This window comes from Schistocerca cancellata, chromosome 10 (genome assembly GCF_023864275.1).
Source record: "Schistocerca cancellata isolate TAMUIC-IGC-003103 chromosome 10, iqSchCanc2.1, whole genome shotgun sequence".
In the NCBI taxonomy this organism is placed as follows: domain Eukaryota; kingdom Metazoa; phylum Arthropoda; class Insecta; order Orthoptera; family Acrididae; genus Schistocerca; species Schistocerca cancellata.
In genome coordinates, this window is record NC_064635.1 from 85,300,895 (window position 1) to 85,589,252 (window position 288,358).

At 43.8% G+C, this 288,358-nt stretch overlaps 1 protein-coding gene and 2 pseudogenes across 1 annotated transcript; 2 read left to right on the plus strand and 1 right to left on the minus strand.

Moving 5' to 3' along the window:
• Positions 1-53,788: 53,788 nt before the first annotated feature.
• On the minus strand, positions 53,789-209,656 carry LOC126106148 (uncharacterized). Its single transcript, XM_049912390.1, has 7 exons — positions 209,080-209,656; positions 164,322-164,682; positions 139,179-139,509; positions 129,097-129,765; positions 111,185-111,699; positions 100,211-100,486; positions 53,789-55,305 (listed from the first exon to the last, which is right to left on the minus strand). Exons 1-7 carry the CDS (start codon positions 209,654-209,656, stop codon positions 55,197-55,199), a joined length of 2,838 nt encoding a protein of 945 aa, XP_049768347.1. The 3' UTR covers positions 53,789-55,196.
• LOC126107180 (5S ribosomal RNA) lies at positions 74,822-74,938 on the plus strand (annotated as a pseudogene).
• A 43,389-nt stretch (positions 209,657-253,045) lies between the features above and the next one.
• Positions 253,046-253,163, plus strand: LOC126107202 (5S ribosomal RNA; annotated as a pseudogene).
• Positions 253,164-288,358: the final 35,195 nt, after the last annotated feature.

The window sequence follows — 288,358 nt, forward strand, 5'->3', positions numbered from 1 at the left end:
GCCAAAGAAACTGATATAGGCATGTGTATTCAAATGCAGAGATGTGTAAACAGACAGAATACCATGGAGGTACCTCCATGCAGAATACGGCACTGCGGTCGGCAACGTCTACATAATAAGACAAGTGCCTGGCATAGTTGTTACATCAGTTACTGCTGCTACAATCGCTTGGTTATGAGGATTTAAATGAGTTAGAACGTGGTGTTATAGTCGACAAACGAGCGACAGGACACAGCATCTCTAAGGTAATGATGAAGTGGGGATTTTCCCGTACGCCCATTTCACGAGTGTACCGTAAATATCACGAATCTGGTAAAACATCAAATCTCCAATATTGCTGCGGCTGGAAAAATATCCTGCAAGAATGGAACAACGGCAATTGAAGAGAATCATTCAACGTGGCAGAAATGCAAGTCTTCCGCAAACTGATGCAGATTTCAACGCAGGGCCATCAACAAGTGTTGGTGTGTGAACGATTCAACAAAACATCATTCTGAGCTGAAGACCCACACGTATACCCTTAATGAAGGCACAAAACAAAGCTTTATACCTCACCTGGGCCCATCAAAACCAGCACTGCACTGGAAACATGTTGCCTAGTCTGGCGAGTGTTGTTTCAAATTGTATCAATGGATGTGCAGGGGTATAGAGGCAACCTCATGAATCCATGGACCCTGCATGTTAGCAGGGGGCTGTTCACGCTGGCGTAGTCTCTGTAATGGTGTGGGGCGTGTGCAGTTGGAGTGATATGGTACTCCTGATATGTCTAGATACGACCCTCATAGGTGTCACGTAGCCTACGTAAGCATTTTGTCTGATCATCTGCATCCATTCATGTCCATTGTGCATTTCGACGGACTTGGGGAATTCCAGCAGGACAATGTGACACGCCACACACCCAGAATTGCTACAGAGTGGCTACAGGAACACTCTTCAGAGATTAAATAGTTCCGCTGGTCACCAAACTACCCAGACATTAACATTATTGAGCATATCTGAGATGCCTTGTGATGTGCTATTCGGAAGAGATCTCTATCCCTTCGTTCTCTTACGGATTTATGGACAGCCCAGCAGGATTTATGGTGTCAGTTCCCTCCAGCACTACTTCAGACATTAGTCCAGTCCATGCTACATCGTGTTGCGGCACTTCTGCGTACTCGCGGAGACCCACACAATATTAGGTAGGTGTACCAGTTTCTTTGGCTCTTCAGTGTATAATCAGATGATTGGGATTGTATGAATTTAATATAATGTATTTTGACCTGTGGACGTCACCTTCAACAATCCAGCTGTTCATTAATGAGGTTTTGTTTGGACTGGATTTTGTATTTCCTTACTACAATGACATTTTCATTACCTCATCCCGTATTGAAGAAGACCAAGGGCACATCAAACTAGTCTTAAAGTGATTGTCTAATTATAGACTTCAAATCAACATCTCAAAATCAACCTTGGGAGTAAATGAAATAGAATTCATAGGCGGCTTTTACTAACTCTGAGTTGCCTCTAGCACTATGCACAGATGCTTAAAGTTTTGCTGTTGGTTCTGTACTCCAGCAACAGGAAAAACGAAACTAAAAACCGATTGCATGATTTTCACAGAAACTGAGTCAACAGCAAAAGGTTTACAGTACCTATGGTCAATAATTGTTGGGAATTTACCTCTCTATAAAAAAAAGTTTAAGCATTTGCCAGAACAAGGAGACTTCATAATCTTTGTTGACCATAAGCCACTCACATTTGCTTTCAGACAAAGGTATGAAATGGAATCTCCTCAACAGATTAGGCAGCTGCAATACATTTCACAATTACTGACTGACATTCATCATGTCAGTGGCCATGGAAGTATTGTTACAGATGCCCTATCAAGGACTGATGAAGTAATAATAATGGACTATGACGAAATCAGCGAGCTCCAGCTGCAGGATCAAGAATAGCAGCAACTCCAAACAGGAAATAATTTCTTAAACTTCAAGTCATATCATCTTCCACCATACATTCCTCAAGCCTTACAATATCTAATATTTCTCTATTTTTGTGGTTTAGCTCATACTGAGAAGAAAACTACAGTGAAACTTCTAACTAATGGAGTTATTCGGTTAAACATAGAAAAACAATGTTTGACAAAGGATTATATCCTGTGTTGTCTGCCAGAAGAACAAGATCACTGACCACACAAGATCACAATTTAAAAAAATTTGTAGAACTTTATGAATGTTTCAGTTTGGTACACATTGACCTCATCGGACCTTTGCCTCCTTCTAATGGCATGACTTACTGCTTGACTTGTATTGATCCTTGCACATAGTGGATGGAAGTCATACCACTCAAAGATATCAAAGTAGCAAAACCCCTATACCAGCACTGGACTGTGAGATTCAGTGTTCCATTACAGGTGATTAACAACCAAGGTACACATTTTAGATTGTTTAATAATATGGGCACAGTATGTGGAATGAAAATTGTACACACAACATTGCACCATCCTTAGTGCAATGGCAAGGTTGAGCTACTACACAGAACTCTAGAACTCTGAAGTCTGCAATCAAGACCCATAACATTTATAAATGTACAGAAACTCTGTCTACTGTTCTAGTGAGGTTTGGTGCTGTAGCACAAGAGGTAGCACTGTAGCATAGATGGTATATAGAAAGACTGTAACACTTCCTGGTGAATTTTGTGAAGGGCCAACTATGAAGACTTACCTTGATTTGTCTGTATCTGATTTGCAAAAGCAAATGTTACATCTGAAACATAGAAGACCTACATGTAGCACATCAATATCGGTATTTGTCCCACGGGACCTGCGGGCATGTTCCTATGTCTTTCTGAGAAGTGATAGGAATAGAAAACCATTAGAATCTACATATGATTGTCCTTCCCTGTCATAGTAAGTCTTGAAAAATATTTCACCATAAAGAGGAAATGCAAACACATAAACATGTCAGTGGACAGACTTAAACCAGCCTCTCTCTTGCAAGAAAAAAGAGAATCAGAAAAATATCTTCCAAACTGTTCCAAGGACATTCAACCACAACATTCTCCAGAAGAAACCACCTCCAAATACCACAGGAAGGACTACAAGGTTTCCACCTTGATTCTTGCAGCAAGTTATCTCTATAGAGAATTAATGAACTATCACATCACATACTATAAACAGTTTCTTGTAATTATATTATATATGTTTTTTGTCATTTTAATATGCTGTATATTTGTTTTGTTTTAATGCTGTGTTGCTCTTTTGTAGGAAATCATCTTCACCGCCATGTATTAATTCATAACTTAATTACTGGTGTCGGAGTAGTGTAGGGATCACAGTGATTCTGGGAGAAATTTTGAAAAAGCTATTGATTGTAATAACAGGAAAAATAGTTGAGAGTTCACTGCTTTTCATTATAATCTGAAATATCTTTGATTTTTATAAAAGCTCTGTGTGATCTGTTTTGGGAAAAGAGTAAGTGACATTATGTAATTAGCTTCGTATGTTGGAAACTATTAAATAAATATTGTTAAGCAACACTTTTTATCTCCAGTAAATGTATCATGCTACAACAGATAGAAATTCCTTCAAAACAGATTCAATGTTAAAACTCACAAAATTATTTTATTTTCTGTACAGGGCTATTACAAATGATTGAAGCGATTTCATAAATTCACTGTAGCCCCATTCATTGACATACGGTCACGACACACTACAGATACGTAGAAAAACTCATAAAGTTTTGTTCGGCTGAAGCCGCACTTCAGGTTTCTGCCGCCAGAGCACTCGAGAGCGCAGTGAGACAAAATGGCGACAGGAACCGAGAAAGCGTATGTCGTGCTTGAAATGCACTCACATCAGTCAGTCATAACAGTGCAACGACACTTCAGGACGAAGTTCAACAAAGATCCACCAACAGCTAACTCCATTCAGCGATGGTATGCACAGTTTAAAGCTTCTGGATGCCTCTGTAAGGGGAAATCAACGGGTTGGCCTGCAGTGAGCGAAGAAACGGTTGAACGCGTGCGGGCAAGTTTCACGTGTAGCCCGCGGAAGTCGACGAATAAAGCAAGCAGGGAGCTAAACGTACCACAGCCGACGGTTTGGAAAATCTTACGGAAAAGGCTAAAGCATAATGCCAGTTCTTAAACAGGAGATTGGAAAACCGATGGATCGGTCGTGGTGGAGATCATGATCAGCAATTCATGACATGGCCTCCACGCTCTCCCGACTTAACCCCGTGCGATTTCTTTCTGTGGGGTTATGTGAAAGATTCAGTGTTTAAACCTCCTTTACCAAGAAACGTGCCAGAACTGCGAGCTCGCATCAACGATGCTTTCGAACTCATTGATGGGGACATGCTGCGCCAAGTGTGGGAGGAACTTGATTATCAGCTTGGTGTCTGCCAAATCACTAAAGGGGCACATTTCGGACATTTGTGAATGCCTAAAAAAACTTCTTGAGTTTTTGTACGTGTGTGCAAAGCATTGTGAAAATATCTCAAATAATAAAGTTATTGTAGAGCTGTGAAATCGGTTCAATCATTTGTAATAACCCTGTATTTTTATAGTGTACTTTAAGAACTGAGTTATGACTACAGCAGACCACAAAGCATGGTTTCAATACCATAACCATTGAACAGAACAAATTTTCTGATGGCAGATAGCATTATGGGAATTTCATGACAAGATATAGTCTCTGCAAGTCAGGCATTCTGCTTTCTGTGTCTTGAATGTGTTGTTTCAAAGAGATTGATCTGACAATGAGCAAACCACAACCATAATTCAGAGTCCTTATTGTTGAAAATTGGTTGCAGCAATCATGGACAACCTGATTCAGATAGGAAAAGGGCAGGATATAATTCCAAAATTCTTTTGAGAGCAGGAAACAAGCTAAAGGATGCTATTTGTGGTTTTCATTCCATGAAAGACAGCTTAGCTACAAAATCTTGAATATGTGTGTTACATTTTAAATCAGATTGGATGTATATTGCCAAGAATTTCACATCATTCACCAATTCTTAAACCTGTGTTATTTATTTTAAATTTGTGTTCATTTGGATTGGAGGGGATATAAGAAAGTTAATGGCTACAGTTTTTTTCTAGTATTTCTTATACATTAACTTTTGAGTGTATCTAAGTTGTTTCAGCATCAACTCTGAAGTCGGTCTGTGGCAATTATCCACCCCTGTCATATACTTGCCACCCTCTTCATTACACCTCACATCATCAACAATTTGCCTTGCATTTCATACCAAGTCCAAGTCTTTCTTCAACCATCCCTTCAGCTACGATTTTCAGCTGTGTGTATCATAATATGTTGATCAGCATGCGACATGGAAAGAGAATATAAATACAACCTGCTTAAAAATAAATACTAATATAAACCTACAGAAGAAAATGTCAAAAGTTGTCAATGCAGTTACACTGCATACAGTGTACTATGACCTCATTTACACACACCTATAATATTCTATTCCATTATAGGGATACACTACAAATACACATATTCAAAGATTGTTGGAACAAACCTAATCATATCAAATCCTTCTTATCACATAATATGCTTTATACAATTGTGGGGTTTCAGTTGGGTTGTAGCCCAAGGGAACACACTCATTTCTGTAAGACTCGGTATACTTCATTCAGATGTCCACACTACAAGTCATACAGCGAACTCAGCAAGCAAGATGGTGTGAGCCATTAGGTGAACAGAGTCAAAGAACTTGTGATGGCAGAGATATGTCATTCGTACTTGTTGATGCCACACAGTCCCCCCCCCCCCCCTCCCCCCAGAGCATGGTTTGAGCGGAAGGGGCATGTCCGGCGATGAGGGAGACGGCGTGATCATCTGGCAGCATTCGAACGGGGGACACAGTCCGTCCCCACACCACTCCATCTTCACGTGCAGGCTGATGCCACATCCTCCCACACCACCCACTGGAGTTCCACGTCCACCTCCCAGTGTGGCCCCTGCCGCAGTAACCTCTGGAGATGGATATCCGCATCACATCACTATCGTCTCCCTCACCACCTTCACTGCTGGACACGCCCCCCTTCCACAATGCTCAAGCTGTGCCCCACACTGCAGGGGGAGTGGGGGGGGGGGGGTGTTACTGTGTGGTGTCGACAAGTACGAACGATATATCTCCACCATCGCAAGCTCTTGGATTCTACACCTAATGGCCCATACCATCTTGCTTGTACATAAGGAAAAGCCCCAACAAGCTACAACAAAAATTTAAAACCAATTGGAATAATCATTAGCGTGGCCACTGTAAGCACCAGAAAAGATGTAATTTTCTACACTAAAAGGTGAATGACAAATGATAAAAACTCCATTCAATTTTTTTGTCCATTATTACACGGACTTTGTTATTAGTTCTCATGGCAGGAAGACATATTTCTTGTGGTACAATGTGTTGTCTGAATAATAATCCTATGAATGAAGTCCGAGAGTTCATTTTTGTGCAAAACCACGAAAGTTTTCTTTTCTTCCACACATTATCCCAATGTCATGTCAACATAGCCGCCTGCATCAGAAGAGGAAGTGTGATTAAGAATTAATATTGTACACATGGTGAAGAAAGAGAAAAACTTATGGCAGAAGAAGACGAATATAACCAAGGATACCAGATTTGATGTAAGTTCATGACACTACTGGCTCACAATTTACAAGATTTGTGAATTAAAAAGGAAAGACAATTTATTTGCTGCAAAATTCATAAAAATCAAATATGTCAATAGTATAATTAATTTGTTTGATTATATATTTTCATATATATAAATTTGCACACTGTACAACTTGTTGTAATGTGGACATCTGTAATGAAATGTACCAAGTCTTACAGAAATGTGTGTGTTTCCTTGTTCTACAACCCAACCGAAATCCCACACAATCACAGATAGTGACATAGGTGACTTGACAATTCTAACGCTATATACAAACTAATAAGATTAATCTAATGTCATGATACTATGGTGTTACTTCTTCAGACAGGCACTGTTGCACTTGGTTATCTTTAAAAAAAAAAAAAAAAAAAAAAAAAAAAAAAGCTATGGTTATGAGACCTATAGTATTACTTATTTACAATGTAGGTAAAGATAGATTGCCACTTACCAGCTCAGAGAAGTATCTCTTTCTCTGCATAAAACCCAGTCCCACATCCTATTTCTTAAATGATACCTAAACCATGGAATCCTCCCCCTCCCCCTTTCCCACCCCAATCGTCTGCAGCTTAACATGTCACCTTTATGGTAAGTAGCAATCTATCTTTTCCTACATTGTTGATCTTCCAACCTGGAGTGTCCATTGTAATACTTATTTAGACAGATTAAGTGTTTATCATTCAAGAAATCTTATACACTGCAGCAATATTTACTTTCAGGTATTTCTCAAAGTCTCCTTCAATGTTTTTTTGACCTTGGTTCACATTTCCCCTTCCACATTTAATTTATAAATTGCATGCCTTTAGAATGTGGAGTTTTGTCTCATAGTTTTAGTAGTGGCTTGATGACCCATAACTTGATCTATATCTAGTCTCATAACTACTGCAAGAAGCAGTTGCTCTCAAGAAGTTGTGGGTTTGTCTTTGTGAAAATGAGTGTCTTATATATATATATACATGTTTGGAATGGTCATTAGATTTAGCTTTTCACAAAAAGATCTGCAGCAGTATTGTCTCCTGTTAATCCCCACCATGGCTCAGATGGTGGTTTTTGTAGTTTTAAAGCTTTCAGCAGATTAGTTTTCTCAGAAGATTGTACTATACCTTATGACTGAAACAAAATCTACAGCTACATCTACATGACTACTCTGCAATTCACAATTAAGTGCCTGGCAAATGATTCATTGAAACACCTTCAAGCCATTTCTCTGCTGTTCCACTCTTTAACAGTGTGTTGGAAAAAGAAACTCTTAAATCTTTCTATGTGAGCTCTAATTTCTCTTATTTCATTACATCTACATCTATCTCTGCAAACCACAGTGAGATGCTGAGTGTCTGTCCCATTGTAACAGTTTTTCGGGTACCTTCCGCTCCATTTGCATATGGAGTGCAGGAAGAATGATTATTTGAACACCTCTGGTTGTGCAGTAATTATTCTAATCATATCCTCATGATCTCTATGTGACTGATACATAGGGAAATGTAAAATCCTAGAGTCATCATTTAAAGCTGTTTATTGAACTTTTATTGACAGACTTTCTTGGGATAGTTTACGTCTATCTTAAAGAGTCTTCCAGTTCAGTTCCTTCAGTATCTCTATGACACTTTCCCACAGATTAAACAAACCTGTGACCGTTTGTGCTGCTCTTCTCTGTATACTTTCAGTATCCCCTGTTAGCCCTACTTTGTACAAGTCCCACGCACTTGAACAATATTCTACAACAGGTCACATGAATGATTTGTAAGCAATCTCCTATGTAGACTGATTGCACTTCTCCAGTATTCTACCAATAAACTGAAGTCTACAACCTGCTTTACCTATGACTGGACCTATGTGAACATTCCATTTCATTCCCTACTGAGTGTTACACCCATGTATTTGTACATGCTGGCCGATTCCAACAGTTCCTCATTGATATTATAGTCACAGGATACTACATTTTGTTTTGTTTTGTCAAGTGTACAAATTTATATTTATGAACATTTAAAACATGTTGCTGTTTTGAAATCTTATCAAGGTGTGACTGAATATTTATGGAGCTTCTTTCAGATGGTACTTCATTAGAGATATCTGCATCATCTGCAAAAAGCCTGTTGATACTATTAATACTGTCTGCAAAGTCATTAATATACAACATGAGAAGCAGGATCCCACACACTTCCCTTGGGAACACCTGAAGTTACTTCTACACCTGACAATGACTCTCCATCCAAGATAACACACTGGTCCTCCCTTTGAAAAAGTCCTCTATCCAGTTACAAATTTCGCTAGATACCCCACATTATTGTACTTTTGACAACAGGTGTAGGTGTGGTACTGAGTCAAATGCTTTTAAGATATCAAGAAATACTACATCTACCTGGTTGCCTTCATTCAAAGCTTTCATTATGTCATGTGAGAAAAGTGTGAGTTGGGTTCCACATGATCAATTTTTTTCAAAATCCATGCTGGTTGGCATTGAGGAGATCATTCTGTTTGAAGATACCCCATTATGTTTGAGATGAGAACATGTTCTAAGATTCTACAACAAATCAGTGTCAAGGATATTGAATGGTAGTTTTGTGAGTCAGTTCTACTACCCTTCTTGTAGAAGGGATTTCAATGATAATTTCTCCTAACAAAATATTTTCGCATTTGAAGGAGAAAGTTGGTGACTAAAATTTCATGAGAAAATCCTGCTATAACTCACACAGGGAGATGCTTAACAAGCAATAATAAGACACAGGTAAACAAGAACAATGGTTTATACTGGCCACAGTAGAGATATATAATAACAGAGGAAAAACTTTTCTCTATAAAAAATAATACAACTTCTCAGACACTAACAGTCACACACCTGGAAAACATAGTGAATAAATGCAGTGAGACGTGAAGTCTACATCACTGATAATCCCTAATGACAGAGGTTGAGCATTCAGCGTAGTTAACCAACAGGTACGTCTTGGGATATCTCTGGAAAGTCATAAGTCCCACTGCAGTGGCTTCTGACTGGGCTCTGACTGACGGGATGCAAAGAGCTGGGACACAAGCTGGCCCAGAGTTCCAGTTGAATGAACTGCTGATGTGTTGGCTTGTGCCATCCCATACAGTCGGTGTGGAGGTATTCGTGCTGATCCAGTTCTACACACATGACATGGCAGAGGAAATAGGTCCCTGGCATGAAGGACCTCTGGTGGTGCTTGTCCTGCCATTTGTCATCTTTGTTGTGATTCATTCAGTCTGGGGAGGCATCACCTCATACATAAGCAACCCAGTAGTGCTTCAGTGTCTGAGAGGTTGCTAATCCCTTTAAGCAAACGTTGGGTACATGGCAGATCCTGTTACAGTGAAAAATGTTGTGTCGGCTACTGTGGAAGTCAGCACTGACAAAAGGAAGGAAGAAAAGAATAGTTGTGATCTCACAGAATGCAGACTTAGTAACGTCTTCTCAATACTTAGCACTGATTCTCTCAAAGTCTGCAACCAAACTGGGGCAACAAGTGATGGGCGGCTGGTTAAATTAGCATTGACAGGGAGTGCTGAACTCTGTCTTCCTGGAGGTGTGGCACTGCCTGCTCTTTCCATTGGCACATGGGTCAGCACCTTCTTGAGTCTATTCCACAGTGCCATGTTGCTTGGTGTGCAGTTGATGCCTTAGGACTGCACGTTCTTCCCCCCACCCCCACAAAATGCCATACCATTGTCATGTAGGGAGCCATCCTATGACAACTGGGGGGGGGGGGGGGGGGAGGGAGAAAGCAGGAAGCTGGGTGGTATGAGGAGCTGGGATTCGCAACTGGGAGTGACACCAAGACCCTGGCTGCACCTGACGTCCTTCCTGTGCTGCAAGGGGAATGTCAGATGGAAAACAGCAGAAAAGTGCCCACCCTCTTCCTGAGTTTGGCTGATGAAAAGCAGAAATGGCAGCATTGACAACAGCAGTGGAAATGACGATGACGACAACGATGGTGCCTGGTCCATGGTGGGCACCAGGATGAGGGCTGGGAAGTTGAGCTGCTGTCGCAATGAAAGTGATGGGTCCAGCTCCATTAGTTCTGCAGGTGGTGCCAAAGAGGCATCCAGGGGTGGCTGTGCTGGCTGCATGTTTCTGGTAGGATGTGAACCTGGAGACAGAAAGTATGCAGAAGAATCTCACAAGCAACAAGCACAAATCTGGTTCTGATGGCAGCACAGCAACCCGTACAAGCGCCCAAATTTTGAGGAATTGTTCCTCTCTCCCAGTGTCTTGTGTGACCAAAAACTCTGAAAAGAACAAAATCATTATGCGCAATGTGATACTTGCAGAATATGGAAGGCGCTGTGTGCTGTGATGGGTGCACCAACTGGAGCAGTGCGCAGTGGCGCTGGCCATGTAGAAGCTCAACCAGTGACGGACTGTTGTGGGGCTGGGAGCAGTACATTGTGAGAAAGAGCAGCAGCACTTGATCCCATGTGTGGGTGGCACATAGTTTGTTCATCTGTTGCTTGAATGTACACAAAAATCGTTCAGCTTCTCTGTTCGACTGAGGATGAAATACAGTACAGCACTGATAAAGTGACTCACTCAACAAAGCATTTTTAAGTTTCTGGAATGCATCGTGACACTCTTTGGTCCAAACAAAAGGCACATTCTTCTGGCACAACTGATACAATGGTGCTACGATCTGGACTGCATTGGGTATAAACTGGATATAATATGTCATCTTCCTGAGAACTGACTGCAATTCTGCCACATTCTGCATGGCTGGAAGGTCCTGGATGGCCAGCAAATGTGATTGAAGGGAATAAACACCCTGGCTATAAGAATGTGGCCTAAGTACTGAATTTCAGTCTGTGAAAAAGCGCATTTGTCCATGTAACACTTCAAACCTGCAGCTGAAAGTACTTGAAAAAGTGTACGGAGGTTGCTGATATGTTCCCATGGTGTGCATTCTGACACTATAATATCATCCAAGTAGTTTGAACAGAATGGAACTTTTGCAGTAAGCTGTTCAAGTAGCAGTGGGATATGGCAGCTGGAGAAATGCTGCCAAAGGGTAAGCACAAAAATTTGAACAACCCTAAATGTGTGTTGATCACAAACACTTTCTGAGACTCCTCATCTAGTGGAATTTGCAAATACGCATTGTGAAAGTCAGTTTTTGGAAAATAGCAGCCTGCACCAAGCCTGTCCCTTAATTACTCAGGGTGAGAAAATGGATAAGTATCAATTATTGTTTGTGGATTCACAGTTGATTTAAAGTCAATGCAAAGTCTTCCAGAAAGCTTTGATAAGATTACCAAGAGAGAAGCTCATTGACTAGCCTGGATAGGAGCAATAACACCACTGGCTTGCCCTTTGCAACTTTGTCTCTACGAGCATGAGGGATGGGACATGCCTGAAAAAACTGAGGTTGCGCATTGTCCTTGATTGTAAAACGCACCACAAAATTATTTGCTCTGCTAAGTCCTTCAGAAAGTAAATAAGGAACTTCCACAATCAACTGAGTCACACTGTCTTTTGGGTTGAAAGCAGAAATAGAAAGTACACTGAATATGAACACCAAATAAATGAAATGAATCTAACCCAAAAAAAATTTCAGTCTTGCGAACACAAGATTGTAAATGTCACTGTTTTGGTGAGAGACGAGAATCTGACAGGAAAACTACATATACCAAGCACAGGAATGTCCTGTAAATTGCATGCAAGATTTTGTCAACTGTGGTGAGCCCAACTGTTCACAAGTGGCACAATTAAGCAACGTAATAGAATTGCCAGAGTCTAACTGAATTTCACGCAGCATCCAGCAGTGTTAAGTTCACATACAGTTTGTTTGACTGTTGTTGCACAGCCCTTGAGTGGATGAGAACACATCCTGAATTTGGTCATTACTAGAACCGGAAGCTGGTTTAGAAAAAAACTACATGCACTGCTCCATGCTTACAAGAGCAAGCATGGGTGGAGTTCTTTTTCTGTTGCAAGCACACAGACTGTACATGACCTGGCTTTTCTCAAGCAAAGCAAGTCACATTCTGTGTAGGGCAATGTTGTTTGTCATGCATGGAAGAGCAGCAGGGCCATCTTTTCAAGGCAGTTTTCAAGGCACAGACACTAAATCTTCAAAAACTAGCAACTGCAGCCTACTAATCAAGAATAACTTCTGAGTGAGGCAGTAAGCTTCTGTGCTGGTGTTGACAAGAAATACAAAAGTTTCACATTACCTTCACGCTTAGCACAGGGAGCATTGAACCACTCCTCTTGCTGTTCACTGAAAGCTTGGAACAGTGGAATGCATGGAGGCAGTGCCATGGATGTGGCAGAGTTGATACAGCAGTGGCCTGTGCATTAATGAGCTACTGGATGACCATCATCAACTGCGACATTTGTTCATTCTGAAACTGAATAAACTGCATTAGATCAAAGCCAGGAGCAGCCAGAGGCATAGGCACAAGTGGTGTAGGAGGTGGGCTAGAGGCAATTTTAATGAGAGGAGTGCTGCAAAAAAGTTATATAAACAATTATACACAACTGGTGGAAATGTGCCTCTGAAAGAAAAGAAAGAAATATTAGTGACACACTGTGATGGAGTGGCAAAGAGCGAAGACAGTATTGGTTCTGTACTCTATGGCACCAGATGTTGTGTTGGTTACTGTGGGAGTCAGAACTGACACAATCAAGGGAGGAGAGAATAGTTGTGATAGTTGTGATGGGCAGCAGCGGAATCCGAAGTCATCTGTACAAATCGCTTGAAGATTTACTGAACTCTTTATTTCTAAAAAGAAAATAAAGTTAACTGAACTTCATTCCTGTGCTTCCTACATACAAATACTTTGACAATCTGGTACTATTCACAGAATGCAGGCTAAGTTATGTCTTCCTTCAAAGTCTGCAACTGAACTGTGGCAACCAGTGATGGGTGGATGCTTAAATTAGCACTGACAGGGATCACTGAACCCTGTCTCACTTCGTTAGTTGGTTGCGTGTTCCATTGATCACTCGCACGGGATGGTAGCCATTATGGTGTGGAATGTGTCAAGTGCACAAGAAATCCACATACGAAACAAGAGTTTTTAATATATTACAATACAGAGTTTAAGATTAATATTTCTATTGTTTACCCCATTCCCTTAAATGGCACAAAAAATGCATATACTATATTTATAGATTTATTTATTCCTATTTAAGACTAGTCAAGAATTTATCTATGGTATAGAAAGAGTTGTCAAGGAAAGGAGATATGATTACAATTTATTTTTGAAGCTATTACTGCTGTCTGTCAGACATTGTATTTCTTCTAGTAATTCGCCAAAAATTTTTATAGCAGCATATTTTACCCCTCTCTGTGCCAAAGATAGGTTGAGTAAAGGATAGTGTAAGTCTTTCTTTTTTCTGGTATTATAATCATGAATGTCACTGTTGTTTTTAAACTGGTCCATGTTGTTGAGAACGAATTTCATTAGTGAGCAAATGTACTGTGAGGTTGTTGTAAGAACTCCCAATGTTTTAAAAAGATGTCTACAAGATGTGCGACTATGAACCCCACACATTATTCTAACCACTTTCTTTTGAGCAGTGAATACTTTTTGTCTAAATGTTGAGTTACCCCAAAATATTATCCCGTATGACATCAGAGAGTGAAAGTATGCAAAGTATGTTAGCTTACTAATTTCTATATCCTCAAAATTGGCAATTATTCTGATTGCAAAAGTTGCTGAACCTAGTCGCTTTTGAAGATCCAAAATATGAATTTTACAATTAAGATTCTCATCTATATGTACACTCAAAAACTTAGTATGCTCTACCCTGTCTACTGACTTCTGTTGATGTGTTATATATTTATTGAGGAACTGTACTTTTTGCAGCGGAAAATTGGATGTACTGTGTTTTTTTTCAAAGTTTAGAGCAAGCCCATTTGCAGAAAACCAATTAATGACTTTTCCAAAGACCTTATTTACATCATTTTCAATTGGAATTTCTTTTACTGGATTAATAATGATGCTTGTATTATCAGCAAACAGTGTCAGTTCAGCTTCCTGTTTCAGATAGGAAGAGAGGTCATTCATATATATCAAGAACAGAAGGGGACCCATGATTGAACCCTATAGAACACCTAGTGTAATTTTACCCCAGTTAGATGAAGTGGCAAACTTGTTTAAATCACTTGACCAATATAAGGAAACTTTTTGATTCCTGTTCTGTAGGTATACTTAAACCACTCATACACTATTCCATTTATGCCATAGAATTGTAATTTCTGTAACATAATGTCATGGTTCACATTACTTTCTCAAAGATTTTTGAAAATGCTGTAAGCAAGGATCCTGGCTGAAAGTTATGGACATCTGTGGTGTCCCTCTTCTTGTAGAGAGGCCTGACAATGGCATATTTTAACCTGTCTGGGTGAGTTAGTGATGCATTACATATATGACTTAGAAAATCAGCTGTAATTTCTCCACATTGTTTTAATAGTTCATTATGGATGTCATCTACTCCAACAGAACATTTATTTTTCAAAGATTTAATAATTTTACTTATTTCACAAGAAGTTGTTAGGTGAAACTTAATTTGACTAATTTTTTTCAAAACAGACTCTTCCACGTACTGCCTGGCTTTTTGTTTTGAATTGTTCTCATCAATTTTTTCTCCTACACTTAAGAAACGGTTGTTAAATACATTAGCTACTTGTGTACTGTTGGTTAGGATGGTCTCATTCTCTTTAATAGTAGTACTACCTACCCCAGTGGTTACTTTTCCTGTCTCCAATATTGATTTTATTTTATTGCTGGAGTTGTTAATTTCTTCTCTAACATACATATTTCCTGATTTCCTTACAACTTTTCTCAGTATGTTACAATGATTTTTGTAGTGAAAAACTACTTCTGGATCTTTACTAGCTCTTGCTGTCTCATACAGTTTTCTTTTTCTTTCTGAAGACACTTTAATACCTGTAGTAATCCAAGGTTTCTTTGAAAAGTGTGTGGTGTTACATTTAGTAATTTTCTTTGGGAAACAATGTTCAAAAAGGGATATAAATTTATCAAGAAATATGTTGCATTTATCACTAGCATTTGGCTCATTATATACATCTCCACAATTAACATTTCCTAAGCTTTCTCTGAAGTGCTCTTATAGATACTGGGTTGAGTGACCTCACACTTTTACTTAATGGTTTCCGAACTGTTCACCCTGTTAGAGTTTGTAAGTTAATCAGTTGTGCATCATGGTCTGACAATCCATTTACCACAGGGAAAGCATGTGTTTGTTTTACATCCTCTTTCTGTACAAATACATTAACTATTATCGTGCTACTGTTTTGAGCTATACATGTGGGGAAATTGATCACTGATTCTAAGTTATATGTTGTTAATAACACTACTAGTTCATTTTTCCTATCAGAATTACTTAGAAAGTTTACATTGAAATCACCACAGATTAATAACTTCTTCTTTTTGTCTGACAGACAGCACAATAGGGAGTCAAACTTTTTTATGACGAGCTCCCAGTCTCCTAATGGCGACCTGTACACTGTTGTTAATATCAATACTACATTACCTAGCTGAAGTTCACATGCACAAATCTCAAAGTGCTGATCAACACAAAATTTTCTTACTTCTACAGTTTTGCATTTATACCCTTTTTTTTTTATGAAAATTGCAACTCCTTTATCCATCATAGATCTACAAGTGTAAGATGCTAAATTATACCCACTTATACTGACACTATCCATGCCCACAGTTACATGGTATTCAGACAGAGTATATTAATCTCATTCTTATTTTTGAGATCATCTAAACACGCTAATAGCCCATCCTCTTTATTTTTTATTCCCCTGATATTTTGATGAAGTAAGTTGATACTGCCCTTAGCTTTACTCTTATTTACTGTACATGAAGTTTCTTTTATTCTATTTATCTCGATTGTCATCTGTCTGAACTTTGGTTTTAACCTAAGAAACCTGTCTGCCTGGACTCATTAACCACAGAGATCACCCCTTGTGTGACTGTGGACCCTCTTACAGTTTCTGCTAATAGAGAAGCTAACTTATTTTTCCCCGTCCTATTCAGGTGTAGGCCACGTGTAGTGTATCCCTGCCTACCAACAGCATTTACTGGAACAACACTTATATGGGATTTTGCCAGTGTCTGGAGCATCCTGTTTAGCTCAGTGTTAACATGCCTTACAGCAGTATTTAGCCAGGGCTAATCATGGCACTGGAAGACCTCCACAAACCCCACAGTTGTGTGCTCCATTTCTGCTCCTATTTTATCCAGGTCAACTCCTAATACTATATATCAGATTCATAGCCAGGCTGTTTCCTGCTCCCCCAAATTTAATTACCTGATCTTCCTTCTCAAAGTCCCTGCCTAGCTGACCTAAGTTTTCTGTCACCTGGCTAAGGCTAACACTTAGTTTCACAAAACTTGTGACCTGGTACCCTGCAACTAATTTCACCTGAAGCTGTTGGCCTACACCCCTCCCATGACTGCTGCCTATAAGCAGAATTCTTCTTTTCCTATTCTGGTTTGATCCTGACCTGTCTTTTTTCTTTAAGCTAATATTCTGCTTCAACCTACTTTCAACTACATCTGGATGAGGCCCTTCCTCCACTTCAGATAGCAAGCCAAACTGATTTACTAATTGGATTTCTGGAGTTTTTCAAGTGTTTCCCTTTTTTGCCCTTTGCTTGCTACCTTTTCCAAGCTTCCAGTCTCTTTTTCCTCCCTTAACCTACATAATTCCAAGTTTGTGTTTTCTTATTTTTGCCTCCTGTTCAGCAATTTTTCTGTCCTTTCTGCATAACCAACACTGCCATTGAAGAACCTCCCTGGAGGTATGGCGCTGCCAGCTCTCTCCATTGGCATGCAGCCCAGAGCCTTCTGGTTGCCATTTTATGGGACTGCACTGGTCATTGTCCAGTTAATGCTTTATAACCGCACAAAAACGCCTTTGTTTTAATTATTGCCAGACCAACTTGCATATCGTATTTGTGACACTCTCTCCTTTGCAATAATACAAATTGAACTGCCCTTTGAACTTTTTCGGTGTCCTCTGTCAGTCCTACACAACACAGATCCTGCAACGTGCAGCAGTAATCTAGAAGATCATAGTGTAGGCAGTCTCTCTAATAGACCTGCTCCATCTTCTAAGTATTCTGCCAATAAATCACAGTCTTTGGTTAGTTTTCCCCATGACATTACCTGTGTCATCATTCCAGTTTAAATTATTCCTCATTGTAATCCCTGAATATATTGTTGAATTCACAGCCTGTAGATCTGTGTGGTGTACTGTGCAACCTTTTAGTATTGATTTGGATGACTTCACACTTTTCATTACATAGAATCAATTGCCACTTTTTGTGCCATATATCTTGTCTAAATCATTTTGCAGTTGGTTCAAATCATCTGATGACCTTATTAGATGGTAAATGACAGCAGCATCTGCAAACAGTCTAAGAGGGCTGCACAGTCTGCCTCCTAAATTGTTTATATAGATTAGAAACAGCAGAGGTGCTATAACATCTCCTTAGGAAACATCAGATATCACATCTGTTTTACTCTACGGTTTTCCATCAGTTACTACGAACTGTGACCTTCTCACAGGAAATCATGAATACAGTTGCACAACTGAGTCAATACTCCAGAGCCACACAATTTGATTAGAAGTCACTTTTGAGGAACAGTGTCAAAAGCCTTCTGAAAATCTAGAGGTGAGGAATCAATTTGAGATTCTCTGCCAACAGCACTCATTACTTTGTGTGAGTAAAGATATTTTCCAAATCCATGTTGACTATTTGCCAATAAATCATTTTTCCCAAGATAATTCATAATTGTGAAGTTCCAGTATTATGTAGGAGTGAAGACCAGCAAGTTGGGTTATTAAATTTTCCTTTTTGACTTTCTGTCCCAGTTGTGTTCAAAACATTTTATTTGTCATGACTAATTTCAGACTACATTCTCCATTCTCAAACAGCAGCCATCATTGGAATAGTAACATACATTTCCACCAGTGCACACATATACAACAGCCACAACTAGTGTTTTTACATGTGCAGCATAGTGATGCTTACCCAGGACCCAGAAACTTCACAAAGCCAAGTAGTGGAAGCTCCCTCCACATACTTTGGAGGGAGAGTTCACAAGTCATCATTGTGAAGAGATTTTTGTGCCACATCTCAAGATGTGAATGAGGTTGCTGCATTGCAGCTCCCCATGGTTCCCAGACCCCTCACTTGACCTAGAGGAGCTGCACTGTTTTCACTCGGATACAGAGGTGAGGCACATGCTGGAAAGTTTTCGCGTCACCACTTCCCATTGTGCCTCTGGTGTGGCAGCTGATGTGGTGCTCAGGCAGGGTGTGAACATGATACAACAGGGGTGACCTGAGCAACAGCCAGGCTGGGCATCAGACCTGCTTCGGAACTATTATGTCTCTGGCTGGCTTCTCCCATCACGAACAGTTGCAGTCTACAGTCCGGCCTCAGAGGCCAAAGACAGTGGTTGAGTGTGTGAGTTGTACTTATGTTAACGTTTGTGTGTTTTCCACTTTAGAAGAAGGCCTTTTGGCCAAAAGCTTAAATGAATAGCAGTCTTCTTTTGTGCCTGCCTGTGAATTCATCTCCTCTATATGATGAGTAGAAATCTATCCTTTTCATAATATTGCCATGATTCTATTCTGAACTTCCAGCTGAGAATGCCAGTTACACATTGACAAACCAAATTTTAAAAGTATTAAATAACAAACTGGTTCAGTTTGTATTTTCTATAAGCTATCTGAGGCATTTGACTGTGTGGCTCATAAATTTATCTTAGATCACTGAAGGTTTTATGAAATTGATGTTAATAGCCAATCAAAAAACAGTGTCACATCTACACAAAAGAATGCAGAAAGTTGCATATAATATGCATCCATTGTAAGTATGGGAGATTATTCTGACTGGAGAGAAATTGATTAATGGATTTTGCAAAGGGGTTTCACAAAGCTCCTTTATGTAGATGACACTAGTATTGTAATCAATCCAAAAATCCTTAAAGCAGCAGAACAAATGGTAAACGGCATTCTCAAAAGCATTTGTGAGTGATTTACTGTGAATGGTCTAACTCTTAATTTCAAAAAGACAAAACATATTTTGCTCCACACATCTAGAGGTATTATACCAATGACAACTGTAACACACAATGAGGAACCATGTCTAGGATGGAAACTTCAAAAACATTTAGGTTTCCATATTGATGAGAATTTAAACTGAAAAAAAACCTTTTGCAAGATATGTTCAGCCACGTTTGCACTTCAGATTATTACAAATCTTAGGGATAGACAGATCAGTAAATTGACATATTTTGTGTATTTTCATTCAATAAAGTCAGATAAAATAATGTTCTTTAAGAAACATGGTCTTCATTGAGCAAAAACATGCTGTCAGAATAATATGTGGTGCCCAGCTATGGTCATCTTCTAGACATCTGTTTAAGGAGATAGTCAAAATGCCTAATGCCTCTCAGTATATTTACTTCATCATGAAATTTGTTGTAAATAATGTCTTGCAGCTCAAAAGGAACAATGATGTTCATAATGATAATACTAGAGGAAAAATGTACATTCATTACTCCACATTAAAGTTGTCTTAAGAACAAAGAGAGGTGTACAATGCTCTCACCAAAATTTTTGCTCATTTAGCAAATGATATAAAATGTCTGAGAGCCAAAAAAAAGTAAAATTTGAAAACAAACTGAAAAAGCTTCTCCTGTCTACTCCTTCTGTTCCATAGAAGAATTTCTATTTTAGTGATGTAAAAAAGGTGATGGATAGGAACTACTAACTCATATTTGAATTAAAAAATAAAAATGATCAGATTGTAGCCATATTTACATTAGAATGTGTAATGTAGGTAAAACAAATCCTTCTACATCACTATCATTATTCACACAAATGATCCAAGGAACATGAAGTTAAGTAAGTAACTAAATACATCTGCCCTCATATTTCTTATCCACTGTCAGATATTATAAACTGCTCCTTGCTGTCGGTCCAATTCTCTAAAATTTTCAAGACAGCAAAAGTGAAATTTGGTTTTTGAAAAAGGGATATCAATAAACAGGGTCCTATATTCATTTCTAAATGAAGTTTATAGTGCACTCAATGACAAAAAGCATAAAACAGGAGTATATTTTGATCTCACATAGTCCATTGATTTTGTCAAGTGAGAATTACTTTTGGCACAACTTCCACAGTCTGGAATTAGGGTAAATGCAACAGTCTGGAATTAGGGTAAACGCAATAGTCTGGAATTAGGGTAAATGCAACAGTTGGCTTGGATCACACCACACAGAGCACAAAGCAAAGCAAAAATTATTGGAAGCATACATTCAAAATAACATTTGTAAGTCAAGGCATTTGTAGATCCACAGGTTATAGCAGATGATTACAGTGAATAATCATTTGGTCAGCGCTCAGTAGAACAATATTTATCACTGATAAGAGAACACATACATAAGTATCTGGATGCATCTGAGTCACTAGACTTACTACTGGTTAAAGAGTATTGCACTAGAGCTGTGTTGACCACCAGTGATAATACCGTGCAGGGTAGTGTTCCCACGGAGCTCCCCCTCCCCCCCCCCCCCTCCCCACCCCAGTGTAGAGCATTGCAAGGGAACACAAGCATGGGGTCAACAACCACTGAAGTGGTGGGCAATGACGTGTATGACCTGTCGTGCCATGCCTTGGAACTTTTGTGAGACACGACTGGACTGTTTCTTGACATCACGGTGGGAATAGTATAAACACTGAGCAGATTGTATGGCTGTGGCTGACAAGGGAAGCATCGGCTGTGTCCACACAGGACCCCGGTGGTATGATCAAAGGGATGGGGGGTGGGCTGTCTGTAGCAAGGATGTCATGCTGTGGAGGCCATACGTGGCAGAGAGAATTTGGTGTGATCAACCCTCCAATAGGCATGTTGGAAAAGTTATATGACTTGGAGCACTTGGGGTCTTTCAAGAACCCAGTTCATTTTATTGGAGCACTCTGTTTATTGCTGGGTTTTGTCATCATTTCTTTGTTGTAACATCAAATTGTTATATCCCACACTGTTTTTATTATTAGTGGATTGCATACATCAAATGAAAATTTGTTTTTTTTTTGTTCTTTGAGAGAAAATACAACATTACATATTTTGCAACATTTTGTTTTACATTGCTTTTGTTACAAAAAACTTTGTTTATTTTTTACAATTTGCATGCTATTGTTGTCTTACATCTTAAGCATTTTTCGGACATATTATTTTATTTTATGTTTTTGAAGACAACTGAAGTATTTTTATATTTCTCAGTTTTTGTTATATCTCTGGTGATCATAACAAAAATGAAAACTTCAGTACACTAAAATACCTGCTGCAGTTTTATTGTGCTTAGAAATGGTCATGTCAACACAACACACTTACTCATTTTTATTACATTGTAAGTACATCACAGTCTGGCTTGAATGGGAGCTGCATATAAGTTTTCCACTGTTCTTACATATTTGTCTAGGTTTCTTGGATGCAAGGAACACCTTTGTCTTTTGTTGGTGTGTTGGTGTTTACAAGTGTACTGTGTCTTTTAGGCTCATATTCATATCCAAGAGCAAGAAGACCACTGTGTGCTCCCTTTTGAAGGAACCTCCTATCAAATAGTATTCTGTTGAAGTAAGGATGCACAAGCTATCATCCTAACTGCAACAGAAACTGCCACCTCTTCTGCTTTGAAGAGGGGCTTTGTGGGTGATGATACAACCATACCAAGTATCGTAGAACAATACAACAGATCAATGTTTGGTGTTGTGTTTCATGCTACAGGTGCCCACAAGTTGATCACTGGTATCAACACACCCCTTGTGTTTGTTGTAATGCTCTGTTACTTCTGGTTTCTTTTCATCATCAACTACAATTCTTGATAAGTGAAGGGGGGAGATATGTATAACTGCTGTTAACTTCTTTGGTACATGTGATGCTAGTGATATGGAATCAGAAAAACCAAAAACAGATGAATTTACTTCTCTTGAACATTGTGGTTTCATCTCCTTACAAATATCAATCTTGTTTTTCCTTAGAGTTCCAGCATAACTGGTCTTCACTGACAGCAATTCTCTTACTAAAAGTCTTCTACTGAAACAATTGTCAGCTGCAATATTGTGGCCTTCATTGAACCACTTTTTGGTTAGATCTTCTATGACTCAGGAAACCTGATTTACTTCTCTCTGTTGGCTGGGTTGTTTTCTAAATCTGTCCATTCAGTGGAGATGTATTTCTGGAATGCTGAGGCAACCATATTTTTATACCCTCTTTAGCAGACTGGCTTTTCATATGTTGTTGAAATGGACATTTCTTACTAAATAGTACAGGCTGTTTATCAACAGTTATTTCAAAGTCTAGACTGTGTATGGAAGAAAGCTGTGAACTGAACTTTTCCAAAATGTCTCTAAATACATCTAATTTATCATGAATCATACAATCTTCCCTTGTTTCCTTATTCTCAAACTGTGAAAATGTGTGATATCTGGAAACCTTTTTAGGTGCATTATTGCCCTGAAAATAGGCCTACTATGTTCCTCACTCCAGAATTCACTCATGTGCTCCCTCCCTAATCTGTAGGTTCCAGAAGATGTAAGCAAACCAATATATGACTCTAATTCATCCCTATCTAGTTTCTCCCACACCTTAGGTGTACTATCAGGCTCTGAGCACTATGGGACTCAACATCTGTGGTCATCAGTCCCCTAGAACTTAGAACTAATTAAACCTAACTAACCTAAGGACATCACATACACCCATGCCCGAGGCAGGATTCGAACCTGCGACCGTACTAGTCGCGCGGTTCCGGACTGAGCGCCTAGAACCACTTGGCCACTGCAGCCAGCTGTACTATCAGGATAATCTTCATTCCACTTGTTATACACTCACCTACCCTCTTCGTTAGTTTTCCTTACATGACTGATATTATTTTGGGGTAATTAGGAACTTTATGACTTCTTTTATTGAATTAGGGGTGTCACTTTAGGACCAGGTTTATCCCAAATTATTTGATGAGATGGAGTTTGGCACTCGGTGGGAGGTTCTTTAAAGCAAATCATTCCATCTTTGCCAGTGAAATAATCTTTCATAGTGTTGTCATTACTTACTATTACATCATCATCACTATGAATGATATCATCTTCATTATCTTCCTCTTCCTATTCCATTACGTCACTGCCTTCACCTCTTCACTATCTGAGGGCAAGCATTCATCACTGTTCAGGTCAGAAATACTTTCATTATCAACATCAGCATCATCCCACATCTGAAGAAGAGTCTTATCAGCCTCTTTGGCACAAACAAGTTATCCTTCAAACCTAAACAAAAAATTAATTCTATGTTTACATTCTAACCTAACTTATGAGACAATAGTTTTGCCTCCCTACAATCCCCACACATTTCATAATTTATGACTTACTTACATCATAGAGAACAAATATTCCTTTCTTTTTTTTAATAGTATCATACATATGTGAAAAAGTGTAAGATTTGAAAGCAAGTGTTGAGCTTGTGTAGTTGTGTGGTAGCTAGGTGCTGAGGTGGGGCACAATGCACTGACGTGTGTGCTTCGCTGTGTGCCTGGGGTCAGTGCCAGTATGGGTGCTCGATAGGGTAAGGGAGGGGTGAGGCATGGATGCTTGGGCAGACATCAGGTAGGTGTGACTAGTCAGTGGGATCAGGGTCATGTGTGTGCTTGCACATTCTTTGTCTTGACGGTTGTGTGTCAAGGCTGTGGGCTGCTCACACACCAGGATGCAGGCTGTGGATATCCATTTTATATTGTGGTACCAATGTGTTTCTCATGGATGCATTTGATGACTCATAGCAATCGACATAGCATTGGTGAATCACCAACAGCTTATCAGGTAAGGAGACACACCTCTTGAGTGTGTCGATGGATGCACGATTGTCTTCCTGTTGTTTGTCTTAAATGGGCATTGTACCAGGTTTGGATGGAGGTGCCAGGGCAAAAGATCCTGGAATGCAGCAGCCCATGTCAATGTGCAAGAGCATGGGATGTTGAACGACTGAGGAGAGATCAAAGCAATGTAAAACATTCAACCCCAGGTCTGGTTTTATGATGCCTTTAACAGAGTGTGTCCATGTGAGGCAGCAAGATGGTGACAGTTGCAGAGTCTGTGTACTGTGATCCAGGAGCTGGCAGCAGTGCTGCAGGTTCATCCTTTGTCAATGAGATGTGAAGTGGTGAAGGGATAGGGATGGTGGTAATTGCTGAAACAACTGGTTTTAAGTTACAACGTTATTTTTTTGACACCAGTTAACCTGAGTGTTAAAACTGATCAAAATAACTGGTTTCTGAAATGACCGATTTTCAATTTTTTTGTTCCTATTATTTCCTGTAATAAACATAGAAATCAAACAAAGACTGAAAATTTTGACTCAGTTTGAAGACACATAGAATCAAAATATTAGGTTAAGTAGAAGAAAATTTTATCCATCCACCATTTGTTACTAGTCTTGAAAAGTGATACAGCTACTTTCTATTTTATTGTGCTTTATGAATAAATAGTTGTTAAGTTTTTAATTTATTACTGTTACCATAATCTCTTTCCTGCTTTATTATTTCATAGAAATGGCAGACAAAACTTTAATCTTTCAAAGTAATTTAAGCGTCATACTTCATTGTTATGCCATTTCACAAGAACGTTTCCAGAATAGAGTTGATGCAGTTCTGCACTACAACATATGTCTGGCAATGACAGCGAAATACTACACTCACTTTGGTACAGAAAGGGGTGAATTATGCTGCCACACAAATCTTTGGTCATTTGCCAAATAATATTAAAAGTCTGACAAATAGTCAACCAACATTTAAAAGCAAATTAAAAAAGTTTCTGAATGACAGCTCCTTCTGCTCAATAGATGAAATCTTAGATATGAATTAGTAACTACAAAAAATTAATTAATTAATTAATTATTTTGTGCAAAGTAAACTTATGTTAAAGTCACACATTCCACATCATTATGAACTGTCGTATTCATGATCTATGGAACAAGGATTAATGTATGTATGTATAGACCAGATGGGGGCAAATCTTGCACACTGCTTGTACAAACTTATCTTAAGCTACGAAACACAGTAACAGGGACATTATTGTCTGTGTAGTGGACTGACAAGACAGCCAGTCCACAGTGACGGGTAACCGAAAGGCACACGTTTACACACGCGTGCTGGCGTTAGGTCTGAAACAGGATACGTAATGAATGCTATAAGAAAAGTACATAGCTGCTGGAATACTTAACTTTAATCCATCATTTGTATACAGCATTCTTGATGATACAAGTGAGACTCTCTCTAGAAATGGTTAATGGCGCCTTGCTAGGTTGTAGCCATGGACTTAGCTGAAGGCTATTCTAACTATCTCTCGGCAAATGAGAGAAAGGCTTCGTCAGTGTAGTCACTAGCAAAGTCATCGTACAACTGGGGCGAGTGTTAGTCAGTCTCTCTTGACCTGCCGTGTGGTGGCGCTCGGTCTGCGATCACTGACAGTGGCGACACACGGGTCCGACATGTACTAATGGACCGCGGCCGATTTAAAGCTACCACCTAGCAAGTGTGGTGTCTGGCAGTGACACCACAGTCTGAGTAATGCTGTACCAACTCTTTTGCCATCTGTTTGTTGCACATTTCTGTCAGCATCATTATTAAAATAGCCCTGATCACATTTCCTATTTTCTGTAATGACACAATATTTCAAAATAATGCAAATTCTACATATAAAAATTGCTTCTTATTAAGAAAGGTTTTTTAAAAAATGTAAACTACGGCTGATTGATATTTCAGTTTTTTTACTCAGTTATTAGTAAAAAAATAAGAAACATGCTATAACTGAGACCAAACAAATACCAAAAAATACCAGTTATTTGGAACTAAAATACTGGTATTAGTTTTAACCAGACAATTTTCCTATCCCTAGTAGAGGATTGATGTCAGAACTTACGTCCGACATTAGGTGGTTTGTCAGAGGGGACGAGGCAGGTGGCGCAGTTGAAAATGAGATTCTCGGAAGCTCACATGACATGACCAGCAGTGGTGAGAGCACATCTGGAGCAGGCAAAGTCCAGTCACCATACACAGTGTAGAATACACAGATGTCCTGTCCATTGCATTGCAGTGCTGGAAAAGTTCCATTTGATTGGCATCTGGGCACTGTTGTGAAACTGTAGGAAAACCCTGTTGGAAGTTCAGTCTTGTCAAATTGGTGAGCCAGTTGTGGGCACCATCGAGTAGTCACAAAACATGTGACAGTCACATGCAGTGTCATCAAATTGCTTCCATGCAGATACAGTTGCATGTGGGGCATGGTTAGTAGGCGCACAGTTGTTTGTTTTGACTGGATGGAGGTCACTGTGCTACATGTATGTTCCAAGACAACGGAAGAAGAGGTTTTGCTCAGGTGTGGTGTGGTCAGCCACATCATGTGGCTGCGTGGGTGTGACCCAGTTGGTGGTGTTCTGCAAAGGCATGGGCATGGCTAGGTCAGTAGCATATTATGGCTGCATGGGCGTTACGCAGTTGACAGTGTTCTGAGCAGGTGTGATTGCAGTGAGTCAGCGACATATAGCGGCCGTGCAGGCAAGACACGGCTGGGAAGGTTCTGTGCAGAGTCAGGTGTGCTGCAGTTGGTGATATTCCACACAGGGATGGGCATGACATGGGGCAGTTAGTGGTATTCCGTATCAGCGCAGCACATGCAGCTGGGAAGTGGGGATGTTGGCGTCGCACAAAGGACATTGCTCCAGCCAGGTACAGTGACGTCCAAGTTGGAAGCAGTCAGGTGAAACTGGTTGGGTTAGTCCCACCACATGGAAGTAAGCATGCCTAAGCTGATACTGTGGTGCATAGCCTGCAGCATTGTTGCCGACAGCATGAGTGCATTGTCGGTGTTCGGTGAAATGTCCTCGATATACTTGATTGTCCATTGTCCATGAAGGGCATTCAGCTGTGCCAAACGAGCATGAATCTGAGCAGATAAAATGTTGCAGCTTAGCAGGTGCATGGTATGGGAATGACAATGAGGTCCCCACAGTAAATTGTTTATTGCTTTCAATTGTTCGGGACTAGTTTTATATGTCGAACTACTGTATTGAAGCATGTCACTTACACTACTGAAGACTGTAGGTGGTCAGAAAGTCAGTTAAGAAGCTCTGCACTGTCCAGGTTGAAAACCATTGGCATTGTGTGCAAATTTCAGCATGCGACTGTTACAAAAGAGCCATTGTCCTAATGTAGTAAATGTACCGGTGAGAAAATTACCTCTTATGCTGTTGTCACAAATGTCATGGATGAAGAGACACTGTCCATCATGATGTGAGCTCTTCAGTAGTATTGTGAATGTGTAATTGTTAGAAATGATGAATATCTGTGCTCTCACAAACATTGGGAGTCATCAGTGTAGTTCCACAGGGTATAAGAGATGATTAAGATGAAGATATACTCAGTCCTAATGCACTGTTCAACAATATTTATTACCAATAAGGGAATACATACATAAGATGCTGAAGGAGTTATCACAGTGCGTGCATACACTGCATCAGTTACTGGTTTATGCAGACTGTCTGTAACTGTGGTGTCAGCACTTCAACCATCAACTGCCTGAAGTTGGACACTGAAGTGCCGAAACCGGTAGCTACACAATAAATAATATCATAAGGACTGCTGTGGGTGTTTCATTTTCTTACAATAGTGAACGGCTGTGGCCCCCAAGACCTCCAGTCAAAAGGATGGACATACAAAACATACAAAAGCATCTAAACACATCTGATTCACTAGACTGACTACCGTTCAGAGAGTCTGTTGCACCGGAGCTGCATCGACCACCAACGATGATACCTTGTGGAGCAGTGCTCCTACACATTCTTCAAAGTTTCACACTTGGTCAACTTCTGTTTACTATATTTATCAATGATCTGCCCTGAAGCAATCAACAAGGTCTACCAGTAATGTCTGCTGATGACTCCAGTATACTGTATTGAAATCACTGTGCTAATGAACATGTAACACAAGTTTTGATACATGCTTGAAGCTAGTACACTGGTTAAACACAAAGTGTTACTGAATAAAGGCAGAATTCTGTATATCAGTTTTCATCTGTCACATATAGTTTCATTGAGGACACGTTATGCCAGATTTTAAAATGTGCCTATAAACCAAGAGGTAACAAATAAATTCCTTGTAGTGTGTATAGCTGACACTCTGCAGTAGGGTATGCATTAAAAAAGTTAATAAACAGACCGACCAGTCAGCGCAATGCTTTTAATATCTTGAATAAAGTCTATAGCATTGAAACACTAAATGGGCATACTTTGCACTTGTACACTCAGTACTCACATATTGCAGTCTATGTTGTGGAATCTCACACAGAGAGATAGTTATGATGCAGAAGAGAATAATTAAGATAATGAAACAAGTGCCTCTCTCTTTCATCACTAAACATCTTTATTCTGGAGTGCAATATCCTGCCAGATCTTATATTTATCTTCACAACACAGTATATTTTATTCATGAAAATTTACATATTTTTACAAAAATAAAAGATCATCAGACCCATCATTCCAACAAGGTATCTATTATTAGTCAACAACTATGTAAAGGCCACAGCAGTGTTAGGCACAATAGGCTACCCAAAATCTTACAGCTGAATAGAGAAGGAATCAAAACAAAAGTAAATGTGATGCTTCAGAAGAACTGCTTCTAAACAGTAGTAGAATTTATTGATGTCAGTCTAAAATAAGTGTATCTCTGAAGATAAGTGGTCAGTATGGTTCACTGCCATGCACAGGACCTGGGTTCGATTCCCTGTGTTGAAGAGGATTCTTCCCTGATAGGAGGACAGGAATGCACTCCATTCAGCCTCATGATGCCACTTGAGGAGCTACTTGAAAGAGAAGTAGCAGCTACAAGGGTTGCAAAACCAGCAACAGCTGGCAGAGCGCCGCGCAGGATTAGCCGAGCGGTCTAAGGCGCTGCAGTCGTGGACTGTGCGGCTGGTCCCGGCGGAGGTTCGAGTCCTCCCTCGGGCATGGCTGTGTGTGTTTGTCCTTAGGATAATTTAGGTTAAGTAGTGTGTAAGCTTAGGGACTGATGACCTTAGCAGTTAAGTCCCATAAGATTCCACACGCATTTGAACATTTTTGAGCTGGCAGAGCAGTGCGCTGGCCTCACGCCCCTCCATACTGCATCTGCAAGAGGCCATGTGGCAAAAAATTATAGCACGGGCAGTCAGTCTGAAGCCAGAATGGCAGTCTAAAATAACATGTTTATAGCTCATTTAGTTTATTCCACAGATGTAAATGTAATTTTTGACCCATTGAATTGCTGACAGGAACAACGGAGAAACTGTTACACATTATAGCTCTTGATCAAAGCCTAGTGCAGCAAAGAGAAACACCACATACGTACATGACTGTTACACCTGGACTGGAATGCGACTGTTGTGTGAATAGCAATGTGGAGTGGCAGGGAAAGGGGAGGGACAGCAAGGTATGGCTGGGAGTGGGGGAGAGAAGAGTGTTGTCTGGCTGGGCATCCAGGGACTAGATCACAGCCACTTCTGATCTCAACCCCTTGCTACAGGGATCATATTCCAGTGAAAAGTGCAAGTGCAAGACAGCCTAATCCACCCACCCAGCACTTCCTGTTCCACTCCTCTCATGGGCTTATCAAAGGCTGGACCACCCGTGAAAGCATCCATGTTGCATACAAGCTCTGCCACAATCACTGCACAGCTTTTTATATTGGTACGACTACCAACCAGCTGTCCACCAGGACTAACGGCCACTGCCAAGCAGTAGCTGAGAGCAGAGTAGAACATCCAGTGGCACAGCATGCAGCCGAACTTAACATGCTTGATTTCAGTGGCTGCTTCACAGCCCAGGCCATCTGGATCCTCCCCTTGTAATGGGACTCACTCCTCTAGCATTGCCTTTTTTTCTTTATAGAAATACGTGATACCAAAAAGTATTTTAAATTTTTATAGATAGGTTAAAATTATCTCAATTGCTTCACTAAAAGAATTTCATATGATTTTGAATGTGATGTATTATATTTAAGACTAAAATGTATAAAAATAAATTAATTTGTTACACTCTGTATCTATGGTTAAAATTATTCTTTTACAAATATTTGAAATTACAAACTTTCTGGCATACTTAAAATTCATATTATTAATTGCACAATCAATTGCAAATTATTAAATTTATTTCTGGACTCATTTATAAAATAATTATATAATTTGGTAAAATCCTTCTTTTGTCAAGAAAGCATGTAAAGTCTTTTGCTTTGTAAACTCTTTGGAATATTGTGAGTACCACAGAATGTAAGGAGTAGTGGGCATGCCTCAGATGGAAACTGATTTATAATTTTAACAATGTGCATTTGTGTTCTGAAGTGGAAATTGTAAAGTCAGTGTGATATTGAAAAATGTGACAAAAAATAAAATTCAAGAGTAAAACAGGCGAACCTTCAAACATTATTCAGATCAACAGGAACATGCAACATCAAAATTTCAGCCTCAAGAACTTTTACCACTAAACGCAAGAACTGCAGCCAACAACAAGAGAAAATGAAGATAAGTAAAAAGTCTTTCTTTTGTATATCTTACGCCTCTCAAAGCTTTTGAAACTTTTAGAGAAATTTAATGGTGATGTATGGGAAGGTATGATTACAACCTCCATCACCAGCTTTTCTGAACTGTGCAGATGGGAGCTATGCTTAAAACACATTCTCCACTCCCAAAATTATCCCAACTTCAACATACAGTAATCTAGTCCCATACCTTTCACCCAACATTTTCGGCCTGCTCTGCCCTGTCACCACCTCCTTTTTCGTGTCCCTCACCTGCACTGTGTGCTGCTGTCTAACAATGCACCCACTTGTCCTTTTCCCTTTTGTCTTCTGCACTTCTCTCTTTTTCCGCTACCCCCATTTCTTACTCCCCAACCCTCATCCCTTCTTCACTTCTGCACTTAGCAATCTCATCAGGCTGTGATCTAATCCCTTCATCGCCTGCCAGACAGTGCTCTTCTGTCCCTCCATCCATACCCTGTCATCCCTCCCCCTTCCCCACTCCATTCCAGATTGCTACTCACCTGATAGTCACATTCTGGTCAGAGCTGCCAGTGGTAGCACTTGTGGGTGTATGAGGTGTGCCTGCTTGTGTGCATGTGTGTTTTTTTTTTCTTTGCTGCAGAAGGTTTTGGCTGAAAGCTATAATGCATAACGGTCGTTAATTGTGCCTGTCTGCAACTCAACAGGTCATCTTTATGGTGAGTAGCAGTCTATCCTTTTCCTAAAACTGTTGTTATTCCAACCTGGAGTTTCCATTGTTTAAATGTTTTTTATTATTATACACCTTATATAACCAAGTTAAATGTTTTCCTAAATACCATAAGTTGTTTTGCTGATTGATTTCAGTGTACAGCTGTAAATGTTGTTATTCTTATCATAAGTTAATAACAATTTTTATACTAATTGTAACCATGACTTTTCCCATGCCCATGTATAACAACAGGTAACAGGATTTCTGGAATCAATAAAAATCAAATGAAATGCATAAATGTAATATAGCATTCAAATTTTTATTGTGTCTCTGTATATAGAGTTAATGTGTAAACAAATTGTACCTTTATTTAAAGCTGTATTAATTTGATGTGTCTAATATCATTGCAAAATATGATCCTTGGGCAAATAAACTACTCCATACCAGACACAGCCAGAGGAATAATGGAACAGACCTTAATCTTACTCTTAGAAAAACTTGCATTATGTTATTTGAAACAAATAAAAATGACTAATAGATACCAGAAATAGAGATCAATTGGCATACACTGGATGAGGCTCCACATGTAAAGCACATGGGCATCCACATGGATAATGATCTGAGATGACACAAGCATGGGGATAAGTTAACCAAAAATCTCAATTTGCCAATTTGCTATCGAAAAGATAGGCTTATGGGAAATCGAGGTGGTGATATGTCACAATACACATAAAACATTCTCTGAAAACTACCTAAAACTGATAGTTAGGAACCCCACTCATGATGGAAATATATTGGATCTAACAGCAACAAAAATACTAGATGTCTTTGGGGATGTCTATATCAAAATTTCTGTCAGAAACCATGATGCAATTGTTGCAACAATTACCAAAGTACAGAGGACAACTAAAACAAGCAGAAAGATACGTGTGTTCAGTAAACAAGACAAAAAATCAGTAGTGTCATTTCTCAATGAGGAACTTGGAACTTTCAGCACAGGGCAGGAGCATGTAGAGGAATTATGGCTCAGGTTTGAAAGAACAGTTAACCATGCACTGGACAGATATGTACCCAGTACATCAGCTCATGATGGGAAGGAAAATCCATGGTATACAGTCACCGTAAAAAAACTTATAAAGAAACGCAAATTACTGCATAATAGCTGTGAAACAAAGTATAGGGGTATAGATAGAGATAAGCTGAATGAAACCTTTTTGGCTGTCAAGAGAGCAGTGCGTGATACCTTCAGTGATTGCTGTAACAGAATATTGTCCACTGATATTTCACAAAACCCAAAGAAATTCTCATCGTATGTGAAGACTGTTAGTGACACCAAAGATAATGTCCAATACCTAGTGAATGAGGCGGAACTGAAATTGAGGGTAGCAAGGCCAAGACACCCATCTTCATTCCTTCACAGCCTCAACACTTTCTCTCCCATCCAATTCACGTAGTCCTCCTCAACCCAGTGTATCACCTTCCTAGATGTTGAGCTCCTCTTATCTGATGGCTCTATCTGCACCTCTGTCTACATTAAACCAACCAACCACCAACAGTAACTGCATTTTGACAGATGTCATCCATTTCACACCAAAAAAGTCCCTCTCATGTAGCCTGGCTACTCGAGGATGACATATCTGCAGTGACAAAAACTCCCTTGTTCAGTATGCTGAGGGTCTCACCAAGGCCTTCACAGAAAGGCACTATCCCCCAGACCTAGTCCGCAAACAGATCTCCCATGCCATTTCCCCTCACACTCCCAATCCTTCCACCACCCCTAAGAACAAGCCATAAAGGAGTGCTTACTTCATTACCCAGTACCACCCTGGACTGGAACAACTGAACCACATATTTCTGCAGGGCTTTGATTGCCTTTCATCGTGCCCTGAGATGAGGGCCATCCTATCCTACATACTTCCCACCCCTCCTACAGCAGTGTTCTGCTGCCTACCAAACCTCTACAACATCCCAGTCCATTTCTATGCCACTCCCAAACCCAACCCCATCATCAAGGATCATATCCCTGTGGAAGGCCCAGGTGCAAAACCTACCCAATCCATCCACCCAGTACTGCCTATTCCAGTCCTGTCACAGGTTTATCCTACACCATCAGGGGCAGGGCTACCTGTGAAAGCTGCCATGTCCTTTACCAGCTCTACTGCAATAATTGCATAGCTTTTTACATTTGTGTGACTACCAATCAGCTGTCCATGAGGATGAATGGCCACTGCCAATCTGTGGCCAAGAGAAAAGTAGACCACCCTGTGACACAACATGAAGCTGAACATAACACACTTGATTTGAATGGCTGCTTCACTACCTGAGCCACCTGGATCCTCCCCTTCACCATCACCTTTTCTGAACTGAACAGATGGGAGTTATCCTCACAACACATCCTATGCTCCCATAATTAACCCCACCTGAACTTGTGGTGACATACTGCCCCCACACCCTCCACCCAACAGTTTCCACCCCATTATTGTCTCCCACCCTGTTTATTTACAGCCCTCTGCCAATACATCTGCTCATCTTTTCCCGCTCCTCTCCTTTTTTTCCCACCTCCATGCCCTATAACCTTCTGGTGCTGTGCCTGTTGGCAATCTAGTCTCTGCACACTCCATCAGACAGTGTTCATCTCTCACCTCACCTGTACACTACTATCCCTTCCCCTTCCCCTTAACCACCCACTCCAGATTGCTGCTTGCATCCTGTGTGATGTTGCATTCCAGATGTAGTTGGCAGTCGTGCTTGTATGAGGTATGCTTGTTTGTGTGTGTGTGTGTGTGTGTGTGTGTGTGTGTGTGTGTGTGTGTGTGTGTGTGTGTGTGTCTTTACTGATGAAGGCTGTGGCTGAAAGCTATATGTCAGTGTCTTTTAATTGTGCCTACCTGCAACCTGACTTGTTTTGTTTACAGTAAGTAGCTATCAGTCTTTTCCTACATTGTTTAGTTTAGTTTTGATTGATGGACATTTTTATTGTATGTAGACAAATTTAATTTTTGAGCTTTTATCATTTTGTTAGTACTTACTTGCCATGCATGCTTCTTGTCCAAGTATTATGTCATAATTTCTCCTGGATAATTAAACTGTTTCAATATTTTTACTTTCCTATTAATTACTGTTATGTGGTTGATTACTAGTGGATCTTCTACCATTTTCTCAGTCTTTTCAAATGGAGTCCTAATTTTTGCACTAAATTTTATAGACTTGTTATTTGATTTCTGGTTTTTTGAATGTTATTAGCTAGTAATGCTAAGTCATCTGCTGATCCCAAGCAGTTTAAATTTATTTGATCTTTCTTGGTTCCAATTATTGAGTTTCTGTGATTTTCTTTGTAACATTCCCTCATCACATACTCCAGAGCACAGTTGAAAAGTAATGGCAATATGTCATTCCATGTCTTAACCCTGTTTTAATTGTAAATGGTTCAGATACTTCTCCTTTAATTTTACTTTAGATTTGGTGTTTGTTCAGTATAATTTATCTGTTTTTATTAATTTGAGATGGCGACTGAAATTTCTTAGCATCTTCATCATTGAAGTTCTTTGGATACAGTCATAAGCATATAACTTGTTTTTGTCTTGGGTCTAAATCCTTCTTGGTATTCTTCTAGATCTAGTTCAAGCTGATCTTCACAATGACTTATAGAATTAGCCACATGACTTTATACATGATATCCAAAGGGCAGTTCCTCTGTAGCTATCAGGATTTGATTTGTTTCCTTTTTTGTATAATGGATGTATTGTAGATGTAATATGATGTTCTGGTTGTTCTTTGTTCCAGATTTTCACTATGCACTGGTGTACTGATATCTTCACTGGTTCTGCTGCATATTGCCAAAGTTCCATAAATGTTTGATCTTCTACACTTGCATTGCAGTTTTTGAGCTCTTTCAAAGCTCTATAGATTTCAAAGATTTGGATTTTCTGCTGGTGCTCCAATACGGTATCTGTGTGTATTTTTTCTGTCGCTATGGGCCATCTTATTATTTTTATCCTTTAACATTGTTGGAGAGTCATTTCTTTGTAGATGTATCCTAACTATTTTATAATAATCCCTTGAGCTCGTTTTCTCACTATTCATTCCTGTCATTAGAAGTATATCTTTCTGATGTTGGCGTTCAACACTTATTAATGTCTTTGAGTTATCTTTCTTTGTTCTGTGAGTTCCAATTGTGATTTTTCAGTTTGATGACTCTGATACTTAACCAGGCTTGGTGTCTATCTACCTGTGTTTCATCACACTCACATTCCACCACTGGTGTTTTTCCTTGGATTCATTGGTGCTACCTGTTCAACAGTTTGTTTCAGCTAGGGAACTATTTCCTCTAGATCAGCTGTTGTTTTTATACTCCTTATTTGTTCTTCATATTTCTTGTTATATATCAGTTTATGAGGGTCATAGTTTCTCTTATTTTTGGGGTCCCTCTCAGAACTTTCACATGGTACACTACTGGCCATTAAAATTGCTACACCATGAAGATGATGTGCTACAGACGTGAAATTTAACCAACATGAAGAAGATACTGTGATATGCAAATGATTAGCTTTTCAGAGCATTCACACAAGGTTGGCGCCAGTGGTGACACCTACAACGTGCTGACATGAGGAAAGTTTCCAGCCGATTTCTCATAGACAAACAGCAGTTGACCGGCATTGCCTGGTGAAACATTGTTGTGATGCCTCGTGTTAAGGAGGAGAAATGTGTACCATCACGTTTCCGACTTTGATAAAGGTCGGATTGTAGCCTATCATGATTGCGGTTTATCGTATCGCGACATTGCTGCTCCAATGACTGTTAGCAGAATATGGAATCAGTGGGTTCAGGAGGCTAATACGGAATGCCGTGCTGGATCCCAATGGCGTCGTATCACTAGCAGTCGAGATGACAGGCATTTTATCTGCATGGCTGTAACGGACCTTGGAGCCACATCTCGGTCCCTGAGTCAACAGATGGGGACGTTTGCAAGGCAACAACCATCTGCACGAACAGTTTGACAACGCTTGCAGCAGCATGGACTATCAGCTCAGAGACTGTGGCTGCGGTTACCCTCAAAGCTGCATCAGCAGGAGCACCTGTGATGGTGTACTCAACGACGAACCTGGGTGCACGAATGGCAAAACGTCATTTTTTTGGATCAATCCAGGTTCTGTTTACAGCATCAAGATGGTCGCATCTGCGCTTGGTGACATCGCGGTGAACGCACATTGGAACCGTTTATTCATCATCGCCATACTGGCGTATCTACTGGGAGTGATGTTATGGGGTGCCACTGGTTACACGTCTCAGTCACCTCTTGTTCGCATTGATGGCACTTTGAACAGTGGATGTTACATTTCCGATGTGTTACAATCCATGGCTCTACCCTTCATTCAATCCCTGCGAAACCCTGCATTTCAGCAGGATAATGCACAAACGCATGTTGCAGGCCCTGTACGGGCCTTTCCGGATACAGAAAATGTTCGACTGCTGCCCTGGCCAGCACATTCTCTGGATCTCTCACCAATTGAAAACGTCTGGTCAATGGTGGCCAACCAACTGGCTCATCACAATACGTCAGTCACTACTCTTGATGAACTGTGGTATCGTGTTGAAGCTGCATGGGCATCTGTACCTGTACACGCCATCCAACCTCTGTATGACTCAATGCCCAGGCATATCAAGGCCGTTATTACAGCCATAGGTGTTTGTTCTGGGAACTGATTTCTCAGGATCTATGCACCAAAATTGTGTGAAAATGTAATCACATGTCAGTTCTAGTATAATATATTTGTCCAATGAATACCCATTTATCATCTGCATTTCTTCTTGGTGTAGCAATTTTAATGGCCAGTAGTGAAAGAAAGGAGTGCTAGTTCTGCAAGGTTCGCAGAAGAGCTTCTGTAAAGTTTGGAAGGTGAGAGATGAGGTAAAGCTGTGGGGATGTGGCATGAGTCGTGCTTGGGTAGCTCGGTTAGTAGAGCACTTGCCCGCAAAAGGCAAAGGTCCCGAGTTCAAGTCTCGGTCTGGCACACAGTTTTAATCTGCCAGGAAATTTCATATCAGTGCACACTCTGCTGCAGAGTGAAAATCTCATTCCAGAAACATCCCCCAGGCTGTGGCTAAGCCATGTCTCTGCAATATCCTTTCTTTCAGGAGTGCTATTTCTGCAAGGTTCCCAGAAGATCTTCTGTAAAGTTTGGAAGGTAGGAGATGAGGTACTGGCAGAAGTAAAGCTGTGGGGATGGGGCGTGAGTCATGCTTGGGTAGCTCAGTTGGTAGAGCACTTGCCCACGAAAGGCAAAGGTCCCGAGTTCGAGTCTCGGTTCGGCATACAGTTTTAATCTGCCAGGAAGTTTCATATCAGCACACAGTCCGCTGCAGAGTGAAAATCTCATTCTGGTATCATCCTGATTATCAAGTTAACAGGAGCAGATAGTTATATGGGAATAATGGCAACTGTTACTGGAATTTGCATAATGCGAATCAGAACCAAGGAAATGTGAATAATACCCACCTGCAAAAAAATCTCATGTACAATGGTCCATCTGATACTAGCTGGCAGAATGAGGGCCCTTCAGTAAATATCACTGAGGTGACCAATAAGCCACAATTGAAAACTATAATGTAATTAATTCATGAAACCCTGCAATGGTGATCATTTCATGGACTGGGGGCAATCAAGGCAATCACATTAACCTGTTAAGATATAATGAAGGTATCGATATAAGAGATGAACTGAGTATGGATTATCACACATGTTCTAATAACACACAAGTATTAGTTAAAACTTCAATTGATGCCATAGTTGGAAAAATTCCTACTTCATTTGTTTTAGAAACAGGTGCCTCTGTTAATGTTATGTCACAGCACTTATTCAATAAGATTAAAGAGATAAACAAAGTTGCAGCTTACTCATTACATAACTGCTGCATAACTGGAGCTTTAATTGTAAACTGTCAAGTAGCAGACACAAGTAGATGTCATAATAGGAAGTCAAGTAATGTTATGCCTGTTCTAAATTTTGGAGGTAATCGAATGTTTGCTTGTCATGAAGTTTTTTCTGAGAAAAGGGCACAAAGTTAGACTTCTCCTTGAGTAAATGCCATTTGTACACCAAAGGCTATGATATCGTAGTTGATTTAATGCAAACCCAAGTTGCACATGGCAAATATTAAGAGTATATTAAGGTAAAATTCCTGAAAACAAAGAGTACATTTGTAAATAATTCTTTGAGGCACTATAGTAAGAATGAGGACAACAAAGCTTACATCCATGACAAAGTAATAGAATCTATCTATCTCAGTTCTGAACAACAAAATTAAGGCGCATACTTATGAAGTATTTTCATGTATTTAATGAGAAATGATGTGTAATAAATATGTATGTTTACCACATGGATGAGATGGTACATGAGACATTTTGCTGAGAATCCTAATCTGTCCTGTGGGCAAAACAATAGGTTGTTGCCTGAGAAATAAAATGAATGTGTTGTTGTGTACTGCTAGATTCATTATTGACCATTTCATTGTCTGGCCTATAGATGTGTGAAAAGTCTGTCTCTTTATTGTGTTCCCCTAAGGAGTTGAATACTCTACAAAGAAATAGCAAACTTTTTTCTTCTTAACAACACACAATTTTTGTACAGATACAATGTTCTGAATTAAAAACTATTTCATGTCTCTAAGATGAGAATAACACAAGAACACATATAAAAATGATAAAACTCTCTGTTGGCTCAGAATAATTAACCATCGATATCAGTGCCCCTTGTGGCTGGCATGGAAAGCCAATTGTCAGCTGCACTGTAATGATACTTGTACATCTGCGCGCACATGACACAACTCTGCACTGCACTAGACTGCGAGAGAAACTGAAGTTCTGACATTACATCAGTGTAATGTGCACTGTAGTGGAGCACTGTACAGATAGTGCATCGGAAAGCATACTTGCCATACAGATCTCGTTGTGTATGCGAACGGATGTTCTGTGATGGGTGGTGATGCTGCTGCTGACAGGCGTGGTCGAGGGCTGTCAGGTAGTTAGTTGTCATGTGGAACATATGCTGGTTTTACCCAGTGTACGGAGACCCTATAGGCTTGCTGTTTACCAGTATCTCAAAGGTACATTTCCCTCACTGCAGCACCTGGTGGAGTCCAGTGTACAGTGGTTGCAGTGAAGATCTGGCACTACACACACACAGCATGATGTGGGTGCATGTTGATAGGTCCTGTTGCATGTAGACAGCAGTGGTGCCATGTGTTGAAATTTGATGTGGGCAAAATTGTGCGACATGTTCCCTCAGTTGAAGCAGAAAGTCACTATGATCGATACCAGGTAACTGTGATGGTTGTGCTTCTACAAACCCTCAAGGTAGGCACACAATTTCACCATAAACAAGTTATGCTGGTGATTCATCTAAATCGAGTTTATATGTCATCTGTAGGCCCAGTAATATAACTGGTAATGCTGTCATCCAATCCAAATCTTGGCTCACTATTTCAGCTTTGACCGCACGATGCCTGTGTTCTATCATACCGTTACTGGCCGGGTGGTAGGTGGTGGTCCTACGGTGCACTGTGCCACAGAACTTTGTTAGTTGGAAGAACAGAACAGCTATGACTTGAACTGGCACCAGTGATCAGTCCTTATGTGCAATGGCCAACCAAAGTAAGAAATCCAATTTGATGTGAAGTTGGATGCCAATGTTTCCGTAGATATGTTATTCACTGGTGTTGCTTCAGGCCAGCAAGTAAGATGACTGATCGTGGTAGGGATATATCGTTCTCTGCTGGAGGAAGGTAGTGGACTCACAAATCGATTTGGATGTGTGAAAATCACGCATTAATAATTGGAAAGTTCCCAACCGATGCATGTGTGTGATGGTTGATCTTGCTCCATTGGCATCTGACACACATGCCAGTCCATTCACCACAGTCTTTTTGTATTTCAGCCTCACAAAGTGGTGGAAGACTAGGTTAACTGTTGACCTGATGCCAGGATGACTTATTTGTGCAGGTCGTCAAAGGAAGGATTGCGAAATGCTACTGGTAAGAATGGCCTCAGTTTTCCAGATTTGGCATCAGCACCAAACACAGCGGCTAACCTCAATTCCAGCGCAGTTTATGGATTGTTGAGATAGTTTTGAAGCTCTTGATCAGATTTCTGTGCCTCAGCAAGTTGGCTCCAGTGCGTGAGCTGTTAGAAATACCATAGATGTAAGACAGGTAAATGGCCACCACGTTGTCAATACCCAATACATTGTACTGAATTGTGCTATGAAAATGAATTGGTTGTGCTGGTAAGGTGAGCAGTTGTTGTTTTTCTGCCAAAATACATACATCAATGACTTGACATCTGTAAGGATTATGAACTTCCTTGTTTCCATTTGTGGGCAGAAGTTTTTATTGCCTTATGTACGGTATTAAGAGGAATTCCAGTGGTGTAGCTCTGCTGAGATGATTACAGCTTATGGGACTGGAAGTTCAAAGGTTGCCACATGCCCTCATGTAGACTGTTGTAGTGCAGCCCCGTTTGCTATTTGACTGGCGTCAACTACCAGTACGAAGGGTGTGTCTAATTCTGGATGAGCGAGGAGCACTGCATCCGCTATATACACTTCGCTGCTTCAAAGGCCAAACTCATGGAGTCAGTTCACTGTGTTAGTGAAGTCCCCTTGATTTTCAGTCTGGGGAGTATGCATGCCTACTGCAATGGTTCCTGCCCTTGACACAGCCACGAGAAGTACTTGGTATGTCATGATACTGCACATCATATCAATACCACCACTTCATCGCTGTCTCGGAGATGCTGTGTCCCATCTCTCGTGCGTCGACTGCAACACAACGTTCAAACTCACTTGAATGTTGATAACCTGCCATTGTAGCAGCAGTAACCTATCTGACAACTGTGCCAGACACTTGTTGTCTTATATAGGCATTGCCGACTGCAGCGCCGTATTCTGCCTGTTTACATATCTCTGTATTTGAATACGCACACCTATACCAGTTTCTTTGGCGCTTCAGTGTAATTTGCAAATTCCATACAACAGAGTCAGTTCATGATGCACCACGAACTGATACAATTTTCACAGAGCTGAAGCTTGACGACATTTCGACATTATGTTGTGGTGCCCAACAAAGTTAGTGAGGGGATTATCCCAAGAGGCTAGAGTCTCTCATACGGCGGCACACAAAGATATTACCAAAGAACTGGGGATGTATCCGTATAAAACGACTGCTGTGCGACACTTACATTTTATGGACCATGCGAAACGAATAGCATATTGTGAATGATTTCAGCAATTTGTTACCAACGTGGAGTTGGTATTTTAGATCGAAACTTTTCCAGTGATGAGTCTTGGTTTCACCCATCTGGCTATACATTAATTCCGAAAATTCACGAATTTGGTCATCATGAAATCCACATGCCTTAAGAGAAACGTCGTCGCACGCAGCGAAAATCGGAATGTAAGTTGTCATATCGTGAGTTCAAATAATAGGGCCGATCTTTTTCGACACTATCGTCACCTTCGATGTGTGTTAATCGCAGATAATTTGTAAATTTATTGCCCTGTGAATGAAAACGAAATCAATCATTCATTTTCCCAACTAGACAACGCTATTAGTCATATGACATACAAATCCCTACGACTTTTAGATGAAATATTTGGAGCCTGAGTAATTACGAAAGGTCATTGGCCCCTGTGGCGTGCGATTGAAACATTTGGGTATCAAAATAACCCAAAGACAACAGACAAACGTAATACGACGGTAATTGACTACCTGCATTCGTTAAGGGGCTCCGGAACGCCCTATACTTGCAATGTTAAAATAACGCTTATAAATTACATCTTTCCTCACAAAGTATTTGAGGTAGGAAGTTGAACTTTTTACAGATTATTTATTGGAATATGGGCTACAACTTAACACAGGGATTTTACAAAATTTTAGTTCAGTTATTAAAGATGATTTTTTTCAATTGTAATGAAAATTCACAACATTTTTTTGCAATTTTTTATTTATATATTCAAAAATATAGTTTTTTGGGAAAAGGCTGTGTTAAATTATGCAGAAGGTACTGTGTAACATTTACTGAAAGTTTGAAACAAATATGTTTGGAAGATCCTTAGAAAACATGTTACTAGTATTAGAAAATAAAAGTTTTGGGAATCGAGTGACAAAGATTGGATTTACTTTTAAGTGCATTCCAGGTCCATAGGATGGATTATCTTCATCCTCTGCAAACTCCTCCTCCATCTTCCTCTTGTTCCTCCTCCTGTTTACTCTTGCTTGTATTTCTAGACTCTTTACAGCCCTGTCTGCAGCCCGAAGGCGTTCCTTGTCTAAAGCAAGCATTGCTCGTACCATGTTAGAACCTATCTTCATTCCCATATTTCTAAATACCTTGCACCTTACAATGTTGCCATCATTGAAAGTCGCAACAGCAACTTTTACTCATTATTATACTTCAACAAAACAGAGACTCAAGAAACAGAATTAATTACGAATATTTTCGAGATAACGACAGAGTAAATAAACATGAAACAATCGACAATCACACCAGCGATATATGTTGAACTATCACAGGTTAGCCACAACACATATTTTATCTCACATCACTAAAATGTACCTGATGAACACGGACGTTAATAATAACACCATTTGACAGCAGTTTAACAACGCCACAGTGGGTCACGCCCAAGTAGAACACATTTAAAAAAAAATTTAAAAATAGTTGTAGTCTTCGGAATTGAATAAATTATATATTTATTAAAAGGTAATAGTCTGCAGATTCAGAAAACGCAAAAAAGTAAAAATCGAACTTTTCATGATTTTGAGCCTTTCCGGAGCCGCTTAACACGAGAAACACTGGTAAAAGTGTTCACAAATAAATGTAAACATGTTGAGCTACACCTTCAAGAAAGAGGAAAACGTTTCCAGCATCTACTGGGATATTGAAGAGTACAGTGTATTTAATTGTAATTAATATAATTAATTAATTTCATTGTTCTAGTTGTAGAAATGTCGAATCCCATCTCCCAACAAAACTGCAGCCACTAGCAGTGAATCCTGGCACCTAGCTTATACAGTGACATGAATCTGCTGCCAACCTTACGCACTCCGCATGGCGAGACTCGCGGACAAACATTACGGACGGACTGTACCGTATTATTAACTTTATCACACAGTATGAATGCTGTATAATATAGTACTCTTAACACAATTGCACTGTATTCATGCACTCTATGTATGCAAGCTTTGAAACTGTCTTTTTTGACGATGCTTGGTTATAATAACGTAGGAATTATCTTGTTCATTTTGATATGTATGCATGTAAATGTTATGGTAAATTTTTTAATTAATGTACTAAAGAAAAATGTATAAAATCTTTGAGTTTTTCAGTATTCTTGAGAACAGACTCACTTAGGATCTTAGGAAGATTAGGATATCATACATTTCACAAATATATCTCAGATTAGATTAGATTAGATTTACTTTCATTCCAATTGATCTGTAGTGAGGAGGTCCTCCAGGATGTGGAACATGTCAGAAAAACAACAATACATGACAAATATTTACAACTAAAACAAGTAAGCTAATGTACCATTCCACAGGTCCCAAATGGAATGATCGTCATTTTTTCATGAACACTAAGAGTCATTTTACAGAAACTAACGCACTGAATTTAAAATAAAAAAGTTTTTTATTTATTTATAAGGTAATAAACATGTAATACAACTACTGTAATACTTATTTACAATGAACACATTACTGCACTGAAATGGTGCAGAAGTTAGATTATACTTACACACACACACACACACACACACACACACACACAAATTTTCAATGAACACATAACTGCACTGAAATTGTACTTATATACAAATCAGTTGGTTTTACTAAGAAATTCATCAATGGAGTAGAAGGAGTTGGCCACCAATAAATCCTTTAGGCTCGTCTTAAACTGAATTTCATTGGTTGTTAAGCTTTTTATGGCTGCTGGCAAGTTATTGAAAATGTGTGTTCCTGAATAATGCACACCTTTTTGTACAAGACTAAGTGACTTTAAATCCTTGTGAAGATTATTCTTATTTCTAGTATTGATTCCATGAATTGAGCTGTTGGTTTGAAAAAGTGATATATTTTTAATGACAAATTTCATTAAGGCATAAATATATTGGGAAGCAGTAGTTAGTATCCCTAGTTCCCTAAACAGGCTTCTGCAGGATGTTCTTGAGTTCACACCACATATAACTCTTACTGCACGTTTTTGTGCCCGGAAAACTTTAGCTTGGCTTGATGAATTACCCCAAAAAATAATCCCATATGACATTATGGAATGAAAGTAAGCATAGTACGCCAGCTTTTTCATTTTTATATCCCCTATGTCTGACAAAATTCGCATTGCAAACAGAGATTTGTTAAGACGCTTCAGCAGTTCTGCGGTGTGCTCCTCCCAGTTGAATTTATTATCAAGCTGTAATCCCAAGAATTTAACACTGTCCACTTCTTCTATCTTCTTGTCATCGTATGTTAGACATATACTCTTGGGACACCCCTTACAAGTTCTGAACTGCATGTAGTGTGTTTTTTCAAAGTTTAGTGACAAAGAATTGGCTAGGAACCAGTGATTAATGTCCACAAATATTACACTTGATTTGCTATTTATTGCTATGTTTGTATCATTGGCAAACAAAACAAACTTGGCATCTGGTAATGTTACTGATGAAAGGTCATTGATATACACAAGAAAAAGTAAGGGCCCCAAAATGGAACCTTGTGGGACCCCACATGTGATTAGTTCCCAGTTGGATGATGCCTGATAGCTTGACACATGTCTCTTTCCTAATAACACCCTTTGTTTCCTGCCAGAGATATAAGATTTGAACCATTTTGCAGCATTTCCCGTTACACTATAATATTCTAGTTTACTTAAAAGGATATTGTGATTTACACAGTCAAATGCTTTTGACAGATCACAAAATATACCAGTTGCCTGCAATTTTTTGTCTAATGAATTAAGCACATTTTCACTGTAAGTGTAGATAGCCTTCTCAATATCAGAACCTTTTAGAAATGCAAACTGTGACTTTGACAGTATGTTATTTGAGATAAGATGGTTATAAAGACGACTGTACATTACTTTTTCGAAAATTTTTGAGAATGCTGGCAACAGTGAAATTGGATGGAAATTTGATGCTATTTCTTTATCTCCCTTCTTAAACAGTGGCTTAACTTCAGCATATTTCAGCCACTCAGGAAATATTCCACTGATTAACGACTGGTAACACAGATAGCTTAATATGTTACTTAGCTCAGAATCACATTCTTTAATTAACTTTGTTGATATTTCATCATACCCACTAGATGTTTTTGATTTTAAAGATTTTATGGTGGACATAATTTCTGTTGGGGTAGTGAGGGTCAAATTCATATCATGGAAGTTACTTGATATGTCTGGTCTAAGGTAATCCATAGCAGCATCTACCGAACCTGACAACCCCATCTTTTCAGTAACAGTTATAAAATGTTTGTTAAAAAGTTCTGCAACACTATACACATCTGTCACCAATGTATCATTTACTCTTAATGCTATTTGTTCCTCTTCATGTCTGGTTCTACCGGTCTCCTCCTTCACTATATCCCATATTGTCTTTATTTTGTTATCTGATATGACTATCTTTTCCTTGTAATATATTTGCTTTGACATCCGTACTACAGTCTTTAATATTTTGCAGTATTTCTTATAATGTGCTATAGCATCAATTTGTTTAGACAAGAAGAGAATAGAAGCTTTCGAAATGTGGTGCTACAGAAGAATGTTGAAGATTAGATGGATAGATCATGTAACTAATGAGGAGGTACTGAATAGAATTGGGGAGAAGAGGAATTTGTGGCCCAACTTGTATAGAGGAAGGGATCGGTTGGTAGGACATGTTCTGAGGCATCAAGGTATCACCAATTTAGTATTGGAAGGCAGTGTGGAGGGTAAAAATCATACAGGGAGACCAAGAGATGAATACACCAAGCAGTTTCAGAAGGATGTAGGGCGCAGTAGTTACTTGAAAATGAAGAAGCTTGCACAGGATAGAGTAGCATGGTGAGCAGCATCAAACCAGTCTCTGGACTCAAGACCACAAGCACAACAACATCTCCATCTTTGAGGTTGCCTTTGATATGAGTCTATCAATTGAACAATGTATGTAATGTGATCATTAATACGCAAGAAATGGCCGTTTTGCTACATTTCAGGATAACATTTTTGTTGAGAAAGGAGTTCCATTTCAGAGGTTTTGATTTAAAACAATGATGTAGAGGCAGTTTTTATTGTTTAAATAGATATAAATTAATACACAATAAGCGAAATAAAGTTCCACATCATTGTACAATACATATGACATAATGTAAGATTAAAACACAGTAACAGATTATTATGTACACTTTAAAAGTACAATAAAATAATTATAAATATTGTTAAGCAGTAAACAACAACTTGTGATCACTATATACATATATGGAGTCAATCATCACATTCTTCACCGGTTCTGTAATTGTGCAGGTAGACAGCCCAACTAATGAGTCATGTAGTTTATTTTGATTTTTCCAAAAAAAACTAACAGAGTTCGAATTATTCACGCAGGCTGCTGAAGCACTTTTACTGTGAAAGCTTTTCGCAGAGTTAGTGGAATGTCGAATGTAACAATTGTAATAATTAACATTTTCATAAATTGAGAAATACTCTGAGGAATGTACTTTCAGTCTTTGTGTTTAACGCTCGTGTTTCTTACGGAAAATCAATGATAAAACGTACAGCAAGTAATAAACATGGAACGTGGGTGTAATCTAGCTTTCATTCTGCTGTCGTACGGAAAAAAGGGAGAAAAAGAAAGAAGGAGGGAAAGTAACGAACATGAAAGAGTGGTCAGCTGCTTCTCATTGTCTGTCGACTTTGTTCGCTGCTTAAAGCCATACATTAGGTGCTCACAATGTATTGTACATCACTGGTTTACTAGAAACCCTGAGCGGAGATTCGTACTGCAAGACAGTGATAATACTCCAAACGCTCTCATTGCATAAATAATGATCTGAGAGATAGAAGACAATTTTGAGCTGTAAAGATGATTAATAAGTTATTAGAGAGCCTGAAACACACAGAGGAATAATCAATGTGAATGAGTGAAATAACTGTGCCCAGAAGACGGTGCTGGACAATTATGAATGGATCAGCGTATCAGATTTATCCATGATCTAGAAAACGACACCAACAGACAGAAATGTTACAATAATTCACAGTGCATACAGGCCGGATTGGCAGGCATCTATTCCACAGGTATGAATGACATTCTCCGCATCATGTTGACTGGCAAATTGCGTTAGCAAGTAGGGCTTGGGATGAAGCCTTACTCCGTCAAATACGACAACTTACCTACCTCCATGTGGCTACATTAGAAAGTGTCTCAAAATAATTTAATATCTCTTCAATTAAAGCATACAGACATAAAATTTTTGTCTCAGAATAATGTACACAACCGGCAGAACAGAACAATGTAGAAACTGTTTGTTGTAAGATTGTTACCAAACGTGATGGAGGTGCAGTTGGACAAGCGCGCTTACTCTTAAAAATTCCTCCCCCATCTTCTTGAATCAAAGTTTAATATTCGCTTTCGAAATAACAGTAGTTTCCACAGTTACAGCGAGGTACCGCCTGCCAATGATTGTCGAACAATGTAGCCAGAATAGGAGCTAAAAGCCAGGAATCATTCCTAATGAAATGAATTATAATAAGGTCGTTGTCGATTATGCATTGTGGAGGAAGATAGCCATTTTGAATTTTAAAACTTCGAGATAGGCGACTCCTCGAAAACTGTACGTCTGTGTGCTTCAACTAGAGAAATATCCAGCAACAAGGTTGTGTACACTATTTTGGAAAGACGCTGTGTATGCCAACACATCATCAGTCAATGTGTGCACAGTGTTTAGAGTTGTGACCTCAACTGGAGAGTTTCGAAATATGGCCGTTGGGGCTCTACGGTCGCTGTACTGCAAATGCGCGCAGAGCACCTTCCACTGTTGGGTATACGCATACGCCATTACGGTTTCTTTCGCTGTCAAGAACGTTTATTTATACGCTTGTGAAATGGCTCACGCGTGGAATCTTTATATGGGAGAACTTTATCTTGACATGTAAAAGGACTTTTCGGAGTCTGTAACAATGTTTTTTCGGCAATCTGCTTTCGCTTCGTTAGTTTACAGCAGCGAACCTATAGAGTACATTTGAATAGATAGGTGCGGTGTTCTGTCGCATATGTCCGACAGAACGCCACACTAGCTATACAAATGTGCTCACACGTTTGCTACTGTCAACTAACGAAGCGAAAGCAGACTGCCGAAAGAACATTGCTACTAACTCCGAAAAGTCCTTTTACATGTCAGGAAAATGTTCTCCCAGAAATAGTTCCACGCATAAGCAGTTAGAAAAAATGTCGTCGGTGGGGTTTGAACGCGGAACCTTTAGAACAACGACATTACACTCTACCAACTGACATGCGCGAGATCTCTTAAACCATCCCTCATAGCTGTGCTTTTCCTGTGCTTCGTAGTTCTGGTATTACTTTTAACTACCGTTTACGCATGTTCTGTAAGACGACAGCATACAGCACGAACTAAATCTGCGTTTTTCTTGATACTCTATAGACGTACAACGTTTGGCACCGATCTCAGTGTTTAACAATTGGGGGTTTGGGTGCAAGAAAAGATAAAGAATATGATGACATAAATCATCTGATTCACGTCGATCTGAGTTTTATAAATTCGAATAATAATAATAAACAAGCATAAAACTTTTTGACCACGAAATATGTAAAAATAAAAACAATTTCTCAGTTTAAATACTTTGGGGAAATAATGCAAGAAGACTGTCTGGAAAAAGCTGAAAACGAAGTTCGCTATCAAAAAATGCCAACTGCATTCAGATTAGCACAAAATATTTATAATAAAAAATCACTTTCTAAATTCAGTAAATTTAGAGATTACAGAGCTGTAATCAAACCTCACTGTCTTTATAAGGCAGGAACTTTAATTTTAAATAGAAAGAGGAATATTGAAGAAATTCAAAAGAAAGAAAGAAAGAAAGATTGTTAGGGAAATATTAGGCCCCAAAATTGCTGACAGAGAAACTTATAGGCTGAGAAGTGATAAGGAAACAGAAGAATACAAAGACATGGTGTCATGGGAAAACGAAGACTTAAATGTTATGGCCACATTAACAGAATGACACCCACTATGTTGATAAAACGAATAGTAGAATTCTACGAAAACAGAAGCGAGGCCAAAACTGAGCCAGTTAAATGGAACGCTGGGATTAAGGAGGATCTTAAAGTAGCTCAGGCAGACGTTAGAGATAGAAAAATATTCAGGCAAAAGATATGTGACTGGAAATTGGTCAGAAGGAAATTAGAAAACGGACTGGAACACCGTGGTCTGGTGAAAGAAAGAGACTTCATTCTGAAAGGATGAAACAAATTTGGACAGGAAGGAAGGGCAACCAACAAAAGCGACACTGATTGGTTGCACCATGAGTGGTCCTATTGGGCCCATACGTGAATAATAATAACAATAATAATTGTTTTCATTTTATTTGAGAACGGCTCTTTCTTTAGAAAGGCGCCTCGTGGAATAGAGAGAGAGTCGTGCCGGAAGACATTGGCGGAAAGCGCCTGCAAGAAGTTCCCGCGAAAGCGGCATCGCATTAGCACATAAGGCGAACGCCTTTGTAATGGCCGCGGAAAGAGAGACGTCTAGAGAAGTCGTTACGGACACGGCGGTATTTAGCTGCCCGAGTGGCTGTCATAAGTTTGATGGACTGCCTCTAAGCCAGGAGGCAAGCGGCCGGAGGAAACTGAAAGTGAAACACATCGAGTTTCTTGGCTGCCTTCCGGTTTCGGAGAAAGCGCAGAGAGAAAGCAATGCGTTTTCCCAGCCTGCGTTATTCAGGAAGCGGGCCGTTTGCATATTTTACGGGATTGGTCCCTCGCTGGAGGCCATCTTCCAGCTTCCAGGCTTCCTTATTCACTCTCAGCTTTCTCTCGTTCTGAGGAATGGTTTTCGTAGCGACTACGTTAGTTAAATATCAAACTATGAGAACACTAAGATTTGTCTTAAAAAGTAATGGTTCTAAAAACAAATGAGATTTGTTCATATAAGGAGCACGTTTTAAAGCGTATTAAATGCAGCCGAGAGCAAAATAAAGTTTGACGCGTTTTCATTGCAATTGTGGTATGCACTTTAACGCCATTGACTCAGATCGGGTCAGTTCGCATTCTTTCCCACAGTAATTTAGTGCCGAAAAACATAAATCGGATCAAATCCTATTATGTACACCACAGCCGACGGCTCAAAAGGTTTTATGTTCAGGACATGTTTCCCAGCTTGCTGTTCCCACACATACTGGAATATACGGTAGGAGTACCATTGACATTCCAGCATACAACTCTGACTTAGCATCTTGTGATTACTTTTCGGTCCCACATAGTGAAGATAAAATGCGTGGAAGCAATTTTTCATCACCAAACGAAGCAGCGGAACATTATAAAAGCCTGTTTTCTGAAGCTGTCTAAGGAAGAGAGAGAGACATCAATGCTTTAAGGATGGTTTCATAGAATGCAGAAAAATGTATTTTTGGTAAAGGGGAATATTCCGAAAAACAATAAAATCATTTATTTAAAATAACTAATCCTTGATTGATTTTCTAAGAAAAATTTTAATGCCGCTCTAGTATTTTCGGGTTATCGACCAAAGCCTGAAGACCACACCGCTTCAGCCCACCGTGTTAATGTCGCCATCACGATATCAGTATAGGTAACGGTGAGTAAATCAGTGTAGTTTACAAGATTACTGGTGACCATACGCAGCACATGAAGTGGTTTAATATTTGGAGAAGCGATGCGAAATACGATGAATACGTGCATTCAATGCACCTGTACACGAAATCGCATACGAGACGCTAGCACGGCCAATTCTTGAGCATTACTCAACGATCGGAAAGTCATTTATGTATGAAGAAACAAAGAAAAAGAAATTAATGGAGACGAAACATGCCAAGATCAAACTAGCTCCACCGTTTAAATACCTCAGTGTAACCTTCACGAAAATGGAATCGAAACAAAAGCAAACGAGGTTAGATGCCAGAAGACGGAAACTGCATACAGACTTACCCAAAAAGTCTACAACAAGAAATGTATCTAAAACACACGAAATAAAGATATTATATAACAGTAATTAAACTAGAATGTCTCTATGGATCTATTTTGAAGAGTAAAACAGTAACTGAAAACACTGAGCCGAAGGTATGCATAATCGTAAGAACCTTACTCGTTCCAAAACTTGTAGACTAACAAAAGCGACTCGGAGGCAAACAGAAAATAGAAACAATACCGGTACACAAATGAATTTAGAAAACACAGGTTAAGATTCCATGGAGACATTAACACAGCAAGCCCAGACAGACTTGCAAAAGAAACAGTCGACTTCTTCGGCAACAGGAGTGAAGCCGAAACGGACAAGGCGAAATGGATTGGCGATATCATAACTGATCTTATATTGACAGGAACTGCACCAAAAGACGACCGAGATTGCTTTATCTTTCGGTCCAAAAGTCACAAACGGCACGTTGACCAACAGAAAAAACCAAAGAAGCAAACTGGAACAACACGCTCTGAAGTGAGAGAGCTAGTCCACAGGAAGAGAATGAAAGAAATACTGCCACAAGGGAAGGCGAATGTCCACTTCTAAGTGCTTCCTGTAGTCCTAGTAAGCTTATTCGCAAATAACACAACAGACATCGATCGTATTCAGAGACGCGAAGTTTGGGTCGTGGCTGATCTGTATGACCCGTACGAAGTGCAACGGAATGGCTGTCAGAAAAAGAACGGCGACGTTCTTGCCAGGCAGTCCTGCCCGATAGAGAATCATAGTAAAACTGGAGACTCATTATAGTAAGGTTACTTCTTTGTCTAGCGTGACAACACACTTACGATGACAGGTGGGGCAGACGAAAGCGTTACAACTTTCAGACAGTCAATGACATAGTCATCAAACTTTGCAAAAATTATTAACATATTAATAAGTCAAGAAAAAATTAGAAGATGCAGCAGTGACTATTAAGCGTGTCTTCTACAGATGTGAAAGGTGGTAGGTCACCCGACATATTCTGCAGATCCTATGGTTACATGAGATTTCTCATGAAAATGTGTGGAAAGCTACTGAGCGGAGACTAGTGACTTTAAAAATAAATAGGAGGAAATGGAGATAGTCAGGAAGCATGCTTAGGAAGCCAGTTGGTGCTGTTGAGGAGGGATTCCTAAACTGAGAGTGCAACAGATATCAGAAAGGGTGGAAACGTCTGGAAATGGGCTGTTGATGAGGAATGATTCCAGGAGGCGAAATAAATGGCAGGGATGAAAGTCATGGCCAAACACAGAGCCAATTGGAGATCTCTGTGAATGGCCTATGCTCCCCAAAAACTGCCAGGAAGTCATGATGATGTAATAATGATGATCTTTAGGAGAGGGGATATAATTTAAGAGGGTGTAATAGTAAGGATGGCGTTGATGATGTATTGATGATGATGATGATGATGGTAATGTAATGGTAATAGTAATGATGATGATGTAATTCTCATAATGATGACGTGATGATGATGTAATTCTCATAATGATGACGTGATGATGATGACGTGATGATGATGACGTGATGATGATGACGATGTAATAACGACAATAATAATGAAATTTTGATGATATGATGATGATGATGATGATGATGTAATTGAGGTGATGATGATGTAATTATGAGGATGATGATGATGTAATTGTGATGAAGATGATGTATTGATGGTGATATTTGCAGTCAGGTTGTTGCAAATGATGATGCATTGATAAAAGTAATGATGATGTATTGATGATGATGACGTAATGGTGATGATGATGATGTGTTGTTGATGACGATACTTGCGTTCAGCTGGTTCCAAATCCAGAGCCCAGTAACATTTCCCCATAATAGATGAAATGTACATACTTTGTACTATATTTTAAGTCAATTTTGTTTATGTGCATTTTATATCTGAGGTCATTTTTTACTGTGAAGTTTGCGACAGAAGGATCTTTAAGCAACTCAGTTATTGTGTCACCATCTCTCGCATTCTATCAATCAGCAGGGATGGAGTAAAAAGGGAGAAAAGGCAAAGAAGGAGAGAGAAAATAGTTTTAGATGCGAGAATACACTTTGTTCAACTAAAACAGTTCATACACCTTTTCTTGTTTCTCAGAACATCACAACCTATAGTTTTGAAATGGAGGGTCAGCTGGATGTTGTATACACTTGTCGCAACAGTGACTTTTGTTGTTTCTGAGATGATGTTGACGGCGAATGGCGAATCTGTCTGTGAACAAGAACTCTAACAATACATCTGAGATTGGCTTTCTCATGGGAAATTCCGTTAAGAAGCTAGTCGCGTTGAAGATTCATTACTGTACGTGCACTATCGGCGAGTGTCTGAAATGGTAGAAATCGAAATACATTGACAGGTGTAGAACGCTCTCCGGCTGCTACTATTGTAAGCTTGCAGCCAACACAATGTTAAATGCGACAAACATGCCAATAAATAAGATGTTGCAGAACTCTGTTGCATTTAACATTTTAATGCTTGTCATTTCTATTTGTACTGACGTAGGCACATGAAACATTGAGTTGTCTGCTAACTAACGTTGGCAGCGACCAGCGATAAATACCTGTCAATGCCATTCGATTTCTGTCGAGGCAGCCTCATCGTGGTAGACTCTTCTTATAGAAGAGTAAAAATATTTTAGTGCGTTTGCGTGTCTCCTGGTTCGTGTCGTACAATACGAGCTGCAAACAGCCTTATTTCTCCCAAGGAACAGTTCTGCTGAATGTGATGCAGTGGACGGACTTTCTTGCTTTGAGTAAGGACTGATGGACCTGCTCGGGCTTACTGTACGTGTCACAGTAAATTCTCCTCTTCCCTTGTGCAGGGCATTTCTCAGTTGCGAGCGTTAGAATCAACCGAACATCAGTCGCGGTAGAGAGGCTCCAGTTCGCTAGGTTATCAGAACACCACACAGTGTGCACCATTGGCCAGTCGCTGTTAGCGTCTCTGACACAGGCGGAGGAAGCACTCCGCCGCCTTCTCGATCGCCTCGCGTCACCGCCTTCTCGTGGCCACCTCGGTGCAGCCTCGACAAGTCGCTGGCTGGCGCCATCTACCGCGGTCCCGGCAGAGACGAGCAGGCGAATGCCGAGCAGTCCCCCCTCCTCACGGCCGACATCACGTCGTTCAGGTGGTGCGTCACGGATGCGTCGCCACGGACTCTGCGAACAAACAAAAGACGTTTTTAGAACGTTTTCTGCAAACAGCTCGGCACAGTTTCAATGTACACTAAATTGAATCGAATGAAATTTTATTGTCGTTTAGCTATTACAGCAATTGACAAAGTCAAGTTACATATACAGGGTGTTACAAAAGGTACGGCCAAACTTTCAAGAAACATTCCTCACACACAAATAAAGAAAATATGTTATGTGGGCATGTGTCCGGAAACGCTTAATTCCCATGTTAGAGCTCATTTTAGTTTCGTGAGTATGTACTGTACTTCCTCTATTCACCGCCAGTTGGCCCAATTGAAGGAAGGTAATGTTGACTTCGGTGCTTGTGTTGACATGCGACTCATTGCTCTACAGTACTAGCATCGAGCACATCAGTACGTACCATCAACAGGTTAGTGTTCATCACGAACGTGATTTTGTAGTCAGTGCAATGTTTACAAATGCGGAGTTGGCAGATGCCCATTTGATGTATGGATTAGCACGGGGCAATAGCCGTGGCGCTGTACGTTTGTATCGAGGCAGATTTCCAGAACGAAGGTGTCCCGACAGGAAGACGTTCGAAGCAATTGATCGGCGTCTTAGGGAGCACGGAACATTCCAGCCTATGACTCGCGACTGGGGAAGACCTAGAACGACGAGGACACCTGCAATGGACGAGGAAATTCTTCGTGCAGTTGACAATAACCCTCATGTCAGCGTCAGAGAAGTTCCTGCAGTACAAGGTAACGTTGACCACGTCACTGTATGGAGAGTGCTACGGGAGAACCAGTCCTTTCCGTACCATGTACAGCGTGTGCAGGCACTATCAGCAGCTGATTGGCCTCCACGGGTACACTTCTGCGAATGGTTCATCCAACAATGTGTCAATCCTCATTTCAGTGCAAATGTTCTCTTTACGGATGAGGCTTCATTCCAACGTGATCAAATTGTAAATTTTGACAATCAACATGTTGTGCAATCACGTCATCAACACAGATTCTCTGTGAACGTTTGGGCTGGCATTGTTGGTGATGTCTTGATTGGGCCCCGTGTTCTTCCACCTACGCTCAATGGAGCACGTTATCATGATTTCATACGGGATACTCTACCTGTGCTGCTAGAACTGTGCCTTTCAAGTACGACACAACATGTGGTTCATGCACGATGGAGCTCCTGCACATTTCAGTCGAAGTATTCGTACGCTTCTCAACATCAGATTTGGTGACCGATGGATTGGTAGAGGCGGACCAATTCCATGGCCTCCACGCTCTCCTGACCTCAACCCTCTTGAATTTCATTTATGGGGGCATTTGAAAGCCCTTGTCTACGCAACCGCGGTACCAAATGTAGAGACTCTTCGTGCTCGTATTGTGGACGGCTGTGATACAATACGCCATTCTCCAGGGCTGCATCAGCGCCTCAGGGATTCCATGCGACGGAGGGTGGATGCATGTATCCTCGCTAACGGAGGACATTTTGAACATTTCCTGTAACAAAGTGTTTGAAGTCACGCTGGTACGATCTGTTGCTGTGTGTTTCCATTCCATGATTAATGTTATTTGAAGAGAAGTAATAAAATGAGCTCTAACATGGAAAGTAAGCGTTTCCGGACACATGTCCACATAACATATTTTCTTTCTTCGTGTGTGAGGAAAGTTTCCTGAAAGTTTGGCCGTACCTTTTTGTAAATCCCTGTATACAAGTTATACAGCATATATACATGGTTGAAGATCAATATGTCACTACTGGTTTTCCATAAAATACAGTATGTAAAATCAAATAATATGAAAAACACTGCCGGCCGCGGTGGTCTAGCGGTTCTAGGCGCTCAGTCCGGAACCGCGCGACTGCTACGGTCGCAGGTTCGAATCCTGCCTCGGGCATGGATGTGTGTGATGTCCTTAGGTTAGTTAGGTTGAAGTAGTTCTAAGTTCTAGGGGACTGATGACCACAGATGTTAAGTCCCATAGTGCTCAGAGCCATTTGAACCATTTTTTTGAAAAACATTGGATCATAAATTACTCAGTTAAAGAAATTATGCTGTAGTCTCCAAACTGGTACCACTATGATATTTTACAGTCATAAAATTCCTGAAGTGAGTAGCAAGGATTTGCTGCTAACCAACTGAATAATTTTTCTTTAAATAAATCAAATGTAGCTTCTATTCATTCTAGTGGCAGTTTGTTAAACATCTTCATACCCACCACTTCGTAGCTGTTCAGTGACTTGGATAATCTGTAGTAAGGTATGTCAAGATGGCTACTCTTTCTGGTTCCATGAGAGTGTACATCTCTTCTACGCTGGTATTATGATAAGTTGCTCTTTATATGCAGTAGGGCAGTGTAAATATACATGTTTATAACAGTTAATATTTTTAAGTCGATAAAGAGTGGTTTGCAATTGGCCAGTTTATCACTGTTTGTGATAATACGAATTACTTTCTTCTGAGGTACCAAAATGTCCTGAAGGTGTGAGCTATTGCCCCATATTAAAAGCCCATAAGATATAATGCTTTGAAAAAAAGCAAAGTAGGCCAATCTTACATAGGCTGCAGGTACATGGTTTTTTAAATTCCTTAACAAATACACCACTCTAGACAGCCTTGCACTAATATACTTAATATGTGGTTCCCAAGTCAATTTACTATCTATAACAATACCTAAGAACTTAACACTATCCATGAAGTCTGCCACTGGCAGATCTCTTAAACTAAATACAATCTTTTGAGTTTTACTCTTACTAAGCAGGAACCCATTAGCTTGTGACATTGTGTCATTTGCTACAGTTTGGAGCATATCCATGTCTGAGCTGATATTGATAAAAGTGGTGTCATCTGCAAACAGCAGTTGACGCGGGATTCAACCGTCGTCCTCCCGAATGCGAGTTCAGTGTGCTAGCCACTGCGCCACCTCGCTCGCTGGGATCTTTTGGCGAGCGAGCGGTTGTATATGGTTGGTACGTATGGGCCGGTTGTACCACCATAAAGGAACCTGATTGGTATAGTATGTGGACAGGAAGACTTGCCTTTATTAAGTGATCTTAGTTACTTCTCTACACCGAGGCTATCTACGCCTAACTTATTCATGTTAGAAGCTATCTTTAGATGTGATAATTATGGACAGATAACTTGGCCATGATGTCGGGGAAGATGGGGGTAAAGTGGCCGTTCTAAGGGAAATTGAATTTACATCCAACTATGGTTATCCATAGAAGCTTACCGCCTGCATTTTTTGAATAGACATCTTACAAGGTGTCACACTAAATATTTGTAAGTGAAAACTAAAATAATATATATGAGCTATATGCATTTTTGAAGGTTTACGAAGTGGCTTCTTCTCCTACCCAGGGGGTTAATGCGGTCAGTTCCATCGCAATAGGACCCTATGTTTGTTGTTCTGATTGTCGAACATACTATCTAGGCATCTTGATATTCTTGTATCTGAAACAATATCAGGGGCATTGGTCAGATCGTTTTCAATCGGATTTTTGTATTAGGCCACAAATAATAGCACGGAGACAGTCTAAAATGATATAAATTAATTCAGGCGATAGCTTTTTATTGAAAAAGAGTTGGAACGAAATCTGACCTGAAGCGTTTCGCGTGATATATGGAAGTAACTAACCCTCACCAGGGTAAACAACTTGGCCACTTTTCTCAACGAGTAATGTGACTAATTTTCCCAATCGGACACGAAGCCGACATTAGTGGTTCACAGAGGAAACTATCAAACGAAAACAAACAACGGAGTGGCCGTGCGGTTCTAGGCGCTACAGTCTGGAGCCGAGCGACCGCTACAGTCGCAGGTTCGAATCCTGCCGCGGGCATGGATGGGTGTGATGTCCTTAGGTTAGTTAGGTTTAATTAGTTCTAAGTTCTAGGCGACTGATGACCTCAGAAGTTAAGTCCCATAGTGCTCAGAGCCATTTGAACCATTTTTAGCCAAACGAACAACAAGGAACGATATCTGCAGACCAAAAGACTTCGTTAAAACATTGATACGGTAAAAAAATATTACTCTACATGTAAGTGAGGTAATTAAACTAGTAGAACTTACTTACATTACATCAGATACTGAAAATCAGAAAAGATTATACTAAAATATAACGGAACAAACTTCCTATGTCAAACTCACTGAAAATAGTGATGGTGCATATTAGAGCTACACCGACGACTTCTCGGTAGCAGCAGCACAATTCAGGGCAAAAAATATGCAATGGCCACTTTTGCCGCCCTGGCCAGTTTACCCCGCATTCCTCTACAAATTCTAGTCATATGCACAGGGAACATCATGACAGTGGTACACAACATGTAAACGGATTAAACATCAAGCCATCACATGGTACAATTGTGTTGGACAGTGTAGTTACGGAAAGACATAATGGGTCTAGCGGAAGATGTTATCTACAGTATATTGCTAAACGGTTAACTCAGAACACAGTCAACCAGTGGCAGTTGCTGGTTGCCTGCCTAATGGCATCCAGGGACAACAAGAATTTGATTCTCAGTGTTTCATATATTTATTGATAGATATTTGAGAATTTAAAATGCTGTCGTAATCTACTCGTTAAGAGGCACGAGAAGTAAGTCAATTATTATCGGCAGTTTAGTTATAATTTTTTTTTTATTTTGATAATACTGTCTTTTACGATAATGACGCATCCTTTGTTTATTTGTTGTTATATCTCTGCAATTTTCAAGCTGCTAGGTTAGTTTCGTTATCGCTGCCGTGCTGTTAATCATGGCTGCTCCGCTGTCTATTCGCACCAAAGAAGAGCAACGTTCAGTGATCCGTTTTTTGTGGTCTAACGGCGTATCAGGGGCCGAAATTCATCGAAAACTTTCGGTACAGTACGGGAACAGCGTTTTGCCACAACGGAGTGTGTACGAATGGATTGAAAAATTCCGAAATGTTTGCACAAGTGTTACGCACGATGAAGGAGCTGGACGACCGTTAACCGCCACAACTGAAGAAACCATTGAGCGTTCACGTGAAATTATTCTCTTGGGCAGACGATTAGCTATTGACGAAGTGGCACACCGTCTGCAAATTAGTCACGGTTCTGCCTACGAAATCATCCACAACAGACTTGCGTACCCTAGGATCTGAACCTATTTTCTGGTACTGTACGCCAGTCGTACGGTGGCGCCTCGGAGCACGCCACTTCCTGTGTCCCGCTTCCCAGCGCCCTCTACCAACACCGACTAAAAGGAAGGCTTCGGCGCTTGTTCGTGACGTCACGTCAGCTAGGCACATAGACTTAGTAAATAAAAACTAGACCGCGCATTGGCGCTAGTGTCGCGTCCCCACATTGAACGTGATAGAAGCCGCTATTTGCAGGGAAACAGTGCGTAAACAGGGTTCGTTCGTGTGCTGCTTTTAACCGTAACAGTATAATGGAAGCAAAGACGAAGACGGAAACAATGTTACATTTCACAGGTCAGTCATTTCTGATTGTTTGTCACTTTCTGTTACTTGTATATAGTATTTTCATGGAGAAATAGTACATCATGAGCGTTTGTTTTTGTTTAGGTTTCCCCTTACAAATGATTTTCTAAATAAGGAATGGGTAGTTGCTACTCGGAGAGAGAACTTCCAACCGACAGCAAATCATTTGCTGTGCTCTCTTCATTTTGAAGACAATTTTTACATGGAAAATTATGTAAACAATAGACGTCAACTGAAGGACGATGCTATACCGACAGTATTTGTATTTCCAACTCATTTGAAAAAAGGTATAGTGTTCTGGAAATCGTGCAATATAGGCCTAGGTTAAATAGTGTGGAAATACTGTCAGTGTGTATAATTTTGAACGTTCCTTTTCCAGGTTACCAAGGCAATGAAATATATATTAAGTATGAATCAGAGGTAGGTCGAATAATTGCGTTTAGATACTTAACATGTGTTGTCAGGTGGTGATTATATTACGTAAATGGTCAAATATTTGATTAAATGTTGCAAACTCAACCACTTTCAGAGGTGCTATCACTGTTAAAAACTAATGTGCGAATGAAATTCCTACGGTATTTAAAGTGATATGGGTTATTACAATGAATCATACCAAAATTCGAGTGTAGACAATACTGTGCTAAACAAAAGTAAGCGTGCAAAATGTACACAGTAGTCGGCAAAAAGCAAACAGGACCTGACTGGAAAATTACGTGAGTTAAATAATAATCGTACTGAAACTTCCTGGCAGATTAAAACTGTGTGCCCGACCGAGACTCGAACTCGGGACCTTTGCCTTTCGCGGCCAAGTGCTCTACCATCTGAGCTACCGAAGGACGACTCACGCCCGGTACTCACAGCTTTACTTCTGCCAGTATCTCGTCTCCTACCTTCCAAACTTTACAGAAGCTCTCCTGCGAATCTTGCTGAAGTAGCACTCCTGAAAGAAAGGATACTGCGGAGACATGGCATAGCCACAGCCTGGGGGATGTTTCCAGAATGAGATTTTCACTCTGCAGTGGAGTGTGCGCTGATATGAAACTTCCTGGAAGATTAAAACTGTGTGCCCGACCGAGACTCGAACTCGGGACCTTTGCCTTTCGCGGGCAAGTACTGTCTGCTACTTTAAAAGTTTTATGTAATTATCTAATGCAAATAACTGGGTGTAAACTCGCTCCACCTTGTCAGGAAAGGGCCTTACATTCTTAAATTTCGCGTCTCTATGCAGACGTATTTCGGAAATTAGGAAACTTCATTCATTTAAGTATACTTTTAAGTAGACTCGAATACTCAGTACTTTTTTAAACAAACATGTGTTTAATTTGTGCTTCAATTTGCTCTAGTTGCGTCTCATGTACGTCAAATCACAACCCCAGTACTAGGATTCATCCCTGCAAATGGCGGCGATCAGCTGTTTCAATTGGGGGGCAGTTGCCTCGCTTCCCCGCTACGGCGTGGTAGGGGCTGGGCTAGGCACAGCGAACGTCAGGTCTGTTGCAGGCAGAAACGCCTGGGAGTGCTTATCACTATAAATCTCTTATTTTTGCACAAAATGTTTGGTATTGTTTTGGATTCTGCAGTTTTATTTAGATGAAAGAGTTTCTTACCATCGTAAAGCTACAAATGAAGATCACAGTTCTGTATTACTGAATCCTGTCGAAACAAACGTAGATCAATATGAGAAGATGCTTTGCCCCACTGCAAGCTTCGGAAATTTTACATTCAAGTAACTATATTTACTTGATCCATTTTGTTATCGAAACTTATCCCAACCCCCTTACAATGAACTCGTTTCTTTTATTTATTTATTTATTTATTTTCGTTTGACATCGTCACTGGAAATGTGAACTAATTTACATGTGTAAATGTCCAAGTGTTGCCAGTCATTAGATTACAGTCGTTTACAACTAAAGGAATTCTGAACAGGAAACAAAATAGCTTCATACATCGAAAATACTGCTGAGCTTAAACTTTTTTAAACGTGCACATTAGAAAAGATAAATATTCCCCTCTTGCTACTGAAAGGAGAAACTTTATAAGATAAAAAATTTTATTTGATGAAACAAGTATCTCTCTTTTTCCTCTTCGTCTGTCTGTCTGTCCCCCACCCCCTCTCCCAACGTGTACAATCGCAAGATATTTTATTAACATTCAGTGCTCCTCACCCCATAGTTAACCAAGATACCTAAAGAAGAGCACAAATATGCTCACAGTTTCTTGTAAAAGCAACCCAGTAGAAACGTAACTTCCTCAGATTTACAAATAAGGTAAAGAAGCACGAATTCTGTTGCTGCTGGACCATGAAGTTGTTTTTGTATGTCAATCCTTAAAACAGGTGGAAATTTAAGTTCAGGAGTACAGTATTTGTTAAGAAGTGTAGTGAATTGCACAATTAATTGAGTGCAGAAATCTCTCAGAACAATGTGTGTTGATCGACTACCGCCAATAGATTCAGATTTTCCAGTGTCACAGAGGGAGACACCACCATTATGAGTATGCCTGCAACAGACCTGGCGTTCGCCGTGCCTAGCTGACGTGACGTCACGAACAAGCGCCGAGGCCTTCCTTTCAGTCGGTGTTGCCTCTACGCACTAGCCAGACTCCTGCGGCGGTCAACACTTTCTCCTGCTGAACTTGAACGGTACGCGCTTTCTCCGCCGACACGCCTGTGGAATGTGGCGTCTTCGCGCGAAGCAGACCGTCTTTTTGTTTACGTCACTTTGTACCTCTCTGTCCGTCTCACGACCTGCAGGATCCTAGAGTGTACTCTACGCCCAGATACACAGGCATGCAAACCGTTAAGAACGAACGTAACTACCGCGTGGTGTGTCATTGTCAAGTAACAAGGCTCGGCCGGCAGGGGTGGCCGAGCGGTTCTAGGCGCTACAGTCTGGAACCGCGCGACCGATATGGTCGCAGGTTCGAATCCTGCCTCGGGCATGGATGTGTGTGATTTCCTTAGGTCAGTTAGGTTTAAGTAATTCTAAGTTCTAGGGGACTGATGGCCTCAGATGTTAAGTCCCATAGTGCTCAGAGCCATTTGAACCAACAAAGCTCGATGAAACTTGGACCATGCATAAGAAAAAGCTAGCTGGGAGAAATACGCAATGAGACGAACAGAAATGAGACTTTTATTTAGAAGGAGTAACTTTACTGAATTCACCGTGATTTGTGTGATTTGTGATGGGGTCGTTACAAAAGGCGGAACATGGTTCTTAATAGTATATATATATATATATATATATATATATATATATATATATATATATATATATATGTGTGTGTGTGTGTGTGTGTGTGTGTGTGTGTGTGTGTGTTGGAGGAACTGGCAAGCCAGGTTTTTTAGTAAACAATTTGAAAATATATAGCTTTCAAGAAATAATTCTTTTTTTTCACCCCTCGTACAGTATATGTTAGGGGTACAGGTACAAATATTGTGATAGCTGATACCTTAATATTTACCCACTTATGTTTATTAGTTGTTGTTTCTCTGTGTCTAACTGCCTTCCCACAGACATATCACATAATAGGCTATCTGACATATTCTGCACCGTCGTAACTGCGCCTTGAAGTAGACTACACCTACCAGTACTAACAACCCGTGTTGCATCCATGCATCCACACTTCAATCGACTGACCTGCTGCCCAGGGGAAAATGAACTGTAATGGCTTGCTAGTCCGCGGCTCATGCTCTTGCGGTAGCGTTCTCGCTTCCCGCGCACGGGGTGCCGGATTCGATTCCCGGCGGGGTCAGGGATTTTCTCTGCCTCGAGATGACTGGGTGTTGTGTGTTTTTCATCATCATTTCATCCTCATTCACTCGCAAGTCGCCGTAGTGGCGTTAAAGAACTTGTGGAGCGGCGGCCGAACCGCCCCGCGAGGGGTCTCCCGGCCACCAATGCCATACGCTCATTATTCATGGCTTGCTTGTGCCACAGGTACTTGGAGGTACTAGCCAATCTAAAAACATACTACTAATAATAGCTGTCATCGTTAGTCTGCATATGAACTAAATACTGATGCAACGTTATTAAGTGCACTGTCCTTAGACATGCATAGAAATATCTACACTTATGTCCCTAGCACACTGTGAAGTTCCCTGCTGCTTTGCAGTGGCATTATGTGCGGCCGACGTAAGCGGCTGGTGGTCATTGACGGAGCCGAAACGGCTGCGCGATACGTAAATCCCATCCTGCTTGATTGACAGCCTGATCTTCAGGCACCCAATCAATGTAGAAAATCCCTCGGATATCGAAGGAAACAATCATAATTCCTTTGACTTTTGATTTGCTCATGCGCGCTTTGTTCTTCGTATTATGTGACTGTTCTGAGGATCCTATGTGAACGTGTGCAAAGAAGGACACCAGGTCTGTGGAAGAATGGCTCATGGAATCTTCGTCAGGACAATGCGTCGGCCCATAATGTGATGTCTGTGAAGTGGTTTTTGGCGAAAACCAAAATTCCAGTGATGGAGCATCCACTGTATTCGCCTGACCTCGCTGACCTAGCACCATGCGACTTCTTTCTCTTCCCAAAACTGAATGCTGCGTTGAGAGGAACCAGGTTCGAGTCCGCGAAGGAAAAAGCGAACAGCGTAACAGAAAAAAGACTTGCAGCACTGCTTCCAACAGTGAAAAAATTGCGTGGAACGGTGCAGATGTCGGGGACGGGACTACATTGAAGAGGACAAAATTTCAATTGTGTAAGTTTTTTCAATAACGAGTCACAGCATGATTCCCCCCCCCCCCCCCCATCAAAACTCACCCTATTATATGAGTCAAGGGATGGGCAGTGAAGGAAAAAGCGAACAGCGTAACAGAAAAAGACTTGCAGCACTGCTTCCAACAGTGGAAAATTCGCATGGAATAATGCAGGTGTTGGGGATGGGACTATATTCAAGAGGACAACATTTCCATTGTGTTAGTTTTTTCAATAATGAGTCACAGCATGATTCCGGTTTCTTTATTGCCACACCTCCTATCCCCCTGTCCCCACCAAAAATCACGCTATTGTATCAGTCAAAAGATGGACAGTCACTTACCTGTCTACTGATGACGATAAACCAAACCTTGACATTACAGACCGCCCACAATGAAATAGAGCGCCGACCGCGCTAACCGTACTTTTTTCTCATTTACCTCCATGTGATCTCAGCTGGACTGTGCCACACGCGGTCGCTATTCCCGGATTCTCTGCGAAAGTTTGAGACTCCTTCCACTACATTTCTACACACACCAAAAAAAGTTTTGCATCACTTCGCTTCCGAGAGTTCCGGAACTTGTACAGAAAATTGGAATAGAAATCAACATAAACATCATTTCCGCCCTTTTTATTGCTTATGAAAACCACATATTGCATGTTGTACCACCATACAGCGAGACCTTCAGAGGTGGTGGTCCACATTGCTGTACGCACCGGTACCTCTAATACCCAGTAGCACGTCCTCTTGCATTGATACACGCCAGTATTAGTCGTGGCATAGTATCCACAAGTTCATCAAGGCACTGTTGGTCCAGATTGTCCCACTCCACAACGGCGATTCGGTGTAGATCCCTCAGAGTGGTTGATGGGTCACGTCGTCCATAAACAGCCCTTTTCAATCTATCCCATGCATGTTCGGTAGGGTTTATATCTGAAGAACGTGCTCGCCACTCTAGCGAGCGATGTCGTTATCCTGAAGGAAGTTATTCGCAAGATGTAAACGATGGGAGTGCGAATTTTCGTCCATGAAGACGAATGTCTCGGCAGTATGCTTTCGACATGGTTGTACTATCGGTCAGAGGATGGCATTCATGTATCGTACAGACGTTACGGCGCCTTCCATGACCACCAGGCCCAACATAGTGCCACCCCAAAACATTAGGGAACCTCCACCCTGCTGCGCTCGCTGGACAGTGTGTCTAAGGAATTGAGCCTGACCGGATTGCCTCCAAATACGTCTCGGACGATTGTCTGGTTGAAGACATATGCGACACCCATCGGTGAAGAGAACGCTATGCCAATCCTGAGCGGTCCATGCGGCATGTTGTTGGGCCCATCGGTACCGCGCTGCATGGTGTCGTTGTTGCAAAGATGGACCTCGCCATGGACGTCGGGAGTGAAGTTTCACATCGTGCAGCCTATTGTGCACAGTTTGAGTCGTAACACGACGTCCTGTGGCTGCACGAAAAACATTATTCAACATGGTGGCGTTGCTGTCAGGGTTCCTCCGAGCCATAATCCGTAGGTAGCGATCATCCACTGCAGTAGTAGCCCTTGCGCGGCCTGAGCGAGGCGTGTCATCGACAATTCCTGTCTCTCCGTATCTCCTCCATGTCCGAACAACATCGCTTTGGTTCACTTCAGGACGCCTGGCCACTTCCCTTGTTGAGAGCCCTTCCTGACACAACCGCGATATTGATATTCTAGGCATGGTTGAACTATAGACAACACAGTTCTGGTAGAATGACTGGAACTGATCGGCTGTCGGACCCCCTCCGTCTAATAGCCGCTGCGCATGAATGGTTGTTTACATCTTTGTGCGGGTTTACTGACATCTCTGAACATTCAAAGGGACTGTCTGTATGATGAAATATCCATAGTCAACGTCTATCTTTAGGAGTTCTGGGAACCGGAGTGACGCAAAACTTTTTGTTGATGTGTGTAATAAAACTCATTAATACGAGTTGTTTGATTCTTTATCTAGTTAACCGAGTATGTAGGCTTCCTAAACACAACAATTCCGACAGGAAGTTTGATATCAGCGCACACTGCGCTGCAGGGTGAAAATTTAATTCTGGAACGTCCCCCAGCCTGTGGCTAAGCCATGTCTCCGCAGTATCCTTTATTCCAGGAGTGCTAGTTCTGCAAGATACGCAGGAGAGCTTCAGCGAAGTTTGGAAGGTAGGAGACGAGGTACTGGCTATTCACAATATACATAAATGATCTTGCGAATAACATCGGAAGTTCACTGAGGCTTTTTGCGAATGATGCTGTGATATATCGAGAGGTTGTAACAATGGAAAATTGTACTGAAGTGCAGGAGGATCTGCAACGAATTGACGAATGGTGCAGGGAATGGCAGTTGAATCTCAATGTAGACAAGTGTAATGTGCTGCGAATACATAGAAAGAAAGATCCCTTATCATTTAGCTACAATATAGCAGGTCAGCGACTGGAAGCAGTTAATTCCATAAATTATCTGGGAGTAGGCATTAGGAGTGATTTAAAATGGAATGATCATATAAAGTTGATCGTCGGTAAAGCAGATGCCAGACTGAGTTTCATTGGAGGAATCCTAAGGAAATGCAATCCGAAAACAAAGGAAGTAGGTTGCAGTACACTTGTTCGCCCACTGCTTGAATATTGCTCAGCAGTGTGGGATCCGTACCAGACAGGCTTGATAGAAGAGATAGAGAAGATCCAACGGAGGTCAGCGCGCTTCGTTACAGAATCATTTAGTTCAAATGGTTCAAATGGCTCTGAGCGCTATGGGACTTAACATCTGTGGTCATCAGTCCCCTAGAACTTAGAACTAATTAAACCTAACTAACCTAAGGACATCACACACATCCATGCCCGAGGCAGGATTAGAACCTGCGACCGTAGCGGTCACGCGGTTCCAAACTGAAGCGCCTAGAACCGCACGGCCACACCGGCCGGCGATCATTTAGTAATCGCGAAAGCGTTACGGAGATGATAGATAAACTCCAGTGGAAGACTTTGCAGGAGAGACGCTCAGTAGCTCGGTACGGGGTTTTGTTGAAGTTTCGAGAACATACCTTCACCGAGGAGTCAAGCAGTAAATTGCTTCCTCCTACGTATATCTCGCGAAGAGGCCATGAGGATAAAATCAGAGAGATTAGAGCCCACACAGAGGCATACCGACAATCCTTCTTTCCACGAACAATACGAGACTGGAATAGAAGGGAGAACCGATAGAGGTACTCAAAATACCCTCCGCCACACACCGTCAGGTGGCTTGCGGAGTATGGACGTAGATGTAGCTGTGTCGACGAGTCGTGAGTCTTGCTTGGGTAGCTCGGTTGATAGAGTCCCGAGTTCGAGTCTCAATCCGGCACACAGTTTTAACCTGCCAGTAAGTTTCACCTCATTAAAAGTGTCGCTGGCACAGTGAAAGACGTCGTAAAGGCAAAGGGTTGACACGCTGATAGTTGATTTTGACCAGATAGCGTATTTATTCACTGCTAAGTATTTGTTGTCCATTATAATTATCCGGGCTGTTATGCCGTGGTCGGTTGATGAATTCTGTGTCAATTCCCAACGTTTCGTCTCCGACTGCGGGAGACATCTTCAAGGGGGTTCGTAGCTCGATGGAAGGTCCAACACACCCACTGGCTCGCTACTGACTGCCGCTAAATTTCGTGTCCGCGCGCTCCCGCGCCGCGGCGTGACGTCACGTGTTTTGAAAACGTCAGTGCAATTGGCCGCTGTCCGTCGCCGTCGATCGCCGTTGCCATCGCCCAGTAGTGGACGGGTGGTACACATATTCTTTAACACCGGCATCCATATACCGTTTAATTTCACGCCCTCCTCCTTTCTATTGAAATTATTATGGTGTTTAGCGATTCCGATTGCCTCCCTGTAGAGCCTTTCGTAATATCCGCTTGTGGCCGCTAGTACTTGCGTCTCCTCGAAACGAATTCCCTGGCTGGAAAGCACGACACAGAATTCATCAACCGACCACGGCATAAAAGCCCGGATAATTATAATGGACATGATATTTCCGGCCGTGAAAGTCTACATTTTAGTATAAGTATTTCTTGTTTTTTTTTTTTTTTTTTCTTTAAATGATATCAGTTGCCCGCGAAACGAGGTAACGTGTCTGAGTCCCGGTCCGTCAGACAATTTTAATCTGCCAGGATGTTTCAACGGAAGCGCGAAAAGCAACTCTAATTTGGGCGGCGAGTGTATCGGGGCCACATTACCAAATTCATGAGCAGAGCCGGACTGAACCTGGCGGGCCGCGATCGCACCCCGCTTCGACGCGGACACGGATGTGCTGCAGAACCTGCCGGCTCGGAATGCGGCGAGTCGACCGGCGGACCGGCTGAATGACGGCTGCTCAAGGCCGCGGTGAGCGCCAGCCTGTTGCGATATCTGGACTGCGCATGCGTGGAGCAGACCTGTTGCGATACCTGGAGAAACCGAGCGACCCACTTGGCAAGGCCGCTTCGCGTCGGTTCGATGCCCCCTCGCGGAGCTGCCTGCTCGCGGGAGTGGTCCTCTGTTGATAAACGGCGACAGGAGGTCCCGTTTCGCTATCGCCTGGCTCCATCTCCGCCTTTGAACGCCATCTCTCATTTCTTCTCGGTGCATGTACACGAATAGGATGCGAGTCACACTTTCACTACTGGCCATTAAAATTGCGACACCACGAAGATGACGTGCTACAGACGCGAAATTTAACCGACAGGAAGAAGATGCTGTGATATGCAAATGATTAGCTTTTCAGAGCATTCACACAAGGTTGGCGCCGGCGGCGACGCCTACAACTTGCTGACACGATGAAAGTTTCCAACCGATTTCTCATACACAAACAGCAGTTGACCGGCGTTGCCTGGTGAAACGTTGATGTGATGCCTCGTGTAAGGAGGAGAAATGCGTACCATCACGTTCCCGACTTTGATAAGGGTCGGATTGTAGGCTATCGCGATTGCGGTTTATCGTATCGCGACATAGTTGCTCGCGTTGGTCGAGATCCAATGACTGTTAGCAGAATATGCAGTCGGTGCGTTCAGGAGGGTAATACGGAACGCCGTGCTGGATCCCAACGGCCTCGTATCACTAGCAGTCGAGATGACAGGCATCTTATCCGCATGGCTGTAACGGATCGTGCAGCCACGTCTCGATCCCTGATTCAACAGATGGGATCGTTTGCAAGACAACAACCATCTGCACGAACAGTTCGACGACGTTTGCAGCAGCATGGACTATCGGCTCGGAGACCATGGCTGCGGTTACCCTTGACGCTGAATCACAGACAGGAGCGCCTGCGATGGTGTACTCAACGACGAACCTGGGTGCACGAATGGCAAAACGTCATTTTTTCGGATGAATCCCGGTTATGTTTACAGCATGATGATGGTCGCATCCGTGTTTGGCGACATCGCTGTGAATGCACATTGGAAGCGTGTATTCGTAACCGCCATACTGGCGTATCACCCGGCGTGATGGTATGGGGTGCCATTGGATACACGTCTCCGTCACCTCTTGTTCGCATTGACGGCAATTTGAACAGTGGACGTTAAATTTCAGATGTGTTACGACCCGTGGCTCTACCCTCCATTCGATCCCTGCGAAACCCTACATTTCAGCAGGTTAATGCACGACCGCATGTTGCAGGTCCTGTACGGGCCTTTCTGGATACAGAAAATGTTCGACTGCTGCCCTGGCCAGCACATTCTCCGGATCTCTCACCAATTGAAAACGTCTCGTCAAAGGTGACCAAGCAAGTGGCTCGTCACAAAAAGCCAGTCACTTCTCTTGATGAACTGTGGTATCGTGTTGAAGGTGCATGGGCAGCTGTACCTGTACACGCCATCCAAGCTCTGTTTGACTCAATGCCCAGGCTTATCAAGGCCGTTATTACGGCCAGAGGTGGTTGGCTCAAATGGCTCTGAGCACTATGGGACTTAACTTCTGAGGTCATCAGTCCCCTAGAACTTAGAACTACTTAAACCTAACTAACCTAAGGACATCACACACATCCATGCCCGAGGAAGGATTCGAACCTGCGACCGTAGCGGTCGCGCGGTTCCAGAGTGAAGCGCCTAGAACCGCTTGGCCACATTGGCCGGCCCAGAGGTGCTTGTTCTGGGTACTGATTTCTCATGATCTATGCACCCAAATTGCGTGAAAATGTAATCACATGTCAGTTCTAGTATAATATATTTGTCCAATGAATACCCGTTTATCACCTGCATTTCTTCTTGATGTAGCAATTTTAATGGCCAGTGGTGTATATCCGATATCTACACACCAGGCAATGGCAACCCGTCGGTCACCTCGGGCGTGCGTGTAGCCTACACGGCCCCTGCACGCCTCAGCATCGTGAGTCCCACATTTCGCAGTCACGGCCGGCCACCAGGCGGCGGTAGCTGAGTGGTCAGCGCGACGGAATGTCAGTCCTAAAGGTCCGGGTTCGATTCCCACCTGGCTCGGAGATTTCTTCGCTCCGGGTCTGGGTGTTGTGTTGTTCTGTTCATCATCATTGCATCCCCACCGACGCGCAAGTCGCCGAAGTGGCGTCAAATGGAAAGACTTGCACCCGGCGAACTGTCTACCCGACGGGAGGCCCTAGTCATACGACCAGGCGGTGGTAACTGCACCATTGGCAGAGGCCGCCACTTCAGAGGGACTTATTCGCGTCCGCACAACACGTGGCAAGGAAATAGTATAATGAGTGTTCCGCCGCCGGCAGCTGTATGTCGGCGCAAGGATTATACGAGCAACCCTAGTGGTACAATGCAGAGTATGACTACAGACCTGGAAAGTCAACACATGAACTTAAAACGAAATGTAATATACTGCATATGTTTACTCACCTTCACTGTGGGTGCTGAAAGTGTGTTCTGCCCACCTCAACACACATGTGAGCACACTTCAGGAGATTCATATATACTGAAAAGCTAAAGAAACTGGTACATCTGGCTAATATCAGTGTAAGGCTCCCGTGAGCACGCAGAAGTGTCGCAACGCGACGTGGCATGGTCTCGACCAATGTGTGAAGTAGTGCTGGAGGGAACTGACACCATAAATCCTGCAGCGCTGCCCATAAATCCGTAAGAGTAAGAGCGGGTGGAGATTTCTTCTGAACAGGACGTTGCAAGGCATCTCACATATCCTCAATAATTTTCATGTTTGGGGAGTTTGGTGGCCAGCGAAAGTGTTTAAACTAAGAGGAGTGTTTCTGGAGTCACCCTGTAGCTATTCTGAAAGTGTGGAGAGTCGCATTGTTCTGCTGGAATTGCCCAAGTACGTCGGAATGCGCAATGGACATGAATGGATGGAGGCAATCACACAGGATGCTCACCTGTCAGAGCCGTATCTAGACGTATCAGGGGTCCCATATCACTCCAACTGCACACGCCGCACGCCGTTACAGATCCTCCACCAGCTTCACAGTCCCCTGCTGGGCCCATGGATTCATGTCGTTGTCATTTTCTGTAATACAGGGAGGTTCATTGATCGTGACCGGGCCAAATATCTCACGAAATAAGCATCAAACGAAAAAACTACAAAGAACGAAAATCGTCTAGCTTGAAGGGGGAAACCAGATGGCGCTATGGTTGGCTCGCTACATAGCGCTGCCATAGGTCAAACGGATATCAACTGCGTTTTTTTAAAATAATAACCCCGTTTTTTATTACATATTCGTGTACTACGTAAAAAAATATGAATGTTTTAGTTGGACCACTTTTTTCGCTTTGTGATAGATGGCGCTGTAATAGTCGCAAACGTATAAGTACGTGGTATCACGTATCATTCCGCCAGTGCGGACGATATTTGCTTCGTGATACACTACCCGTGCTAAAATGGACCGTTTACCATAGGCGGAAAAGGTCGACATCGTGTTGATGTGTGGCTATTGCGATCAAAATGCCCAACGGGCGTGTGCTATGTATGCTGCTCGGTATCCTGGACGACATCATCCAAGTGTCTGGACCGTTCGCCGGATACTTACGTTATTTAAGGAAACAGGAAGTGTTCAGCCATATGTGAAACGTCAACCACGACCTGCAACAAATGATGATGCCCAAGTAGGTGTTTTAGCTGCTGTCGCGGCTAATCCGCACATCAGTTGCAGACGAATTGCGCGAGAATCGCAAAAACGTCGATGTTGAGAATGCTACATCAACATCGATTACACCGGTACCATATTTCTGTGCACCAGGAATTGCATGGCGACGACTTTGAACGTCGTGTGTACTTCTGCCCGTGGGCGCAAGAGAAATTACGGGACGGTGACAGATTTTCTGCACGCGTCGTATTTAGCGACGGAGCGTCATTCACCAACAGCGGTAACGTAAACCGGCATAATATGCACTATTGGGCAACGGAAAATCCACGATGGCTGCGACAAATGGAACATCAGCGACCTTGGCGGGTTAACGTACGGTGCGGCAACATCGGAGGAAGGATAATTGGCCCCCATTTTGTCGATGGCAATCTAAATGGTGCAATGCATGCTGATGTCCTACGTAATGTTTTACTGATGTTACTACAAGATGTTTCACTGCATGACAGAATGGCGATGTACTTCCAACATGATGGATGTCCGGCACTTAGCTAGCGTGCGGTTGAAGCGGTATTGAATAGCATATTTCGTGACAGGTGGATTGGTCGTCGAAGCACCATAGCATGGCCCACACGTTCACCGGATCTGACGTCCCCGGATTTCTTTCTGTGGGGAAGTTGAAGGATATTTGCTATCGTGATCCACCGGCAACGCCTGACAACATGCGTCAGCGCATTGTCAATGCTTGTGCGAACATTACAGAAGGTGAACTACTCGCTGTTGAGAGGAATGTCGTTACACGAATTGCCAAATGCGTTGAGGTTGACGGACATCATTTTGAGCATATATTGCATTAGTGTGGTATTTACAGGTAATCACGCTGTAACAGCATGCGTTCCCAGAAATGATAAGTTCACAAAGGTACATGTATCATATTGGAACGACCGAAATAAAATGTTCAAACGTAACTACGTTCTGTATTTTAATTTAAAAAACCTACCTGTTACCAACTGTTCGTCTAAAATTGTGAGCCATATGTTTGTGACTATTACAGCGCCATCTATCACAAAGCGAAAAAGTAGTCCAACTAAAACATTCATATTTCTTTATGTACTACACGAATATGTAATAAAAATGGGGTTTTCTATTAAAAAAAACACGGTTGATATCCGTTTGACCTATGGCAGCGCCATCTAGCGGGCCAACGATAGTGCCATCTGGTTTCCCCCTTCAAGCTAGACAAGTTTCGTTCTTTGTATTTTTTTCGTTTGACGCTTATTTCATGAGATATTTGGCCCGGTCACGATCAATGGACCACTCAGTAGAGGCAGTTTATGCCAACGGCCTTGCCGCAGTGAAACACCGGTTCGCGTCAGATCACCGAAGTTAAGCGCTGTCGGGCTGGGCTAACACTTTGATGGGTGACCATTGGGTCTGCCGAGCGCTGTTGGCAAGCGCGGTACACTCAGCCCTTGTGAGGCAAACTGAGGAGCTACTTGACTGAGAAGTAGCGGCTCCGGTCACGAAAACTGACGACGGTCGGCAGAGTGGTGTGCTGATAACGTGCTCATCCAGTGATGCCTGTAGTCTGCGGATGACACGGCGGTCGGTCGGTACTGTTAGGCCTTCATGGCATGTTCGGGCGAAGTTTGGTTGTTATAGACAGTTCATCCGATCCGGGAACCGAGAATCTCGATCATTTTTGGCCGTTATCGACTTCGATACCGGCAAGATATCGGTCCCAGCGATCCCAAGATTTTGGAGAATATCGTTAAGTCAATAATATGAACGTGACAAAGTAATGCAGGAGGCGGGCGACCATTATTGCATCATATATGGATATGGTGTCTGTTCTTTCGAACAAGTCCGAAAGAACAGACACCATTGATGACCTGCAGCCGTCTAGAACGAAATTAGAATTAAATTAATACCGTCAGCTGCGCACGGGCGTTCATATAGATCAACGGGGGACAGGTGAAAATGTGCGCCCCGACCGGGATTCGAACGCGGGATCTCCTGCTTACACGGCAGACGCTCTATCGAGCTGAGCCACCGAGGGCGCAGAGGATAGTGCGACTGCAGGGACTATCTCGCGCACGCCTCCCGCGAGACCCACATTCAATGTGCAGTGATCGAGTTAGTGTATTTGATGATGGATAAATTCCGAAACGCCTAGTGTGAGCAATACGGTCAATCCCTGCCTGATGTTTGGCTTTTACCTTGCAGCCCAGTCACTCTGAATGACGGACTACTGATGTTTTAATTTCAACTTCGATAACAAATGACAAAACAAATATTTCTTCGTGTGATATAATCATAAATTATCAATTTCCGTATCTTTCCCTTTACTTGTCAAATTTTATGATTCTAGGTCAGCGGGAAGTACCCAAGGTTTTGATGAGTGAGTCTACCAGTGTCAAAGTATAATCTTTTGACTGCATTAACTTACAAGCTTCCAACTATTACGATGCCAAAGGTCTATAGACATTAGAATGTGACATAAATTTCAACAGGATGTGCCGACCCGTTCCCGAGAAAAAGGGATTTTAACAATCGGGGAGAGAGAAAGACACACAAATGGTCAAGAACGCGATCCTATTTACCGACTGAGGTGTGGAAACCTAAAAAGAAAGAAACCGCCTTGAGCCACAAATCGGGATTTTTATTTCAATACACGATGCATTTAGAGCTCCGGGGGTTCATCCAGAAAGAATGTAACCACTGCTGGTAACTAATTTTTCGTTTCTGTCATACAAGAAGACCACAAAGCAACTCGTTTATCGTAATTTTAAATATTTATTAGGTCTACAACTTTGCTTCCGTCGTTTTTTCTCGAAGTTCGGGGCTTTATTGTGAAAAACTTACAAACAAATTATGATTCATACTACTGCCCATCGCTGGCCACTACATTCTCCCATCTTTCGGATAGCATACGAATCCCGTGATGGAAGAAATGGGAGTCGTTTGTGGGGATCCATGAATCGATTCAATTTTGCACTTGTTCATGTGATCGGAAGGTTCAAGTGGCTCTATGCGCTATGGGATTTAACATCTGAGGTCATCAGTCTCTTAGAACTACTTAAACCTAACTAACCTAAGGACATCACACACATCCATGCCTGAGACAGGATTAGAACCTGAGACCGTAGCAGCAGCGCGGTTCCGGACTGAAGCGCCTAGAATCGCTCGGCCACAGCGGCCGGCATGATCGGAAGTGCTGGTCAGCCATCCTGTGTGCCACTGATGGGAAAAGTTAGAGAGAGCAACGTATGGAGAATACGGCGGGAGGGATAGGACTTCTCATTTCAACGTTTCCATGTGTATTTTGGCGGGTTTTGCGACATGGGGTCGAGCACTGACCTGCTCCAAAATTACCTTTACCTCTCTGTCGCTGTATTGTGGCCGTTTGTATTTCAGTGCTGGGCTCGAATGCATCGATTGCTTTCGATAGTGATGTCCTGCAACTGTCTTCGTGTGTTTCAGTAGCTACGACAACGTTCTGTCTTCCACCGCCATGCCGGTCTTCGACATCAAAATCACCGTTCTTAAGGCGTTGAAAACGTTCTCTGCACGTTCTTCCACTAATAGTTCCCTCACCATTGGTCTTACCCAACATTTTAAGAACCACAGCCGCAAACTTCATGTTAAAGCAGAAAATTAAAACTTCCCGCAAATGGCGAGTAATGAATACGTAATTTGACGTACTTAATCGAGAATAGCCTTATGATGCAATCACAAATCGACTAATATTTTTATGGCATTATGTTTACAGATGCCTAAGCTTATTGTATTACACCTGTGACCAACCAACCCAAACCCACTTGCTGCTACTGCCGTCTATTGCAAAACGGCGGAAGCAAAGTTGCAGACCTAATAAGATAAGTGAAGTTCAGAGCTGAAATATCTATTTTCCAAATCAGTTCCATTCAGATTTCAAATATTGTCGAGAAAATTGTCTTTAATAGACTGAAGTGAGGTAAAAATTTCGACAAGCAGTATGACTTTGTGATGGAATATTTGCCTGTGAAGCAGGGAGTCTGCTTTCATTTCCAGGCTGGTGCAGATTTTTATATAAAGTTGATTGTTCCAGGAACTTTTACACGCTCCGTTAAACGCCTGAAGATGAAAATATTAACTTTTGATGCTTTTAAAAATTACTCTGTTTTAATACTTGTAAAGTGTCAAAATTAATCTTGAGCAGTTTCGTGTCGTTACATAAAGAATGTGGTCGTTTCAATGTACAGTGAGTCCCACTCAAACCTCCCTGATTTCAAGGACCCAGCAGAGAAAAACCACAGTAGATTAAACAATGAAAAATGCACCACATTGTAGAGAATCTCAAAGAATTTATATTCCCTTCGTCAGAAGTGCCAAGTATCGCCGCCAGAGTGCAGCACGGTCGCATGAAGTGTAAATGGTGACTGCACAGCAGTGCGTGCAAGCAGTAATGTGGTTATCAGAAACAAAATCGCCGATTACTGTGCAAAGAAATTATCGTCGTGTGTATGAATGTGATCCAGCTGATGTATAAACAATTAAAGAATGGTATAGGAAGTTTCTGGCAACAGGAAGTGCTCTGTAATATTTTGACAGTGCACTTTACAGAGTTTCAGAAGAGACAGTGGAGGACATAAGATAAATGTTTTTTAGAAGCCCACGTAAGTAAGTTCGTCAAGCATCTAGACAACTTGATGTACTTCGATCAACATTGCATCGTGTAGTTCACCAGCGTCTTTGTATGTGTGCTTACAAAATGCAAAATTCGGCAACATCTGGCCCCAAAAGACAAACCACGCCGACAAGAATTTGCTGTGGATATGCTACAGCATATTGTTATGGATGCCAGCTTCCTGGAAAGATGTTTATTCTCAGATGAGGCAACCTTTCATCTCTCAGGAAGGGTTAATAGGCATAATGTTCGGATTTGGGGTTCGCAAAATCCGCATGTTGTCACTAAACATGTTCGTGATAGCCCTAAACTAAACGTCTGATGCAGGCTAATGCATGATAGGATTGTTGGACCTCTTCTTTGCAGAACAAACAGTGAACAGATCAGTGCATCTGGACATCTTGGAGCAGTTTGTGTACCCTCAAATACAAGACTTGAAACCCTACATCATTTTTCAACAAGATGGAGCTCTAACGCATTGGTCAATTGCCATTCCCAACTTCCTGGATAGGAAATTTCCCAATCGTTGGATCGGACGCGGAGGACCCATTGCCTGGCCACCACATTCACCCAACATTACACCGCTTGATATCTTCATGTGGGGATTCGTGAAGGACTGCGTGTATGCGACCAAAGTGGGCGGTATTCCTACATTGCGACATCGTATCACTAATGCTATCACAACAATAACAGAAGAAATGTTACAAAGAAAATGGCAAGAAACTGAATATACAAGGTGTCCCAAAAAGAATGACCCAACTTTAACTTGTAATAATATTGAGATGAATGTCAGTAGCTAAGGCCGGTATTACTCTATCAAATTTCTTTGTCAAAGTTTTGATCAAAGATGTGATCAAATATTCCGTCAAATATATTTGACAAAGATCTTTGACGTAGCGCTAGAAGAGGTATTACACTGTCATCAAATATTTCGTCAAAGTTCAAGATGGCTGACAACAACTTGTTATTAACCGCAGCAGTTGCACGTACCGCAATTGCATTGTGTGCACATGTGGAAAAGAAGTGGAGGAAAAAAGGACTCATACATTCAAGGTTGACAGTCTTTTAAATTCCTGGGATTACAACTTGATAATAAATTCAGTTGGGAGGGGCACACCACAGAACTGCAGAAACGCCTTAACAAATCTGTATTTGCAATTACTGTGTTAGCAGACATAGGCAACATAAAAGTGAAAAAGCTTGCATACTTTGCCTACTTTCATTCCATAATCTCATATGGTATAATATTTTGGGGCAAATCTTAAAGTCAAACAAAAGTTTTCAGAGTCCAAAAGCGTGTAATACGTATTATTTGTGGAGTAAATTCACGGACGTCCTGCAGAAACCTCTTCAAAGAACTGGGTATACTAACTGCCTGTCAGTATATTTACTCCTTAATGAAATTTGTTCTAAATAATATATCTCTCTTTCCCCAGTTCATACATACAATACCAGGAACAAAAATGATCTGCACAAGGACTTAAAAGCACTTACTTTAGATCAAAAAGGGGTCCACTACTCAGGAACACTCATCTTCAATAATTTGCCAGTAAACATAAAAAAATTTAGTTACAAATAAAGATCAGTTTAAAAGAAGCCTGAAAGACTTACTAGTGGCCAACTCCTTCTACTCCATTGACGAAATTTTTAATAAGATCAAATGATGTATTTATTCATACTATTAGTATTGCTATTCAGCTTTAAAAAAATTGACATGTTCCACATCCACGAGGATCTCCTCAGCACGGATCTATGGAGCAAAAAACTAATCTAATCTGGGTGAAGCCGTGGGTTTTACGACGACACGATAAAAGCATTCAACAAAACTTGTAACGTGAGCTTACAGTGGAAGACGTCAAATCGTACATCAGTTACTTAAGAATGGATGAGCATACATTTCTGTATGTGCTCAGTGAAGTGTATCCTCATATCACAAAGCACAATATTCACTTAAGAACTGCTACATCTTCAGAAGACAGGCTCACTGTAACACTCCGATTCCTTGCTACAGGAGAGGGTTATGTTAGGTTAGGTCAAGTCAGGTCTCCAATCTTCTTACCGAGCGAGGTGGCGCAGTGGTTAGCACACTGGACTCGCATTCGGGAGGACGACGGTTCAATCCCGTCTCCGGCCATCCTGATTTAGGTTTTCCGTGATTTCCCTAAATCGCTTCAGGCAAATGCCGGGATGGTTCCTTTGAAAGGGCACGGCCGATTTCCTTCCCCGTCCTTCCCTCACCCGAGCTTGCCCTCCGTCTCTAATGACCTCGTTGTCGACGGGACGTTAAACACCAATATCCTCCTCCTCCAATCTTCTTAATCTATTTTTGTATTCAGGGTGCCTCACGTTGTAAAGCACCTCATCAGCTTCATACAACTCTATAAAAATTTTGTAGTTGTCGGCACACACTAATTGTATTTACCGGCAATGTTTATAAAAACACTACAGACGACAGAACGCTGAACGCTGCAGCGATGCTAGCGCTCCATGTGGTAACATGTCACATTGCAGTGAACAGAAGACAAGCGATTTCTTTGATCAAATCTACAGTGAGGCCCTAGATTTGATCAAATATTGGACGACATTTGACTAAGTCCCAATTACACCATCAAATATCTTTGACAAAGATATTGGACCAAGATATTGGACAAAGAAATTTGATAGTGTAATATCGACCTAACTGAAACACCGCTAGGTGTAATCGGGATGGTCTAGAGTTTCAGAAAAAATCCGCTAGGTGTCGCTATGAGCGCTGACCTGGAGCGTGCAGCCAGTCCCGCGCAATATGGCAACAGAAGGCGTATTGTGTTACTGAATTTAGTCGTACTCAGTGATCGCAGTTCAGCGGGCGTTTCATATTCGATTTCGTGCTAAACCACCATCACCAAAGAACATACGACGGTGGTATAAACTGTTTGAAGAAACAGGGTGCCTCTGTAAAGTCAAAAGTCCTGGTCGGCCACGCGTTCCTGAACAAACAGTGGAACAAATCCGACAAGCATTTGAGCGAAGCCCCCGCAAGTCTACGCGTCGTGGTAGCCGAGAACTTGCGTTACCGCGCATGACAGTGTGGCGTGTGTTACGGCGTCGTTTAGCCCTCAAACCATACCGATTACAACTGGTACAAGCTCTTCGAGATAGTGACAATGTGAAGCGAGTGGACTTTAGCAGTGCTGTTCTAGAGGACATGGGAGATGACACTTTTATGTCACGGTTGATATTCAGCGATGAGACAACTTTCTATATTAGCAGTAAGGTTCACCGTTATAATGTGCGTATATGGGAGCTCGAAAATCCTCATGAAAAAATTTAAACGAACGTGATTCACCAAAAGTGAACGTTTTTTGCGCTGTTTCTCAAAGCAAGGTTTATGGACCCTACTTTTTTGAGGAAGAAACCGTAACAGAATAATCATATGCTGCAATGCTATGGAACTGGTTATTCCCATAACTTGACTCTGACAATTTCATCTGTCAGCGAGATGGAGCACCACCGCACTAACAATGTGCACAGTTTCCTCAATGCTAACGTGCCTCAACGTTGGATAGGGCATACAGGACTGCGAGACCAGGCTTTACACTCTTGGCCTCCTAGGCCCCCGACTTAACACCATGCGATATCTTCCTGTGGGGGTATGTTAAACAATGTGTTTACGTTCCTCCCTTACCTCATGACATTGATGAACTAAAAACCAGAATATCAGCTGCTGTAGCTTCAGTGACAGAAGTTACCTTATGTTCAGTTTGGGATGAATTCGGCTATCAGCTAGATGTCGTCCGTGCAGCTAATCGAGGACATATTGAACATTTATGATGGATTTTTATAAATTCTGTCTTTTCTGAGTAATTTAGTACGCAATTTGTTGGTGTTAAGCCCTTCTTCCTAATAAATAATTCTATTTAAAATTTTGGGACACCCTGTAGACTCGATATTCTTTTTGCTACAAATGGTTCACATGTAGAGGTGCATTGATGATAAATAAATAAATTCATTGAGATGCTCTACAATGTGGTGCATTTTTCACTGTCGCATCTACTGTGGTTTTTCTTTTCCTGAGTCTTTGAAATCAGGGAGGACTGAGTGGGACACCCTGTATCATGACAGAAAAAAAACTTTGTTTCTTGTAACTAAAGTCAGTGTGTGTGTGTGTATGTGTTCTAGAAAAACCAGTATTGTAATCAGTCGTACAACTGTTCACACAGAAGCGGCGAAGACCATCTGTGCGGCGATGGCTGATAGCAACAACGCGCGCCAGAGATTATCATGGGCGAGCTGACCGCTATACAACGAAACGACAACCACAAGAAATTATATAGTGATTGTTAAAGGATAATGGTAGCACCCTACGTTTGTCTAGATTTACGGTTAAGCTATGGTTTTGCTGAAAGAAACAGTTAGTCACTATCGAGAAGCCGAGCAGTACGTGAACTTGTGTCGCTAAGACGACTGTTGTGTTGCTGCATGTGGGTCGAGACACGTTTACCTGTGCCGCTATCGATACTTTGCTAGGACAATTCCGTGTCGATTGTCAACACAGTTGGAAAAATTCCGTGAATTTCTTGGGAAAGGATTTGAAAGCTTGTAATCAGTGGATTTAGGTTTGAAATGCAAGATTAGATAATGCAGCAACGATACAAAGGCACAATCTGTGGAACTGTTTGATGAATTTTATTTGAAAATAGCTCCTCGTAATTTTGTTTTGTTCTTGACCTGTGGTCGAGCCATCTTCGATCGAATGACTTACTGTAGCGTTGCTGGTACCCTGTGTTAGTTTGAAGATTGGTAATTTCGTGTCGTAGGTGCGACCGGAAATGAAATTTATAATGTCCGCAATTGTGTCTGACGAGGTCCGGTTTTGTTGCCTGTGACAGTTTGCTGCACATGCCAAAGGATTTGTGTGTTGCGTATAGTTGGAGATTTTGGTTCAAATGGCTCTGAGCACTATGTGACTTAACTTGTGAGGTCATCAGTCGCCCAGAACTTAGAACTAATTAAACCTAACTAACCTAAGGACATCACACACGTCCATGCCCGAGGCAGGATTCGAACCTGCGACTGCAGCGGTCGCTCGGTTCCTAGAACCTCACGGCCACTCCGGCCGGCGGAGATTTTGGGATAAGCACACTCTAAGGTAGTTGAATGTTAGCTATTTGTGTAAACTTGTGGAGGACAGTGTTACTACGAGGTAGTAACTCGTATATTGTGGAGTATTTAATAATCGAGCGTCGTTCTCGGTGTTTGTTTGTCTCAGGAACGAATGGACCGAAAGTGAATTCTGATCACCAGCGTATTTAGCCCATACTCATTGTTAATGACGCGATAACAGAGATTCCCTTGCCCTAGCTGAGCCATTTGAAGATGGAAAAGCTAACTGCTACCATTATTCTAGCAGTATGCGACGCGTGACATTCAGTTACATTTGTAGTGGGCACGCGAGAAGCCAACATGCGAAGTGGTTGAGTTTATGAAAATCTAATTTTAAGTTGAACTTGAAAGTGGTGGTGGCGTATAGGTTTAGGTTTTACGTTGCGTTTTTCTTCTTTTTTTTAAAATTTCTGTCTCGTTCAGTGATGGGCTTAGATTTGTGGTCACTCGCTCACATAAGCGTTTGCCTGTGTAAAATACATCTGATTCATTTTAAATAAACTCTGATTCGTCAAAATTAAAACCAAGTCCCTGTGTTATCATTAATAAATCCAATTTTGAAGTTTGAAAAGGGACGTAAGAAAAAGAAAAAATAAACTACGAATGTTTAGTGATCTTACATAACAAGTAAAGCTCAAGTCAGCGATACAACTAAATGAATGACGAGTGTTACAAATTACACCAGAGAAAAATTTTATCAAAGTTTAACGACGCAGCGTTTACTATTTACGTAATTTCTTGAGACGTAACATTGGAATTACAGTTAAAAAATATTGAGAATTGTAAACCAATACCCAAAGATTTACTCACGAAAGAATTCTGATTTAGTACAAAAGACTAAAGCTTCATTGGCAAAGGTATCCTTGATCAGAAGATACAAATAACTGTTGTTCATTTTTGCAGTAAGAAATACATCTCTGGCCTGAGACGTCAACTGCTTTATAAAAATAATTAAATGCAGAATCTTTTTGTACATTTTGGAATGTGTAAATGCTATAATTAAGAATTAGGATTAATTAAGTAAAATAATTTAATGATAAGCGCAACGTTGTTATTATCGGAGTAACGATTTACGAGATGTCTATATTACGTGACAGAGTACGACTGTAAAGTATAATTTTCATTAATAGTACTTCGGGATAAATTCCAGTGTCAGATTCCACGCGTCAGCTTTGAGCAATGACGTCATACCTAAAGGAAAGGCGCTACGTATAGGCAACCACTACGAAAAACTATTAAATACTGTAGTTACAGCTTCCAAATTTTTCTCTTTTTCATAATAATGAAGATAGCAATACCATACGCAGAAATCCTGTGACACTTTAGCGCACACACTGTTATTAAAACAATCTAAATAACGAACCGTGGAATGGCTGGTATCGGTAACTAGAATAATCTACACTCCTGGAAATTGAAATAAGAACACCGTGAATTCATTGTCCCAGGAAGGGGAAACTTTATTGACACATTCCTGGGGTCAGATACATCACATGATCACACTGACAGAACCACAGGCACATAGACACAGGCAACAGAGCATGCACAATGTCGGCACTAGTACAGTGTATATCCACCTTTCGCAGCAATGCAGGCTGCTATTCTCCCATGGAGACGATCGTAGATATGCTGGATGTAGTCCTGTGGAACGGCTTGCCATGCCATTTCCACCTGGCGCCTCAGTTGGACCAGCGTTCGTGCTGGACGTGCAGACCGCGTGAGACGACGCTTCATCCAGTCCCAAACATGCTCAATGGGGGACAGATCCGGAGATCTTGCTGGCCAGGGTAGTTGACTTACACCTTCTAGAGCACGTTGGGTGGCACGGGATACATGCGGACGTGCATTGTCCTGTTGGAACAGCAAGTTCCCTTGCCGGTCTAGGAATGGTAGAACGATGGGTTCGATGATGGTTTGGATGTACCGTGCACTATTCAGTGTCCCCTCGACGATCACCAGTGGTGTACGGCCAGTGTAGGAGATCGGTCCCCACACCATGATGCCGGGTGTTGGCCCTGTGTGCCTCGGTCGTATGCAGTCCTGATTGTGGCGCTCACCTGCACGGCGCCAAACACGCATACGACCATCATTGGCACCAAGGCAGAAGCGACTCTCATCGCTGAAGACGACACGTCTCCATTCGTCCCTCCATTCACGCCTGTCGCGACACCACTGGAGGCGGGCTGCACGATGTTGGGGCGTGAGCGGAAGACGGCCTAACGGTGTGCGGGACCGTAGCCCAGCTTCATGGAGACGGTTGCGAATGGTCCTCGCCGATACCCCAGGAGCAACAGTGTCCCTAATTTGCTGGGAAGTGGCGGTGCGGTCCCCTACGGCACTGCGTACGATCATACGGTCTTGGCGTGCATCCGTGCGTCGCTGCGGTCCGGTCCCAGGTCGACGGGCACGTGCACCTTCCGCCGACCACTGGCGACAACATCGATGTACTGTGGAGACCTCACGCCCCACGTGTTGAGCAATTCGGCGGTACGTCCACCCGGCCTCCCGCATGCCCACTATACGCCCTCGCTCAAAGTCCGTCAACTGCACATACGGTTCACGTCCACGCTGTCGCGGCATGCTACCAGTGTTAAAGACTGCGATGGAGCTCCGTATGCCACGGCAAACTGGCTGACACTGACGGCGGCGATGCACAAATGCTGCGCAGCTAGCGCCATTCGACGGCCAACACCGCGGTTCCTGGTGTGTCCGCTGTGCCGTGCGTGTGATCATTGCTTGTACAGCCCTCTCGCAGTGTCCGGAGCAAGTATGGTGGGTCTGACACACCGGTGTCAATGTGTTCTTTTTTCCATTTCCAGGAGTGTATATAGGCCAGTTCCAGTTACAAATTCCACAATTTGTTGGACCCTACTTTTTGTCAATTTAAGTTACTTGTGTACTCGTCCCGCTAGATTTAACAATTAGTATTAAAAGTTAACGCCGATTCATAATATTATGACTACACCATGCGCTATGCTGTACTGGATTTAAAGGTTCTCTGTGCTCTTCTTACTCAAATAAATAACGACAATAATTTGAGTCATGGATACTTCTCTTTTTCTATCCTTATTTATTTTTGATGCCTTTAATTCTTGTCGGTATAATTTGTGGCCAAGTAATTAATCAAGTGAACTGTGTTTGTAATTTTATCGTAGGCTACAATCGTTTGTTTATGAATACGATCAGTTGCTTTCAAAGACTGCCTCTATGAAGCGTCTCTCCCTTTGGTATGAAAGCCGACGAGTGGAATCAGACACTAGAATTGACCAGTACTTTATTCGGCACACTCGTTTGCGGTGTGCTAATGATCTCTGTAATTATTTATGAGCTTAATTCAAAAAGGATCCATGAGATCGGTATAATATTATAGTGTTGGAAACATTATCTACCTATTCGATCAGTTGAACGAGTGCTGATTGTTTTCTGAACTGCTATTTCCAAGAACCTGTTATCTTATGAGAGATTACACTGACATTTGTTGCAATCCATAAATTATTAGCAGTTCGTTGTATTTATATTTTTTTCTCGATTTGCACTAGGTTGGGGCGACGCCTGAGCGTTTTATCAGGGCTAGATACTTGGACACTCATAGACGGCAATTCCAGGACAGTGCACAGTCTGTTATAAAAGAACAGTAATTAAGAGTTTATATCTGCGATGAAAACTGGATTTTTGTACGCGGTATGTAATTAGAAACAAGAATGAGTGCATTTTTCAGAAAAATGAGTTATTATTAATTAGCATATATTTAATAAATTTTATATTTATATAATGTAGGTATTCTAATTGAAGAGAAAAACACTGAAAAAATAATGACCCGAACGAGAGTCGAACCGCCCATCTGACGATTACCATTCTGCAGCGCTACTGATTTTTTCCCCCCTTTATGTTTTTCGCTTCACGGAAATCCTAGTAGAATATGAATGTTTGTTTAATAAACCTCCTACGAGGTAGACGAGCTTCCTACTGTAGATCCACGGTGCCCGTCGGAAAACTGAACTTACATCAGGCTACTGAAGACGCTCGGAAAACTTCAAAGTCGTTCTTCAACCAAATTTTTGAGTTGTGTCAACCGCTTCGCTTGATTGATACTTGAGTTCTGAACTTCAGTACCGTAAAAGAAAATTACAAAAAATCGATTGCATGTTGTCTGTTTCTTAGTTTTCAGTTTTAAACATGGCTTTCAGGCAGGTGTGCCAGTTCCTTTGGCTCTCCAGTGTATATGCTGACATAAGGTCAACCCTATGCTTGGCTGGACGCTTATCAACCATGTGAGGTACCAAAAGCAATGTTTTAACACGTATCTTAAAATTTTCTCCTTCTACCTAAAGAGTTGGGGGGATAAAGTCGATAGGATGTGGATGAAAAACTCAAGCCTGTTTTTCGCTTAAGTCGTCAGATATCCCTGTAAGTCAATAGTCAGCGTGACATAAATAACGCCTTTACAACCAATCGGAGCATTTAAATACAATAGAACGACATAGTTGTGTCGACATAGCGAGACTTCTTGAAGAATCTTCTCATGTCTGTTCCTGCGGTAAGTCGCAGCAATTTCGCCTGTGAGATCAGACATCACTCAAACCACAAGACGCGTGTTTTGAGTTGATAAGCATGCCGTTGAGCGCCCTAATATCAACATCATCACCGTGATCAACACAACAACAAATTGATTACGCCAGAAAATAGTGAGAACACATAAACTGCAGTGACACATATCGAAATACAGACATTAATTTTTGAATATCTATCGTCAACTGCAAATAAAAATTCAGTTTTTTAGAAACTCTTGGCAACCGTGTGTTCATTCAAAAACAGTCTTTCTCTACTTCCAATGTACTGTACAGTTACGCGGATAAAAAAAATGTTTTTCGAGATTTTTCGGAAGCTTGCAAACGTATATTTTTTAGAGATTTCGTAAGTTACGAGTGTTGTGCATAACTTATTTCGTAATTAATCGGCAGCCGGCCACTGTGGCCGAGTGGTTCTAGGCGCTTCAGTCCGGAACCACGCGGCTGCTACGGTCGCAGGCTCGAATCCTGCTTCGGCCATGGATGTGTGTGATGTCCTTACGTTAGTTAGGTTTACGTATTTCTAAGTCTAGGGGACTGATGACCTCAGATGTTATGTCCCATAGTGCTTAGAGCCATTTGAACCAATAAATCGGCGTTCCTGATTTACACTTACTGTTCAAAGAATCGTTCACCCCGGATTTCAGTGTGTATCAACGTGAACAAACGTACATTTTTGAGAATTTTCGCAACTCGCGTGTTTAGACCATATCCTATTTTCGTATTAAATCGGCGTTTGTGTTTGAGTTGCTGTAACACGCATCGGAACAGACGTTCCGTGTTACATTTACCTTTCCCTTTCAACAATAGTGTATATTATCTACTATTTTCGGGCCTATCGTCAATAGAATAACCTTCTCTATGCCAAGCAGCTTGGATTCCGGAAACGTAGATTATGTGAAATTCAACTCGTACTTTTCTCACGTGACTTTCTGAAAGCCACGAATCAAGGCAGGAAGGCAGAGTCAGTCTTTCTCGATTTTCAAAAAGCATTTGGCTCAGTGGCACATCTGGGCTTAATATCGTAACTACGATCATGCGGAGCATCAAGCGGTACTTGTGACTGCACAGAGGATATTTTGGTAGGGAGGACGCTGCATATTACTCGTATCTTGGATGCAGACAGCCATCGACAGATGTAGAAGTTACTTTAGGTAAGATCCAGAGAAGTGTGTTAGGACTCTTGCTGCTGGAAGCAAATTTGGCTATTTTTCGACTGTGACCGTCTCACGAAATACACTACTGGCCATTAAAATTGCCACACCACGAAGATGACGTGCTACAGACGCGAAATCTGACCGACAGGAAGAAGATGCTGTGATATGCAAATGATTAGCTTTTCAGAGCATTCACACAAGGCCGGCGCCGGTGGCGACACCTACAACGTGCTGACATGAGGAAAGTTTCCAACCGATTTCTCATACACAAACAGCAGTTGATCGGCGTTGCCTGGTGAAACGTTATTGTGATGCCTCGTGTAAGGAGGAAAAATGCGTACCATCACGTTCCCGACTTTGATAAAGGTCAGATTGTAGGCTATCGCATTTGCGGTTTATCGTATCGCGACATTGCTGCTCGCGTTGGTCGAGATCCAATGACTGTTAGCAGAATATGGAATCGGTGTGTTCAGGAGGGTAATACGGAACGCCGTACTGGATTCCAACGGCCTCGTATCACTAGCAGCCGAGATGACGGGCATCTTATCCGCATTGCTGTAACGGATCGTGCAGCCACGTCTCGATCCCTGATTCAACAGATGGGGACGTTTGCAAGCCAACAACCATCTGCACGAACAATTCGACGACGTTTGCAGCAGCGTGGACTATCAGCTCGGAGACCATGGCTGCGGTTACCCTTGACGCTGCATCACAGACAGGAGCGCCTGCGACGGTGTACTCAACGACGAATCTGGGTGCACGAATGGCAAAACGTCATTCTTGTGGATGGATCCATGTTCTGTTTACAGCATGATGATGGTCGCATCCGTGTTTGGCGACATCGCGGTGAACGCACATTGGAAGCGTGTATTCATCATCGCCGTACTGGCGCATCAGCAGGCGTGATGGTTTGGGGTGCCATTGGTTACACGTCTCGGCCAGATCTTGTTCGCATTGACGGCACTTTGAACAGTGGACGTTACATTTCAGATGTGTAACGACCCCTGGCTCTACCCTTCATTCGATCTCTGCAAAACACTACATTTCAGCAAGATAATGCACGACCGCATGTTGCAGGTCCTGTACGGGCCTTTCTGGATACAGAAAATGTTCGACTGCTGCCCTGGCCAGCACATTCTCCAGATCTCTCACCAACTGAAAACGTCTGGTCAATGGTGGCCGTGTAACTGTCACAATACGCCAGTCACTACTCTTGATGAACTGTGGTATCGTGTTGAAGCTGCACAGGCAGCTGTACCTGTACACGCCATCCAAGCTCTGTTTGACTCAATGCCCAGGCGTATCAAGGCCATTATTACGGCCAGAGGTGGTTGTTCTGGGTACAGATTTCTCAGGATCTATGCACCCAAATTGCGTGAAAATGTAATCACATGTCAGTTCTACTATAATATATTTGTCCAATGAATACCCATTTATCATCTGCATTTCTTCTTGGTGTAGCAATTTTAATGACCAATAGTGTATGTAAAGGCTTTTTAAATTACCGCTTCCAGTCGGAAACTATGTTAACTATTATATTATTTATTTATTTTGCGGCATGTTTCGACATCGCCTCTTACTAAGTTTTCTCTTCTTCCATAGGATATCTACAGTATTTCTGAAAAGACTATGTAACATCGGTACGATCATATTGTGAAACTGTTTTTGTAATGCCATTTAGCCTGAAGATGAGGTATTCCCTTGAAACATGTCGCAAAATAAATAAATAATACAATAGTTAAAGTTTGTGACTGGTAGCGGTAATTATAAACCCTTCACTTTTGCTGTTAACGTTGTATATTAATGAGTTTGCAGATAATAATAGTGACCTCAGAGTTTTCGCAGATGACGCAGTTGTCTGTAATGAAATAGCGTCTGAAAATGCTGCACAAATATTCAATCAGATCTTGATAAGATTTCAAAGTGGTGCAAAGACTGGCAGCTTGCTTTAAATATTCAGATATATAAGACTGAAATTAGAGCATGAATGTGTTGGAATGGACCAACTCATACAAAATACCTGGCTGTACCACTTTGTAGGGATATGAAATGGAAAGAAGATCACGTAGGATCAGTCGTGGGTAAAGCAGGTGGTAGACTTCAGTTTATCGGTAGGATACTGGGGAAGTCTACAAAGAAGATTGCTTACAAATCGCCCGTGCGACTGGTTCTACAATACTGCTCACGTGTGTGGGACGCATACCAAATAGGACTGACCGGGATACAGAGAAGGGAAGCACGAATGGTCACAGGTTTGATTAACCCATGGGAGAGTGTCACAGGGATACTGAAGGAACTGAACTGACAGGCTCTTGAAGATGGACGGTAACTATCCCGCAAAAGTCTACTAACAAAGTTGTGAGGGCTGGCTTTAAATGATGACTCTAGGAATATACTACAACCTCCTAGTTATCCCTCACATAGGGATCGTGAGGATAAGATTAGAGTAATTACAGCATACACAGAGGCATGTAAACAATCATTGTTCCCGAACTCCAGACGTGAATGGAACAGGAATTTGCCCCAGTAACCGGTACAGTGGAAAGTACCCTGTGCCATGCACTTCACAGTGGCTTGGAGACCAGAAAGCAGCGAACTGTCGCTGTCCGAACTCCAGTTATTTGAAGCGCAAAGTAATTGCTTGTGCAGTGAGGAGGAATGCACATGCATGCTTGTCAAGTTTGCCGCGGCGTGTGTGGTCTTATTTACTAATTTCCATACACTCTGGACACGTCACTCAAAAAAGTAATGGTTCTGAAACTATCCCCGTTTGGGTGAAAGGCTCCCAGCGGCGTCATTAGCGATTTTTGTTCGCGGTCACAGCACCGGCTGCGTCTGGGGTCTGCTCGTCTCAGACGTGTGCTGGCGAGAAACGAGGCGGCATTGTTCAGATAGGGCAGTGGATCGGCAATTAGATGTGCAAACAGGCGTGTGAAGCGGGGCGGGCACAAGGCGAGCGGAAGTGGAAGGAAAGCGCAGATGGCGGAGAAGCGAGGAAGACAGTTAAGGGAAGGGGAGAGAGTTCACCCACATTCCTCCAGGTTAGGTGGGGGGGGGGGGGGGGGCGCTATCCAGCCACGGGTGAAGACGACGCGATGATTGGGTTTCGAATTTTGGAAACGCCACTGGGCTGTGCCCATCTGACTCCATAGTACGCTTGGGGTTCATGAGAATGGGGGCTGCAAACGTGTGCGTGTGTGTCCCATGTAAATTTTTGTGTTTGGCGTTTGTGTGTGTTATTACTCCCTAAAGCCTCTTTCACACGATCGACTTTCTTGTCTCAGTTGGCTACTCGAGACAAGCGCATTACTGCAGCGCCTCTGGCGTCTTATTGCCATACTGAGTCTCGTCGGTTCTGAGTAATCATTTCGTTTGAAGTGAGCAGTAAACTGGTGGTGTTGCGAGAGCTGTCTGCTGTGCAGTATGGTAGCTGAATGGCGAAAGTGAGGTTACGAGAGACTATTCTATTTCCATAAATATAGAAGTAAGCAACAAACAATGACGATAGACTTTATTAATGACCAAAGCAGCATTCATAGTGGAAGGTCGTGTGGTAAATTCTCTACACCCCCTCAGAACTGAAACAATAGTAAGTCATCCAACATATCAGCACACATACACACATCAAAAAAAGTTTTGCATCACCTCGGTTCCGAGAGTTCCGGAACCTGAACAGAAAATTGGAATAGAGATCAACATAAACGTCATCCCCGCCCTTTTTTTTTTGCACCTCAAAACCACACATTGCATGTTGTACCATCATACAGCGCGACTTTCAGAGGTCCAGATTGCTGTACACGTCGGTACCTCTAATACCCAGTGGCACGTCCTCTTGCATTGATGCATGCCTGTATTCGTCGTGGTATACTATCGTCAAGTTCATCAAGGCACTGTAGGTCCAGTAGATCACTTGCCCACGAAAGGCAAATGACCCGAGTTCGAGTCTCTGTCTGGCACACAGTTTTAATCTGCCACAAAGGTCCATATTAGCGCACACACCGCTGTAGAGTGAAAATATCATTCTGGAGACTGTTGGTCCAGATTGTCCCACTACTCAACGGCGATTCGGAGTGGTTGGTCGGTCATGACGTCCATAAACAGCCCTTTTCAATCTATCCCAAGCATGTTCGACAGGGTTGATGTCTGGAGAACGTGCTGGCCACTCTAGTCAAGCGATTTCGTTATCCTGAAAGAAGTCATTCACAAGATGTGCACGATGGGGACGCGAATTTTCGTCCATGAAGACGAATGCCTCGCCAATATGCTTCTGACATGGTTGTACTATCGGTCAGAGGATGGCCGTTACGGCGCCTTCCATGACCACCAGCGGCGTACGTCGGCCCCACATAATGCCATCCCAAAACAGCAGGGAACCTCCACCTTGCTGCACCCACCGGACAGTGTGTCTAAGGCGTTCAGCCTGAACGGATTGCCTCCAAATACGTCTGAGATGATTGTCTGGTTGAAGGCATATGAGACGCTCATCGCTGAACGGAACATGATGCCAAACCTTGCAGTCGATTCGGCATGTTGTTGGGCCCATCTGTACGACGCTGCATGGTGTCATGACTGCAAAGAGGGACATCGCCATGGATGTCAGGAGTGAAATTGAGGACACTAGTATGTAGGAAAAAATACCAAGACCTTGTGTAACTGTCCAGCGCGCCATAAAATCAAAGCAGCCTACAAAGATTAAGAAGACGTGAAAACCCAAAATCCATTTCTATAATAATAGTGAGCTCGCCAGAACAGGTTATAACTTCCACTGTTAGCAGACGTTGCCACAGTCCCTTGTCTCTGTACATGCACAGCATACTCAGAAACTTAGAACTCTGCACTCGGCACAATCTATAGATCACCGACAACTACAGATACACACACATCATGGTTGGTTGCTGGCTTGCACCCAGACACGAAAGGCGCATGCACTTCGATTAGTCCCTTTTGACCAGAAAATCGATTGTGTAAAGTGGGCCTAATGTGGCGCATAAGTGTTAATTTTGGTCGTTTGTGGGAAGCTTCAGATGGTTTTTGGCCCAAATGTTGAATGACGAGGTAGTACGATGCTTGTGATTATTCAAAAAACTAATTGATTTATGCTTTATGAGTGAGTAAATGGTGGGCTGGTTCAATAAGTCTCATATGCGAGTGCGTTTTGGATGTACCTGTTAGCACCTGAAATGATCTGGAAAGCTTTGTCCTGGAGGCATTGTAGGTTTAGGAGGGTTGTGTCTAGCACCACAGACCAACTTCTGAGCCATACAAGATGACCAGAAGTATGAGCTGGTGCCAGAAGAGGAGTTCGCATTGCATGGTAAATCCTTCACCCTTCAAGAGAGTATACAGCCAGTACAAGAGAGTGCAACCTCTATTCGTTGTGTTATTTATGTGCTTGCACCATGTGACGTGCCTGTCAGTTTTGAGGCCCAGGTAGAATGCGCACAGAATAATGTGGCCGCTAGATGCACAGTCAGCAGGGCATGTAAGCTGAGAGTCATAGTGGTGGGGGTACAGGCACGTGGTGTAGGGGAAAGGCCAAGCTCTGGAGGGGAAGTGCCATTGTGAACTGAAGCCTAAACACAATTTTTTTAAAAATATTAAGTGGAGCTCTTCCACACTCACACTTGCATGGTGACCTTTCAAAAAGTTCTACTCTGCTTTGGTTACTAACTAAGAAGGTCTCTGTTGAAAATGTAACAAAACAGCGATTTACTTTTGCCTGGTTTCTTAACCATTTGTAACTTTCAGGGAAGCGTCCTGAGTGGAAAATTTTGAGTAAATCCCACACATTTCTCTCGTTGCCATGTAAAAATTTGCTTCGTTTGCCGAAGCACAATACCTTACTAACATATTGTGGAGGTGTAATTGCAAGAGAATTCTCAAACAGTGGTCTATTAAGTGAGGAACTGGGGAAAAATAAGGTCAATAGATTATGAAAAAGTACATCAAGTGGTTCAAGTGGCTCTGAGCACTATGGGACTTAACATCTATGGTCACCAGTCCCCTAGAACTTAGAACTACTTAAACCTAACTAACCTAAGGACATCACACAACACCCAGTCATCACGAGGCAGAGAAAATCCCTGACCCCGCCGGGAATCGAACCCGGGAACCCGGGCGTGGGAAGCGAGAACGCTACCGCACGACCACGAGCTGCGGACAAAAGTACATCCTTAATACAAAAATAAACGTATAATGTCTTCACTTACGGTGTTCCTAAAGCCATAATATTTCTTGTTTCCGGTTCTAGGCGCTACAGTCTGGAACCGAGCGACCGCTACGGTCGCAGGTTCGAATCCTGCCTCGGGCATGGATGTGTGTGATGTCCTTAGGTTAGTTAGGTTTAATTAGTTCTAAGTTCTAGGCGACTGATGACCTCAGGAGTTAAGTCGCATAGTGCTCAGAGCCATTTGAACCATTTTTCTTGTTTCACCAGCTATGGCTGGCCCTTGAAAATTACATTCTTTCATGAAAAAATTCTGTATTTTGTGGAATAACACAGTAGATAACGGAGTTTCGCACAATACCCATATGGCAAAATACCGTCTCTCGATTTTATAGAAACAGTTCAGTTTCTATTTAATATAATCCATTATGGAGTCGAGGTAGCAGTTGTCGTTATACTGGTTATCACTGATAGCATTCAACCGCGATGTTATACGTACATATATTTTAACAACACGTTTCAAGAGACAATGCTCTCATCATCAGGTGACGTCAGTCCACAACAGCTCCCGAGCCGGCACAGTGCGACAACATACTTGGTAGCTATGGGACGGCCATCGACTTGTGTCAACAACTTCAATGTAAGACGAGGACCCACAGTCCAATATATTTTTAATTCTGTTTTACTCTATGGACTTCCAACTATTTGTGATGGTATTTTGTCTTTTTAGTCCGTTCAATTTCATGACATAGACTTTACAACCTGATGATGAGAGCATTGTCTCTTGAAACGTGTTGCCCGCATTTCGTGGTCGTGCGGTAGCGTTCTCGCTTCCCACGCCCGGGTTCCCGGGTTCGATTCCCGGCGGGGTCAGGGATTTTCTCTGCCTCGTGATGGCTGGGTGTTGTGTGCTGTCCTTAGGTTAGTTAGGTTTAAGTAGTTCTAAGTTCTAGGGGACTGATGACCATAGATGTTAAGTCCCATAGTGCTCAGAGCCATTTGAACCATTTGAAACGTGTTGTTAAATTATGTGTATAAGAATCGCGGTTGAATGCTAACAGTGAAAACCAGTTCAGTTTCTGATGTGCTATCCAATGGGCCATCTTACCACTAAATCTGGGTGCAATGAGGAGTTTCCCTTGTGAGTGTATGCATTTGCAATACAATTTTTATCTGTTCTCTTAGGCTCCTGCCTAACGACACCCTCGTAAACTGCGACCTACTCGAATATAAAAAACCAAATATTTGTGGCAAGCAAGGAATATAAATGTCATTTCCGCTCGTTTCATTGGCAATAGTTCAGGCTGAACTGTTGGGTTCCTGCCTAACCATACGCTCGTAAATCGAGATATTTTAGGATAAAACGGCTAATTACACTCCTGGAAATTGAAATAAGAACACCGTGAATTCATTGTCCCAGGAAGGGGAAACTTTATTGACACATTCCTGGGGTCAGATACATCACATGATCACACTGACAGAACCACAGGCACATAGACACAGGCAACAGAGCATGCACAATGTCGGCACTAGTACAGTGTATATCCACCTTTCGCAGCAATGCAGGCTGCTATTCTCCCATGGAGACGATCGTAGAGATGCTGGATGTAGTCCTGTGGAACGGCTTGCCATGCCATTTCCACCTGGCGCCTCAGTTGGACCAGCGTTCGTGCTGGACGTGCAGACCGCGTGAGACGACGCTTCATCCAGTCCCAAACATGCTCAATGGGGGACAGATCCGGAGATCTTGCTGGCCAGGGTAGTTGACTTACACCTTCTAGAGCACGTTGGGTGGCACGGGATACATGCGGACGTGCATTGTCCTGTTGGAACAGCAAGTTCCCTTGCCGGTCTAGGAATGGTAGAACGATGGGTTCGATGACGGTTTGGATGTACCGTGCACTATTCAGTGTCCCCTCGACGATCACCAGTGGTGTACGGCCAGTGTAGGAGATCGCTCCCCACACCATGATGCCGGGTGTTGGCCCTGTGTGCCTCGGTCGTATGCAGTCCTGATTGTGGCGCTCACCTGCACGGCGCCAAACACGCATACGACCATCATTGGCACCAAGGCAGAAGCGACTCTCATCGCTGAAGACGACACGTCTCCATTCGTCCCTCCATTCACGCCTGTCGCGACACCACTGGAGGCGGGCTGCACGATGTTGGGGCGTGAGCGGAAGACGGCCTAACGGTGTGCGGGACCGTAGCCCAGCTTCATGGAGACGGTTGCGAATGGTCCTCGTCGATACCCCAGGAGCAACAGTGTCCCTAATTTGCTGGGAAGTGGCGGTGCGGTCCCCTACGGCACTGCGTAGGATCCTATGGTCTTGGCGTGCATCCGTGCGTCGCTGTGGTCTGGTCCCAGGTCGACGGGCACGTGCACCTTCCGCCAACCACTGGCGACAACATCGATGTACTGTGGAGACCTCACGCCCCACGTGTTGAGCAATTCGGCGGTACGTCCACCCGGCCTCCCGCATGCCCACTATACGCCCTCGCTCAAAGTCCGTCAACTGCACATACGGTTCACGTCCACGCTGTCGCGGCATGCTACCAGTGTTAAAGACTGCGATGGAGCTCCGTATGCCACGGCAAACTGGCTGACACTGACGGCGGCGGTGCACAAATGCTGCGCAGCTAGCGCCATTCGACGGCCAACACCGCGGTTCCTGGTGTGTCCGCTGTGCCGTGCGTGTGATCATTGCTTGTACAGCCCTCTCGCAGTGTCCGGAGCAAGTATGGTGGGTCTGACACACCGATGTCAATGTGTTCTTTTTTCCATTTCCAGGAGTGTATTTGTGATAACCAAGAATAGGAATGTCATTGCTTGTCGTTTCACTCCTAGCAATTTCACCCATTATTTTCTAGTCAGGTAGAAGTCACAAAATCTAAGAAATTCACTCATCAGGGAGCCTATTAATATATACAGGGTGTTACAAAAAGGTACGGTCAAACTTTCAAGAAACATTCCTCACACACAAAGAAAGAAAATATGTTATGTGGACATGTGTCCGGTAACGCTTACTTTCCATGTTAGAGCTCATTTTATTACTTGTCTTCAGTCTGGAACCGCGCGACCGCTACGGTCGCAGGTTAGAATCCTGCCTCGGGCATGGATGTGTGTAATGTCCTTAGGTTAGTTAGGTTTAAGTAGTTCTAAGTTCTAGGGGACTTATGACCGCTGATGCAGCCCTGGAGAGTGGCGTATTGTGTCACAGCCGTCCACAATACGAGCACGAAGAGTCTCTACATTTGGTACCAGGGTTGCGTAGACAAGAGCTTTCAAATGCCCCCATAAATAAAGTCAAGACGGTTGAGGTCAGGAGAGCGTGGTGGCCATGGAATTGATCCGCCACTACCAATCCATCGGTCACCGAATCTGTTGTTGAGAAGCGTACGAACACTTCGACTGAAATGTGCAGGAGCTCCATCGTGCATGAACCACATGTTGTGTCGTACTTGTAAAGGCACATGTTCTAGCGGCACAGGTAGAGTATCCCGTATGAAATCATGATAACGTGCTCCATTGAGCGTAGGTGGAAGAACATGGGACCCAATCAAGACATTACCAACAATGCCTGCCCAAACGTTCACAGAAAACCTGTGTTGAAACTTCCTGGCAGATTAAAACTGTGTGCCTGACCGAGACTCGAACTCGGGACCTTTGCCTTTCGCGGGCAAGTGCTCTACCAACTGAGCTACCGAAGCACGACTCACGCCCGGTACTCACAGCTTCACTTCTGCCAACACCTCGTCTCCTACCTTCCAAACTTTACAGAAGCTCTCCTGCGAACCTTGCAGAACTAGCACTCCTGAAAGAAAGGATATTGCGGAGACATGGCTTAGCCACAGCCTGGGGGATGTTTCCAGAATGAGAATCTAAAATCTGTGTTGATGACGTGATTGCGCATTGCGTGCGGATTCTCGTCAGCCCAATCATGTTGATTGTGAAAATTTACAATTTGATCACGTTGGAATGCAGCCTCATCCGTAAAGAGAACATTTGCACTGAAATGAGGATTGACACATTGTTGGATGAACCATTCGCAGAAGTGTACCCGTGGAGGCCAATCAGCTGCTGATAGTGCCTGCACACGCTGTACATGGTACGGAAACGACTGGTTCTCCCTATCACTCTCCATACAGTGACGTGGTCAACGTTACCTTGTACAGCAGCAACTTCTCTGACGCTGACATTAGGGTTATCGTCAACTGCACGAAGAATGGCCTCGTCCATTGCAGGTGTCCTCGTCGTTCTAGGTCTTCCCCAGTCGCGAGTCATAGGCTGGAATGTTGCGTGCTCCCTAAGACGCCGATCAATTGCTTCGAACGTCTTCCTGTCGGGACACCTTCGTTCTGGAAATCTGTCTCGATACAAACGTACCGCGCCACGGCTATTGCTGGCATAAGCTGTGCCAGCACACCGGTCAGCAAAGAAGTTGCAAGAAGATCGATAATTGGCGCTGAATCGAGCACACCTATCAGGAGAGAGGCCAAAGACAAACTCGCAAGCAACGCACCACCAACGCCCTCTGTACGGCAAGTATTTAGCTCGCCACCACGGACCGGAGGGCCCAGTCAGTCACAGGCAGTCAGTCCAGTCACAGTGAGAGACAGTCACAGCCGCAGTCAGCTCAGTTACTATTCTAGCTGCTCAATTGGCCTCACAAGAGCTGAGTGCAACTTGCTTGGGAACAGAGCTCGGCAGACAGAATGCGACGTTCTGTTGGGGGACCGCTGTTGAGAAAATTTTGAGATCCCGCATTTGAAGCTGCCTAGAACGATCCTACCGCCGGCAACGTACATTTGACGTAAGAACCCTGAAGATACGAGTAATGAGGGCTCATATGAAGGTTTGTAGATAGTCGTTTTTCCCTTTCTCTGTTTGTGAGTGGAATGGGAAAGTGGATGACGAGTAGTGGTACAGGGTACCTCCCAGCACGCACTGTACGGTGGCTTGCGGAATGTGTATACAGATGCAGAACTGTGCGCTCAGGACGTTAGGACTCGTGGTACTCACAGCGCGAGGAAGGCGGCCATCCTCTTCTCCATGAAGAGCGCGGCGTCGTGCGACTGCGACAGCAGCGCCTCGCAGAAGAGCCTCTTGGCGCAGGGCGTGTGCGCCCACGCCGCCGGTCCGCTGGCGCCAGCCACCCGCTGGGCAGCGCTGTGGTCGCGGCTGGCGCCACTCCACGCCTCCTCCAGGAACCTCTCCTGCGCGTCCTCGCCGCCCAACGCAGGAGCGCCACCAGCTGCCGCCGCACCCGTCCACAGCCCGTAGTCGAAGCTCGGGACGCTGGACCACAAATGAACAGAGCAGCCTCATTACCAACAAAGCTGGTCATTATAAGAAGTCTTTCAAGTCATTTATCTGTACGCGAGATGCCTGTTAGCTTTGTCGGTTCCTTTGGCGACGTTCGTTTGACACTTTTCCTGACTTTTCGCCCTTGGGACAGTGCAGTTGCCTCGACGCCAATGTTGAAATGGCTCTGGGCACTATGGGACTTAACAACTGAGGTCATGAGTCCAGAACTTAGAACTATTTAAACCTAACTAACCTAAGGACATCACACACATCCATGGCCGAGGCAGGATTCGAACCTGCGACCGTAGCTGTCGCGCGGTTCCAGACTGTAGCGCCTAGAACCGCTCGGCCACTCCGGCCGGCTGTTAGCAGAAGAGCCAACACCGTGTTACGAGTGGTGGCCGAAATGCACGCGTTTTAGCTCACGCAGGCTGGCGTGAGGATGGAAGAAGTATACTGATGTGAGGTCTGGAACATGACAAGGAATGAGAATTCGGAAAGCGGACGTAATTAGTTTGATACTTAACTTTAATCCATTAACGATGAACTTCGCTCTTGACGGTACATGATTCACAATATTATCTGTTCCTTGCTAGGTCGTAGCAAATGACGTAGCTGAAGGCTATGCTAAACTGTCGTCTCTGCAAATGAGAGCGTATGTAGACAGTGAACCATCGCTAGCAAAGTCGGCTGTACAACTGGGGCGAGTGCTAGGGAGTCTCTCTAGACTAGACCTGCCGTGTGGCGGCGCTCGGTCTGCAATCACTGATAGTGCCGACACGTGGGTCCGACGTATACTAACAGATCGCGGCCGATTTAAAGGCTACCACCAACCAAGTGTGGTGTCTGGCGGTGACACCACACATTGTCTTGTTGACGACTTGCGTGCATGGCTTCGTGGGGTGTGTGCCATACTCGAACCCTACTACCAGCTCTTACCAACTGAAATCGGGACTCATCTGACTGGGGCAAGGTTTTGAGTCGTCTAGGGTCCAACCAATATGTACACAACTGCACGACAGGCGTTGCAGGCGATGTACTGTTACGAGACACAATCGCGTCAGTCGTCTGCTGCTATATCTGATTAACGCTGCACTGTTGTAACGCATACGTTCGTTACATTTCACGCAGTGTTGCTTGTCTGTTAGCACTGACAACTCTACAGAATGCCGCTGCTGTCCGTCGTTAAGTGAAGGCCGTCGGCCACTGTGTTGTTCGTGGTGAGAGGAAACGCCTGAAATTTGATATTCTCGGCACGCTCTTGACACTGTGTGTCTTGCAATACTGAATTCCCTAACAGTTTCCGAAATGGTACGTCCCATGCCTCTAACATCAACTACCATTCTGCGTTCAAAATCTGTTAATTCCCGTTGCGCGGCCACAATCTCATCGGAAACATTTTAAAATGAATCATCTGAGTATAAATGACACCTCCGTAAATGCACTGCCCTTCTGTACCTTGTATATGCGATACTAGCGCCATATGTACGTGTGCATATCGCTACCCCCTGACTCAGTCTACGAGGTGCGACAATAAAATAATGAGGATGATTTTCTTTGCAAGAAGTGGCAATGCAGCAGGCTTGCATAGGCACAATATCTTTGACCTTGGTCTATAACCTGCTTCTAGTCCAAGCGGCACATCGATTTAACTGCTCAGTCGTGGGCCGTGCTGTAATTAGTTAACACGTGTTTGTGTCTCTCGTCATGGAAATGGAACCGCATAATATTGCGCAATGGTACGCCATTTATTTTTGCGTTAAATTGGGGGAAAACGCAACGACGACTTACGGTAAGCTTCAGAAGGCTTTTAGAGAGGAGGTTATGTCAAGAGCTCAAGTTTTTCGTTGGCATAAAATGTTTAGTGAAGGCAGAACGAATGTTGAAGATGCAAGACCGCAGTGGACGACCATCAACCTTGTGTGCTTCTTTGATTCCAAGGGAATTGTACATAAAGAGTGGGTGGCTCCTGGACAAACAGTTAACCAATATTACTGCAAAGAAATTTTAGAAAGACTTCGTAAAAGAGTTCTTCGTGTCCGTGCCAACATTGCTGATAATTGGATTCTGCATCACGATAATGCGCCACCCCATACTGCTCGGTCAGTACAGCAATTTTTAACCTCAAAACAAATTTCACTACTGCCACAGCCACCTTATTCACCAGATATCGCTCCGTGCGACTTTTTTTATATTTCCAAGGGTCAAAATGGCGGTCAAGGAACACCAAAAAAAATGGCTCTGAGCACTATGGGACTCAACTGCTGAGGTCATTAGTCCCCTAGAACTTAGAACTAGTTAAACCTAACTAACCTAAGGACATCACAAACATCCATGCCCGAGGCAGGATTCGAACCTGCGACCGTAGCGGTCTTGCGGTTCCAGACTGCAGCGCCTTTAACCGCACTGCCACTTCGGCCGGCCAAGGGACACCATTTTCAAACAACACAAGATGTCCAAAAAGCTGTGACGAGGGTCCTGGAGGATATTACAGCAGATGAATTCCAGAAATTTACCATCAATGGCAGAAGCGCTGGAAAAAGTGTGTGCAATCAGAAGGGAACTACTTTGAAGTAGACAACACTACACTTGACTAAAACGGTAAGCAACTTTTTTCACATCACACTCATTACTTAATTGTCACACCTCGTTTATCAAATATGCTTAAGTATATCATGAAAATGCCTCGTCTGAATTGTAGGTAGTTCCCGCAATAGATCAGAAATTGCTTCATTATTCGTTTCGCAACTATAATCGAATCGGCAGTGTGGTGGAGACTGAAGAGTCCTTGAAACCAAGTTGTCAACAAGGCACTGTGCAAACTGGTGATGGCTCGATAATGGTGTGGTCTGTGTTTACATAGAATGAACCGATCACTGACTGGAAATGTTTATGTTCTGCAACTTGGAGACCATTTGCAGGCATTTATGGACTTCATGTTCCCAAACAACGACGGAATCTTTTATGGATGACAACGCACCATGTCACCGGGCCACAATTGTTCGAGATTGTTTTGAAGAACATTCTGGCCAATTCGAGAGAATGATTTGGCCAGGCAGATCGCCCAACACGAATCGTCGAACATTTATGGAATATAATGGAGAGGTCAGTGCGTGCACAAAATCTTTCACCGGAAACACTTTCGCAGTTATGGACGGCTGTAGAGACAGCATGACTCAATATTTCTGCAGGGGACTTCCAACAAATTGTTGAGTCCATGTCACGTGGAGCTGCTGCACAACGCTCGGTAAAAGGAGGTCGGACACTGCATTAGCAGATATTTCATGACTTTTATCACCTAAAAGTATGTGTCTCAATTTTACTGCCATAGATAAACGGTAGAAAGTATATGTGTAGTGAGTGGGTTGTTGGACAAGGAAGATCTTCGTGCATTGGGTTCACCAGCTGGAACCTCCACAACACAATCATGCGCTAATGCTAGTTTAGAAACAAAAATGTTATTACTGGTAACTTATGTAATCAGAAAATCACAAATAACTTTTAAAAGTAATGTAATTTTGTAATCGAAACGCAACAGAACCCTTTTGTTTTTTACCACTCAGAAAATTTCATTACCCTCATTGGGTAACTACCTCGACGTTGTGAACCACTGATCTAAGCAGTTGGCCAACAAGACAATATCTTGTGCAATATATTGGACAACCTTCGATCTTGTGCACAGACGGTCAGTAATACTGCATAATATTATTGACAGTCTAGGGGCCGCTTTACACGATTTTGAGTCAGAACAATAGTGGTAACAGCCGGCCGGGGTGGCCGTGCGGTTATAGGCGCTACAGTCTGGAACCGCGTGACCGCTGTGGTCGCAGGTTCGAATCCTGCCTCGGGCATGGTTGTGTGTGATGTCCTTAGGTTGGTTAGGTTTTACTAGTTCTAAGTTCTAGGGGACTGATGACCTCAGAAGTTAAGTCCCATAGTGCTCAGAGCCACTTGAACCATTTTTTGAACAGTGGTAACAACTTCTTTGTTCTTCGTGATTTCTTCGGTGCCCTAACTTTAGAATGCTGAGTTTTGCATGTAAGTAAGAAGTATTATATTTTTATTTTATCTTTAGGAACAACTGATGATATTTTCTATATTGTAGGCTATTACAATGTCTAGCAGCAGTAACAACACTGTTGTTGTTGTTGTGGTCTTCAGTCCTGAGACTGGTTTGATGCAGCTCTCCATGCTACTCTATCCTGTGCAAGTTTCTTCATCTCCCAGTACCTACTGCAACCTACATCCTTCTGAATCTGCTTAGTGTATTCATCTCTTGGTCTCCCCCTACGATTTTTACCCTCCACGCTGCCCTCCAATACTAAATTGGTGATCCCTTGATGCCTCAGAACATGTCCTACCAACCGATCCCTTCTTCTGGTCAAGTTGTGCCACAAACTTCTCTTCTCCCCAATCCTGTTCAATACTTCCTCATTAGTTATATGATCTACCCATCTAATCTTCAACATTCTTCTGTAGCACCACATTTCGAAAGCTTCTATTCTCTTCTTGTCCAAACTATTTACCGTCCATGTTTCACTTCCATACATGGCTACACTCCATACAAATACTTTCAGAAATGACTTCCTGACACTTAAATCTATACTCGATGTTAACAAATTTCTCTTCTTCAGAAACGCTTTCCTTGCCATTGCCAGTCTACATTTTATATCCTCTCTACTTCGACCATCATCAGTTATTTTGCTCCCCAAATAGCAAAACTCCTTTACTACTTTAAGTGTCTCATTTCCTAATCTAATACCCTCAGCATCACCCGACTTAATTCGACTACATTCCATTATCCTCGTTTTACTTTTGTTGATGTTCATCTTATATCCTCCCTTCAAGACACCATCCATTCCGTTCAACTGCTCTTCCAAGTCCTTTGCTGTCTCTGACAGAATTACAATGTCATCGGCGAACCTCAAAGTTTTTATTTCTTCTCCATGGATTTTAATACCTACTCCAAATTTTTCTTTTGTTTCCTTTACTGCTTGCTCAATATACAGATTGAATAACATCGGGGAGAGGCTACAACCCTGTCTTACTCCCTTCCCAACCACTGCTTCCCCTTCATGTCCGTCGACTCTTATAACTGCCATCTGGTTTCTGTACAAATTGTAAATAGCCTTTCGCTCCCTGTATTTTAGCCCTGCTACCTTTAGAATTTGAAAGAGAGTATTCCAGTCAACATTGTCAAAAGCTTTCTCTAAGCCTACAAATGCTAGAAACGTAGGTTTGCCTTTCCTTAATCTTTCTTCTAAGATAAGTCGTAAGGTCTGTATTGCCTCACGTGTTCCACTATTTCTACGGAATCCAAACTGATCTTCCCCGAGGTCGGCTTCTACTAGTTTTTCCATTCGTCTGTAAAGAATTCGTGTTAGTATTTTGCAGCTGTGGCTTATTAAACTGATTGTTCGGTAATTTTCACATCTGTCAACACCTGCTTTCTTTGGGATTGGAATTATTATATTCTTCTTGAATCCTGAGGGTATTTCGCCTGTTTCATACATCTTGCTCACCAGATGGTAGAGTTTTGTCAGGACTGGCTCTCCCAAGGCCGTCAGTAGTTCTAATGGAATGTTGTCTACTCCGGGGGCCTTGTTTCGACTCAGGTCTTTCAGTGCTCTGTCAAACTCTTCACGCAGTATCGTATCTCCCATTTCATCTTCATCTACATCCTCTTTCATTTCCATAATATTGTCCTCAAGTACATCGCCCTTGTATAGACCTTCTATATACTCCTTCCACCTTTCTGCTTTCCCTTCTTTGCTTAGAACTGGGTTTCCGTCTGGGCTCTTGATGTTCATACAAGTGGTTCTCTTATCTCCAAAGGTCTCTTTAATTTTCCTGTAGGCAGTATCTATCTTACCCCTAGTGAGGTAAGCCTCTACATTCTTACATTTGTCCTCTAGCCATCCCTGCTTAGCCATTTTGCACTTCCTGTCGATCTCATTTTTGAGACGTTTGTATTCCTTTTTGCCTGCTTCATTTACTGCATTTTTATATTTTCTCCTTTCATCAATTAAATTCAATATTTCTTCTGTTACCCAAGGATTTCTACTAGCCCTCGTCTTTTTACCTACTTGATCCTCTGCTGCCTACACTACTTCATCCCTCAAAGCTACCCATTCTTCTTCTACTGTATTTCTTTCCCCCAGTGCTGTCAATTGTTCTCTTATGCTCTCCCTGAAACTCTGTACAACCTCTGGTTCTTTCAGTTTATCCAGGTCCCATCTCCTTAAATTCCCACCTTTTTGCAGTTTCTTCAGTTTTAATCTACAGGTCATAACCAATAGATTGTGGTCAGAGTCCACATCTGCCCCTGGAAATGTTTTACAATTTAAAACCTGGTTCCTAAATCTCTGTCTTACCATTATATAATCTATCTGATACCTTTTAGTATCTCCAGGGTTCTTCCATGTATACAACCTTCTATCATGATTCTTAAACCAAGTGTTAGCTATGATTAAATTGTGCTCTGTGCAAAATTCTACCAGGCGGCTTCCTCTTTCATTTCTTAGCCCCAAACCATATTCACCTACTACGTTTCCTTCTCTCCCTTTTCCTACACTCGAATTCCAGTCACCCATGACTATTAAATTTTCGTCACCCTTCACTATCTGAATAATTTCTTTTATTTCATCATACATTTCTTCAATTTCTTCGTCATCTGCAGAGCTAGTTGGCATATAAACTTGTACTACTGTAGTAGGTGTGGGCTTCGTATCTATCTTGGCCACAATAATGCGTTCACTATGCTGTTTGTAGTAGCTTACCCGCATTCCTATTTTCCTATTCATTATTAAACCTACTCCTGCATTACTCCTATTTGGCTTTGCGTTTATAACCCTGTAGTCACCTGACCAGAAGTCTTGTTCCTCCTGCCACCGGACTTCACTAATTCCCACTATATCTATCCATTTCCCTTTTTTTTTTCCTTGAGTAGTCCCCGCCCGGAGATCCGAATGGGGGACTATTTTACCTCCGGAATATTTTACCCAAGAGGATGACGCCATCATCTTTTAATCATACAGTAAAGCTGCATGCCCTCGGGAAAAATTACGGCCGTAGTTTCCCCTTGCTTTAAGTTAAAAATGTCATATCTGATGTTCAGGTTGTTCCAGACAAAACAGATATCATATAAACTTAAATTATTTTGATTTTTTTTCTTTAGCAGGCGAAGATGGATCAGTCAAGACATTAAATGGATAAAAATAACACGAGGGAAAGCGTAGAAACTCAGAGTAATATTTTTAGCATGTTGCAGCAGAGTCAGCAACTGAAAAATGTAATTATATTTAATTTCAGCCTCCAGCTGCACAAGCAAAGAAACTTTACCTAGGCTTCGGCTGTAATAATGTAGCCTTCTTCAGAAATGTCACAATATAAAATTAAAACATGCCAGCTGTTGGCCTTGTCATACTTAAAATATTAGTAGTACAGTACATAGTCATAAGACTGATGACCTCAGATGTTAAGTCCCATAGTGCTCAGAGCCAGCCAATGATGATTATTTTTGTTAATGTCAAGTAGGATTTTCTCAGTCTTGTGACTATTCTCTGTGGCGATTGTTTCGTATGGGGTTATAAATAAATTTTGTTGTAAACGTTTCGCAGATTTATTTCGTAACTCGCTGGGAACCCTGGTATTAACCATATGAGAACGAAATTTTAGATCGTTGAATCAAAGAATTCGAAGCGACTAGAAAAGATGTCCTCCTACTTTATAGTTTTTTATTCTGGCTAATTTGTGTACTGTTTGGATACGAAATTAATCTATCTGTTACTATTAACTGGATTACTATCAGTCGTTTGTACTACACTAAATTTTGTATACTTCTTGTCAAATTTACTTCCTCAGATGCGGCACATTTTCAAACTTACCTAATCAGACACTGTATATTAAAAATAGCCATTTAAGAATACTGCCCTCCGCCCGAACAGGCCTCGGAAGGCCCAGTGGTACCGACTGGCCGCCGTGTCATCCTCAGACAACAGGCGTCACTGGATGCGAATACGGAGGGGCGTGTGGTCAGCACACCGCTCTTTCGGCCGTTTGTCAGTTTACGAGACTAGAGCCGCTATTTCTCAATCAAGCGGCTCCTCAGGTTGCCTCGCAAGGGCTGATTGCATCCAGCTTGCCAACAGCGCTCGGCAGACCGGATGGTCACCCATCCAAGTGCTAGCCCAGCCCGACAGCGCTTAACGTCGGTGATCTCAAAAAAATGGTTTAAATGGCTCTGAGCACTATGGGACTAGACCTCTGTGGTCATCAGTCCCCTAGAACTTAGAACTACTTAAACCTAACTAACCTAAGGACATCATACACATCCACGCCTGAGGCAGGATTCGAACCTGCCACCGCAGCAGTCGCGCGGTTCCGGACTGAGCGCCTAGAACCGCTAGACCACCGCGGCCGGCTCGGTGATCTCATGGGAACCCATGTTACCACTGCGGCAAGGCCGTTGGTCGAATTTTGCCCCTCTTGGAAAATTTCTGTGGACACCCATGGTTGCAACAGAAGAGGACAAGCAGTGCTTCAGAGAAATGTTGTGCAGTTTAGACGATATATTCTAATTGAAGTTAAAATCTTCTGGGTTGTTGGGCAGCGTCATGTTTCTTCTAAAATGTTCGACGTTTCGACCCCTCTGCTGGGATCTTCCTCAGGATCTTTTGGTGTCCACTACTGCTAGAACACTGTCTGAGACGAGTGTCGCGTCCACTTATAAAGCGGGAGTTTTCTGGCGTTAGTTGCTAGAGAAGTGATAGTATTGGTTAAAATTCAAATGGCTACCATTGGCGGGCCATAGTCATAGGATAATACAGAAGAAGGGGCGTTTGTAGCTCATCTCCTGTGGATACCACTGGCGGTCAATCGTCATTGGATAGAAAGGCACTATTCCACACTTATGCTCGAGAAGAGTTATTGGTTGAAATGTCTTCTACCACTATTGGTTGGTCCTCATCAGTGGCTAGATTCGAAACGGACTGTGCAAGAGAGGGGCAATGTTTACCCAAAATATTATTGTCCGCCGAGGTGACTTGCAGCGCGTTGTTTATGCCGCTCACACACCGCGGCCGCGTATTTACTTCCTCGATGGCGGGGAGCCACGATGCCGGAAGCCTATAGCCGTCCTCTCTATTGAAAATAGATGCATTTATAGAAATTTCAACCGCTTCTCCGACCTTCCTTCTATAAATGTTTGTTTCTCTAGCCAGTACATGTACGTTATTAAAATCGATGTCAGAGCCATACAATTTGAATTTTAACCAATGCTATCACTTCTCCAGCACGAACGCCAGAAAACTCCCCGTTTGTAAGTGGACGTGACACTAGTCTACTCTCTGACAGTGTTCTAGCAGTAGTGGACACCAAAAGATCCTGAGGAAGATCCCAGCAGAGGGCTCGAAAAGTCGAACATTTTAGAAGAAACATGACGCGGCCTAATAACCCGGAAGATTTTCAGTGACAACGGCCACGAAAGCCTGCAGACTTAGATATTATATTCTGATGCTATACCCAAGAACCTTTCGAGCAAGAAGTGAAGTGAAACTTCCTGGCAGATTAAAACTGTGTGCTGGACCGAGACTCGAACTCGGGACCTTTGCCTTTCGCGGGCAAGTGCTCTACCAACTGAACTACCCAAGCACGACTCACGCCCCGTCCTCACAGCTTCACTTCTGCCAGTACCTCGTCTCCTACCTTTCAAACTTTACAGAAGCTCTCCTGCGAACCTTGCAGAACTAGCACTCCTGAAAGGAAGGATATTGCGGAGACATGGCTTAGCCACAGCCTGGGGGATGTTTCTAGAATGAAATTTTCGCTCTAGAGCGGAGTGCTAGTTCTTCAAGGTTCGCAGGAGAGCTTCTGTAAAGTTTGGAAGGTAGGAGAAGAAGTACTGGCGGAAGTAAACCTGTGAGGACGGGGTGTGAGTCGTGCTAGGGCAGCTCAGTCTCTAGAGCACTTGCCCGCGAAAGGCAAAGGTCCCGAGTTCGAGTCTCGGTCCGGCACACAGTTTTAATCTGCCAGGAAGTTTCATACCAGCGCACACTCCGCTGTAGAGTGAAAATTTCATACTAAGAAGTAAAGTGTTTAAGAGTGAGAATATCTGAGGGAAATGACAGTTACCTCTGTTGTGACTTGGCAAGACAGCCAAGCCACTATGATTTTTAGCCGAAAGGCACGCGTTAAGCTCACGCAGGCTGGCGTGAGGTCTGGAACAGGACAAGATAATTAATATAGCCAATAATGTACGTTGCTGCTGGAATAGTTAACTTTAATCCATAATTGGTGAACATCGCTCTTGACGGTACATGCATCACAAGATAAATAGCAAATGATAATGGCGCCTTGCTAGGTCGTAGCAAATGACGTAGCTGAAGGCTATGCTAAACTGTCGTCTCTGCAAATGAGAGCGTAATTTGTCAGTGAACCATCTCTAGCAAAGTCGGCTGTACAACTGGGGCGAGTGCTAGGAAGTGTCTCTAGACCTGCCGTGTGGCGGCGCTCGGTCTGCAATCACTGACAGTGGCGACACGCGGGTCCGTCGTATACTAACGGACCGCGGCCGATTTAAAGGCTGCCACCTAGCAAGTGCGGTGTCTGGCGGTGACACCACAACCTCGGTGCTAAAGTGAAGAGCCCTTCGAGCGAGAAGGGAAGTGTTGTGCGGAAAGTGAGAGTTACCTCAGTGCCGGTGTAGACCTCTTGGTCCTGACTGGTGTACCGGGTGCCTCCTCGAGCACCAGAATGACGCCGCGGTCGCCGGAGGCCCTCTTCTGGCGCGGGTCGGAGCCGTCGGAGCCCGGTCGGTAGACGACCAGCTGCTGGGGGTCCCCGAGCGACTCCGCGACGGCCTGCAGGGCGCGCTTGTGCTCGAGCGGCAGGTCGGCGCCGGCGTCGTCGCCGCTGCGGCGCAGGGGGTCGACGTCGAGGAAGCGGCCCACGGCGACCGCCCCCAGGCCGAGCGCCGCGCCGCCGGCCACCAGCCCCAGCGCGGGCAGCAGCGCCGGGTGCGCCGCCGCCACCGCCGCCACGCCTCCCATCTTGTCCTGGAAGCCCGAGCCCGGGGCCTGGGCGCCGAGCCCCAGGTTGTGCGAGATCTTGTGCGTCGCCTCCACCAGCGGCTCCATCACCGGCCGCGTCAGGTCGGACATCCTCTCCACCCCGATCTGCACCTTCTCCCGGATGGCCTCAGCTACCTGCAGTCAACAGCCACTTCTGTACTGTTTCGTCCTAGATGTCTCTAGGGTGCTTTTGCTGGGTATACGAGGGTGAGTCAAATGAAAACCTTAAATATTTTTTTAAATATTAAAGATTAGCATCTCCAAAACGAAAGTAATGTCAGTGGGAAAGAAATATAAACGGATTGGGTGCCAAATAGGAGGAACAAAGTTAGAACAGGTGGACGGTTTCAAGTACTTAGGATGCATATTCTCACAGGATGGCAACATAGTGAAAGAACTGGAAGCGAGGTGTAGCAAAGCTAATGCAGTGAGCGCTCAGCTGCGATCTACTCTCTTCTGCAAGAAGAAAGTCAGTACCAAGACTAAGTTAGCTGTGCACCGTTCAATCTTTCGACCAACTTTGTTGTATGGGAGCGAAAGATGGGTGGATTCAGGTTACCTTATCAACAAGGTTGAGGTTACGGATATGAAAGTAGCTAGGATGATTGCAGGTACTAGTAGATGGGAACAATGGCAGGAGGGTGTCCACAATGAGGAAATCAAAGAAAAACTGGGAATGAACTCTATAGATGTAGCAGTCAGGGCGAACAGGCTTAGATGGTGGGGTCATGTTACACGCATGGGAGAAGCAAGGTTACCCAAGAGACTCATGGATTCAGCAGTAGAGGGTAGGAGGAGTCGGGGCAGACCGAGGAGAAGGTACCTGGATTCGGTTAAGAATGATTTTGAAGTAATAGGTTTAACATCAGAAGAGGCACCAATGTTAGCACTGAATAGGGGATCATGGAGGAACTGTATAAGGGGGGCTATGCTCCAGACTGAACGCTGAAAGGCATAATCAGTCTTAAATGATGATGATGATGATATTTACTGTGCAGAAGTGGTACAAAGCTGTATCACTTTTCAACATAATGTCCCCCATGCTCAATGCAAGTCCTCCAGCGCTTACAAAGTGCATAAATTCCTTTAGAAAAAAATTCTTTTGGTAGTCCGCGCAACAACTCATGCACTGCGTGGCATACCTCTTCATCAGAACGGAACTTTCCTCCCATTACGTCTTTGAGTGGTCCAAACATATGGAAATCACTTGGGCCGAGGTCTGGTGAGTATGGTGCACAAGGAAGACACTCAAAATGCAGGCCTGTGATTGTTGCAACTGTTCTATGGGCAGTGTGGGACCTTGCTAAAGGACACCTGCTGACAGCAATCCACGTCTCTTTGATTTGATTGCAGGCCGCAGATGATCTTTTAGGAGATCTGTGTATGATGCACTGGTGCCAGTGGTCCCTCAAGGCATGTAATACTCCAAAATGACGCTTTTTTCGTCCCAGAAGAGTGTCAGCATAACCTTCACTGCTGATGGTTCTGTTCGAAACTTCTTTGGTTTTGGTGATGAGGAATGACGCCATTCCTCTCTCGCTCTCTTCGTTTCCGGTTGGTGGAATTGAATCCAGGTTTCGTACCCAGTAACGATTTTTGTAAGGAAGCCATCACCTTCTCGTTCAAAGCGCCGAAGAAGTTTTTCACAAGCATCAGCACGTCGTTCCCTCATTTCAGGAGTCAGCTGCCGTGGCACCCATCTTGCAGACACTTTGTGAAACTGGAGCACATCGTGCACAATGTGGTGAGCTGACTCATGACTAATCTGTAAACATGCTGCAATGTCATTCAGTGTCGCTGGGTGGTTTTCCTTCGCTACAGCTTCAACTGCTGCAATGTTCTGTGTAGTCACAACTCGTTGTGCCTGACTTGGACGAGAAGCATCTTCCACTGAAGTCACACCATTTGCGAAGTTCCTACTCCATTCGTAGACTTGCTGCTGTGACAAACATGGATCACCGTACTGAACCTTCATTCTTCGATGAATTTAAAAAGGTTTCACACCTTCACTACCGAAAAACCGAATAACAGAACGCTGTTCTTCCCTGGTACCATCTTTATACTGCTACTCCGACGGTATATGTGCATCTGCACTATGCTGCCACCTACAGGCCATTCTGCACGCTGTTTGTAGCATGCTTACCAACTTATAGGATAACGACGCGAAATTTCGATTTGTTATTACTAGTTTAAGGTTCTCATTTGACTCGCCCTCGTACTTATAGTGATGAAGGGTTCACCACTCTCATGACCATACAAAATTTTAATTACAAGTCAGATCAGAAAATACAGTAAAATAATTATAATTACATGTCAGATCGTAACGTAAGAACTGAGCCGGGTTCTCTATGCAAGATAGCCCGCGAGTGTGACACGGGAAGTTAAACAGGGTACTGGAGGCACCATCTTCAAGTGTGGGCAAGCGCACAAGCACACAAGCAGTATGCTTGAGACCTCGCCAGCAGCACCGAGGGTCGAGATCAACAGAATGGTAGGGAACTTTCCGAGACGCATAATGGAAGAATCCCGAGTACAATTTAGAATGATAGTCGACCATTAAGACGATCACATGTCGAGGAAAGCTTCCAAGAGAATATTCTCTACAGATACTGACGAAGACCGCGTGCAGCCAGAGTAGATATACAGTGAAGAGCCAAAGAAACTGGCCCCCGCGAGCAGAAGTGCCGCAACACGATGTGGGCGTGGGCTCGATTAATGTCTCGAGTAGTGCTGGAGGGAACTGACACCACGAATCCTGCAGGGCTGTCCATAAATCCATAAGAGTACGAGGGGGATGTACATCTCTTCTGAACAGCACTTTGCAAGGCATCCCAGATATGCTCAATAATGTTCGTGTCTGGGGAGTTTGGTGGCCAGCGGAAGTGTTTAAAAGTGTTTAAACTCAGAAGAATGTTCCTGGAGCCACTCTGTAGCAATTCCGGACTTGTGGGGTATTGCAGTGTCCTGCTGGAGTTGCCCAAGTCCATCGTAATGCACAATGGACATGAATGGATGCAGGTGATCAGCGAGCATGCTTACGTACGTGTCACCTGTCAGAGTGGTATCTAGACGTATCAGAGGTCCATATCACTCCAACTCCACACGCCTCACGCCATTACAGAGGCTCCACAAGCTTGAACAGTCCCCTGTTGACACGCTGGGTTCATGGTTTCATGAGCTTGTCTCCATACCCGTACACGTCCATCCGCTCGATACAAATTGAAACGAAACTCGTCCGAGCAGGCCCCATCGCACGTACCCCGACTATAACACAACGTTCAGACTCAGTTAAATCTTGATAATCTGCCGTTGTAGCAGCAGCAACCTATCGAACAGCTGTGCCACACACTTGTTGTCTTATGTAGGCGTGGCCGACGGCAACCCGTATTCTGTCTGTTTATACAGGGTGAGTCACCTAACGTTACCGCTGGATATATTTCGTAAACCACATCAAATACTGACGAATCGATTCCACAGACCGAATGTCAGGAGAGGGGCTAGTGTAATTGGTTAATACATTAAAAATGCACGGAAGTATGTTATTTAACAAAAACCTACGTTTTTTTAAATGGAACCTAAAGTTGACGCTTGAGTACCACTCCTCCGCTGTTCGATCGTGTGTATCGGAGAGCACCGAATTACGTAGGGATCCAAAGGGAACGGTGATGGACCTTAGGCACAGAAGAGACTGGAACAGCACATTACGTCCACATGCTAACACCTTTTTATTGGTCTTTTTCACTGACGCACATGTACATTACCATGAGGGGTGAGGTACACGTACACACGTGGTTTCCGTTTTCAATTACGGAGTGGAATAGAGTGTGTCCCGACATGTCAGGCCAATAGATGTCCAATGTGGTGGTCATCATTTGCTGCACACAATTGCAATCTCTGGCGTAATGAATGTCGTACACGCCGCAGTACATCTGGTGTAATGTCGCCGCAGGCTGCCACAATACGTTGTTTCATATCCTCTTGGGTTGTAGGCACATCACGGTACACATTCTCCTTTAACGTACCCCACAGAAAGAAGTCCAGAGGTGTAAGATCAGGAGGACGGGCTGGCCAATGAGGCTTGAGGTGGTGGTCCAGACTTCTGTACACACCAGAACCTCTAATACCGAGCAGCACGTCCTCTTGCATTGATGCATGCATGTATTCGTCGTGGCATACTATCCACAAGTTCATCAAGGCACTGTTGGTCCAGATTGTCCCACTCGTCAACGGCGATTCGGTGTATATCCCTCAGATTGGTTGGTGGGTCACGTGGTCCACACACAGCCCTTTTTCAGTCTATCCCAGGCATGTTTCGATAGGATTCATGTCTGGAGAACACGCTGGCCACTGTAGTCAAGCGATGTCATTATCCGTAGCCGTGGTCTGCGAGCTGATAGTCCATGCTGCTGCAAACGTCGTCTGTTCATGCAGATGGTTGTTGTCTTGCAAACGTCCCCATCCTCTGACTCAGGGATCGAGACGTGGCTGCACGATCCGATACAGCCATGCGGATAAGACGCCTGTCATCTCGACTGCTAGTGATACGAGGCTGTTGGGATCCAGCACGGCGTTCCGTATTACCCTCCTGAACCCACCGATTCCATATTCTGCTAACAGTCATTGGATCTCGACCAACGTGGGCAGCAATGTCGCGATACGATGAACCGCAATTGCGATAGGCTACAATCCGACCTTTATCAAAGTCGGAAACGTGATGGTACGTATTTCTCCTCCTTACACGAGGCATGACAACAACGTTTCACCAGGCAACGCCGGTCAACTGCTGTTTGTGTATGAGAAATCGGTTGGAAGTTTTCCTCATGTCAGCACGTTGTAGGTATCGCCACCGGCGCCAACCTTGTGTGAATGCTCTGAAAAGTTAATCATTTGGCTATCACAGCATCTTCTTCCTGTCGGTTAAATTTTGCGTCTGTAGCACGTCATCTTCGTGGTGTAGCAATTTTAATCGCCAGTAGTATAATTAATGGTGTAAACGCATACAGTTGACAGTACACGATACTAGAAGCCAAAACGTCTCAGTAAACATAGGGTCGAAAATGCATACCTCAAGAGCTACGAGCAATTTTTCATCTTTGATACTGGGAAACAAGTCTTCTCTACTGCAGGTTCTTTGCTTTCCATGTTTTGGGAAGTGGTAGTATGGACTAAAATAAGAAAAAAAATGTCCAGCAAACATGTGCTCTAAAACGCATACCTTGCAAGTTACGAGCACTTGATCAATAGAAGAGTTGTGTTTCAAAGTAGCAAAGATGAACAAGTGTTCATAGCTGTTAAGGAATGTATTTTAGAGCAGATGCTGTAAGCGTATTGTCATATCGCTGGCTTAATTGTGGAGTATCTTTGCAGGCGCGTCTGTAGATTCGAGCGCGGGACACGCCTCTGTTATGTTGAGTAGTGTGTAGCTCTGCATGTGAGAGGCATTGTTAGTGTGGAAGTTGAAGTCTTGCTACAAGTGCTATTAAAGTGATAAAATAAGAAAATGATTCAGAGTAATGTGCGTCAAGAATAATTGAAAATGAGCAGTGCCGTCAATAACGCATTTATGCATCCATTCGTTGTGTGTCGGACGGCATCGATCATCCGCACGGTGTTTGGTCTCCCAGAATCAACTGATGTGAATCAGTAAAAATTAGTTACCATAAAAGAGTGCAGTCAAGTGCCAGTGTCCTGTAGCGAGCGTGAGAACGTGCGTTCGATCATCGCGTTCCGCATTATCAACAATCAGCCGCGCCGCAACTGTTACGCGCACGCTCGTACAAGCAAGAACTGAGAACTGAAAAATTAACTTTACGAGCAGTGTTATATCATTACTGCAGCTCCCACAGGGGCATTTCTCTTCTCTCAGCAGCGGGAAAAGTCCTTGCCCACATAATTAACACCCGGTTAACACACTTTGCAGAAAAACTGCTACCAGAGACCCAGTGTGGCTTTCGCCCAAACAGAGGCACAGTGGATACCATATTTGTTGTCAAACAAATGCAAGAGAAAAGCTTAGAGCAACATTGGCCTTTGTTCATGTGCTTTGTAGACCTGGAAAAAGCTTTTGATCGTGTCCCACGGGAAGCTCTCTGGATCATACTAAAGAAAACTGGGTGCCCTGACAAAATTGTCAGTTTGATTCGGCAGTTTCATGAAAACATGATGGCAAAAATCCGCCATGAGGACAAGCTCTCAGAACAGTTTCCCGTGCCATGTGGTGTAAAACAAGGCTGTGTTCTGGCTCCCACACTCTTCTCGCTTTACTTCGCAGTTGTTATGAGAGACGCGACCAAAGCCTGTAGTAATCAAATTAGTCTCGACACAAGGACAGACAAAAGTGTCTTCAACATCTCTCGCCTCAGAACAAAAAGTCGCATAACCAGACTATCCATCTTAGAGATTCTCTACGCGGATGATGTATGCATGATGGCTAATTCTTGCAAAACTCTTCAGACTTACATAAATCTGCTAAATGCCTCCTGCAGAAGATTTGGCTTAGCCATTAGCATCACTAAGACGCAAGTTCTCAAACAGCCACTTAGAGGTCTTAATGCAGATGACTCCAGTAGTGAGATAAATAACAAACCGTTGCAAAATGTGTCAAAGTTCAAATACCTGGGAAGCCAAATTAGAAGTGACAACAGCCTGACAACGGAAATCGCAGCGCGTATAGCCAGCGCAGCCTCAGCCTTCGGTAAGCTTAATGACCGAGTATGGAAATCACATGATCTCAAACTACAAACAAAAATTGCAGTCTACAAAGCAGTAGTATTATCCACCTTACTCTATGCCTCGGAAACCTGGTGCTGTTACAAAGCTGACATTAAGAAGCTAGATAAATTTCATCTTCGATGTCTGAGATCAATTCTGCGCATCAAATGGGAAGACCGTGTCCCAAACACGGAGATTTTGCGCTGCGTGAAACTGGCTGGTATTGAAGCTTTAATAATGAAACATCAACTGAGATGGAGTGGTCACATAGTACGCATGGATGACAGTAGGCTACCTAAAGCGGTGTTCTACTCGCAGCTCTCGTGCGGGAAGAGGAAGAAAGGTGGTCAACACCTGCGATATAAAGATACCATTAAACGCCACCTTGCAGCCTGTGGCATCCCAAGCAACCGTTGGGAGGAGCTAGCATTGCGCCGATCGGAGTGGCGATCAACTGTACATAAGAGCATCGAACAATTCGAGCAAAAGCGTCTAATGAACCTGGATGCTAAAAGAGAGCTCCGAAAATCTCAGCTCAAGCCTGACTACACGTATACTTCCAACTCTGCTGGTCAACTTCACTGTGCTCCATGCAACAGGATATTCAAAGCGAAATTCGGATTCGCGAGCCACATCCGAGCCTACCACAACAAGGACAGAGAAGACTGACGGAGTCGCTGTCGCCGGACACGGCGAGGAGGACATCATCATACCATTACTAGTGTCAAGGAGGACAATTACCAGATATCTGTATGTGTGACGAGTGTAAGAACTTTCGTTCGATCATTCGGCTTCCGCATCATCAACAATCACCCGCGTCGTGCCGGTTACGGGTACGCTCGTCTGAGTGATATTGTGGATTGATAATCATCGAGATTGTTAATTGGGATAAACATTTACGACTTAGAGTGTTAACAGTGCAACCTGTGATTTCCTTATCGTCTCAGAATATAGACTTTCATACCAGATGTAGAACAGTGTTATGTTTTATCGTTGAGTGGCTCCCCTAAACCCGCTTGCATATCTCGATAGATAATTTCAGGCAAGCCGGCACCAGTGTGGAGCAGAACAATACGACCACCGCGGGATTACCAGGTACGTGGTGTGGACAGGGCGCACGGTCGAAACGACAACCAGTTTAAGTACCCCCACCCACTCCCGGGCGTGGTACAATGTGACTTCGCAGTAGAAGAGATGTGTTTCACAGTATGGAAGATGAAAAATTGCTCGTAGCTCGTAAGGTATGCATTTTCGACCCTATGTTTGTAAGTAAGCTGTTTATGTTTTCTTATTGGCAACGTTACGTAGCTCTCTGTATGAAAATCACTGGCTGTGCTGTGTGCAGTCTGTGGCTAGTTTGCATTGTTGTTTGCCATTGTAGTATTGGGCAGCTGGATGTGAACAGCACGTAGCGTTGCGCAGTAGAGTTGGGCAACACGATTCTTTTTCCCGATTCGATTCCCACGATTCAATCTCACATTGCGAATCGATTCCTATGATTCGTTCACGATTCTTTCACGATTCATTCTAGTCTGCGATGGCACGATTCTTACGGAATACAAAAAGTTCTACATCTTACTCACAGATGGCAGGACATGTCTGAAATTGACAATGCGGTTAGAATCGAACTGTGTCATGATAAGATACGGCAGAAATAGTTCATTTATGAGTAAACAAGCATATGACGTTACAAGTGTGATTCTCGATTTATATGTGTAATGCCTTAATTGATGAAAGGTCACGTTTGATTTGATTGCATCCATTGTTTTATTTCAGTATGCCAGGAAAGAGGAGTTGATTTGTGCGAAAGGTGGTGCAAAATTACGTGGTATGCCAGTTTGGTTCTGTGGCTTGAACGTATCTAACTACAGACGTCTGTTTTATAGTAACAAAATCTAACAGTGAGGCAGACGTGGTTTGGCTCATATCATCCTATGTTTTTCTGTGGTAAGATGTCTTTCCACATCACCCTTGTAATTCATAACGCAGCTTACAGCCCTCCCACAAGGCAAATTTAGCTTAACTTTCATTTCTTCCAAATACAAAGCTTAGGTATTTTGCTTTTAATTTGTTTGAGAACTTGCCGCTGTCACTACTATTTACATGAGAAGACGACACCGCCAAGTGTCAGCTTGGTTTTCACGAGTAATATTTCGGCCCACGAACTTCGTTTGCTCGTTCCGAGCTTCCTTTGTTCACATGCGTCCTCCACTTCACTGCCATCTGGCGGTCGTAATCATTCGGCACGACTCGGCATGATTCGGAAGTTGCCTTGGAAGCATAGCGTACTAAGAATCGATGAATCGTTGGAACTTGGAATCGTCACGGCTCGGAAACACACAATCGTTCTTACGATTCTTTTGAACGACGATTCGTCCGTATCACGATTCGATTCTTTATTTAGAGTCGTTCAAATGAACGACTCATTCACGAATCGCCCAACTCTATTGCGCAGTTGGAGGTGAGCCGCCAGCAGTGGTGGATGTGGGGAGAGAGATGGCGGAGTTTTGAAATTTGTAATACTGGATATTATGAATTGCTATGTATATTATGATTTTTGAACACTATTGAGGTAAATACATTGTTTGTTCTCTATCAAAATCTTTCATTTGCTAACTATGCCTATTAGTAGTTAGTGCCTTCCGTAGTTTGAATCTTTTATTTAGCTGGCAGTAGTGGCGCTCGCTGTATTGCAGTAGTTCGAGTAACCAAGATTTTTGTGAGGTAAGCGATTTGTGAAACGCATAGCTTAATGTTAGTCAGGGCCATTCTTTTGCAGGGATTTCTGAAAGTCAGATTGCGTTGCGCTAAAAATATTGTGTGTCAGTTTAAGCACAGTCTTATATAATTGTTCTAAGGGGATGTTTCATGTTTACTGAGAGACTTTTTGCTTCTAGTATCGTGTACTGTCAACTGTATGCGTTTACGCCATTAATTACGATACACCCTGCATACAGATGGCGGTAGTATCGTGTACACGAGGTATAAAAGTGCAGCGCATTGGCCGAGCTGTCATTTGTATTCAGGCGATTCGTGTGAAATGGTTTTCGACATGACTACGGCCGCACGACGGGAACTAACAGACTCTGAAGTGCAAGCATGGGACAGTCCATTTCGGAGATCGTTAAGGAATTCAGTATTCCGAGATCCAGAGTGCCAAGAGGGTGCCGAGAATAAAAAATTTCAGGCATAGCCTCTCACTATGCACAACACAGTAGTCGACGGCCTCCATTTAACAACCGAGAGCAACAGACAAGCAACGATGCGTGAAATAACCAAAGAAATCGGTGCTGGACGTACGACAAACGTATCCATTTGGACAGTGCGGCGACATTTGTCGTTAATGAGCTATGGCTTTAGACGACTGAGGCGAGTGCCTTTGCTAACAGCACGACGTAACCTGCAGCGCCTGGGCTTGTGACAAATCGGTTGGAGCCTAGACGACTGGGAAACCGTGTCGCGGTCAGATGCGTCCCGATTTCATTTCCTAAAAGATGATAGGGTCCGTGTGTGTCGCAGACACTACGAAGCCATGGAAACAAGTTGTCAATAAGGAACTGTGCGAGCTGGCGGTGGCTGCATAATGGTGTGGCGCGTGTTTACATGGAACAGACCGGGTCCTCTGGTCCAACTCAGCCGATCATTGACTGGAGACCACTTGCGGCGATTCGTGGTCTCCATGTTCCCGAACGACGACGGAATTTTTATGGACGACAATGCGCCATCACACCAGGCCACAATTGTTCGCGACTGCTTGACAAACATTCTGGACAGTTCGAGCGAATGGTCTGCCACCCGTATCGGCCGACATGAATTACAGCGAATGCATATTAGGCATAATTGAGAGATCAGTTCGTGTACCAAATGATGCAGCAGCAACAGTTTCACAATTATGGACGACTATAAAGACAGCATGCCTCACTATTTCTGCAGGAGGCTTCCAACGACTTTTTGATTCCATGCGACGTTGAACTGCTGCACTATGACTGGAAAAAGGAGGTCCGACACGATTTTAGGAGGTATCCCGTGACTTTTGTCTCCTCAGTGTACATAAATCTCCGCTCTTTTCAAATATTCATGTACGAGTGGCGTCCGAGAGATGGCACCACCGGCGAGTATCTAGGTCATGTTTAGTTAGTAGCAAAAAAAAAAAAAAAAAGGCTCTGAGCACTATGGGACGTACCTTTTGAGGTCATCAGTCCCCTAGAACTTAGAACTACTGAAACCTAACTAACCTAAGGACATCACACACATCCATGCCCGTGGCCGGATTCGAACCTGCGACCGTAGTGGTCGCGCGGTAGTTAGTAGCATCTTTGGAAAGAACGCACACCAAGTATCAGCCATATTGGTCTACTTGTTTGCGTTTGACATTCGTGTGAATCAAGGGAGTCGTGTGATTGTCAAAAAATGGACGAAAAAGAATTCCGTGCGGTGATTAAACATGACTTTATGAAAAGTCAGGAGACTAAAGAGAAGCTTGATAAACATTACGGTGACTCGACACCTTCGATTAGAACAGTTTATAAGTGGTTTCAAAATTTTCGGAGTGGCCATTTGGGCACAAGTGATGCTGAACGTTCTGGACGCCCTGTGGAGGTTAAGACTGCAGAAATCATTGACAAAATCCATGATATGGTGATGGATAACAGAAGAGTTAAGGTGCGTGAGATTGCTGGTGCTGTGGGCATCTCGAATGAACGGGTACATAATATTTTGCATACACTTTTGGACATGAGAAGGCTATCTGCAAGATGGGTTCCGCGATTGCTCACGCTTGACCAAAAACGGAATCGTGTGAAGTGTTGCAAGGATAGTTTGCAGCTGTTCAGGAAGAATCCGCAGGACTTTAAGCGTCGTTTCGTCACTGTGGATGAAACATTGATACATTACTATACTCCTGAGACTAAACAACAATCTAAACGAGGGGTTAACAAAGGAGAATCTGCACCAAAAAAGGCGAAGACTATTCCTTCGGCCGGAAAGGTTATGGTGACTGTCTTTTGGGATTCGCAAGGGATAATCCTCATCGACTATGTGGGAAAAAGGTAAAACTATTACGTGCCGGCCGATGTGGCCGTGCGGTTCTAGGCGCTTCAGTCTGGAACCGCGTGACCGCTACGGTCGCAGGTTCGAATCCTGCTTCGGGCATGGATGTGTGTGATGTCCTTAGGTTAGTTAAGTTTAAGTAGTTCTAAGTTCTAGGGGACTGATGACCTTAGAAGTTAAGTCCCATAGTGCTCAGAGCCATTTGAACCATTTAAAACTATTACAGGTGAATATTATTCATCGTTATTGGACCGTTTGAAAACCGAGCTGCAAGAAAAACGCCGGCGATTGGACTGCAAAAAAGTCCTTTTCCATCACGACAATACACCAGCACACACCTCAGCAGCTGTGGCTGCAGAATTAATGGAAATAGGATTCCAACTCGTTTCACATCCCCCCTATTCTCCACACTTGGCTTTCTCGGACTACTGTTTGTACCCCAATTTGAAGAAACGGCTGGCGGGACAAAGATTTTATTCAAACGAGGAGGTGATTGCAGCAACTAATATGTATTTTGCAGACTTGGACAATTCCTAATATTCGGAAGGCATCAACAAATTAGAACAGCGTCAACATTGTCAAACGCTTTCTCTAAGTCTACAAATGCTAGAAACGTCGGTTTGCCTTTCCTTAATCTAGGTTCTAAGATAAGTCGTAGGGTCAGTATTGCCTTACGTGTTCCAAAATTTCTACGGAATCCAAACTGATCTTCCCCGAGGTCGGCTTCTACTAGTTTTTCCATTCGTCTGTAAAGAATTCGTGTTAGTATTTTGCATCCGTGACTTATTAAACTGATTGTTCGGTAATTTTCACATCTGTCAGCACCTGCTTTCTTTGGGGTTGGAATTAATATATTCTTCTTGAAGTCTGAGGGTATTTCGCCTGTCTCATACATCTTGATCACCAGATGGTAGAGTTCTGTCAGGACTGGCTCTCCCAAGGCCGTCAGTAGTTCTTGTTTCGACTCAGTTTGCAGTATATCATTTGAAAAAAAGGGCAAGCTGAGTTTCGCACGAGTGATGCTTTCTAAAACCATGTGATTCGTGGGCGTAAACTTTCCGGTCCCAAGAGAGTTTATTATATTCGAACTGAGAATTTGTTCAAGCATCCTGCACCAAACCGATGCTAGGAATATTGATCTGTAATTTTGCGGGTCCGTTCTTCTGTCCTTATACGCAAGAGTTGCCTGCGCTTTTTTTCCTGTCGCTTGTTGGCTTGCTCTTCGCGAGAGATCCGAGATAAATGCAAGCTAGATAAAGGGCCAATGCCGTGGCATTGGTATTACATCTTTGTAAAACAGAATTGGGATTCAATCCGAGCCTGGCGAGATATTCATTTTTAGTTGTTTTTCTACACCAGGGATGATTATCACTATGTCGTCCGTACGGGAGTCTGTTCGATATGGTCAAACGACGGTATATTTGTACGATTCTCCTGTGTGAACGGTTTGCTAAGCGCGACGTTTAAGACTTCAGCTTCTGTTTTGCTATCTTGAACTGCAGCATCAGACTGGTCAACGAGTGACTGGATCGAAGCGTTAGAGCCGCTTAGCGAATGAACGTTGCAGCTTGATTTTTTTCGAGATGATGATTAAAAATTTCTGGCAAATTTGTTGCGGAAATGGACTATGCACGTCACCTACACGGTCTAGGCCAGGGATCCCCAAACTATTTTGGACAAGTGACCCATTTTCCTAAATGAACTGTTACCTCAGACCCCCATGGCCAAATTACCTACTTTTAAGATCAATTCATAATGGTCCGCTAACTCAAAACAGCTGCTACAGAGTGTTGTTTTTCATTCTGACTTAGGTCAATAGAAGAAGACAAAGTGAGAATTAGCAATGCTTTAAGTTAGCAGACTATTATGAATAAGGGGGCCTATCTTTAGTTTTTTCATATTGATACAAAATACCTAGGTACTAAGGTACCAATTGGAAAACTTTGCACTTGGTTAAGTGAGTAAAGTTGACGTCATTTTCTCATCAAAATTTAACAAAATAAAAAGACGTACGCTCGAACTCATTATCTTGCACAAACTTGTCCACACAGACTTGCCGAGTTTTTCATCTTGTACAAACTTGAGACTTTACATTACTACAACAATGCTATTTCCTATAAAAATATTAATTATTCTTAGTATACGTAACACAACATAAACAATACAGTACCTACCTATCTTGAAAGTTTTAAATAAGAACTTGTGTTAATTTAATACGGGTCGATTTTTAGACCTCGTAGACCCCCAAAATCAGTTTTCGTTTATGTCGACCCCTCGGAAACCGAGATCGACCCCAAGGGGTCTATATCGACCACTTTGGGAATACCTGGTCTAGGCGGTATGGCAGAATTTCTGGTATTACATTAAAATTTCTTCCAACTTAAATTTTTGTGTGCAGATTACAGAGTAACATTATCGCCTTAACAGAGGTTGTTCGTTCCCATAAAATGCGCTGACTGACAAGCAAGTGTGCGCCGCTTCAACAGCCAATAAGGAGCGTGGGAGAGAAGTCACATGATGGGTCCCGGACGCTGCTGGAGGATCGCTCCAAGTTAAGACTCTCCAGCTCCAGACTGCAGCTCCAGACTCCAGCTGGACATGACGCGTACTGTCTCCTGTCTCCCCATATACATCTACACTACGCAAGGGAATTAAAGGACTACTTTTTCAAAACCGCTGCATTGCCTCCCGGTGCGACGCGTAAGTTTGAAATTTGCTTCAAAGGTGCCTACAGACTTCCTCTGTAACGGTGCAAAAGCGTGCCGCCCTGCGCCGTCAGCCTTTGGCTCGGATACGCTTCAAACAGCATCAGGTGACACATGCTGAAGTAAAGGCCACACATCAGGAGTTCATGTGAGCTGTAATGTGAGTTAAGGACGTCGCACTGGTACGAAATTTCACCACAATTCTGCCCAACGCCACCACGGACGTGTCACACGGTGGTAAGGTCGTCACATCCTCTCTTACCCAGATTTCACCTCTTCTTTTGATGTTTTTGCGATGGAGGTCAGAACCACGACATCCAGCGTTGAAATTAACCTGTTTTCTTGTGGGTAAGCGAGGAAAACATTACAGACAGACCGCGGCTCATAAGGAAAACTCCCCACCGCACGCTCGTCACATTTAATGGTAAGACGACCCAATGGATAGCCCGTCAAAAAGACTGATCAAGCATAAAAACAGGGAGAAGGCGAACTGTGAAAAATGAAGCAAAATAGAAACAGTGAACGGTCCAAGATCAACATGTCCAAGACCGAGCAACTCTTGCTGCCTTGGTCATGTGGTTGGTGGGTTGGCTGATTTGGGGGAGCAGACCAAACAGCGAGGTCATCGGTCCCGTCAGATTAGGGAAGGACACGGAAGAAAGTCGGCCGTGCTCTTTCAAAAGAATCATCCCGGAATTGCCTGAAGCAGTTTAGGGAAATCACAGAAAACGTAAATCAAGATGCCCGTTTGCGGAACTCGCGGACTTCGAACGTGGTCAGGTGATTGGGTGACATTTGTGTCATACGTCTGTACGCGAGATATCCACACTCCTGAACATCCCTAGGTCCACTGTTTCCGATGTGATAGTGAAGTGGAAACCTGAAGGGACACGTACAGCACAAAAGCCTGCAGGCGGACCTCCTCTGTCGACTAATAGAGACCGCCGACAGTTGAAGGGGGGTCGTAATGGGTAATAGGTAGACATCTATCCAGACCATCACAGGATCCACTGCAAGTACTATGACAGTTAGGAGGGAAGTGAGAAAACTTCGATTTCATGGTCGAGCAGCTGCTCATAAGCCACACATCACGTCGGCAAATGCCAAACGACGCCTTGCTTAGCGTAAGGAGTGTAAACATTGGACGATTGAACAGGGGAAAAACGTTGGGTGGAATGACGAAGCACCGTACACAATGTGGTGATCCGATGGCAGGTTGTGGGTATGGCGAATGTTTGGTGAACGTGTGTAGTGCCAACAGTAAAATTCGGAGGTGGTGGTGTTATAGTGTGGTCGTGTTTTTCATGGAGGGGGTTGCACCCTTGTTGTTTTGGCACTATCACAGCACAGGCCTACGTTGATGTTTTAAGGGCCTTCTTGCTTCCCACTGTTGAAGAGCAATTCGGGGATGGTGATTACATCTTTCATCACGATCGAGCACTTATTCATAAAGCACGGCCTGTGGCAGAGTGGTTACGCGACAGTAACATCCCTGTAATGGACCGTCCTGCGCAGAGTCCTGACCTGAATCCTATAGAACGCCTTTGGGATGTTTTCGAACTCCGACTTCTTGCCAGGCCTCATCGACTGACATCAGTACTTCTCCTCAGTGCAGCACTCCGTGAAGAATGGGCTACCATTCCCCAAGAAACCTTCCAGCACCTGATTGAACGTATGTCTTCGAAAGTGGAAGCTGTCATCAAGGCTAAGGATGGGCCAACACCATACTGAATTCCAGCATTACTATTGGAGGGCGCCACGAACTTGTCATTTTCAGCCAGGTGTCCTTATACTTTTAATCATATAGTGTAGTTCACATCCCGTTTATTTATTTATTTTAAATTTCTGTGAGAGGTGTCCGAGGCATCTGGCCTGCTCTCACTTTTCATTACACTTACTTGCGACGGTAATATATTCTTACCGCATGACTCATATTCTATAACCAATGTATAGTATGACAACTGTGAAGACTACAGAGGAACAGACACGTCAGTGACCGGAAGGAGAGTTCACACATTTGTGAAAAAAGACATGTGGTGCGAGGGAGGTCCCCCGCTTTACAGTACAATACCGTAACCACACAACCACAACGCAATGGTTCTGACGTGTCGCTCGATGTTGTACATCTTCAGCTTGAAGAGTTCACTGCTTCTATTTTGCTCCTTTTTTCACAGTTCAGTACAGTTTCATTGCTTCATCTGTGTTCTGTCATAGGTCAAGAACTTCTCGAGATATTATCTTACAATAGTTCCCATGTACGTCTGAATGTGTATTAGACTACCGTATAAGTGAAGTACATCGGTCAAGAAGTTTTTGAGACTCTGGCAACAACGTCAAACAACGACCTGTGCTTGTACAGTAGTAAAGATTTTATATGGCTGGGTATATGGAATATATATTAAAAGTTGTACCCTAATAACCTTTCTCCTATATATACAGCCCGTGTCTGAATGTTTATTAGAATACGGTGAAAAAATGTGAAATAAATCGATTAAGAACTTTTCGTGATTTTTGGTAACAACGTTAATCAGCGAGTTGTCTTTATATAACAGTGTAGAATTAAGCTGCATCACTATATCGACTGTATCACTTCTAAGTCTTGATTGGAATTCTGAAATCTATATTCCGTCTTATTATTTGCACTTTGTTGCGACATTAAAACTGCAACATTCACTGAGGACTTCGAATGTCTAATTGTTGGCATTCCATCTCGGGCACACACAGTTGTATACTGTGCACCAGTATACGGCCTGTAGCTCTGAAAGGAATTATTTTATTAGAGAAGTGCTCCCTACAGATAACCTCAACGGAATTCGACCTGATCAGGAACTGGTGTGCACCTGTACGAGACTATAATGGTGGTGGTGGTGATAAGTTCCTATGGGACCAAACTATTGAGCTCATCGGTCCCTAGGCCTACACACTACTTAATCTAACTTAAACTATCTTATGCTAAGGACAACACATGCCCGAGGGAGGACTCGAAACTCAGACGGTGGGAGCCGCACGAACCGTGGTGCCTCAGGCCATGCGGCTATAATGAGTGAAGAGCCAGATAAATAAGTACCTTCTCCCAGAAGGGGCGCTCTTCGACCCTCTGCACGACGGGGTAGTAGTAGGCCGGCTTCCCGTGCAGGGCGAACCTGTGCAGGTGGAGGTTGTCGCCGCCGTCCACGTAGCCGCCGTACGGGAAGCGGCGGACGTACTTGTCGCTGGCGAGGCCGTAGGTGTCCGGGTCCTGCAGCCGGCCCTTGGGTGGATGCTGCTGCTGCTGCTGGTGTGGCGGCGGTGCCTTGCCGCGGGGCTCCTCGGGCCTGGACGTGGTGATGTCCACCGTCTCGGGGTCGGCCACCTCGAAGCCTCCGACGTAGGGGCTGCGGTCGCTGTGGATGTCGTCGGCGAAGTAGGACAGCGCCAGGGAGTTGCCCGCGGTGCGCTCCGAGTCCTCGCGGTCCGCCTGCCGGCCGCCTCCCCTCCTGGCGCTGGCGTCACCGCCGTGGGTGTGGCTCTGACCTTGGGTCTGGGTCTGGGTCTGGGTCTGGGGTTGGGGGTGGGTCGCCCTCCTGCGGTCGAGGTCCTCGTCGCGCTCCACCTCAACGTCACTCAGCGAGCCCTCGTCCTCCGCGTCCTCGCCGTCCTCGTCCTTCTTGCGGACCACTTTGGCCGGCTGCACCCCGAGTTCTGGGTGAGCGTAGTGCAGCACGGGCGGCCGCACGCCTTCCTCGAAGGACAGCACCTTGAACGACAGAGACACGTATTGCGACGTCATCAAATGGGTCTGAGCACTATGCGACTTAACACCCGAGATCATCAGTCCCCTAGAACTTAGAACTACTTAAACCTAACTAACCCAAGGACATCACACACATTCATGCCCGAGGCAGGATTCGAACCTGCGACCGTAGCAGTCGGGCGGTTTCAGACTGAAGCGCCTAGAACCGCTCGGCCACACCGGCCGGCGCGACGTTATCACCAGTAAAAGAAGGTGTCATTTTCCTCTTTTGCTGTACTAATTTTAGAGATCTTAGAGGCATTTCATCTTTATCTACAATATGGATGGACGCTGAAGAAATGAATTAAAAATTTGTACCACAGCCAGGACTCAAACCCAGGTCTCCTCACTTAAATTTTATTTTGTTGATTTCATGTTGTTCATTACTGTTTGTTCTATGTGTTGGGGGTGGAGTCCCATGACTCTTGTTCAAGTTCATTGCTGATGCATTAACTCAACCTTTTATTAACAGAACGCAGCATGTCATTCTCAATGGAGAGAAGTCTTCCGAAGTAAGAGTGATTTCGGGTGTGCCGCAGGTTGTAGGACCGTTGCTATTCACAATATACGTAAATGACCTTGTGGATGACATCGGAAGTTCACTGAGGCCTTTTGCGGATGATGCTGTGGTATATCGAGAGATTGTAACAATGGAAAATTGTACTGAAATGCAGGAGGATCTGCAACGAATTCACGCATGGTGCAGGGAATGGCTATTGAATCTCAATGTAGACAAGTGTAATGTGCTGCGAATACATAGAAAGATAGATCCCTTACCATTTAGCTACAAAATAGCAGGTCAGCAACTGGAAGCAGTTAATTCCATAAATTATTATGGGAGTAGGCATTAGGAGTGATTTAAAATGGAATGATCATATAAAGTTGATCGTCAGACTAAGACTCATTGGAAGAATCCTAAGGAAATGCAATCCGAAAACAAAGGAAGTAGGTTACAGTACACTTGTTCGCCCACTGCTTGAATACTGCTCAGCAGTGTGTGATCCTTAACAGATAGGGTTGATAAAAGAGATAGAGAAGATCTAACGGAGAGCAGCGCACTTCGTTACAGGATCATTTAGTAATCGAGAAAGCGTTACGGAGATGACAGATAAACTCCAGTGGAAGACTCTGCAGGAGAGACGCTCAGTAGCTCGGTACGGGCTTTTGTTGAAGTTTGGAGAACATACCTTCACCAAGGAGTCAAGCGGTATATTACTCCCTCCTACGTATATCTCGCGAAGAGACCACGAGGATAAAATCAGAGAGATTAGAGCCCACACAAAGGCATACCGACAATCCTCCTTTCCACGAACAATACAAGACTGGAATAGAAGGGAGAACCGATAAGGTACTCAAGGTACCCTCCGCCACACACCGTCAGGTGGCTTGCGGAGTATGGATGTAGATGTATTACGGAGGGCAGCTAACCCTCTGACCGAACACACTGAGCTGCTGTGCCACCATACTAGGCAGGAATGCTGAACGTTACACCGCTGCATGACCAGCACTGCATGAACGGCATAAGCCCAGTACCCTCCCCAACACAAACTTCATATCTTCAGCTTATTTTCCCCTTCTTTCTTTCTTTCACTGGTGCCATGTCCCGCGCTGGCGCAGGGGCGGCATTGTTACGAACGGATTTGGCAAGGTTAGTGGAAAGGGTTGGCCGGATGCCCCCCCTGCCGCCACCCCGTTCTCCCCCCGGGATGGAATTAGTGTACCCCTGCTGTCTGCGACTAGTGTAATTCGTGGAAGAGTGCAAACGTGTTCAGATGTCTGCCGGTCGGGTAACTGAGGCGGAACGTGGGGACCAGCCCGGTATCCACATAGCGGGATGTGGAAAACCGCCTAAAAACCACATCCAGGCTGGCCGGCACACAGGCCCTCGTCGTTATTCTGCTGGGCGGATTCGATCCGGGGCCGGCGCGCCTACCTGAGTCCAGGAAGCAGCGCGTTAGCATGCTCAGCTATCCTGGCGGGCCTTATTTTCCCCTTCATTTTCCATAATTATCGTAGATAAAGGTGAGACTCAAATGTCTCGAGGGGGCTTTAGTTATATGATCACCTACACCTGAGGTACAGGATCTCCCCATTACATCCAACACTGGGGTGCTATTCCGGCGCTGGAGAGCCACGGCAATGGCGACAATCTGAGAAGGGGGAAATAAGCTGAAGATATGAAGTTTGTGTTGCGGAGGGTGTTGGACTTGGGCAGTCTATGCATGCAATACTAGCCATAGTGCGGCAGTGGTGTGATGGTCTGCATTTCGTCTTAGTAAGCAAGGGCACTCCAACTCCTAGCCATGGCAGAAATTTTAGTTCATTTCTGCAGCTTCCACTACTGTATTAATTTTATTTATTCACAACTAGTTTCAGCCTTCTAGCCCATTCTCAAGTCATTTTGTGGTTCTGTACAAAATAGAATATACTATATTACCTCCACTTTTCACAAATGGTACAACCAAAGCGCTATAATACTTCACTCTAAGACAAAAAAAGGGGCAACATTAAGGAGTCATGCAAATTCGTCAGACACTGATATTCATACATTTGTCGGCGGTAAATACAAACTGTTAACTTTGGCAGCCAACAGATGAGCATTCGACGCTGCAGCGCAGTTTCACTGCACAGCTGGCAAGGATGCTAAATAGGTGGCATGTCGATAGCGGGGTAGGAACTCTTTGCGAAATAAATTACATATAGTCAGTTGGACAGTAATTATGCCTCGCACACAGGTGCCTGAACAATACATGCAAGTGTCAGCATTTGACAGACGACGTGTAGCTGGGCTCAAAGTTGGTTGGAACAATTAGCTAATCGCTCGACATTTGAATAGGAGCGATGCCACTGTTCACTCGCGCTGACAGGAATGGGTGAACCGTGGCCGAACAAAGCATGAAGAAGTGAGTGGTAGGCCTAGAGACACGACAGAACGTGGCGACCGATAAATCGTCAGGCACTCAGAGCCTTGGGTTCATCATTATCATCGATCCGACCTCCAACTGGTACTTCACTGACCACAAGGACTATTAACAAGTGGCTCACAGAAAGGGGGCTGAACTCACTGCGCCCCTTATGCTGACCACCTTTGACCTCGGTACACCAGCAAGCCCGTTTGCAGTGGTGTCGGCAACATTCGGCCTGGAATCTCGTTGACTGGAGTAGACTGGTCTTCATGAGACCAGTGAAAACGTGTCTGGGAACGCCTCACACTGCGGATACCAACCTGACTGTTGTCCACCATACAGCCTGCCAACCAGCCGTGGTGGTTTGGCATACCGTTCCATTTCAGGGCATAACTGCTTCGGTTGTTATCCACAGGACCCGTGCAGCATAGATGTACATCGATGGTACTCTACGCCCCATTTTGTTGCCGTTCATGCGAAGACATTCTGGGGTTACAATTCACCGAGGTGATGCCCACTTGCCAAACCCTACTTTCGGCAGCAAGATCGCCGGATCTTTCCCAAATTGAGAACGTTTGGAGCGTCTCCAACCATCTCGGGATTTTGACGATCTAACGAGCCAGTTGGACAGTATTTGGTACGATGTGCCTCACGAGGACATCCAAAAGCTCTGTCAATCAACGCCACGTAGCCGCCGTACACACGTGTTACTGACTTTCTGAATTTGTGAAGCTTTTTCTCTTGAATAAACCACCCAAGTACTCTGAAACCGTAATACTTTTTTTTGTGTGTACGAGTACATCACATCTACCGTTCTCGGTCGCATTTGGGTAGTATCATCGTGGTCAATCTTCTTTTTCTTTTTCTTTTTTTTTAATAATATCCTTTACACCAGTTACTGCAAACGTCAGGAATAAAGAGTGATGCCAAGTCGTACAGCACTGATACGTTAATTCAACAAAGGACCAAATCTGCAAGTTGTTCAATAGATATTTTCAGGAGGTGGTGCAGCACAGCTTTTTTATATTCGCAACACGTCATATACTACTGGCCATCAAAATTGCTACACCACGAAGATGACACGCTACAGACGCGAAATTTAACCGACAGGAAGAAGATGCTGTGATATACAAATGATTAGCTTTTCAGAGCGTTCACACAAAGTTGGCGCCGGTGGCGACACCTACAACGTGCTGATATGAGAAAAGTTTCCAACCGATTTCTCATACATAAACAGCAGTTGACCAGCGTTGCCTGGTGAAACGTTGTTGTGAGGCCTTATGTAAGGAGGAGAAATGAGTAACATCGCGTTTCCGACTCTGCAAAAGGTCGGATTGTAGCCTATCGCGATTGCGGTTTATCGTATCGCCACATTGCTGTTCGCGTTGGTCGATATCCAATGACTGTTAGCAGAATATGGAATCGGTGGGTTCGGGAGGGTAATACGGAACGCTGTGCAGGATCCCAACGGCCTCGTATCACTAGCAGTCGAGGTTCAAAAATGGTTCAAATGGCTCTGAACACTATGGGACTTAACATCTATGGTCGTCAGTCCCCCTAGAACTTAGAACTACTTAAACCTAACTAACCTAAGGACATCACACAACACCCAGCAGTCGAGGTGACAGGCATCTTATCCGCATGGTTGTAACGGATCGTGCAGCCCCGTCTCGATCCCTGAGTCAACAGAAGGGAACGTTTGCAAGACAACAACCATCTGCACGAGCAGTTCGACGACGTTTGCAGCAGCATGGACTATCAGCTCGGAGACCATGGCTGCGGTTACCCTTGACGCTGCATCACAGACAGGAGCGCCTGCGATGGTGTACTCAACGACGAACCTGGGTGCACGATTGGGAAAACGTCATTTTTTCGGATGAATCCAGGTTCTGTTTAGAGTATCATTATGGTCGCATCCGTGTTTGGCGACATCGCGGTGAACGCACGTTGGAAGCGTGTATTCGTCATCGCCATACTGGCGTATCACCCGGCGTGATAGTATGGGGTGCCATTGGTTACACGTCTCGGCCACCTCTTGTTCGCATTGACGGCACTTCGAACAGTGGACGTTACATTTCAGATGTGTTACGACCCGTGGCTCTACCCTTCATTCGATCCCTGTGAAACCCTACATTTCAGCAGGATAACGCACAACCGCATGTTGCAGGCCTCTACTAGCCTTTCTGTATACAGAAAACGTTCGACTGGTGCCCTGGCCAGCACATTCTCCAGATCTCTCCCCAATTTAAAACGTCTGGTCAATGGCGGCCGTGTAACTGGCTCGTCACAATATGTCAGTCACTACTCTTTAATGAACTGCATGGGCAGCTGTACCTGTACACGCCATCCAAGGTCTGTTTGACTCAATGCCCAGGCGTATCAAGGCCATTATTACGGCCAGAGGTAGTTGTTCTGGGTACTGATTTCTCAGGATCTATGCACCCAAATTGCGTGAAAATATAATCACATGTCAGTTCTAGTATAATATATTTGTCCAATGAATACCCGTTTATCATGTGCATTTCTTCTTGGTGCAACAATTTTAATGGCCAGTAGTGTATTACTGCCTTGAGATGCTGGTAAAGTACTGTTTCATAGATGCAGTATTTCATTCCACATAAATGACATTAGGGTGTACTGCTGCAGCAAAATTCAGCCCAGATGTCATTTATCCTTTCACCTGGAATTTTAGTTCCCCTGCTGACGCTTTCTTTTATTTCCGTCAGTGATATAGCTTGAACATTAGGGGCGAAAGACTACATCTCTGTCTTACACCTTTTTAGTCCGACTTTTCGTTCTTGCTCGTCCTGTCTTATTGTTGTCTCTTGGTTCTTGTAGATATTGTGTATTAGGTGTATTTCCAGTAGCTTACGTTTATTCTTCTCACAGTTTAGAATATCTTGCACCATTTTATGTTGTCGAATGCTTTTTGCATGTGGACAAATACTATGAACGTGTCTCCATTTCTCTTGTCTTGCTTCCATTATCAATCACAACCCGAGTACTGCCTCCTACCTTTCCTAAAGCTAAACTGATCGTCATGTACACCCACAGACATAAATGATCCACCTTTTGCAGGATATACAGATTTAAGCATACCCAGAAACAAATGAGTAGTTATCTTTGACATGGCATATAAATTATTGTACACCCAGAAAGAAAAGAGCAGCTACTTTCAAATGATAGAGCACACCCAATCAGTCGTCCTTTCCCTGCAGGTCTTATTCGGAAAAACTAGATTTCGGCTAGTGTATCTATTATCAATGCACCATTTCATAGTATCAATGCCTGTTCCAGCACGTCAGTCCCCTGTTGTTCACGCTTCTGTCAGAGTAGTTTTGAAACAACTGTGGCAGAAGCCCGAACATTAGGGAACTGATGTACTGGAATAGGCATTGATCTATGAAATGGTGCATTGATAATGGCTAGGCACTACCCTAAATATAGATTTGCCGAGTAAAACATGCAAGAAAAGGATGACTGATTGGATGTACTCTGTCGTTTGAAAGTCATATCACAGAGTGCATCCACGCTCCTAATGGAAGGTAACCTGATGGAGCTACTGCTTTTGTGAGGCCATACAGAATGAAGTACAGCCGTAAACTAATGAGCAGGTACCTTTGATGTGGTCGAGTACAGACAGAAATGAATTACCTGCCTTTGGTAAAATATACAGAGTTAAACACACCAACAAACAAATGATCAGCAACCTTTGGCTGGGTGTGTACAGTTAAATACACCCACAAACTACTGAGCAGATGCGTTTAGCAGGGTGTACAGAGTTAAGCATACCCAGAAACAAATAACTGGGAACCTTTGGCAGGGTATACAGAGTTAAGTATACCCTCCAGTTAATAAGCATCTACTTTGGGAGGGTATACGTAGCTAAGTACATCCACAAGCAAAGAAGCAGCTACCTTTGCCAGGGTATGCACAGTTAAATACACCCAGAAATATATCTGCAGCCATTTTTGGCAGAATATACAGAGGTAAGTGCACCAAAAAAATAAGCATCTACATTTGGGAGGGCATACAGAGTTAAATACACCCAGAAACAAATGAGCAGCTATCTTTGGCAGGGAATACCTAAATACATCCAGAAACAAATGAGCAACTACCTTTGGGAGGTTATGCAGAGTTAAATACACCTAGAAACAAATAAGCAGCTACATTTGGGTGGGTATATAGGGTTAAATACACCCAGAAACAAATGAACAGATACATTTGGGACGATATACAGAGTTAAATACATTCAGGAACAGAGAAGCAGTTACAAGCTTTGGCAGGGTATGCAGAGTTAAGTACATCCAAAAAATGATAAGCATCTACCTTTGAGAGTGTATACAGAGTTAAATACACCCAGGAACAAATGAGCAGCTATCTTTGGCAGGGAATACCTAAATACACCTAGAAACAAACAAGCAGCTACATTTGGGTGGGTATATAGTGTTAAATACACCCAGAAACAGATGAACAGGTACATTTGGGAAGATATACAAAGCTAGATACATCCAGGAACAAACAAGCAGTTACAAGCTTTGGCAGGGTACGCAGAGTTAAGTACATCCAAAAAATAATAAGCATCAACCTTCGAGAGGGTATACAGAGTTAAATACATCCAAGAGCAATCAAGCAGCTACCTTTGGCAGGGAATGCAGAATTAAGAACACCCAAAAAGTGATAAACAGCTACTTTTGGGATGGTATACAGAGTTAAATACAGCCAGGAACAAATAAGCAGCTATCTTTAGGAGAGTATAGAGAGCTCAATACATCCAGGAATAAACAAGCAGCTACAAGCTTTGGCGGGGTATGCAGAGCTAAGTACACCTGAAAAATAATAAGCATCTGCATACAGGAGGGTATACAAAGTTAAAAACATCCAAGAACAAACAAGCAGCTACCTTTGGCAGGGTATGCAGAGCTAAGTACACTCAAAAAATAATAAGCAACTACCTTTTGGATGGTACACAGAATTAAATACAGCCAGGAAGAAATAAACAGCTACCTTAGGAGGGTGTACGAGCTAAATACATCCAGGAACAAACAAGCAGCTACAAGCTTTGGCATGGTATGTAGAGCTAAGTACACCCAAAAAATAATTAACATCTACCTTGAGAGTTAAATACATCCAAGAACAAACAAGCAGATACCTTTGGCAGGGTATGCAGAATTAAGTACACCCAAAGAGTGATAAGTAGCTATCTTTGGGATGGCTTACAGAGTTAAATACAGCCAGGAACATATAAGCATCTACCTTTAGGAGGGCATACAGTGTTAAATGCATCCAGGAACAATTGAAATGCTACCTTTGGCAGGGTATGCAGAATTAAGTACATGAGTCGCCTAGATGCAAAGCTGTCCATGTACTCCATAACCGGTTTTGAGAAAAAGTGGAAAAACTGTTTTCACTGGGTAAATACACACTGCCCTACACTGTATGTTGTATACATAAGTATGGATTAGTACAAAACCATTTGGGCTATTGAAAAAAAATCAGGAACTCAATGCATGTAAGATATAAGCAAAATAAAAATGGACTTGGACAGTTTTGCATCTGACTTTGCAGATGGCCTCTTTTGCATGCAACTGACGTGGACATAGACAGTTTAGAACCTGACTAGTTGTGCATGAGGAGAGGATATGGGGTGAACATAAAACTGTGTATTCAGTTTTAATTTCTTTTAATATTTCTGAAGGTACATGTTGTAACAACTGAGAAACTGCAATCCACTTAATACATCATATCTGGAACAATGTCTTCATCTCCTCCTGCTAGGCATTCTGATTCAACTGATGCCCCTGACCCGCTGGAACCTAGTAATGTCATGTACCACAACAGAGATTCACGTTCTCTCCAGGACTCACCATAGTGTTTCTCGAGGAGTTTTGAGACATCCTCCAGTTTCTTTTCATTAATAGGAACAACCGTGTTCGTAATGCAGCTCGAGTTTATGTGTCCTAAGTGTTGCCCACGTTTGCATACGGACACTGGTAGGTTGATTTCACAATTATAATTAGGCTCCCCTTGGACTTTTATAGCATTCTGAGAATGTGTATAACTTTCAGAATAAACAGCTGTAACAGACCACACAAGTACAATGTTTACATGCTTATGGTAGCCATCTTGCAATACAGTCACATGACCCCAGCCTTCAATGCGATTTGTCAAAAGGGACAAGGCAAGTTTTGCATCCAACTTACTGATGGACATGGACAGTTTTGAATCTAACCACACTTTTCGTGAGCTGTTTTCTATAGGACATGGAGAGCTTTGAGCATAAATAGCATTTCAAGCATGTGTAAAATGTCATGCTCTACAATCCAGAGTTGACAACTCAATTTTTTTTTTTAAAGTTGACATGGATAGTTTTGCATCTAAGCGGCTCACATGCAGAAACACCTGGTGTTGTATGCAGGGTGAAGCACACTCAGAGAGACGTGAGGATGGATGGGGCTGCTAGGTGTCTACCTTTGGCGGCTTGATCTGCTGTGGGGCTGCAGCGTACAGCGCCGCCGTGGGGTAGACCTGCGCGCCGGGGTGGTGGAGCAGCCTGGCCCTGAACTGCTGGTACTGGCTGGCGGCCGGGTCGGACCTCCTGCCGTGGACGCTGAAGGCGTGCCTCCTGTTGACGGCGCTGATGTAGTCCAGCAGGCGGTCCCTGCCCGGGTCGCGCTCCAGCGTCGCCACGCGCTGCAGGATGGGCTGGAAGCCGTCGTCTCCCTGCCCTGCGGCGCCAGCGGCCTCCGGTGCCGGGGTTGGCCTGGCCGGTTCCCAGCCAGAGTGGTCCGAAGACACCGACCTGAAATAACGTAGCAGTCGTAATGAGCCCTCTTCTCACGTTCACAAGCTGTGCACTTTAAAATGCCACTGTGACTGAGTTTCGCCGTGAAGCCTGAGTAGCATAAGGTGGGCCTGTGGTGAAAGGTGTACACACAGGGTAACATTTTGTAAAAAAAAAATTATATTGAACCAGAGATGGTCAAATGTAGTATCGATTGTGTAGTAGGGTCGCTGTTCAACAGCGATCGCTGGTTCAAGGTGTTATGGGTAATCTGTTAGAGTAATTCTAGATAGAGAGGGGTATGGAAGACATGCAAGTGTAAAAATGTGAAGAGTAACTTTAGGTAAGGAGATGTATGAAGGACTCTCAAGGGTAAAGAGGTGTTGTATTTGATGTGTGCTGGATATATACTTACTCGCTGTGGGCACTAACGATTTTTATTTGGAAGATACCATGTTTTGTTGTTGTGGTCTTCAGTCCTGAGACTGGTTTGATGCAGCTCTCCATGCTACTCTACCCTGTGCAAGCTTCTTCATCTCCCAGTACCTACTGCAACCTACACCCTTCTGAATCTGCTTAGTGTATTCATCTCTTGGTCTCCCCCTACGATTTTTACCCTCCACGCTGCCCTCCAATACTAAATTGGTGATCCCTTGATGCCTCAGAACATGTCCTACCAACCGATCCCTTCTTCTGGTCAAGTTGTGCCACAAACTTCTCCCCAATCCTATTCAATACTTCCTCATTAGTTATGTGATCTACCCATCTAATCTTCAGCATTCTTCTGTCGCACCACATTTCGAAAGCTTCTATTCTCTTTTTGTCTAAACTATTTATCGTCCATGTTTCACTTCCATACATGGATACACTCCATACAAATACTTTCAGAAACGACTTCCTGACATTTAAATCTATACTCGATGTTAACAATTTCTTCTTCTTCAGAAACGCTTTCCTTGCCATTGCCAGTCTACATTTTATATCCTCTCTACTTCGACCATCATCAGTTATTTTGCTCCCCGAATAGCAAACCTCCTTTACTACTTTAACTGTCTCATTTCCTAATCTAATACCCTCAGCATCACCCGACTTAATTCGACTACATTCCATTATCCTCGTTTTGCTTTTGTTGATGTTCATCTTATATCCTCCCTTCAAGACACCATCCATTCCGTTCAACTGCTCTTCCAAGTCCTTTGCTGTCTCTGACAGAATTACAATGTCATCGGCGAACCTCAAAGTTTTTATTTCTTCTCCATGGATTTTAATACCTACTCCGAATTTTTCTTTTGTTTCCTTTACTGCTTGCTGAATATACAGATTGAATAACGTTGGGGAGAGGCTACAACCCTGTCTTACTCCCTTCCCAACCACTGCTTCCCTTTCATGTCCCTCGACTCTTATAACTGCCATCTGGTTTCTGTACAAATTGTAAATAGCCTTTCGCTCCCTGTATTTTACCCCTGCCACCTTTAGAATTTGAAAGAGAGTATTCCAGTCAACATTGTCAAAAGCTTTCTCTGAGTCTACAAATGCTAGAAACGTAGATTTGCCTTTCCTTAATCTAGCTTCTAAGATAAGTCGTAAGGTCAGTATTGCCTCACGTGTTCCAGTATTTCTACGGAATCCAAACTGATCGTCCCCGAGGTCGGCTTCTACTAGTTTTTCCATTCGTCTGTAAAGAATTCGTGTTAGTATTTTGCAGCTGTGGCTTATTAAACTGATTGTTCGGTAATTTTCACATCTGTCAACACCTGCTTTCTTTGGGATTGGAATTATTATATTCTTCTTGAAATCTGAGGGTATTTCGCCTGTTTCATGCTCACCAGATGGTAGAGTTTTGTCAGGACGGGCTCTCCCAAGGCCGTCAGTAGTTCCAATGGAATGTTGTCTACTCCAGGGGCCTTGTTTCGACTCAGGTCTTTCAGTGCTCTGTCAAACTCTTCACACAGTATCGTATCTCCCATTTCATCTTCATCTACATCCTCTTCCATTTCCATAATATTGTCCTCAAGTACATCGCCCTTGTATAGACCCTCTATATACTCCTTCCACCTTTCTGCTTTCCCTCCTTTGCTTAGAACTGGGTTTCCATCTGAGCTCTTGATGTTCATACAAGTGGTTCTCTTATCTCCAAAGGTCTCTTTAATTTTCCTGTAGGCAGTATCTGTCTTACCCCTAGTGAGATAAGCCTCTACATCCTCAAATTTGTCCTCTAGCCATTCCTGCTTAGCCATTTTGCACTTCCTGTCGATCTCATTTTTAAGACGTTTGTATTCCTTTTTGCCTGCTTCATTTACTGCATTTTTAGATTTTCTCCTTTCATCAATTAAATTCAATATTTCTTCTGTTACCCAAGGATTTCTGCTAGCCCTCGTCTTTTTACCTACTTGATCCTCTGCTGCCTTCACTACTTCATCCCTCAAAGCTACCCATTCTTCTTCTACTGTATTTCTTTCCCCCATTCCTGTCAATTGTTCCCTTATGCTCTCCCTGAAACTCTGTACAACCTCTGGTCCTTTCAGTTTATCCAGGTCCCATCTCCTTAAATTCCCACCTTTTTGCAGTTTCTTCAGTTTTAATCTACAGGTCATAACCAATAGATTGTGGTCAGAGTCCACATCTGCCCCTGGAAATGTCTTACAATTTAAAACCTGGTTCCTAAATCTCTGTCTTACCATTATATAATGTATCTGGTACCTTCTAGTATCTCCAGGGTTCTTCCATGTATACAACCTTCTATCATGATTCTTAAACCAAGTGTTAGCTATGATTAAGTTGTGCTCTGTGCAAAATTCTACCAAGCGGCTTCCTCTTTCATTTCTTAGCCCCAATGCATATTCACCTTCTACGTTTCCTTCTCTCCCTTTTCCTACACTCGAATTCCAGTCACCCATGACTATTAAATTAAAAGATACCATACTGGAAATAAAAGTTGTTTGTTACCAATGCAATGTGCGTATTCGTAAGTGATGATTGAGACAATGTATAGCACTCACATCCAATGATTTTGTAAACCTAATTGTTAATGTATAATCAGTTTATTGCGTGTTAATTGTAGCATTACTAATTTTCAAATAGTCGAAATACACGTTTTATAGTTAGTGCCATATTGTTACTTACCCCAAGTCAATACCAGTTGCCAGATCCATGTCACTTTTTATTAAAAATTTTGCTCGAGATGTTATTGTCTCAGTCACATTCAATTTACTTAAAATGTAGGCTAAGCAACAGCCTTGCACAATAGTTGTGTATAACTATACAATTTAAAATACTAACAGAGAGCAGTGCAAAGAGCGATAGCAAACATTAAGCACAGGGACCACTTTTTTCAGATTGATCAAGTTTTGTTTTATTACCAGGGCCAATTTGAAAGCAATAGTGTTGCATCAGATTCAGTTTTGTGGTTTTTGTTTACACTTATTGACAGTTTACATTCTCGCAGTCAGAAAAGTTCAGTACAGGGCAAAGCGTATAAGCGACGAGATAAAATACACGTTCGCATGCCATTCCCGTTCTAACAGATGTGTTGCAAACTACTGCCAGTTACGTAATTTCAGTCACATAACAAACTAAAATGTTTCACTGCGAATGAATCATTTCAACTGTTTGGACCCCAAAGGAGTAGTAAATATTTTGCTACGCATGTTAAGTTTTAATGATGAATAGACCATACTTATGAGTTCCGTATGATACAGGTTCATTGCTTCAAGATCTATTCTTCTTCCCTGTAAATAGGAAAATTTAAAATATTGAAACAGCAGAAAAATTTTAAATGTTCAGGGAAATTCAAGAACACAGGGATGCAAGTCGCTGATGAATGAAATAAATAAGAAGAACAGGAAAGCAAAGGAGAAATGACTGCATGAAAAATGTGAAGATATGGAAAGGAAATAATTGTCAGAGGGACCTACTCAGCATATAGAAAAGTCAAAATCACCTTCGGTAAAATTATGAGCAAGCGTCGTAACATTCCGACGGGAATTCCACTGTTAAATGAAATGGTGAGAGCGGATGGATGGAAAGAGTACACTGACGGCCTCTATGACGTGGACGAATTGTATGATGCAATAGAAGCAGAAACAGGAGTCGACATGGGAGAGACACGGGATCCAGTATTAGTAAAGAGCGTTGAGAGGTTTAGGATCAAATAAGGCAGAAGGCATAGATAATATTCCGCCGGAATTTCTAAAATCATTTGGAGGAAGTGGCAATAAAACGACTATTTACGTTTTTGTGTAGGATATACAGTACGTTTCAGGCGAAAAATCAACTGACTTGGGAAAAAAACATCATCCACACAATTCCCAAGATTGCAAGAGCTGACAAGTGCGAGAATTAACACACAATCAGCTTAACATCTCATGCATCTGAGTTGCTGATAAGAATAATATACAAAAGAATGGAAAAGAAAATTGAGGGTTTGTTACATAACGATCAGTTTGGCTTTAGGAAAGGTAAAGGGACCAGAGAGGCAATTCTGGCGTTGTGGTTGGTAATGAATGCAGGGGTAAACAAAGATCAAGAATTTGACGACGTGGAAACAGCGCTTGACTATGTAAAATGGTGCAAACTGTTCGAAATTATCAGAAAAACAGGGGCAAGCTCTAACAAAACACGGGTGATACACAATGTCTACAAGAGCCAAGAGGGAACAATAACCCTGGAAGATCAAGAACAAAGTGCTCGAATCAAGCCAAGTGTACCACAGAGATGAAGTCTTTCGCTTCTATTGTTCAGTCTATATATCGAAGAAGCTGTGATAGAAACAAAAGAAAGGGCAAGAGTGCACTTATAATTCGAGATGAAAGGATATCAGTGATAAGATAATTAAAAAAACAGTCTTGATCCCAAATTTCTTTTAATCGGAGTGACCGGTTTCAATCCCCAAGGATCATCTTCAGACTCCAGAACGGCAGGTGGACTTCCATGGAACAGGTTGCGCCGATCCACGACGCTGAACCGACAGTTCAGCCTGCTCCATGGAAGTCCACCTGCCATTCTGGAGCCTGAAGATGATCCTTAGGGATTGAAACCGGTCACTCCGATTAAAAGAACTTTGTGATCAAGACTGTTTTTCCGATTATCATATTAATATAAGATCGCTGATAATGTTTTCCAAAAAAATTTGTCTATGATAAGATTGGCTGATGACATTGCTTTCCGCAGTGAAAGTGTGGAAGAATAACAGGATCTGTTGAATGGAATGAAAAGTCTAATGAGCACATAATATGGATGAAAAGTAAACCCAAGAAAGACGAAAGTAATGAGAAGTAGCAGAAATGTGAACTGTGAGAAGCTTAACATCAGAATTGGTGACCAGAAAGTAGGAAATTTTAATACCTAGGGACCAAACTAACCCAAGACGGACGGATCAAGGAGGACATAAAAAGGAGACTAGCAATAGCAGGAAAAGCGTTCCTGCCCGACAGAACTCTGCTAACACCAAACATACGTCTTAATTTAAGGAAAACATTTCTGAGAATATACGTTTGGAGCACAGTACTGTACGGTACCCCCACCCCACCGCCCATGAACCATGGACCTTGCCGTTGGTGGGAGGCTTGTGTGCCTCAGCGAAACAGACAGCCGTACCGTAGGTGCAACCACAACGGAGGGGTATCTGTTGAGAGGCCAGACAAACGTGTGGTTCCTGAAGAGGGGCAGCAGCCTTTTCAGTAGTTGCAGGGGCAACAGTCTGGATGATTGACTGATTTGCCCCTGTAACCCTAACCAAAACGAACTTGCTGTTGTGGTACTGCGAACGGCTGAAAGCAAGGGGAAACTACAGCCTTAATTTTTCCCGAGGGCAAGCAGCTATACTATAATGGAGAGCTGTATCAAACCAGTCTCAGGACTGAAGACCACGACAAACAAACAATAACTGTACAGTAGCGAAACATGGACTGTGGGAAAAGTGGAACAGAAGAGAATCTAAACATTTGAGGTGTTGTGCTACAGAAGAATGTTGAAAATTAGGTGGACTGACAAGAAGTGAGGAGGTTTTCCGGAGAATCGGCGAGGAAAGGAATATGTGGGGAACATAGACAGGGAGGAGGGACAGGATTGCAGGACATCTTGGCTTTCTTTCTTTGGGAGGCTTCAAAATGGAATTTTCTCTTCCATCTTGTACTATTGGCAAGCTGAATTTTCCTCTCTTCTCGAATTTGTGGTACCCGTGGTTTTCGTTGTAGATGGAAAAAGACAAGAAAATAATAATGATGTTGTTCCTGAGCTCTGACTTTCCTAATTTATTGAAAGATTAGTAGGAGTTGCAGGACCTGGGTTTATGTCTGTTTCTGTGACATCAGAGCGGGACTCATCACTCAGGAATGTGGACGAAGGAAGAAATGTGTGTCACAGTATTTTGTTGGGAATGAAGGACAAAGTCCCGACCATTCAAATCCCTTCATTTCGTACATTAGCTCCACCTCTCCACACGACGTCAACAAATTTCTTAATGGAGGCTGAGGGATTATTGTTTATAATTTGGCTACGTGAATACTTTAACAAAAACTAAATGGAAATGAGCGTTTGGCGTCATTGGCCAGTAGGTCCCTTACGGGGCAGGTCCGGCCGCCTTCGTGCAGGTCTTATTACATTAGACGCCACACTGGGCGACCTGCGCGCCAGATGGGGCTGAAATGATGATGAAGATAACACCCAGTCCCTGAATGGAGAAAATCCCCGATCTAGCCGGGAATCGAACCCGGGCCCCTTAGGACGGCAGTCCGTCACGCTGACCACTTCTTCTTCTTCTTCTTCTTTCATTTTGTTCGTTTTTAATCGTTGTGTTTGGTCGTTGCGGACGTCACATGACATGTCGATCCTTCCACTCAGTTTTTTATTACGGAGGCCATCTAGCTCTCTGACCGAACACGCTGAGCTACCGTGCCGGCGTCATTCAGCTATCGGGGCGGACAACAAAAACTAAATAATACATATTATTTATATTCCTACTCAGAAAGCCCCACGATGACTTGCCCCATTTGCTTATTACTTTTTGAATGTTAACAGTAGCTCTAATTTACAACGGATGTCGTTAGTTGTTTTGTTGACCGACCTGGTTGATCCCACACAACGTGTAGCGGTAAGATTTGTAACTAGCATTCATGCATTTCAGCAATAGACCTTATTTTAAACAGATTTAATATGGCGTAACGGATTGGTATAACCAATACTGTCTTACCTCTTCCATTATCTTCTGGGTAATTCCTGTCTGGATTATATAAATTTGAAAAAGATTATGGCCGCTGTTGCACGAATCGTCTGTAACATACTAGGGTAGTTTCATAAGCCCGGAAAATTTCTATGAAAGATTGGAACATTTTTGTTGTGCCTTCATGTTTGGTAAGCTTGATGATTTCAGGGATCGTACAAAGAATTTCAACAATGTGCAGCGTATAGTTCATGCTGACAGCCGTCTTAATTGGTCAGTGTGTCGAATGCGGTTGAACCGAGTTTCGTTCTGTTGTTAAACAATTTAATCCGAAGGGTTGGACTGCCGCACAAATCATAAGAGAAGTGGACGAAGTTGACGCGGACTCTGCACCGTTGCTGAAGACCTTTTATGACGGTTAATGAATGTAAACGTGGTCGGAAAAGGACCGAAGACGAAGTGCGCTCCGGCCGTCCGTTTGAGGACACCACAAAGGAAAGCTTGACAAAATACTTGATATGGTAATGCATGACTGCCGAATAAAAATTCAGGATATTGCTGGAACTGTAGGGATCTCAACTCAGCAAGTGGATAGTATCCTGCAAGGAGAATTGGCGGTATATCAAACCATTACATACCGGTACCATTACTTCTACACCGAGCGAGGTGGCGCAGTGGTTAGCACACTGGACTCGCATTCGGGAGGACGACGGTTCAATCCCGTCTCCAGCCATCCTGATCTAGGTTTTCCGTGATTTCCCTAAATCGCTCCAGGCAAATGCCGGGATGGTTCCTCTGAAAGGGCACGGCCGACTTCCTTCCCCATCCTTCCCTAACCCGAGCTTGTGCTCCGTCTCTAATGACCTCGTTGTCGACGGGACGTTAAAAAACACTGACCTGACCATAACTTCTACAAAACGAGCTCAATGTGGCGCCCATCAGTGTCTAGAAGAGTCTGAAAGCGCAGGACTGAATTCTGTGCAGCGGAGCGAAGCATGTCCGTAGGTATGCTTGCTACCTCTCTTGATAGGCTGCGGAGCAGCACATGTGTGAATGTTACCTGGTAAACCGTGTTCTTCAGGTAGCCCAACAACCAGAAATCACTGAAAGTGAGATTAGATTATGGTGCCGACCAAGTATTTCTTGATAGGCTGCGGAGCAGCACATGTGTGAATGTTACCTGGTAAACCGTGTTCTTCAGGTAGCCCAACAACCAGAAATCACTGAAAGTGAGATTAGGTGATGGTGCCGGCCAAGTATTTGGAAACGATCGGCTGATAATTCGATCGTTTCCAAATGTGTTTCGGAGAAGCAAGTGAACATCGCGAGCGATGTGCGGTGGTTTCCCATTTTGCATAAAAACTGTTGAGTTCAATGCGTCTCTCTCCACTATAGGGCGGGTATGGCATGCTGGCGAAGCATATCGCAGAAACGCTGGCCAGTCACACTGCATGTCTTTGGTCCTTGAGCGCCAGCCACCGTGTTTAGAAAAGAATGGGCCAATGATGAACATAGCTGTGAAGCACGTTCACCATACGAAGGAACTTCATGCACAGTGACTGGAACTGAAGATTCCCACATTCGGGAATTCTGTGTGCTCCCCTCACCCGTCAGAGAAAATGAACTTCTTCTGTCCACAGGATGATCCTGGTCAGCCCTCGTCAACTTCAGTCCCTGTGAGAAAGTGGAGAGTGAAGTCAACACGTCGTTGTGCGTCCCGTGGTGCAAGCTGCTGTACGATACGGACCTTCTACGGATGCCATTTGAGAATGGTTCGAAGCACCTTCCGTATGGTGTACCACGAGCGTTCAACTTAACGTGACATAGCACACGCACTGCCTGACGATTGGGAATTGCGCGCAGCGTTGTCTACCATAGCAATGGCGACTTCATCCAACACCTGTGGTGCAACCGATCGTCGGCCTCTTCCTGAACCGACACCCAGTTCTCCATTTAATTCGAACTTCTTCGCCATGCTCCACGCAGCAGGTGGAGAAAGAGGACCTTTCCGTATTCACCGGCCGGAGTGGCCGAGCGGTTAAAGGCGCTACAGTCTGGAACCGCACGACCGCTACGGTCGCAGGATCGAATCCTGCCTCGGGCATGGATGTGTGTGATGACCTTAGGTTAGTTAGGTTTAAGTAGTTCTAAGTTCTAGGGGACTTATGAGCACAGCAGTTCAGTCCCATAGTACTCAGAGCCATTTGAACCTTTCCGTATTCCTTTCAGCCGGCGATATTCTCGAAGTGCAGCTGCAGCATTACTGTTGTTTTGATAAAAGAGCTACACCTGCTCCTTTCGTCCAAGCTCATGTTGACACCTCAACAAGTGGAAGTGTGAAATTATAATCAAGATGAATGATCACGGCACCTGGTGGACATAGTTGCAACTGGACGACGGCGCTGTGACGCATGGAAATCGTGCATCCCACACTCTGGAAATTAATGCTATCAAGTTTGGTACTCGTACAGTAATTAGTTTCCGTGTTATAACGTGATAAACAAGGAAGGTTTGGTTCAAATGGCTCTGAGCACTATGGGACTTAACTTCTAAGGTCATCAGTCCCCTGGAACTTAGAACTACTTAAACCTAACTAACCTAAGGACATCACACACATCCATGCCCGAGGCAGAATTCGAACCTGCGACCGTAGCGGCCACGCCGTTCCTGACTGTAGCGCCTTTAACCGTTTAGCCACACCGGCCGGCCAAGGAAGGTTTAATTATAACCAGCCGGTATACAGGGTGTTACAAAAAGGTACGGCCAAACTTTCAGGAAACATTCCTCACACACAAAGATAGGAAATATGTTATGTGGAAATGTGTTCGGAAACGCTTACTTTCCATGTTCTCATTTTATTACTTCTCTTCAAATCACATTAATCATGGAGTGGAAACACACAGCAACAGAACGTATGAGCGTGACTTCAAACACTTTGTTACAGGAAATATTCAAAATGTCCTCTGTTAGCGAGGATACTTGCATCCACCCTCCGTCGTATGGAATCCCTGATGCGCTGATGCAGCTCTGGAGAATGGCGTATTGTATCACAGCCGTCCACAATACGAGCACGAAGAGTCTCTACACTTGGTACCGGGGTTGCGTAGACAAGAGCTTTCGAATGCCCCCATAAATGAAAGTAAAGAGGGTTGAGGTCAGGAGAGCGTGGAAGCCATGGAATTGGTCCGCCTCTACCAATCCATCGGTCACCGAATCTGTTGTTGAGAAGCGTACGAACATTTCGACTGAAATGTGCAGGAGCTCCATCGTGCATGAACCACATGTTGTGTCGTACTTGTAAAGGCATTTGTTCTAACAACACAGGTAGAGTATTCCGTATGAAATCATGATAACGTGCTCCACTGAGCGTAGGTGGAAGAATATGGGGCCCAATCAAGACATCACCAACAATGCCTGCCCAAACGTTCACAGAAAATCTGTGTTGATGACGTGATTACACAATTGCGTGCGGATTGTCGTCAGCCCACACATGTTGATTGTGAAAATTTACAATTTGATCACGTTGGAATGAAGCCTCATCCGTAAAGAGAACATTTGCACTGAAATGAGGATTGACACATTGTCGGATGAACCATTCGCAGAAGTGTACCCGTGGAGGCCAATCAGCTGCTGATAGTGCCTGCACACGCTGTACATGGTACGGAAACGACTGGTTCTCCCGTAGCACTCTCCGTACAGTGACGTGGTCAACGTTACCTTGTACAGCAGCAACTTCTCTGACGCTGACATTAGGGTTATCGTCAACTGCACGAAGAATTGCCTCGTCCATTGCAGGTGTCCTCGTCGTTCTAGGTCTTCCCCAGTCGCGAGTCATAGGCTGGAACGTTCCGTGCTCCCTAAGACGCCGATCAATTGCTTCGAACGTCTTCCTGACGGGACACCTTCGTTCTGGAAATGTGTCTTGATACAAACGTACCGCGCCACAATCCATACATCAAATGGGCGTCTTCCAACTCCGCATTTGTAAACATTGCACTGACTGCAAAACCACGTTCGTGATGAGCACTAACCTGTTGATGCTACGTACTGATGTGCTTGATGCTAGTACTGTAGAGCAATGAGTCGCATGTCAACACAAGCAATTGGGCCAACTGGCGGTGAATCGAGGAAGTACAGTACATACTGACGAAACTAAAATGAGCTCTAACATGGAAATTAAGCGTTTCCGGACACATGTCCACATAACATCTTTTCTTTATTTGTGTGTGAGGAATGTTTCCTGAATGTTTGGCCGTACCTTTTTGTAACACCCTGTATATGCAGATGCTGATTCCATTAGTCACAAAGGCATGGAATGCAAGAACCAGATTATGGCATTGATTGTGTATTTTCTGCCTTACTCGGCGCAGGTAGAGCATAATTTATGATAACTAGCACCGCCGGAGAGACAGACTACGCTGGAACAAACAGGAGATTCATATGCTCGATGAAGGTGCAGTTTGCGAAGTAAATGGTGTGCTAGAAGCAAAGTCCAGAGTACGGCAAATATCGTCGTAAGCGTGCATAAACAGTCCACGGTGTGATCCGAAAGGAAAAACGTGACCAAAGGCAAAGTCAGTTGCTCTACTGTCATTGTCACATATCGAAGGCTTCGGAGAACAGCGAGAAGTGCCGGACAGGAGCGGGTCCGCGGTGTTTAGAGCCACCCTCACATCAGCGGACGGGCCCAAGTGACCTGCCCGTGGCTGCAGTGGAGCCCTCCATGGGAACGAGATGCGGCAGTGTTACGATGCCTGAGTACCTCGACGTTTTCTCTATATCAGTAGCATCGGATGGGCATTACTGAATCACGGGGATTTGCCGACAGAATTAAGAAAATATTCTACTGGTCAGCCCGTGTGCGCAAGTCGGGCGCCATTGCGACGGTGGTTTCGTAAGTCTGGCAGAAAAGTATGAAAAATGTTTGTTTCGTAAACAACTCACCTTACTTCTCGACGCAGCCTCCTTTGGTTCAGAGATTCTGCAGCTTTTTCATCCCATCGACAAAATAGGTTTTGTCGAAGTCTGCAAAATACACGTGACTGAACATATGACTTCACCATGTGATGAAAATGTCTTCCCAGCAAACAAAAGTTGGGGAATAGGAAGAAGTCACTTGGCACTAATTGTGGTGGGGTAGATGAGGAATCATTTCAAAGCCCAATTCTTGCACTTTTGCCACTGCTGTAGCTGATGTGTGGGTTGGTGTATTATCCTGGTAAAACAGCACCTTTTTGCTGCCAACATTCGTCTTTTTTCAGCCAACGCAAGTTTTAGACGATCCAACAATGAAGCATGGGTCAAATGGCTCTGAGCTCTATGGGACTTAACTTCTGAGGTCATCAGTCCCCTAGAACTTAGAACTAATTAAACCTAACTAACCTAAGGACATCATACACTTCCATGCCCGAGGCAGGATTCGAACCTGCGACCGTAGCGGTCGCGCGGTTCCAGACTGTAGCGCCTAGAACCGCTCGGCCACACCGATCGGCAACAATGAAACATAATAGGGTACAGTTATTGTTCTGCCTTTTGCCAAGTAATGTACGTGGGTCATTCCTTGGAAATCCAAAAAAACAGGGGACATCATATCGTCAGCTGACATGGTCTTTGCTTTCTTCGGAGCACTTTGTCCATTGTTTTGATTGCCGTTAGGACTCTGGCATATTAAAAGTGTTTCAATTTAATTATTCTGCGTTATTTCGCTTTTCCATGTCCTTGACATTAATGCTACGAAGTTTGGTACTCGCACGGGAATTAGTTTCCGTGTTATAACGTGTTAAATAGGGAAAGTTTAATTATAAGCACCCGCTGGCACATAACATTCTCGGACTTCTTGCTGCTTCAGTTCAGAGTAAACCTCGAGCTTTCGACGATTATCTCCACCGTCTTCGTCAGGAGCAACAGACTGTCAAAACTGCTGCTGAGGTGCCTCCATGCAGCCCTCAGACCGCCTCTGGTTGGTCGATAATGACGTAATGCTGTCGTATGTGCTGTCAACGCCTGCTCTTTTAGCGGCACCGCTCCTGTACTAGCGAAAACATTGCGGCGAATATCTCTGGCACTTCTCTGTATCGAGAGCTCGCTTCCATGCACTGCTAAGATCAAGTGCACCGTCAAGGTTGAAGTTCTCCTCTAATATTCTTATTTGTACAGCCTCCTTACACTAGAGAACCCAAGTATGTATGATCCAGGGACAAAACTTTTGTTTCATCAAATAGTATTTTGTGTTTGTTTGTGACGCTGTGATCAGCAATTGCACATTTCTCGAGTTCTCTTCTGTCAATATGTCATCGATGTTGTACACACCTGTCGGAAATGGTTGGCATGTTTTATATATTATGAAAGAAACGCACACAACGCAGGTGTAACATTCTACAATATTTATTATTTGGGCCACGAACCGATTTTCGGCTGTTACGCCATCATCAGGTACAAAGCTAAGTGTGTGGTGCAGTGAAATTTTGGTGGGTCAAAGATTTTAAACTACAGAGTATCTCCATTTCCAGAGATGAAAAATGTTAATGTTAGAAATAGGAATAAAGCAAAGGAATTATTTCAGTGGAAATACGATGTAAGATTATTTAGCTAAGCTAAAATATGTGACACTTCAACTATTGAACTGTAGGCAAATTACAACAGTTGTACATAAAAAAATTGAACAACAAACGTTGGTGGTATGTTCCAAAGATGTGTCTGGACAAATTAATCTTGTCTTTAACAGGTCCTAAATTATAAACAGATAAGTTATACTAGTGAGATTAAGCAGGTAAGTGAAGCAGCTGTGATCACAAAAAGTATTTTTTTTTAACACAACGAGAGGAATTATAGCAGCCTAAGCCAGTATAAAACCTTGGAAGAGAGCGGATTATTGTCCAAAAACTGTATTATAAAACTGTCTGTGAAGATTTCAGCAAGGACTGGACTGTGAGGGGATCCCATAACATGACCATCCAACTGTTTCTACTTTCTGCCGTTGAAACGGAAACAATTTTCTACTAGACAAGTGTCCTTACTGAAATCAGTGGACTGCTACGGTCGCAGGTTCGAATCCTGCCTCGGGTATGGACGTGTGTGATGTCCTTAGGTTAGTTAGGTTTAAGTAGTTCTAAGTTCTAGGGGACTGATGACCACAGCTGTTAAGTCCCATAGTGCTCAGAGCCATTTGAACCATTTTTTTTAAATCAGTGAGCGTATTTATCCTTTTAAGATTTATACGGATTTTACCACCATAGATATGGTAACAACGTCCTATTCTCAACACACAGTGACCCATAAACATGCAGCCTTTCATTCAATGATACATCGCCTCATATCCATCCCCATGAGTGAAGACAACTTCAAAATGATATTAAATACAATAAAACAAATGACATCAAACAATGGCTATCCTCCGATCTCAATGGACTATATAAGTCACTAAAAGGAGAAACAACAGGTGTACTCTCTTCTTTACCCTGTTCTTAACCATGTCAAGAACGCAATAAAATGTACAATTCTGTACTCAGAAAAAGTCTCACTGGATGTGCCAGAAAGCTTAAAACCAGGAAAACATCATTTTATGTGCATAACAAAAAAATGGTTCAAATGGCTCTGAGCACTATGGGACTTAACATCTGAGGTAATCAGTCCCCTAGAGCTTAGAACTACTTAAAGCTACCCAACCTAAGGACATTACACACATCCATGCCCGAGGCAGGATTCGAACCTGCGACCGTAGCGGTCGCGCGGTTCCAGGCTGAAGCGCCTAGAACCGCTCGACCACCAGCGGCCGGCTATGTGCATAACACTGGCACTTTTTGCCCAATGGTTAAGGCAGCACTCCAGCTTTGGAAAAGAGTGGAATATCTGTGGAAAATTCCATATCGGTCAGTCTGGCAGGGCAATATGCACCCTCCTGAAGGAACACCACAGGGGTTGGAAACTTAGGTGACTCTGCTTTTGCAGACGACCTGTATAAAGAACGCCGTAATTACAAGATGATGTATGAAGTGTTACATCACATCCATAAAGGAAGGAAGATAAACTATCTTGAATAATGCAAATTAAAAACGTACCGGTATATCTATAAGCCCAAGCTCAGTACTGAATGACCAGACACAGTTCCCTTACTCGACACTTCTAAATGCTGATACTATTCATAATCCCATGTAAGGCATATTGTAAGTTACACATCTTACTCACAAGCAGCTGAGGACCATTTAAACCCTCACATGCAGAGCCATTCAGTCTAAACCCCAGTGTACCAGTGAAAGGATAAAACTGGGGCACGTTTGTATGTGGCATCCGAATATGATTTTGTAAACGATGTATGTCTTTGATAGGTTTTATATCGCAGACTCAGAGGTACTGATAGTGTTGGAGTAAGGCAGCGCTTGGCGCACGGTTGTAGGTAGCTGTCTGTGAGGGAAAGACGACGGAGTAGGCAGTCTTCGTAGTGTGCTGTATGAAGTCACCAACTGTTAGATTAATGTAGGTATTTCAGTATTGTTGAACATGGGAGAAGAAGTCTTCATGCAACCAAGGTAAAGATGTTAAATCATTACGATTTCTGTTTTTGCCAGCGAGTTAGTATAGACAAGTTGGATGATGATTTGCAATTGTTGAGTAACCCCAGAATGTACGTGAACTGTTTTGATAGAAAGGCTAGTTCGATATTTCACTTTTGTAACGTATCTAAGATTTGTTAATAGAGCCATATGTAATTTGATGATCTGAGTTAATGTTGGATTGTTGTTGTGTTCTTCAGTCCCGAGACTGGTTTGATGCAGCTCTCTATGCTACTCTATCCTGTGCAAGCTTCTTCATCTCCCAGTACCTACTGCAACCTACAACCTTCTGAATCTGCTTAGTGTATTCATCTCTTGGTCTCCCTCTATGATTTATACCCTCCACGCCGTCCTCCAATACTAAATTGGTGATCCCTTGATGCCTCAGAACATGTCCTACCAACCGATCCCTTCTCTTTGTCAAGTTGTGCCACAAACTCTTCTTCTCCCCAATTCTATTCAATACTTCATCATTAGTTACGTGATCTACCCATCTAATCTTCAGCATTCTTCTGTACCACATTTCAAAAGCTTCTATTCTCTTCTTGTCCAAACTATTTATCGTCCATGTTTCACTTCCATACATGGCTACACTCCATACAAATACTTTCAGAAACGATTTCCTGACACTTAAATCTACACTCGATGTTAACAAATTTTTCTTCTTCAGAAACGCTTTCCTTGCCATTGCCAGTCTACATTTTATATCCTCTCTACTTCGACCATCATCAGTTATTTTGATCCCCGAATAGCAAAACTCCTTTACTACTTTAAGTGTCTCATTTCCTAATCTAATTCCGTCAGTATCACCCGACTTAATTCTAATACATTCCATTATCCTCGTTTTGCTTTTGTTGATGTTCATATTATATCCTCCTTTCAAGACACTGCCCATTCAGTTCAACTGCTCTTCCAGGTCCTTTGCTGTCACTGTTGGATTAGTGAAGCCAAATAATACGTGCTGTTTAAATCTCATTGATTGTGAATCAGTTGTGAGTAATGTAACTTCAATTGTCAGATGTTTTTCAGAAGACAAACTTAACTTGCAATATAATTTTGCTAAGAAACTTAGTAATTAAACATAATCAGTACCGCCTCCCTGTCCAGGACATATTTCTTAAAGAAATTGAATTTTCTTATATGTTCTCGTTTATCAGGAAATGAATTACATGTGCATTTCAAGTATAATGGCCAGCAGTGCACACTGCTGTGCCTGTAGCTAGCATATTTATATTTCTTTTTTAATGCGAGACCACAATATAACGCGTTACTCCGTTGCTGCTTTAGAAGTAAGACAATTTAATTTATTTGGGATGTGCACAGGGACCAAAGTTATCAGTTTTGAACAGGGCCAGTTGATTCACTGCCAAAGGGGAGTGACTCTATTTCTTTATTGGTATTGGGAGTTGCATTGCCCAATCAATTACTGTAAAAGTTTGCTAACTATAACACAGAGTAAAATCATCACTTGCACTTACAACACGCAACACGAAAATTCGAGTTCAGTACCCATTGCACAGATCAGACATTCATTCAACGTCCTGCCAGCATAAAAAGAGGCGGGGAATATTATGCTGTCAGTGGAGAAGAAGTAACAGCAAAGAAATGGTTCAAATGGCTCTAAGCACTATACGACTTAACATCTGAGGTCATCAGTCCCCTAGAGTTAGAACCACTTAAACCTAACTAACCTAAGGACAACACACATATCCATACCCGAGGAAGGATTCGAACCTGCGACTGTAGCAATCGCGTGGTCCCAGAATGAAGCACCTAGAACCGTTCGGCCACCGCGGCCGGCAAATGGGAAGGACCAACCACAGCTAAATCAAGACCAAGGAGACCTTGTGTAGTGATGGGCAGGGACCGTCGAGCATTGGGTGGTGCGATCAGTGGAAGGAATCACTCGTGAGTTCTGAAGTGCTACCAGCAATTCAGCGATGACTGTGCATAGGAAGTTAAGAAGAAGGGGATATAATGGTCGAGGACCTCCTCTTAAGCCACACACTTCTGTAATCAATGCTAAGCAACGCTTGAGGTCGTCTAAGAGGAACACCAGTAGACTGTATGTATGTATGTATTAAACCAGGGATCCAGAAACCATGGAGAGGCTTCATCCCGTCATAGCCCTCAGTGGTTCAGACCACAGCAGTCCACCCACCCCACCACCGCCCCACACAGAACCCAGGGTCATTGTGCGGTTCGGCCCCCAGTGGACTACACCCTCCCCCCCCCCTTCCCCGCCCCCTTGGGAGCGTCTTATACGAGTGTAACCCCAAATATTTGCATGGACAGTGTTTGTGCAGCAATCGCTGGCACAGTGCAACTGAGGCGGAATAAGGGGACCCAGCCCGCTTTCGCCAAAGTAGATTGATAAGCGCCTTAAAAACCATCCACAGACTGACCAGCACACTGGACCTTGAAACCAATCCGCCAGGCGGATTCATGCTGGGGACCAGCATGCCTTCCGACTCCAGAAACAGGGACCAAACTGATAAGGTCATCAGTCCCTAGACTTACACACTATTTAAACTAACTTATGCTAAGAACAATACACACACCCATGCCCGAGGGAGGACTCGAACCTCCTGTGGGAGGGGCCGTGCAATCCGTGACGTGGCACCTCTAACTGTGTGGCCACTTCGCGTGGGTAGGCTAGTAGACAGTAATTGTCTGGAAACGATTTGGAGTGATCAATTGCGCTACATACTGTAGCAGTGTGATGGATGGGTCTGGATCTGGTGAATGTCTGGAGAACCTTACTGCAATCACTGTTCTGACAACAGTGAAGTATGGGGGAGGTATGGAGTTGTTCTTAACGGTTATGGTGCAGTCGCCTAGTTGCGGTCCAGAACACAGTAAACGTGGAAGGATAGGAACACTTTTTCAGTATTGTGTACTGTATACAGTAGCGGAATAGTTCAGGGACGAAGATTCTTTCTATCAGCATCACAGTGCACCCTCTCATAAAGTGGTATATGTGAGGCAATGCTTTGTTGCCAGTAACATCTCTGAAATCGACAGACCTGCTCAGAGACCAGACCTGAACCCCACGGAACACATTTGGGATGAGTTAGGTCGTCGACTTCGCTCTGGATCCCACCACCCAACATCTGGGATGAGTTAGGTCGTCGACTTCGCTCTGGATTCCACCACCTAACACCACTAACGTGTCAGATTCGGGCTCTTCAGTAAGAACAGGCTACGATTGCTCTAAACACATTGAGACACTTGACTGAAAGCGTCTGCTATAGGGTACAAGACGTCATAATGGCACTGGGTAGACCACCAGATACTAATGTCTACTAAGTCCGCATGGCTGGCCGCGCCATCTAACGCGCTGCTTCCCGGGCGGGAACTCGTGCCGGTCCCTGGCACGCATCCGCCCGGCGGATTATTGTCGAGGTCCGGTGTTCCGGCCAGCCTGTGGATGTTTTCAAGGCGGTTTTCCATCTACATCGGTGAAACCGGGCTGGTTCCCCTTATTCCGCCTCAGTTACACTATGTCGGCGATTGCTGTGCAAACACTGTTTCCAGGTACGCATACACCATAATTACTCTACCACGAAACATTTGGGGTTACTCTCATCTTGTATGAGACGTTCCTGGCGTAGGGGGGGGGGGGGGCTCCACTGGGGGCTGAACCGCGCACAATAAACCTGGGTTCGGTGTGGGGCGGCGGTGGGGTGGGTGGACTGCTCTGGCCTGTAGTGGGGTTGTGAATCACTGAGGGCTACGGTGGGACGAAGCCACTCCGTCGTTTCTAGGTCCCTGGTTTAATACACTACAACACAACATCCACTAATAGGTGGTTAGCTGGACAGAGTACACTGAAGGCCTATACAAGGGAGAAGACTTGTCTGATGGCGAGATGGCGTCCTGCCAGCCTAAAAGGGGGCAGCGAATATTATGCTATCAATGGAGAAGCAGTAACAGCAAATAGGAATCGACAGAGAAGAGACAGGGGATGCAGTATTAGAATCAAAATTTAAAAGAGCTTTGGGCCAGCCAAGATCAAATAAGGCAGAAGGGATAGATAACATTGCATCGGAATTTCTAAAATATTTCGGGGAAGTGGCAACAAAACTTTCGGAAAAATGTCATCCGCTAAATCTAGAATATTGCAAGAGCTGACAATTTTCGCACGGCCTAAGAACTCAGTGCATCCAACTTTCCGACAAGAATAATGTACAGAACACCGTAAAGGAAAACTAGGGATCTGTTAGATGACGATTAGTTGCCTGTAGGGAAGGTCAAGGCACCAGAGAGGTAACTGTGACGATCTGTTTGATAATGAGGGCAACAGTGGAGAAAAATCAAGCCGCGTTTATAGAATTTGTCGATCTCGAAAAAGCGTTAGACTATGTAAAACTGTGCAGGATGTTCGCAAAATATGAGAAACCAATAAGGAAAGACTTACAAAAAGCAAGAGGGAACAATAAAATTGGAAGACCAAGAACGAAGTGTTCGGATTAAAAAGAGTGTAAGGCAGGGTTGTAGTCTGTCGCCCCTACTGTTCAATCCGGACGTCGAACAAGCAATGATGGAAATAAAAGAAGGGTTCAGCAGTGGAATTAAAATTCAAGGTGAAAGGGTATCAATGATACCATTCGCTGATGACATTGCTATTCTGAGTGAAAGTGAAGAAGAATTACATGATGCGCTGAATAGAATGAACAGTCTAATTAGTACAGAATATGGACTGAGAGTAAATCGAGGAAAGACGAAAGTAATGAGAAGTAACAGAAATGAGAACAGCGAGAAACTTAACATCAGGATTGGTGGTTACGAAGTAGATGAAGTTACGGAATTCTGCTACCTACACAGCAAAATAACCAGCGACGGACGGGGCAAGGAGGACATCAAAAGCAGACTAGCATTGGCAAAAAGGGCGTTCGTGGCCAAGAGAAGTCTATTAGTATCAAATATAGGTCTTAATTTGAGGAAGACATTTCTGCGAATGTACGTTTGGAGCACAGCATTGTATGGTAGTGAATCATGGACTGTGCGAAAACTGGAACAGAAGAGAACCGAAGCATTTGAGATATGATGCTACAGATATATGGTGAAATTTAGGTGGACTGTTAAGGTAAGGAATGAGGATACGACGGTTTGCCTTTAGAAAAGGTAAAGGCACCAGAGAGACAATTCGTACGTTGCAGTTGATAATGGAAGCAAGATTAAAGAAAAATCAAAACACGTTCATAGGGATTGTTATACAAGAAAAAGCATTAGACAATGTAAAATGGTGCAAGATGTTCGAAATTCTGAGAAAAATAGGGATAAGCTATAGGGAGAGACGGTTAACACACAATATGTACATGAACAAGAGAGAATAATAAGAGTGGACGACCAAGAACGACTGCTTGGATTAAAAAGTGAGTAAGAAAGGGACGAAGTTTTTCGCCCCTACTGTTCAATCTACACACAGAAGAAGGAGTGTGGGAAATAAAAGAAAGCTTCAATTAGGGGTGGAAGGTAATCAATGATAAGATTCGAGATGATATTGCTATCGTGAGTGAAAGAGATGAAGAAATACAGGACTGCTGAGTGGAATGAAAAGTATAATGAGTACAGAGTAAGGAATTCGACTAAATCGAAGAAAGAGGAAAGTAGTATAGGAGTAGCAGAAATGAGAACAGCAAGAAACTTAACATTAGGACTGGAGATCGTGAAGCAGATGAAGCTAAGGAAATCTGCTACCTAGGCAAAAAAAATAAACCATGATGGACGGAGCAAGAAGGAAACAAAAAGCAATGTAGCACTTGGAAAAAGGGATTCCTGACCAAGAGAAGTCTGCTAGTATCAAATGTAGGTCTCAATTTGAGGACGAAATTTCTGAGAATGTACGTTTAGAGCACAGCATTATATGGTAGTGAGACACGGACTGTGGGAAAACCGAAAAAGCGGAGAATCGTAGCCTCTGAGATGCGGTGCTACAGAAGACTGTTAGGAAGACTGATAAGGTGAAGAATGATGAGGCAAAATGGACGAGGAAGGGAACATATCGAGAAAAATGACAAGAAGAAGGGATAAAATGATAGGAAATCTGATAAGACATCAGGGAATAATTCTGTGGTATTAGCCTTTTCAGACCCCCACCAAAACTCGAAATGAAAATTTTGAAATAAATGCATTTTTGTAACTAAAAGAAATATAGAATCGTGGACCAATTGCTTAGAAAATTTTATTTTTTATTTTTGATACAAATTTTGAACCCACACGATTGTGTGGATTGGGATTATTTTACATATATATGTGTCATTTCTTGCAGTGATATTCACGAAAGCAATTACTGTCTTTTGACAAACACAAATAAATATTACACTTCAGACATCTTGTTCTCGTCCTCTTCTTGCAATTTTTTTGCCTGCAGCAACGAGTTGAATTGGCGCTTCCCCAATCACTTGTCGGAATCCAAGATCTAAGATGTTTTTCTTTTGTACTTTATTGGCTTCGCATTCAACTTTGTATTGCAACTAGGAATTGACGCAAGTAAATGAATCAAAACTTTTAAAGTCCACTGTTTTGTCTTCAAGAAAATCCTGGAGGTCTCTATCATTTGATCGCAGAGGTCCACTCCTCCCATACACAGGTTGTACTTTACTACGACTGCAGGACATGGCACTAAGATGTACTTCTTTTCTGGTTTACTCCATCTCTCAACATTGCTTACAGGTTCACATCCTGTACAAGTAGAGGCAAGGGTCACAGCTTTTGAATCTTTCCACTGCACAATGACTATTTTATCATCGTCCCTGCAGAATTCTTCCATATCTCCTCTCTTCAGTCTTTTCTGTGGCGCTCACCAGAATGGAATGATGAAAAGCAGCTCGAAAATGTGCAGACCAGTCAAAATGTAAATGTCGTGTGACTAGGGGCGTCCCGTCGGGTAGACCGTTCGCCGGGTGCAGGTCTTTCGATTTCACGCCACTTCGGCGACTTGCGCGTCGATGTGGATGAAATGATGTTTTCTTCTGTCAGGTGAACTGATATCACTCTGTTTTTCATTATGGTTCCTGTTCCTTCCAGCTCTAGGTGAAGTAACTGTTGCAATAATGGCAAAGCTGTCAAATATCTGTCAAAATATAGTATTGCACCTTGAGGTAATTTTTGAGCAAGGCAAAGTATTACAGATGATCCAAGACCAAGGCCAACATCTGGCAGAGGAGTTGATTTACCTTGACAGAATTCAAAATCAAGTACTAAACCTTTCGTTGTTGCCAAAACAAAGTTTTCAATTCCTAAAGGTTCATATGGCGCTGAGCACTATGGGACTCAACATCTTAGGTCATAAGTCCCCTAGAACTTAGAACTACTTAAACCTAACTAACCTAAGGACATCACACACACCCATGCCCGAGGCAGGATTCGAACCTGCGACCGTAGCAGTCCCGCGGTTCCGGACTGCAGCGCCAGAACCGCTAGACCACCGCGGCCGGCAATTCCTAAAGGGCGCGGTTTGTTTGGAACATACTGAGACAATGTGCAGCGTCCAGTAAATGGTACCATTTGATCATAAATGGCATAATCATTTTCAGAGGGGCGTGGAAATCTCAAACAATCACAGTGTACCACATTAATTGCACGTTGTACTTTCCACAATCTATTAGTTTCTGATTCACGTGGAATGTTGTTAGTGTCCACAACATGCAGTGCTGTTCTAAGAGTGAAGACCCTGCCTCTAGGCATACAATCTACAATAGTTGGCATACGCAATGACTTCTGCCAGTACATACGTGTACAAGGATATCTAATGCATCCCATAAGTACATGCATGCCGTACAACTTTTTTATCTCTTGAGGATTTGTATGAAGCAACTTCCCTTTCTTCGAAAAGTAGTAACTGCTAGTGCAGTCAGATGGTAACTGAAAAAAATCTTCTGGGTAGTACTCACTGAAATAGCTCATTGGAGTTTGAATTTCCTGTCCTACCTCATTCTCTGAGTGCGCAAAAATTTTGGAGGTGAATGGTCTTTTTCTCCAAGTGGACAAACGACGATGTGTTTCCACTGTTTTTTTTAGAATTCTTTCTACTGTGTTGACTGGGAAAATTGTCCTGAACTTCTGGAGCAACTAGTAGTATTGTTGCAGAAGCACTGTTACAATTTTCCTCCTCGTCAGAAGATTCAGAGCTTTCTCCAAGTCTAGGTTTGATTGTTGAAAGAGTGCAAGTTGTATCTAACAATTCGCCATCACTACTGAAGACTTCCAATTCAGAGTCATCTAATATGGCTAGAATTTCCTCGTCAGTAAGCCCTAAAACGAAACAAAGAAACGAACTGTGAAAATAATGCGTAAATACAATAGTAAAATGACTTATCTATTCCGTAATCTGTTCCGAATCGTAACCACAAACATCGACTGAAAACGATCATATGCCGGTAAAATAGTCCCAACACGCACAATTGTGCGTGTGGATGTTACAGTCATTGTAGCTATGAAAGTATTCATATAATTGTGGCGGACACATTTTTATTTACTTCTGTACACCTTTCGGAATCTCAAACACATTTTTCCAAATGTCAAAACGCAATAAATAAAGCACAATAACCTTTTACCTCGACAGACATGCTTTCTACTCGCCATCTTGAAAATTACCAAAGATTAAGACACAACATCTCGCGTCTGTAACGAGATATCAATATAAATCGAGTTGTATACGAAACAGCGATTCCTGCACACTCGTGTGACTAGGGACTCAACTGCATAGCGGAATAATATGATGCTGCAACGCAAATAAACCGCACCCACACAATTGTGCGTATCGGGTCTGAAAGGGTTAGAGGGACCTGTAGAGGGTAAAAACTGGTAGACGAAGACAGAGATTGGAATATGTCCAGCAAATAATCGAGAACGTAGGCTACAGTTGCGACTATGAGATGAAAAGTTGGGTGCAGGAGAGGAATTAGTGTCGCGCTGCATCAAAACCTCTCAGAAGGCTGACTACTAAAGAGAAATGTGTCCAGATACTATTGGGCAGATAGTGTAGTTTGAATGTTTGGGGAGGTTTTACACTTGAGGTAAAATTTTGGATGAGACTGGGTCTTGCATGGGTGAGATGCGACGTTACTGGACTATGGGGATGGTGACGGGGCGGGCTGGGGTGTCGGCTGCCCTACCTTGCAGGGTTGGCGGCGTCCCAGGCGTTGGGCACGAGCACGTTGTCGACGACGCGCGCGTTGCGCCACGTCTGGAAGCGGTCGGACTCGTCGTCGGGCACGCGCACGCCGTGCACCACGGGGATGCCGTCGGCGCCCACCTTGAGGACGCTCTTCTGGCGGCGCCACCAGTCCTCGGAGGAGTCCTTGCTGGCCGAGGCGTCGCCGGCCACCAGCAGCTTCCCGGAGCTCACGAAGACCGGCGCCGGTACCCCGAGGGGCTGCGACACCAGCCGCTCCTGCCGGCCGCCGGTCGACGCCGCCGGGGGGTCGTCCTTGAAGACCAGGCCCACCGGGGACACCCGGATGGATACGCTGGAGCCTGCAGACACGCAACGCCGGTCTCAATCTCGCTGCAGCCACTGCAGTAGCGTTTGCTGTCAATGCCTGCGGCGAGATCCTGGTACACTATGTGATCAAAAGTATCCGGACACCCCCAAAAACATACGTGAGAGAGCAGAATGGGATGTCCCGCAGAACTCACGGACTTCGAACGTGGTCAGGCGATTGGGTGTCATACATCTGTACGCGAGATTTCCACACTCTTAAGCATCCCTAGGTCCACTGTTTCCGATGTGATAGTAAGGCGGAAACGTGAAGGGACACGAACAGCACAAAAGCGTACAGGCCGACTTCGTCTGTTGACTGACAGAGACCGCCGACAGTTGAAGAGGGTCGTAAGGTGTAATAGGCAGACATCTAGACAGATCATCACACAGGAATCCAAAACTGCATCAGGATCCACTGCAATAATTATGACAGTTAGGTGGGAGGCGAGGAAACTTGGATTTCGTGGTCGAGCGACTGCTCATAAGCCACACTTCATGCCAGTAAATGCCAAAGGACGTCTCGCTTGGTGTAAGGAGCGTAAACATTGGACGATTGAACAGTGGAAAAACGTTGCGTGGAGAGACGAATCACGGTACACAATGTGGCGATCCGATGGCAGGCTGTGGTCTCGGTATGGCTAATGCCCGGTGAACTTCATCTCCCCAGCGTATGTATTGCCAACAGTAAAATTTGGAGGCAGTGGTCTTATGTTATGGTTGTGTTTTTCATGCGGCTGGTTCCGGCGGAGGTTCGAGTCCTCCTTCGGGCATGAGTGTGTGTGTTTGTCCTTAGGATAATTTAGGTTCAGTAGTGTGTAAGCTTAGGGGGTGATGGCCTTAGCAGTTAAGTCCCATAAGATTTCACACACATTTGAATTTTTTGTTTTTTTTGTTTTTCATGGAGGGGGCTTGCACCCCATGTTGTTTTGCGTGGCACTATCACAGCACAGGCCTACACTGATGTTTTAAGCACCTTCTTGCTTCCCATTGCTGAAGAGGAATTCGAGGATGGCGATTGCATCTTTCAACACGATCGAAGCACCTTTTCGTGATGCGGAGTGATTACATGACAACAGCATCCCTGTAATCGACTTGCCTGTACACAGTCCTGGCCTGAATCCTACAGAACACCTTTTGGATGTTCTGGAACGCCGACTTCGTGCCAGGCATCACCAACTGACATTGATACCTCTCATCAGTGTAGCACTCCGTGAAGAATGGGCTGCCATTCCCCAAGAAACCTTCCAGCTCCTGACTGAAGGTATATCTGCGAGGGTGGAAGCTGTCATCAAGGCTAAGGGTGGGCCAACACCGTACTGAATTCCAGCATTACTGAAGGAGGGCACCGCAATCTTGTAAGTCATTTACAAGCAGGTGTCCGCATACTTTTGATCACGTAGTGTATCACACAGTACAATGTAATGAGGCAAGTGAACACAGAGAAGCAAATAGATTAAAGCAGGGGCAGCCGAGATTTCAGCTCACAGGCTGTGCCTGGGCACAAGTGCCAGAGCGCTCAGCCTCGCTGCACGTTTCCCCCACTGCCACACTACTGTGTCAGAGTATGAGGACGGGGAAGAGGGGAAAACTGCGAATGCGCCACATTTAAGTGGCCATGCAGCAACACTGCATAGGCTCTGTCTCATATTTCACATTTCTCAACAACATAGATCAAAAGGAAACAAATTTTCAGTATAGTTGATTTGTTTTAAATTTTTGAATTTGTGGTAAGATCTTATGGGGCCAAACTGTTTAGGTCATAGGTCCCTAAGCTTACGCACTACTTAATCTAACTTAAACTAACTTACTCTGTGGACAACACACACACCCATGCCCGAGGGAGGACTCGAACTTCCGACGGGTGGAGCCGTGCGGACCGTGACAATGTGCCCTAGACTGCGTGGCTACCCTCCACGGTGAATTATTTTTGATGCAATGAAGATATGCGTATAATTTTTATCTGGTAAAAAGTGTCATTATTCAGACAGAAGCAGAGAAGTTTACAGATTTTCGTACTCAGGTTGCCACATAATCGTGACTTATTTAGTTTCATAATGCAAAAACCCTCTTTCAAACACACATGTCGCTCGAAATACTGCAGCAATTTTACAAACTCTTTACGAAGACATGGAAAGTACCTCACGAAAGCAATATAGAACACCTTGCAGTGTCTTAATGTGGGCAGCGTGCAGTCACGTCCACTTAAAATCCGAGATCCGAAATCCATTCCAGATGCACTCCTTTTTCCTTCAGAAATTTAACAATAGCGGGTTTTAAATCGAAAAATCGTACGAGGCATGCCCCTTTACTAAACCAACGTACTTTGCAGTAATATATGAACTTTCCATCTTCGTTCAGTTTCACTGAAAACTGTCGCATCTGACACCCTGAATGAACTTCAGAAACTTTGCTATTCGTACCACCAATTTCTTCACGTGCTCCGTGCCTGCAAATTTAGCACAAACTGCTTTTGATGCACATAGCAATGAATCCCATCTGTCGGTCGGTGTGAGTCTTTACTCTTTCGTCACCAAATAAATCTTTAAATTCTTTCTACGTGGTATCGTTAAGTCGTTTTATAGCATACTTGTCCGCCCCCCGGTAGCTGAATGGTCAGCGTGACGCATTGTCAATCCTCTGGGCCCGGGTTCGATTCCCGGCTGGGTCAGGGAACTTTCTCCGCCCAGGGTCTGGGTCTTGTCTTGTCCTCATCATCATCCTCCTCGACTGCAGGTCGCCGAAGTGGCGTCAAATTGAAAGACCGGCACCCGGCGAACGGCCTGCCAGACGGGGGGCCCTAGCCATACGATTAAAAAAAAATAGCAAATTTGGAGCACCCGTCACTTTTTTTCTGTTTTTTGAGTCATCAGTCTCTGGTTTGATGTGGCACATCACGAATTTCTCTCTTGTGCCAACCCCTACATCTCCGAGTAGCACTTGCAACCTACGTCCTCCATTAATTGCTGGATGTATTCCAATGTCTGTCTTCCTCTACACTTATTTTTCTCTACATTGTGTTGTCACTAGAGAGTGAGTAACAGTTGAATGGCTCCGTCAGAAGAGTTCAGTGACTGCGAACATGTGTTTATCATTGGATGTCGCCTGAGTAAAAAATCAATCAGGGACGTTTCAACCCTTCTAAAGCTGCCCAACTCGACCGTCGTGATGCGATAGGTGTAAAAGCGAACAATCACAGGTAAAGCAAGAGCAGGCTATTCTCTTGCACTGACGGGCAGAAATCGTCGAGCATTGCGGACGGTGGCTGTAAAAAAATCGCATGTGACTAGTGGCAGAAATGGCTCGAGTGTTCCGAAATGCTACCAGCATCCCAGCTGGTACAATGACTGTGCGTGGGGATTTAAAAAGAACGGGATACAATGGTGGAGCACCCGCTAATAAGCCGAACATTTCTGAATTAATGTTCAGCGACGTCCTTGGACAGTGAATGATTGGAAGCGAGTGATGTGGACTATAAGTCACGCTCTACCCTGCAGGAGTACGACTGGAGTGTTTGGGTCTGTCAAATGCCTGGACGACGCTGCCTGCCATCAGATGTAGTGCCAACAGTGAAGTTCTGAGGACACGATGTTACCCTACAGATAAGTTTTTCGTGATTAAGGTGAGGTCCTCCTTTACTGACCCCCCCCCCCCCCCCCCCTCAGTCTTCTGACTGGTTTGATGTGGTCCACCACGAGTTTCTCTCTTGCGCCAATCTCTTCATCTCAGAGTAGAGCTTGCAACCTACGTCCTCGATTACTTGCGCGGTGTAGTCCAATCTCTGTCTTCCTCTACAGTTTTTTACCCTCTACAGCTCCCTCTAGTACCATGTACGTCATTCCCTTATGTCTTAACAGATGTCCTATCATCCTGTCCCTTCTCCTTGTCAGTGTTTTCCACATATTCCTCTCAGATTCTGCGCAGAATCTCCTCATTCGCTCCTTATCAGTCCACATTATTTTCAATATTCGTCTGTAGCACAACATCTCAAATGCTTCGATTCTCTTCTATTCTGGTTTTCCCACAGTCCATGTTTCACTGCCAGACAATACCGTGCTCCAAACGCACATTCTCAGAATTTTTTTCCTCAAATCGAGGCCTATATTTGATACTAGTAGACTTCTCTTGTCGAGGAATGCCCTGTTTGCCATTGTTAGTCTGCTTCTGATGTCCTCCTTTCTCCGTCCATCATTGGTTAGTTGTTGCCTAGGTAGCAGAATTCCTTAACTTCGTGACCATCAATCCTGATGTTAAGTTTCTCGCTGTTCTCATTTCTGCTACTTCTCATTACTTTCGTTTCTCTTCGATTTACTCCCAGTCCATGTTGTGTACTGTCAAACAATGAAAAATCCAGGCAGTGTGGTTTCAGTTGCCTGAGACTGCAGTTGTGTGTGCGAGTTGCGTTTGCGTGAGTGTTGTGTGTGTGTGTGTGTGAATGTATGTCTGTCGTCTATTGTTGACGAAGGCCTTAACACCTGAAAGCTTTATTGTGAGAGTCTTTTTGTTGTGCGTGTCTGCGACGCAGCGTCTCCGCTATATGGTGAGTAGCAACTTTCCTTTTAGTAATTGTTACATATTCTGTACTGGTTACACTCTTCATTCCATTCAGCAGATCATGTAATTCTTCTTCACTTTCACTCAGGATAGCACTGTCATCAGTGAATCGTATCATTGATATCCTTTCATCTTGAATTTTAATTCCACTCCTGAAACTTCCTTTTATTTCCATCATTGCTTGTTCGATGTACAGGTTGAACAGTAGGGGAGAAAGGCTACATACCTGTCTTACACCCTTTTTAATCCGAGCAAGTCGTTGTTAGTCGTCCACTGTTATTATTCCCTCTTGGCTCTTACACATATTGTATATTACCCGTCTCTCCCTATAGCTTACCCCTATTTTTCTCAGAATTTTCAACATCTTGCACCATTTTACATCGTCGAACGGTTTTTCCACGTCGGCAAATCGTTCTTTTTTTAGTCTTGCTTCCATTATCAACTTCAACGTCAGAATTGCTCTCTGGTGCGTTTACATCTACATCTACATCCATACTCCGCAAGCCACCTGACGGTGTGTGGCTGAGGGTACCTTGAGAACCTCTATCGGTTCTCCCTTCCATTCCAGTCTCGTATTGCTCGTGGAAAGGAGGATTGTCGGTATGCCTCTGTGTGGGCTCTAATCTCTCTGACTATATCCTCATGGTCTCTTCGCGAGATATACGTAGGAGGGAGCAATATACCGCTTGACTCCTCGGTGAAGGTATGTTCTCGAAACTTCAACAAAAGCCCGTACCGAGCTACTGAGCGTCTCTCTTGCAGAGTCTTCCACTGGGGCTTATCTATCATCTCCGTAACGCTTTCGCGATTACTAAATGATCCTGTAACGAAGCGCGCTGCTCTCCGTTGGATCTTCTCTATCTCTTCTATCAACCCTATCTGGTACGGATCCCACACTGGTGAGCAGTATTCAAGCAGTCGGCGAACAAGCGTACTGTAACCTACTTCCTTTGTTTTCGGATTGCATTTCCTTAGGATTCTTCCAATGAATCTTAGTCTGGCATCTGCTTTACCGACAATCAACATTATATGATCATTCCATTTCAAATCACTCCTAATGCCTACACCCAGATCATTTATGGAATTAACTGCTTCCAGTTGCTGACCTGCTATTTTGTAGCTAAATGATAAGGGACTATCTTTCTATGTATTCGCAGCACATTACACTTGTCTACATTGAGATTCAATTGCCATTTCCTGCACCATGCATCAATTCGCTGCAGATCCTCCTGCATTTCAGTACAATTTTCCACTGTTACAACCTCTCGATACACCACAGCATCATCTGCAAAAAGCCTCAGTGAACTTCCGATGTCATCCACAAGGTAATTTATGTATATTGTGAATAGCAACGGTCCTACGACACTCTCCTGCGGCACACCTGAAATCACTCTTACTTTGGAAGACTTCTCTCCATTGAGAATGACATGCTGCGTTCTGTTATCTAGGAACTCTTCAATCCAAACACACAATTGGTTAGATAGTCCATATGCTCTTACTTTGATCATTAAACGACTGTGGGCAACTGTATCGAACGCCTTGCGGAAGTCAAGAAACACGGCATCTACCTGTAAACCCGTGTCTATGGCCCTCTGAGTCTCGTGGACGAATAGCGCGAGCTGGGTTTCACACGATCGTCTTTTTCGAAACCCTGATTCCTACAGAGTAGATTTCTAGTCTCCAGAAAAGTCATTATACTTTCCTAAAGCTGCTTATTCTAGTGCGTAATATGTATAGGAATTTCTCATCTCTCTCATTTTTAAATGCGTGTGACGATAGGTCGCTAGACTGAGTCTTTCGGTGCAAATAGCTGTGGGATCTGTGAACGTCCTTAATAGCACGAACAAATAGCAAAGGGTAAACTGCGCTGACACCACGATTCTGTCGAACTGAAGAGTGTTGTGCCGATCGAAAAATGCTATAATGCATCACTATATGAAATGTGGCGCTGTTCCCAGAACTTTCGAGAAGGAATGAAACCGAGACAGTCCGAGCCTTGGTCCGCCCCTGCACAAATGGAATCTGAAATGCCGTGGTCGGCCCTGCGTTAGGTAATGTGCCAGGGAGAATGTTGTATTATTTGCCTTCCAGTGCTGACAATGACAGGCGTATGTGCCTCGTACCTATTGGCTGCTATAGCATAAATTTCAAATGAAAGGAACGTAGATGGGTGAATGCACCTTATAGAGAGAGCCGTCTTCAAATGTGGTACATATTTGCAAGGAATATGAAATAAAATTATGCTGTTGTACAATGCAATGAATGGAGAGAAATGACATTCAGAACATTTAGCAAACATTTGTGACCGTGTGTCATAGTTAAACGCATTATTCAATGTAATTACACTGAAGTGCCAAAAAAATGGTATAGACATGCTTACTCAAATATAGGTATATGTAAACAGGGAGAATATGGCGCTTCAGTCGGCAACGCCTATATAAGACAACAAGTGTCTGGCGCAGTTCTTAGATCGGTCACTGGTGCTACAATGGCAGGTTATCAAGATTTACGTGAGTTTGAACGTAGTGTTATAGTCGGCGCACGAGTGATGGGACACAGGATCTCCGAGGTAGCGATGAAATGGGGATTTTCCCGTAGGACCATTTCACGGGTGTACCGCGAATATCAGGAAGCTGGTCGAGGCTCTGTAATGGTGTGGGGCGTGCCCAGGTGGAGTGATATGGGACCCTGATACATCTAAATACGACTCTGACAGGTGACACATGTGTAAGCATCCTGTCTGATCGCCTGCATCCATCCATGTCTATTGTGCATTCCGACGGACTTGGGCAATTCCAGCAGGACAATGCGACACCCCACAAGTCGAGAATTGCTACATAGTGGCTCTAGGAACACTCGTCTGAGTTTAAACACCTCCCCAGACATGAACATTATTGAGTATATCTGTGATGCCTTGCAACGCGCTGTCCAGAACAGATCTCCAACCCGTCGTACTCTTAAGGGATTTATGGACAGCGCTGCGGGATTCATGGTTTCAATTGCCTCCAGCGGTACTTCATACATTAGTCGAGTCCATGCCACGGTGGGCTGCGGCACTTCTGCGTGCTCGCGGGGGCCCTACACGGTGTTAGGCAGGTGTACCAGTTTCTTTGGCTCTTCACTGTACTGTTACTGGTATTAATCAGTTACTCGTCGAGTCGCTGAGACAACACAACAATAATTCGTGAGGCAGTTACAGTCCCACAGTTTTCGAGTCGCTGAGAGTGGCAGAACTGTGAATCATGTATCAGTCGACACGAAGTGCTTCGAAAGGTGCCGACTTTTAAGGATCAATCCTTTGGACCTGGGAGCCGGCAGCCATCTTATCGCACCTTTACAATATCTCATCTGTGAAGCATTCACAACGTGCTAATTTATCTACGTTACCAATCAATAACCTTCGAAGGTTTTAATGACGTTAGCCACATCTGGATGTTGAAGTGTATCAGCTATAGCAGGCGAAAACTAGTGTCGAACCCAGACTTACCGCTCAACACGAACGGTCCCCTGAACCGCCTCGCCCATACGAGATTGCCTTCCTGCCAACCCCAGTTCCCATCCTGTCACTCACTACAGACGAGGTGACAGCCACCGATGTATCCCTTTATATGGTATTTGTTGTTTTTTACATATGGCACCTAAATATGTACACACACCAGTACGTTGGTTGTTTTTGCTGCGCGCATGAACTCTCTTCCCACAAACACGTCACAGACTTCACAACCTGGTGCTGTTTTGCACGGTCATAACTGCACTGCAGAGTGGACTACACCTGTCACTACAGACGCGTCGTTTTGTCTCCATGTATCCACACTTCAACACCTGACCCGCTGCCCAGCAGAAAATAAGCATTAATAGCTCCTCTTGCGACATGTACTTAGAGATGCTAACCAGCCTAAAACATTCTAATCCTAATGGCTATAATTATTAGCCCGAAAATGAAGTAAATGCTAATGTATGTTGTTCAGTACACTATACTCATTACCACCGACAATAACTCCGAAAGTATGGTGGCTGTGGTTCAAGTGGCTCTGAGCACTATGGGACTTAACATCTGAGGTCATCAGTCCCCTAGAACTTAGAACTACTTAAACCTAACTAACCTAAGGATAACACACACATCCATGCCCGAGGCAGGATTCGAACCTGCGACCGTAGTGGTCTCGCGGTTCTGATAGTATGGTAGGAGCTGAAAAGTATGTGGGACAAAAGTTGCATGGGACAGCGGGGCCATAATATGACGTTGGTGTTTTGTTGCTAGGTGGGGCGCTTCAGAGATATGAAGATCAACTTTGCTTTTTATAAATGGGATGCTATAGTTTGAACACTAAGGTCTCTGAAGGTCACAAAGGTGGCATGAACGTCCATGTACAGAAGGTGTTCGAAGTGGCGACCATTGGTATCAATACAGTGCTGCAATCTTCTTATCATAGACTGAGTCGTATTCCTTCTCCCGTCGGCACATCGAAGCACATGCTCTGACAATTCTCTCTCGCATATCTTCAGGTGTAGTTGGAACGCCTTTATAAACAATGTCTTTTACGAATCCCCACAAGAAAAAATACAGAGGCGTCAAGTCTGGCAAACGAGCCGACCACGACACATCTCGTCCGCGTCCGATCCAACGATTTGGGAATTGTCTCTGCAACTCATTTCTAGACATCCGCGAAAAATGTGCCGGACACCCATCGTGTTGATACAACATTGTGTTCCTTGTTTCTAAACGTATTTCTTCCAATAACAGACCCAATGTTTCTTGCAGGAATGTGGTGTACTTCCTACCAATAAGATTTCCTTCGATGAAATAGGGACCTATACTTCTGTCCCCCAGAATCCCACACCATACATTCACCGACCACGGTTTTTAGTCTGCAACTTGCCGCAGCCAACATGGATTTCCAGTTGACCAATAATCCATGTTATGCAAATTAACATTTCCATGGTTCGTGAATGTAGCCTCGTCAGTAAACAAAGTCAAATTAATAAATGTGTCATCCCTCTGAATCCGAAATTGAGCCTATGGGCAGATTACAGCGCGACGCATACAATCCGTAGCAGTTAATTCATGGTGGATACTGATATGCTAAGGATGATACTTATGGCGATGCAGAACACGAACAACACTACTCTGGCCCACGCCAGATTCCCTTGTGATTTGACGCTAACTAACACAAAGATCTCGAACCACAGTGGCAAGAGTACCAATTTCCGTTTCCTCGTTAGTAACTTTCCTTTGCCGGATATGTTTCCAATGCCTTAAAGATCCAGTTGTTCTCATTTTATCATACACATATTTACATGTACGACGTGTAGGGTGAGTACGTTGAGGTTATCTTTCAGCGTATAAGTCTCTAGCTCTCACTGAATTTCGTTGGCATTTTCCGTAAATGAGGAGCATATCGAAGGAATATATCATTCACATTCGCTTGATTCGACGATGCTAGTCTCACCGTTCCTATTAGTGTAGTACTGCGAAACTGTCGAATGGTGTTTACATGTCAATGGCACGTTAGATGTATATGCCGTATTCGGTGAATATTCCACTATTTGTACGGTATACGAGAGAGAATCGTCGGAGCATGTGCTTCGATAAGTGCCGAAGTAATAAGGAATACCAGTCAATACACGATAAGAAAATTGTAGCACTGCATTGATACCAATGGTCACCACTTCGAACACCTTCGTAAATAGACGTTCATGGCATCTTTTTGACCTTCGTTGATCTTCAAAGGCCTTACTGTTACACATCATTGGATTCGTCGCAATAGGCGCTATCAGAAAATAATCTATTGCATCTCACTTAAAAAGACAAAGTTGACCATAAATCTGAAGCGACCCCACCTAGTAACAGAAAACCAACGCCGTATTATGGCCCACGTTGTCCCATGAAACATTTGTCCCACAAACTTTTCAGCTACTATCACACTTTCGGAGTTATTCTAGGTGTCAATAGTTAGTGACTCACACTGTATATAATACCTATACATATGTGGCCTGCGGTGCTCCTCCACAATGCCAGTATTGGCTCTTGAGCAAAAGAGTCTGACGACCACTGGTGCTGTGAAACCGTCAAACATGTTTGCAGTCGTAGGGGATACGAAACGCACTTCCATATGCCACGGTTCACACTGACATCATTTTATACATCTTACGTAGAGGTACCCACCGGTGGGCTTGACTTTTTGAAACCCTCTATACCGTTGTGTAAGTTAAGGCCCAGGTATCACACACTGCAGCCGTCCATACTGGTGGGCCCTCATTCGCGAGTAATTGACGAAAAAAATTTCGGAATTTTGTGTGACACTCAATAGCGTTAAAATGTTGTATTGAACGGTCAGGCAGCGTGGTATAGTGGATAGGATAGTAGCTATACATACAGGAGATTATGGGTTCGACTCTCGTCAAGTGCAGTAAATTGGTTTTTTATTTTTAAATGTTTATAAATGACTTTGATCATCATTTTAATCAATTAATTGATCTAACTGCAATTTTTTTATTTCCATTCGTTTCTCACATCATTTTAATCATATGTCAGCTTCTTCATTTGCTCTCAGTTTCCTTCCTGTCATTCTTTTTCCACTTGAAATCTTTGGTCATGTGTTTTTTTATTAATTTTATGTATTTATTTCGATTTATCTTCTTTTGTTTCATCACCCTAGTTCTTCATTCCCATTATTGTTTTCATTATGTCTATTTCTCATTTTGTTTCAATTTCGTTGCTTATAATCCCTTCTTTCATATGAATATTGAACTGCATCATTTTGTCCATAGTGCAATAGGTATTTAGGTTATGTTTCAAATGTCTGTATAATGATTACCAAGCAAAAAGTTACACATCCGGCAACGAAAAGTACGTTTTTCACACCACTACACAGTCAATAAAAATAGATTATTTGGTCTTTTGTTTTTTAACTGACAGATCGTAATTTTCAAATAATTGAATATTATGATAGATAAATATAATTCATTACATATTGACAAAAATTCAGATTGGGAAAAAGAATGATATAAAGAAAAAATGAAACAAATGAAAGTAGTTTATATTGTGATTATCATAATGTGATAAAGGAATAGAAATAAAAAATTACATTCAAAGTAATTGAATAAAAATAATGATCAACATAATTTCGATAAAGATTTAAAAATAAAAACATTTTATTTCCGACAGCCAGTTTCGACAGGCGTTGCTGTCATCTTCTGGTCTTCAGAAATGTTTGTTACAAAACCTGTTCGTTGTGAGTTGGAACCTCATGCTAATTCGTCTTATTAGTTGGTAAAAATCAGCACAATTTGCAAATTGATAGAAATAAAACTACAGTGAAGAAGCACGTTGTGATCGTTGGCATGTCCGTATATGTAGCACTCTTAAAAAAGTCTTAAAAATGTTGGCCAAATGCGAGTACGATTCACGCAGTGAGGGCTCCATACAAATTTAATTATGTACATAAACAGTTTATCGATTCCGAGAATCGAGAATCTCGACCACTTTTATCTATTATTGACATTGATAATGGCAAGTTATCGGCCCCAGCGATGCCAAGATTTTCGAATGTTTTACTTCCAATAATATAAATATGACATAACATCATGTAGGAGGCATTATTACAATTATTATTACAATAATCAGCATTTCTAGTCTAGACTAGTCTGCGATTGTTTGTTTCACGCACAGCTTGAAACGCCAGAGCCATGTTCAGTAATCGTTCCTGCCTATCTGGTTCAAAAGGTTCAAATGGCTCTGAGCACTATGGGACTTAACATCTGAGGTCAGCAGTCCCCTAGAACTTACAACTACTTAACAGGATTCGAACCTGCGACCGTAGCGTTCGCTCAGCTCCAGACTGTAGCACCTAGAACCGCACGGCCAATCCGGCCGGCCATAAATAACGTAACTATCCGGCGAACGGTCCGGACACTTGGATGATGTCGTCCAGGATACCGAGCAGCATACATAGCACACGCCCGTTGGGCATTTTGACCACAATAGCTATACATCAACACGATATCGACCTTTTCCGCAATTGGTAAACGGTCCATTTTAACACGGGTAATGTATCACGAAGCAAATACCGTCTGCACTGGCGGAATGTTACGTGATACCACGTACTTATACGTTTGTGACTATTACAGCGTCATCTATCACAAAGCGAAAAAAGTGGTCCAACTGAAACATTCATATTTCTTTGCGTACTACACGAATATGTAATAAAAATTGGGGTTCCTATTTTAAAAAAAACGCAGTTGATATCCTTTTGACCTATGGCAGCGCCATCTAGCGGGCCAACCATAGCCAATCTGGTTTCCCCCTTCAAGCTAGAGGAGTTTGGTCCTTTGTAGTTTTTTCGCTTGATGCTTATTTCGTGAGATATTTGGCCCGGACACTATCAATGGACCACCCTGTATACGAATGCACTTGGCCTAAGGCCGAAGTTGCAATAGTGGAAATAAAAAGTTTAAGAGTCATGATGTGTTTCACGACCACTCTGTTTTTCTCGATGACGTGTCTAGTAGTGAACGAATTCTCCATGCACTATGCTTACTCTCACTCGACAAGAAACGAATTTAGATGTTACGGAGAGATCACAGAATATCGAGTATATCTACAATGGTGTCCAAAATTAAAGCAACAAATCGCTATTTCCCCGTGTTGTACCTAATTCACCGTATAATCATACAAAATGTCAAGACACGTCCGTTCAATCGCGTTCTTCATGAAAGATGTCATTCCAGACAATGCACAACCACGTCAACAATGACATCGGGGCACCTATCAAACGCGCCTATCTGACCTCGCAGCATCCCCTGGAGAAGTTGTATCGAGACACACAGTATACAGAGGGCTTCGGCAGAGTAGTGTTTATTGTTGGAGACCTGCTGTACGTGTGCCTCTGATGCGCCTTCACAGAAGAGAACGTCTAGAGTGGAGTAGTCAATATCCACCTGGACGGACGAACAGCGGGCCAATGTTGTTTTCACAGATAAGTCCCGATTTGGTCTGGAGAGTGATTCTCGACGCATCTGGAGGAAATGTGGAATGTGATTTCGGAATCCAAAATTTGTGGAAAGAGATAGATCTCGAGGAGGATCCTTAATGATGTGGACAGGGTTATGTTGACCACTCGAACACCTCTTTACGAAATTGTACGGGTGAATCGGCAAGGTTTAACTGCTGTCCGGTATCGCGATGAGGTCTTCGGACCTCATGTGCGGTTGTTCCGAGGGGCTTTGGGCGCAGACTTCATTCTGATGGACGATAATGCTCGACCTCACACAGCAAGAACGGTTGATGTTTTCTTGGAAACGAAAGATACTGCACGCATGGGGTAGTCTGCTCGCTCTCCCGATTTGAATCCCTTAGAGCACGTCTGGGATGCGCTAGGGAGACGGATTGCATTACGTCAGCATCCACCAACCACTCTACGAGACTTGCGAGCAGCTCTGCAGGAAGAATGGGCGTTACTGCTTCAACACAAATCTGATGACATCATTCACAGCATGCTGTTGTTGTGCATATAGCAGTTGTTCACGTTCTGTATTCTTTACATTGTTTCTGCTTTTACACTGTTTTGTGGCAAAATAAAGGCAACTTTGTAAAATTTCCGTTTAATTTTGGTTCAAAAAAGGTTCAAATGGCTCTGAGCACTACGGGACTTAACATCTGAGGTCATCAGTCCCCTAGAACTTAAAGCTAAAAGGACATCACACACATCCATGCCCGACGCAGGATTCGAACCTGCGACCGTAGCGGTCGCGCTGTTCCAGGCTGAAGCGCCTAGAACCGCTCGGCCACAGCGGCCGGCCTGTAAAGTTGGACATCACTGTGTATCACAGGGAACAATCAGCGTAGTTACGTCCCTCAGAACATTCAGGATAATAGCAGCAATTACCCAGATGCAGCATGGAACATCAGAGAAGGACTGTGGAAGGGATCCAGTCAAAGTGATGAACGCGGGGGTATTGTGGTTTCCCTCAACTGCGTCCCAATGTTGCTTTCTGATTTCCCAAGACTCTGCTCACAGACTGAATACAACGAGAATACGACCACAAACGAGGATGTGTTGAAAGCGGTGTAGTAATGACAGCGGTCACGAACTCTGTACAAATTGCGCTGTCAAGGATACGAGGTCTTGGCGAACTTCCAGACCTCAGATAGAATTCAGCGTGACCTGGTGGCCGCGAACATGACTGAAAGTGTAGTAAGAGAAATTACACAGTAAAGCGGAAGAGTGTTTTGTACCGGATTTAAATTACCTCAGTTTACTTATTTTTTCAGAGTACTCTTCCTTGACACAGATACGGGAAGAGAACTACCGCAGCGAGGTCACTTAATCTTCTCCAACTCGAAATGAAAACAAGAGAGTCCGATCTGCAATTTGCTTTTCACTTACTGAGGTTATCCGGAGGTTGCAGCTAGATACATTTTTGTACCTCACAAGCAGTACGATAGATGGTACTTTGTGCCAGCCTTTCTCGTGTTTGACGTGTTTCTCACTTCACAGACATGGTATATGACACAGTAATAGTGAACTACAGGTATAACCTCTTGTTCGACGTAAGGGTGAGACTGTTTGATGACATTTACCTGTTCTGAAGTTTCTTGATGGATAAGTAAAGACGTGCATCTTCAGCGAAGATATCCCTCACTCTAAACATTCTGCCCCGTTTCATAATTACATCTACAGCTACACGACTACTCTGCAACTCACACTGTGATTAGGAGAAGGTGCCTAGAACCAACTTCAGACTGTCTCCACCACTTCACTCTCAAATATCACGTGCGATGAATAAACGCCTAAATCTTCAGTCAAATGAAACTACACTCATACTCAGAAAAGAAAAGAAAACCTTGAGCGACTGCAGATAGCACGTTCGTATTCACAGGGCATGTATATTACACTACTGGCCATTAAAATTGCTACACCAAGAAGAAATGCAGATGATAAACGAGCCGGCCATTGTGGCCGAGCGGTTCTAGGCGCTTCAGTCTGGAACCGCGTGACCACTACGGTCGCAGGTTCGAATCCTGCCACAGGAATCGATGTGTGTGATGTCCTTAGGTTAGTTAGGTTTAAGTAGTTCTACGTTCTATGGGACTGATGACCTCAGATGTTAAGTCCCATAGTGCTCAGAGCCATTTGAAACAATTTTTTTGATGATAAACGGGTATTCATGGGATAAATATATTATACTAGAACTGACATGTGATTACATTTTCACGCAGTTTGGATGCATAGATCCTGAAAAATCAGTACCCAGAACAACCACCTCTGGCCTCGATACGCCTGGGCATTGAGTCAAACAGAGCTTGGATGGCGTGTACAGGTACAGGTACAGCTGCCCATGCAGCTTCAACACGATACCACAGTTCATCAAGAGTAGTGACTGGCGTATTGTGACGAGCCAGTTGCTCGGTCACCATTGACCAGAAGCTTTCAATTCGTGAGAGATCCGGAGAATGTGCTGGCCAGAGCAGCAGTCGAACATTTTCTGTATCCAGAAAGGCCCATACAGGACCTGCAACATGCGGTCATGCATTATCCTGCTGAAATGTAGGGTTTCGCAGGGATCGAATGAAGGCTAGAGCCACGGGTCGTAACACATCTGAAATGTAACGTCCACTGTTCAAAGTGCCGTCAATGCGAACAAGAGGTGACCGAGACGTGTAAACAATGGCACCCGATACCATCACGCCGGGTGATACGCCAGTATGGCGTGGACGAACACACGCTTCCAATGTGCATTCACCGCGATGTCGCCATACACGGATGAGACCATCATGATACTGTAAAACAGAACCTGGATTCATCCGAAAAATTACGTTTTGCCTTTCGTGCACCCAGATTCGTCGTTGAGTACACCATCGCAGACGCTCCTGTCTGTGATGCAGCGTCAAGGGTAACCACAGCCACGGTCTCCGAGCTGATAGTCCATGCTGCTGCAAACGTCGTCCAACTGTCCGTGCAGATGGTTGTTGTCTTGCAAACGTTCCCATCTGTTGATTCAGGGATCGAGACGTGGCTGCACGATCCGTTACAGCCATGTGGATAAGACGCCTGTCATATCGACAGCTAGTGATACGAGGCCGTTGGGATTCAGCACGGCGTTCCGTATTAACCTCCTGAACCCACCGATTCCATATTTTGCTAACAGTCATTGGATCTCGACTAACGCGCGCAGCAGTGTCCCGATACGATAAACCGCAATCGCGATAGGCTGCAATCCGACCTTTATCAAAGTCGGAAACGTGATGGTGCGCATTTCTCCTCTTTACAAGAGGCATCACAACAACGTTTCATCAGGCAACGCCGGTCAACTGCTGTTCGTGTATGAGAAATCGGTTGGAAACTTTCCTCATCTCAGCACATTGTAAGAGTCGCCACCGGCGCCAACCTTGTGTGAATCCTCTGAAAAAGCTAATCATTTGCATATCACAGCATCTTCTTCCTGTCGGTTAAATTTCGCGTCTGTAGCACGTCTTCTTCGTGGTGTAGGAATTTTAATGGCCAGTTGTGTAGTATGTTCTGCAGAAATGATTAGGATTTGAACCGTAACACCACCTACCGGAAAAATGTGTCTGCGGCTCTCGTTGTCACCAGAAACCGAAAATAATGGATCAATGTGACCTGGGCAGACGAGCAGGATGCCCCGCAGACGTATGCGCGAACCATACCGTCAAATGAGTGAGTTCGAAAGAGGGCACATTATTGTCATGAGCGAATGTGCTGCTCGAGTGGGACGGTGTTTCGGCAGTGCAACGGGTGTGTGCAGAATGGTTCAGGGAAGGCCGTACAACACGACGAGATGGGTCAGGTCGCACAACCCAGACCCTCCCCCCCCCCCCCCCCCTTCGAGGATATCGACACCTCATCCGAACGCCATTTGCAGGACCAATCTGCGTCCTTCTTGGCTCTGGTTCAGCATAACACATTGTACACTACCAGAGGTGACAGTCTGCCACCGTTTATTATGGTATGGGTTACGTGCGCATCGTCCACTGCCTACCTTTGATGGATGTGTAGAAACGCGCTAGATGGCAGGTGTGTATGGAACTATGTCATTATGGAACATATTTTGTGGTGAGACATAATGACCTTTCTAGACTCTTAGAAGCTCATCTGCAGAAACCAGCACGGTTTCAGGGAACAGCGGTCAAGCGAGACACAGCTGGCTCTCTTTGTGCATGATATACAACAGGCTCTAGATACCGGCTCCCAGGTTGGTGCCATAATTTTTGACTTTCGAAAGGCGTTCGACTCAGTTCCGCACTGTCGCTTGCTCCAAAAAGTGCGCGCTTACGGTCTATCCGATGACGTACGCGGTTGGATAGAAAGTTTTCTAACAGACAGGGAGCAGTATCTCATCCTGAATGGGGTGACTCCAACAGAAACAAGCGTAACTTCAGTTGTGCCCCAGGGCAGCTTAATAGGTCCGCTGCTTTTTACGCTTTACATAAACGATCTGGTTGATGGTATTGACAGTGGCCTTAGACTGTTACCGATGATGCTATAGTCTATAGGAAAGTAGTACCACACGAAAACTGTGAACAAATCAATGGGGATTTGCAAAAAATAAATGCGTGGTGTAACGTCTGGCAGTTATCTCTCAACATTAGTAAGTGTAACCTATTGCGCATAACAAGGCGAAAATCCCCATTAATGTACAAGTACAAAATAAATGCCCAGTCCCTGGAAGCGGTAACATCAGTCAAGTGTCTGGGTGTTCAAATGATTCAAATGGCTCTGAGCACTATGGGACTTAACATCTGAGGTCATCAGTCCCATAGAAATTAGAACTACTTAAACCTAACTAAACTAAGGACATCACACACATCCATGACCGAGGCAGGATTCGAACCTGCGACCGTAGCGTTCGCGCGGTTCCAGACTGAAGCGCCTAGAACCGCTCGGCCAACCCGACCGGCTATCTGGGTTTGACTATTCGAAATGATCTCAAATGAAATGATCAGGTTACACAAGCAAAAATGGATGTCTGAAACTTCTGAAGGTACACCTAACCGGTAACTGTGCCGTCAAAGAAGAATGGCCCAATCAAGACCCGGTAAGACAACCCACACTACATATTTACTCCTGGCACATTCACGGCTTTGTCTACATGGACGTTCGGATGTTAGTAAAGCACTCGCAGTACTCCATTCTACGATCTGGGTCGTCCTCGTTCATTGCGTGTAGCAGTCGTGGGATGTAGCACTTCCACTTTGCTGTCTTCAGAATTCACTGAACACTTGAGCGACTCACTCTAGTTTCATGGGCACACTGTCTCACAGACTTTTGTGGTGAGCGAGTGAATTGTTGTAACACGCGACGGGAATTAGGTGGACTTGTTACTGCTACAGATCGTCCAGATCGTTGTTTGTGTACATCTTTAACACAGCCTTCGGCTTCAAATTTGTCTCGAATGCGACAAATCGTTAAACGTGTCGGTGGCTCTGTCTGATACTCGTTTCGCCATTGCCGTTGAACCTCATTAATGTTTTCGTACTTAAAATACCACTTCATAACTGACTTCCTTTCATCGAAGCCGTCCGATGTGGCCGAGCGGTTCTAGGCGCTTCAGTCTGGAACCGCGCGACCGCTACGGTCGCAGGTTCGAATCCTTCTTCGGGCATGGATGTGTGTGATGTCCTTGGGTTAGTTAGGTTTAAGTTGTTCTAAGTTCTAGGGGACTGATGACCACAGATGTTAAGCCCCATAGTGCTCAGAGCCATTTGAACCTTTCATCGAATGTAAGCCTTGCGCCAGCCATGTTTACTCGAGTAGCTAGGTGCAACTAAGAACAAAACACTGACTATCTGGCGACTGTCATCTGACAAAACAAAACAACGCAATACAACGCTTGTGTGGCGATTGCCGAAACTACAAACTGTTACACTACCAAAGATGAGACAGCTCAGTCAATTAGTTTGCCAGTTATGGACTTTTAAACAGTGGATACATTTTTTTTTGGACCCCTCTGTATTATTACCACCAACTTTCAAATCGCGCAATGATCACCATTCAAAGATAAAGGAAATTAGAACTCGTATTGAGGCGTTCAGTCATTTTCCCTCGCGCGATCCGCGAGTGGAACAGAAAGGGGGGGGGGGGGCATATGACTTTCGCGCGAATTGTGCCCCCTCCGCCACACACTGTTTCGTGGCTAGCGGAGTATATACGTTCATGTAGACAAGCAGACAAGCATCATCAGACAGCGTTTTAAGACGAATCCAGGTTATGTTTATTTGAAAATGATGGCCGCAATTTGGTTCGCCACAGGCAGGGGGAGCGGCCTCACAGTGACTGCATTCCCACGAGACAACCAGCACCGATTCAAGGCCTCATGCTGTGGGGAGCTATTGGGCACAACCACGTATCACAGTTGGTGCATGTCCAGCGACCAATGTGACCTGCAGCCATACGCTTTCTGCACAACACCCAAGACGCCAATTTCCAGCAAGACACCGCCCGAGTACGTGCCTTCTTGGTGTCACAGGATGTGAGCCTTTTGCCCTGGCCCATCAGATCACCAGACTTGTAGCCAGTCGAAAATGCGTGGGACATATTGCGAATCTGCAATCAGTTTTTACAGGAGCAAATGGATGCACAGGCCTTCTATGGCAAAAGGCAACGGCAGTACGATTTAATGTTTGCTGAAACTTCATATCTGTCTAATGGTAATCCAGAAAGAGACTAATCCTAGCAGATGACAGTATCAGCGATCATGATTGCAGGAAGGTTATTCCTTCTAGGAAATCAGATACAGAACGAAAAAGTGACAGTGTTTATTATGAAGAAACTAATCGTGCAGTGTTGGCTGCCTTATCTAGGACGTCGAATAACGACAAAACTGAGAGTCAGCGCAGAAAAATTCATTCTTACGGTACAAGTGGGCAAAAGAAGACATTTCTTCGCTGTTATGTTGTATTGTGTCACGGTACACTCGCGAAATGGTCGTACGGGAAAATCCTTACTCCATCGGTACCTCGGAAATGTTGTGACCCATCGCACGTGCGCCGACTATAACAGTACCTTCAAACTCACTTAAATCTTGGTAACCTGCCATATTTAACAACTGCGCCAGACACGTGTTGTGTCATATAGGTGTTGCCGACCGCTGCGCTGTATTCTGTCTGTTTACATATCTCTGCATTTGAATACGCCTCCCTATACCAGTGTCTTTAGCCCTTTGTTTTTCTTAATGTATAGAACCGGTTTTAGGTGTGAAATGAGCTACTCTCTGAAATTTTTTGAACATGTGCCGTCGTTTACTGTTTGGTTGATTCACCAGAAGATCTAAACGAATTATAAAATGATATAGGCAAGATATCCAAATGATGTGAAAAGAGTCCATTGACCCTGAACAGCCGGCCGCTGTGGCCAAGCGGTTTCAGGCGCTTCAGTCTGGAACCGTGTGACCGCTACGGCCGCAGGTTCGAATCCTGCCTTGGGCACGGAAGTGTGTGATGTCCTTAGGTTAGTTAGGTTTAAGTAGTTCTAGGGGACTGATGACCTCAAATGTTAAGTCCCATAGTGCTCGGAGCCATTTGAACCATTTTTTTTTACCCTGAACAATAAATGAGGTGAGGCCGTCCATATGAGTTCTAAAAAATTAGCATCAAATTTTGATAATCTGTGCAATCTCCGACATCGCTGCAGCCGGAAAAACGTCCTGCAAGAACGGGACCAACGGTGACTGAAGAGAATCTTTCAGCGTGACAGAAGTGCAACCTTTCCGCAAATTACTGCAGATTTCAATGCTGGGCCATCAACAAGTGTCAGCGTGCGAACTATTCAACGAATCATCATCGATCACCCTTGATGACTGCCAACACAAAGCGTTACGCCTTTCCTGGGCCCCTCAACACCGACATTGGACTGTTGATGACTGGAAACATGTGCCTGGTCGGACGAGTTTCGTTTCAATTTGTATGGAGTGGATGGACGTGTACGGGCATGAAGACAACCTCATAAATCCATGGACCCTGCATGTCAGCAGGGGACTGTTCAAGTTGGTGGACGCTCAGTAATGGTGTGGGGCGTTTGCAGTTGGAGTGATATGGGACCCCTGATACAACTAGATACGGCTCTGACACGTACGTAAGCATCCTGTCTGATCCCTTGTATCAATTCATGTCCATTGTGCATTACGACGGACTTGGGCAATTCCAGTAGGACAATGCGACACCCCACACGTCCAGAATTGCTACAGAGTGGCTCCAGGAACACTCTTCTGAGTTTAAACCCTTCCGCGGGCCACCAAACTCCCCAGACATGAACGTTATTGAGCATATCTAGGATGCCTCGCAACATGGTGTTCAGAAGAGATCTCCACCCTCTCGTTTTCTTACGGATTTATGGACAGCCCTGCAAGATTCTTGGTGTCAGTTCCCTCCAGCACTACTCGAGACATTAGTCGAGACTATGCCACGTCGTGTTGCGGCACTTCTGCGTGCTCGCGGATGTCCTACACGATATTAGGCAGGTGTACCAGTTTCTCTGGCTCTTCAGTGTAACACTTCCTTGAGGAGCCTCATACACACCATCCAGAAAGTTCCGAGGTTGATTGTATTCCTGGTATATAAATAACGTCAGCGCAGTAACTGCACAGGCAGCTTCAACTAACGACTTTAAACAATAGCTGTGAATTCGATCAATCAGTTGCGAACAGGCATTATTGAAGAGTGGACGTGTGGTTGTACTGAGTCAATGCTGTAGTGTCACAAATCGTAACGTACGAAGTTAGGCGCAGTGTTCAAAATGATTTGAAGAAGAGAAAAGTTTGTGCAAACTTTTTCCCAAACACGTTAACTCCCGAACAAAAAAAAAAAAAAAAAAACGACGCCATGGCCGCCTGCCACTGTTATTGTTGTTGTGGTCTTCAGTCCTGAGACTGGTTTGATGCAGCTCTCCATGCTACTCTATCCTGTGCAAGCTTCTTCATCTCCCAGTACGTACTGCAGCCTACATCCTTCTGAATCTGCTTAGTGTATTCATCTCTTGGTCTCCCTCTACGATTTTTACCCACCACGCTGATCCCTTGATGCCTCAGAACATGTCCTACCAACCGATCCCTTCTTCTGGTCAAGCTGTGCCACAACCTCCTCTTCTCCCCAATTCTATTCAATACCTCCTCATTAGTCATGTAACCTACCCATCTAATCTTCAGCATTCTTCTGTAGCACCACATTTCGAAAGCTTCTATTCTCTTCTTGTCCAAACTATTTATCGTCCATGTTTCACTTCCACACATGGCTACACTCTATATTAACACTTTCAGAAACGACTTCCTCACATTTAAGTCTATACTCGATGTTAACAAATTTTTCTTCTTCACAAACGCTTTCCTTACCATTGCCAGTCTACATTTTATATCCTCTCTACTTCGACCATCATCAGTTATTTTGCTCCCCAAATAGCAAAACTCCTTTACTACTTTAAGTGTCTCATTTCCTAATCTAATTCCCCCAGCATCACCCGACTTAATTCGACTACATTCCATTATCCTCGTTTTGCTTTTGTTGATGTTCATATTGTACCCTCCTTCCAAAACACTGTCCATTCCGTTCAACTGCTCTTCCAAGTCCTTCGCTGTCTCTGACTGAATTACAATGCCATCGGCAAACCTCAAAGTTTTTATTTCTTCTCCATGGATTCTTAATACCTACTGCGAGCTTTTCTTTTGTTTCCTTTGCTGCTTGCTCAGTATACAGACTAAATAACATTGGGGATAGGCTACAACCCTGTCTCACTCCCTTCACAACCACTGCTTCCCTTTCAAGTCCCTCGACTCTTATAACTGCCATCTGGTTTCTGTACGACTTGTAAGTAGCCTTTCGCTCCCTGTATTTTACTCCTGCCACATTCAGAATTTGAAAGAGAGTATTCCAGCAACATTGTCAAAAGCTTTCTCTAAGTCTACAAATGCTAGAAACGTATGTTTGCCTTTCCTTAATCTTTCTTCTAAGATAAGTCTTAGCGTCAGTATTGCCTCACGTGTTCCAACATTTCTACGGAATCCAAACTGATCTTCCCCGAGGTCGGCTTCTACCATTTTTTCCATTCGTCTGTAAAGAATTCGCGTTAGTATTTTATTAAACTTATTAAACTTATTAAACTGATAGTTCGGTAATTTTCACATCTGTCAACACCTGCTTTCTTTGGGATTGGAATTATTATATCCTTCTTGAAGTCTGAGGGAATTTCGCCTGTGTCATATAATCTTGCTCACCAGATGGTAGAGTTTGGTCAGGACTGGCTCTGCCAAGGCCGTCAGTAGTTCTAATGGAATGTTGTCTGCTCCCAGGGCCTTGTTTCGACTCAGGTCTTTCAGTGCTCTGTCAAACTCTTCACGCAGTATCATATCTCCCATTTCATCTTCATTTAAATCCTCTTCCATTTCCATAATATTGTCCTGAAGTACATCGTCCTTGTATAGACCCTCTATATACTCCTTCCACCTTTCTGCTTTCCCTTCTTTGCTTAGAACTGGGTTTCCATCTGAGCTCTTTATATTCATACAAGTGGTTCTCTTTTCTCCAAAGGTCTCTTTAATTTTCCTATAGGCAGTATCTATCTTACCTCTAGTGATATAAGCCTCTACATCTTTACATTTGTCCTCTAGCCATCCCTGCTTAGCCATTTTGCACTTCCTGTCGATCTCATTTTTGAGACGTTTGTATTCTTTTTTGCCTGCTTCATTTACTGCCACTAATTGATTGAAATGAAAAATGCGGACAATTCTTTTCTGAAAAAGAAATTATCACCATTGAGGAGATATAGTGGTATCAATTAGAACCTACCAAAACGACAGATTGCGCCATGGGTCTCTAATGTTTCGCCGAGACCAGAGAAGGTGTGAATGTGACAGGCAAGTTGAATAAAATACCAACAGAGGACAGGGTCACATGGCTGTATAATTGTTCTGTCTGTTGTATTCCATAATAAATGTCTCATCGAATGAAACTCGGTGTCCGTTTTATAGACCACGTTCTGCTACCGTTGATTTCTTCGGATACTGTTGGCAGAAACACTCAAAGGGTATGCTTATGCTGGAGCCTCGACGATGGGACCTCGGTGCTCCCTCCTGGCACACCACAGCTCGCTGGTCGCTGTGAGTCTTGCTACACTTACTCTGCAGCTTGTCACATAGCTGGCAGAGGGCTGTCAGAGTCAAACACGACACTGCTGGAGTGACCTTGAAGTAGCCAATCATGATTCAAGTTTCCTGAACGATTAAAGTCCTCAGTAGTAAAGCCGATTTATAAAAAAGCAGAAAAGGATAATTTAGACAATTTTAGGCCTATTTCTATGCCATCAGTGTTTGATAAAGGCTGTGCATGTAAGGATAATTGATCATTTTATATCACACAATTTGTTATCAAATGTACAGTTCGGCTTTAGAAGTAGTTTAACAACTGAAAATGGTATATTCTCTTTTCTCTGTTAGGTACTGGATGGGTTAAACTAAAAGTTTCGAACGCTAGGCATATTTTTTGATTTAACTACGGCGTTTAATTGTGTTGATCAAAAAATATTGCTCCAGATGTTGGACTATTATGGAATACAGGGAGTAGATCACAATTGGTTCACCGCTTACTTCAGAAATAGACAGCAAAAGGTCATTATTCACAATGTTGGGAATGGCTGTGATGTGGGGTCTGAGTGTGGTATGGTCAAGTGGGGGATGCCCCAGGGATCAGTGTTGGGGCCACTGGTGTTCCTTATTTATATAAATGACAGGCCCTCCAGTATTACGAGTAACTCCAAAATATTTCTGTTTGGCGATGACACTAGCTTGGTAGTAATGGATATTGATGCAACATTGGCTCGGTTTCAAATAGTGCAGTTCATGACCTAATTTCGTGGCTTGTAGAAAATAAACTAGCGCTAAATCACAGTAAGACTCAGTTTTTACAGTTTTTAACACACAATTCAACAAAACCTGACGTTTTAATTTCACAAAAAGGGCATATGGTTAGTGAAACTGAATAGTTTAAATTTCTAGATGTTCAGATAGATAGTAAACTGTCATGGAAAGCGCACGTTCAGGATCTTGTTCAAAGACTTAATGCTGCCATTTTTACTATTAGAATGGTATTTGAAGTGATTGATCGTTCCACACGAAAGTTACTGTACTTTGCTTCTTTTCATTCGCTTATGTCGTATGGTATTATATTTTGGGGTAACTCTTCCCACTCTGAAAGGATATTTTTGGCTCAGAAACGGGTGGTTCGGGCAATAAGTGGAGGAAGTCCACGAACCTCTTGTCGACCCCTGTTCACGAGTCTGGGTATTTTGCCATTGGCCTCTCAATATATATATTCCGTACTGTCATTTCTTGTTAACAATATTAGCTTATTTCCAGTTAACACCTGGCAGAAATCAAGCCTGTATTTGGTTCGGACTTCCTTAACTCTTGTGCAGAAAGGTGTGCAGTATGCTGTTACATCCATTTTCAATAAACTACCACTTGAATTCAAAAATCTCAGCAGTAATCCACACGGTTTCAAATCGAAACTGAAAGTTTTCTCATGGGTCACTCCTTCTATTCTGTCGAGGAGTCCCTTGAAAAATTAAGCTGATTCCTGTTGTATTGTTGACTGCGTCTACTTAAACTTATGGATTGACTTTTTTTCGGGTTTATAAAGATTTTATTTTTGTCTGTTATTACTTTTGTGTTGTAATTTCATGTACTGACACGTTCCATGACCTTGGAGATTTGCTCCTCAATTTGGCCCTACGGAACTTGACGTTTAAATAAACAAATAAAACAGATGCATAATATAAACCTACTTCTAATCGATAGAAGTGTTACAAGCGGTTGTAAAAAATCGCATGTAATCAGTGACAGGAATGTCTCGAGAGTTCCCAAATGCTACCAGCAGCCCAGCTGGTACAATGGCTGTGTGTGGGGCACTTAAAAGAATGGGATACAATTATGCAACGCCTGCTAATAATCCAAACATTTCTCAGTTGATGTTAAATGACGTCCCCGGACAGTGGATAATTGGAAGCGAATGATGTGGACTATGAGTCACGCCACGCCCTGCGGTAGTACGACTCAGGTGTTTGGGTTTGTCAAATGCCTGGACGACGTTGCCTGCCATCAGATGTAGTGCCAACAGTGAAATTCGGAGGACACGATGTTACTTACGCTACAGGGAAGTTTCTCGTGTTTAAGGTGAGGTTCCCTTACTGTGATTTTCTTTTCTTTTGTTTTGTTTTTTGAATCATCAGTCTTCTGACTGGTTTGATGCGGACCGCCACGAGTTTCTCTACTGTGCCAACCTCTTCATCTCGGAGTAGAACTTACAACCTACGTCCTCGATTACTTGCTGGATGTATTCCAATCTCTGTCTTCCTCTACAGTTTTTGCACTCTACAGCTTCCTCTAGTAGCATGGAAGTCATTCTGTCATGTCTTAGCAGATGTCATACCATCCTGTCCCTTCCTCTCCGATTCTGCACGCAACCTTCTCATTCCTCACCAAAATCAGTCCACCTAATTTTCAATATTCGTCTGCAGAACCACATCTCGAATGCTTCGAGTATCTTCTGTACTGGTTTTCCCACAGTCCATGTTTCACAATCCATACAATGCTGCGTTCCAGGCGTACATTCTCAAAAAATTTTTCCTGAAACCAAGGCCTATGTTTCATACTAGTAGAGTTCTCTTGGATAGGAATGCCCTTTTTGCCAGTGCTAGTGTGCTTTTGGTGTCATCCTTCCCCCTTTTATCAATGGTTATTTTGCTGCCTAGGTATCAGAATTCCTTAACCTCATCTACTTCGTGACCATCAACCCTGATAAGTTTCTCGCTGTTCTCATTTCTGCTGCTTCTCACTACTTTCGTCTTTCTTCGATTTCCTGACTGTCCTTATTCTGTGCTCATAAGACTGTTCATTCCATATAGCATATCATGTAACTTTTCTCCACTTTCACTTAGGATAGCAATGTCATCAGTGAATCGTATCATTGATATCCTTTGACCTTCAATTTTAATTCCACTCCTGAACATTTCCTTTCTTTTATTTCCATGATTGCTTGTCCGATCTACCGATTGAACAGTAGGAACGAAAGACAAAATCCTCTCTTACATCCTTTTTAATCCGAGCACTTCGCTCTTGATCGTCCACTCTTATTATTCCCTCTTGGCTCTTGTACATATTGTATATTACCCGCCTCTCCCAATAGCTTACCCTACTTTTCTCAGATTTTCGAACGTCTTGCACCATTTTACATTGTCGACCACTTTTTCTACGTCGACAAATCGTATGAACTTGTCTTGGTATTTCTTTAGTCTTGCGTCCATCACCAACCGCAACATCAGAATTGCCTCTTTGGTGCCTTTTCATTTCTTAAAGCCAAACTGATCGTCATCTAGTACATCCTTAATTTTCTTTTCCACTGTTCTGTATATTATTCTTGTCAGCAATTTGGATGCATGAGCTGTGAAGCTGATTGGCGGTAATTCTCGCCCTTGTCAACTATTGCAGTCTCCGGAATTGCGTGGGATGATATTTTTCCAAAATTCAGACGGTATATCGCCAGACTCATACATTCTTCACACCAATGTGAATAGTCGTTTTGTTGACCGTTCCTCCGATTATTTTGGAAATTCTGATGGAATGTTATCTATCCCTTCTGTATTATTTGATATTAAGTCCTCCAAAGGTCTCCTAGATTCTGATTCTAATGCTGGATCCCCTATCTTTTTGAAATCGACTCCTGTTTCTTCTTCTATCACATCAGGCAAATCTTCACCCTCATAGAGGCCTTCAGTGTACTCTTTCCACGTATCCACTCTCTCCTCTCCTCTTAATAGTGGAATTCCCACTGCACTCTTAATGGTATCACCCTTGCTTTTAATTTCGCCGATGGTTGTTTTGACTTTTCTAAATGCTGAATCAGTCCTTCCGACAATCATTTCTTCTTTGATTTCTTCACATTTTTCATGCAGCCATTTCGTCTTAGCTTCCCTGCACTTCCTATTTATTTAATTCCTCAGCGACTTGTTTTTCTGTATTCCTGAATTTCCCTGAACATTTTTGTACTTTCTTCTTTCATCGATCAAGTTAAGTATTTCTTCTGTTACCCAGTTACCTTCTTCGTACCCATGTTTTCCTTTCCAACTTCTGTGATTGGTCTCTTTAGAGATGTTCATTCCTCTTGTGATTAAGAAATCGTAAAATAAGAAAGGATGGGACACATTTTACGGCGTTGTGCACTGTGTGCAGTAAAGGGACTATTCGAAGAGGCTTATTGATTGTGTATGCATTAAAATGCTCCCTGTCGAAAGGCAGCATCTGTGAGGCAATGCTTTGTGGACAACAGCATATCCGAAATGGACTGACCTGCCTTGAGTTCCGATTTTTACTAAATGGAACATCTTTGCAACGAATTGCACGATTCAGACACCTCGCTGAAAGTGCTCCCTGCAGAATTATGGCCTCCATAAAGGGTAATGGTGGACGCACACTTTTCTGATGTCGACAGAAAGGTGTCCATTTAATTTTGATCAGATGATGTACGAGGGTGGTTTGACAAGTCTGGTAAATCTGCATGAAAGGATTTAACACAGTTGCTGCGGCTTCATGGTTGATGAGCTTGATTATTCCAATCATCGTACAAAGAATTTCAACAATCTAGAGCATAAAGTCATTGTTGATAACCGTCTGAATTGGTCAGCGTGTCGACTGCGACTGGTTATCGAAATAACAGAGTTTCGTGCTGTTTTTAAACATTTTTATCTGAAGGGGTACTGCCGCATAAATCAAAAGAGAAATGGATGAAGTACTCGTGGAAGCTGCACCATCACTGAAGACCTTTTACTTCTGTATTAACGAATTTAAACGTTATTGGGCAAGCAACGAAGGCGAAGTGCGCTCGGCCGTCCAATTAAGGTCACCACAAAGGAAAGCACTGATAAAATCCGTGATACGTAATGTAAGACCGCTGAAGAAAAATTCGTCAGATTGCTGGCACTGTAGTTTGCACGCAAAGACGTGCTCTTTCACCAGGATAAAGCACTATCCCACACACGAGCGATAACAATGACAAAAGTGGCTGAACTGGGCTTTGAATTGGTTGCACATCCACTCTGTTCGCTAGACATAGCCCCCAAGTCTCTTATTCTTGTTCCCTAACTTGAAACTTTGGCATACTGGAGAGATGTTTTCATCAAATGAGGATGTGATAGTTGCAGCCAACGAGAATACTCCAGAGTTTGACAGAACCTATTTTTCCGATGGGACGAAAGAGCTGTAGGACCACTAGACAACGTGGGTATCTCCCAAAGAGATTATGTTGAGAATTAACGTGAGTTTTTTACTTGGTTCCTTGCCAGACTTATCAAACCATCGTCGTACATTTAACAAGAGTGCAGACGCATAATATTGTTATTTCTAAAGATGTCGTACGCTAATCAGCCAAAACACAGAGTCTGCCAGAAAATGTATAGACTCTTTGTCAGGCTCTATCGAGATATCGATATTTTCGTTCGATTTGGGTTACGAGTGTGTTGTAGTATGGTCTTTGGCTCAACAGATGTTAGTACTTTGATCTCGTTATTGAGAAAACAAGATGGCTGGAGCACGCTTGGCATTCAAGCAACGAAAATGTATCGTAAAGTAGTATTTCAAGTTTGATAGTGAAGTGGAAGGAAGACAAGCATTTCTGGTCGGATGAGTATCAGGTAATATCAACAGCAGCAGAAAATGGTATAACAGGTGTAGGATTCGTTATGAATAGGAAGGTAGGGCAGAAGGTGTGTTACTGTGAACAGTTCAGTGACCAGGTTGTTCTAATCAGAATCGACAGCAGACCAACACCGACAACGATAGTTCAGGTATACATGCCGACGTCGTAAGATGAAGATGAACAGATAGAGAAAGTGTATGACGATATTGAAAGGGTAATGCAGTATGTAAATAGGGACGAAAATCTAATAGTCATGGACGACTGGAACGCAGTTGTAGGGGAAGGAGTAGAAGAAAAGGTTACAGGAGAATATGGGCTTGGGACAAGAAATGAAAGAGGAGAAAGACTAATTGAGTTCTGTAACAAGTTTCAGCTAGTAACAGCGAAAACCCTGTTCAAGAATCACAAGAGGAGGAGGTATACTTGGAAAAGGCTGGGAGATACGGGAAGATTTCAATTAGATTACATCATGGTCAAACAGAGATTCCGAAATCAGATACTGGATTGTAAGGCGTACCTAGCAGCAGATATAGACTCAGATCACAATATAGTAGTGATGAAGAGCAGGCTGAAGTTCAAGACATTAGTCAGGAAGAATCAATACGCAAAGAAGTGGGATACGGAAGTACTAAGGAATGACGAGATACGTTTGAAGTTCTCTAACGCTATAGATACAGCAATAAGGAATAGCGCAGTAGGCAGTACAGTTGAAGAGGAATGGACATCTCTAAAAAAGGGCCATCACAGAAGTTGGGAAGGAAAACATAGGTACAAAGAAGGTAGCTGCGAAGAAACCATGGGTAACAGTAGAAATACTTCAGTTGATTGATGAAAGGAGGAAGTACAAACATGTTCCGGGAAAATCAGGAATACAGAAATACAAGTCGCTGAGGAATGAAATAAATAGGAAGTGCAGGGAAGCTAAGACGAAATGGCTGCAGGAAAAATGTGAAGACATCGAAAAAGATATGATTGTCGGAAGGGCAGACTCAGCATACAGGAAAGTCAAAACAACCTTTGGTGACATTAAAAGCAACGGTGGTAACATTAAGAGTACAACAGGAATTCCACTGTTAAATGCAGAGGAGAGAGCAAATGGTTCAAATGGCTCTGAGCACTATGGGACTTAACATCTATGGTCAGCAGTCCCCTAGAACTTAGAACTACTTAAACCTAACTAACCTAAGGACAGCACACAACACCCTGACCCCGCCGGGAATCGAACCCGGGAACCCGGGCGTGGGAAGCGAGAAAGCTACCGCACGACCACGAGATGCGGGCAGGAGAGAGCAGATAGGTGGAAAGAATACATTGGAAGCCTCTATGAGGGTGAAGATTTGTCAGATGTGATAGAAGAATAAACAGGAGTCGATTTAGAAGAGATAGGGGATCCAGTATTAGAATCGGAATTTAAAAGAGCTTTGAAGGACTTACGGTCAAATAAGGAAGAAGGGATAGATAACATTCCATCAGAATTTCTAAAATCATTGGGGGAAGTGGCAACAAAACGACTATTCACGATGGTGTGTAGAATATATGAGTCTGGCGATATACCATCTGACTTTCGGAAAAGCATCATCCACACAATTCCGAAGACGGCAAGAGCTGACAAGTGCGAGAATTATCGCACAATCAGCTTAACAGCTCATGCATCGAAGCTGCTTACAAGAATAATATACAGAAGAATGGAAAAGAAAATTGAGAATGCGCTAGGTGACGATCAGTTTGGCTTTAGGAAAAGTAAAGGGACGAGAGAGACAATTCTGACGTTACGGCTAATAATGGAAGCAAGGCCAAAGAAAACGCAAGACACTTTCATAGGAATTGTCGACCTGGAAAAAGCGTTCGACAATATAAAATGGTGCAAGCTGTTCGAGATTCTGAAAAAAGTAGGGGTAAGCTATAGGGAGAGACGGGTCATATACAATATGTACAACAACGAAGAGGGAATAATAAGAGTGGACGATCAAGAACGAAGTGCTCGTATTAGGAAGGGTGTAAGACAAGGCCGTAGCCTTTCGCCCCTACTCTTCAATCTGTACATCGAGGAAGCAATGATGGAAATAAAAGAAAGGTTCAGGAGTGGAATTAAAATACAAGGTGAAAGGATATCAATGATACGATTCGCTGATGACATTGCTATCCTGAGTGAAAGTGAAGAAGAATTAAATGATCTGCTGAACGGAATGAACAGTTTAATGAGTACACAGTATGGTTTGAGAATAAATAGGAGAAAGACGAAGGTAATGAGAATGGCCAAGAGAAGTCTACTAATATCAAATACCGGCCTTAATTTGAGGAAGAAATTTCTGAGGATGTACGTCTGGAGTACAACATTGTATGGTTGCGAAACATGGACTGAGGGAAAAGAACAGAGTCGAAGCATTTGAGATGTGGTGCTATAGACGAATGTTGAAAATTAGGTGGACTGATAAGGTAAGGAATGAGGAGGTTCTACGCAGAATCGGAGAGGAAAGGAATATGTGGAAAACACTGATAAGGAGAAGGGACAGGATGATAGGACATCTGCTAAGACAAGAGGGAATGACATCCGTGGTACTAGAGGGAGCTGTAGAGGGCAAAAACTGTAGAGGAAGACAGAGATTGGGATACGTCAAGCAAATAATTGAGGACGTAGGTTGCAAGTGCTACTGTGAGATGAAGAGGTTAGCACATTAAAGGAATTCGTGGCGGGCCGCATCAAACCAGTCAGTAGACCAGGGTCGCCAGTTCTAACAGCTATGGACTTTTACTTGTGGAGAACTGTGAAAGATAACGTCTATCTACGTCAGCCAAGCACGCTGGAGGAACTTCGCCAGGAGATTACAGCGACATCTGCAGCGATCTGCACTTCAACATTGATTGACGTAGTTGCGGCGGCCGCAACTGACCTAAGGATATCACACACGTGCATGCCCGGGGCAGGATTCGAACCTGCGACCGTAGCGGTCTCGCGGTTCCAGACTGTAGCGCCTAGAACCGCGCGGCCACTCCGGCCGGCCAGAACGCGGGGTTCGGAGGCTTGCCCACTGTGTAAAGTAGGATAGATGGTGATCTGTGGCATCTCTGCCGAAAGGGCACAATGCTATAGTCCGATCCACAAACGACGTCAGTTGGCGCATGTCGAGGCACGAACGAGGATTGCGTTGTTGACGATTCCAAACGATAGTTATATGAGAGTGCAGACTTTCTCGGCGAATTTCATATATGAAGTCTTCACGGGTTGTCAGCCGAGTAGCGTCGTCGTCTCGTAGCAACGTTTCGATGGAATGCGTCTCCATCATCTGCACGGAGCCGCATTCCATCGAAACGTTGCTACGAGACGACGACGCTACTCGGCTGACAACCCGTGAAGACTTCATATACCAAACGATAGTTGCCGTACATGCATAAGCGTGCATTCCGCTTCAAGAAAGCATACGTCATGCAAATTAAGTCTCTCGGTTGCTTATGCGGACTGTATCACATACGACCAAATTCAGCGACTACAGCTCGCAACAAATGGAATAAAACTCGCTAAAGTTAAGTTCAATGCTCGCATAAGCTACGTCATTCAGAGCAGAGCGCTCAGAACGCTACTGAACATTCATTGGCTGTCAGAGAATACGTGATGTAGGTGCAACTCTGCAATTCACGTTTAAGTGCTTGGCAGAGGGTTCATCGAACCACAATCATACTATCTCTCTACCATTCCACTCCCGAACAGAGCGCGGGAAAAACACCTAAACCTTTCTGTTCGAGCTCTGATTTCTCTTATTTTATTTTGATGATCATTCCTACCTTTAGGATGGGCTCAACAACATATTTTCGCATTCGGAAGAGAAAGTTGGTGACTGAAATTTCGTAACTAGATCTCGCCGCGACGAAAAACGTCTTTGCTTTAATGACTTCCATCCCAACTCGCGTATCATATCTGCCACACTCTCTCCCCTATTACGTGATAATACAAAACGAGCTGACCTTTTTTGCATCCTCTTGATGTCCTCCGTCAATCCCACCTGGTAAGGATCCCACACCGCGCAGCAATATTCTAACAGAGGACGAACGAGTGTAGTGTAAGCTGTCTCTCTAGCGGACTTGTCGCATCTTCTAAGTGTCCTGTCAATGAAACGCAGCCTTTGGCTCGCCTTCCCCACAATATTATCTATGTGGTCTTTCCAACTGAAGTTGTTCGTAATTTTAACACCCAGGAACTAAGTTGAATTGACAGCCTTGAGAATTGTACTATTTATCGAGTAATCGAATTCCAACAGATTTCTTTTGGAACTCATGTGGATCACCTCACACTTTCTGTTATTTAGCGTCAACTGCCACGTGCCACACCATACAGCAATCTTTTCTAAATCGCTTTGCAACTGATACTGCTCTTCGGATGACCTTACTAGACGGTAAATCACAGCATCATCTGCGAACAACCTAAGAGAACTGCTCAGATTGTCACCCAGATCATTTATATAGATCAGGAACAGCAGAGGTCCCAGGACGCTTCCCTGGGGAACACCCGATATCACTTCAATTTTACTCGATGATTTGCCGTCTATTACTACGAACTGCGACCTTCCTGACAGGAAATCACGAATCCAGTCGCACAACTGAGACGATACCCCATAGGCCCGCAGCTTGATTAGAAGTCGCTTGTGAAGAACGGTGTCAAAAGCTTTCCGGAAATCTACAAATACAGAATCAACTTGAGATCCCCTGTCGATAGCTGCGTGCGAATAAAGAGCTAGCTGTGTTGCACGACGTTTTCTGAAACCATGCTGATTACGTATCAATAGATCGTTCCCTTGGAGGTGATTCATAATGTTTGAATACAGTATATGCTCCAAAACCCTACCGCAAACTGACGTCAATGATATAGGCCTGTAGTTCGATGGATTACTCCTACTACCCTTCTTAAACACTGGTGCGACCTGCGCAATTTTCCAATCTGTAGATACAGATCTTTCGGTGAGCGAGCGGTTGTATATGATTGCTAAGTAGGGAGCTATTGTATCAGCGTAATCTGAAAGGAACCTAATCGGTATACAATCTGGACCTGAAGACTTGCCCGTATCAAGCGATTTGAGTTGCTTCGCAACCCCTAAGGTATCTACTTCTAAGATCAATGGAAACATGTGGCTTTTTGGGTGAATCACACGTTTGCTACGTCCTGGGTCGTCTCCACAAATGCTGTCGTCGAGGTGAACGGCGGCGTGCCATGGGTGCAGGGTGGTGGGAGCAGTATAATGGTATGGGTAATATTCTCCTGCGCTTGCGTGGCAGCTTTAGCAGCGATGGAAGACACGCTGACAGCTGTGAACCACCTGCATCCCTTCAGGCTTCCTGACTTTCCCGACGGCGATGACTTCTCTCAGCAGTGTAATTGTCCGCATCTAGGAGCCAGAAGGGAGCTACAGTGGTTTGAGGAGCATTATGGTCAACTCGCGTTGATGTCTTCGCGACCAAATTCGCCTGATATGGATCCTATTGAAATAATCTGGGGCGCCATCACCGTATAAGCAATCAGCGGCCAGTTGTTTACGCCAATTATATGACCTGTGCATAGGCATCTAGTGCAACATACCTCGACAAATGTAGGAACAAACTGTCGGATCGCTGATACGCAGATTCAGAGATGTATTTTGTTCCAAAGACGGACAAAAAAGCTACGCACATCAAAAAAAGTTTTGCATCACCCATCTCCTGAAGACAGACGTTGACTGTGCATATTATATCACAGACACCGTCCCTTTGAATCTTCAGAGATGTCACTTACCCCAACAAAGATGCAAACAACTGTGCATGAGCAATACCTATTAGGCAGAGGGCGTCCGACAGCCGATAAGTTCCAGTCTTTCCACCAGGAAGGAGGTACACGGCTCGTGTTGTCTGTAGTTCAACCATGCCTAGACGGTGAAAGGTGGCTACACTGAGCCACAGCGCCAAAAATCGCGCCAGAGAGAGTATTGTTCCGCCGCCTCCACTGGCAGTGCGTGTTGAGAGGTAGTGGCAAGCAGTTCTTGCCGAGAAGTTGTGGTGGATACTGATTGTAGCTGAAGTCAGAGTGAGATGCGGTAGTGGAGAGTGTTGTTCCATGTTTATGCAGTTATTTGATGGGAGAGATAGCAGATGTTGTTCCAATGGAGATATTGTAATGATCTGAGTGCTTTTCGTCAATATAAATTAAGGTAACTAACTACTGTTCTTTATTTTCTTATTATTTGTGTGTCCTGAATAATGCTTCATTACAGGTTCAGTCAACAAAGCATCTGGCTTGTGTTCTTGTATTAGAGTGTAATTTTGGTTTTCTTGCACAATTATAGTATTTCTAATTTTGTTTTATCACGTCAGTATAATTGGTATTTAAAAATTCTTGTCTTGTTGAAAAAGAACTGTGCCAGATGTGCGTTGAGTCATACTACCACATACAGAACAGCTACACTTGTGCTTTGTTGGTTTCGTAGATTTTATAGTTGCTGGGGACTTAATTAATTAATTTTGCTAACAGAAATTTCATTTCATTCTTTGTTATTGTTCTATGCAGTCAGATAGCGTAATAATACTAGTCAGGGCCAGCCGTTTACGAGACTTGCGTAATCGGACATACAGCGACAGAAAATTAAAAAGTATTTTCATAATTCATTTTATTAAGCCCCCATGCACGTGGCGACCGCTGCTTCGGATCGTCCCTTGGAATCTTCTGATTGTAAAAATAGTAGACAGTAGTATTGTTGTAGTAATCTGTAGTTTAGTAATTGTAGTCTAGATTGCATATGTAGGTTTGGTAATTGTCATTCTTCCAATGGTATTTCATAATTTAATTTTGTTGTCTTGTATACGCGTTTGACCATCTAGTGCAATTATTTCAATTGTTCGTTAATCGTGTTTGAGGGAAACATTTCATGTAAATGGTATTGTTGGAGATAAAGAGTCATTGTGTGTAATTTTCATATAGTGACGAGTTTTGTATATTTTGTAAATGATTACGCGATCAATGAAAAAGGCAAAAATCATGAATAGTGAGAATAACGAAATTGTTGACATGGCGAACTCGCCAACACAGGACAACAGTATGATGGATAATGAAGTGGAAAACAATGTAATAAGTCGGGAAAATAGTCCGGAACCAGTTCAAGGTTTTTCTCAATCAGAAAATTCACAGAATACGAGAGTAACGATAGAAGATTCTGGAACAGTATCGAACACAGATAGCTTTACAGCTATGACGAAGGAAACTGGTTTTGTGGGAAATGTTAGGGGCGAAAAGAAGTTCGAACCGGCTGATATGGAGCAGTTGATGGGTGCTATATTAAATTTGGGAGCACGAATGGAAACACAGTTTAGATCTGAATTAAAAACAGATAGGGAAACAATGAAAATACGGTTAGACTCACTGGGATCACAGTTACGATCTGAAATTAAAACTGATATGGAAACACGGTTAGACTCATTGGGATCGCAGTTAGGATCTGAATTAAAAACAGAGATAGGAACAATTAAAACCGAGATGGGAACTTTGGAAACACGGCTAGATTCACAAATAGGGACATGTTTCAAAAATATGAAAGATGAATTAAAGAAAGAAATCAGAGAAGAAGTACAACCGATTTTGAATTCTCACAATAATAGATTAGTTGCAGTAGAGATTAGACAAAGGGAACAGGATAGAGAACAGGAAGAAAGAGACCGCGTGATAGTACAGAAATTTTCAGAGTTAAATTTACAACGTGCAAAAGATAAGGAAGAAATATTTGAGAGAATCGAGGAATCCGTACCAAATGACAGACTAAATAACCTAACACAACAGTATGAACAGTTAACTACTAAATGCGTTAATACTGAAACGCGAGTCGCGACACTTACGGAAGACGTAAATAAACAGAAAGAACAAATTGGTGACTTATCGGAAAGAGTGGAGGAGATTTCAGATAAATTGACAAATCTTAGTTTAAATGGGGACAGAGATTCAGATGACACAGCTCCATTGCCATTTTCAGAAACTGAAGAGTACCAGAGCATAAATAAACATGTTGAAAATCAGGGAAAATTTAATGAACGCGTGAAAAGGGAAGTTGAGGCTTTAAAAAAGCAAGTCAAACAGATTGAAGGCGAAATCGCAGGAAAAGACAGCAGAAGAAATTTAGAATCACAGATAGCAGAAGGGTTTGAGGAAAATAATTTGTTTCATTTACGAGAAGCAACAAGAGAGCGCCAGGCGCGCGAACTTGACAATAATCGACATTCGGACTGGGACAGACGCGGTAGGTCTCTGTCGCCACGAGGCGAAAACTTTGACTATAAACACTTTTTGACTGTTCGGAAATTTAAGATCTTCCGCAATTCTAAGAATGACATACATCCATGTGCATGGTTAGATCAATTTATGTACGCACTCCCACCAAATTGGCCACTAAGTCACAAACTGGAATTTATGTGTGGATATTTAGAAAACGAACCGGCGACGCGGATGCGCGCACTCATTAGAGATTGTAATAATCTGAATGATTTTTATCATGCATTTTTATCGGCATATTGGTCCGAAAACACACAAGACAGAGTCAAACATAGTCTGATTATGCAGCGTAATTTCAAACAGTCTGAATTCCGCACGCCAGCGGAATATTTTGAAGACATGATTCGAAAGAATCAGTTCCTTTCCAACCCTTATAGCCCGACTGAATTAATTCGTATTTGTTTAACCAAGCTGCCACAATCCATAAGACAAATTGCTTTAGCCGGAAGATGTAAAGACGACATTGAGACTTTTAAGACTTTGCTGCAAGAACTCGAGTACGACAATGACGACGGGACTACCTGTAATTTTTTCAGTAACAGTAATTATGATAGATTTTCAGAGAAAAGGGATAGTGATCGGAACGGACGTTATAGCGGTAATTTTGAGAATGACAGACGAAACAGACAGGACAATGGATACCAGCCTTATGACAATAACAGACGTTCTAACAGAAATTACACAGACAGTTATAATAACGGTAATTCCTACCGGAATGATCAATCATACGGAAACAGTAATCGGTATCATCAAGACAGAAATTATTCATACAGTAATAGAAATTCTTACTACAGAAATAACCAGGGTAGTAGATACAACAATAATTTCAGAAGTGACAGTCGAAATTACACAAGAAGTAGTTATGCAGACAGACAGGAAAACAGAAATTTTAATAACAGACACAACCAAGAATTTGTATCTAACAGACAGGAGGGACCTAACTGGCATCCTCCACGTGACAGAACTTCAGAGAGACAAGTGCAAATCGTAGAAATGGATCCGCGAAATGACGCGAATAATCAAAGACGTGACGCAAACAATCGACAATGACTTGCAGCTTCGGCTTCTGGCAGCAATATAGACGGTTCAGAAAGTATTGACACTACGACTTTACACTACGTACGCCTGGAAGACATGAGAGACATTTTGTTAGACGAAAAGGAAAATAATGTAGACGCATTTTTACATCCTGTTATTGAAGTATGTGTGGGTAAGAATAAGTTCACTGCAGTTTTAGATTCTGGGAGCCCATTGAACGTCATTAGTGAATCAGTTTTTCGTATATGTGAAAGGACTATTGCCTGTCCTGTGTTACCTATTTCTAAAACTACAATTCGAGGAGCGATTTCTGGAAAAGGTGTAGAAGTTAAACAACAGACCAACCTAAATTTCAATTGTCAAGGATACGAATTTTCTGCTAATTTTATTATTGTTCCATTACTCAGTACACAAATTATATTAGGTATGGAGTTTCTTAACGCACATAAGGCAATTTTAAACTTTAAAGAAGGAAGTGTGAATTTGACTGTTGCCGGAATGCCGAAATGTTTGAAATTTTTTGAGTGTTTAACAAGATCTGAGTCAGATACAAAATGTTTAAGGTTTCTTACTTCTGATGTTTTCGTTGAGCATTATGACGACAATGTGTTTATTCATGACAATGACAATAGATACAGAGACGCGATGGATGACATAATTAATAGCGAAGAACTAATTAATGAAAAGGTTAAGAAAGCTGAAGTGCCAGATGACGTTGCAAGAGAAGAGCTGCACCAAATTTTGACTTCGCATGCTACAGTGTTTAGTCATCACACGGGAACTATACAAGGCTTACAATATTTATTTAAAGTAAAAGAACACACACCATTTCGCGGGAAAACGTACGCTATTCCTTTGGCTTACAGAGACAAGGTTAAGAATGAACTTCAGTACATGTTAGATCAGGGCATTATTGAGCCTGCAGTCAGTCCTTATACCAGCCCATTACACGTTGTTCTTAAAAAAGATGGGTCGATTCGTTTGGTTCTGGATTCCAGACAGATAAATAATATCATCATTCCTGAAACTGACCGTCCACAAAATTTAGATGAACTTCTTCAACATTTTCATGGAATTAAAGTTTTATCCACGATTGATATGCGCGCAAGCTTTTGGCAAATAGAACTCCACCCTGATTGTAGAAAATATACGGCCTTTCTAGCCTTTGGTAACTGTTACCAGTTTCGGAAATTACCGTTTGGACTTACTGTATCTTCAGCAGCATTCATTCGTAGTTTAAACGAAATTTTACCTGTTTATCTTCGTGACAATATTACTTCATATGTTGACGACATTCTTATTGCTAAACATTCTTGGAGTGAGCACAACAAAATTTTGGATTCATTGTTACGTATTTTTGCAAGAGTTGGCATTACAGTGAACTTAGAAAAATCCGAATTTGGTCGTTCTCAGGTGAAATTTCTCGGTCACATTATTTCTACAGAAGGTATTCTTCCTGATCCAGAAAAACTTGACGCTATTCGTAATTATGCTGTTCCTACCACAAAACGTGATGTTCGTAGTTTTCTTGGTGTCTGTAATTTTCTTAGACGCTTTGTTAGATTGGACAATTTGGCCACACCTCGTTTATGTGAACTATCCGGAAAGAAATCTAATTGGTGTTGTGATGAGGAAGCTCAGTCAGAATTCGAACAGCTTCGTGATGCTTTAGTTGCTGCTCCACTTCTTTCACACCCGGATTTATCTAAAGATTTTTGTTTGGCGACGGATTCATCATACAAAGGCCTAGGTGCACATTTATTTCAAGAGATAGAAGAAGACGGCGTTGTAGTCCAGAAAACTATTGCATTTGGAAGTCGTGTTCTTTCTAAATCAGAAAAGAATTATTCGATAACGGAACTTGAAGCTTTGGCTGTTGTTTGGGCTTTTACAAAATTTCGCACGTTTTTGTTTGGCAGACATACTAAGGTTTACACCGATCATCGAGCTCTGGAATTTCTTATGTCAACAAAATTAACTCACGGCAGATTGTCACGATGGGCGTTGTACCTACAGGAATTTGATTTTAGTATTGTTTACATACAGGGTTCTTCAAATATTGTTGCTGATGCTTTATCACGTGCACCTATGGGTTTGAAACAAAGTGCTGAAGAGGACTGCAAGGAAAACAATTATTGTTTGATGTATATTCAAGGTGTTGCGTTTGAGAACTTTATTTCGTCTTCGCTCCAGGATATCGCTAAGGAGCAAAATAAGGATCCAATCTGGAAGGACATTAAGGTGAAGTGGAGGAGAAAGGAAAGCGTAGCGATTAGACAGCATTATTTAGTTCGCAATGACATTCTTTTTAAACGAAAATCGGTCGACAACTCTGTTTGGTTAGTTTGTATTCCTGATGAGTGGGTTAATAAGCTGATTTGGGATACGCATTTCAGTTATGCACACTTTGGTCCCACAAAATTCTTTCATAAATTACGAGAAAATTGCTACTTCAATAATATGGAAAAACGTATTCGATTTGTTCTTGCCAAATGCAAATTATGTCAAAAGGCTAAACCGCCGACAGTTTCTCACAGAGCACCATTGTTTCCTATCATTCCAGCAAAATTAAAGGACATGGCTGCAGTTGATTTGTTCGGTCCAGTGGTTCGTTCTACTAATGGTTTTGCGTACATTTTCGTAGCAGTGGAGTTGACATCAAAATATGTGTGTTTTACTCCGTTACGCAAAGCAACAGCTCGTTCAGTATCTAATGCTTTCATCAAACATTTTCTTAAAGAAGTGGGTCATGTTGATAAGGTTATATCAGATAATGGATCACAGTTTCGTTCTAAAATTTGGCTTCGTACTCTACAGCGTCGTAAAATTAAACCAATTTTCATTTCACTTTTTCACCCCCAATCTAACGCTTCAGAGAGATAGAACAGTAGTTAGTTACCTTAATTTATATTGACGAAAAGCACTCAGATCATTACAATATCTCCATTGGAACAACATCTGCTATCTCTCCCATCAAATAACTGCATAAACATGGAACAACACTCTCCACTACCGCATCTCACTCTGACTTCAGCTACAATCAGTATCCACCACAACTTCTCGGCAAGAACTGCTTGCCACTACCTCTCAACACGCACTGCCAGTGGAGGCGGCGGAACAATACTCTCTCTGGCGCGATTTTTGGCGCTGTGGCTCAGTGTAGCCACCTTTCAACGGTCAATACCGCGGTTCGATCGCATCCGCAATGTTAATTTGTGCCAGGAAGGGCTCTCGACAAGGGAAGTGTCCAGGAGTCTCTGAGTGACCCAAAACAGTGTTGTTCGGACATGGAAGAGATACAGAGAGACACGAACTGTCGATGACATGCCTCACTCAGGCCGCCCAACCGCTAATACTGCAGTGGATCACCGTAACGTACGGATTATGGCTCGGAGGAACCCGCACAGCAACGCCACCATGTTGAATAATGCTTTTTGTGTGGCCACAGGACATCGTGTTACGACTCAAACTGTGCACAATAGGCAGCATGATGCACAATGTCTCTCCCGACGTCCATGGGGAGGTCTCTCTTTGCAACCACGACACCATGCAGCGCGGCACAAATGGGCCCAGGTCCCGGCAGAGGTTAGAGTCCTTCCTCGGGCATGGGCGTGTGTGTTAGGATAATTTAGGTTCAGTAGTGTGTAAGCTTAGGGACTGATGACCTTAGCAGTTAAGTCCCATAAGATTTCACACACATTTGAACACATTTTGAACAGATGGGCCCAAAAACATGCTCACTGGATCGTTCAGGATTGGCATCACATGCTCTTCACCGATGAGTGTTACATATGCCTGCAGCCAGACAATCGTCGGAGACGTGTTTGGAGGCAGCCCGGTCAGGCTGAACGCCTTAGACACCCCACCCAATGAGTGCAGCAAGGTGGAGGTTCCCTGCTGTTTTGGGATGGCGTTATGTGGGGCCGACGTACGCCTGTGGTGGTTATGGATAGCGCCGGAACGGCTGTAAGATACGTATACGTGAATGGCATCCTGCAACCGATAGTGCAACCATTTCGGCAGCATATTGGCGAGACATTCGTCTTCGTGGACGACAATTCGTCCCCCCCCCCCCCCCCCGCCCTCTCCCCATCGTGCACATCTTGTGATAACTTCCAACTTCGTTCTGGGTAACGGAATCACTCGATTAGAGTGGCCAACATGTTCCCCATATATGAACGCTATCGAACATGCCTGGGTTAGATTGGGCAGGGTTGGGCCGGCCGCGGTGGCCGAGAGGTTCTAGGCGGTTCAGTCCGGAAGCGCGTGACTACTACGGTCGCAGGTTCGAACCGTGCCTCAGGCATGGATGTGTGTGATGTCCGTAGGTTAGTTAGGCTGACGTAGCTCTAAGTTCCAGGAGACTGATTAGGGGACTGATGACCTGCGATGTTAAGTCCCATAGTGCTCAGAGCCATTTGAACCATTTGAAAGGCCTGTTTATGGACGACGTGGCCCACCAAGCACTCTGAGGGATCTACGCCTAGTCGCCGTTGATACGTGGGACAATCTGGAGCAACAGTGCCTTGATGAACTTGTGGACAGTAGGCCACGACGAATACAGGCACGTATCAATGCAAGAGTACGTGCTACTGGGTATTAGAGGTACAGTGTGTACATGAATGTAGGTCTCGCTGTATGGTGGTACAACATGCAATGTGTGGTTTTAATGAGCAATAAAAAGGGCGGAAATGATGTTTATGTTTATTTCAATTATCGGAACCGAGGTGATGCAGATCTTTTTGTGATTTTTCGATGCGTGTATTAAGCAGGTGGTCATAATGTTTATCAGCATATGCTGTAGGCTGCAGCAAGCGGCAAGTCGGTACGAACCGTCAGTGGAGTCCTGGGGCTGGACGAACAGAGATTTGGCAGATGGCGAAGACGACGCCTGCTCTCCGAAGACGACCTTGACTGGCCGCGGCACGACGTCGAGCGTCGACGCGTGGTGGTGAGGGTCGGCGAACGTCAGCTTCCCCCTGACCGCGACGCTGCGGTCCGAGCCGCCGGCGCCGGCGCCGGCGTCGGCGACGGTGAGGGCGGGCGACGCGACGCTGACGGGGCGCGGCGGAGGCGGCGTCGCCGCCTTGGCGCCGCGGCGCTTCACCAGCAGCGTCGCGACGTCGCCGGAGCGCGTGCGCACCGCCAGCGTCTCCGTGCCGGCCGGGTCTAGGCTGCGCGACACGTGCAGCGCCGTGCGCGTCACGGACGCGCCGCCGCCCGAGGTCGTGCCGCTCGCGCTGGTGGTCGTGGTCGTGGTCGTGGTTGCGGAGGCGGTGGTGGTGGAGGTCTTGGTCGCCGCCGTCGGCGACGGCAGCGGCGGTGACGCTCCGGGGTCTGCGTCGGCCGCCAGAGACGGCGACAGAGCGGCAAGCAGCAGCGCCGCGGCGACGTACGTGGGCCGCCTCATGGCTTCCTGCCAACACCACCACCACTGTCAGTCTCCGTGTCCTCGTAGCGTTTTAGCTGAGCCGCAAAGTTACGGGAATTGAATTGTTCAAAATAACACTCATAATCGCATTATTTATTTTGTCGCCAACCAGTTTCAACCCGCGATGGGGTCATCTTCAAAGCTATTTCACCATTTGGTCGCTCGCTGCAGTCGTCACCGTGCCTGTGCACGGTTGGTAACTGCCTTGAAGATGACCCCATCGCGGGTTGAAACTGGTTGGCGACAAAATGAATACAGTAGAGCGTCGATTATCCGAACGTCGGTCAACCGAACGACCGCTTAACCGAACTGTGTACTCGCTCGCACCTGTTACTCTCCCACCCTATAGTCCATCATCCTCCTCACTCCCAAACCAATAGAGATGGGCAAACTGAAACACATAACTGTTTCGAAACAAATGAAACAATACAATGTAATGTTTCGAAACGCTGTTTCGAAACAGTGAAACAGTTTGTGTTTTGTAATAGTACTGGAGGCGGGAACAAACTGCAGAAACAACGGATACGCTACTGGGATTCCCAAATTTCGTTAGTATGGATAATATATACCCGGCCTGCTAATGTTCATGCACACATTGTGTAGAATAGGCACATTGACTATAGAGTCATGAATAAAGTCACATAATTCGAAAAAATAACGAAATATAAGAGAAAAAAATTTTTGTCCCTCAAGGTGTTTCAAATCATTACTATAAATCCACCATGCTTCCCAGCCCTTCCCGTTCACCACTACATCATCAATGATCTGTCAATCACATTGCTTGAAAGTACATCCAATTTAAGTATATGTCTAAAAACTGCCACTCTACGCCTTTTCTAATTCAAAATGTTGTAGGTTTACTTGAGCTTTTTAATGTGATTACTGTACATGAACAGAGAAGCATATTTTATAGGAGATGTGTAATTTAACTGAATGTTTTTTCACACTTTTATTACTTTGAATGCGAATAGTGTGCTTTATTTTATTGTTTGTAAGTGTTTATAAAGCATATATTACGCCATTTCGGAATAGAGCAGTCAATTAGAAACGAAACTTTATTTTCGGAAATCTTAAGCATCATGCTGTTGTGTGTCAAAAAGATTTCGACACTCTTGAAAGAGTTTGATGAAGTAGCATGTTAAACGTATTTCCGTATCTGTGCAGTGCCCGAATCTCGTCCGAGACAAAGTGAAACGAAGCATCACTGTTTCGATACAGTTAGTCCGTCCAGGCACAAGTGGACTGAAACAGCGTTATTTTGAAACAACGATACAGTTTCTGTGTCTGGCTCGAGATCGAATCTGGTCCCGTTATCCGACACAGTGCGGAATGAAACACCACTGTTTCCAAACAGTGAAACATAGCAGCTTCGAAACAGTGAAACAGTTCCACGTATCGATACACTGTATCGAAACATAGAAACAGTGGCCAAGTCTACAAAGCAAGTTTCCCACAGTAGTCGCCGCACTGGGCCACCGCTGGCCGAAGATTGCTTCTAATGGGGCCTTCAGAAGGCGCTGCTGACCGGCCAAGCAGCCAGTCGCTGTGTTTCAACAATCGGCACACTTCTGTCGGCTCGGCACTGGCAGTAGAGGTAGCGGCAGTATCAAAGCTGTTCACAGCAACAGCTGCGCCAGCTTAGAGGTCAGGCGCAGTTTGAAGGATTGCGCGCCCCCAAGAAGAGCTTCTCACGGTGCAAACAGTCACCTTCTGTTCTCTGTTACGACCACTTGTGTGCTGCTGCGTGAAGAAGTGAACTTGACGATGTTCTCCTTTCTATGAGGGACAACTACGAGATTATTACTGTATATTCCTACTGAAGTTGCCTTTGTATGTTACTTTGTAATACTAAAAGAGATGCCTGTTTTTATGAATAAATTTACTGTACACTACTTCTTTTTGGCAAATAAAAATGTACAGTTCGATTATCCGAACAAACCAGTTTTCCGAACACCCACGTCCCCCAATTATTTCGGATAATCGACGCTCTACTGTAATGAAATTGTGACTGTCATTTTGAACAATTGGTTACAAGTAAACCAATCGCTGTTATTTCCCTGCAGCTATGTTGTCTAAAAATTGATATGGGAATTCAGCTGCAACTGTATGAATGGGAATACTGAGACATCCCACATGAAGTGGCGGCTGCTCTATAAGAGCACAAGAGCACGTGAATCCGCTGACTTTTGACACCTTTCCGAGTTGTTAGTTATTTTTCTTTGAATGCTGTTAAACACAATGTAGATGCTGTAATGTGAAATACACGGCGTTAAATCTACTGCGCTGTACTTCACTGTTATTCCTCTAGACTCCGTGCAACTTAGTATCAGGGTCGCGAGCACACTTTGGGTTGTGCACGTTTTAAGGAGCCTTTGCGCATGCCCAACTGGCGTGACGTCATTGCCATACAGGCCAAAGACGTACGGATTTGATAAACAGCATGCATGTCTCAAGGCGTGCACTGCTAGCCCTTAGCACTCAACTAAAAGTTTACAGCAGTGCCACCAGATGGTAGCACATTGCAGCCAACTCTTGTTCTCCTTCGTTTCGCACAAATCCCTCTAGATGGTAGCATACTTCACAGATATACCAATTCACCCCGTATACACCAGGTGGTTATAAATAAACTTTCATTTAACACGTTATACACTGAGACTAATTACTGTACGAGTACCAAACTTGGTAGCATTAATGTCGAGAGTATAGGGTGCAGGATTCCCATGCATCACAGTGCCACCGTCCAGTTCCAACTATGGCCACCAGCTGCCATGATCAGTCATCCTGATGTGTAGTCTCACGCACACCTGACCAGTTGCAGTGCACTTGTTGATGTGTCGACATGAGGTTGGACAAAAGGAGCAGGGCATTATTGATGAAGCTCTGTTAACAAAACAACAGTAATGGTGCAGCTGCACTTCGAGAATATTACAGAGAGGATTACAGAAGCGTCCTCTTTCTCCACCTACTGTGCGCAGTATGATTGGAAGTTCGAAGCAACTGGAGAACTGAGCGTCGCTTCAGGAAGAGGCCAACGACCGGTTACACCAGAGGTGGTTGACGAAATCGCTGTTGCTACGGCAGGCAACGCTGCGCCCAATTCCCGATCGTCAGGCAGTCCGTGTAGTGTGTCATGACAGTTGAACATCCCGTGGTTCATTGTATGGAAGGTGCTTCAAACCATTCTCAAATGGTATCCATACAAGGTCCATATCGTACAGCAGCTTGCAGCACAGGACGCACAACGACGATCTGACTTCGCTGTCCACATTCTCGAAAGGGTTGAAGTTGACGAGGGCTGGCCCTGGACCATCCCATGGACAGACGAAGATCATCTTTCTCTGACGGGGTGAGGTGAACACACAGAACTGCTGAGTGTGGGGATCTGATGATCGCGATCTGATGATCACGCAGTTGAGCGCCCCAAAAACCAAACATCATCACCGTTACAAGAGATGAGACCTGGTGCTACAGAATGACCTAGACACCAGACGACAGTGAATCGCATGGACTTTGTCTTCTCTGCATCCAAAAAGAGTTGGCTCCCAAAATTCAAGAACAAGACGATGATCATCCCATTTTTCTACCCAAAGGAAAGGGGAGGGGGTGGGGGCGGGACGATGAACACCATGCCACTGACTGTCACTTGGTGGGATGACATTGGCAGCACCAGGTCTCATCCCCTGTGATGATGCAGATATGCAACAATATTCGATACGTAGAACAGCCAAGAGGGGACAATAAGAGTGGAAAACCAAGAAAGAAATGCTCAGGTTAAAAAGGATGTAAGACAGTGACATAGTCTTCCGCCCCTTTTGCGCAATCTATATGTCCAAGAAGCAATGACGGAAATAAAAGAAAGATTCAAGAGTGGAACTAAAATTCAAGATGAACGGATATCAATGATAAGATTCGCTGGTGACATTGCTTTCCCCAGTTAAAGTGAAGAATAATTGTTGGATGTGTTGAATGGAGTTAACAGTCTAAAGAGTACAGAATATGGATTGACAGTAAATCGAAGAAAGACGAAAGCAATGAGAAGGAGCAGAAATGAGAATAGCGAGAAACTTAAGGGGTCTAGGGCGTCACGCATTAGAGGCACCACACGATATTTTAATTTCCACTGTCTATGCTTTTACAAATAAATTCATAAAATTTTGTCAGCATGACCAGGAAAGATTCAGGATTCACACTCATAGCAGTGGAAGTTAAAAAACATAACAAAACAAATTTCTTTTACATGTGAAATTTCATCATTTTTCACTTATTATTGGCTGAATTTGTTGCTATATGTACACTTTTTTTAAGTAAAAGAGATTCTTCGATGAATTTTGCACTGCATACAAACCATGCTTACAGCTGTATGAAACTCTAGAATTTATTTAATTTATGAAAAAAGGAATGAGCGTTACATTTTAAACTTCATGTTTAGAAAAAACTCAAATTTTATAGTTAATTATTTCGTTTTTTACCCCAGTTTTTAATAGATTTGGAAAATTCTGGTTTTGCATTAGGGAATTTGTTTTTAATAAGCATACAAAGTTTGAAATTAGTACGATATTTATTTTGGATGTTACATTTGAAATGTAGAAATTTGTGTTTTGCGGAAAATGGCCGTTAAAGTTTCTGCTTATATTTGGCATCCTTTTAGAATTTCTTAAATCAGTTTTCTTCCTTTTCACATTCCTACGATGCACTCTTCTTAATTTTATCACCTCCAAAAATGACTTATCTGTTTTCGCTACACGCTCTCTATCGTATACAAAGCTTTGGTGCAGTTCACTCCGGACTTAATTCCCATTTTCTCGAAAACATATTTCCTGCTTTGCAAACCATCAATAAAACATGAAACTGCATCAAAAACAACAACAGCAAGAGCATTTATTCCCACCAAAAATGGTTTTTTGGCTATCTTTCCCATACACCTTGGTTAAAACTTTCATTAGGGTTTTGGGTACCGCCATGAAAACATTTCTTCAATAAGTTTTCATTTGCAAGCTCCCTGAATATAAGTCTGATGGATTCCATTACAGCAGTTGATAGAAAATTCCTGTGATGATATTCTTCACCACCATCATTTGACCTTTGGTAGCCACACCATGATTCACTTCCTTTTGGGCACAAGTTGTGGATAGGGTTATTGTTTGTGGACATTTTTTGGAAGTATAAGGCCCCAACTCCTTGCTTCATATTTTTCAAGCCCCCTGTGTTCCTTGTTATTGCCAAATGAAAATCGTTTCGAAATTCACAACACCACACTACAACCTTCTCAAAACAAGGAACAAACAAAATCAATGTCTGTAGCAGCAGAAAAGGTAGTCCTTTGTCTCACATATGACAATCCCTGGAGCAAATGTAAACATTCGAACTCTAGAGAGGGAAATACACTTAAGTATGACAGAAGAATATGTGCAAAGGGGTGTGGTGGCTCTGCATCTTGGTACACTTAAGAAGAAATAACGTACATTGTAGTCTCTCAAATATACAGGGTGTTACAAAAAGGTACGGCCAAACTTTCAGGAAACATTCCTCACACACAAATAAAGAAAAGATGTTATGTGGACATGTGTCCGGAAACGCTTAATTCCCATGTTAGAGCTCATTTTAGTTTCGTCAGTATGTACTGTAGTTCCTCAACTCACCGCCAGTTGGCCCAATTGAAGGAAGGTAATGTTGACTTCGGTGCTTGTGTTGACATGCGACTCATTGCTCTACAGTACTAGCATCAAGCACATCAGTACGTAGCATCAACAGGTTAGTGTTCATCACGAACGTGGTTTTGCCGTCAGTACAATGTTTACAAATGCGGAGTTGGCAGATGCCCATTTGATGTATGGATTAGCACGGGGCAATAGCCGTGGCGCGGTACGTTTGTATCGAAACAGATTTCCAGAACGAAGGTGTCCCGACAGGAAGACGTTCGAAGCATTTGATCGGCGTCTTAGGGAGCACGGAACATTCCAGCCCTTGACTCACGACTGGGGAAGACCTAGAACGACGAGGACACCTGCAATGGACGAGGCAGTTCTTCGTACAGTTGACGATAACCCTAATGTCAGCGTCAGAGAAGTTGCTGCTGTAAAAGGTAACGTTGACCACGTCACTGTATGGAGAGTGCTACGGGAGAACCAGTTGTTTCCGTACCATGTAAGCGTGTGCAGGCACTATCAGCAGCTGATTGGCCTCCACGGGTACACTTCTGCGAATGGTTCATCCAACAATGTGTCAATCCTCATTTCAGTGAAAATGTTCTCTTTGCGGATGAGGCTTCATTACATCGTGATCAAATTGTAAATTGTCACAATCAACATGTGCGGGATGACGAGAATCCGCAGGCAATTGTGCAATCAAGTCATCAACACAGATTTTCTGTGAACGTTTGGGCAGGCATTGTTGGTGGTGCCTTATTGGGCCCCATGTTCTTCCTCCTACGCTCAATGGAGCACGTTATCATGATTTCATACGGGATACTCTACCTGTGCTGCTAGAACATGTGCCTTTACAAGTATGACACAACATGTGGTTCATGCACGATGGAGCTCCTGCACATTTCAGTCGAAGTGTTCGTACGCTTCTCAACAAGAGATTCGGTGACCGATGGATTGGTAGAGGCGGACCAATTCCATGGCCTCCGCGCTCTCCTGACCTCAACCCTCTTGACTTTCATTTATGGGGGCACTTGAAAGCTCTCGTCTACGCAACCCCGGTACCAAATGTAGAGACTCTTCGTGCTCGTATTGTGGACGGCTGTGATACAATACGCCATTCTCCAGGGCTGCATCAGCGCTTCAGGGATTCCGTGCGACGGAGGGTGGATGAATGTATCCTCGCTAACGGAGGACATTTTGAACATTTCCTGTAACAAAGTGTTTGAAGTCACGCTGGTACGTTCTGTTGGTGTGTGTTTCCATTCCATGATTAATGTGGTTTGAAGAGAAGTCATAAAATGAGCTCTAACGTGGAAAGTAAGCGTTTCCGGACACATGTCCACATAACATATTGTCTTTCTTTGTGTGTGAGGAATGTTTCCTGAAAGTTTGGCCGTAAATTTTTGTAACACCCTGTGTATGTTTTATACATCAAACTATTCAGGAAGATGTGCGCTACAAAATAGGCGTATTTTTGTGAGCTCAAATTTTTATAAATTTTTGACGTCCTACCCCCTTAACATCAGGACTGATGTTCACGAAGAAAACGAAGTTAAGGAATTCTGCTACCTAGGCAGCAAAATAACCATGACAGACGGAGCAAGGAGGCGAGAAAAGGCAGACAGGTACTGGCGAGGTCCTTGGATTAGGGAAAGACGGAGAAGGAAGGCGGCTGTACTCTTTGTAAGGAACCATCCCGTCATTTGGCTTAAGCGATTTAGGGAAATCACGAAAAAAACCTATATCAGGATGGTCGGATGCAAGCTTGAACCGTCGTCTATCGGAATGCGAGACCCGTGTGCTACCTACTGAGCTTGGAACGATATTGGCGTTCCGTACCGCTATACAGCCTTGTATTGCAGACACTTTACAGCGGTTTTCACAGCAACACTACCGCAACCACACACTGCAGTAAAATATGGCCTGTGCAAACGGAAATATCGAATATTCTTCACCACTGGAAACACCGCGGCAATACATCGGCAATTGCACTATGTGATCAAAAGTATCCGGACACCCCCAAAAACATACGTTTTTCATATTAGGTGCATTGTGCTTCCACTTACTGCCAGTTACTGCATATCAGCGACGCCAGTAGTCATTATGCATAATGAGAGACCAGAATGGGGCGCTCCGCGGAACTCACGGACTTCAAACGTGGTCAAGTGATTGGGCGTCATTTGTGTAATACGTCTGTACGAGACATTTCCACTCTCATAAACATCCCTAGGTCTACTGTTTACGATGTGATAGTGAAGTGGAAACGTGAAGGGACACGGGCAGCACAAAAGCATACAGGCCGACCTCATCTGTTGACTGACAGAGAACGCCGACTGTTGAAGAGGGTCGTAATGTGTAATAGGCAGACATCTATCCAGACCATCACACATGGATTGCAAATTGCGTCACGATTCACTGCATGTACTATGATAGTTAGGTAGGAGGTGAGAAAACTTGGATTTCATGATCGAGCGGCTGCTCATAAGCGACACATCACGCCGGTAAATGCAAAACGAAGCCTCGCTTGGTGTAAGGAGAGTAAACATTGGACGATTGAACAGTGGAAAAACGTTATGTGGAGTGACGAATCAAGGTACACAATATGGCGGTCGATGGCAGGGTCTGGGAACGGCGAATGCCCGCTGAACGTCATCTACCTTTGTGTGTAGTGCCAACAGTAAAATTCGGAGGCCGTGGTGTTACGGTGTGGTCGTGTTTTTCGTGGAGGGGGCTTGCAGCCCTTGTTGTCTTGCGTGGCACTATCACAACACGTGCCTACCTTGATGTTTTAAGCACTTTCCTGCTTCCCACCGTTGAAGAGCAATTCGGGGATGGCGATTGCATCTTTCAACACGATCGAGCGCCTGTTCATAACGTACAGCCCGAGGCGGAGTGGTTACACGACAATTACGTCCCTGACCTGAACCCTATAGAACACCTTGGGGGTCTTTTGGAACAGAGAATTTGTGCCAGGACTCACCGACTAACATCGATACCTCTCCTCAGTTTAGGACTCCGTGAAGAATGGACTGCCATTCCCCAAGAAACCTTCCAGCACCTGCTTGAACGTATGCCTGCGAGAGTGGAAGGTGTCATCAAGGCTAAGGGTGGGGCAACACCATATTGAATTCCACTATATCCGATGGAGGGCGCCACGAACTGATAAGTCGTTCTCAGCTTGGTGGTCTGATACTTTGGGTCACATAGTGTACTTACAAAAGTCTGATCGATCAGTTCAAAATGGTTCAAATGGCTCTGAGCACTTTGGGACTTAACATCTGAGGTCATCAGTCCCCTAGAACTTAGAACTACTTAAACGTAACTAACCTAAGGACATCACACACATGCATGCCCGAGGCAGGATTCGAACCTGCGACCGTAGCAGTCCCACGGCTCCGGACTGCAACGCCTAGAACCGCACGACCACCACGGCCGGCAATCGATCAGTAATATGCCCGTTCATACGCCTGTATTGCCGTGTACTGCAGCCAAATAGCTCCAATAGCGAGAACACTATTGCGGAAACACTTTGCAGTAAAATATGGCTCGGCAAATTCGAAACATTCTCTATCCTTGGTGATCGGCGCCGCTAACATCTCGGAACATCTAACTGAAGGAGCCTGGCCCATCAACAAGACTGCCCATCCATTCCGCAATATTGTTCTGTGTTGTTGTTGTGGTCTTCAGTCCTGAGACTGGTTTGATGCAGCTCTCCATGCTACTCTATCCTGTTGAAGCTTCTTCATCTCCCAGTACCTACTGCAACGCTACTCTATCCTGTTGAAGCTTCTTCATCTCCCAGTACCTACTGCAACCTACATCCTTCTGAATCTGCTTGGTGTATTCATCTCTTGGTCTCCCTCTACGATTTTTACCTTCCACGCTGCCCTCCAATACTAAATTGGTGATCCCTTGATGGCTCAGAACATGTCCTACCAACCGAGACCTTCTTCTAGTCAAGTTGTGCCACAAACTTCTCTTTTCCCCAATCCTATTCAATACTTCCTCATTAGTTATGTGATCTTCACCATTTTTCTGTAGCACCACATTTCGAAAGCTTCTATTCTCTTCTTGTCCAAACTATTTATCGTCCATGTTTCACTTCCATACATGGCTACACTCCATACAAATACTTTCAGAAACGACTTCCTGACACTTAAATCTATACTCGATGTTAACAAATTTTTCTTCTTCAGAAACGCTTTCCTTGCCATTGCCAGTCTACATTTTATATCCTCTCTACTTCGACCATCATCAGTTATTTTACTCCCCAAATAGCAAAACTCCTTTACTACTTTAAGTGTCTCATTTCCTAATCTAATACCCTCAACATCACCCGACTTAATTCGACTACATTCCATTATCCTCATTTTGCTTTTGTTGATGTTCATCTTATATCCTCCTTTCAAGACACCATCCATTCCGTTCAACTGCTCTTCCAAGTCCTTTGCTATCTCTGACAGAATTACAATGTCATCGGCGAACCTCAAAGTTTTTATTTCTTCTCCATGGATTTTAATACCTACTCCGAATTTTTCTTTTGTTTCCTTCACTGCTTGCTCAATATAGAGATTGAATAACATCGGGGAGAGGCTACAAACCTGTCTCACTCCCTTCCCAACCACTGCTTCCCTTTCATGTCCCTCGACTCTTATAACTGCCATCTGGTTTCTGTACAAATTGTAAATAGCTTTTCGCTCCCTGTATTTTACCCCTGCGACCTTTTGAATTTGAAAGTTGTTGTTCTGTATCGCAGCGATATTTCAGCAATGTTGAGGGCTTCCCTGTTGCTGCCACACAATGCAGCAAAATTTAGCCAGTGTGCCCTCACCTTCAAGAGGGGCAACTCTCGCGTCAGGCTGGGGAAAGCGGACAGCAGCGGTGAGGGGCCGACTTGGCGGAACGCTGACTGGCTGCTCTCTCTCTCTCTCTCTCTCTCTCTCTCTCTCTCTCTCTGTCTGTCTTCCTTCCTGCTTCCTCACGCATCTGCGGGGCCGCCTGCTATGTGGACCGAGACACGTGACCCCTTCACGGCTAGAACAGGGACGCCAGCCACGTAAATGCGCTGCCGAGGAAGCTATTAAGCCTGTCTTACGCGACGCGCCTAAACCGTAGACCTATGCACCAGCGCCCCAACCGTGCGTATCTGTAACTACAGGGTAGTTCATGTAGACCTGTTACAACATCCACGCGGGATATACCTGGCGCACATGGCCAGTAGACAGTGATAAACTGCGAAACGCCAACAAAACTGTCTGACCTCTTGTAAAGTCGTTCGTTCTACCGCGCGAAACGCAAGGGGGACCATGTGACATATTGGAACATCATCCGTTCGAATTATTTATGTGACTCAATGTTCCCATTTCATAAGAAATTGTTTTTTGTCATTATTTATCAAGTAACTGTTCTTCTCTTATGTTGGTTACTACTGTTCTGAATTACAGAGTCAGCAGTTAGTTTTATATTACGACACTTGGTTGCACAGGTATATGCATTTATACAGCATTTTGCACATGAAGGACCCACTTGTTTTTGGAGTTATTGCCCTGGCAGTGACAGTAAATCTTCTGATTAGGGCAGAACGACAACGAAAACATGAAGTCAGACGTTGTTGAGTTCGATCCTGGCTGAAAAGAAGGGACAAAGGTAGGGGAGTATATTTACTGCTTATGCAAGAACTGAGGCTCAAAGATCCGCATGAATTTCGGAGCTTCGTGAGGATGGACATGGCCTGTTTCGAGAAGCTGCTGTCTATGATAGAAGATGGAATTAGCAAGTGTGACACAGTCATGAGGGAGACTGTCTCACATTATCGGAAGTAAGAATTAAATCATATGTTTGTACGTTTTGTGATCATACCAGGCTAGATCACGAATAAAATACCGGTAAACGCCCTGTTACGTTGCAGGCTGGTTGGAACATTACGTCTCCTTGGTACTGAGCCAGACTCTTACAAGAGTCTGGCTTTTATCCATAGAACAGCATAGCCCACCATTTCAAAAGTCGTTGCGGGTATATGCACTGCGATTTGCAACACTTTGAAGGACCAATACTTAAAGGTGCACTTGTTATTTTTCCAATTTTGGAATATACGGAGGGGTCCAAAAAATGTGTCCACTGTTTAAAAGTCCATAACTGGCAAACTAATTGACGGAGTTGTCTCATCTTTGGTAGTGTAATAGTGTTTAGTTCCGGCAATCGCCACACAAGCCTTGTATTGCGTCGTTTTGTTTTGTCAGATGACAGTCGCCAGATAGTCAGTGTTTTGTTCTCAGTTGCACCTGGTTGCACCTAGTTATTCGAGTAAACATGGCTGGCGGAAGGCTTACATTCGATGAAAGGAAGTCAGTTTTGAAGTGGTATTTTAAGTACAAAAACATTAATGAGGTTCAACGGCAATGGCGAAATGAGTATCAGACAGTGCCACCGACACGTTTAACGATTCGTCGCATTCGAGACAAATTTGAAGCCGAAGGCTGTGTTAAAGATGAACACAAACAACGATCTGGACGACCTGTAACAGAAACAAGTCCAGCTAACTCCCGTCGTGTGTTACAAGAATTCACTCGCTCACCACAGAAGTCTGTGAGACAGTGTGCCCGTGAAACTGGAGTGCGTCGCTCAAGTGTTCAGTGAATTCTGAAGACAGCAAAGTGGAAGTGCTACATCCCACGACTGCTACACGCAATGAACGAGGACGACCCAGATCGTAGAATGGAGTACTGAGAGTGGTTTACTAACATCCGAACGCCCATGTAAACAAAAAATGGCTCTAATCATTATGGGAGTTAACATCTGAGGTCATCAGTCCCCTAGACTACTTAAACCTAACTAACCTATGGACATCACACACATCCACGCCCGAGGCAGGATTTGAACCCGTACCGTAGCAGCAGCGCGGTTACGGACTGAAGCGCCTAGAACCGCTGGGCCACAGCGGCCGGCCATGTAGACAAAGCCGTGAATTTGCCAGGAGTAAATATGTGGTGTGGGTTGTCTTAGCGGGGCATGATTGGGTCATTCTTCTTTGACGGCACAGTTACCGGTTAGGTGTACCTTCAGAAGCTTCAGACATCCATTTTACCTTCCATCCGAGACTTGTATGGAGACAGAAGAGTTTACTTTCAACAAGATGGTGCCCCAGCCCACTACCAAAATCGTGTTAGGGTGTATCTCGACGAAAATCTACCAGTAAGATGGATAGACCGTAGAGGTGCTACGGAGTATCCACCACGTTCCCCAGACCTAACTCCTCTGGACTTTTACCTGTGGGGAACACTAAAGGACGTCGTTTATCTACAAAAGCCACGCACATCGGATGAACTTCGAGAATCCATCGAACATTCATGTGCAAATATCCAACTGAACACGTTGCAGTCAGTAGTTCGTGCTGCAGTTCGGCGGCATCGTTTGTGTGTGGGTGTTGATGGTGACCATTTCGAACACCTACAGTGATATCTTTAAGTTGGACTTTTAGCTACACTTTTGCCAAAATTGAGACAACTCCGACAATTAGTTTGCAAGTTATGGACTTCTAAACAGTGGATACATTTTTTTGGACCCCTCTGTATATATGTGCTACTCAGAGTTTTGCAGTCCTCGTCTGTCGCACTGGGCGAAACTGCACAGATTTTCTGGCCTATCACTTCCAGTTTCTCTTTTCTGGCATGCTGAATAACAGCAAGAGATGCAATCAAATCAAAAATGTACTTTCGTAAACTAAGGCACTGCGATAAAAATCGAAAACCACCGTATAACGTTATTACTCAGAAAGAAACGATTGCCGACGTACCTTATTATGATACAGCTGGTCATACATACACCTTTCCTCACTGTATGCGTGAATTAAGACGCTTAACGCCTCTTTGCTCCATTTGCTTTCTAGAATACGAAGCAATCAATAGAAAAAATGCATCCACAAACAGCTAGTATAAGTCTACTGCAAAAAGAAGTTTTTTTCCGCATTTATGAAACCTACTTACTGAAAAATATCCCTAACACTGGGTGTCGCGCTAGACCAGTACCGTTCGCGGCGGTTCGTCTTGTGACACCGACTTTAAAGCGCTTCGCTAGTTGGCTCACAAGCTGAGCTGTTGCCCAGTCGTGCTGCCTGCCTACTAAAACGTGCGTCTGAAAACTTATGCGAATGGTCTCGGAAAATAAACGAAACAAAAGTTAATGCAAAATACCTTCACTGGCCTTCAAAGTAATTAGCCGCGACACACTTCTGGCATTGGTTGTAAAATTTTCGGAAACTATCAGAAAACGGTTCTTGTGGAATTTCTCACGTTTCTTTTTTTTCCGAAATGCTACCAGCTGTCCAGCTGGTACAAAGACTGTATGTGGGGAATTACAGAGAACGCGATACAATGTGCTAATAAGCCAAACATTTCTGAATTAATTATGTTCAGCGATGTCTCCGGACACTGGATGATTGGAAGCGAGTGATGTGGACTATGAGTCGCGCTACAACCTGCGGGAGTACGACTCAAGTGTTTTGGGTCCGTCAGATGCCTGGACGACGTTGCTTGACATCAAATGTAGTGCCAACAGTGAAGTTCAGAGGACAGAATGTTACGCTACAGGGAAGTTTTTCGTGTTTAAGGTGAGGTGTCCCCCCCCCCCCCCCCCCCCCCCTTATTGACCTTTGAGTCATCATTCTTCTGACTGGTTTGATGCGGCCCGCCACGAATTCCTCTCCCGTGCCAACCTATTCATCTCAGAGAAGAACTTGCAACCTACATTCTCAATTATTTGCTGGATGTATTCCAATTTCTGTCGCCCCCCACAGTTTTTACCCTATACAGCTCTCTCTAGTACGATGGAAGTCATTCCCTTACGTCGTAACAGATGTCCTATCATCCTGTCCCTCTTCCTTCTTCTTAGCGTTTTCCATACATTTCTTTCCTCGTTGGTTCACTAGAGAACCTTCTCACGCCTTATCTTATCAGTCCACCTAATTTTCGAAATTCGTCTGTAGCACTACATCCCAAACGCGTCGATTCTCTTCTGTTCCGGTTTTCCCACAGTCCATGTTTCACTGCCATGAAATCCTGTACACAAACGCATATTCTCAGAAACTTCTTCCTCAAATCAGGGCCTATATTTGGTACTAGTAGACTTATCTTGGCCAGGAATGCCCTTTTACCAGTGCTACTCTGCTTCTGATGTCCACCTTGCTCCGTCCGTCAATGGTTGTTTTGCTGCGTATGTAGCAGAATTCCTTAATTTCATGTACTTCTCTAGATTGTCGCACAGATGACAAAATGGTAGATATCGAAATAGATGACAGAGGGATAGAGAAACAATTAAAATTGCTCAAAAGAGGAAAGGCCGCTGGACCTGATGGGATACCAGTTCGGTTTTACACAGAGTACGCGAAGAAACTTGCCCCCCTACCTGCAGCGGTGTACCGTAGGTCTCTAGAAGAGCGTAGCGTACCAAAAGGTTGGAAAAGGGCACAGGACATCCCCGTTTTCAAGAAGGGACGTCGAACAGATGTGCAGCACTATATACCTATATCTCTAACGTCGATCAGTTGTAGAATTTTGGAACACGTATTATGTTCGAGTATAATAACTTTTCTGGAGACTAGAAATCTACTCTGTAGGAATCAGCATGGGTTTCTAAAAAGACGAACTTGTCAAACCCAGCTCGCGCTATTCGTCCACGAGACTCAGAAGGCCATAGACACGGGTTTCCAGGTAGATGCCGTGTTTCTTGACTTCCGCAAGGCGTTCGATACAGTTCCCCACAGTCGTTTAATGATCAAAGTAAGAGCATATGGACTATCAAACCAATTGTGTGATTGGATTGAAGAGTTCCTAGATAACAGAACGCAGCATGTCATTCTCAATGGAGAGAAGTCTTCCAAAGAAAGAGTGATTTCAGGTGTGCCGCAGGGGAGTGTCGTAGGACCGCAGCTATTCACAATATACATAAATGACCTTGTGGATGACATCGGAAGTTCACTGAGGCTTTTTGCGGATGATGCTGTGGTATATCGAGAGGTTGTAACAATGGAAAATTGTACTGAAATGCAGGAGGATCTGCAGCGAATCGACGCATGGCGCAGGGAATTGCAATTGAATCTCAATGTAGACAAGTGTGCTGCGAATACATAGAAATAAAGATCCCTTATCATTTAGCTACAATATAGCAGGTCAGCAACTGGAAGCAGTTAATTCTCGGAGTACGCATTAGGAGTGATTTAAAATGGAAAGATCGTATAAAGTTGATCGTCGGTAAAGCAGATGCCAGACTGAGATTCATTGGAAGAATGCTAAGGAAATGCAATGCGAAAACAAAGGATGTAGGTTGCAGTACGCTTGTTCGCCCACTGCTTGAATACTGCTCAGCAGTGTGGGATCCGTACCAGATAGGGTTGATAGAAGAGATAGAGAAGATCCAACGGAGAGCAGCACGCTTCGTTACAGGATCATTTAGTTATCGCGAAAGCGTTAAGGAGATGATAGATAAACTCCAGTGGAAGACTCTACAGGAGAGACGCTCAGTAGCTCGGTACGGGCTTTTGTTGAAGTTTCGAGAACATACCATCACCGAGGAGTCAAGCAGCATATTGCTCCCTCCTACGTATATGTCGCGAAGAGACCATGAGGATAAAATCAGAGAGATTAGAGCCCACACAGAGGCATACCGACAATCCTTTATTCCACGAACAATACGAGACTGGAACAGAAGGGATAACCGATAGAGGTACGCAAGGTACCCTCCGCCACACACCGTCAGGTGGCTTGCATGTAGATGTAGATGTAGAGACCATTAATCCTGATGTTGTCCGCCCCCGGTAGCTGAATGGTCAGTGTGACGGAGTGTCAATCCTCTGGGCCCGGGTTCGATTCCCGGCTGGGTCGAGGAATTTTCTCCGCCCAGGGACTGGCTGTTGCGCTGTCCTCATCATCATCCTATCATCCTCGTCGACTGCAGGTCGCCGAAGTGGCGTCAAAGTGAAAGACCGGCACTCGGCGAACGGTCTGCCCGGCCGGAGGCCCTAACCATTCGATAAAATAAAAAAATCCTGATGTTAAGTTTCTCGTTGTTCTCATGGCTGCCACTTTTCGTTACTTTCGTCTTTCTTCGATTTAGTCTCAATCCGTATTCTGTACTCATTAGACTGTCCGTACCATTCAGCAGATCATGTAATTCTTCTTCATTTTCTCTCAGGACAGCAATGTCATCAGCGAATCGTATCATTAATATCCATTCACCTTGAACTTCCACTCTTGAACCTTTCTTTTATTTTCATCGTTGCTTCTTCGATGTACAGATTGAACAGAAGTGGCGATCGAAGTACATCCCTGTCTTACACCCTTTCTAATCCGAGCATTTCGTTCTCGATCTTCCACTCTTATTGTCCCCTCTTTGTTCTTGTACATGTTGTGTATTACCCATCTTTGGCTATAGCTGAACCCTATTTTTGTCAGAATTTGGAACCATTTTACACTGTCAAACGCTTTTTCCAGGTTGACATATCCTATTAACGTGCCGTGTTTTTCTTCCAGACCTGCCTTTCTTGTGCCTTTACCTTTCCTAAAGCCAAACTGATAGTCATCTAACACATCCTCAGTTCTCTTTTCCATTCTTCTGTGTATTATTCTTGTCAGCAATTTGGTTGCATGAGCTGTTAAGGTGATGCTGTGATAATTCTCGCACCTGTCGGTTCTTGCAATCTTCGGAATTGTGTGGGTAATGTTTTTCCGAAAGTCAGATAGTATATCGCCAGTTTCATACATTTTACACACCAACGTGAATAGTCGTTTTTTTTTTTACACCTCTCCCAATGATTTTAGAAATTTCTATGGAAATTGATCTATCCCTTCTGCTTTATTTGATCTTAAGTCTTCCAAAATTCTTTTAAATCCTGGTTCTAATACTGCATCCTGTATCTCTTCCCTATCGAGTCCTGTTTCTTCTTCTGTCACGTCATTAGATAAGTTCTCCCCCTCACAGAGGCCTTCAGTGTACACTTTCCACATAATCACTCCCATTGATATTTAACAGTGAAATTTCCATTGCACTCACCAGTGCGCGCATGTGTGCAATCGGCTGTCGTTTTATGGCAGTAAAAGTAGCCCCATTACTGTGCACTTCCAACTTGTGGCTGTCTGGAAACTTTCGCTCGATTCGGCGTCCGCCACCTCGCTCTGACCTTATTGCTGTGTGTTTTTTGCCCCACCATGTGAGCACCCATCCAGGAGCGTAGCTTTTGTCGAGAGGGAAAGCAAGAGTGCGGCATTAAAATGCGGCCGATGTCTTGCCCGACGAAAGCGGCGCTTCGCGATCGAGAAAGTGATCGGCGCGAAGAGCGGCCGACTTCTTTTGTTCGGCGCGTGGCCTGCTTCTGGTGGGCATTGTGTGCGCCCAGCCTGCGCCGTCCACGCGACAGAAGCAGGTGCCCAGCGGCCGTGACGAATGCTCGCGCCTGCGCACGGCGGTGCGTGGCCGAGTAGCACGCAACTTCTTCTCTTCTCCCCTTTCTGGCCCACCGTGTCCGGGAGCCCTAGTCTGTATCGTTCGTACCGGTCGGTGCAGTAGGTTAGCCTCGGTAGTGACGTCATTTTCGGTTCTTTATCCCAAGTTGCTATTCTGTAAGGTTCTGAGACCTGTTACCGATCGGCCCTCATGCTGATTGGACCAAAACAAGGAAAAAAAGTTCAGTAAACATGAGCTCTAAAATGCATACCTCAACAGCTGTGAGCACTTGTTGAATCGAGGAGATGTGTTTCATGCTAGCAAAGATAATCAAGTGCCCATAGCTCTTAAGGTATGTACTTTAGAGCCCATATTACTAGATATTTTTCCACGCTTATAACTTTCGACTCGTTCAACTGCATAATTTTATGATTTTTAAAACTAAATATATAATGTAAGGACGGTTATGGTGTATTTTGTTGGTAGTCTCCAATTTTGAACTTTGAAATCATGGAACATGTGTTTTTTACAAATCAGCTGAGTTTTTTTTTAAAGTATTGACAATGTAACCTAGCTTTCAAATGGGAATTTGTGTCGCTTCCCAGTAGCTTCTGTTTAAAAATGTATTTACTGTAGAATTGGTTTTGGATAATATTTTGATTTAATTTAATTTCACTTACCTATTGTTGCTGTATTGTAGAGGAATAATGTTACAGATTGACTACTGAATACGGTACTGTCAACATATATTCACTGGACGAATGTCGGATCGCTTCGTTATTTGGTGTTTTTTTGCTATGTGAAATTTTATTTACATGTATTTCTTAAGAAGATGTGTTTGTGTCCGTCGAAACCATTGTCAAAGGTCGAATAAAACCAGCGTTTGTTGCACCCAGTTGGCTGCTTTGTATTCGTATACCAGTACTGACAAGATTTTCTCGATCGCAACTCTTTTAAATTTCAGCAGTATATTTGTTCCTTAGTACATGACCGTTTTACACCTTGGAACATCTTTTCACATTTGGGAAAACCTTACTTTTCTGGAGTAATTTTTGTAATTTCAGGGAAAAACTGCAGCATACAAAAAGTGAATTCCAACTGCATCTGTGTATATTAATAAATCTACATGACTACTCTACACTTCACAAGTAAGTGTGTGGCTGAGGATTTACCGAACCACCTTCAAGCTATTGCTCTACTGTTCCACTTTCGAACAGCGCGCTGGATAAACGAACACTTAAATCTTTCCGAGCGAGCTCTGATTTCTCTTTTATTACGATGATCATTTTCCCGTTCGTACGTGGGCGTCAACAAAATATTTTCGCATTTGGTGGAGAAAGTTGGTTATTGAAATTTCTTGAAAAGATCTCGCTGCAACGAGGAACGCCGTTGCTTTAATGACTAGCACCCCATCTCGCATCTCATTTCCGTGACACTCTCTTCCGTATTTCGCAGTAGTACAAAACCAGCTGCCTTTCTTTGAACTTCCTATCTGACATAAATCTCACACTGCGCAGCAATACTCCCAGAAGAGGTAGGACAAGAGTTGTGTAGTCTCTTCAGTAGACCTGTTGCATTTTCTAAATGTTCTGCCGATAAATCGCAGTCTTTGCTTAGCTCTCTCCACAACATTATCCATGTGATCTTTCCAGTTTAAGCGTTCGTCATTGTAATCGTTAAGTATTTAGTTGAATTCACAGCCTTTAGATTTGTGTGATTTATTTTGTAACCGGAACTTAACGGATATATTTTAGTACTCATATGGGTCTTCGCGTTTCCCATTATTTTGAGTCAACTGCCGGCTGTCGCACCATACAGATGTCTAAATAATTTTGCATTTGGTTTTGATCACCTAATGACTTCACGGGGTGGTACATCGCTTCCGCTTTACTCAATGACTTTCTGTCAAGTAATACAAACTGTTACCTTTCTCAGGTGAAATCATGAATCCAGGAATGCAGTTTGATTGTTAGAGGGCGCTTGTGAGGAATGGTGTCAATAAACTTCTGGAAATCTAGAAATATGGAATCAGTTTGAGCTCTCCTGTTGATAGGACTCACTCCTCTGTGTGAATAAAAGGGTAGTTGTGTTTCACAAGAACGATATGTTCTGAACCCATGTTGTCTGGCAATATATCGTTTTTCTCTGGGGTAATTTGTAACGTTAAAACACATTATATGTTTCAGATCTTATCGCAAATCGGCGATAGTGATATGGACCTGTAATTCAGCGGATTACTCCTATGTCCTTTCTCGAGTATTAGTGTGGCCTGTATATCTTCCCAGTCTTTGTGTACGGATGTTTCGTCGAGGGAAGTATGGTGTATTATATCAGCATACTCTGAGACTTTAAATCAAAAATGTAACAGAAAAATATATTAAACATCTATCACAGGAGTGCTGGCTAGCGGTGAATATACACTACTGGCCAATAAAATTGCTACACCAAGAAGAAATGCAGATGATAATCGGGTATTCATTGGACAAATATATTCTACTAGAACTGACATGTGATTACACTTTCACGCAGTTTGGGTGCATAGATCCTGAGAAATCAGTACCCAGAACATCCACCTATGGCCTTGATACGGCTGGCCATTGAATCAAACAGAGCTTGGATGGCGTGTACAGGTACAGCTGCCTTCTACACGATACCACAGTTCATCAAGAGTAGTGACGTGTATTGTGACGAGTCAGTCGCTTGGCCACCATTGACCAGACGTTTTCAATTGGTGAGAGATCTGGTGAATGTGCTCACCAGGGCAGCAGTCGAACGTTTTCTGTATCCAGAACCTGCAACATGCGGTCGTGCATTATCCTGCTGAAATATAGGGTTTCGCAGGGATCCAATAAAGGGTAAAGCCACGGGTCGTAACACATCTGAAATGTAACGTCCACTGTTCAAAGTGACGTCAATGCGAACAAGAGGTGACCGAGACGTGTAACCAGTGGCACCCCATACCATCACGCCGGGTGATACGCCAGTATGGCGATGACGAATACACGCTTCCAATGTGCATTCACCGCGATGTCGCCAAACACGGATGCGACTATCATGATTCTGTAAACAGAACCTGGATTCATCCGAAAAAATGACGTTTTACCATTCGTGCACCCAAGTTCGTCGTTGAGTACACCATCACAGGCGCTCCTGTCTGTAATGCAGCGTCAAGGGTAACCGCAGCCATGGTCTCCGAGCTGATAGTCCATGCTGCTGCAAACGTCGTCGAACTGTTCGTGCAGATGGTTGTTGTCTTGCAAACGTCCCATCTGTTGACTCAGGGATCGAGACGTGGCTGCAGGATCTATTACAGCCATGTGGATAACATGCCTGTCATCTCGACTGCTAGTGATACGAGGCCGTTGGGATCCAGCACGGCGTTCCGTATTACCCTCCTAAACCCACTTATTCCATATTCTGCTAACAGTCATTGCATCTCGACCAATGCGAGCAGCATTGTCGCGATATGATAAACCGCAATCGCGATAGGCTACAATCCGACCTTTATCAAAGTCGGAAACGTGATGGTACGCATTTCTCATCCTTACACGAGATATCACAAGAACGTTTCACCAGGCAACGCCGGTCAACTGCTGCTTGTGTATGAGAAATCGGTTGGAAACTTTCTTCATGTCAGCACGTTGTAGGTGTCGCCACCGACTCCAACCTTGTGTGAATGCTCTGAAAACTAATCATTTGCATGTCACAGCATCTTCTTTCTGTCGGTTAAATTTCGCGTCTGTAGCACGTCATCTTCGTGGTGTAGCAATTTTAATGGCCAGTAGTGTATATACATTGTCGGAAAAATGTGAGTACACCTTTTTAGAGTTTCCAACTCACGCAACCTTTATTGTTGTGAAAGTGTATATAGAGCATGTTGTTGTTGTGGTCTTCAGTCCTGAGACTGGTTTGATGCAGCTCTCCATGCTAATCTATCCTGTGCAAGCTCCTTCATATCCCAGTACCTACTGCAACCTACATCCTTCTGAATCTGTTTAGTGTATTCATCTCTTGGTCTCCCTCTGCGATTTTTACCCTCCACGCTGCCCTCCAATGCTAAATTTGTGATCCCTTGATGCCTCAGGACATGTCCTACCAACCGATCCCTTCTTCTAGTCAAGTTGTGCCAATCCTATTCAACACCTCCTCATTAGTTACGTGATCTACCCACCTAATCTTCAACATTATTCTGTAGCACCACATTTCGAATGTTTCTATTCTCTTCTTGTCCAAACTATTTATTGTCCATGTTTCACTTCCATACATGGCTACACTCCATACAAATATTTTCAGAAACGACTTCCTGACACTTAAATCTATACTCGATGTTAACAAATTTCTCTTCTTCAGAAACGCTTTCCTTGCCATTGCCAGTCTACATTTTATATCCTCTCTACTTCGACCATCATCAGTTATTTTGCTCCCCAAATAGCAAAACTTCTTTACTACTTTAAGCGTCTCATTTCCTAATCTAACTCCCGCAGCATCACCCGACTTAATTCGACTACATTTCATTATCCTCATTTTACTTTTGTTGATGTTCATCTTATATCCTCCTTTCAAGACACTGTCCATTCCGTTCAACTGCTCTTCCAGGTCCTTTGCTGTCTCTGACAGAATTACAATGTCATCGGCGAACCTCATATAGAGCATATGAAGGGCTTATTTCAATAGTGGTACAAGTCCAGCTGTTTTTACTTCAGGACTCTGTATCTCAGAATGAACAAAAATGGACTGGTACAGTTATTGAAATAAGCCCTTCATATGAAATGATTACATTTACATATCAGTAAATGAAGCAGTTTCTGATATAGCAGGTATCGACGCACGCTGAAACACCCCTACTACATAGTACTTGACTCTGGCATCAGTCGATCGTACAGATGGTGAATACTGTTCCGCGATAAGTTATGCCACGCCTGCTCGACCTGTTCACGTGGTTCCGTAAGAGTTGTTGGTTGACGAGTCGAACCAGTCATCTCTCGTTCCATCATATCCCACACATGCTCGACTGAAGACAAGCGTGGGGGATCATGCTGGCCAAGGAAGTTGCTGCATGTCTTCCAGAGCACGTTGAGTTTCACGGGCAGTGTGTGGACGAGCATTATCCTGTTGGAATATCTCAGCACATTCCTGTTACACGAACGACAAAAGAACAGTTATAACAACATTCTGCAAGTACCGAGCGCTGACTAGCGTCCCCACCAGGAACGATTTGAGCGTTGTAGCTTATCACATGCCAGACAGTAAGGCGTGGAGGGGTGGGGGGGGGGGGGCGGAGTATACCGTGGACGAATGCACCCTACGAGACAGTGTAACATTACGAGTCAAGATAGATGTAACAGAACTTGAATAGCGTATTTGCCTCTATTGGTTACGGTACAGAGATCGATATTTCGGTCCTGTCTGTATATTTATGTGTAATATTGCCTGAACAAAGGCTGGGCGAGTGTAAAGCTATCGTTAAAAACGCACGCCGCGCGATTTGTTACGATTTGGTCGGTCATAATAATAATAACATGCTTTTGAATACAATTAAAATATAACGGCGATACCTGTTTAGTGTTATTGGAAATAATATGTAGTAAATTAACGAGTAAGGTAGCCGATCCTATAAGAAGAGGTAAAATTGGGCATATTAAGATGTTTTGCTTTATATCGACGAAGCCGATGATACGGCGTCTTTTTTTCCGTTTACTCTTAGAAATAAACAAGTAAAGACGTGCTAATTGTGCGTAGTGGAAAAATTTAGGGGCGAGTTCTAAATAACTACGGTATACAATCAGACTAACAAATGGAGATTTAGTTACACGAAATCGCGGATAGCGAAGTGTGGTCATTAAATTGAGTACACCTACAGGGCGGTCAATTCCGGGATAAATCTATACGCATCTCACGAGGGACGTGATATTGAGACCGTTTTTTTTTTTTTTTAATTATATCGCGGTGAGCGGGCTTCAATTTATGAAAAGGAGAAAAACGGTATCATTATCATTGACTGTTGGTGTCAAGCAACCAAAACTGTTCATCAAAGGGTTTCGGTGAATGAGTGGTGAATGCGAAATGAAACTGTGAACAAAGTTATGTTAAATAAAACAGAATAAACAAGACAGTTTGGTCGTATCTGTTATTATTCCGTGAACTGTAACATTTCTTCTCGTTGCACGAAGCCTTTATAGACGATCGTTATGACAATTTGCTTCGAAGGGATCTCGTTACGAGTTAAGTTTTGGGGACCTGGTCAAGTGGGGGTAGTTCGTAGATCCTAACTACAGCAGCTATTCTGGAATCAAGTGTTACCGTGACCGTTGTGTGTTGTCAATGAGAGAAGGTTACCATATCTCATGCTCTAAGATCGAGGCGCCTTTCCACTTGGTATAACGGTGCCTCACGGCAACAACGACAACGCCGACGACGAAGGAAGATACGGTAGAACAGCACTCATCAGGTCTACATAGTAGGCGCAGACCATCATCACGTGCATGCAGGCAGAATCTGCTTTTATCGCCTAAGACCACAGACTGCCATTCCATCTTCCTAGTGGTGCTCTGACGACACCAGTCGACTTTGTGGAGTGAGTGGAAGTCGGGCTAGAGTCGTGCGTGCCCGTAGTCCCACTCCTGATAACCGGTTCACAACAGCTGTTCTTGTTGACGCATCTGGGGTCACAAGCCCTCTTATCTGTATTGTGGTAGCTGTAAGGTCTGCCACTGCTGTCCTTACAATATGACTATTCCTGGTGAGCGTCGGCTGCGTGGACGTCGAGAACCTCGTCTACGGGTGTGTGAATGTTCACGTGACCACTGATACCAGCATCGTTGCACAAGTGACGCAGCACATCAAATTCATGTGATAATTCTCCAAAAGGACAACCTACCACTCGGAACGCCAAAATTTGAACCCTTTCGGACTCATCAGATGGCTGCAGGAAGCACCAGCCTGTCTCTGTGGGATGGTTGCCTTTTTGCTTCACTCGTGTGCACCACACTGAGCCTTCTGGCTGTAGACACAGATGGTGCATTGGTAGCTATGTCGCCAACCTATCTATTGACGGACAACGTTGAAACCATCATCAGTACATCTGCTATCCCTCAGGTGGAATCTACATCTACATCTACATCCATACTCCGCAAGCTACCTGACGGTGTGTGGCGGAGGGTACCTTGAGTACCTCTATCGGTTCTCCCTTCTATTCCAGTCTCGTATTGTTCGTGGAAAGAAGGATTGTCGGTATGCCTCTGTGTGGGCTCTAATCTCTCTGATTTTATCCTCATGGTCTCTTCGCGACATATACGTAGGAGGGAGCAATATACTGCTTGACTCCTCGGTGAAGGTATGTTCTCCAAACTTCAACAAAAGCCCGTACCGAGCTACTGAGCGTCTCTCCTGCAGAGTCTTCCACTGGAGTTTATCTATCATCTCCGTAACGCTTTCACGATTACTAAATGATCCTGCAACGAAGGGCGCTGCTCTCCGTTGGATCTTCTCTATCTCTTCTATCAACCCTATCTGGTACGGATCCCACACTGCTGAGCAGTATTCAAGCAGTGGGCGAACAAGCGTACTGTAACCTACTTCCTTTGTTTCCGGATTGCGTTTCCTTAGAATTCTTCCAATGAATCTCAGTCTGGCATCTGCTTTACCGACGATCAACTTTATATGATCATTCCATTTTAAATCACTCCTAATGCGTACTCCCAGATAATTTATGGAATTAACTGCCTCCAGTTGCTGACCTGCTATATTGTAGCTAAATGATAAAGGATCTATCTTTCTGTGTATTCGCAGCACATTACACTTGTCTACATTGAGATTCAATTGCCATACCCTACGCCATGCGTCAGTTCGCTGCAGATCCTCCTGCATTTCAGTACAATTTTCCATTGTTACAACCTCTCGATATACCACAGCATCATCCGCAAAAAGCCTCAGTGAACTTCCGATGTCATCCACAAGGTCCTTTATGTATATTGTGAATAGCAACGGTCCTACGACACTCCCCTGCGGCACACCTAAAATCACTTTTACTTCGGAAGACTTCTCTCCATTGAGAATGACATGCTGCGTTCTGTTATCTAGGAAATCTTCAATCCAATCACACAATTGGTCTGATAGTCCATATGCTCTTACTTTGTTCATTAAACGACTGTGGGGAACTGTATCGAACGCCTTGCGGAACACGGCATCTACCTGGGAACCCGTGTCTATGGCCCTCTGAGTCTCGTGGACGAATAGCGCGAGCTGGGTTTCACACGATCGTCTTTTTCGAAACCCATGCTGATTCCTACAGAATATGCCATCATCGCATCAAAATTGACGTTGCGCTGTCCCTCGCCGACGCAGGCCGTGTTGGGACCGGAGCACCAGTCCCAGGAGTCGTTCAGTGGATGGCTGGCAGGGTTAGTCAGCCGCTTCATGCTTATTCAGCTAGACAGCGGGCGCGCCCGCGTGACGTAACCGCTGGGTGGGCGCGTCTGCAAACAATGGCGCGTAACGAGCCAGGTGCTCAGCTAACCGCGCGGCTGCTCAGCTATCGGTAGGAGCGGGCGGGGTTGAGCAACTCAGCCCCCAAATGTTGTCGCCGCGCCCTCGTCAATGGCTGGGCTCTCCACTTCAGCGACACGCGGCTCTTACCGCCGACACTGTCATGACTGGTTCCAGGGACAGGTGAAGAAAAAAACTTCGGCTCCTTTCATACAATGGCTCGTTTATTCATCACGTTCGATAGGTTCCATCAAGGAGGCAAACCTTTAGATATTTTAATGAATGACATTACATATACACTGGAGCGCCAAAGAAATTGGTATAGCCATGTGCATGAAAATACTGAGATATGTAAACACGCAGATCACGGTGCTGCGGTCGGCAACGCTAATCTAAGACAAGTGTCTGGCGTAGTTGTCAGATCGGTTACTGCTGCTACAGTGGCTGGTTATCAACATTTAAGGGGGGTAGGACGTCAAACGGGCCGACTTGGAGCAGGAGAGGCATCACAGGCCATTTTAATTTCCAGTGTCTATAATTTTACACATAAATTCATAAAACTTTGTCAGCAACACCAGGAAGGATTCCGGATTCAAACGCATTGCAGTGGAAGTTCGAAAACATAACAAAATAAAATTTTTTTACGTGCGAAATTTAATCATTTTTTCACTTACTAATGGCTGCATTTGTTGCTATAGGTACACTTTTCTTCATCAGTTAGAGAGATTTTTCGATGAATTTTGCACAGCATACGTACCATACTGACAGGTGTATGAAACTCTAGAATTTGTTTAATTTATGAAAAAACGAACGAACTGTTGTATTTTAAACTTCATGTTTAGAAAAAACACAAATTTTATAGTTAATTACCCCAATTTTTACCACAGTTTTTAATAGATTTGGAAAATTCTGGAGTTTCATACACCTTTAAGTATGGTTTGTGTGGTGTCACCGCCAGACACCACACTTGCTAGGTGGTAGCCTTTAAATCGGCCGCGGTCCATTAGTATACGTCGGACCCGCGTGTCGCCACTGTCAGTTATTGCAGACCGAGCGCCGCCACACGGCAGGTCTAGAGACATTTCCTAGCACTCGCCCCAGTTGTACAGCCGACTTTGCTAGCGATGGTTCACTGACAAATTACGCTCTCATTGGCCGAGACGATAGTTAGCATAGCCTTCAGCTACGTCGTTTGCTACGACCTAGCAAGGCGCCATTACCGGTTTATATTGACATTATAATTCATGTATCAACAAGAGCGATGTTCTCCAATTATGGATTAAAGTTAAGTATTACATCAACTACGTACTTTATTTATTAGATTCAACCCCTTTAATTGTTCCAGACCTCACGCCAGTCTGCGTGAGCTTAAACGCGTGCATTTCGGCCTCCTCTAGCAACACGGTGTTGGCTCTTCTGCCAACACATCAGTTTGTATGCTGTGCAAAATTCATCGAAGAATCTCTCTTACTTATGAAGAAAAGTGTACCTATAGCAACAAATACTGCCATTAGTAAGTGAAAAAAATGATGAAATTTCACTTGTAAAAAAAATCATTTCGTTATGTTTTCGAACTTCCACCCTGAGTGTGAATTCTGAATCCTTCCTGGTCATGAATTTATTTGTAAAAGTATAGACAGTGGAAATTAAAATGTCCTGTGGTGCCTCTCCTGCTCCAAGTCGGCCCGTTTCACGTCCTACCCCCCTTAAGTGGTTTTGAACGTGGTGTTACAGTCGGCGCATGAGCGATGCGACACAGCATCTCCTCGGTAGCGATGAAGTAGGGATTTTCCCGTACGACCATTTCACCGTGAATATCAGGAATCCGGCAAAACATCAAATCTCCGACGTCGCTGCAGCCGGAAAAAGATCCTGCAAGAACGGGACCAACGACGACTGAAGAGAATCGTTCAAGGTGACAGAAGTGCAACCCTTCCGCAAATTGCTGCAGATTTCAGTGCTGGGCCATCAACAAGTTTCAGCGTGCGAACCAGTCAACGAAACGTCATCGATATGGGTTTCGGATGCGAAGGCCCACTCTTGTACTCTTGATGACCGCACGACACAAAGCTGTTCAGTCGGCGGGTGATGTTTGAAGCGGTCACTGTACCAAGTAGATATCTACTAATAACAGTACTGCTGGCCCCTGCTTCGATCACAAGCGAGGTAGAGTATTCCTACTCGTCGGTCAGGGGCCTGAAGATGGCGTAATAAAGCGCCGAAACTGGTTGCCTAATAAAATGTTGAAAATTGACGACTGAAAAGTGTTTAATTTGACTTTCACTTTCCTTTTACTGTTAAACTTTCTTCTTGCCAAATTTCACGATCCTACAGTATAGTTTTTGATGAGTGGGTTAGCAAGTTTCGACAGGTGTGACATAAATGGCCGAATCTTTTGATTGAATTGACATAGAAGCTAAGATATTTTATATCTCCAACGGATCATAGACTTTAGCGTGCGATATAAATTTTAACTTGATACGCTATCCTGTTCCACAGAAAAAGTGGTCGTAAGAGACGGACAGGCAGAGATGGATAGAAAATGATAAAAAAATATTCTTTTCGTGTGATATACTTTTTTTCCTATTTTTCGCTTTACTTTTAGCGTGAAACTGTGCGTCTTTGCAGATTTCGTGATTCTAGGTCACCCGAAAGTACTCTAGAGGTATGGAGATAGTAACTATTCTCGAAAGAACAGATACCATTGATAACCGTGCAGCTTCTCGAGAATAAATGGTAATTAATCCAAACCCTCAGCTGCCGAGAGGTGTTGTTGATATACCTCAATGAGGACAGCTGAAAATGTATGCCCCGACCGGGACTCGAACCTGGGACTCCTGCTTACATGGCAGATGCTCTATCCATCTGAGCCAACGAGGACACAGATGAATATCGCGACTGCAGGGACTTGTCCCTTGCACGCTTCCCGTGAGACCCACATGCCATGTAAGCAGGAGATCCCGGGTTCGAGTCCCGGTCGGAGCACACATTTTCAGCTGTCCCCACTGAGGTATATCAACAACACCTGTCGGCAGCTGAGGGTTTGGATTAATTATCATTTACTCTATAGGTCTTGATGAGTGAGTTTACGAGTGTCAAGATAAGTGACATAGACGCCCGTATATTTTGACTGCATTGATTTAGAAGCTTCAAATTTTTACACCTCCAAGGGACTATAGGACGTGCCATAAATTTTAACGCGATGCGCCAATCTTTTCAAGAGAAGGGGTCGTAACAGACGGACAGACAAAGAGACAAACGGATAAAAAATAATAAATTTTTTTTCTGTGTTATATAATTACAAATGAACAATTTTCGGATTTTTCTTTTGATTGTAGTGTGAAACTTTGCTTCTTTGTATCATGTTTCTACGACAACGGGGAGTATCCTGCAAGTTTTGATGAGTGTCAAGGTAAGTGACAGAAATGGCCATATCTTTTGACTGCATTCAGTTACAAGCTCGAGTTCCGTACACCGACGAGGAACCATAGACCTCATTGTGTGTCATAAATATCAACTTGATACGTGTATCTCTTTCTGAGGAAAGTGTTCTTAAGCATCGGACAGACAGGCTCATGGACAACAAAGTTATCCTATAAGAGTTCCGTTTTTAGCAGTTGAGACTGGAAAGTTGCACAGGTGACACCAATATTCAAAAAAGGTAGTAGGAGTAATCCACTCAATTACAGGCCCATATCGTTAACGTCGATAAGTAGCAGGATTTTAGAACATATATTGTGTTCGAACATTATGAATTACCTCGACGAAAACTGTCTACTGACACACAGTCAACATGGGTTTATAAAACATCGTTCCTGTGAAACACAAATAGTTCTTTATTCACATGAAGTGTTGACTGCTATTGACACGGGATTTCTGGATTTCCGGAAGGCTTTTGACGCTGTACCACACAAGCGGCTCGTATTGAAATTACGTGCTTATGGAATATCGTCTCAGTTATGTGACTGGATTTCTGATTTCCTGTCAGAGGGGTCACAGTTCGTAGTAATTGACGGAAAGTCATCGAGTAAAACAGAAATGATTTCTGGCGTTATAGGCCCTTTGCTGTTCCTTATCTATATAAGCGATTTGGGAGACAATCTTAGCAGCCGTCTTCGGTTGTTTGCAGATGACGCTGTCGTTTATCGAGTAATAAAGTCATGAGAAGATCAAAACAAACAGCAATACGATTTAGAAGAAATATCTGAATGGTGCGGAAAGTGGCAGTTGACTCTGAATAACGAAAAGTGTGAGGTCATCCACAAGAGTGCTAAAAGGAACTCGTTAAACTTCGGTTACACGATAAATCATTCTAATCTAAAAGCCGTAAATTCAACTAAATACCTAGGTATTACAATTGCGAACAACTTAAATTGGAAGGAACACATAGAAAATGTTGTGGGGAAGTAGAAACCAAAAACTGCGTTTTATTGGCAGGACACTTAGAAAATGTAACAGACCCACTAGGGACACTGCCTACATTACGGTTCTCCGTACTCTTTAAGAATACTGCTGCGTGGTGTGGGATCGTTACCAGCTTGGACTGACGGAGTACATCGAAAAAGTTCAAAGAAAGGCAGCACGTTTTGTATTATCGCGAAATATGGGAGAGAGTGTCACAGAAATGATACAGGATTTGGGCTGGAAATCGTTAAAAGAAAGGCGTTTTTCGTTGCGACGGAATCTTCTCACGACATTCCAATCACGGACTTTCTCCTGCGAATGCGAAAATATTTTGTTGACACCGACCTGCATAAGGAGGAACGATCACCACGATAAAATAAGGGAAATCAGAGCTCGTACGGAAAGATATGGGTGTTCCTTCTTTCCGCGCCCTATACGAGATTGGAATAAAACAGAATTGTGAAGGTGGTTCGATGAATCCTCTGCCAGGCACTTAAATGTGATTAGCAGAGTATCCCTGTAGATGTAGATGTACAAAACCTTAAAAATAGCTCACAAGGAGACGGCACGAGCGTGGGGTCGTGGACTTGTCCGAAATTTTGTGTGGTGAAAGAGGACCCCTAACACCTTACGTGGTTAAAATATTAGGACGCACTACCCGGAAAATCCCGGGAAAAATCGATTCAAAGTTTCTTAGGTGTCTTATGAGTATAAAATGTTAGTCCACCGCCGAGCCACCGTCTGGCCCAGATGTTTAGGGCTCGGAGTCTTACGCCAGAGGTCTCCGGTTCTATTCCTCCTCTGGTACTTTTTTTTCTTCTTTTTCTTGTTCTTTTGTTATTCCACCAATTATTCAGTAAGTTTCCCAAACCTACATTATATTTAACAAATTAGTTGCATTATTAAATAAAAATTATTTTCATTTTGTCCAACAACACAATTCATGGCGGTGGGTTTTCCATTTTTCATAGTAAAGTATATAAGGAGAATCATTGGGTTTTTAATCAGAATAACAAATTCGATTGGGAAACATTCAATTTTTATACATATAATAATTATAAACAAGAACTGCAGTGGTAATTATCGTAAAAACAAACAAAGCAACAATTTTTGCGACATCTTGAACAACATATAAGAGCGGATTTTTTACAATCACAGGGCGTTTGGAATAAATCTGTACAAAAATATGCCCCATTAACATTTACGAAAATGTTTTGAGTTTCGATAATTTTGAGGCAAACCAGGCATATTGAATCATGTCTCGGAATATTGGTGACGATAACTGATGGTGAATTACAGAATGAATTTTTATACAGCCTTCCCGGGAATTAATTTCACGAGTTTTCCTGTAACAATGCGCTGCAATTTTGCAAGCAACAGAAGAAAAAAAAGTGCCGGAGCACGAATCGAACCCGAGACCTCTAGCACAAAGGTCCGACCGCTAACCATTTTCTAAAATTTTTTTTTAGCTCTCATTTTGTTCGTTTACGTTCGTTGTACCTGCTGTACGCGGACGTCGAAATACACCCGTTTCAGTTTGTTGTTGATCTCTTGTAATAAAAAAGAGGATAGCTAGTCGTCTGACCGAACACGCTGAGCTACCGTGCCGGCGCTAACCATGTAGGCCAGACGGTGGCTCAGCAACAGACTAACATTTTATACTCTTAAGGCACCTAAGAAACTTTGGATCGATTTTTCTCGGGATTTTCCGAGTAGTGCGTCCTAATATTTTAACCACGTGAGGTGTTAGGGGTCCTCTTTCACCACACAAAATTTCGGACAAATCCCCGACCTCACGGTCGTGCCGTCTCCTTGTCAGAGTGGTCACTAAATCTTAGTCGGACCAGTTTGTTTTTACCCTAAAAAAGTTTCATTCTACCCCTACTGGTGGTAATTACCCCCAGTGTTGGGGATCAAAAAAATGGTTCAAATGGCTCTGAGCACTATGGGACTTAACATCTATGGTCATCAGTCCCCTAGAACTTAGAACTACTTAAACCTAACTAACCTAAGGACATCACACAACACCCAGTCATCACGAGGCAGAGAAAATCCCTGACCTGTTGGGGATCACCGTTGTAGTGCAACCTAAGGGCGATATCTTAAGTGGTATGCGGAGCGGTGTAGAACAGGATGCGTCGCCCTTTTATCGCCGCCGTACAGCACTTAGGGCTTTGAGCGCGCTTCTGGGAGGATAAGCAAAACACTGGGGATGTGGGCGTGGTGGCTGGAAGTGTGCCGCACTGGGCGAAAGCGGTTTTCACTGCCGGCGGAGGTCACGAGCGGAGTGAATGGCTGGAGGGGGCCGGAGGCGGGGCAGCCCGCGTGGTCGAAGCGCCGGGAAGACGAAGCAGGCGCGATCCGGCGGCCCGCCCTTTAAACGAACAAACTTGTTTGTCAAACGCGCTCTCGTCTAGACGTGGGTTTCTCAAACGAGCCCATACACACACAAACGGAGTCTGTCAGTTTAACTTCACTCTTTGAAGCAGAAACTGTTCGTCTTCGTGAGTATCTTGACAGTAGTGAGAATGGCCACAGATGCAGACAAAGAAGTCTACATCTACATCCACACTCCGCAAGCCACCTGACGGTGTGTGGCGGAGGGTACCTTATCGGTTCACCCTTCCATTCCAGTCTCGTATTGTTCGTGGAAAGAAGGATTGTCGGTATGCCTCTGTGTGGGCTCTAATCTCTCTCTGATTTTATCCTCATGGTCTCTTCGCGAGATATACGTAGGAGGGAGCGATATACTGCTTGACTCTTCGATGAAGGTATGTTCTCGAAACTTCAACAAAACCCCGTACCGAGCTACTGAGCGTCTCTCCTGCAAAGTCTTCCACTGGAGTTTATCTGTTATCTCCGTAACGCTTTCGCGATTACTAAATGATCGCCGGCCGGTGTGGCCGTGCCGCTCTAGGCGCTTCAGTTTGGAACCGCGTGACCGCTACGGTAGAAGGTTCGAATCCTGCCTTGAGCATGGATGTGTGTGATGTCCTTAGGTTAGTTAGGTTTAAGTAGTTCTACGTTCTAGGGTACAGATGACCACAGATGCTAAGTCCCATAGTGCTCAGAGCCATTTGAACCATTTGAACTAAATGATCCTGTAACGAAGCGCGCTGCTCTCCGTTGGATCTTCTCTATCTGTTCTATCAACCCTATCTGGTACGGATCCCACACTGCTGAGCAGTATTCGAGCAGTGGGCGAACAACTGTAACCTACTTCCATTGTTTTCGGATTGCATTAACTTAGAATTCTTCCAATGAATCTCAGCCTGGCATCTGCTTTACCGACGATCAACTTTATATGATCATTCCATTTTAAATCACTCCTAACGCGTACTCCCAGATAATTTATGGAATTAACTACCTCCAGTTGCTGACCTGCTAAACTATAGCTAAATGATAAGGGATCTTTCTTTCTATGTATTCGCAGCACATTACACTTGTCTACATTGAGATTCAATTGCCATTCCCTGCACCATGCGTCAGTTCGCTGCAGATCCTCCTGCATTTCAGTACAATTTTCCATTGTTACAACCTCTCGATATACCACAGCATCATCCGCAAAAAGCCTCAGTGAACTTCCGATGTCATCCACAAGGTCATTTATGTATATTGTGAATAGCAACGGTCCTACGACACTCCCCTCCGGCACACCTGAAATCACTCTTACTTCGGACGACGTATCTCCATTGAGAATGACATGCTGCGTTCTGTTATCTAGGAACTCTTCAAGCCAATCACACAATTGGTCTGATAGTCCACATGCTCTTACTTTGTTCATTAAACGACTGTGGGGAACTGTATCGAACGCCTTGCGGAAGTCAAGAAACACGGCATCTACCTGGGAACCCGTGTCTATGGCCCTCTGAGTCTCGTGGACGAATAGCGCGAGATGGGTTTCACACGATCGTCTTTTTCGAAACCCAAGCTGATTCGTACAGAGTAGATTTCTAGTCTCCAGAAAAGTTATTATACTCGAACATAATACGTGTTCCAAAATTCTACAACTGATAGACGTTAGAGATATAGGTCTATAGTTCTGCACATCCGTTCGACGTCCCTTCTTGAAAACGGGGGTGACCTGTGCCCTTTTCCAATCCTTTGGAACGCTACGCTCTTCCAGAGACCTACAGTACACCGCTGCAAGAAGGGGGGCATTGACTTTCGCGTTGTGTTTGAAGAAGAAGAGGAAAGGAAACAAGGCAATGTCCCAGGCAGTGGATTAAAATAATAAATTTACCCACGAAAATTTTCTAAAGGAAATATTACACTCAGGACCCGATGATTACACGAATTTACCTTGGAATGGAAAATGCAACTTTTAAAAACTACGAGGGTGAGTCAAATGAAAACCTTAAATTCGTAATAACAAATCGAAATTTCGCGCCGTTATCCTGTTAGTTGGTAAGCGTGCTACAAACAGCGTGCAGAATGACCTGTAGGTGGCAGCATAGTGCAGATGAGCACATACCGTCGCAGTATCAGTATAAAGATGGCCGCCCCACTTGCGACTTGCACTAGGGAAGAAGAACGTTCTCAGCCGGCCGGAGTGACCGTGCGGTTCTAGGCGTTACAGTCTCGAACCGAGCGACCGCTACGGTCGCAGGTTCGAATCCTGCTTCGGGCATTGATGTGTGTGATGTCCTTAGGTTAGTTAGGTTTAATTAGTTCTAAGTTATAGGCGACTGATGACCTCAGAAGTTAAATCGCATAGTGCTCAGGGCCATTTGAACCATTTGAACCAACAGCGTTCTGTTATTCGATTTTTGCGTAGTGAAGTTGTGAAACCTATTGAAATTCATCGACGAAGAAGGTTCAGTACGGTGATGCATGTTTGTCACAGCAGCAAGTCTACGAATGGAGTAGGAAGTTCGCAAATGGTGTGACTTCAGTGGAAGGTGCTTCTCGTCCAGGTCAGTCACAACAGTTTGTGATTCCACAGAACTTTGCAGCAGTTGAAGCTATAGTGAAGGAAAGCCACCGTGTGACACTGAATGACATTGCAGCATGTTTACAGATTAGTCACGAGTCTGCTCACGACATTGTGCATGATGTGTTCCAGTTTCAAAAAGTGTCTGTAACATGGGTGCTACGGCAGCTGACTCCTGAAATGAGAGAACGGCGTGTTGATGCTTGTGAAGAACTACTTCGGCGCTTTGAACGAGAAGGTGATGGCTCCCTTGCAATAATCGTTACTGGGGACGAAACCTGGGTTCACTTCCACCAAACGGAAACGAAGAGAACGAGCAAGAAATGGCGCCATTTCTCATCACCAAAACCAAAGAAGTTTCGAATAGAACCATCAGCAGGGAAGGTTACGCTGACTCTCTTTTGGGACGAAAAAGGCGTCATTTTGGAGCATTACATGCCTAGAGGGACCACTGTCACCAGTGCATCATACACAGAACTCCTAAAAAAAATCATCTGCTGCCTGAAATCAAATCAAAGCGACGTGGTTTACTGTCAGCAGGTGTCCTATTGCAACACGACAGTGCAAGGCCCCACACAGCCCATACAACAGTTGCAACAATCGTAGACCTGCATTTTGAATGTGTTCCTGATCCACCATACTCAACAGACTTTGCTCCAAGTGATTTCCATATGTTTGGACCACTCAAAAACGCAATGGGAGGAAAGAAGTTCCGTTCTGATGAAGAGGTACGCCACGCGGTGCATGAGTGGTTGCGCGCACTACCAAGATAATTTTTTTCTAAAGGAATTTATGCACCTTGTAAGCACTGGGGGACTTGCATTGAGCGTGGGGAAGATTATGTTGAAAAGTGATACAGTTTTGTAATATTTTTAAAAAAATTTAAGGTTTTCATTTGACTCACCCTCGTAGTTAAGGCGTTCGTAAAAGAGCAAAGTTCTCTGTAAAGTTCGCCACGGACGGATCGAACAAGCCGTACACGTACCAAGAAAGCTTGTCAGTTTAATCTCACATTTCAAGCAGGCGTTTTTTGTGTGTACTGTATTTTGGCACTACTGGCAATGGCTACAAATGCAGATCAAGTATTTCTAACACTGACTCTGTGTTTAAACAGCACGGAGATCACTGCGGACATCCCCACTGGGTTGAGGCGGTGTACTTCACCTTATATCCACATCATCTCACGAACAGCCAATGGTACGTCCTCCAACAACTCAGGTAGAACTCTTTGAACGAACCTCAAGTGCAGGTGGCCATTCAGACGGTCGAGTAGGAAATATGCCTCAACGGGATTGTCGCCTACAATGCCAGCCCAGACATTCACGACAAGATGTACATGATGTTATGACTGTACTACAGCAAGAGGTTTCCCTCATCCCACACATGGCTATTCCTGCTGGTCGAAATACCATCACGATCAAATGAGGCCTTTTCAGTAAACAGTACGATTTGGAGGAGAATCAGGTCGATCAGTCCATTGTGGCCGTGCGGTTCTAGGCGCTTCAATTTGGAACCGTGTGACGGCTACGGTCGCAGGTTCGAATCCTGCCTCGGGCATGGATGTGTGTGATGTCCTTAGGTTAGTTAGGTTTAAGTGGTTCTAGGTTCTAGGGGACTGATGACCACAGATGTTAAGTCCCATAGCGCTCAGAGCCATTTGAACCATTTAGTCCATTGTTGGAGCAACCACTGACACAATGCGACCCTTGGTGCAGAGTCAGTTAAGGGCACTGCACGCACTCGTTGTGGGTGATGTGGGTGTAATTGTTCTTCGTGGAGTACTCGCCACACACTAGTGTGTGCAGCGCCCATTTCACTTCCAATACGACGAGCATTTGAAGTGCGGTCCGCTGCAACTCGTTCCGTCACCTCCTCTTCAAAATGGGGTGTGTGAGTGGACCTCATGTTGCCACATCCCTCGTTTCCTTCTTCGCAATGAACCAGTCTCCCGCATCCGTCGATCGAGAGAAATAAACACTCGTCGTGACGGGTGTTGCCCGTTAGGAAATGGTTCCCTGTACAGCCTTTCAGCAGCGAGAGCATTGCAAAGTACGTCTCGATACACAAGGTGCACGTCAGTGAGTCCTCGTCCATCGTATTGTACTGTACGTCTCCGAAGAGCACTGAGTGGTGAATGGGTCTGTCGTTTGATTCATAGCGCGTTCTGTCATGGGACAATGTAAATACGATCCAACAGAGCCACTTTATGGACAAGTAAAGAAAACAGCAGTTGCATCATGACTTCCTAGTAATCATTCTGGTCCTCCTTGTTCCCTTGCAGGAAATAAAGAATGTACATGTAAATAAACACCACAGTACGTGTAAGTTCGTACGTATGTTAGTTGTAAATAGGCTGAGAAACAGCAATGCTAGACAAAGCGGTAGACAAGTCTTGCGGCTCACTCTTAAGATAGCTGAACGTTACACAGCCGAAATATTAGAAGAAGAAGGAGATTTCTTGCGGCTGCACACCCGAAACTTAATGGAACAAGTTTACTTCCGTATCTCCTCAAGCTGACTTCTCCGACCCCAGCTTCCCTACCTCAAATTGTTCAGTGGAGCATTCTCTATGTCCCGTTACAATTTTGCGCGCCCTTACGGAAACACCCCGTATAATGGAGAAATGTTGTTACCAAAAATCTCTTTAAAGTGTTGGCCGATTCATTTTAAATTTATACTTGATTCCCAAATGAACATTTGGACGGACAGAGGCTGTATACAGGATCAGTCGTGAGGAAACATACACGTTTTGAGGTGTGATAGCGTTAGTGATTCTGATATTGAGATTTGGATAGTATCTAGGTCATTCAGTCCAACTGATTCTATGGTCGACTAGGAAGGTTTTCACAAGAGTGTGACGATGTGGGCGGGAATTGTCGTCCATGACCGTGAATTCCGCTCCAATACGTTCACCAAATGGAGCCATAATGAGTGAAAGGATGTCGTCACGGTACTTCGCACCAACCGTCCTTCAATGTACTGGCACATGCGGTGTTCTGCTACCACACGTCAGTCCACCCCGAAACACGACTGAACCGCCTTAATAAGGGTGGCCGTCTACGATATAGTTGGGGTGTAACGTTGTCCTCGTTGCCTCCACACGCGAATAACAGTACTGCCAGGGTGCAGACTATTACAGGTATCATCTGAAAAGACAGCTGTGTTCCACTGTTCCCTCGCCCACAAAGAGTGGTTTCTTACCCTTACGACGCGAGCCTCTCTTCGAACCTGTAGGCGGGCCCTACAGAAGTATTCTGACACATAATCCCTGCTCGGGTAACCTATGTCGTATCGTTTGTGTAGACACCAGCACTCCTATAGCTGCGTGCATCTCCATCCGTAGACGTACAGAATTGGTGAAATTCATGGTGACACCTTCACCTGTCCTTTATTTTGCACAATTCGCTACTATAATCTGTTCATAATAAGAATAAACCTGATGTAAATATTACGTCATGTATTCTTCCGCGTTTGCTTGAATCTCATTCGATTTAGTTTCACGCGGCTGGTCAGTCGTAAAGCAAGTGGCTGCTCTGCAGAGACAGGTCGAGAATATAGAATCAGTGCATAGTGGGAATGTCCGTGTTACTGATAAGTCGCATATATGTACCGTATTTAATAATCACTTTCTGAATATGGCAACATAGCGAAAGAACTGGAAGCGAGGTGTAGCAAAGCTAATGCAGTGAGCGCTCAGCTACGATCTACTCTCTTCTGCAAGAAGGAAGTCAGTACCAAGACTAAGTTATCTGTGCACCGTTCAATCTTTCGACCAACTTTGTTGTATGGGAGCGAAAGCTGGGTGGATTCAGGTTACCTTATCAACAAGGTTGAGGTTACGGATATGAAAGTAACTAGGATGATTGCAGGTACTAGTAGATGGGAACTGTGGTGTCACCGCCAGACACCACACTTGCTAGGTGGTAGCTTTAAATCGGCCGCGGTCCATTAGTACATGTCGGACCCGCGTGTCGCCACTGTCAGTAATTGCAGAGCGAGCGCCACCACACGGCAGGTCTAGAGAGACGGACTAGCACTCGCCCCAGTTGTACGGACGACTTTGCTAGCGACTACACTGACGAAGCCTTTCTCTCATTTGCCGAGAGATAGTTAGAATAGCCTTCAGCTAAGTCCATGGCTACGACCTAGCAAGGCGCCATTAACCATTTCTAGAGAGAGTCTCACTTGTATCATCAAGAATGCTGTATACAAATGATGGATTAAAGTTAAGTATTCCAGCAGCTACGTACTTTTCTTTATAGCATTCATTACGTATCCTGTTTCAGACTTAACGCAAGCCGGAGTGAGTTGACGCGTGCCCTTTCGGCTTCCTCGCCTTGTGTCTAGACTGTCTTGTCTAGACACAACAGGAACAATGGCAGGAGGGTGTCCACAATGAGGAAATCAAAGAAAAACTGGGAATGAACTCTATAGATGTAGCAGTCAGGGCGAACAGGCTTAGATGGTGGAGTCATGTTACACGCATGGGAGAAGCAAGGTTACCCAAGAGACTCATGGATTCAGCAGTAGAGGGTAGGAGGAGTCGGGGCAGACCGAGGAGAAGGTACCTGGATTCGGTTAAGAATGATTTTGAAGTAATAGGTATAACATCAGAAGAGGCACCAATGTTAGCACTGAATAGGGTATCATGGAGGAACTGTATAAGGGGGGCTATGCTCCAGACTGAACGCTGAAAGGCATAGTCAGTCTTAAATGATGATGATGATGATGATTTCTGAATATAGCAGGTGAACTAAATAGAAACCTAGTCCCAACAGGGAATCATATAGCGCTTGTAGAAAAAAGTGTTCCGAGACTGTTACCTGAAATGCTCCTCTATGATACTGACAAGAGGGAGATTGAGTTAATAATTAAATATCTAAAGACTAAGAACTCTCATGGATATGACGGGGTATCTAGCAGAATACTGAAGTATTGTTCTATGTATGTTAGTCCAGTACTTAGCCATATCTGTAACTTTTCCTTTAGGAGTGGTCGGTTTCCTGACCGATTAAAGTACTCGGTAGTGAAGCCACTTTATAAAAAGGGAGACAGGGATAATGTTGACAATTATAGACCTATTTCTATGCCATCGGTCTTTGCTAAAGTTATCGGGAAGGTTGTATATACAAGGTTACTGGAGCATTTAAATTCACATAATTTGCTGTCAAATGTACAGTTTGGTTTTAGAAATGGTTTAACAACTGAAAATGCTATATTCTCTTTTCTCTGTGAGGTTTTGGACGGATTAAATAGAAGGTTGCGAACGATGGGTGTTTTCTTTGATTTAACGAAGGCTTTTGACTGTGTTGACCACAAAATATTACTGTAGAAATTGGACCATTACGGAGTAAGGGGAGCAGCTTACAATTGGTTCGCCTCTTACTTTAAGAACAGAAAGCAGAAGGTAATTCTCCGCAACATTGAGAGTGGTAGTGATGTTCAGTCCCAATAGGGCACTGTTAAGTGGGGCGTTCCCCAAGGGTCGGTGCTGGGGCCACTGCTGTTTCTTCTTTATATAAATGATATGCCTTCTAGTATTACAGGTGATTCAAATATATTTCTGTTTCTATCCTTCTGCAGCTGCTCACGCTTACCACGGAACCACGGCGCTCCTGAGCTCACATTACCCTGGATGTTGCCTATCTTGCGCATGGACTACTCAGTTTGTATATTTTGCTGATTTTTTCATCCTGTTTTCTCGATTGATCTGTGTTCAGTTTTTCAAGGCCTATCCACTGTGCCAACTTGTAACTAAATCTGAGGGGGGTGCGATGGGGAGGTTCCCTCGTAAGTCATTAAAGTACGACATGAACAGCAGCGGTCCTGTTACACTCACTCGCCTAAGATACAGCAGACGTTACTTCAGCGTCTGCCGAGGACGCTCCGTCCAGGATGGCTCGTGGCGGCAGTGCCCCGTATTGCTGGCGCGTCGCCTGCCCGTTAGACGAGCCGTTGTTGGCGCCAGTGAAAGTTGGCGCGCCAGCGGCCGCGTGTAGCGGACCGGCGCGGCGACCGCGTAGGCAGCTGGCGCCAGGGACATTGGCAGTGGGCAGCGGTTGTAGCCGGCGAAAGTGCTGCAGTTCAGAGCTAGCTGCAGCTGCAGCGGCAGACCGCCTGCGTCGCTGAGTTCCAGCCACAGCGGGGGAGCCGGGTTCCCGCTGCGGGAGGGGAAACGCTAGATTCACCTCGGTAACACTTTTACGTCGTCACGAACAAGTGTACATGTACCCGCCAGGGTAGCCGAGAGCGATGCCGGCACGGTAGCTCAGCGTGTTCGGTCAGAGGGCTGCGTGCCCTCAGTTATATATATAAAAAAAAAAAAAAAAAACCAGAGTTAATCGATCATCAAAGAACTTAAACGGATGTCTTACGACGTCCGCACCGAGCAGATGAAACGAACAAAAGCGAGCAAAATGAGATTAAAAAAAAAAAAGAAAAAGAGCACTAAGGCGCTGCTTCCTGGACTCGGGTAGGCGCGCCGGCCACGGATCGAATCCGCCCGGCGGAGTGACGACGAGGGACGATGTGCTGGCCAGCCTGGGTGTGATTTTTAGGCGGTTTTCCACATCCCGCTTCGTGAATACCGGGCTGCTCTCCATGTTCCGCCTCAGTTACACAGCTCACAGACATTTGAAACACATTCGCACTATTCCACAGATTACACTTGACGCAGACAGTTGGGGTACACTAATTCCGTCCCGGCGGGGTCGCGGCAGGATGGGCATCCAGCCACCCCTTAACCATTAACATGCCGAATCCGATTAATGTTGGCTGACACTACGTAACTGCGGGACAAGGCTCAAGCGATAGAATAGAATAGATCAAGTGTAGATGTGCGGTTTCGACCGTCAAGGACACTTCTCCACTTTCGTGGTCGTATCGAGTCTGAGCTCTTCAGTCTGGAACCGCGTGACCGCTCCGGTCGCAGGTTCGAATCCTGCCTCGGGCATGGATGTGTGTGCTGTCCTTAGGTTAGTTAGGTTTAATTAGTTCTAAGTTCTAGGCGACTGATGACCTCAGCAGTTGAGTCGCATAGGGCTCAGAACCATTTGAACCATTTTTTCGAGTCTGAGGGCGGTAAGTCTCCCGTGGAACGGCCATCCGTCTCGAAAATGTTTTAGATGGCTCTAATCACTATGGAACTTAACATCTGAGGTCTTCAGTCCCCTAGACTTAGAACTACTTAAACCTAACTAACCTAAGGACATCACACACTTCGATGCCCACGGCAGGATTCGATCCTGGGACCGTAGCAGCAGTGCGGTTCCAGACTGAACATCCATCTCATGCTTACTGGTAGGTATCACCACAGTGAGCCTACAGTCGCACGTTTTCGCTTGGCCACCGTCCTGCTGATACACGCCACCACCGAGCCAACGGTTTTGCAAAAGCAGTCAACCGATCTGAAATAACGTGACTGGTTGCTGTTTTCAGTAACAAATTTTTTCAAGCATGAAAGCAATGTGGGTCAACGGCCTTGCCGCAGTGGTAACACCGGTTCCCGTCAGATCACCGAAGTTAAGCGCTGTCGGGCTGGGCTAACACTTGGATGGGTGACCATCCGGTCTGCCGAGCGCTGTTGGCAAGCGGGGTGCACTCAGCCCTTGTGAGGCAAACTGAGGAGCTACTTGATAGACAAGTAGCGGCTCCGGTCTCGTAAACGGACAAAACGGCTGGGAGAGCGGTGTGCTGACCACATGCCCCTCCATATCCTCATCCAGTGACGCCTCTCGTCTGAGGACGAAACGGCGGTCGGTCGGTCCCGTACGACCTTCATCGCCTATTCGGGCGGAGTTTAGTTTTTATAAAAGTAAAGTGGGGATAACAAAGTTATGTCCTTTTCATAAATGGTCTGCGAATACTGAATCATTGTGTGTGCCTCTTTAGTATTAAAAAATTGAACTTCTTGGCTGTGTACTAGTGGATAAGTCACATCTTCCCACATCTTATTCGATTTGACATGTGTATTGACTTCGTTTTAATTGACATAAATATTCAAGAAAAGTAGTACGAGTATTCCACTAAATTAGAGGCCCGTATTATTAATGTCGATACGCAGCAGAATTTTGGGCACATATTGCGTTCGAGCAGTATCAGTTACCTTGAAGAAGTGAAATGATCGCGTGATATAGTCGGTGGATTGGTCAAGGAGGTTTGCTAGTGTGACCACCTCGTTCACTGGACCTGAACCGGTTAGATTTCTAGTTAGGGGGACATATAAGACCATTGGTGTAACTCCAACCCATCGACAATGTGCAGACGTTACAGGTGCCAGGTGTATTTCAAAGAGTTGCTGACTCTGTGAAGAAAGGTTGAAGCAAGTGTCTGGATATGTGGTAAACCCATGCAATACCGCCCATAGTGTCTACTTCTAGGTAAGAAGCAGATCGGAATGAGATTAGAGATTCGCCCATAGATCAATAGGTATTGGCTTGCCCCCAATTTTTACCACTATACTCCGTTCATCAGAAGAATAAACCTGATGTAAACAAACACAAACGCGATGATTGGTCAGAAGCCGCAGCACACGTACGCTGGTGTTATGGTCTTCAAAGTAGGTCCTACTTATGTATTAGTTATATTACTACTAAGTTAAGTTAAATGAAACTTTAAGGTATTCAAATGTATTAACAGCAATAACGTTTTTTTTTTCTTTTATTTTTTTTTAATTTTTTTTTTTTTGTGGGCTGGCTGTCACTTAACTTTAATCCATAATTGGTGAACATCGCTCTTGAAGGTACATGTTTTACAGCATCAATAGTAACTGGTAATGGCGCCTTGCTAGGTCGTAGCAATTGACGTAGCTGAAGGCTATGCTAACTATCGTCTCGGCAAATGAGAGCATAATTTGTCAGTGAACCATCGCTAGCAAAGTCGGCTGTACAACTGGGCCGAGTGCTAGGAAGTCTCTCTAGACCTGCCGTGTGGCGGCGTTCGGTCTGCAATCACTGATAGTGGCGACAAGCAGGTCCGACGTATACTAACGGACCGCGGCCGATTTAAAGGCTACCACCTAGCAAGTGTGGTGTCTGGTGGTGACACCACATTTTTCTTAATACGCTTTAACTATGTAGCTTTTATTTCGAAAGTCATGTACAGTCACAGCCTCTGTACTTTTCTGCTCTGATAGTCGCGCTGTTAGTACGCAGTGCGAAAATGGCTGAGGCTGCTTTCTATTACGCAGTGAAACACGCGCGTGGAACACGGTCAAAAAGTGGCGAGAAATAGGCTGTTACTAATGTTTCTCACAAATTTACGGAGATAATCGGCTCTGCAGATTTCCCAGCGTTATATACGATGCAGTAGGTAGGGTTCCACATTGAATTTGTAGCGCTGTCGATAGCATAATGGAATGAGGGCCAATGCGGTGTTCGTGCGTTGGTTCAAGCCAGTTCGATTTTTTTTTTCTCGTTCAATTTGAAGAACCTACATCTCGTAATTATAAGACTCATCATCATTTTTTTGAATAATGCACTTTTTCTTCTTTCTAATTACATATTGGACGTGTAATTCCTGTTTGCATTTCAAATACAAATTATTAATTATCGACGTTTTATCACAGACTGTTCATAAAAGTTGTTTAAATAAGAAAACATAACAATTTACATTTTTAAGGCAAAAATGAAAAACCAAATCCTCTTTATTTGAACTACGTCCATCGCCTTATACCACAGAGGTAGATAAGTATCTTAGAAACATGAAAAACTATCATTTTTACAGCATCGAGCACACCATACAAATACTGCATTTTTACATTGCCTCTGTACATTACAATATGAACTCAACAGAAGTGGTATGGAGCCAAGTTGATTGATTTGGTCCGAGAAATAACAAGACTGTTAAGCTCCCAGACGTACTGGAACTAGCGCACGCAGCTTTTTCACACGTCACTGCCGAACGCTCTGGTTCAAATGGCTCTAAGCATTATGGGACTTAACATCTGAGGTCATCAGTCCACTGCCGAACGCTGGCGGGATACAGAAAGGCTCTTCATAAGAAGAGAACATGCTGCGCCTGGTTGTCTTCGCGGATTCTGTTGTTGATAGGCTCGTTATCAATGTAACAGGCGACACTTGCAGAACTGAAATGTTTTCTCGGATTCGGATGAGGAAGGAGCTAAGAGATTACCAGACGACTGGCTATAAGTAATATCTTCAGTGGTTTCAATATTTAACTATATGGTGAAATCCTTCAATACTCTCTTACGTTACATACAGCTTGCGTAGAAAAATTTCATCATTCTTGTTTTTAATTACAACAGTACGTTAGCTAAAAACGATAAACGTGTTGCAGCTTTCGTCTAGTCGTCTAAGGAGCGTATTGTCGGATATTTGCAGTGTATTATTTCATTCTGCTTAAAAATTAAATGACATTCGAAGCTGTATTGTTCCTCTGCTCGTCTCTTTTTGCGTGTGAACTGCAGCTGGCCACGTCACTGCAGGCTGGCTGTACCAGCTGAACGGCCACTGCTGTCCAAGTTAAATGCGCCGGTAGAGCTGTTGTCCCGTATTATCGCTGAGTCGATGTGCGCGTAACGCACAGCACAAAACGTACCCATGTTATCGTGCTTGACAGTACTCGAGACAGCTTGGCTGCAGTCCCACGTGAAACGGAAATCCAATGAGGTTCCAGCATGCGCAGAAGAATACATAGTGCAATGTTTACATCTGGTTTATTCTTATGGTGAACGGATTATAGTACCAAGTGTTTAGAATTAAAACGGAGCTACTCACAGAAGTTATAATACGATAGCGAAACTTGGTAGAGATTTAAGGCGTTAATGGGAAACCGATTTAAGATGGAGAAAATAGTTCCTTCCAGTTTTAGCCACCAGGTGCAAATCTCGCACTGACAAGGGAACCTCCCTATCGCACCCCCCCCCCCCCCCCAGATTTAGTTATAAGTTGGTACAGGGATAGGCCTTGAAAAACTAAACACAGATCAATTAGAAAACAGGAAGAAGTTGCGTGGAACTACGAAAAAAATGAGCAAAATATACAAACTGAGTAGTCCATGCGTAAGGTAGACAATATCAAGGAAGATGTAACCTTGCGAGCGCCGTGGTCCTGTGGTTAGCGTGAGCAGCTGCGGGACGAGAGGTCCTTGGTTCAAGTCTTCTCTCGAACGAAAAGTTTAATTTTTTATTTTCAGACAATTATCAAAGTTCAGGCACTCACACATAATCAACTTCGCTCTCCAAAAGTCCAGGACATGTTCAGATTTGCTTGGACATATGCAGGACTTGACGGTCTACGCACGGAAACATTTGAAAACGTAAAAAACATATGTTTTGACAGAGCACAGGGAAAACTGTGCGACTGTGAAACTGTTGCATTCATTTGTTGCAGTTTATGTGACACACTCTTATGTTTTCATCACTTTTTCGGGAGTGATTATCACATCCACAAGAAAACCTAAATCGGGAAAGGTAGAAGAATCATTTTACCTATTCGCCAGATGTGCAAGTTAGGTGGGTCGACAACATATTCCTGTCATGTGACGCACATGCCGTCACCAGTGTCGTATAGAATATATCAGACGTGTTTTCCTGTGGAGGAATCGGTTGACCTATGACCTTGCGATCAAATGTTTTCGGTTCCTATTGGAGAGGCACGTCCTTTCGTCTATTAATCGCACGGTTTTGCCGTGCGGTTGCAAAACACAGACACTAAACTTATTACAGTGAACAGAGACGTTAATGAATGAACGGACAGATCGTAACTTTGCGAAAATAAAGAAAGTAAAATTTTTACTCGAGGGAGGACTCGAACCAAGGACCACTTGGTGAGGACTCGAACCAAGGACCACTTGTTCCGCAGCTGCTCACTCTAACCACGGGACCACGGCGCTCCTCAGCTCACGTACTCCTTGATGTTGCTTATCTTGCACATGGACTACTCAGTTTGTATATTTTGCTTATTTTTTCATAGCCCCACACAACTTCTTCCTGCTTTCTCGATTGATCTGTGTTCAGTTTTTCAAGGCCTATCCCTGTGCCAACTTATAACTAAATCTGAGGGGGGTGCGATGGGGAGGTTCCCTTGTGAGAAAGCTAGGAAACGTTTCAGTGTGTAATGGATTACGTATGGGACATGGGCAGAAAAGCTCAAAGTCGTGAGAAACGCATGTGTTGAAACTTTCTGACAATTTAAAACTGTCCTCTGGACCGAGACTCGAACTCGGGACCTTTGCGTTTCGAGTTTCGGTCCGGCACCAATTTTAATCTGCCTGCGCTCACTCCGCTGCAGAGAGAATTTTATTCTGGAGGCATAATGTTGATTTTACTATCAAATACCACTTACACAATTTGTTCAGTATGAACAGCGGAGACGTCGACGAGATGCAGCGCCAGATTTGCATCTGGTGGCGAAAATTAGAACTATTTTTTGCAGCATTAATCGGTTCCGCATTAAGGCGCTAGCATTTCTATTACGTTTCGCTGCCATACTATAATTACAGCTCACAATGGACTTCTGTGAGTAGCTGCACTTTAATTATAACCGCCCTGTACTTTCTGCAGGAATACGGGTAGCTCGACGTTCAAGAAATGCTGTGAGCCAGCTGATCGGGACGGGCAGAATGGAGGGGATATTGACGGACTGAGAGACTGCTCGGAAATAAGAGGTTGCCGCTGAGGCTGCGAGAGCCGATCACCTGTTGCCGCTGGAGGCGGGGCGGTACCTCTGATGTTTAAGGTATGTGCCAGTTAAGGCGCTCAGCTCCATTCCGCGTGACTGACCGAGGAGTCGGCACCGCCGCTAAGTGGAGAAAGTCTGAAGGAGATGCGGCCGACGTATCTCATTACAGGGTCGGGCGGACTGAGCTGTTGTAGCCAGCAGCTGGATGAAGTCACACACCGCGTCACCTCGCTGGAAAGAGGCCAGATGTCGATCAAGGCGGATTTCTCAGAACTGATGACCGAGTCTGGTTGTTCAAGAGTGTTGGGCATGGCGGACGGCGTACTTCTGATGAAGACAGAAAAGGCTTCCGGTTTCGGTGTAAAGTAGTGGAAACCACACATTCGAAGAGCTGACTTTCTCGCCAAGCGGCGTTTGACACTGGAGGACCGAAACACGCACAGAAGAATGGAAAAGAAAAATTGAAAATCTGTTAGCTGACGACCAGTTTGTGTTTCGAAAAATTGCGGTCACCAGACAGTCAGTTCTGACCTTGTGATTGATAATGGAAGCAAAACGTAAGAAAAATCAAGACGCTTTCATAGGATCTGTTGACCTAGAAAAAGTTTTCGACAGTGTTAAATGATGCATGGTGTTCGCAATTTTGAGCAAAAAACGGTAAGCTGTAAGGAGCACCAGATAATATGCAATACATATAAGAACCACAGAGGGTCAATAAAAATGGAAGACCGAGACGAACGTGTTCTGATTGTAAGGGGTGTAAGATAGAAATGTACACTTTTTGCCTCTACTATTCCATCTATACCCCGTCGAAACAGAGACAAAAAGCCGCGCAGAGTGGCCGCGCGGTTTGAGGCACTGTGTCACGGATTGCGCGGCCCTTCCTGCCGCAGGTTCGAGTCCTCCCTCGTGTATGGGTGTGTGTGCTGTTGTTAGCATAAGTTAGTTTAACTAGTGTGTAAGTCTAGGGACTGATGACCTCAGCAGTTTAGTCCCCTAGGAACTCACACTCATTTGAATTTTTTTTTTTTGAGCAGTGACAAAAATTAAAGTTAAAAAGGAGAATTAAAACTGAGGGTGAATAGATACCTACATAAGATTCACTGATGACATTGCTATCCCCAATGAAAGTCAAGAACAATTACAGGTCGTGCTGAACAAAATGAATAGTGTAACGATAACAGTAGCTGCAAATGGTCCAAATGGCTCTGAGAACTATGGGACTTAACTTCTGAGCTCATCAGTCCCCTAGAACTTAGAACTACTTAAACCTAACTATGCGCTCTCACGCAGAAAGGGGTGCTCCGTGGAACTAAAAATGGTTCAAATGGCTCTGAGCACTATGGGACTTAACATCTATGGTCATCAGTCCCCTAGAACTTAGAACTACTTAAACCTAACTAACCTAAGGACATCACACACATCCATGCCCGAGGCAGGATTCGAACCTGCGACCGTAGCGTTCACGCGGTTCCAGACTGACGCGCCGAGAACCGCACGGCCACACCGGCCGGCTCCGTGGAACTCACGGACTTCGATTGTGGTCAGGTGACTGGGTGTCACTTGTGTCATACGTCTGTACGCGGGATTTCCACTCTCCTAATCAACCATAGGTCCACTGTTTCCTATGTGATAGTGAGGTGGAAACGAGAAGGGACACGTACAGCACAAAAGCGTACAGGCCAACCTGTAAACTTGAAAGTTGAAGAGGGTCGTAATGTGTAGTAGGCAGACATCTACCCAGACCATCACACAGGAATTCCAAACTGCATCAGGTTCCACTGCAAGTATTATGACAGTAAAGTGGGAGGTGAGAACACTCGGATTTCATAGTCGAGCGGCTGCTCATAAGCTACACATCACGCCGGTAAATGCCAAAGGACGCCTCGCTTGGTGTAAGGAAGGTAAACATTGGACGATTGAACAGTGGAAAAACGTTGTGTGGAGCGACGAATCACGGTACACAATGTGGCGATCCGATTGCAGGGTGTCGGTATGACGAATGCCTGGTGAACATCATCTGCCAGGGTGTGCAGTGCCAACAGTAAAATACGGAGGCAGTGGTGTTATGGTGTGGTCGTGTTTTTCATGTAGGGGGCTTGCGCCTCTTGTTTTGCGTGGCACTATCACAGCACAGGCCTATATTGATGTTCTAAGCACCTTCTTGCTTCGCAATGTTGAAGAATAATTCGGAGATGGCGACTGCATCTTTCAACACGATCGAGCACCTGTTCGTAATGCACGGCCTGTGTCGGAGTGGTCACACGACAATAACACCCCTGTAATGGACTGGCCTGCACAGAGTTCTGACCTGAATCCTATAGAACACCTTTGGGATGTTTTGGAACGCCGACTTCGCGCAAGGCCTCACCGAGCGACATCGATACCTCTCCTCAGTGCAGCACTCCCTGAAGAATGGGCTGCCATTCCCCAAGAAACCTTCCAGCACCTGATTGGACGTATGCCTGCGAGATTGGAAGTTGTCACCAGGACTAAGAGCGGGCCAACACCATACTGGATTCCAGCATTACCGATGTAGCTCGCCACAAACTTGTAAGTAATTTTCAGCCAGGTGTCCGGATAGTTTTGATCGTGTTACAAAAAGGTACGGCCAAACTTTCAGGAAACATTCCTCACACACAAATAAAGAAAAGATTTTATGCGGACATGTGTACGGAAACGCTTAATTTCCATGTTAGAGCTCATTTTAGTTTCGTCAGTATGTACTGTACTTCCTCGATTCACCGCAACTTGGCCCAATTGAAGGAAGGTAATGTTGACTTCGGTGCTCGTATTGACATGCGACTCATTGCTCTACAGTACTAGCATCAAGCACATTAGTACGTAGCATCAACAGGTTAGTGTTCATCACGAACGTGGTTTTGCAGTCAGTGCAATGTTTACGAATGCGGAGTTGGCAGATGCCCATTTGATGTATGGATTAGCACGGGGCAATAGCCGTGGCGTGGTACGTTTGTATCGAGACAGATTTCCAGAACGAAGGTGTCCCGACAAGAAGACGTTCGAAGCAATCGATCGGCGTCTTAGAGAGCACGGAACATTCCAGCCTATGACTCGCGACTGGGGAAGACCTAGAACGACGAGGACACCTGCAATGGACGAGGCAATTCTTCGTGCAGTTGACGATAACCCTCATGTCAGCGCCAGAGAAGCTGCTGCTGTACAAGGTAACGTTGACCACGTCACTGTATGGAGAGTGCTACGGGAGAACCAGTCGTTTCCGTACCATGTACAGCGTGCGCAGGCACTATCAGCAGCTGATTGGCCTCCACGGATACACTTCTGCGAATGGTTCATCCAACAATGTGTCAATCTTCATTTCAGTGCAAATATTCTCTTTACGGATGAGGCTTCATTCCAACGCGATCAAATTGTAAATTTTCACAATCAACATGTGTGGGCTGACGAGAATCCGCAGGCAATTGTGCAATCACGTCATCAACACAGATTTTTGTGAACGTTTGGGCAGGCATTGTTTGTGATGTCTTGATTGGGCCCCATGTTCTTCCACCTACGCTCAATGGAGCACGTTATCATGATTTCATACGGGATACTCTACCTGTGCTGCTAGAACATGTGCCTTTACAAGTACGACACAACATGTGGTTCATGCACGATGGAGCTCCTGCACATTTCAGTCGAAGTGTTCGTACGCTTCTCAACAACAGATTCGGTGACCGATGGATTGGTAGAGGCGGACCAATTCCATGGCTTCCACGCTCTCCTGACCTCAACCCTCTTGACTTTCATTTATGGGGGCATTTGAAAGCTCTTGTCTACGCAACCTCGGTACCAAATGTAGAGACTCTCCATGTTCGTATTGTGGACGGCTGTGATACAATACGCCATTCTCCAGAGCTGCATCAGCGCATCAGGGATTCCATGCGACGGAGGGTGGATGCATGTATCCTCACTAACGGAGGACATTTTGAACATTTCCTGTAACAAAGTGTTTGAAGTCACGCTGGTACGTTCTGTTGCTGTGTGTTTCCATTCCATGATTAATGTGATTTGAAGAGAAGTAATAAAATGAGCTCTAACGTTTCCGGACACATGTCCACATAACATATTTTCTTTCTTTGTGTGTGAGGAATGTTTCCTGAAAGTTTGGCGCTACCTTTTCTTAAGACGCTATATATAAATATATTAACGGTCGAACTGCTGCGGTCATGGGTCCCTAGACTTACACACTGCTTAAACTAACTTATGCTAGAACAACACACACACTCATGCCCCAGGGAGGACTCGAACCTCCGGTGGGAGGGGCCGCGCAGTCCTTGACACGACGCGTCAAACCGCGTGGCTTATTGACAGGAAATCACGAATCTGTTCGTACAACTGAGACAATACTGCATATGGCTACATAAATGTAGAAATCGGAAAATGGAATTAATTCACAAATTTACAGTCAGAATATGTCGAACGGTGGATTATCAGGCGACAAGTGAAGCTGAAGTTGCTTCTACAACTGTGTACTTTTCGGTACTGTGTGCGTACTGTTGTGCGGCAGGTCGCCGACCTGTGAGAGAGAATCATGACGTGAGACTGGCGCTTTCTCCGGCCGTGCTCGCGAGCAATTAGAATGCGGCCAGCTAGCCGGCCATTGTGCTGAGTAGGCGGCAGCTCTTACCGCCAGCAGCGAGGAAAGTCCGCCGGAGCTGCATACAGGATGCGTTCACAAATAACGGAACCACCCGGGACTTAGTCATACACACCACACTTTCGCACAGCGCTCCGGGAGACCAGCCGGCAGACAATGCGCAGTCCACTCTCGCCACATTTACGAATGATGAAGAAATGGTGGGACAACACAAATTCCCAGTCCCCGGGCAGAAATAGTCCCCAGCCCGGCCGGGAATCGAACCCAGGACCCTGTGATCAGATGTGGCATATCAGCGCACACTCCGCTGCAGAGTGAAAATCTCATTCTAAGGTCATGGTAGTCACTTTATTAGTTACTGTCCACTTACGGAGACATCAAACGTATCCATAAAGGCTATAAAGATGCGCAGAACTTACTGCTCCGTTGGTAAGCTGCTAAATTATAGCCACATTTTTTCCTCCCTTCTTTCTACATCTACATCCATACTCCGCAAGCCACCTGACGGTGTGTGGCGGAGGGTACCTTGAGTACCTCGATCGGTTCTCCCTTCTATTCCAGTCTCGTATTGTTCGTGGAAAGAAGGATTGTCGGTATGCCTCTGTGTGGGCTCTAATCTCTCTGATTTTATCCTCATGGTCTCTTCGCGAGATATACGTAGGAGGGAGCAATATACTGCTTGACTCTTCGGTGAAGGTATGTTCTCGAAACTTTGACAAAAGCCCGTACCGAGCTACTGAGCGTCTCTCCTGCAGAGTCTTCCACTGGAGTTTAGCTATCATCTCCGTAACGCTTTTGCGATTACTAAATGATCCTGTAACGAAACGCGCTGCTCTCCGTTGGATCTTCTCTATATCTTCTATCAACCCTATCTGGTAAATATCCCACACTGCTGAGCAGTATTCAAGCAGTGGGCGAACAAGCGTACTGTAACCTACTTCCTTTGTTTTCGGATTGCATTTCTTTAGGATTCTTCCAATGAATCTCAGTCTGGCATCTGCTTTACCGACGATCAACATTATATGATCATTCCATTTTAAATCACTCCTAATGCGTACTCCCAGATAATTTATGGTATTAACTGCTTCCAGTTGCTGACCTGCTAGTTTGTAGCTAAATGATAAAGGATCTATCTTTCTGTGTATTCTCAGCACATTACACTTGTCTACATTGAGATTCAATTGCCATTCCCTGCGCCATGCGTCAATTCGCTGCAGATCCTCCTGCATTTCAGTACAATTTTCCATTGTTACAACCTCTCGATACACCACAGCATCATCTGCAAAAAGCCTCAGTGAACTTCCGATGTCATCCACCAGGTCATTTATGTATATTGTGAATAGCAACGGTCCTATGACACTCCCCTGCGGCACACCTGAAATCACTCTTACTTCGGAAGACTTCTCTCCATTGAGAATGACATGCTGCGTCCTGTTATCTAGGAACTCCTCAATCCAATCACGCAATTGGTCTGATAGTCCATATGCTCTTAGTTTGTTCATTAGACGACTGTGGGGAACTGTATCGAACGCCTTGCGGAAGTCAAGAAACACGGCATCTGCCTGTGAACCCGTGTCTATGGCCCTCTGAGTCTCGTGGACGAATAGCGCGAGCTGGGTTTCACATGACCGTCTTTTTCGAAACCCATACTGATTCCTACAGAGTAGATTTCTAGTCTCCAGAAAAGTCATTATACTCAAACACAATATGTGTTCCAAAATTCTACAACTGATCGACGTTAGAGATATAGGTCTATAGTCTGCACATCTGTTCGACGTCCCTTCTTGAAAACGGGGATGACCTGTGCGCTTTTCCAATCCTTTGGAACGCTACGCTCTTCTAGAGACCTACGGTACACCGCTGCAGGAAGGGGGGCAAGTTCCTTCGCGTACTCTGTGTAAAATTGAACTGGTATCCCATCAGGTCCAGAGGCCTTTCCTCTTTTGAGCGATTTTAATTGTTTCTCTATCCCTCTGTCGTCTATTTCGATATCTACCATTTTGTCATCTGTGCGACAATCTAGAGAAGGAACTACAGTGCAATCTTCCTCTGTGAAACAACTTTGGAAAAAGACATTTAGTATTTCGGCCTTTAGTCTGTCATCCTCTATTTCAGTACCATTTTGGTCACAGAGTGTCTGGACATTTTGTTTTGATCCACCTACCGCTTTGACATAAGACCAAAATTTCTTAGGATTTTCTGCCAAGTCAGTACATAGAACTTTACTTTCGAATTCATTGAACGCCTGTCGCATAGCCCTCCTCACACTACATTTCGCTTCGCGTAATTTTTGTTTGTCTGCAAGGCTTTGGCTATGTTTATGTTTGCTGTGAAGTTCCCTTTGCTTCCGCAGCAATTTTCTAACTCGGTTGTTGTACCACGGTGGCTGTTTTCCATCTCTTACGATCTTGCTTGGCACATACTCATCTAACGCATTATGTACGACGGTTTTGAACTTTGTCCACTGATCCTCAACACTATCTGTACTTGAGACAAAACTTTTGTGTTGAGCCAACAGGTACTCTGAAATCTGCTTTTTGTCACTTTTTCTAAACAGAAAAATCTTCCTACCCTTTTTAATATTCCGATTTTAACACGGGTAGTGTATCACGAAGCAAATACCGTCCGCACTGTCGGAATGTTACGAGATACCACGTACTTATACGTTTGTGACTATTACAGCGCCATCTATTACGAAGCGAAAAAAGTGGTTCAGTTAACACATTAAAATTTCTTTACGTACCACACGAATATGTAATAAAAATGGGGGTTCCTATTTTAAAAAAACAGGCAGTTTGTATCCGTTTGACCTATGGCAGCGCCATCTAGCGGGCCAACCATAGCGCCATCTGGTTTCGCCCTTCAAGCTAGACGAGTTCCGTTCTCTGCAATTTTTTCGTTTGATGCTTATTTCGTGAGATATTTGGCCCGGTCACTATCAATGGACCACGCTGTATACACAATAATTCACATAATGCTTCTAACGAGAGGGACATACAAGATGCGTTGATGTTTTGCATATTCTACACAGTTTATATGGAATTGGAGGTACATATTCACAGATTCTACAGTCAGTTTCTCGGAGATGGCCAACAATATGGACGGCTGCACTGTCGTTTGTACTCCACATCACACCTCGTAACTGCGCGTGCCTAAAGCCGTCGGCACACGGTCCGTGCTGCCGAACGTTAACGTTGAGCGTGCCGAGTTCAACGTGCTGCTGAACGCTCAGGAACGATGCGACTTGTACATACGGTACGTGGGCCCCAACGTGGTATACGCGATCGCAACGCACTCCAGCGGCAGCTGATGGATGTTTCTAGTTTTTAAATCACGCTGTTTACTCTACGGGCGCGCGTAAAATTCCCACGTTAGCTCTATTAAAACCCACATTTCCTCCATGGTCCACGAAAAGGAAAGTACCATGTCCAATCAGTAAGGACACAGGCTTATAAAAGTTCCATTACAAACACTGCGGTACAAATTTGGAATACTTCTCCGCATAAGATAAACATTATTTCATCATTCCCACATTTTAGTAAAACCCCAAGGTCAGTCTTACTTGATCACTGTTCCTACCCAGTAGCAGAATCTTTGCAACATGTGAATTACGAAGCTTAAAAGAAAAAGGAGCAAAATATCTTTATACAAGTAGCGCAAGCTGTCGTGTAGATTAAGCCAATCGAACAGTCACCCCTCAAAAAAAGGTGAACTTATACTTACTTAACATCAAATATTTATTATACTTATATTGAACCAATAAGAAAGTATCAAAACCTAATAAAAACGCGAATGTAAGGAAAAAAAAATTGAATGTGTCAAGACGCGAACCATCGCCCCATCAAACAATTCAACACAGGCACGTGACGCTACTCGTTACGCTTTTTTTTTTAAATCTTATTTTGTTCGCTTTTGTTCGTTGCATCTGCTCAGGGCGGACGTCGAAAGACACCCATTTCAGTTCGTTGTTGATCGATTAACTCAGTTTTTTTTTATTATAACCCTCTGACCGAACACGCTGAACTACAGTGCCGGCTATGCTAAACCAATCACCCAACTTTTCCTTCTAATCATAGTATGTTACACCTTGCTGAAAACCTTAATCGTAGATATGTTACTAACTGAAATTTAATTATAACAAAATGCGTTTTATGTGGATCTTCAGTGTGTGGCTGCCTTCTAATAGCCAACTCTCATAATGCGCAAGTTGCAATAATTCTTTTGCCACGAATATGATGTTTCTCATTATTTTATTGCAACGAATCACGCAGTTAACAAAGGGTTTTCCAGTGATTGCCAATTTGCTGGTGCTCAGAAAGGCATATATAGGCTTGAAATGAATGCCAATATGGCGCCTCACAACTCTGTACTGATGGGAGACGGCGTGCGTGTGACGTAGGTGGCGTTGTGCCATCTCATTGGTCAACGCTCAGACGCACGCTCACATTATCTGACATGCCAGATACTACTGTGCACGTTCGGAAAGACTGCCGAACGTGCTATTCCACACTATGACGTCAGAAACTCGGCACGCTCAACGCTCAACGTTCGGATGCACGGTCCGTGTGCCGACGGCTTAAGCGTGCTGCTGTCCAGTGGGTCAGGCTGTCGCCACTGATCCGCCAGAGCCACGCTGCCACACACCGACCACAGAAGTCAGAGCAGCAAGCTCTTCTCAGCGTCACACGGTTTAACGTTTAACAATTAAACAAACAAATACACTCTTCCTACAAAGTGGAAGTGGCGAACGTCATCGACTGCCTCAAAAATTACAATAGCTTCATGCAGATGACTGTTGCCTTAGGCAAATCATGTATTATACAGAAGTGTCATATTATTATGGCCAGCGAAACACATTTTTTTCTGAAACTAGGATGTTAACTAGGATGTTGCTCTCCACAATACTATCAAAAACATGGAGAGTTCCAAATTATGATTGGCTCCTATCAAAACATATATGTAGCACTACTAGCCATTAGTCTAGTGGACGATAATAGGGACACACAAAAGTTGACTAGTCTAAAAGTACAGCTTCCAGATGGAATTGAGCGTACGGCATTGTGCGCCGGGAGTCCCCCATTCGGGGAAGTTTGGCCGCCGAGGGCAAGTACTTATTGCATTTGTTTTACACATCACTGAGAGATGCATGCTAGGTTTTAAGGTAGACCGAAGAAGTCAGTGGTTCGACCGAGATTCGAACTCGCGAGGCTTCGGTTTGCAGGCACAAGCTTTACCACTTTTTTTGTGTTCCCCTCCATAGCACTTATTTAAGGCAATCAATTAAAATAAAACAAAAGAAGTAATTTCGATAAAAACAAAATGGTTGAATAAAAAAAGGATAGGAAGGAATATGCCGTTAATTTTAACGTGCACAGGTTTTTTCCGCCGTCGTGTAACATTTAAATTCAAACAAGACTGTCCACAAAAAAAGGGGGCGGGGGATTTCAACTCATTCAACTCCTTGTCGATGACATGTTTGTAGATATTAGAAAATAGCTCTCGATAACGTGGCATCCTGAGCTACGTCCAGTGGGTTGTGGCCTTATATTGGGAAAAGGCACTCGGATCTGTGTCATATCCACTCACCATCACGTAGTGGACGTAATGTCCAACAAGCCACATGATGGCACTGTTCTTCGATCGGGGAAAGAAGGCTGAATTGGGACGCACGAGAATCTCCCCCGAGATAACCATCTCCCGGGACGCACCTCCGACGTCCCGAGAAGAAAAGCCATGTGTCGGCGAAGCCATCTCCAATGGGGCCACGAACTTGTGAGTTATTTTCAGCGAGGTGTCCGGATATAGTGTATTTTTCTAAACGCTTGGACATCTGGAGCTCCGTCTTGCGTCACCTTCATTTCTGGTCAAGCCTTGCATATGCCGCTAATCTGGAAGAAATCAGTGACGGCTTGCTGGCGCAGTCGCCTTGTGAGTCTTCATTTGGCATCCCTGCGGACAACTACACCCAGATATTTAGAAGAATTGCTTGGTTTTATAGTGAGTCATTGCTGTTACAGTCACAGTCTATTGGACGCAAGCATACCGTATTTACTCGAATCTAAGCTGCACTTTTTTCCGGTTTTTGTAATCCAAAAAACCGGCTGCGGCTTTGAATCGAGTGCGAAGGAAGCGGAAGTTCTGAAAAATGTTGGTAGGTGCCGCCACAACTAACTTCTGCCGTCGAATATATGTAGCGCTACACAGGCATGCTTTGCAGGCACAAAGATAAATACTGGGAGCAAAACCTCTGTGTCAGCAAATAAATTAAAAGAAAAGGTAGAAGAATGTAAACATTATGCCATGTATTCTTTCGTGTTTGCTGCTATCTCATTTAAATCCTGTCTGCGTAATAAACTACGAAGCTGGAGTGAGACAACAGCAAACACGGAAGAATATACATATCATGTCATGTTTATATTCGTATTATTCTTATGCTGAATAGTGATCGAGTCAGAAATGAAACACGGCAACTGACTAGATTTTTATATCTAAGATGACTCTAATTTCTGTGCAGAATGTAATGTACTAAAGAGGCGTCTGCAAAGATTTTCAAACGGGGAGAAATTGTCGCTAATCTCTCGTTTAGAACATCTGCTATCATACGCAGTGTATTATTTGGTTCTTGTTAATCATTATCAAAGAAAGCAGCAGTGTAAGTAACAACAAATAGCAGTCTCTTGCCATTGTTTCGCTTCTAAGACAATTCCTCTCTTTTTTTATTGTAAGCGGCGGTAGCGAGCACAAAAGCGAGCCATGCCGCGACACAGGTATGTTGCTCTGTGGCCGCGAGCGGCTACAGATCGTAAACACTCATTATCAGAATGCGACAAACAATGCATGACACAGTACAATAATGCATTTTCAGCTTAGAGTGACGTAAACACCTATAACAAAGAGAACGGCACTAATCAGATCAAAGCACAATAAGCAATAGATTCAAACCAGACGAAGCACGTGAAAAAGAAAGGGTACCTGTATAAATACACGGAGCGCCTGACACATAGCAATGGCTACATGGTAAATCTTAACTGTTAAGCTTACGACTCGAACCAAACTACTGTAGTGTATCTTCATCCATTCGACCTTGTGTCTCATGTTACAATGGACATCTTTGTTTCGATTTGGAGGTGCGGTCTAACACTTTTATCTCCCCTTGAATTTCGAGTCTCAAATTCCAGGTGCGGCTTAGAATCGGGAAAAATTTTTTTTCCTTGATTTCGAGTCTCATTTTTCAGGTGCGGCTTAGATTCTGGTAAATACGGTAATTCCAATACTCCTCTTGTGCCTGGTATCGCCATTGTTCTCGGAAGCGCCCAGCTAGTTCCCTCTGGTACGCCTAGAGACGTCATTCGAACAAGTGCACGCGCATTGTCGCCGCGTGTTTGCCCCATTGGTAAACAATGGTGGATGTTATGCCCCGAGGTCGGGGAACAGAGGCTTCGGTTCCGCTACAATGGCGGCGTGGCCTTCGAGCGGCATGAGATCACGGCATCTGCTCGTGTTTGTGTGTGTGTGTGTGTGTGTGTGTGTGTGTGCGCGCGCCGACTACGTGGCTGCGCCGGTCTCGTGCACCCACGCACGTAAACATGTTGGTGCGCCGCACCCACGGAACTTTTAATTTGATAAAAACACTGTAAAATAAATATTTATCACTTGCATTTATCAAAAAGTAATGAACACTGAGACGGAAGCTAAAATTTCTGACCTCCAAAACACATCTGTTTGTACCAGATGTCTTTATGCAAAGGCGACCGAGCTTTCTCGAAGACCAGGTCGAAGGCACTCTCCAGAATAACGGTCGCACTGTACTGTGAATGGAATCCTATTTTTAATCTACATTTATACTCCGCAAGCCACCCAACGGTGTGTGGCGGAGGGCACTTTACGTGCCACTGTCATTACCTCCGTTTCCTGTTTCAGTCGCGTATGGTTCGCGGGAAGAACGACTGCCGGAAAGCCTCCGTGCGCGCTCTAATCTCTCTAATTTTACATTCGTGATCTCCTCGGGAGGTATAAGTAGGGGGAAGCAATATACTCGATACCTCATCCAGAAACGCACCCTCTCGAAACCTGGCGAGCGAGCTACACCGCGATGCAGAGCGCCTCTCTTGCAGAGTCTGCCACTTGAGTTTGTTAAACATCTCCGTAACGCTATCACGGTTACCAAATAACCCTGTGACGAAACGCGACGCTCTTCTTTGGATCTTCTCTATCTCCTCCGTCAACCCGATCTGGTGCGGATCCCACACTGATGCGCAATACTCAAGTATAGGTCGAACGAGTGTTTTGTAAGCCACCTCCTTTGTTGATGGACTACAGTTTCTAAGGACTCTCCCAATGAATCTCAACCTGGTACCCACCTTACCAACAATTAATTTTATATGATCATTCCACTTCAAATCGTTCCGCACGCATACTCCCAGATATTTTACAGAAGTAACTGCTACCAGTGTTTGTTCTGCTATCATATAATCATACAATAAAGGATCCTTCTTTCTATGTATTCGCAATACATTACATTTGTCTATGTTAAGGGTCAGTTGCCACTCCCTGCATCAAGTGCCTATCCGCTGCAGATCTTCCTGCATTTCGCTACAATTTTCTAATGCTCCAACTTCTCTGTATACTACAGCATCATCCGCAAAAAGCCGCACGGAACTTCCGACACTATCTACTAGGTCATTTATATATATTGTGAAAAGCAATGGTCCCATAACACTCCCCTGTGGCACGCCAGAGGTTACTTTAACGTCTGTAGACGTCTCTCCATTGATAACAACATGCTGTGTTCTGTTTGCTAAAAACTCTTCAATCCAGCCACACAGCTGGTCTGATATTCCGTAGGCTCTTACTTTGTTTATCAGGCGACAGTGCGGAACTGTATCGAACGCCTTCCGGAAGTCAAGAAAAATAGCATCTACCTGGGAGCCTGTATCTAATATTTTCTGGGTCTCATGAACAAATAAAGCGAGTTGGGTCTCACACGATCGCTGTTTCCGGAATCCATGTTGATTCCTACATAGTAGATTCTGGGTTTAAAAAAAATGGCTCTGAGCACTATGGGACTCAACTGCCGAGGTTATTAGTCCCCTAGAACTACTTAAACCTAACTAACCTAAGGACATCACAAACATCCATGCCAGAGGCAGGATTCGAACCTGCGACCGTAGCGGTCTTGCGGTTCCAGACTGCAGCGCCTTTAACCGCACGGCCACTTCGGCCGGCTTCTGGGTTTCCAAAAACGACATGATACTCGAGCAAAAAGCATGTTCTAAAATTCTACAACAGATCGACGTCAGAGATGTAGGTCTATAGTTTTGCGCATCTGCTCGACGACCCTTCTTGAAGACTGGGACTACCTGTGCTCTTTTCCAATCATTTGGAACCTTCCGTTCCTCTAGAGACTTGCGGTACACGGCTGTTAGAAGGGGGGCAAGTTCTTTCGCGTACTCTGTGTGTTCGGCTTGCTTTCATGTTTCCTTACAATACACCAACTCTATTCGTCAACAATTGTTTTAAAATATCTGCTTGCCAATATTGAGCAGTAACAAAAGGATAATCCGAGATACAATGAAGCCGATTATTACAGACTACCTCAATAGTTATTTTTTTTAAACAAAACAGCCGTGTGTTTTAAGAGTTCATTGTTTTTACTTAATCTGGATTCTTATCGTTTTGTTTGTTGAGGACGCGGGAGCTGAAATTGTAGACGGAGGAGGCATTTCTGCATTAATAGCTATACTCTTGTTCATCACAAGAACAAACGTGATGTATTCTTCCGCGTTTCCTTGAATGCCATTCGATTTCGTTTCACGTGGAGTGGGAGAGAATTTGTGTCCAGTACAGTCAAGTGCGGTCACAAGAATACGTCAATATGCTGTGTTACACGCGAGCGATAATGCGAGTCATCACCTTTACCGGGGCATTAAATTTGGACAGCGCTGGTCCAACTAACCTGCAATGGTGTGAGCAGTTGCAGTGCACACGTAAAAACAGACGAGCAGAGAAACAATATGTCATCTAATTTTTCTCGAACTGTCATCTCCTACGCTGATAACGAATCAGTCAACAACAGAATCCACGAAGCCATCCAGGCGCCGCATTTTCTCCTCTTCTTTAATGCGGTGCGGTTCTACATCCCGCCAGCGTTCGGGAGTGACACCTGAAAAAGCTGCGTCTGGCAGCTTAACAGCAGTCTCCTTATTTCTCGGGCCATATCCCGTAACTTGGATCCAGATCAGTTCTGTTGCCGGCCGCTGTGGCCGAGCAGTTCTAGGCGCTTCAGTCCGGAACCGCGCTTCTGCAACGGTCGCAGGTTCGAATCCTGCCTCGGGAATGAATGTGTGTGATGTCCTTAGGTTAGTTGGGTTTAAGTAGTTCTAAGTTCTAGGGGACTGTTGACGTCAGAAGTAAGTCCCATAGTGGTTAGAACCATTTGAACCTTTTTCAGTTCTGTTGGGTCCATGTGGTAATGCTACAGTGGCAAATGTAAAAATTCAGTATATATATGATGAACTCCATGCTCTGAAAATGATTGTTTCCCGACACTTACGTAGATCTATGGTATAAAACAATCGGCATAGTCCAGATAAAGAGTATCGGGTTTTTCATTCTTACCGTCAAAAAGTAAACTTATGTTTTCTTAATGTAAGAAACCTTTATCAACAGTCTTTCATAAAATATCGATGATTAAGAATTTATATTTGAAATGAAAACAGGAACTTCACGTACAATATGTAATTAGAAACAAGAAAACGTGCATTATTCGTAAAAAATGATGAATTTTACAGTTACGAGATGCAGGTATTTCAAACTGAACGAGAAAAAAATGACTGAGGGAAGGCTTGAATCAGAGAACCTTGCACTGTAGGTACAAGCTGTTATGCAACCGATAACGCTATGTATGTATTGTTAATTAGTGTCCCAACTGTATCTACTACAGTGAATCGAAAAACTTCACAGCCGGTTATCTCTGTGAATATATGGAAAACGTTAAGAACAACCTATCTCTCGGCACTTTTTAACCGTGTTCCTGGCTCGTGTCTCATTACGGAGCAGAAAGCAGCTTCAGCCATTATTAACAGCGCGACAATCAGAGCACAACAATACAGAGGCTGTGACTGTACATGATTTTTGAAACAAAAGCTAGATAGTTGAAGTGTGATTAAGAAAAACGTCGATGGTAGAGATGGGCAAACTGAAACACGTAAGTGTTTCGAAACAAATGAAACAGTACAATGTAATGTTTCGATAAGCTGTTTCGAAATAGTGAAATAGTTTGTGTTTTGTAATCTAATAAACCTACACATTTTATCATCTTGACTGTCTACTGTATAAGTACGTCCACATAAACACAAATGAGGTGCGAGAGCGCTAATCATATCGCAGAAAGTATGAAACTATCACTTAAGCGTCTTGGCAGTTTCGTATTTCCTGCAGCAAATACGCTGCTTCCGTGTCGTGTGACTTTCATACTTTTCAGTTGGCTGAGGACAGCCATGGCTGAAGACAGAAGAGCCACCACGAACGGAACTGGAGGTGGGAGCAAACTGCAGAAACAACGGATATGCTACTGGGATTCCCACATTCCGTTAGTATGGGTAATATACCCATCCTGCTAATTTCCATGCACACAAAGGGAATCATTGAGGATAATAGGCACAGTGACTATAGACTCACAAATAACGCCAAATAATTCGAATAAATAACAAAATATAACAGAAAAAAATTTTGTCTTTCAAGGTGTTTCGAACCGTTACTATAAATTCACCATGCTTCCTAGTCCTTCCCGTTCACCATTACACTATCAGTGATATATCAAACAGATTGCTTGCAATTATACCTACATCAAATTTATGTATATGTCTAATAACTGTCACTCTACGCCTTTTTTTATTCAAAATGTTGTAGGACGTTTCTTAATATGATTACTGTACATGAACAGGGAAGCGTATGTTATCAAAAATGTAATTTAACTGAATGATTTTCACATATTTATTATTTTGAATGTGAATAGTATGCATTGTTTTATTGCTTGGTTAGTGTTTATAAAGCAGATGTTACGTCATTTCGGAATATAACAGTCAGCTAGAAACGAAGCTTTATTTTCGGATATCTTAAGCTTCATGCTATTGCTTGTCAAAAAGATTTTGACACTCTTGAAAGTGTTTCATGAAGTGGTATGTTAAATGTGTTTCAGTTCCTGTGCCGAGCCCGAATCTCGTCCGACAAAGAGGGGAATGAAACATCACTGTTTCGATACAATTAGTCCGTTCCAAGCACTGGTGAACTGAAACAGCCTTATTTTGAAACAATGATACAGTTTCTGTGTCTGGCTCGAGACCGAATCTGGTCCAGTTATCCGAGACAGGGGTGGAATGAAACACCACTGTTTCGAAACAGTGAACCGTAGCCGTTCCGAAACACTGAAACAGTTCCACGTATCGATACACTGTATCGAAACAGAAACAGTGGCCAAGTCTAGTCGACGGCTACTAATACATATGAATATCTTACAGTTTCATTTAACGTAGCTTAGTAATAATATTTCTCACACATGAGTAGGACATACTTCTAAGAACGTAAAACATCCGTGTACGTGTGCTACGGCTTCTGACCAATCATCGCGTTTGTCTTTGTTTACATCAGGTTTATTCCCTTGATGAACAGATTATAGTAGAGGTCTACTGACGTGGTGCGTGGAACAAAAGCTCTTCGCCGGGCAAAAATTTTCACGCTTTTCAAACGCTGCGCGATTACTGGATGCGCGTGGACAGCTAAAGCACAACACTAAGAATTGCTTCTATACACATCTCTTTGTATATATTAAATGAGATTTTACAACGCACTCCATTAATTTTCTATTGCTACTTGCTCTAATGAAAGTTACGTTGGTTGACGATAGGTAATACAATTTATGTTAGGGGGTTAGGACTTACATTTTGCAGGCGGGCCAATATCGCGTACGTTATGCCTCTGGGGCTGTCGGTTCGTCCAAGTACATTTGAAGCCGAGTTTGATCTCATTTCTGTTGCTTTTAAGTCAGATGTGTTATGGACTGAGCTAAGGCAGACTCAACGTGTGCTTATAGTACCGGTACATTTTGCTTTATCACAGCACAGATCTTTATGACACAGTCAGTGTTCGTGGTGTTGTTGTGGTCTTCAGTCCTGAGACTGGTTTGATGCAGCTCTCCATGCTACTCTATCCTGTGCAAGCTTCTTCATCTCCCAGTACCTACTGCAACCTATATCCTTCTGAATCTCTTGGTCTCCCTCTACGATTTTTACCCTCCACGCTGCCCTCCAATACTAAATTTGTAATCCCTTGATGCCTCATAACATATCCTACCAACCGGTCCCTTCTTCTTGTCAAGTTGTGCCACAAACTCCTCTTCTCCCCAATTCTATTCAATACCTCCTCTTTAGTTATGTGATCTACCCATCTAATCTTCAGCATTCTGTAGCACCACATTTCGAAAGCTATTCTCTTCTTGTCCAAACCAATTACCGTCCATATTTCACTTCCATACATGGCTACACTAAGTCTTACCATTATATAATCTATCTGATACCTTCTAGTATCTCCAGGATTCTTCCACGTGTACAACCTTCTTTTATGATTCTTGAACCAAGTGTTAACTATGATTAAGTTATGGTCTGTGCAAAATTCTACCAGACGGCTTCCTCTTTCATTTCTTACCCACAATCCATATTCGGCTACTATGTTTCCTTCTCTCCCTTTTCCTACTCTCGAATTCCAGTCACCATGACTATTAAATTTTCGTCTCCCTTCAATATCTGAATAATTTATTTTGTCTCATCATACATTTCATAAATTTCTTCATCATCTGCAGAGCTAGTTGGCATATACACTTATACTACTGTAGTAGGCGTGGGCTTCGTGTCTATCTTGGCCGCAATAATGCGTTCACTATGCTGTTGGTAGTGGCTTACCCGCACATCTATTTTTTTATTCGTTATTAGACCTACTCCTGCATTACCCCTATTTGATTTTGTATTCGTAACCCTGTATTCACCTGACCAAAAGTCTTGTTCCTCCTGCCATCGAACTACACTAGTTCCCACTATATCTAACTTTAACCTGTCCATTTCCCTTTTTAAATGTTCTAACCTACGTGTCCGATTAAGGGATCTGACATTCCACGCTCCGGTCCGTAGAACCCCAGTTTTCTTTCTCCTGATAACGACGTCCTCTTGAGCAGTCCCCGCCCGGAGATCCGAATGGGGGACTATTTTACCTCCGGAATATTTTACCCAAGAGGACGCCATCATCATTTAACCATACAGTAAAGCTGCATGCGCTCGGGAAAAATTACGGCCGCAGTTTCCCCTTGCTTCGCTCTTCAGGAACCACACGTTTGTCTGGCCTCTCAACAGAGACCCCCTCCGTTGTGGATGCACCTGGAGGGCAGTGTTCGTAAAAGATTATAAATGAAAAGTAACCAGTTTAGAAAAACGATATTCCCCTCTGCCTTTGGTGTGCACCCACAGAGATTTTGGAAAGCCGGCGCCCTAGTGTGCGGTGCGGTCTGTGTGGCTGGCTCGGCTACCCACTCGCGAGGAGGTTTGCGTCCTTCGCTGGAAAACGTGACGCAGCCGCCAGCACGAGTGAGCCTAGCCTGGACTGGCCTGGCCTGCTGCCACAGATGCTGGAGAAAGCCGACGTCTGTTCGCAGGAACGCCGGTGCTCGCTACTCGCAGCGATCGTAAACCTCGGCTCGCTCGCTACTGACAATGTGTGCGCAGCGCGGCTGGATCACTGCATCAGGCCGCTAAATAGCGAAATCCACGTGGGCCATTAAATTTCGAGAGTGGAACCGCATAAATTGTCTTTCTTATTCTTCGTTTAATACGAGGAACGTTCAATAATTCGTGGAGGTAAGTTCTGTCTACGTAACTAATTGAAGGCAATTTGTTTAATGTCATACGCGTTTCGCATCTTTTATTTGAGGAGCATTTTCAGTGGCCCATAATATATGTTTTTTTTACACCTATAATAAATGTATTACTTGATAGTGCAATATGTTACTATATTACATTTTGTCATGGTTTTCCATTGTTTTTTAGCTTAGAATCAAGTTTTGTAACACAAATTTCGTGATATGAAATTATCGTTTTATGTCACGATCTTCACGTTGTTAGCCAATTTATGTGGTCCTGGAGATGTGTTCGTTAGTCTCCGTGCTCCTGTTGGTCGATTTTCGGCGTACTTTCACACACATTTGATTCAACACATCGTTTACATGACTTGCACTTTATATTTTGTGTTCAACATGTGTGTGTTTTCGCTGTGTATTGTTGGCAACTGTCTGTGTGTATCTCTCCCGCCTTTTGTTTGTGTCTTGTGTGTGGTTTTACATTTTCATTTGCCGTGTGTGTGTGTGTGTGTGTGTGTGTGTGTGTGTGTGAACGCGCGCATGTGTGCGTATTTTGTTGTATGTAAATCCGTTCTTCTTAGTGAGAATGTGATTTTTTTAACGGATATGGTGTGTGTGTGTTTGTGTATGTGTGAGAGAGATAGAGAGAGAGAGAGAGAGAGAGAGAGAGAGAGAGCGAGCGAGAAAGTGTGAGAGAGAGAGAAAGAGAAACAGAGAGAGAGACAGGTGGAGGAGTGGAAGTTTAAGTAATTATTTATTCTGGCTACACTCTCTACAGTGCAAATCATGTATGTGATGTGTTAAATGAAATGTGGGCGAAAGGACGCCTAAAGTCGAGCAACTGCAGCATGGAGAATAATGAACATATCAGCAGGACAACCCAAATGGTCTAACAACGTTGTAAATCGTAGGTAGCACAGAACGCAATTTTCACATCACGAAATTTGTGCTACAAAAGTTGATTATAACCTTAAAAACAAGAGACAAACATGACAAAATGTAACATAGTAACATATTGTAACTACCACATAATACATTTATAATGTGTACAAAATGAAAAATGTATGACAGGCCACTGAAGATGCTTCACAAATAAAAGAGGCGAAACACGTATGGCAATAAACAAACTGCCTTCAAACGGTTCAAATTGCTCTGAGCACTATGGGACTCAACTTCTGAGGTCATCGGTCCCCTAGAACTTAGAACTACTTAAACATAACTAACCTAAGGACAGCACACACATCCATACCCGAGGCAGGATTCGAACCTGCGACCGTAGCGGTCGCACGGTTCCACACTGTAGCGCCAGAACCGCTCGGCCACACCGGCTGGCAAACTGCCTTCAATTAGCTACGTAGACGGAACATACCTTCCAATAAGTACGCTTCCCGCGCAGTGCATCCTTCATTGGGCCAAACAGATGGAAGATACAAAGTGCGAGATTCGAGCTGTAGGCTGCGTGAGGAAGGACAATGCAATGAAGTTTTGTAGGTTGCTCTTGGGTGTGTAGACTTGTGTGAGACCTTGCGTTGTCATGAAGAGCCGGCCGGTGTGGCCGTGCGGTTCTGGCGCTTCAGTCTGAAACCGCGTGACCGCTACGGTCGCAGGTTCGAATCCTGCCTCGTGCATGGATGTGTGTGATGTCCTTAGGTTAGTTAGGTTTAAGTAGTTCTAAGTTCTAGGGGACTGATGACCACAGATGTTAAGTCCCATAGTGCTCATAGCCATTTGAACCATTTTTTTTGTCATGAAGAAGGAGGAGTTCGTTTGGACTAATGTGGCGACGAAAACGCCAGTTGGCAGTTGATGGTTGGAGTGCTGGCACATTATCTGCGTATCCAGTAATGCTGGGAACTGAGCTGTTTGGGCGCCTTCAATGAAGTGAGGACCAATGAGACGGTCGCCAATTACTCCGCGTCATACATTTACATTCCACGGTCGCTGTCGCTCTACCTGTCGAAGCTAGCGAGGATTGTCCACGGACCAGTAATGCATGTTTCGTAAATTCACTGCACCGTGGTTTGTGAAATGTGCTTCATCGGTAAACAGGTAGAATTGCAACGCATTGTCTGTTCATGCCCATTGACAGAAATTCACTCGATTATTAAAGTCCATGTAATTGGTGATGCAGCGACACATGATACGGGTGAAATCTGTGACGATTACATTACACTACTTTGACTCATTGCACAGCCTCTAGCGATGTCATGTGAATACACGAACTGCACCTGCTTCTCCTGTGATGTGTTTGTTACGGACCCGTTTGAGTGTTACGACCGTCCCTGTTGCATACAGGGGCGGTGGCAAGGGGGGGGGGGCTATGGGGCTATAGCCCTCCCTCCAACCCCAATGCCCCAATGGAGCATCATGTTACATTGAATAAAATGACTTCAGAAATCAGCGAATATATCACTCCAGCAGATTCATTCATTTTTTAAATAATTATGTAGCAATATAGGTTGCAATGTATTTCAGACACATTTTAACAAAAGAATATGACTAGCAGATAGCTCGGTATCTAAACCAATAAATATCATTTAACTTAAAATGTGCGTCTTATTATGTATTAATACTCATTTTTTAACCTGATCTCCAAAACAGTTACCACAAACTACTTTAAACAAAACCAAATTTTACCAATTTTTCGGGGGAGGACCCGATATGTTAAGCGATGTCGATTCCTCCAAACCTTTATTGTATGATTAGAAAATTGCGGAACAATCACTGGAAGCAGATACTTCCATATCCAGAAGTATGCGTAGGGAGCTATATGAAGCGGAGCGACCACACGAAATTAACCGCGAGTAAGGCAGATGCTAGACTTTCATTGAAATAATGTTGAGCAATGTAGACCATCAACAATGGAAGTAGCTTACAAAACACTCTTTCCACCAATACTTGAACACCGATCATCATCCGAAAAAATGACGTTTTGCCATTCGTGCACCCAGGTTCGTCGTCGAGTACACCATCGCAGGCGCTGCTGTCTGTGATGCAGCGTCAAGGATAACCGCAGGCATGATCTCCGAGCTGACAGTCCATGCTGCTGCAAACGTCGTCGAACTGTTCGTGCAGATGGTTGTCGTCTTGGAAAGGTTCCAATGTGTTGACTCAGGGATCGACACGTGGCTGCACGATCCGTTACAGCCATGCGGATAAGATGCCTGTCATCTCGACTGCTAGTGATACGAGGCCGTTGGGATGCAGCACGGCGTTCCGTATTACCCTCCTGAACCCACCGATTCCATATTCTGCTAACAGTCATTGGATCTCGATCAACGCGAGCAGCAGTGTCACGAAACGATAAACCGCAATAGCGATGGCTACAATCCGACCTTTATCAAAGTCGGAAACGTGATGGTACGCATTTTTCCTCCTTACACGAGGCATCACAACAACGTTTCACCAGGCAACGCCGGTCAACTGCTGTTTGTGTATGAGAAATCGGTTGGATACTTTCCTCACGCCAGCACGTTGTAGGTGTCGCCAACATTGTGTGAATGCTCTGAAAAGTTAATCATTTGCATATCACAGCATCTTCTTCCAGTCGGATAAATTTCGCGTCTGTCGCACGTCACCTTCGCGGTGTAGCAATTTTAATGGCCAGTAGTGTATATTGCTTCCTCCTACGAATATCTCGCGAGAGGACCACTGCTACACAAAGTACCCTCCACCACACACCGTAAAAAGTCTTGCGGAGTACAGATGTGGCTGTAAATGGGGTATAAGAAGGAAAGTTGTCATCGCACATTTGAAGCCGACGTCCTCCATGTTAGTTGCCCCAAACATTACTTCCCAGCGGAAGTGTTTTGATAAAAAAAAAATGCCAGCTAGCGTTATTTACGAGTGTGCTAATCGTTTAGCTTATATTTTAAATGTTTTGAGGAATCACATGTCATTCGCAGGTGGATTTCTTCAAGCGATATTTACTTTTATATACGGGAACTCTTCGTTGCACTGTAGTGGTTTTATTTTTGTCATTTGACTTTAGATTTTCTGTCAGCCCAACTCGAAAAGCTCTCTGACTGAAAACTGTGAGGAGGAAAGATTCGAAACCGACCAACTTAGCAAAATATGTTCTCAGCGTTTCTGGGAAGACGACAGGCAGTGACGTGACAAAAAATGATGCCATACCTCCTAATCCCTTAATAACCTGTCGGACTTCCTTTCGTCCAGGACAACGCGACAACGCGGCGTAGTACGGACTCAACAAGTCACTGGAAATCCCCTGCAGAAATATTGAGCCACGCTGTCTCTATAGCCAGCCATAATTGCGAAAGGAATGCTGGTGTAGGTTTCTGTGCTCTAACTGACCTGATTATGTCTCATAAGTACATTCCTGGAAATGGAAAAAAGAACACATTGACACCGGTGTGTCAGACCCACCATACTTGCTCCGGACACTGCGAGAGGGCTGTACAAGCAATGATCACACGCACGGCACAGCGGACGCACCAGGAACCGCGGTGTTAGCCGTCGAATGGCGCTAGCTGTGCAGCGTTTGTGCACCGCCGCCGTCAGTGTCAGCCAGTTTGCCGTGGCATACGGAGCTCCATCGCAGTCTTTAACACTGGTAGCATGCCGCGACAACGTGGACGTGAACCGTATGTGCAGTTGACGGACTTTGAGCGAGGGCGTATAGTGGGCATGCGGGAGGCCGGGTGGACGTACCGCCGAATTGCTCAACACGTGGGGCGTGAGGTCTCCACAGTACATCGATGTTGTCGCCAGTGGTCGGCGGAAGGTGCACGTGCCCGTCGACCTGGGACCGGACCGCAGCGACGCACGGATGCACGCCAAGACCGTAGGATCCTACGCAGTGCCGTAGGGGACCGCACCGCCACTTCCCAGCAAATTAGGGACACTGTTGCTCCTGGGGTATCGGCGAGGACCATTCGCAACCGTCTCCATGAAGCTGGGCTACGGTCCCGCACACCGTTAGGCCGTCTTCCGCTCACGCCCCAACATCGCGCAGCCCGCCTCCAGTGGTGTCGCGACAGGCGTGAATGGAGGGACGAATGGAGACGTGTCGTCTTCAGCGATGAGAGTCGCTTCTGCCTTGGTGCCAATGATGGTGGTATGCGTGTTTGGCGCCGTGCAGGTGAGCGCCACAATCAGGACTGCATACGACCGAGGCACACAGGGCCAACACCCGGCATCATGGTGTGGGGAGCGATCTCCTACACTGGCCGTACACCACTGGTGATCGTCGAGGGGACACTGAATAGTGCACGGAACATCCAAACCGTCATCGAACCCATCGTTCTACCATTCCTAGACCGGCAAAGGAACTTGCTGTTCCAACAGGACAATGCACGTCCGCATGTATCCCGTGCCACCCAACGTGCTCTAGAAGGTGTAAGTCAACTACCCTGGCCAGCAAGATCTCCGGATCTGTCCCCCATTGAGCATGTTTGGGACTGGATGAAGCGTCGTCTCACGCGGTTGCACGTCCAGCACGAACGCTGGTCCAACTGAGGCGCCAGGTGGAAATGGCATGGCAAGCCGTTCCACAGGACTACATCCAGCATCTCTACGATCATCTCCATGGGAGAATAGCAGCCTGCATTGCTGCGAAAGGTGGATATACACTGTACTAGTGCCGACATTGTGCATGCTCTGTTGCCTGTGTCTATGTGCCTGTGGTTCTGTCAGTGTGATCATGTGATGTATCTGACCCCAGGAATGTGTCAATAAAGTTTCCCCTTCCTGGGACAATGAATTCACGGTGTTCTTATTTCAATTTCCAGAAGTGTATTTGATAGGATTCGTGTCGGGAGATCTGGGTGGCCAAAGCGTTCCGTCGAACTATGGAGAATGATCTTCAAATCAATCACGAACAATTGTGGCCTGATGACACGGCGCAGTGTCATCCACAAAACTTCCACCGTCGTTTGCTGCAAATGGTTCAAATGGTTCAAATGGCTCTGAGCACTATGGGACTTAACAGCTATGGTCGTCAGTCCCCTAGAACTTAGAACTAATTAAACCTAACTAACCTCAGGACATCACACAACACCCAGTCATCACGAGGCAGAGAATGCAAATGGTCTTCACGTACCCGAACATAACCATTTCCACTCAATGATCGGTTGATTTGGACCACAGGACGCAGGCCATGCCCTGTAAACACAGGCCACGTCACTATGGCGTCACCACCAGCTCGCACAGTGCCTTGTTGACAAAAGGGGTGCATGGCTTTCAAGGGTCATCGCCACTCCCGAACCTACCGTCACGTCTTACGAACTGAAATATGGACTCGCCTGACCAGGCCACAATTTTCCAGTCGTCTATGGTCCAACTGATATGGTCATGAGAGGCGCTACAGTCGATGCCGTGCTGTTAGCAAAGGCACTCGCGTCTGCCGCCTGCTGCTGTAGCCCTTTAACGGCAAATTTCGCCGCTCTGTCCTAATGGACGCGATCGTCGTTATTTCACGCAGTGTTGCTTGTCTGCTAGCACTGACAACTCTACGCAAAGGCCGCTGCTCTCGGTCGTTAAGTGAAGACCGTCGGACAGTGCGTTGTCCGTGGTGAGAGGTAATGCCTGAAATCTGGTATTATCGGCGCGTCCTCGACGCTTTGGATCTCGGAATGTTGAAGTCCCTAACGATTTGCAAAATCAAATGACCCATGTGTCTAGCTCCAACTACCATTCCGCGTTCAAAGTCTGTTAATTCCCATCGTGTTGCCATAATCATGTCGAAAACCTTTTCACATGAACCTGCTGAGTCCAAATCAGAACGCCGCATATACACTGCTCTTTTGTGCCTTACTACTGCCAACTGTATATGTGCATATCGCTATCCCGTGACTTCTATCGCAGCTGCCTATAAAGACGTCGTTGGAGACCATTCCAATGAAGTAACGTAAAACCAATTTGTAGCTGATTACTGTTCACTATCAACAGTTTTAGTGGCCATAATGTTTTCGTTCATCAGTACACGTTATAATAAATACGTGACGCTTGCCACACATGCGACTTTTCTTCCCAATTTAACCGAAGGAATTTATGACACACGCCTAGAGTTACATACAAATTTCACGGAGACATACACTCAGAATTGTAAGAATGGTTTTACTCGCTCCGCAAGTAGTTCTTATAACTGTGTCACTTTTGTAGGAATGAAATAATTAGGGTAATTAGGTTTATTCGTACCTAGGCAGAGTAGTACTTACCGAACAACAAAGTTCACGTCGCTTGGAACTGCGCGTCTCCCCTCTTTCCTGCAAATGCAAATAACATTTCTCATGAAATAGACGCTACAAAAATTAGTAAATGTTCAATTTAAAAAAAATGCAATTAGGCATGTTTTCGGGCTGATGTCATTCAGTAGCCCCAAATTGTCGACATGGAAAGGGAGTGAAGCCAATTTTTTTTTAATTGAGCACAATTTGCTTGTGTTCTTATTTTTAGACGAATTAGTTACTAGAATCTAATAGCAAATTTACTACAAGAAATAAAATATATAGGGTGAAACGGATATAGGTGTAGATAGTTGCTGGTCGGGGTGGCCGAGCGGTTCTAGGTGCTACAGACTGGAACCGAGCGACCGCTACGGTCACAGGTTCGAATCCTGCCTCGGGCATGGATGTGTGTGATGTCCTTAGGTTAGTTAGGTTTAACTAGTTCTAAGTTCTAGGGGACTGATAACCTCAGAAGTTAAGTCCCATAGTGCTCAGAGCCATTTGAACCATTTTTTTTTGGTAGATAGTTTTATGTCTGTTGCCTTAATATGGACACACATTACTGTGTTGGTTGCTTTCTCTCCGCATTGAACAGTCCTGCAGCAGACATGTCGTTTAATTTACTACCTCACGTTTTCTGCGTGGTTGTAAATGCACCACTAAGTGGACCACGTCTTTCAGTTCACACTAACCATTTTGCGTGCACGCATCCACACTTCAACACCTAACTACTGCCCAGGGAAAAATAGGAATTAATGGATTGATTAGTTTCGACTGTCACAAATCATCTTCAGGTGCAAGACATTTTTTAATCTCCTTTGCATGAAGGTGATGACGATGTTTGGTTTGGGGGTTGCTCAACTGCGCGGTTATCAGCGCCCGTACAAAGTCCCAATTTTTACACAGTCTAATTTTTTTTCACAGTCCAATATAGTCACTCTCACAAATGATGATGATGAAGACAAAACAACCAGACCGGGAACCGTACCTGGGACCCCGTGATCCAGAGGCAGCAACGCTAGCCCCTAGACCACGAGCTGCGGACTCCTCTACATGATGATAATTTATATATATGGAGACGGTATCTTTCGAACATATATATATATATATATATATATATATATATACTCCTGGAAATGAAAAAAAGAACACATTGACACCGGTGTGTCAGATCCACCATACTTGCTCCGGACACTGCGAGAGGGCTGTACAAGCAATGATCACACGCACGGCACAGCGGACACACCAGGAACCGCGGTGTTGGCCGTCGAATGGCGCTAGCTGCGCAGCATTTGTGCACCGCCGCCGTCAGTGTCAGCCAGTTTGCCGTGGCATACGGAGCTCCATCGCAGTCTTTAACACTGGTAGCATGCCGCGACAGCGTGGACGTGAACCGTATGTGCAGTTGACGGACTTTGAGCGAGGGCGTATAGTGGGCATGCGGGAGGCCGGGTGGACGTACCGCCGAAGTGCTCAACACGTGGGGCGTGAGGTCTCCACAGTACATCGATGTTGTCGCCAGTGGTCGGCGGAAGGTGCACGTGCCCGTCGACCTGGGACCGGACCGCAGCGACGCACGGATGCACGCCAAGACCGTAGGATCCTACGCAGTGCCGTAGGGGACCGCACCGCCACTTCCCAGCAAATTAGGAACACTGTTGCTCCTGGGGTATCGGCGAGGACCATTCGCAACCGTCTCCATGAAGCTGGGCTACGGTCCCGCACACCGTTAGGCCGTCTTCCGCTCACGCCCCAACATCGTGCAGCCCGCCTCCAGTGGTGTCGCGACAGGCGTGAATGGAGGGACGAATGGAGACGTGTCGTCTTCAGCGATGAGAGTCGCTTCTGCCTTGGTGCCAATGATGGTCGTATGCGTGTTTGGCGCCGTGCAGGTGAGCGCCACAATCAGGACTGCATACGACCGAGGCACACAGGGCCAACACCCGGCATCATGGTGTGGGGAGCGATCTCCTACACTGGCCGTACACCACTGGTGATCGTCGAGGGGACACTGAATAGTGCACGGTACATCCAAACCGTCATCGAACCCATCGTTCTACCATTCCTAGACCGGCAAGGGAACTTTCCGTTCCAACAGGACAATGCACGTCCGCATGTATCCCGTGCCACCCAACGTGCTCTAGAAGGTGTAAGTCAACTACCCTGGCCAGCAAGATCTCCGGATCTGTCCCCCATTGAGCATGTTTGGGACTGGATGAAGCGTCGTCTCACGCGGTCTGCACGTCCAGCACGAACGCTGGTCCAACTGAGGCGCCAGGTGGAAATGGCATGGCAAGCCGTTCCACAGGACTACATCCAGCATCTCTACGATCGTCTCCATGGGAGAATAGCAGCCTGCATTGCTGCGAAAGGTGGATATACACTGTACTAGTGCCGACATTGTGCATGCTCTGTTGCCTGTGTCTATGTGCCTGTGGTTCTGTCAGTGTGATCATGTGATGTATCTGACCCCAGGAATGTGTCAATAAAGTTTCCCCTTCCTGGGACAATGAATTCACGGTGTTCTTATTTCAATTTCCAGGAGTATATATATATATATATATATATATATATATATATATATATATATATATATATATAATGCGGAACAATAATTTGCGAATGTGGGTCTCACGGGAGGCATGACAGAGATAAGTCTCTGAAGCCGCATTATCCTGTGTGTCCTCGGTAAGTCGGCGCGGTAGCTCAGCGTGTTCGTTCAGAGGGTTTAGCTACCCTCTGTAATAAAAATCTGGGTGAATGGGTCAACGAATAACCTGAACGAGTGTCATCGGATGTCCGCCAGGAACAGATTCAACGAACAATATAACAATATAGAAGAAAATGAAATTAAAAAAATAAAACAAAATAAAAGATGGATACAGCGTCTGCCATGTAAGCACGAGATCCCGGGTTCGAGTCCCGGTCGGGGCACACGTTTTCAAGTGTCCACGTTGACTTATAGCAACGCCTGTATGCATCTAAGGGTAATCATTTCATTGTAAGATAATTTGTGACAGTCGAACGCGGTAGCAGATAATAAACCTTTTTCACAGCAGCTGATGGAAGTAAACTAGGATTTTGGATATTTATTTCAGTTTTGTCGTGTATTTGCTAATATGTAAATTGCCAGCGTGCACCTGCACGATTAGTACGGCTGGTTCCGGCGGAGGTTCGAGTCCTCCCTCGGGCATGGGTGTGTGTGTTTGTCAAAAAATGGTTCAAATGGCTCTGAGCACTATGGGACTCAACATCTTAGGTCATAAGTCCCCTAGAACTTAGAACTACTTAAACCTAACTAATCTAAGGACATCACACATACCCATGCCCGAGGCAGGATTCGAACCTGCGACCGTAGCAGTCCCGCGGTTCCGGATTGCAGCGCCAGAACCGCACGGTCACCGCGGCCGGCGTGTGTTTGTCCTTAGGATAATT

Coding starts and splice junctions, on each gene's coding strand:
- LOC126106148 (XM_049912390.1), bottom strand. CDS start 209,656: ATGAGGCGGCCCACGTACGTCGCCGCGGCGCTGCTGCTTGCCGCTCTG. Junction 100,487..111,184: donor AGGTCTACACCGGCACTGAG/GTAACTCTCACT, acceptor TTTGTGGTCCAG/CGTCCCGAGCTTCGACTACG. Junction 55,306..100,210: donor ATGGCCGCCTTCCTCGCGCT/GTGAGTACCACG, acceptor GTTTGTTCGCAG/AGTCCGTGGCGACGCATCCG.